General features: G+C 44.1%; 2 protein-coding genes across 4 annotated transcripts; one reads left to right on the top strand and one right to left on the bottom strand.

The window, feature by feature from the left end:
• Positions 1 to 11284: 11284 nt before the first annotated feature.
• FGF20 (fibroblast growth factor 20) lies at positions 11285 to 15684 on the bottom strand. The gene is made up of 3 exons (XM_040418800.1): positions 15405 to 15684; positions 12537 to 12640; positions 11285 to 11530 (listed from the first exon to the last, which is right to left on the bottom strand). The coding sequence occupies exons 1-3, from the start codon at positions 15682 to 15684 to the stop codon at positions 11285 to 11287; spliced, it is 630 nt and encodes a 209-aa protein (XP_040274734.1).
• A 46456-nt stretch (positions 15685 to 62140) lies between these two features.
• Positions 62141 to 255424, top strand: MICU3 (mitochondrial calcium uptake family member 3). 3 transcript variants are annotated; one of them, XM_040418799.1, is made up of 15 exons: positions 62141 to 62554; positions 113171 to 113324; positions 114863 to 114894; positions 122701 to 122779; positions 156760 to 156807; positions 172892 to 172974; positions 192074 to 192145; positions 199372 to 199410; positions 210519 to 210614; positions 214281 to 214381; positions 217228 to 217399; positions 242496 to 242604; positions 245495 to 245652; positions 251842 to 251910; positions 253762 to 255424. In XM_040418799.1, the coding sequence occupies exons 1-14, from the start codon at positions 62201 to 62203 to the stop codon at positions 251908 to 251910; spliced, it is 1566 nt and encodes a 521-aa protein (XP_040274733.1). In that variant the 5' UTR covers positions 62141 to 62200; the 3' UTR covers positions 253762 to 255424. The 3 variants fall into 3 exon arrangements, with proteins under 3 accessions (XP_040274733.1, XP_040274731.1, XP_040274732.1); XM_040418797.1 differs by lacking the exon at positions 251842 to 251910 and having other exon boundaries at positions 62143 to 62554; XM_040418798.1 differs by lacking the exons at positions 199372 to 199410; positions 251842 to 251910 and having other exon boundaries at positions 62204 to 62554.
• Positions 255425 to 288358: the final 32934 nt, after the last annotated feature.

Here is a 288358-nt window from a genome sequence, read left to right as displayed (position 1 = left end):
GCTCCATAGGTAGCTTCCAGGGTAGGACATAGCTGTACTGAGATCCAGTGGAGATAGTGATGTTTGGCCTCCCATAAATCATGCCAATAGCAGGATCAGTACCTGTGGAGATGTCCTGGAATTAGTGGCCCCACTGCAGGCTGTCACAGAGACCCATAGAGGAGAATCCCTTGGGACAACTCCTGCAAACTATGGGGTGCAGAGGGGCCCAGTTAGTCCTCAGGCCAACCCTCTGATGGTGCAGCTAGCACCATTGGCTTTGCCAGCAAGGTGATCCTGGCAGCAAACTGTCCTCGGGAGCATGTGGTCATCTTTGTACAGGTTGTGGCACACCTGTGGGGAGTAGCTCCTCTTGATGGAGCGCCATCCAATGAAGAGCTCCTCCTGGGTCTTCTGGTTGGCGATGAAGCCACTGCCATGTTCCTTGGAGAACTAGTGGATGCTGCCCACCCACCGCTCTAGCTTGGGGTTTTCTGGTTGATGGTAATCCAGGACTTGGATTATCCACTCCTTCACAGCTGTCTTGTAGGCCCAGGGGTCATGGGCATGGCGCTGGAATCTTCAGCCCTCAGTCAGCTTCTGGACAGTTGGGCAGGAGCTCCAGCTGCACCCTCCACACTGGCCAGTGCAGGACATAATGAAATTGCTGATCACTCTGCTGTATGGAATCTCAAGGCTTCACTTGAGGCTGTCTTTAACAGTTATTGTTGCAAGAGAAGGGTATCTGGTTCCTGAACTTCCCTCACAGGGGAAAAGATACAGTTCATGAGACTGGGTACTGTATGAGCTGCTTCCTAACTCCCCCACTATACACCCCCTCCAGTACTTTACCATACACAGTGTTACATTTACCATACACAGTGTTACAATAGGTTATCGATAGCAAAGTCCCAGAAAAAACCCTCTAAGTAGGGTACTATATTCCTGCGACAGATCCATTGACATTCGCATTCACAGTTTGATGAAGATCGAAATAAATGAATTAGTAGAAATGTATGTTCAATTTCACATTAAAGTCCTTCAGGTATTTCATACACCAGTGTTGGTAAAAAGTCAGTTCAAGTTTGATAGCCCAAATGTAGGCCTCTTTCACACTACCGTATGGCTATTTCAGTGTTTTGCGGTCCATTTTTTCACGGATACGTTGTTCCATTTTTTTTGTTTCCGTTGTGTTTTCGTTTCCGTTCCGTTTTTCCATTCCGTTTTTCCGTATGGCATATACAGTTTACAGTAATTACATAGAAAAAATTGGGCTGGGCATAACATTTTCAATAGATGGTTCCGCAAAAACGGAACGGATATGGAAGACATACGGATGCATTTCCGTATGTGTTCCGTTTTTTTTGCTGACCCATTGACTTGAATGGAGCCACGGAACGTGATTTGCGGGCAATAATAGGACATGCTCTATCTTTCAACGGAACGGAAAAACGGAAATACGGAAACGGAATGCATACGGAGTACATTCCGTTTTTTTTGCAGAACCATTGAAATGAATGGTTCCGTATACGGACCGTATGCGGAACGCAAAAAACGGCCCGCAAAACAGGAAAAAAAACGGTAGTGTGAAAGAGGCCTTAATAAAATTTGTTGTATCTTCTACTGTCCATGAGCTAGTTTTCTGGCTTAAACACTGCTAAAGGAGTTATGCCATGAAAATAATTCATTACCTATCCACAGGATAGGTGATAAATGACAGATCATGGGATTCCGACTACTGGGACCAACCCTGGTCCCTGAGTCTCCACTCTGAATGGAGCATAAGTGTACTGCTCCAATCATTTGCATGGAGCTGATGGAGAGCTGTCTACTTGAAGTAAAGGGAGCAGTGGAGCGATATAGACATTGCAGCTCCATTCAGAGAGGGGACTCAGGGACCCTGTGTTCTCTGGTCCTCCCTTTCTGTTATTCCCTGCCCAGTTTATTAAAAGTAAGGTGAATGGTCATGAGTAAGGATCAGCACTTTATGATCCGAAACGCGTAGACCTGAACACTCTGGTTTATATTGGAAGCTGGATTCCTGCCTTTTTCTTGGACATTAAAAGTAAGGTGATTGGCAGAAAATTTCAAAATTCAACAAGATGGAACGGCGTGCAGAATAATCTTGATAAACATTTTATGCATGTGTAAAATTATCCGGAATATCTAAGTATCTAAGCATTGCCCCTTCTAGGCAGCCTCTCCATAAAGGTGAAATACATGTGTATTCTGAAGTGATTCTTGTCTCCTTTCAGTCATCATGTAATTCACATATCACTGTCAAGCCTCTTGCATTCTTGAGATAATGTACAAAAGTCCTTAAAGTGCTAGATCTCATACATTATTTATGGGCCTGGTGTACCATGTGAATTGCCCCCTCCTGCATCCATTGACCTGGGACTACCCTTTAGCAGTGCTCTGAATGAGCTGTGAAATGCTATCTGCATTGTTCTTGGGGTATGATTAAGTGACTGTAATGTTAATGCATATGGTTGTTAACACTAGAACAAGACATCCCATCTTTCATGGAAAACAAAAGCAAAGTTTCATTCTGTCCAAAGAAATGAAAATGTTTCACAATGGCAAAATTTATCAATTCTACATTTTAGAATTAATAGCAGCTAAAAGTGTGAACAAAAAGAGCTAGGATTTGCTGCCTTCAAGTAGGTTATCACAGGCCAAGGCAGATGTAGAAAGCAGATCAAAGCAAAACTCTTCTATTCAATCTTCATAGCCCAAGATCAATGAAAAACATGAAGCATGAATCTCCCTTGGTGATCTGAACTGGTCTTTGGGTGAGATCAATCCTGAATATTTTTAATTAATGGGGAATTCAGATTTTTTTTTATTTCATGAACCCCCCCCCATAAAAACTAACATTTTTTTCTTACTTTTTCATTGATACACATGCGTGATAATGAATCTCTCACTAGCGCTGTCACACTGCATAGAATACATTCCCCTAACCAGGCCAGCTGCACCTGCGCAGTCAAGCAGCCTCGGGCGCTGACTGCTGACATCGTGAAGGTGATCCAAAATTTGCCAGGAGCATATCATGTGATTGGGGAGTGCAGAGCTGGCCCAGTAGACGTACGCGACTTTGTGAATAACTTACTTCAGCTCATCAGAGCCCATACATTCTAATACTGTACGGAGACGGATCTCCGTACAGTATTATTCCGAAGTTTTGAACGAAGCGACTTCGCTCAACACTAATGGGGAACATGAAATAAAAAAAAACTTGGACTATGCCATTAAAACAAGCAAAGAAGATGTCAGTAAGGTATGGTATTGTGTTGGCTGGTTGAATTCAAGAGCGCCTCTAGTGGAGACAGTGTAGTATAAAACAACACAGGGTATTCCCAATCATTAAAGGGAGTCTGTCATCAGCATTTCACTTTTTTAACCCTTCCCATAGCTCCCTAGCATGCTTACATTTAATAAAAACGTTACCTCTGGCATCAATCCTGGACTTATAGAACCATCAAAAACGATCTTTATAACTTATGCAAATGAGGGCTCGCAAGTGCCCAGGGGCGGCGTTACACTCGTAGGTGCCCTGCTTGCTCAGCCTTTTCATTGCGTTCCTTGTACGGCATCACAGTAACTATTGCGCATGCGGCGGCTAACAGCGCGAACCCGGCACATGCGCATTAATTACTGTGATGCCATACAAGGAATGGGCATCGCAGTGCGCATGCGCCGGCCGACGGACTGACTGCGCAGGCGCGGGATCTCGGCGGAATAACAAGTTAGTATAAAGGCGGTCAGAGGGAAAGGATGGGCGGGCGGAGGGTAGGAAGGGGCGGGGGGATGCAATGAAAAGGCTGAGCAAGCAGGGCACCTACGAGTGTAACGCCGCCCCTGGGCACTTGCGAGCCCTCATTTGCATAAGTTATAAAGATCGTTTTTAATGGTTCTATAATTCCAGGATTGATGCCAGAGGTAAAGTTTTTATTAAATGTAAGCATGCTAGGGAGCTATGGGAAGGGTTAAAAAAGTGAAATGCTGATGACAGACTCCTTTTAAGCCTTACAACAAACTTAACATTTTTCATTTTCTTCTGTATAAAACTTCACTTTTAATAGTATTGTAAAATAAATGCGATAGCTAATTTTCACTTAAAACCCAGCTCCTTGCCACTATATGATAATTCAATTCGCATCTGCTGATATGGGGAAATGCGTTAGAACTGAAAACAAAGTTAAGAAAGATCTTTAGAGCTATACAGGGGACAACAAGGGCACCGAGAAGTGGGGTCTCATCTATCAGGGAGGGTAGTTCACTTCTAGGCAGGGATAGCCTCAGGGACATTATAGGGAAAGCTTCCTGGTGTCCCAAATTCTTGGTGGAAGCATTGTCGGACTGGGGTGCATAGGGCCCACCGTATGGATACATTCAAATATTACCTGCTAACACAGCAGCAAGATGCTACCAGATGATTGAATATGGAGGTCCCTGCAGTGACTTTGAGAAGGTAGGTCCTGGGGAGAAGAGGACACTGGCAGCTTTCCTCTGTACCTAGAAGTCATCTCAGCTCTGATCGTGTCTATAATAATAAACGGGTGAATTTCTTTAATAATCTATGAAGTTTTTTATATGAACATAGGCTGGTTGAGGTGCTGTCCATTGAATATACACTGAACAAAAATATAAACGCAACACTTTCGGTTTTGCTCCCATTTTGCATGAGCTGAACTCTGAGATCTGAAACATTTTCTACATACACAAAAGACCCATTACTCTCAAATATTATTGACAAATCTGTCTAAGGCCTCATGCACACAGCCGTTGTTGTGGTCCGCATCGAAGCCGCATTTTTTGCAGCTCGGGTGGGGACCCATTCACTTCAATGGGGCCGCAAAAGATGCGGACAGCACTCCGTGTGTTGTCCACATCCGTTGCTCCGTTCTGTGGCCCCGCAAAAAAAAAATATAGCATGTCCTATTCTTGTCCGTTTTGCGGACAAGAATAGGCATTTCTACAATGGGCCGTCCGTTCCGTATATATTGCGTAAGGCACACGTGCGGCTTCTGTGTTTTGCGGATCTGCAGTTTGCGGACCGTAAAAAAAACGGAACGGTCATGAGGCCTAAATCTGTGTTAGTGAGCTCCTTTGCCGAGATAATCCATCCCACCTCACAGGTGTGGCATATCAAGGTGCTGATTAAACAGCATGAATATTGCACAGGTGCCTTAGACTGCCCACAATAAAAGGACACTGAAATGTGAACAGTTTTGCCTTACTCTGGTGTGGCCGCCATTTGCCTCATACAGTGCAACACATCTCCGTCGCATAGAGTTGATCAGGTTGTTGATTGTGGCCTGTGGAATGTTGGTCCACTCCTCTTCAATAGCTGTGCGAAGTTGCAGAATATTGGCAGGAACTGGAACACGCTGTCGTATACGGCGATCCAGAGCATCCCAAACATGCTCAATGGGTGACATGTCCGGTGAGTATGCTGGCCATGCAAGAACTGTGATGTTTTCATCTTCCAGGAATTGTGTACAGATCCTTGCAATATGGGGCCGTGCATTATCATGCTGCAACATGAGGTTATGGTCGTGGATCAATGGCACAACAATGGGCCTCAGGATCTTGTCACGGTATCTCTGTGCATTCAAAATGCCATCAATAAAATGCATCTTCGTTTGTTGTCTATAACATACGCCTACCCATACCATAACCCCACCGCCTCCATGGGCCACTCGATCCACAACGTTGACGTCAGCAAACCGCTCACCCAAACAACGCCACACACGCTGTCTGACATCTGCCCTGAACAGTAAAAACCGGGACTCATCCGTGAACAGAACGCCTCTCCAACGTGCCAAACGCCATCGAATGTGAGCATTTGCCCACTCAAGTCGGTTACGACGATGAACTGCAGTCAGGTCCAGACCCCGATGAGGACGGCGAGCATGCAGATGAGCTTCCCTGAGACGGTTTCTGACAGTTTGTGCAGAAATTCTTTGGTTATGCAAACCGATTGTTGCTCCAGCTGTCTGGGTGGCTTGTCTCAGATGTTCATGGAGGTGAGAATGCTGGATGTGGAGGTCCTGGGCTGGTGTGGTTACATGTGGTCTGCGGTTGTGAGGCCGGTTGGATGTACTGCCAAATTCTCTGAAACGCCTTTGGAGACGGCTTATGGTAGAGAAATGAACATTTATTGCACGGGCAACAGCTCTGGTAGACATTCCTGCAGTCAGCATGCCAATTGCACGCTCCCTCAAACGTTGTGACATCTGTGTCATTGTGCTGTGTGATCAAACTGCACATTTCAGAGTGGCCTTTTATTGTGGGCAGTCTAAGGCACACTTGTGCAATATTCATGCTAATCAGCACCTTGATATGCCACACCTGAGAGGTGGGATGGATCATCTCGGCAAAGGAGAAGTGCTCACTTACACAGATTTAGACAGATTTGTGAACAATATTCGAGAGTAATTGGTCTTTGTAGAAAATGTTTCAGATCTTAGAGTTCAGCTCATGCAAAATGGGAGCAAAACTGAAAGTGTTGCGTTTATATTTTTGTTCAGTGTATGTATATAGTGCAGTAAGTCTACTGTGTTATATGCCACTTGTGCAGGGGGTGGAAGACTAGGGGCCCACCGGGGGATTCACCTGCATCCCTATGGGCCAGTCCGAGCCTGGGTGGAAGTAATCTCCAAGTCCTTGCATCACAACTGTAAGTAAGTAAGAGCTGTCCTACCACCATCATTTTAGTACCTGTTTGTCGATCATCATATTAAGAAAGAAATATTGGCAAGATTTTGTCCAAAAAGTATTGGTGATAATATCTGGTATATATCAAAATAAAGGGGATGAGAAAGGGGGGTAGAATGTAATTTAGTCAATTTTTATTTTACTATATTAAAAGTTAAGTATTAAGGATATTTTGTGCTGTGATATTACACATAACTTGATGATTAACTTTTATTACCTCTTTCTGATAGGAAAAAAAATGCAATTTTGACAGTGAGTTTTTACATTATAAATATTGCAGCATTCATTTTTCAGTATAAATAACATGATACATCTAGTTTGTTTATATTTTAATACTTTTGCACAATAAAACCCCTTTAAAAAAAAATTGCCTCATTTCCAAGAACCATAACTTTTTTTATTTTTCTTTCTAAAGAGCTGTGTGGGGGCTTGTGTTTTGCATGACAACTTGTAGTTGGTATCATTTGGGAGTACATAAAGCTTTTTGGTCACTTTTTATATACAAAAAACAGCAATTCTGCCACAGTATTTTTTTTTATGGTGCTCACTATGTAGAATACATTTTATGATAACTATGTAGTTCGAGTGGTTACAGACGCAGCGATACCAAATATATGGAGAAGATTTTATTTTTGCAATTCTTTCCCATTGAAAAGCATTTTCTAAATGGAATAGGTGCATTTTTTAACATGGAAATTTTTTTATTGAATAAAACTTTATTTCACTTTTTTCACATTTACTAGACTCACGAGGGGACTTTAACAGGTGATCTTTTGTTGGCATCTATAATAGACTGTACTGCTTATGCAGGTGGACATGACTAAGAAAGAAATGGAGCATGGCTTGGTGGAAAGGGGTGTGGCTTCATTCGCAACACTATGCGCCAAACTGCACCATCATTTTGGTACAAAATTCTTGTGCATAGTAAACCAATTTACACTTATTCTAGAAAGTCTAAAGATAAACCAAATTTATAATCCAGCGTCAGCCACTGTTCTAAATGTGGTGGGTCTTTAGCCTGTCTAATCTAAGTTTACACTGTCTAATCTTAGACTGTATTAGTAATTCTGCTTGTGTGATAAATGACAGTTATTTCATTTTCAACACACTGGAAAAAGCAGGTTACTGTAATTAAAAATGACAGTAAATTATTTTTCTGTGGTGTAATTCACCCCTCTTGTATTAGGAGTGAAGGTTATTTAAAGGGAACCTATCACCATGTTTTGACATATAAAACCAAATGTACCCTAATGCTTGGTTACCCTAATAGTTCCCAGAGACCAATCCATAATCTTCTCAGGACTTACCTGTCCTATAAACCTTTCCCGCCGTTAGGCTCATTTGCATAAATTATTCCTTCCCCTCATACCATCATAGCCCATTTCCCCTCCCTTCACCCCACGACGTGCTGGAATGTTCTCAAATATCCGCTTTGCAATACTTACGCAACGGAGCTCTGCCCGAAATGAATATTGTGCATGCGCGAGATCTTATCTATAGGGGCCTTTCTTAGGCGGAGCTGAGGTGCTTGACTCCGAGAAAATATGCCTCTTCTCACGTCAAACAAATAAGATATGACTCTTTTATGTTAATTAGCATAGAAGGTGGGAAAGGTTTATAGGGCGATAAAATAGGACAGGTTAGTCCTGAGAAGATTATGGATCGATCGCTGGGAACTATCAGGGTAACAAAGCATTATGGTACATTCGGTTTTATAGGTCAGAACATGGCGACAGGTTCCCTTTAAAGGGATGTGTAAAGAAAGGACAAATGGCTGCTTAGATTTCAATGTAATATAGTAATCACCCTTCTAGGGGAGCAATAAATTATTTGCCTAAAAAAATAAAATAAAAATAGGCACATAGTCCTCCTGTAGGTAATATAGACACAGGTAGCACTCCTTCTCATCCTATAGATCATGTAGACACAAGTAGTATTCCCTCCGTCTCTTCCTGGAAAAGATGTAGACACAGATAGTACTGCCTCCATGTCTCTACCCATGTAGTAGTAGTAGTGCAGGCTTATTAATCCACACAACACTAAAGAACAAAACCAGAACCGTCCTGACAAGAGAAGCCAGGGAGAATAGAAACAGGACCGCTGCGCTGACAACCCGAAAGAGAAAAATTCTGAGAGGAAGAGGAGTTTAATATAAAGAGGAACAAATAATTGCATACATTGCTGTAGATTGAAGCATTGTGTGGTGGAGGGTGGAGTATTATTTTAAGAATATTTGTATACTTCTCTTTAAACCTATAGGGGGTAATTTATTAAGGCCAGCGTTTTAGACGCTGGTCTTAATAAGCTCCCTAGCTGCATAACTTCAGCGTATCCAGTGCCAGTCTAAATGTAAGACCGCTTCATGGCTGGCCTACATCTGCACCATTTTCTATGGTTAAAACAGGCAAAGAAAAGGCTTCTTCCCTGCCCACGGCACACCCACTTTTTTAGACATGGTGTGAACTGGGAAAGGTCATAAATTGCAGAGCAAATAACCTTTGCGCTGCAATCTGCGCCAGAAATAGGCCTAGTATAGGCCTATTTCTGGTTAGTAAATGACCCCCATAGTATGAACATTCGAATTCTAAGCATTATCTTTGATATAGAGTTGAAGACCATGCATGGACGTGGTTCTCTTCACTACAGATTATGGCGTTATGGTCACAGACTAGCACTTCACAACTTCTATAAAACTACAATGGGCGCATTCATAGCCTGGAACCTGTAACTCATATACTCCTTTCTGGGAGTACCATAAAAGAGTAAAGGGATCCCATTCTGCTGATATATGGAAGACCCAGAGATAGCTATGCGAACAAGTCTACACATCTGTAGGATTTAGAAGACAGGGAGAAGGGGAGCCAGTAACTCCATCAAGCATATTCTGCTCATGCCCAGAACATGGAACTGTGATGGTTATATTTGGACTTGAAGCATAGGAAATCATCTAGGAACTATTGGCTCTGTAATACTGAAATTATAATAACTATTATAATTGAAATCAAGTCAGTACTGCACGTTGTCCAATCAGATAGGAATATAATGGGATAGGCATAAGGCCATATAATGGGATAGGCATAAGGCCATCCTTTATATAAGATAGGGCCGGGGGCTATCCATAGTATTCAGTATATTGGGCAGACTAGATGGGCCAAATGGTTCTTATCTGCCGACACATTCTATGTTTCTATAATGACCTTTAGCCATGTTTGATATCTCATTGGCAGGGATTCATGACCTTAAGACTCACAGCAGTGACCAGTACTGGACATTAGAAGTACCGCTCAGCTCCATTCTTGAGACTATAGCTCCAGGACTAAACGGAAAAGTTTTTTCCCGGTATTGAGATCCTCTGTCGGATCTCAATAACAGTAAACAACAATGCAAGTGTGAAAGTAGCCTTCGTATATCTCCACCATAGTGTTTACGCTACCATTTGTTAGTCAAAACATCTTTTCTCATGTACATCTATTCTCATAGCTGGAATAAGAGTTTTCAACCCCCTGGCAGGTATGGGCCCATTTTGGCAGCTTTGATATCTCTGTGCATTACTTAAAAGGAAACTGGTTGTGCTCCTTTCACTTGATAAGGTTGCCAAAACAAATCACATGACAATCTAGTGAATGTGCTGCCAAGTCACGGCCTTATCTTCCAAAAGATATTAAAAAAAAATAAAAAATGTTCCTTAACATTGCCTGGAATGACAAACTACATTGAATGAAAGCAGGTAGCAAGCTCTCCAACTGCATTAAAAGTCCTTTAGGAAATGTTTAATATCAACAGGTGTAGATACCAAGGCTAAAAAAAAATGCCAAAAACAAAACAATACCAACTTTCATCTCGGTGTGTGTTTAATACCTTTGAAAATGGACATTTAGCTTGTTACAATGTTAAGGCATTCATATACATTGCAGGAATCCAGTACCTCCCTTTGTTTTTAATACACAAGGTACTCTGAACATAAACTCTTCCGTGACATGGGGAAATCAAAGTTGTCAAAAATGTTATCAAATTTGGAATGTCTTCGGAAACTCATAAAATACGACTGTAGCCCATGATCAAAGAACTATAAGACTGGTCTATGAACACACTGGTAAAAAATAGAATTTTTAAATAAATTAGTATAAAAAATAAATATATATTTTTAGCTATATGCATATTAAGTCCACAGGTTGAAAATTGCATCTTCAACAGGATAGAGATGTCTCTAGGGAAGTAATGAACGACAGTTCCACGTTTACAATCTGACGAAGGTGGACACATTGGCACATCCTAGACTTATAAAAGTTCTTCTGAATTAGGAGGTGCCATCAGTGGTCAATCAGATGGTCGAAGTCTCTTCCTATATAGCCATGTAATTCCATAGGTAAGCAGCATTTGAATCTTGGCTCTCTGCTTCATCCACCAGCTACATTAACCTCTTCCACAGTGTAGGTGGTCGTTACTATGATCGCCAGCATTCTTTGTTCATTGTCACCAGTGGCAAGAGGGGCTGTAGCCCTTTCACAGAACATAGTCTTCACTTTCCTCAAGAAAAAGCTGTTCTGGTATAGCAAGTGACCGGGCTCTGCCTGGATCCTCAACTATATCCCATTACTTCTTTATATAGTTCAGGCACTTTTTCTGGATCTACAGGTCTGGGCAGAAAATGTGTAAATTTTTGATGTCTCTTAGCCCTGGCTCCATCTCTTGGCGTACCATCTTTATTAAGTGCTACAAAGTATCGCCTACCAGAGTCCCCATGTTTGTATAGGTTGGATGAGTAAGTGTTATACCAGTTTTCCTCAAACTGTTCTCTGAAAATGCACTCAGAAGTCAATTTTTCCTGTAGAAAAGACAAAAAAAAAGAAAATATGTAATTCCAGTAGTCGTGTTACATCCATCTCACACATTAGTATCAGTCAATCAGCCACACAATAAGTTTTGCTTGTATGATGCTAGAGTTCTAGAGCGCCATAGCCGATTTTATCTTGTGTATGTCACATTAGAATTTTAAACCTATAGAACACAAATGGTCACCAAAACGATGTAAACAGTGACCCCTTCAGACTGTTTTTAAAACTTTATGAGTACCACTTAAACATCACACTGTGATGATACCACACTCCAATAAACATATTAGTCAAAACAACAAAAAGACCTTTGAAGCTCTACAATCTTTTGTGTATATGTGTATTGCAGGCTATTATAAGGTGCACCCATTTTTTGGATGCATTGATCTATTGATAGGAAAGCTGGCCCTACACCTTCAATTCAGCTGACCACTATTCCTCCACCCGCAAGAGACATGCATATTCGGCTTGCATGTGTTGCCAATAGGGCAAAGGGAGTAAAGCTGATCATGCACATTTTATTAATGTCAGTCATAGCCTTTCGATTTCAGTGGGACCAGACAACTCAACTATTCCCCACTGGAAAATGTCAGGGGAAAGAATGATCCATTTGTCCCCAAGATAGATAAGCCACTGCCACCAGAGGTGTCTGGCAAAACCTTACTACCCTCTCCCTATTAAAAAAAAAACACAAGCACACTCAGCCAAGTGAAATGGGTTTACGTATAGATGATCTTTTGGCTATCTAAAGTGTAGGACCAGCCTAAACCACTGTCAGACATCCCTGGAGGCGGATTGTCCTCTAATGAGAACATAAAGAGCGAGCAATGAAATTCAACATTCTTGATCCTTCTTTCCTTTGGCATCATCTATAAGAGGATAGTTGGGAGGCCCCCTTATGTACAAAATAGCCAGCCAGTCCCACCAAAACTGGTGGGTTTGGCTGACTTTTCTCTTATGGGTATCCTAAAAACCATATATAAAACAAATCAAACTTACCGATCCAAAAAGTTCTCCTTTATCATTCATCCCAAGGTACAGACCAGTGTCCACGCCTCTTATGCTGACTAGACCAATGGCAACGCTGATGAATTCAAGAATACCTGTTAAAAAAATAAAGGAATAAATCAGTGATTTGAAAGAACCGTTGGGGGGCATATATCCATAATGGTGCCCATCTATTTTTTGGTGTTGGTTTGGGCAGCATGTTTGAAAATGTCACTCAAAACTTATAGAATATGGTATATGAAACGAAACTATGACACTTCTATCAATGATATAACGTCAAATATATTTATCATGAGGGGGATATCTAAAGTCAGTTCTGCTTCAGTCTGCGTTGAGGTGCTTTGCGCCAATATTTACCAAATGGAGAGCATTGCTTGATAAATTTGGCTCATCTTTGAACCAAACACTTTTGTATAGGAAAGCCACCCCAGTTTTTTGCACTACCCTCCTATTCGAGAGGCTTTGAGACTTTTTAGAAAGGTTCAACTAAAAATCTGGAGGAAAAAAAAAAAAAACTCATTAACATAGCTAACCATGCCTACTTTCCCACCCATTTTTCAATACTTGGAGTGAGGCATTTAAAAATTCAAAAAGTCCCTAAATTTTGTGTTCGTGACCCCAAAAACCCTATTTCGTGAATTTTCAAAGACATAATTCTGGTGTACCAGTAGATAATTTTGTTTTTTTTTTAAAGGCAAAAAAAAAAAGATTTATCCAGAAGTACAAAGAACATGGATATTATGGAAACCTAATGGTTGGTTTGATCACTCCAGAGAGCATCTGATACGTACACATCATGTTTGTGTATCATCAATGACTGACTTTTTTTTTCCCCCTTCAAAAAAACTTCTTAGAAAATGACCCAGTTTCTAGAGAGGATGGTGGTATTTAGTCTTTTTATGCTATCTTTTTTTCAAAGCAGGTCTTAAGAAAATAACAATAAGCAGGTGAGTCAACCAGGCGAGAGACCACATCAGAGGAGGTTCAGATGAGAATAGGGGCAGCATAAAAGGGAGCGATAGAAAAGAACACATGTTTGATCTCTATCTACTGCTCCTGGGTATTAGCAGTAGATGTCCCTGTTCACAGACCGTACAACACTTTTCTTGCTTCTCATAGCTGAACCTGCCCAAAGTGACAACCTGGCACCACCACTGCTTTATAAATGAACTTCACCTTCAGCGGTTTTTTCAGAGGCTGGAAGATTAATTAACCCTTCCGTTGACAACAGCTGCTATTTGATGTCAGGCATCAAAAGAGTTAAGAAGAATTGATATTTATTGTCTCGGCTATGGGAAAGTGACGGAAAACATTTTAATCAGTTATACAGCAGCTAAATCAATAAAAGGGGGGGCAAAAGTGCCCATCAACAATAGTTGGTTTGTTCAGATAAAAAGAACATTGAATAAATACCCCGATCATTATTCACTCTTCCTGTCAGATAAGCATTTACATCCTTGCCTGTCCTCTGCGCAGAGACAGAGTTAAACCAGCCGCCGAAAAAAAATTGCCCACAATGGGCACAGACCTAAAGATTTCCTGCACTATGGCACCGCTAATCACCATTGCGTCCTTCATACCAGATCAATCAAATTAATCTAAATCCTTAGATCTTTAGGTAAATGTATCAAGTAGATTAGAATATTTGTATTGGGTGTTGATAGTGTACGGCGTATAAGTTATCATTTACATCAATATTTGGTGTATGCTGCATTTACCAGTGGAACATAATGGTTCTGTCTGCGGCCAGCAGAAGCCTGTGCACCACCACCAGCTTTGTAGTGCAACACCATGGACGGAATGAAGTCTGGAAGTTGAACAGCACCATAGGAAGCCTGTGCCTATTACTACAAGCAGCCTGTTGTATGCTCTACCACATAACACATACATGGAATCCTGCAGGGTAGCATATATTGTATGCAGGTAGGTGGGCATGCATAATGTGCACTGCATAAAGGTACAGCACCTGTGTAATACAGGTAATACAGATGGCATGCGTTCCTGGAATGTAACACACATTGCATATGGTTGGGTTGTAACCCTGAAAGTTGGCATCCATTGCATGCAGGTAGATGTGCAGTCCTGAAGTGTATATACACTGTGTACAGGTAGCTGTGTGGTCCTGAAGAACAATGTAACCTTCACACAGGTAAGTATGCAATACTGAAATGTAGTATACAGGCAGGTGTGCAATCCTGAAGTGTAGTATACAGGCAGGTGTGCAATCCTGAAGTGTAGTATACAGGTAAGTGTGCAATCCTAAGGTGTAGTATACAGGTAAGTGTGCAATCCTAAGGTGTAGTATACAGGTAAGTGTGCAATCCTGAAGTGTAGTATACAGGCAGGTGTGCAATCCTGAAGTGTAGTATACAGGCAAGTGTGCAATCCTGAAGTGTAGTATACAGGCAAGTGTGCAATCCTGAAGTGTAGTATACAGGTAAGTGTGCAATCCTGAAGTGTAGTATACAGGTAAGTGTGCAATCCTGAAGTGTAGTATACAGGTAAGTGTGCAATCCTGAAGTGTAGTATACAGGTAAGTGTGCAATCCTGAAGTGTAGTATATACAGGTAAGTGTGCAATCCTGAAGTGTAGTATATACAGGTAAGTGTGCAATCCTAAAGTGTATATACAGGTAGGTGTGCAATCCTGAGGTGTATATACAGGTAGGTGTGCAATCCTGAGGTGTAGTATACAGGTAGGTGTGCAATCCTAAGGTGTATATACAGGTAGGTGTGCAATCCTGAGGTGTATATACACTGCATGCATCGACAGGTGTTGAGCCCAAAAGTCCTATGACACGGATGTAGCCCTGGGTGGGACTGGGGTGGCCACCTGTAGGTGCACTCCCTGGGTACCTACCGAAGCGGCTGTGGTCCTGCCGGGTGCCCTGCACGTTGCCGTCCGGCAGGATCTGGAGGTGGAAGCCCGTCCTGCAGTAGAGCTGGCGGCGGCGCAGGATGCCCTGGAGATGGGCCAGGTCTGATGGGGCGCTGCGGGAGAGGCGCTCGGGTTGTCCCAGGGGGTCATTGTACAACAGGGGGGCGTCCCGGGCGGGAGGAGGCAGCAAGAAGTGCGATCCCACTTGTCCCAGGGGGTCCAGTCCGGTCAGGTAGTTGGCCACCTCGGCCAGCGGAGCCATGTGTGAGCGGGGGGCGGCGGGGCAGTCCGGGGAAGCGCTCGTCCGGGCGGGCAGTCACTATGTATGCTGGCCCGGCTGACATATGGTAATGGAGCGGGGACTCGGGGCTTCTCCTTCACAATGGTCCCAGCGCAGGCCCATCCACCAGCAATGCTAATCACAGCCCACGACCACCACAATCCACAAACTTCCCAGACTCAGCCCAGGGGACATGTTAGGGCTTGGAGGAAGGGAGATGATGAGGGTGATGGCTGGAGAAGCCAGAGGAGCAGCAGTGATCTGGATGCAGGAGGTCCTCCTAATGCACAGTCTGGACAGGTGCAAGGAAAGGTAGAGGTGGGGGCGTGGCCTCCAGCTCACACCTCCCCAGACGACTCACGTACAAAGGGAGCTGCCTTCTACTGGGCAGGGAAGGGTTAATGGCTGCCGGTAACATATAGCAGAGGTCTTATATGCCTGTCTTCAGGCTCATGCACACCAATGTATTTTCTTTCCGCCTCCATTCATTTATTTTATTTTATTTTTTGAGGATGCGTTTTTTGCGGACCGCAAAAAATATATACGGTCGTGTGCATGAGCCCTTATGGAATGTTCAGAGGATAATGATCGAATCTGGATAAAACTGCGATGTGTCCGTACCGCAGTGCGTACAGCTCTCAGCCCCGTGTTACTATGCTGATGAAGTATAGCGCACTTATGTGTAAAGTACTGGACCGTCAGGGCTCACGCACACGCCCATTGTTGTTTTACCGTCTGCAAATTGCAGATCCGAAAAACACGGATCCCGCGTGCATTCTGAATTTTGCGGAACGTAACAGCCGGCCCCTAATAGAACAGTCCTATACTAGGTATAATAATGTTCTATTTTTTTTTTTTTGCAGAACGGCCACGTGGACATACGGACATGGGGGGGGTCATTTATCAATCTGAAGCGGTCTAAGGGCTCATGCACACGAGCATATTTTCTTTCTGTGTCTGTTCCGTTGTTTTTTTTTTGCGGACTGTATGCGGAACCATTCATTTCAATGGGTCCGCAAAAAAAAACTGAAGTTATTGTTGTGCATTCCGTGTCCGTATTTCCGTCCTGCGAAAAAAATAGAACATGTCCTATTATTGTCCGCATTACGGACAAGGATAGGACTGTTCTATTAGCGGCGAGCTCTCCCGCTCCTCAAAATACGGAATACACATGGACGTCATCTGTATTTTTTGAGGATCGTTTTTTGCTGACTGCAAAATACATATGGTCGTGTGCATAAGGCCTTACATTTAGAACTGGCGGAGGATCCATGGGCCTGCGCCTTTTTATAACTTTGGCGGATCCACCGCCAGTTTAGGGGTTTATTTATTATTAATAAATGTGCCCCACGGAATGTACACGGACTCATTACTGTTTTTTGCGGCCCCATTGAAATAAATGGTTCCCCATACGGTCAAAAAAAAACGGAACGGACACAGGCAAAAAATACAGGGGTCATTTTTTAAGGCCAGCGAGCTCTACATAACTTCGGCGTATCCACCACCAGTCTAAATCTATGCTAGCTTCCATGCTGGTGCAGATTTAGAACATTTTCTACGCCTAAAACCGGTGTAGAAAATGATAAATGAGACGCCCCATTTCCCGCCATTCCCCCTTTTTTTAGACCTGGCGTGAGCGGGGAAAAAATTCGTAGATTACAGCGCAAATAACCTGTGTGCCGCAATCTTGATCATTGAAATTCTGGACATGGAATCCGCATTAAGAATGGTGTGGTTTTAAAAAAAAAACACAAGCGGGAAAAAATAGTTATATGGTTTAACATGCGTATTCCCTATTCAAACCTATGGGGAAGTTCTGCATGTGTTTTGCCAAATCTGTGCCAAAAAATCCGAACATACCTTCAGGTTTTTTGGTGTGTTTTTTGTGGCGGTTTATGGTGTGGATTTTGGTGGAGATTTATCAAACTAGAATTGGTTTAGCTGCCCATAGCAACCAATCAGAGTCCTCCTTTCATTTTCCAAAGGAGCTGTCCAAAATGAAAGGTGGAATCTGATTGGTTGCTATGGGCAACTAAGCCAGTTCTACTTTACACCCCCTTTATGTTTAGCAACCCTATTGAAGTCTATGTGGAAAACAACGACATAAGACCTCGATTACATTTCCTTGCCTGTTTGATGTCCATGGAAAAATCTGTGCGTGTTTTATCCGTGAAGAATCCGTGTTTGGTAGTGTTGAGTAAACTTGTGTTTTAAGTTCGGCGTCATCGAAGAATCGCGTTATGGATTCCGCTACCACGGACCATAACTTGGTCCGTGGTAGCGGAATCCATAACGCGATTCTTCGATAACCCGAACTTTAGACGCCGAACTTAAAACACAAGCTCGCTCAACACTAGTGTTTGTTCCGTTTTTTGCCCTCCAGACACTGCTCAGCTGAAAATTAATTTCCAGACCATCTCCTACCAGCGGTCAGCGAAAAACGTGCAAAACACAAATGTCATCCGTGTTGTTTCAGTGATTTTTCACGGACCCATAGACTTCAGTGGGCGTGGTTGGTCCACATCACGGACCAAAATGGTTTATGTCTCCGTGCTTTTTTCACTGACCTACGCTCAGTTTAAAAATACTGATGTGTGAACAGACACATTAAAATCAATGGGTACGCGCGCTGCCCTTGGAAAATGTGGACAGCACACGTCAGTGAGATACAGAAATGTGAACGAGGCCTTTAGTAAAATCTGTGTCAGGCCCCTCCCTCTACTAATACAGCACCCTCTATAGAAGCGGCACCAGATGAGGGAAGTATAGCGGGTGTAGGATGTCCGAGGTTTATGGTGGTTATTAGAACAGCCATAACTATGCTGCAAAAGTACAATGGGTCAGCCTCGCTCCCTCCTCTAAACCACAAACCTGCATATAGGTCATGTTCACACCTAGTAGATTTGTAGACCGCTAATCAGTTTCATTCATCTGAATAGGGTTGTTTAGGTGACAAGCACATGGGTTTCCCATTTATATGAGATTACTGCAATCTGGAGCCTTAGGGAACCTGCACAGGTTGTGGATTTTTGTGCAGAAAGGCTACATGCACACGACCGTAGGTGTTTTGCGTCCCCTCAAACTGCGGATCCGCCCAAAAAAACGGATGACATTCGTATGCCATCCGTTTATTTTTTTGCGGATCCATTGTAACAATGCCTAAAACGGACAAGAATAGGACATGTTCTATATTTTTTTGCGGGGCTACGGAACGGACATACGGATGCGGATAGCACACGGTGTGCTGTCCGCATTATTTGCGGACCCACTAAAATGAATGGGTCCACCTCCTATCCGCCAAAAAAAAAACGGAACGGACGTGGAAACAAAATACGTTCGTGTGCATGGGGCCAAAAAATGTAGCAAAATACAGTACCAGCAAAGTAATCGAGACGTGACAAACCTGTGTGTTCTATGGGGACATTGACCTGCTGTACGGATTTTCATATCCACAGCACGGACGTTCAATGGTTTGTGCGATTCCACACTTTACGGAAAGTGCTTTTGCCCATAGACTTCAACGAGGTTGTTTACATAAACAGAAAATCCGCACCAAAAACTGCACAAAAAAGCACCAAAGGCATCACAATAAATAGGGCAGATTTGCATGTTTTTTAGGCAGTGAATGGGGCTGTGTGAAAATCGCATCCGCTAGCAAGTGTGGATGCAATGTGTTTTTCGCGGATGGTTGCTAAGAGATGTTGTTTGTAAACCTTCAGTTTTTTTTTATCACGCGCGTGAAAAATGTATCAATGCGCATTGCACCCGTGCGATAAAAACTGAACGCGGTAGTATATAAAACTGAATAAACTTGCTTGCGAAATCTCACATTTTTCACTGAACGCATCCGGACCTAATCCGGACACGCTCGTCTGTCAGGGGCCTTAGGGTACGGCCACAAGTTCTGGAAGCCTAAATCAGAAGGGAATCATAAAAGGGTAGAACGTAGAAAGGACAGATACGACGTCTCTGCTTTTTGTAACTGACTCCTGGTTTTGACTTCCAAAACTGCATCAGAAAAGCTGGTCCTGTGCCCGTTCTCTTCAGGTGCCTGCGTACGGGTGCAGGTCAATGTGCAGAAGATCAGCAAAAACTTCTGGGACGGATTTCTGTGGGTTTTGCACTCAAACCGCACCAAAAAGCGAAACGGTAGTTTTGGTGCAGATGAGATGCGGTTCTGCCACAGACATCAGCCTTCATTGGAGAAAGGGGAAATCTGGATCCAAAACTGCAAACACAATTCACATGCTGCAGATTTCTAAGTCCTCATAGCAGCAGGTCAATGTCTGCCCAGTGTACATGAGCTGGGTGCGACCTCATACGTGGCCTTCTGTCTGCAAGGGAATCCGTGCTGTGCAGGTGGCAACATAACTGCTTCATGTCAATATAGCATATCTCTCTACTGTATGCTATATTATTTCTCTATCTATCTAATATCTATATATATCTCATATCCATCTCATATCTATCTACTGTATGCTATATTATTTCTCTATCTATCTAATATCTATATATATCTCATATCCATCTCATATCTATCTACTGTATGCTATATTATTTCTCTATCTAATATCTATATATCTCATATCTATCTATTTATATATCTCATATGTATCACTCTCTATTTTATATCTATCTAATTTCTCTCATATCTATCTATCTATCTCATATCTATCTACTGTATGCTATATTGTTTCTCTATCTATCTATCTCATATCTATCTTATATCTATCTATTATCTGTCTCATATCTATCACTCTCTATTTTATATCTATCTATTTATCTATCTCATATCTATCTACTGTATGCTATATTATTTCTCTATTTATATATCTCATATATATCTATATATATCTCTCTATCTCCTATCTATCTATCTATCTATCTATCTTTTATATCTCTCTAATCTATCTATCTTATCTCTCTCATATCTATCTTATCTCTCTCATATCTATTTATTTATCTATATCTATCTTATATCTATCTATCTATCTATCTATCTATATATTTATAACTCTCTATTTTATATTTCTCTAATCTATCTATCTATCTATCTATCTATCTATCTATCTATCTTATATCTATCCATCCATCCACAGAGCCATCTGCTAGATCAGAGAGATCACACACGCGCTGGGAGTAACCCATTGGCAGATGTTTCGGGGCAGGTAACGTTACACCTTCCCATCCTCAGTAAAGCACCTGAACTGAAAACCGCCTTCTTTAAAGCAGCAATTCCCCGGCAGGGACTGGGCCAGCCAGCTACAAAGCTGAAAACGGGTAGACCGCCCCAGTTTTGGGTTGTCAATGAAATGGCTGTAACAGGTATATGTTACACTATTTACCTGGCAAATGACAGGATTCTGTCATGTGGAGGGATCTGGAATACAGTATAGCCGCCATTTCAAAGCACATCTGTGTAAACATTATCACATCAGTGTAAAACACCCGCCAATGAGTTTGTGCTTTGAACAAATTCTGCTTAATTGCTCTGTTAATTCAAAGACACTCAGATCAAAGTTCCTCGAGGGCTTTTGTATCCCAGAGAATAGAAAAGCCCAGAATGGCAGCAGTTTATAACTCACACCAGGGAATTTTTATTGATATTGCGCCAAATAAAAAAATCAAATAAGTCTTCACACCACTTCAATAAACTACTGGATTATCAGTGGCCATTCAGAACCCCGACTCTAAAAGAGAAGGAGAGAGATGTTCTAAAGGTACATACAGTAAGGGCTCATTTGTAGGCCGTCAGTCCCCGTGCTACGGCCACGTGAAACCCATGTTGCGGCGTGGACCTATTGACTTGAACGGGTCCGCGATCCGCAATATACGGAAAAAGATAGGTCATGTCCTATCTTTTCCAATGCAGAGGTACGGACCCAAAAGCCCACGGAAGCACTTCCAAGGGCTTCCGTTCGGTGCCTCTGCACTTGCGGATTGCAGACCCATTCAAGTCAATGTGTCCGCTGTCGTGATACAGGATTCACACGGCCGGATGACCATATATTGCAGACCCGCTGTTTGCAGTCCGCAATACGGGCACGGAATAAGAGAAAAATAAAGAGAAAAAACAAATCCTGTATTTTAAGCATCAGTTATGCATTTTTATGCACATTTGGCCTCCTTTTTAGCCATTTCCGTTTGAGATCTGTTATTTTAGGGTACTTTCACACTAGCATTAAAGTTTTCCGGTATTGAGTTCCGTCATAGGGGCTCAATACCGGGAAAAAAACGCATCAGTTTTATCCTAATGCATTCTGAATGGAGAGAAATCCGTTCAGTATGCATCAGGATGTCTTCAGTTCCATCCCTTTTACGGTATTTGGCCGGAGTAAATACCGCAGCATGCTGCAGTATTTTCTCCAGCCAAATTCCGGAACACTTGCCCGAATGCCAGATCTGGCATTAATTTCCATTGAAATGTATTAAAACCGATCCGGTTTTCCGATCTGCGCATGCGCAGACCTTTGAAAATGTGAAGAAAATAAATACCGGATCCGTTTTTCTGGATGAAACCGGAGAGACGGATCCAGTATTTCAATGCATTTGTCAGAGCGATCCGTATCCAGATCCGGAAACAAATGATCTCCGTTTGCATGCGGATTTCCGGATAGGACTTTTTTTTCCATCTAAAATAACATATCCCGGATGGAAATGGCTAAAACGGATGCCAAACATGCACAAATTAGCATAAAGGTTGCTTAACATACAGGATCCGTTTTTTTCTTTATTTTTCTGTTGTTCTGATGGATCAGAAGAACTGAAAATAAATGGTAGGTGAACCCGGCCTAAGCCAGTTTTTCTTCACACCTGTTTGATAAATCTCCCCAGAGTTTTCTTCATGGCGGTTTCCCCTATAGAGAAGATAATGTGAAAACGCCTGAAAAAAAAGCCAGAATGACAAAATACCACCTAATAAACAAAAACACCAGGAGCAAAAAAAAAATGCTTGTGTGTGTAAAATCTGGAGATTATATTTTTACTGCAAAAAAAAATAAAAATACCAAAAACGCAGGTGCAGAAAATGTCAGTAAAAACACAAAACGGCAGAAAAACAGCAGCAAAAAACGATGTGCGAAAGCAGCCTTTTAGGGCACTCTGAGTTCATAGAGTGAGGTCCTTTATCCAGGACGTCCATAGGCCTCGATCACATTTCCGTGTCAGTATTATGTACGTAAAAAAAAGCATCCTTATTTAATCCATGAAGATGTCCGTGAAGGATCTGTGGATGGTCGGTGTGTCCGTTGAAGCACAGATGTTGCTCAGCTGAAGATTCATTTTAAGAACATTTCCTATCTGCCTTCTGTGAAAAACGGATGCACCATGGATGACACCCGCGTTGTGTCCGTGATTTTCACAGACCCATAGACTTCGATGGGCGTGTTTGGTCCGCATCATGGACCAAAGCAGTGCATGTAAAAAAAATACTGATCTTTAAATCAATGGGTACGTGTGCTGTCCGTGAAAAATGTGGACAGCACACATCCGTGAAAAAAAAGTGTGGAAGAGGTCTTATATGAGCTGGAGCAAATAGCAGCTACAAAGAGCATCCTTTCTCACATTACGTGGACTACATCTTCTAGTCACCATGTAATACTGCCAATGCCCATGAGGTGGCACTTGAGATTCCCCTGCCCTTTAGATCTGATCTCTGGGGATCTCAGCAGCAGGATACTCAGTGATTAGTTTATTTTTGGGGACCCTTCCGTCCAAAGCAGAGAACCCCTTGAAGGTATACAGTCGTCCTCTGCAGTATTCCAGAGATGAATATGCTGTCAGGTGTGTCCACTCCTAGAAGTGAAGACCTTAATCAAGACATGTCCCTACTTGACGCAGTTGTCAAATCCGCGCAGAAAAAAATTGAGGCTGTATGAACGGTAACAATGGGACCTGAATTAGTCACATATATCAGCACGGAATATGCCCCCAAATCAGTGTGAAATCAGACGGTGTTTGCATAGTGTCCCGAATCCCCCTGTCTCCTGAGACAGTCCAATAGCGGGGGCTGTACCGCTCCTGCGCAGGAACATGTTTAATATAAAGAAGCTTAGGGAGAAAAGATTTCTAGGGTCCTTTATGCAGCATCAAAACTGTTTTACATTCATTTTTTGATAATGCAATATTTCCTCAAAGTTAACAGAAAAACTCTGCTAAGGATCGCTTCACATCGGCGTTAGAGGAGCAGAACAATGGAAAAAACTGAAGGACACATAACTGATCCGAATACAAACTCCACTGACTACACTAGAGTCCATTCAGTTTCCGTTTAGAATCCTATTTTTTACCGGATGAAAAAGTCCTTTTTTTTTTTTACGGAATCTGAAAAATTTGAACATGTCCTATTATTGTCCGCATTACGAAAAAGGATATAACTGTCCGATTAGGGGCCAGCTGTTCTGCAAAATACGGAATGCACATGGAAGTCATCCATAATTTTTTGCGGATCCGTGTTTTAGGATCGCAAAATACATAGGGTCGTGTGCGTGAGGCTTTAGAACATACTTCAATAGCAGATAGTGCCATGGCTTTTTCAATCTGTCAAGACAGGATCCTATCCCACCCTCAGTGCTAAATACACAGTTCCTGCAGGTGAGCACAATACATGCATCGAGATCCAGTGCAGAAATACACCTGCCCACCTGTGTGGAATTGGAATCTCCGGGAAAGCAGCGCATCGAACTGAAAGATACAATTCCAGATTTTGGGTGTTTAAAAAGCACCTGTGCTGGAACCAACAGAGACTCCCTAGTAGTGTTGACGATCACTTGTGGGACTCCATTCTCGATATAGGTGCGGGTCCCAGCGGTGGGTCCAGCACCTATATGACAATAGGGGCATATCCTAGCGATGTCCATGATGAGACAACCCGACTGCAGTAGTATACCATGCAACCTATAGTATAAGAAATCTTATAAAAAAGAAAAATTTTAAAAAGAGAAACAAAATTTAAATTACCTCTTTTACTCATTTTGAAAATATAGATTTTTATTAATCGTTTGCATTTGGCCTCATGCACACGGCCGTTGTTTGGGTCCGCATCCGAGCCGCCATTTTTGCGGCTCAGATGCGGACCCAATTACTTCAATGGGGCCGCAAAAGATGCGGACAGCACTCCATGTGCTGTCCGCATCCGTTGCTCTGTTCCGTGGCCCCGCAAAAAAAATATAGCATGTCCTATTCTTGTCCGTTTTGCGGACAAGAATAGGCATTTCTACAATGGGCCGCCCGTTCCGTTCAGCAAATTGCGGAAGGCACACGGGCAGCTTCCGTTTTTTGCAGATCTGCGGACTGAAAAAAAAGGAACGGTCGTGTGTATGAGGCCTTTAACATATAAATTTAGCTCATATGGTCAATAATGTAACGGGCAATGCTGGAAAAAATCTAAATGTACAAATCAACTTTTTATGATCACTTTGCCTCCTAAAAAAAGTGAATAAAACATGATCAAAAGTCATACATATCAAAAATGGTATCAATAAGAACTACAGCTCCCCCCACAATAAAAGAGCCCTCCATAGATAAAAATATAAAAAAAGGTTATGGGTATTTGAATAGGACAATTATTTTTTAAGTAGTAAAACAATAGCATTTTTTGGGCAGTTCCATCCCATTAATATTCTTTTCTAGCTTCCCAATACATCATATGGAATATTAAATGATGCCGCTGGAAAATACAACTTGTCCTGCAGAAAAACATGGAATGGAAAAATAAAAAAGACTTTTGGAAGGAAGGGAATAAAAAATTAAAATACCAAAAATTACTGTGGATACCTGTATGAAAGATATCACTGGTGTTAATAGAGATCTAGGGACAAAGTGCATCCTACAGGTTTGACATTAATGTAGCATTATATTCCTATACAGAGGTTTTCAGGAACCTTATTTCATAGGATTTTGGAGGCACCAACAGTGTGCAGAATCCATGATGATTAGGTTGAAGTCTTACTCGATGCTGACTGCAATTATTATCCAACAATATCAGACCCCGTAGAAGAGTATGTTGAGAGTGGCAGACCTAATCTTGACTGGAGTCTACTGGTTCACTTCCTACAAGTCCACCTGAGAACCCTATACATCATAACATGTCACCCAAGTTGTCTTCTTACAATTCCTCAAGGCAATAGACTTCAAGCTTTTGTCTGGCTTTAGTCTACACTCCCGGGATCTGCTCATAGTCATTAGTCATTGGAATTCAGTCAGCATTAGTCACTTTCTTAGTCATGTTTAACATGCGGAGTGTGGGATTCAGAAAGTCTTTACAGTGTTTTGAGGGTCCTAATATTCTTCATCACAGTGACAATCTGTTGGTGATAGCAGGAGAATCTTTTATGTGGTGTGAGTCAGAGCAAAACTGCATTCTCCTACTCACTTTTGTTGGTCCAGATTTGTCCATTTTCAGTTTCTAACACTAAGTAGCTACTTCTGGTCTGAGTCATCTGACATATTTCTGTGTCAAACTGGTCAACGCACATAGTCTACTAATCTGTGCCTCTGACTTCAAGTACCCCTTTTACCCATTTTTTGTCAGCTCTCTCTGGCACCCTATCACTGTGAGCAGTGTGAGACGAGCCTCCCCCCACCACACACCCAATGATGCCAAGCCAAACCTGATTAGATCTACTGTATGCCTGTAGCTTTAGTGCTGAGGGGTTACATGCTGTCTAGTTACCTATTGTCCTTGTCATCATTTGTCACCACAGCAATAAGACCCTGGACATTTTCCTTTTCTCAGTGTTGTGTATCAGATACAATGAATAGAAATATATATGTCTTGTATATATAGAACTGGGCAGGGGTGGACTGGGAACTTAAAGCGGCCCTGGAAAAAAACTAAAAGTGGCCCCATGTTGTAGGTAGGTCCAAACTGACAGAAGGCAGGACAACAGAAGTTGGCAGGGTCAGCAATACCATAGTGCAGAACAATTAACACTGCGCCGCCCCCAACAGGACCAAAGACCACAGTGCAGCACAGAATATTGCCGCTCGCGCCACAGCATGAAACTATATCATCGGCCTGAGGACGACAATACAGTTGCCTTCAGGAGATCACCTACGACCACTGGCCAGGTTCTTCTACATTTACTAATGCTGAGCGCATCAGATTTTTTATCAACCTGGCTGGTGGCCATGAGGAGGATCTCCACCATGCAGTAAAAGCTCCAGGGTGTCATGGCAAGCAATGTTTCACAAGTGAGAACTACCTGCAAGCAAGGCATAATGGAAATATAGGTCAGTGATGATCTTGTTGAGGGCCTATCCAGACAAGCAGTGCTCATGTCTATTGGTTCATGTGGAAAATCAGATATGTGACTAGAAGGTATGCAAATGAGCTTTTAACAAGCTCCGCCTTCAGTGCAGCCAGATGACCTAGGCCTCTGACCCAGGTAAACCAGTACTCTCTGCTCTGCACTGATGAGGGGCAATCACCCCGAAACAGCTGTCTGAAAATGAGGTGCTGGCTTAATTATTATCCAAGTCTAGTCTCAAGGCCTATTTAAAGTGTCAAACATTGACTTATAGGATACCTGCCTTACATATGGTGGCATTGGAGACAAAGCTTGTTTGCATCCCTTTCTTCCCAGAATTCCAGAGAAGCATGTATTGCCTATAAGTCTCTTCAAGGCGCTTTCTCTATAAGGAGAGATAGTACCTCCCAAATCACGGCCTATTGACTATAATGAACTATTTTATGTTCATTTTACACTCAGACGGACATGGATTGAACACTGACACATTAAAGTCAATGGGCCAATACACATGCCCAATTTTCAGCATAGACAGTGTAGAGAAAATCTCAGCATTCACTACTGTGGGGATTCGCTCTGGTAGTTAGGACTAGCGGATGCAGTATAGAGGCAAAGTACATAGTTCTTGAAACAGCGGTGTTTATTCACACATTGGTGTATAACAAAATGCTGATAAGGTGTATCACAAAACGCAGGTGGCTTGGTGTTTGTTCGCACACAAGGAAAGTCCATAAACAATAAAAGTCACCTTTTCTCCTGGGTGTTAATTTACACCCTGTTAGCCGTTCAGCCTCATCAAGTCCATAGGCGGCCTGTTCGCCTTTAGAGGGGCCTGGGTCCTCCAGCCCGGCTCAAACCTCAAATCCCAGCACAGCCCTCAGTTCACAGCACACAGACTCCTGAGCACTTTCAGAGGGAGGTAAATCCACACACCTGCCAGTGCTAGCTGGTTTTTATTCCTGGCAAAACCCGGCCTGGAACATGGGGAGTAGTCACCCACCCAGCAATTTGACTACTCCCAGTAAGAGCCGTGCCGGATCAGCTATAACAGCCATGCTAAATCTTTAGGTGTCAATTAGCAATAGCTGCTGCTGACACATAAAATACCGGCTCTTACTTCACCAAGGCCAGGAACCTCGGTGACACATACCTTCCATCCACAATGATTCCAGGTACCTTCTTACACTACATTGGTGCAATTTTCAAGATAGACTTGCCCATTCAAGTCAATGGGTCAGCAAACAAAATGGACAACACACAGATGCCATCAATATTCAGGCCGTTTTACAATTGTCCACTTTTAGTGGACGGGGCATGGATGAGTTTGACATTACTAGGCTGAATCCTGCAGGAAAGTGAAGTTCTTTCTTTTACATAAGACATTGGAGTGTTGAGATGATGTACAGCCCTAGAGCATTACAACCTGAATAAAGGGATTCAAATAACCAATTTATTGTAGACTCTGATGCTTACATAAGATGATTTATGTCCAGATCACTAGAAAAGGGGCTAAGTATCACAGGGCACATTCACACAACAACGAATGTCCAGCTAAATCAATATGAATTGATGAGAAAGGATCATAGAGTCAAAGTAGTGTCCAGCAGTATTGATCCCTTTAAAACTTAACTTTTACTTCATAAATTATAAAATACTACCACCGTGGTGGTTCACCGGTGAAAAATAGTGAGACGAACAACAATAATACACAATATAAAGTGCTCCTGGGAGCCAGCCATCGATACACTGGTTAGGTGGTGAGTAAACACAAGGCAGCTGGGGGGAGCAATGGGTAAAACTATCCTTTCCCTATGCTCACCCTGACTAAAACCTCAGCCCAGGGACGTCCCCTGATGGTGGAGACTCCCTGTCCTCGTGCCTGGGCTGACTGCCCTGCGTTTACCCTCCTCTCCAACAATAGACAAAAGCTCCCCAGGAAGCTGACGGATGTAATAGTGCGTCCCTGGTAATAAATTACCCTGAGGGACACTGATAGATAAACATAGACCAAATCACGTTAAGGTGAACAGGGTAGGTATCACCTATATTAATGCAAAACCAAGCACAGGGGCACCATAGCGGTGCGTTCCCAGGCTGGTTCACATAAGCCCCTACGCGTTTCCGCTATTACTAGGTTCATCAGGGGGCATTCACGGTCAGGGATACAACCATCATCAATGACACGATATATCAGATATACTTAGGATATAGTTGAGGACACAGGACCAGAGACGCAGATGATGATAAGCATAGGACCAAGGGACCAATTTGATATGTCCCGCTTATTATCCTATGCAGTCAGGAGGCTAGAGGGCCCAGAAAGATAAGGGCCAGTACTTCACCCAGAAAAATTTAAGCTGCGTCCCTATGGCGTCCTGTTCCTCCTAGGAGGAACAGGACGCCATAGGGACGCAGCTTAAATTTTAAAAATTTAAATAGGGACGCAGCTTAAATTTTAAAAATTTAAGCTGCGTCCCTATGGCGTCCTGTTCCTCCTAGGAGGAACAGGACGCCATAGGGACGCAGCTTAAATTTTTCTGGGTGAAGTACTGGCCCTTATCTTTCTGGGCCCTCTAGCCTCCTGACTGCATAGGATAATAAGCGGGACATATCAAATTGGTCCCTTGGTCCTATGCTTATCATCATCTGCGTCTCTGGTCCTGTGTCCTCAACTATATCCTAAGTATATCTGATATATCGTGTCATTGATGATGGTTGTATCCCTGACCGTGAATGCCCCCTGATGAACCTAGTAATAGCGGAAACGCGTAGGGGCTTATGTGAACCAGCCTGGGAACGCACCGCTATGGTGCCCCTGTGCTTGGTTTTGCATTAATATAGGTGATACCTACCCTGTTCACCTTAACGTGATTTGGTCTATGTTTATCTATCAGTGTCCCTCAGGGTAATTTATTACCAGGGACGCACTATTACATCCGTCAGCTTCCTGGGGAGCTTTTGTCTATTGTTGGAGAGGAGGGTAAACGCAGGGCAGTCAGCCCAGGCACGAGGACAGGGAGTCCCCACCATCAGGGGACGTCCCTGGGCTGAGGTTTTAGTCAGGGTGAGCATAGGGAAAGGATAGTTTTACCCATTGCTCCCCCCAGCTGCCTTGTGTTTACTCACCACCTAACCAGTGTATCGATGGCTGGCTCCCAGGAGCACTTTATATCGTGTATTATTGTTGTTCGTCTCACTATTTTTCACCGGTGAACCACCACGGTGGTAGTATTTTATAATTTATGAAGTAAAAGTTAAGTTTTAAAGGGATCAATACTGCTGGACACCACATTCACACAACAGTGAAAAAAACTAAAATATAATGGGCCCCCAAAGTGCAATCTAAATAATGACCCCATTAATTTGGCCTCAGTCTATATAATGCCCCCATACAGTGTCCCAGTCTAAAAAAAATTGCACAATACAGTGATCTCTGTAGATATGCCCTCAGTATATATATTTATAGTGGTGTCGTCGTCCACGATCCCTGTTAGTGCCCAAAAAAAAAAAACTCTCCACAGCCACACACAGGAGCACATGCTTGGCATTGGAGGCAGCAGGACCAGCATCATGACATCATATGATCACTGTGGCAGCGTCAGGTCCTGCTGCCTCCAGTTAAGAGCAAATGTTCCTGTGCGTGCCTGTGGAAAGGTAACAATTTTTTTTGCATAGTGTAGCCACTTCTAATGGGCACATTTCTGTCTAAACAGCCGTTAGAAATGGGCCCATGAACATGTCCAAAAATAGATGTCCTATTTTTGGTTGGACAGTATTCACAAGATGTAAAAAAAAACCTCTGTGTGAGTAACCCCATAGACTGACAGCCCCATAACATAGGTGACAGCCGTTGAAATAATGTCCGTCATGTACCCATTTTTCACATTCGTGGGAATGTACCCTGAGGGAAATGTCAGTTTCCACAACGCCAAGTAAAGGAATAAACCACAACATCCACATCTTCAATTGCTGGATAATTCTTGGAGCTTAAGGCTGAGTTCACATGAGCGTTCAGCCTTTCCGTTATAGGAGCAGGAGAACGGAAAGGACTGATTCGGCACTGAGCCAAACGGAGCCTACGCACCCCATAGACTATAATGGGGTCCGTTAGGTTTCCGCTCAGAAGATGATTTTGGAGCAGAGACAACGGACCCCATTATAGTCTATGGGGTCCGTAGGCTCCGTTCGGCTCAGTTATGAGCCAAATCCGTCCTTTCCGTTTTCCTGCTCCTATAACGGAGCAGGAGAACGAAAAGGTTGAACACTGATGTGAACTCAGCCTGACATGTTCGGTGAATAAAGCTCCATGTTTACTCAGCCGTTGAAGATGTGAGTGCGGTTTACTCCGATCACAGGAAATGCACTTTAAGTTCCCAATCTCTGACCTTATAGCACCATAAATTCTGTAGGCTTTGAGAGAAAATGTGTCTTCTGACTCATGTCATGTATCCTGAAAGTCACACTAACATCTGCATGACAGGACACATGTCTCAATCCAGTTTTTTGCGGAGCCGCTGCCCGAAAGTTCGGGGCCGAAGCCCGGAAGTTTGGGGCCGCGCTCCGGAAATGCGGATGCGGATAGTGCATAGTGTGCTCTCCGCATCTCTTCTGGCCCCATAGAGAATGAATGAGTCCGCACCCGTTCTCGATATTGCGGAACGGATGCGGACCCATTTGCGGACGTGTGAATGGACCATTACTGTATCCAGCAGCTTCCAGACAGCCAATCAGATTGGAGTACTGAGAGACACGCCTCCTCACTCTGAAGCCTAATGCAGGCATGCAGTGTGAAGGACCGCCCCCTCTGTCTTCTGTTTATACTAAAGGGAAGACAGACAAGCCATAGCATGGTCTTTTAAAGGGACCAGTGGAAAGGGATATTAATGAAAGATCTTATTATAAGGTAATTACAGTTCTTTTGACAATCATTGACAGACTAACTCAGGTATACATGCCTAGCTCTAATAAACTAGCAACTAAAAAAAATAATATGACCGTTACACTTTAAGTCAACGTGGTCTGTCAGGATCTGCTAGCATACATTCATCACCAATTGCCATGACTCTATTTTAAACAGAAGCCATGAAACTAGTGTGAACAGCGCTTTATGTATTCAATTTTGATAGTAAACTTAATTTTTATGTGCTATTGATTTCTGAGAAGACAGAAGTGTAAGAACATGCCAATTCTTGAACCTGTAGGAAACCAATCTAATATATACCTCACTACTGCAGTAACAAATGCAAACCCCCACCACCACTTACCTCGGACCACCATACTGATTTGGTGTAAGTACAGCACATCAGGTTTCTATTTTACTCCATGAAAGACACATGAAAAGATAAAACTTGTGAGGGCCTGAAAGCTTCTGTTTCACAGTACTGGTGCTGAGTGGTAATTTATGCTGGGCCATTGCAGGTGCAGAACCATCAAATGGAACTGTTGACATGTTTATGGGGCTTGAACTCAATGATTAATACGAGCAGAAAAAAGATACAAAGTTTCAGATGTTAACCCATTGAAATAATAAATGTTCCAAGTTTTTGAATCAATATAGTTTAAATCACAGAATATATTTGCGAAAATTGTGTTACAATTTGACCCCAAAGTACTGGTGGCAGGGGCCCTGACTCCATGGACTGGATATACCCATAGCTCCTCATACCATTCTCCCTTGGTGTTTTCCATGTTTTGTTTCATTACAACCTGGAATTATATTGGGCATAAAGTTAGATTTTACGTAATGGACAAGGGATGAGCGAATTTCTTAAAATGTGATTCTGGTCCGATTCAGCTGAAACGCTTGTTCGATTCAATCTGGGTCTGAATAAATTCTACCCTAATTGAAAGTGCTCTGACTGCATGGAAGACTCTCTCTTTCTTTTTGTTTCTCTGTCTTATCTATCCTCCTTGATTCTCCCAAATCGAATCACGCAAAATGACTTGCTTACCAATTAGAATAACTTGTACAAGGAATCTCCGGCTTTAAAGGGAGTCTGTCAGCAAATGTACACATATCAAACCACTGCTATTGCTCTGTACTGTGTCATAAACTGTTTCGAAATCAAACCTTTCTTTCCCTTGTTGGTGCAACCGATGTCCTAAAAATGTACATTGATGCCATATGCTAATAAGCCCAGGGGCGTATACATCTGCTGCAAGTGCCCATGGATTCCATGGCCTAGCTGAAGATATCCGCTTCCCCTTTCTTGTTGGAAGACATCCGACTGTCTTGCCTACGTCATTGACTTCTCTCTGAAAACCCCGCGGCAGCCAACATCACTGCACATCACCATCAGCACAGTGGGCTGCTGGTTCATATAAGGTGCTACACATGCATGAAGTGCTTCATAAAGTGGCACTTTCCACAAAGCAATCACTTTTCATGAGGTTCGGGTTTTCAGAAAGAAGTCAAAGATGTAGGCAAGACAGTGGGATGTCTTCCAACAAGAAAGGGAAGGGTATATCAACAGCTAGGTACTTGCAGCGAATGTATACACCCCTGGGCACTTGCAGGCTCATTAGCATATGGCATAAAAAAATTTTTTAGGACATAGGTAGCACAGACAGGGCAAAGAAGGCTATGATTATGAAACTGTTTATGGCAATAGTGGAGGTTTGATATGTGTAAATTTGCTAACAGACTCCCTTTAAGTACTGGTGACACATGCTTCAGTCAGCATAATCTTGTATGAGTCACCGGTACTTAATGCTGGAAATTCCTTGTACAAGTCATTCTAATTGAGAAAGCCAGTCAGATGACTAGCAAAACATCTTCAAGAGGAAATACAAGTCCAGTTGCTCTGATTAGTGTTGAGCATGAATATTCGAATAGCGAATTTTTATCGCGAATATCGCCACTTTGAGAATTCGCGAATATTTAGAATATAGCGCTATGTATTCGTTATATCGAATATTCAGCATTTTTTTCCATCTGAACACATGATTCCTCTCTGCTTCTTGCTTGTGGGCCAATGAGAAGGAAGCAATGTCAAGTTCACAACAATACTAAGTGCACCAATCAGTATTCTGTAGTCAGACCCGCTAAAATGTGGAGTTGCACTATAGTGCGAAAAAATATTCTAATCAATGCCGATTAGCGCAATGGGGAATATATTGGAGCACTCTATCTGCATATAAAGCTATTCTAATGTTCTGCCGTGCCAACCATTTTCTCCAGTCTTAGGAAACTTATACCAGCTTGAAAAATGTAGCCAAAGTGACCCACGCCTGTATTTCGCGTTACAAATTCGCATTACGCGATTTTTACATTGCCGGTTTATCGCATTCAATAAAATAATCTCGAATTATAAAAATTCGCAAATATATGACGAATATTCTACAAAATATTTGTGAAATATCGCAAATTTGAATATAGCCCCTGCCACTCATCACTTGCTCTGATGTATTACTACTGATATCCCATGACCTGGATGAATAGGAGACACAGTTTCCAAGTCAGTTCTGTGTTGTTTGTTAAAGCAGCTCCCATTACAAGATTTCACGTTCCATCTGGTGCACAATAATTTTATAATTTCTTTCATTTTCTCTGGGCAGGTGCCAGATTATCAGACTTTCACTGTACATGAATACCATGTAATATTTGCAAAAGCAACCTGATTTTTCCCACCGTTTGGTGACTATGTTGTAAAGCCTATGACCCAACCAAATGATTGACAAGCAAAATACCACTTTAATATAAAGGATTTATGAAAGGGGTTGTCTCACTTCAGTAAGTGGCATTTATCATGTAGGGAAAGTTAATACAAGGCACTTACTAATGTATTGTTGTTATCCATATTGCCTCCTTTGCTGGCTGGATTCATTTTTCTATCACATTCTACACTCCTCATTTCCATGGTTACAGACCACTCTGCAATCCCTCAGCGGTGGTCGTGCTTGCGCACCACTTGTATTAGCTTTCTCTACGTGATAAATGCCACTTACTGAAGTGAGACAGCCCCTTTAAATAATAAGCATAAAATGGTTCAAAATCTCAGGTTGTGAAAACATAGCCTTTATTTGCAATCAGCAGTAAGTGACAGGATGACCTCCCTCAGCGGAGACCAATACCCAGCATCCCCACCGATCCGCTGCCATGTCGCCAGAAACAAACATTGTACAGAGCAAAAGCAGAAGGCTCTGTACACTGTGTCCTTTCTGGAAGCTACAGAATAGAAGCTAAGCTGCAGTAACCAGGCACTGCCATTACACAGTGTATGGCGCTCTTTGCCTATAGCTCCATACATGATATAGTTCGCTGTGCCACAGCAACCGAAACCGCTATTCGGTGTGGATGCTTGGTGTCGGATTCCCACCAATAGGTCATCAATATCTGTAGCCTGGAGAACCATTTTAATTGTAACTGTAAAACCTCATGCCCAACTATGTTACAACTCCATGCACGTTCCAAGTTGTACATTGTAATAATACATCAGCTATTGAAATCTGTGGACCGATATGGAGTTTTCTTCACTCATTGCTTCTGGTGGAGAATGTCTCCACAATATTGCATCATACAGAGGGAGAAGTGCCTACGACTCTGTAGTACAGAACCAGGGACTCTGAGATGCTGCATATGATCTTTTGTCCTAATATAAGTCAAACTGCAAGCAGTGTCAGTAAGGCTAGGTCTACACGATGACATTTTTCGCGCCATAATAATTAGTGCGACAGATAGGGCACAACTACACTGCAACATTTGTCGCACCAATGTCGCGCGACAATTTTTATAATGGCAGTCTATGGTGTTGCACTGCAACCTGCGACATGCTGCGACTGCGACGCAACAGTCGCAGAAAATCCACTTGAGATGGATTTTTCTGCATCTTTCGCGTCGCAGTCGCAGCATGTCGCATGTTGCCAGTGCCGTTATAAAATTTAGCGCGCGACATTCGTGCAACAAAATGTCGCGCGACAAATGTCGTCGTGTAGACCTAGCCTAAGTCTTCTGACCAATGAACCAGATAGCCACCAGTCAGAAGCATTCCTTGGCATGTTTTCCTTGCCCAACTTATTAGCAAGACCATTATTCTCTCTGGTAGGCCAACATTTTACTGAAATTATAATATAAGTAGATGATTGGCACTCTCTCCAGAATCACACTGGGACATATAGGTGCAAATACAGACTTTATTCTATAATATCCGCCAAAAAAGGAACGCTAATTACATTATAATAAAATCACACAAAAATTGAATGGGCGGATATTATAGAATAAAGTCTGTATTTGCACCTATATGTCCCGGTGTGATTCTGGAGAGAGTGCCAATCATCTACTTATATTATAATTCCTTTATGCTTGGGTGAAACATATTGATTAGAGCACCACGTCCTGATAGTAGGCCAGTGCGCCACCCTATTCCTCCTTTGTCAATTTTAATGAAACTGTTTGTATTTAGCATCTAGAGTTGTTGCCAATATTTGAGGTGGTGTCTTCTGGTGTGAACACTCAGCAATGTGCAAAAACAGGCGTGGATGATACTGGCATTTGAATAAGAATACAGTAGGTGTGAACAACCATAATGCAACAAGGTGTGAGTATTGTTGTATATGAAGGTTGATTAAAAGCTAAGTGTGAACACAGCAGAATTGTGTGAATCCTGGTGTGAACCCTAAATATTGGATGAGTCAGGTGTGAACATTCAATTATGTAGCTACTGTACATGTGAACACTCAGTGTTAAATACTGTAAAACAAAAAATCAAGGTGTACAGCATCTAGGGAAAGGGGGGGGGGAGGGGGAGCATTAGGAATTAAGGAGGTAATGACTGTATATGACTATTGTACTCATTGTTTAAATCATAGAAATCTGTACACCTGTACATGTTATGTACTTAATACCTATTATATGGAAAATTGAATAAAAATATGTTTAAAAAAAAACAAACAAGGTGGAACACTTAGCGGCGGTCAGTGCTATGGAGGTCACTAAATTGTGCAACTGAACCATCACTGACCCAGGGTGTATGCCACTTTGATGCTTCCACAATTTCTAAAATGAAACTGGGAAGAGCGTCACCAGTAAGGCTCCATTCAAACGTCCGTGGTGTGTTGCGGACCCACAAATTGCGGATCCGCAACACACCCGCCCGGCACCCCTATAGAAATGCCTATTCTTGTCCGCAAGCTGCGGACAAGAATAGGACATGTTCTATCTTTTGCAGAGCTGCGGACCTGAAGATCGGGGCCGCGCTCCGCAAATGCGGATGCGGACAGCACACTGTGTGCTGTCCCCATCCATTCCGTCCCCATAGAAAATGAATTGGTCCGCACCCGTTCCGCAAAATTGCGGAACGGATGCGGACCTATTTACGGACGTGTGAATGGAGCCTTAGCGACTATTTGGCTCCTCAACCCCTTCAGCTAAGAACAGGTTGGTGAGTGAGTAACAATGTGGTTCCTGCAGACGTGTTGAGTCTGATCTTCTTCCTGCCAAGACCATAAATGGGACACCCCAAGAACCTGCCCACTTGACAGAAGGCCGAGCAGGTTTACCCCATCTCATTTTATGGCCAGACACACTTGGTGTTCCTTAAGGGTGGTTTCACACATTGCGATTTTTAGGAAAAACAATGTTTTTGTGTGACCAGGAGTCATTTTAATTATTTCCTAAATGATGGAATAGATTTTAATTGGAACTTATAGAAACATCAGTTATAACCAGCTGCTCGTAGGCTGTGGACACCATTGGTGCCATTTTTTTTAACATAGCAATTTACTCATTTTGGGTAAAAAACATTTGTTTCAATTGGTCTTAAGATTTTTCAACAGTTTTTGTTCTACAGACTTCACTTTCAGTAGATCTGCAGACTATTATTGCCCACTGCCTCACACTGAACCTGTCAGGGAGCTGCTCTGAGGGCTGTATTGGTAGCCCTGATCTCTGAACCGACAGCTCAGAAAAAATCATTATAGCAAACTGATAGGACTTAAGCTGGGTTCACACTTGAGCGTTTTACAGCGCGTTCAAACGCGCTGTAAAACGCTCAACACATGAAAACCAATGCTTCCCTATGGCCCTGGTTCTCACTTGAGCGTTTTACAGCGCGTTTGAACGCGCTGAAAAACGCCCTACGCTCAAACAAGTTCTTGAGCTTCTTTGGGGCGTTTTGACGCGCGTTTGTGGCCATAGGACACTGCAGTCAATCACACAAACGCGCGTCAAACGCGCGTTTACTATTGCAAAAAACGCGCATAAAAACGCGCGCCAAAAACGCGCGTTAAACGCGCATATCAAATACGCTCAGGTCTGAACCCAGCCTAAAAGTGCTGCCGATTACCTGATGAACGAGCAAATGCTTGTTCATCGGACAATCACATTCTTTATGCGTGCATATTTTGCTGGCAGCAGATCATGCTGTCAAATCACTGTCTGCTGCCAGCAAACAATGATTCTGTATGGGGACAAGCGTTGGCATTAGAGATCAATCCTCCCCATACTTTGGAGTATGCTGCATGTAATAGCGGTCTCCTTCATTGACGAGCAGACCATTGTCGGGAAGAAACGCTTCCTTCCCAACAATCAAAATGCTGCTCTGCAGGTCTAATACATCCCTAAGGGCTCATGCGCACGAAAAGGGCCACAGAAGATGACGACAGCACACCCATGACCTGTCCATATCCGTAGGTCTGTTCCGCGGCCCCGCAATAAAATAGAACATCCTATTCTTGTCTATTTTATGGACATGGATAGGACATTTGTGAAGGAGTAAAAAAAATGGTGGATGGCTCCATGTTTTGCGGATATGTGATTTGCGGACCTCAAAACAGGCAGTGGTCCTGTGCATGAGCCCGAAGGCTTAAATGAATGTTGTTAATGTAGAGAATGTGAAATGCCACAAGAGGAGCTTACATGGTTGTTAATAATGAACTCTGCCAAGGGCAAAAACCTTTTCCAAACCTTTTCCATTGATTTTGGCAATCGAAAAAAACCTTCAAAATTGTTCCAATACCTGGTTGACCCTCTCAGTTTGTCCATTTATCTCGGGGTGAAATTCAGATGAAAAGGAGAATTTAATCTTGAGTTTGTTGCGGAACTCTTTCCAGAATCTCGAAACAAACTGGTCACTTCTATGTGAGACAATGGATTCAAGTATACCATGGAATCTGAGGATGTTATCCACAAAGCAGCCAATTTTTTTACATTAGGAAGTTTTTTCAAAGGCACCAGATGACACATTTATGAGAATGTATCTATGACTACCCAGGCGACCGACCTACCCTGGGAGGGCGGCAGGTCCGTAATGAAGTCCATAGGAATGTTGGTCCAAGGTCTCTGTGAAATGGGCAAGGGACAAAGCAAACCTGCAGGATGTCTCCTGGGTACCTTGGCCCTAACACACACATCACACGCAGTGACAAAGGCACCCACATTGCGTTACCAAGTAGGCCCGGTAGACAAGATGTTTGGTTCCCACAATACCTGATGACCTGCTAGAACAGAACAGTTTGGAGGCACAAACAATTTGCCAGAAGTAAGATTACTGGGAGCCAAATTCTGACAACCTTGTATCTCAGCAGCCAAATCAGGATTAATGATGGTGACCACAACACCAGGAGACAGAATGTTACCAGGTTCAGTATCAATGCAGTCCTCAATACCAAAGGTAAACGATAAGGCATCTGCCTTCACATTAGCAGACCCAGGATGAAAGATAACTATGAAGTTAAACCGCGTAAAAAACAGGGCCCACTGTGCTTGCCGGGGATTCAAGCGCTTGGCTGTATCCAGATAAATCAAATTTTTATGGCCCATAAGTGCAGTAATTTGGTGCTGAGCCCCCTTCAAGAAGTAATGCCACTCTTTGAAGGCCCACTCGATGGCTAATAATTCACGGTTGATGATATCATAGTTCCCCTAAGCAGAGGAGAATTTTCGAGAGAAAAATGCACAAGTTTCAGGTTAGTCAAGAAGGATGGTCCCTGAGATAGCACAGCACCAAGTCCTGGAATACAGCTGGGGCATTACACAGTCTAAGGGGAATTACGAGGTATTCAAAGCGCCCTTCGGCGGTGTTGAAGGCGGTTTTCCATTCACCCACCTTCCTGATTCTAATCAAATTGTAGCCTCGCCTCAGGTTAATTTTGGAGAACCACTGAGCCCCGACAATTTGATTAAATAAATCAGGAATCAGAGGAAGGGGGTACTGGTTCCGAACAGTAATTTTATTAAGCACCCTGTAATCAATACAGAGGCGCAATCTCCACAAAAAAGAAGCCGGCCCCTATGGGAGAAACAGATGGCCAGATATGCCCCTATCATGAATGTAGTCCTTTATGTCCTCTCTTTCAGGGCCGGAGAGGTTGAATATCCACTACTTGGGAAGTTTGGCCCCAGGGACCAGCTCAATGGCACAATTATATTCCCTATGAGGAGGCAAAGCTTCAGAAGCCTCCTTAGAAAATACATCCTGGAAGTCCCTAATGAACCCAGGGATACTCCCTTCTTCCAGATCCGTACCAGAGAGTTGGACAGACAAACAGTGATCAGTGAGGACCCCACTTAATTAATTCCCCAGCACTCCAATTGAAGACTGGACAATGTTTTTTAAACCAAGGTAAACCTAAAATTACATGACCAAATCAGTAGTTTGAAATTCAACAAACCCTTGGCTAATGAAGTGGTATCAACCACAGACACTGGAATCGGTTTGGGAACTTTACAGACCACAAGACCCAAAGCAAAAACAAAATTAGAATTTACAAAATTTGCAGCGGCCCCTGAATCAACAAACGCCAGACCAGAGACAGACCTCCCCTGTAAAGATAAATTGACAGGCAAGAGAACACAATCATATCTTTCAGGAAAATATCTGTGCATCTGAGTGACCTCCCTGATCGTTACTCAGACGCTGAAGTTTTCTGCCTTTAGTCTCACAGAATAGGACCGAAGTTGGTGGGCCGAGCTGCCACAGTAGAAGCCCAATCCATTCTTCTGGTGATGTTCCTTCCGCTGCTGAGAGGACATGGCCCCGACTTGCATAGGCTCTTCGGACTCCTCAGGGACCTTAGATACAGAGGGTTTAGGCGTAGAGAAGAGGGACGAACATAGACAGATCTCTCTCATTTACGTTCCCTAAGATATCTGTCAAGTCTAATAGCTAAAGACATTGCCTCGTCAAGGGAACCTGGGGTAGGATGACTAACCAAAAGGTCTTTTAGCATGTCCGAGAGACCTAGCCTACATTGTGACCTAAGAGCTGGGTCATTCCACCCGGAGGCAGTACACCACTTACGGAATTCCATACAATACTCCTCCACCAGTCGTTTGCCTGAAACAAAGACCAAAGCTTGCTTTTAGCATAAGCCGCCATGTCTGGCTCATCATATAGGAGACCTAATGAGGAGAAAAAGAGATCTACACAAAACAGCTCAGGGGAGGTGGGTGACAGGGAAAATGCCCACTCCTGAGGGTCTTCCTGAAGTAGGGACATAATGATGCCCACCCTCTGGGCTTCTGTACAATTTGCAACTCTCCTGAAAAGAAACAAAACTTTTACCAGAGAACCGGTCAAGTAGCTTAACCTTAGGTTCAATGTGATGTTCTCAGCATCTGGCCGGCAAATGTATAGTTGTCCTCAGGAAGGTGATATAGTTGAATACTGTGATGGGGTGGCTGCATTTTGAGCTGCACTGTGGTATTTAGTTCTGCTGGGGCAGTATTTTGTGCTGAACTAGGGTATTGCTGGCCCAGCCTACTTATTTTGCCCTGCCTTAAAAGTTTGGATTCACCTACAACATGGGGCCACTTTAAGTTCTCAGTCCGCCCCTGCCACTTTCATATGGTACTATTTGGTCAGTATTTTGCTTCAGTATTTGGAACACAAACCTAAGATTGGGTCTAAAACACATATGAAGTGCAAATCTTTCCACTCTACTTTGTTTATTTTTCATATTTGGTTTGGACTTACAAATGTTCATGCAAAGGAGGATAAGCCATTACATTAATAATCACTGGGGGTCCTAATTCTGGTACCCCCACCGATCCTGAGAATGAAGGTGATGCAGCACTGAAGTGGCACTGTAGCCTCTCGTTCTCAGAATCCCACACGGAACACACCAAAAACAAACTATGTCATCACTTTAGAGGACAGTTTTAATAGGCAGGGCTTAGAAGAACTGTCCATTTGTGGACAATATTTTTTTTAGGGTCCATTCACACGTCCGCAAAATAGGTCCGCATCCATTCTGCAATTTTGTCCGCATCCGCACTTCCGTTCCGCGGCCCCGCAAAATAATTGAAAATGTCCTATTCTTGTCCACAGACACGGACAAGAAAAGGCATTTCTATTGTAGTTCCGGCCATGTGCGGTCCGCAAAATGCGGAACGCACATGGCCGGTGTCCGTGTTTTGAGGATCCACAATTTTCGGACGTGTGAATGAACCCTTAGGCCCCTTTCACACGAGCGAGTATTCCGCGCGGATGCGATGCGGGAGGTGAACGCATTGCACCCGCACTGAATACTGACCCATTCATTTCTATGGGGCTGTGCACACGAGCGGTGATTTTCACGCATCACTTGTGCGTTGCGTGAAAATCGCAGCATGCTCCTCTTTGTGCGTTTTTCACGCAACGCAGGCCCCATAGAAGTGAATGGGGTTGCATGAAAATCGCAAGCATCCGCAAGCAAGTGCGGATGCGGTGCGATTTTCACGCATGGTTGCTAGGTGACAGTCTATAAACTGTATTATTTTCCCTTATAACATGGTTATAAGGGAAAATAATAGCATTCTGAATACAGAATGCATAGTAGGTGATCAATTGAGGGTTAAAAAAAAAAAATTTATTAACTCACCTTCTCCTCTTGTTCGCGTAGCTCCCGGTCTCTTCTTTACTTCTCAAAAGATGAACTATCGGCTAAAGGACCTTTGGTGACGTCAGATCACATGCTCCAATCACATGGTACATCACCGTGGTGATGGACCATGTGATTGGAGCATGTGATCTGACGTCACCACAGGTCCTAGCCGATAGTTCATCTTTTGAGAAGTAAAGAATAGACCGGAAGCTACGCTAACAAGAGGAGAAGGTGAGTTAATTTTTTTATTTTTTTTTAACCTCTTAATTGATCACCTACTATGCATTCTGTATTCAGAATGCTATTATTTTCCCTTATAACCATGTTATAAGGGAAAATAATAAAATCTACACAACACCGATCCCAAGCCCGAACTTCTGTGAAGAAGTTCGGGTTTGGGTACCAAACATGCGTGATTTTTCTCACGCGAGTGCAAAACGCATTACAATGTTTTGCACTCGCACGGAAAAATCGCGGGTGTTCCCGCAACACACCCGCACATTTTTCCGCAACGCCCGTGTGAAAGAGGCCTTAGTGTCCTGTGGAGGATCATCTTCGCAAAGGGCCAAAAAATCCCAGCAGTTTACCCCCAGATGCCATAGTCATTAGTGACTGTAGAATCTGAACAGTTAAACAGAAGGAGGGAGTAACCTGCAAACACAATCACAGGGTGCCAAGTAGTTGGCATGGCATCCAGAGGGCTTCTGAATGGCCCCAGGCCTGTCATGTCTTGGCCGCTAGTACATCATTGATGTAGTAGACCTCCTGTCAGAATGACTATGCACTGTAATTACAGTAGTACTCCACTGTATAGCACAAAGGCTTAAAAGATCACAGGTTCAAGTCCCTTAAGGGGGACCAAAAAATGTTTAGAACAGTTTTTAAAAATATATATATAAAAAAAATAAAAAACTTTCCCATGATAAATGTATACATTTATAATAAAAAGAAATGCATAATTGGTTTTGCCATATTTGCAATGGCCCAGTCTATCAAAACATCCCATTATTTAACCCACATGGTGAATGCTATTAAAAAACACTCAAGAATTGTCAACTCACTCCCTAAAAAATGGATTAAAAAAATTATGATGAAAAAGGTCCCATATATCCCAAATTGGTATCAGTAAAACTAAAGCTTGCCCTGCAAAAATTGAGCCCTGACACAGCTCCATTGGCAGAAAAAAGTAAAAGTTCTGGGTGTCGGAATATGGCAACACAAAGCAATTTTTTTTAAATTGCTTTTTAATGTTTTAAAGTAGAACATAACAACAGTCATACAAATTTGATGTCTCTATAATCATACTGACCCAAAGAATAAAGTTAGTGATATAGTTACCACACAGACTTGCATTGCCCCCAAAAAAACATATTTTGAAGTTATATACAATTCACCTGACGTCCCCTAAAATGGTGCCATTAACAAATACAATTTGTCCCGCAAGTCCTCATGTGTCCATACCCCACCTGTTCTACAGTAGCTCCAGAGCTGGAACTCAGACTGAAACCACACAGCGTTGTCGACTAGGGTGCCTAGGACCCACCAGGAAATTCATTCTAGGGGCCCACTGTACAGCTACATGCAGATACTACCTGCTCACACAGAAGGCAGCAGCAAGACGCTCAAGATAGTTGATTATGGGCATCCCTGTAGCAACTTCAAGAAGGTGGGTGCCTAGGGAAAATAGATATTTGCTGGCATGCCTCTGTACATAGATGTCATCTCAGCCACCCACATCTATAATAATAAACTAGGGACTTTGTTGACAGACAATGGGGTGTGGGGATTCACTCTGGTAGGCAGGTTAGCGGACGCAGTATAGGGGCAATGGACCAGGTTTTAAATCAATCTTCAGTGTTAATTCACACGCATAACATAACAGAACAGTCCCTTTTCAGGCTTGGTGCTTGTTCACACACAGAAAAAACAAAATAACATTCACCTGGTATCCTGGGTGTCAGTTCACACCCGGCTGAATGCTCAGCTTCAGAAAGTCCACTTGCAGGCTGTAAGGCGGCCTGCTCGCCTGACATACGGCCTTCAGACCTCAACGCAGAGAGCTCCCAAAACCACAGCGTCTCCACAGCTTCACTGTAAAGTGGAAGATAATCCCCTCAGCTGAGACTGCTGGCTGGGTTTTTATCCCAGCCAAAACCCAGTCTGGAGCGTGGGGAGAAGCCACCCACCCTGCACTTTGGCTGCTCCCAATAAGAGCCAGCCAGGATTGGCTTTACAGCCATACTAACTAACAGTGTCAGTCAGCAGTAACTGCCGCTGACACTTAAAATACCGGCTCTTACCTCACCGAGGCCAGGAATCTCGGTGACACATACCTTCCGTCAATGACGGACCCTTGCGCATTCCTACAGGGGGAATATCGCTGGGACCCGCACCTACACCAAGAACAGATCGGTGAAAGGTGGCGGAGGGCACACTGCACATGCGCAGCCACCCTACTTTCATTTCTATGGCGCTGCCGAAAATAGCCAAACGCTGGCTTGGCTTTTTCTGCCAGCCCCATAGAAATGAATCGGAGCGGTGGCCGCGCAAGCGTGGTGCGCACCCATTCACTTTTATGGGGAGAGCTCTTGGTGGTGGCCGGACCCCGGGAAACCCAGGATCCTCCAGCCACCGCTCTCCCCACTCCGTTCTCAGTGTAGGTGTGAGTACCAAAGGTGGTACCCGCACCTATCAGACAATGGGGGCATATCCTAGCGCTATGCCCCCATTGTCTGTGATGGGAATACCCCTTTAAATAGTCTATCCAGCTTTTTATATCGACGTAGGCTGGTTGATATGCTGTACGCTGCCTATGTCACGGGAAGGGAAGCTAGAAGGAAGTGCACCCCCTAGACTGCCACCCTCAACCATGTCACTGCCAACTTGCACCACTCACCCTAGGTGACGGGGCGCAACTGGGCGACGGTCCCTAACCTCTGTAAGTGCCGGGTAGGGGAGGAAGGAACAGAGAGGGTACCGGACAGCTAGGCAGAGAACGGTACGCGAGATGCAGGCAGACAAATGGACAAGGAAGTGGACAAGAGAGAGGTACCCTGTGAAGGAGAAGGCAAAGACGGGTCACCAGCCGAGGTCAGTCAAGGAGGTCACGTCAATACAAAGGGAAGAGGCAGGTGGCAAATCCGAGAACCAGCTGAGGTCAGAATCCGAGATGTAGGGTCAAAACCAAGGGAGCAGGCAAAGGGAGGTCAGGAAACGGTCAAGGTAAAATTCCAGAGGTCAATCAATAGAGTAGCTAACAATACACACAGCCTAAGAGACTAAAATCACAGGCAACCTGTAGCCAGCAGGCCACCTGTATTTATAGTGGGGAGTGAGGGTCATGTGATGTGGCCAGCGTCACATGACCGACAGACAGACAAGTCGAGGATCGAGTGATCAGCTCGGCGCTCAAGGCAGACCTAGGAGCAGGGAGCTTCCCAGCTAGCAGAGCCGCCCTGGGAACGAGGCCAGACACAGATCCTCGCTCCCGAAGCTAAGCAGCAGGTCTGCGGCTGATGGAAGACCGAGTGCGCCTTCGGCGCCCCGTTACAGCCTATCTATATGTAGTGCAGTAAAGGTACTGTGTCAAGTGCAACTTGTGCAGAGGGAGAAGTTGACTCGGGGCCTGCTTTTGCTCAAAACCCACCTGTTCCCCTGTGGGCCAGTCCGAGCCTGTACTCATCCCTTGTGCAGTGGTGGGCGTCGTATAGTTCTGGTTGGAGCTGGAGTTACTGCAGAATAGCTAATCAGTTGAGGTGCTGGGTGTCGGATCCCCGCCAAACTGATAGTGATGGCCTGTTATGAAGATAGGCCACCACTTGTAAAAGGCTGGACAACCCCTTTAAGGGGTTACACAATATAGATGCTAAATGATATACAAGGACAGTTGCAGAGATTATCTCTAGTACCAGTGTACCAAGTTGTAGAAGATAAGATGACATCCACTATACACAGCGCAAGGAAGGCTGTATCTACATAGTGCTGGGATTTACCATGGATGACAATGTGGAATGTTATACTGTATACACTGTGCAAGGGAATATAAAGTATTTGGAGGATGTGGACAGTAGTATAAACAGTGCAGGCATATATGCTACTTTTAGAGAATATTGTATACACAAAGCATCTACAGTTGTGTTCAAATTAATAGCAGTGTGTTTAAAAAAGTGAATAAAGGTCAAAATCCTTCTAATAGCTTTTATTTCCATACACACAAATGCATTGGGAACACTACACATTCTATTCCAGATCAAAACATGAAGAAAAATATATCAAATTTGTGTTGTTCCTCTAAAAAAATTAAATAAAAGTGAATATTAGACTGTTCAAAAAAATAGCAGTTTGTATTCTTCTTTACAAATTCAAACATTCACTATATAAACTGAAAAATGTTTGAAGATTTTGCTTTCCTTTGAATTACTTAACTAATATTTAGTTGTATAACCAGTGTTTCTGAGAACTGCTGTAGATCTGTGTTGCAAGGAGTCAACCAACTTCTGGTATCTGTGACCAGGTATTCCAGCCCAGGATGATTGGACTACATTCCACAGTTCTTCTCTATTTCTTTGCTTTGCCTCAGAAACTGCATTTTTGAGGTCACCTCACAAGTTTTCTATTGGATTAAGATCCGGGGATTGGGCTGACCACTCCATAACGTCAATCTTGTTGGTCTGGAACCAAGATGTTACACGTTTACTGGTGTTTTTGGGGTCATTGTCTTGTTGGAACACCCATTTTAAAGGGCATTTCCTCTTTAGCATAAGGCAGCATGACCTCTTCAAGTATTCTGATGTATTCAAATTGATCCATGATCCCTGATATGCGATAAATAGGCCCAACACCGTAGTATGAGAAACATCCCCATATCATGATGCTTCCGCCACCATGCTTCACTGTCTTCACAGTGTACTGTGGCTTGAATTCAGTGTTTGGGGGTCATCTGACAAACTGTCTCCGGCCACTAAACCCAAAAAGAACAATCTTACTTTCATCAGTCCACAAAATGTTGCGCCATTTCTCTTTAGGCCAGTCAATGTGCTCTTTGGCAAATTGTAACCTCTTCAGCACATGTCTTTTTTTCAACAGTGGGACTTTGCGGGGGCTTCTTGCAGATAGCTTGGCTTCACATAGACGTCTTCTAATTGTAACAGTACTCACAGGTAACTTTAGACCTTCTTTGATCTTCCTGGAGCTGATTGTTGGCTCTTGCCATTTTGTCTATTCTTCTATCCATTCGAATGTTAGTTTTTAGCTTTCTTCCACGTCTTTCAGGTTTTGGTTGCCATTTTAAAGCATTTGCGATCATTTTAGCTGAGCAGCCTATCATTTTTTGCACTTCTTTATACACTCACCTAAAGAATTATTAGGAACACCTGTTCTATTTCTCATTAATGCAATTATCTAGTCAACCAATCACATGGCAGTTTCTTCAATGCATTTAGGGATGTGGTCCTGGTCAAGACAATCTCCTGAACTCCAAACTGAATGTCAGAATGGGAAAGAAAGGTGATTTAAGCAATTTTGAGCGTGGCATGGTTGTTGGTGCCAGACGGGCCGGTCTGAGTATTTCACAATCTGCTCAGTTACTGGGATTTTCACGCACAACCATTTCTAGGGTTTACAAAGAATAGTGTGAAAAGGGAAAAACATCCAGTATGCGGCAGTCCTGTGGGCAAAAATGCCTTGTGGATGCTAGAGGTCAGAGGAGAATGGGCCGACTGATTCAAGCTGATAGAAGAGCAACGTTGACTGAAATAACCACTCGTTACAACCGAGGTATGCAGCAAAGCATTTGTGAAGCCACAACACGCACAACCTTGAGGCGGATGGGCTACAACAGCAGAAGACCCCACCGGGTACCACTCATCTCCACTAGAAATAGGAAAAAGAGGCTACAATTTGCACGAGCTCACCAAAATTGGACTGTTGAAGACTGGAAAAATGTTGCCTGGTCTGATGAGTCTCGATTTCTGTTGAGACATTCAAATGGTAGAGTCCGAATTTGGCGTAAACAGAATGAGAACATGTATCCATCCTCTGATGGCTACTTCCAGCAGGATAATGCACCATGTCACAAAGCTCGAATCATTTCAAATTGGTTTCTTGAACATGACAATGAGTTCACTGTACTAAAATGGCCCCCACAGTCACCAGATCTCAACCCAATAGAGCATCTTTGGGATGTGGTGGAACGGGAGCTTCGTGCCCTGGATGTGCATCCCTCAAATCTCCATCAACTGCAAGATGCTATCCTATCAATATGGGCCAACATTTCTAAAGAATGCTATCAGCACCTTGTTGAATCAATGCCACGTAGAATTAAGGCAGTTCTGAAGGCAAAAGGGGGTCCAACACTGTATTAGTATGGTGTTCCTAATAATTCTTTAGGTGAGTGTATATTTTCCCCTCTCCAATCAACTTTTTAATCAAGGTACGCTGTTCTTCTGAACAATGTTTGGAACGATGCAATTTCCTCAGAATTCCAGAGAGAAATGCACTGTAACCAGCATGTACAACATTTCCTTAAATAAGGGCAATAATTGCCACGTGTTTTTCAAAGAATGAATGACGTCACTCATTGAACTCCACACTGCTATTATTTTGAACATACCCCTTTCAATAAGTGATTCAATTACACAGAATCAGCAGCATGCATGTCATGACTGTTGGGTCTGTTGGGTTTCTATTACTCTACTACACCTGCTAGTAAATTATTTTCCATGTAGAAATATAATTTCTACCAAAAACAGTAATTGATCAAGTTAGTAATGTCTGACTGCTATTATTTTGAACACAACTGTACATTTATCTACATATCTACATTAGCATTTAGATGGTGTGGATCTTATATAGCGTGTAGTAGAATATATAGCGACATTAGAGAAAGTGGACAGTTACATACACAATGCATAGTTACATACACTCTGCACAGTGCAGAGACATATACAACATTGTATTTAAAGAACAGTTATACATAGTGCAGGGGTATATATGGACAGTAATATAAAGTATACACAGTGCAAAGGTGTATATATACAGTATATGGGCACTGTCATTCAGTATATGTAAAGCAGGGGTGTGTACTGTACTACCAGGATCTGGACAGTTATATGTATATAAAGCAGGAAACTATATATACTGTAGTTAGTGAATGTTCACAGAGATAGTTATAGTGCATGGCTATATAGTGTATTTGGAGAATATGGATAGTTATAGTGCAGGAGTATATAGTGTGTTTGGATGATATGGATAGTGTAAGAAGGTACAAGGAATCATCGTGGATGATAGGTACGTGTCACTGAGGTTCCTGGCCTCGGTGGAGTAAGAGCCGGTTTTTATGTGTCAGCAGCAGTTGCTGTTTGACACCTTAATACTTAGTATGGCTGTAATAGCTGATCCGGGACGGCTCTTACTGGGAGTACTAGAAGTGCTGGGTGGGTGACTACTCCCCATGTTCCAGGCCGGGTTTTGCCAGGCATAAAAAGCAGCCAGCACTGCCAGGTGAGGAAGATTACGTCCGTCTGACAGTGGAGCTCAAGAGGTCTGTGTGCTGGGATCTGAGGGCTGTGTTGGGATCCGCGGCTTGAGCCAGGCTGGAGGGCTCAGACCCCTGTGAGGGCGAACAGACCACCTAACGCCTGCCTGTGGAGTTGACAAGGCAGAACTTCCAACAGGGTGTGAAGTAACACCCATGAGAAAAGGTGACTGTTTTATATATGAACTTTTCATGTGTGTGAACAATCACCAATCAACTTGCGTTTTTGTTTTGCTTTCACGTGTGAATAAACACTGATGTTTTGAACCAAGAAGTTGTACTTTGCCTCTGTGCTGCACCCGCTAATCATAACTACCAGAGCAAATACCCACAATATAGTGCAGGGGTATATACAGTACTTGGAGAATATGGATAGTTATAGTGCAGGGGTATATACAGTACTTGGAGAATATGGATAGTTATAGTGCAGGGGTATATACAGTATTTGGAGAATATGGATAGTTATAGTGCAGGGGTATATACTGTATTTGGAGGATATGGATAGTTAGAGTGCAGGGGTATATACAGTGCCTTGCAAAAGTATTCACCCCCTTGACTTTTTTCGTATTTTGGTGCCTCAAAACCTGGAATTAACATGGATTGCATCATTTAATTTACAGAACATGCCCACAACTTTGAAGATTTTTTTTAATTTTTTTTTATCGTGAAGCAAACAAAATAACAGAAAAAGTCAATATGCATAACTATTCACCCCCTAAAGTCAATACTTTGTAGAGCCACCTTTTGCGGCAATCACAGCTCCAAGTTGGATGGTTTGCGCTTGTGAACAGCAATCTTTAAGTCTGACCACAGATTTTCTATTGGATTGAGATGTCGGATTTGACTAGGCCATTCCAACACATTTACATGTTTCCCCTTAAACCACTCAAGTGTTGCTTTAGCAGTGTGTTTGGGGTCATTGTCCTGCTGAAAGGTGAACCTCCGTCCTAGCCTCAAATCACACACAGAGTGGTACAGGTTTTGCTCAAGAATATTCCTGTATTTAGCACCATCCATCTTTCCCTCAACTCTGACCAGTTTCCCAGTCCCAGCTACTGAAAAAACATCCCCACAGCATGATGCTGCCAACCATGTTTCACTGTGGGGATGGTGTTCTTTGGGTGATGTGATGTGTTGGGTTTGCACCAGACATACAGTAGCGTTTTTTTTTGATGGCCGAAAAGTTCAATTTTATTCTCATCAGACCAAAGCACCTTCCTCCATACATTTTGGGAGTCTCCCACATGCCTTTTCGCAAACTCACAACGTGACTTTTTGTTTTTAGCTGAAAGTAATGGCTTTCTTCTGGCCACTCTGCCATAAAGCCCAATTCTATGGAGCGCACGGCTTATTGTCGTCCTATGTACAGATACTCCAGTCTCTGCTGTGGAACTCTGCAGCTCCTCCAGGGTTACCTTAGGTCTCTGTGCTGCCTCTCTGATTAATGCCCTCCTAGCCCAGTCCGTGAGTTTTGGTGGGCGGCCGTCTCTTGGCAGGTTTTCTGTTGTGCCATGTTATTTCCATTTGGTTATGATAGATTTGATGGGGCTCCTGGGGATCATCAAAGATTTGGATATTTTTTTATAACCTAACCCTGATTTCTCAACAACATTGCCCCTTACTTGTTAGGAGAGTTCCTTGGTCTTCATGGCAGTGTTTGGTTAGTGATGCCTCCTGCTTAGGTGTTGCAGGCTCTGGGGCCTTTCAAAAAAGGTGTGTATATGTAATGACAGATCATGTGACACTTAGATTGCACACAGGTGGACATCATTTCACTAATTATGTGACTTCTGAAGGTAATTGGTTGCACCAGAGCTTTTTATGGGCTTCCTAACAAAGGGGGTGAATACATACGCACATGCCAATTTTCTGTTTTCTATTTCTAAACAATAGTTTTATTTATATATTTTTCTCATTTCACTTCACCAACTTAGACTATTGTGTTCTGATCCATCACATACAATTCAGATTAACAAAACATTGAACTTAAGGCTGTAATGTAACAAAATATGAAAAAAGTCAAGGGGGTGAATACTTTTGCAAGGCACTGTAGTGTATTTGGAGACTATAGTTATAGTGCAGCAGTATATAGTGTATTTGGAGACTATAGTTATAGTACAGGAGTATATAGTTTATTTGGAGAATATAGTTATAGTACAGGAGTATATAGTGTATTTGAAGAATATGGATAGTTATAGTACAGGAGTATATAGTGTATTTGGAGAATATGGATAGTTATAGTGCAGGGGTGTAAACTGTATTTAGAGAATATGGATAGTGTAGAAGGCGCAAGGGACAGTCGTTGACTGATGGTATGTGTCACCGAGGTTTCAGGCCTTGGTGGATTAAGAGCCAGTCTTCATGTGTCTCTAGCAGTTGCTGTTTGACATCTTGCTATTTAGTATAGCTGTAATAGCTGATCCGGAATGACTCTTACTGGGAGTAGTCAAAGTGCTGGGTGGGTGACTACTCCCCATGTTCCAGGCCGGGTCTTGACTGGCCTATATAAAAAAAACAGCCAGCAGTGTCAGATGGTGGTAATTACCTCTCTATCTGGCAATCGCTGGATTGAGATCTGAGCCGTGTGCTAGGCTGGAGGCCTCAGTTTTGGAGGTCTGCTCTGTCCTGAGCAATGCCGATTGTGTGTGAAGTAACACCTAGGATGACTAGGTGACTGTTTTGCTGTATGAACTGTGAACGAACACCAAAATTGCAAATGGACTGTTGTACTGTTTTGTTGCCACAAGTGTGAATAAAATACAAACTGATCTTTGCCTCTATATTTCGTCCGCTTGTCCTGTCTACCAGAGCGAATCCCCACAATTGGTGGAGGATGAGTGCACGAGCAGTGAGGCTTGCGTGAACGCGAACATATTTTTCGGTTTGCATTTTTGGGCACGGTTTTATGTCATACATCAAACCAGCGGTATTACAACCCGTGTCCCACGACAAAATAGAGGCTGTTGTGAAGGCCCTCATGGAGGCTAATCTGCAGCAGCGAGAGACAAACCTGCAACAACGGGAGGCTAACAGGCAGCAGCAAGAGACCAACCAGTTGCTGCTACAACACGTGATGGCTTTGCAGACAGCAGGAGCAACCCTGAGCGTCCACGATGCCCGGAAGGCAGTCCGTGGGGCGATTTCTAAGATGACACCCGCATACGGCATCGAAACCCAACTGGCGATGTACGAGAAAGTGGCCACAAGGGAGAAGCTACCCCAAAACCAGTGGGCTGAGGTCGTCGCTCTGTTTCTGGTATCCGATTCCCAGCAGGTGTATTTCGACTTGCTGGACGATCAGGCGGACGACTACCACAAAGTAAAGGGTGAGATTTTGGCAAGACTGGGGGTAAATGTGTTGGTCCGGGCCCAGTGGGTACATCAGTGAGGGTTTAAGCCGACGGAGCCCACGAGACCCCAGTATTATGACTTACTCCACCTTTTGCAAAAGTGGCTACAGCCTGATGTGCTGAGTCCCATGGCTATGCTGGACAGAATATTGGCTGATATGGTCTGGAGGGCCTTGCCACCCCTCTCCAGCACTGGATCGGCCAGGTCTCTCCAGGTAATGTCCTTGAGATGGTCGACCTGGTGGAACGCTATGAGGCTACCCGGAATCTACAGGGGGGTTATTTTGGGAGGGGGGCAATCAAATCCCGTAAATCCCCACCCCAGACCCGGCGACTTGTGCCAACCAAACCCGCCCGGGATGTACCCCCTGTGGACCCGACTTCGATAGTCTGCTGGCGGTATCGGGAGCCTGGCCATGTACGAGCTGACTGTTCACATCAGGTGGAACCCATGGACACGAACTATGGCTTCCGTCAGTCCTTATATGCCAGGAAGCTATGTGCGAGTACCGCTGAGTATACTGGCCGGAACATCGGGGTCATGTGCATTCATGGGGACTTAAAAGAATATCTCACCCCCCTGCCATCTGTAACCATTGGGGCCGGCAGGTGGACTCACAAAGTGGCAGTTGCCACAAACTTACACTACGAACTTATAATCGGGAGAGACTTCCCTGGTTTACGGCACTGTGGACTGCTACGAAAGTGACTGATACCCATGAGACAAGGGTAATCCCAGCAGAGCGGCCTTGCCCCGGGGGGAGGCCAGAGCCCTGGGAACCCAAGGCCGAAGGGCCAGAGGTAGGGGTGACCGCCACTTCGGTGGAAGAGGGGGAGACAACCCCACTGAGTGTAATGGTGGGAGACGTGGAGGATTTGCCGCTGGGGACTGAGCTGGCAGACCTCAATGGTCTCCGGGATAATTTTGGCACTGCCACAACACTAGGACCCAACCCTATCCTGAGAAATGTATTAATACAAAATGGTGAACCCCAACAAGCTGGGGCAGAGTCGGTTGTTCCCACGTTTTGTAGTTCATCAGGATATGTTGTATCGGGTAAACCAGCTGCGGGGTGAACCCATTGAGCAGTGGTGGTGCCCCAGGCTTATAGCAAACTCGTGTTAGAGTTAGCCCACCAACATGTTTTTGGGGGTCATCTGGGAATGCAGAAAACACAGGAACGGATACTACAACGGTTTTACTGGCCCAGTGTGTTTAGGTGAGATGGATGAATTCTGTAAGTCTTGCCCAACCTGCCAGGCAACTAGCCCCCAGGACCTTTTCCGCAGTCCATTGGTACCTCTCCCGATCATCGAGGTACCGTTTGAGCCAATCGCTATGGACCTTCGTAGGCCTAGTACCGAAGTCCGCTAGAGGACACCAATACATCTTGGTCGTCCTAGACTACGCACTCGGTACCTGGAGGGGATGCCACTGCGACATACATTCGCTAAACTTATAGCTAAGGAGCTATCGGAGATTTTCTCCCGAGTGGGGCTACCTAAAGAGGTTCTGACTGACCAGGGGACCCCTTTTATGTCCAAGGTCATTAAGGGAACTCTGTAAGTTAGTGCATATCAAACAGTTACGGACCGTACGTGTACCATCCGCAAAAAGGACGGTCTGGTTGAAAGGTTTAACAAAACACTAAAAACCATGTTAAAAAGGGTGGTGTCGTAAGATGGGAAGGACTGGAACCTTCTTCTATGCCCTATATCATGTTCGCTGTGTGAGAGGTACACCAGGTCTCTACTAGGTTCTCGCCCTTCGAATTGCTATATGGCAGACATCCTCATGGTTTGTTGGACGTAGCCAAAGAGGTGTGAGAAACAGAACCCACTCCGCATAAAAGTGTCCTTGAGTATGTTACCAAGATGCAACAGCGGATAGAGACCATTTTGCCTCTTGTCAGGGAGCATCTGGAGGCTGCTCAGCGAGCCCAGAGTCGGATCTATAATCAGCAGGCTCGAGTCCAGACCTTTAACCCGGATGATCAGGTTTTGGTTCTGGTGCCGACCGTGGACAGTAAGTTCCTTGCAGGTGGCAGGGGCCCTACGAGGTACTTGAAAAAATTGGAGAGGTAAATTACAAGGTACACCAGCCAGGGAGGTGAAAGCCGGAAGCAGGTGTACCATATGAATCTACTCAAACTGTGGAAAGATAGGAAAACCTGTACTGAAGACAGCCCATGGCCAGGTTTTCTAGGGGAAGCGTTTTCGGCCCCCCTGTCTGAAGCAAGGGAACTGGCTGCCACAGTAAGAATTGCTGACAGCCTCTCCTCTAAGCAGGCTCAGGAGGCCAGGGAGTTTATTTGCTGGAACACGGATGTGTTTTCGGATGTCCCTTGACGCACTTCCACAATTCGGCATGACATTGTCACTAAGCCTCAGGCGAAAGTCCGGCTAAAACCATACCGGGTACCCGAGGCTCGGCGACAAGCTATCTCGGAGGAAGTGCAGATGATAATGAGGCTAGACGTCATTGAGGAGTCTAAAAGTGAGTGGGCTAGTCCTATAGTGCTAATAATGCCTCAGGTGGAAGAGCTTATCGAGACGTTAGGACAAGCACAGAATTTTTCTGTTTTGGACCTCACCAAAGGGTACTGGCAGGTACTCTTGATGGAGGCTGCCAAAGAGAAAACTGCCTTCATCACACCAGAGGGGCTGTACCAATACAAGGTGTTACCCTTTGGTCTGCATGGCGCCCCTGCGACTTTTCATGGACATTGTGCTCCGTCCACATCGTCGGTACGCTTCGTTTTACCTGGACGACAGTACCGACTGGGAAAGTCATCTACCCAAAGTGTAGGCTGTAGTGGACTCCCTTAGGAAGGCTGGACTGACCGCTAGCACAAAGAAATGCACGATAGGGTTAGAGGAGACTAGGTACCTGGGGAACGTCATTGGACGTGGAGTTATCAAACCCCAAGTGAATAAAATAGAGGCTATTCGAAATTGGCCCAGACCTGTCACAGCAAGGCAAGTAAAGTCGTTTGTGGAATGGTGGGCTATTATATGAGGTTCGTTCCCCATTTTGCCACTTTAGCAGCTCCGTTTACAGGGATCTTGAAGGGACGGAAGTCCATGATGGTCCACTGGAATGACCAGGCGGAAGAGGCTTTTTCCGCATATAAAGTCGGTCCTGTGCGGGTCACTAGTTTTGGTGATGCCCCGACTTCAAGAGGGAGTTTGTGGTACAGACCGATGCCTCTGAAGTAGGCCTCGGAGCTGTACTCTCTCAGGAAGGATATCAATGGGGAGGAACATCCCGTTGTTTTCCTAAGCCACAAACTTACTCCAGCCGAGCCGAGACCAGGTACAGTATAGTGGAGAGAGAGTGCCTGGCCATCAAGTGGGCACTCGAGCCACACCGCTATTATCTGTTGGGGAGAAAGTTCCGCCTGGTGACCGACCACTCCCCTCTCAAGTGGATGAGCCAGGCCAAAGGGAGGAATGCTCGGGTCACCAGATGGTTCTTGTCATTACAGAACTTCAAATTCTCAGTGGAACACAGGGCAGGCCGCTTGCAGAGAAACGCAGATGCCCTGTTCCGGGTACACTGTCTGGCAAGTGTACACCCCCTCAGGGTTTGAACAAAGGGGGGAAGTATGTAGAAAGGCGCAAGGGACCGTCGTTGATGGAAAGTAAGTGTCCCAGAGGTTCCTGGCTCGGGAGTAAAAGCCAGTTTTCATTTGTCTGCAGCAGTTGCTGTTTGACACCTTGCTAGCTGTAATAGCTGATCCGGGATGGCTCTTACTGGCAGTAGTCAAAGTGCTGGGTGGGTGACTACTCCCCCACATTCCAGGCCGGGTCTTGACTGGCCTATATAAAAAACCCAGCCAGCAGTGTCAGATGGTGGTAATTACGGTACCTCTCTCTCTGACAATCATTGGATTGAGATCTGAGCCGTGTGCTAGGCTGGAGGCCTGAGTTTGGGAGGTCTGCTCTGTCCTAAGCAATGCCGATCGGGTGTGAACTAACACCTAGGATAACAGGTGACTGTTTTTCTGTATGAACTGTCTAGGTGTGAACGAACACCAAAACTACAAATGGATTGTCGTACTGTTTTGTTGCCATAAGTGTTGCCCCATATTACTTCTTCCGTATGCCTCAAAGGTATTTGAAGAACATGTACATTCTGAACGGTCCTCTCACCTCTCCTCCTGCTCCCTCTTTGACCGCCTACAATCTGTCTTCCGACCCCACCACTCGACTGAGACTGCCCTTACCAAAGTCACCAATGACCTACTGACAGCCAAAACCAAGAAACAATACTCTGTCTTCCTTCTCCTTGACCTGTCCTCTGCCTTCGACACTGTTGACCACTCCCTTCTGTTGCAAACTCTCTCATCTCTTGGCATCACTGACCTGGCCCTCTCCTGGATCACATCATACCTCACAGACCAGACGTTTAGCGTCTCCCACTCCCGCACCACCTCCTCGTCTCATTCCCTCTCTGTTGGTGTCCCGCAAGGCTCTGTCTTAGGACCCCTGCTCTTCTCTATCTACACTTTTGGCCTGGGACAGCTCATAGTGTCCCATGGCTTTCAGTATCACCACCTTACTATTAAGAATCCCACAATGTCTAACTTCTATATCATCCTTCTTCGCCTTTCGCTTTCTAAAACTTAACATGGATAAAACATAATTAATAATCTTTCCCCCATCTTGCTCAACCTCCCCAACAGACCTACCTATCAAGATCAATGGCTGCACACTCTCCCTGGTCAACCAAGTCCGCTGCCTTGGAGTGACCTTGGATTCTGCCCTCTCCTTCAGACCGCACATCCAAGCCCTTTCCACCACCTGCCGCCTCCAACTCAAAAACATCTCCCGCATCCGTGCTTTCCTTAACTTTGAATCTGTGAAAATGCTTGTACATGCCCTCATCATCTCCCGCCTAGACTACTGCAACACTCTCCTCTGTGGCCTTCCATCTAGCACTCTCGCACCCCTCCAATCTATCCTCAACTCTGCTGCCCGACTAATCCACCTCTCACCCTATTACTCCTCTGCCTCTCCCCTCTGCCAATCCCTTCACTGGCTCCCCATTGCCCAGAGAATTCACTTAAAACTACTAACAAATACATACAAGGCCGTCCATAACCTGTCCCCTCCCTACATCTCTGAGCTACTTTCCCGTTACATCCCCACACACACTCTCTGATCCTCACAAGACCGCCTTTCTCCCATGCATCCCCCCATACTCTGGAACTCGCTACCCCAACATATCAGACTCTCACCTACAGTGGAATCCTTCAAAAGAAACCTGAAAACCCACCTTTTCAGACAAGCCTACAACCAGTGACCCTGCTGCTTCTATACTGCCATGACCAACTTCACCCGCACCTACTGTGTCCTTCTCCCATACCACGTAGATTGTGAGCCCTCACGGGCAGGGCCCTCTCTCCTTCTGTACCAGTTTGTAACCCGTCTTGTTTATGCTTAGTGCAATTGTCTGTATTATGTATGTATACCTCTTCTCATATGTACAGCGCTATGGAATGAATGGCGCTTTAATAATAAATAATAATAATAAGTGTAACTCCCTGATGTCACGTGCCTGTGCCGCCTACTTTATGAATGAAGCAGGCGGCGCAGGCATTGTACAGAACCTACTAGGAATAGGATGTAAGGTACTATTAGGAATTTAGGAGTGAGGGGGCATATGTAATAAATTTTAATTGAATAAGACATTTTATATTTGTATATTTGTATACTGGGGGGGGGGGGGGGGGTCTGTGGATGGCACAGTTAAGGGGTGGGGGGGGGGGGTCTGTGGATGGCACTGTTATGGGCTGGGGGGTCTGTGGATGGCACTGTTATGGGGTGGGGGGTCTGTGGATGGCACATATATAACAGTGCCATCCACAGATACTCCCTGTAACAGTGCCAGCCACAGATCCCCCCTGTAACAGTGCCAGCCACAGATCCCCCCTGAAACAGTGTCCGTCATCCACAGATCCCCCCATAACAGTGTCCGTCATCCACAGATCACCCCATAACAGTGTCCGTCATCCACAGATCCCCCCATAACAGTGTCCGTCATCCACAGATCCCCAGTAATAGTGCCATCCACAGACCACCATTAGTTCCAAACCCACCAAAAGCACACCTTTTGGTTAAAAATATTTTTTTTCTTATTTTTCTCCCCAAAAACCTAGGTGCGTCTTATGGGCCGGTGCGTCTTATAGGGCGAAAAATATGGTATATACACACTGCAGGAAGCGCGTAACTTTAGCCATAGCACTTCCTATGGGGCCCAGAGGCAGAGGAGGACAGTCAGGTGAAAGAATATTGTATCTTTTTGGGGGGAGTGTGGAGGTTGTACAGAAAATATGGCAGAAGAAGCTCTATCCAGTATTCGACTGGACGGATACATCTATAGTAATACTGTATGTGGAGGCTGTGGGGTTATATCCAGTACTGGATGGATACGTCTATAGTAATACTGTATGTGGAGGCTGTGCGGTCATATCCAGTACTGGACGGATACATCTATAGTAATACTGTATGTGGAGGCTGTGGGGTCATATCCAGTACTGGACTGATACGTCTATAGTAATACTGTATGTGGAGGCTGTGGGGTTATATCCAGTACTGGACGGATACGTCTATAGTAATACTGTATGTGGAGGCTGTGGGGTTATATCCAGTACTGGACGGATACGTCTATAGTACTGTATGTGGAGGCTGTGCGGTCATATCCAGTACTGGACGGATACATCTATAGTAATACTGTATGTGGAGGCTGTGGGGTCATATCCAGTACTGGACTGATACGTCTATAGTAATACTGTATGTGGAGGCTGTGGGGTTATATCCAGTACTGGACGGATACGTCTATGGTAATACTGTATGTGGAGGTTGTGGGGTCATATCCAGTACTGGATGGATACGTCTATAGTACTGTATGTGGAGGCTGTGCGGTTATATCCAGTACTGGACGGATACGTCTATGGTAATACTGTATGTGGAGGCTGTGGGGTTATATCCAGTACTGGACGGATACGTCTATAGTACTGTATGTGGAGGCTGTGGGGTTATATCCAGTACTGGACGGATACGTCTATGGTAATACTGTATGTGGAGGCTGTGGGGTTATATCCAGTACTGGACGGATACGTCTATGGTAATACTGTATGTGGAGGTTGTGGGGTCATATCCAGTACTGGATGGATACGTTTATGGTACTGTATGTGGAGGCTGTGGGGTTATATCCAGTACTGGACGGATACATCTATAGTAATACTGTATGTGGAGGCTGTGCAGTTATATCCAGTACTGGACGGATACGTCTATGGTAATACTGTATGTGGAGGCTGTGGGGTTATATCCAGTACTGGACGGATACGTCTATAGTACTGTATGTGGAGGCTGTGGGGTTATATCCAGTACTGGACGGATACGTCTATGGTAATACTGTATGTGGAGGCTGTGGGGTTATATCCAGTACTGGACGGATACGTCTATGGTAATACTGTATGTGGAGGCTGTGGGGTCATATCCAGTACTGGACGGATACGTTTATGGTACTGTATGTGGAGGCTGTGGGGTTATATCCAGTACTGGACGGATACATCTATAGTAATACTGTATGTGGAGGCTGTGCGGTTATATCCAGTACTGGACGGATACGTCTATGGTAATACTGTATGTGGAGGCTGTGCGGTTATATCCAGTACTGGACGGATATGTCTATAGTAATACTGTATGTGGAGGCTGTGCGGTTATATCCAGTACTGGATGGATACGTCTATGGTAATACTGTATGTGGAGGCTGTGCGGTTATATCCAGTACTGGACGGATACGTCTATGGTAATACTGTATGTGGAGGCTGTGGGGTTATATCCAGTACTGGACGGATACGTCTATGGTAATACTGTATGTGGAGGCTGTGGGGTCATATCCAGTACTGGACGGATACGTTTATGGTATGTATGTGGAGGGCTGTGGGGTTATATCCTGTACTGGACGGATACATCTATAGTAATACTGTATGTGGAGCTGTGCGGTTATATCCAGTACTGGACGGATACGTCTATGGTATGGTAATACTGTATGTGGAGGCTGTGCGGTTATATCCAGTATGGACGGATACGTCTATAGTAATACTGTATGTGGAGGCTGTGCGGTTATATCCAGTACTGACGGATATGTCTATAGTAATACTGTATGTGGAGGCTGGTGCGGTTATATCCAGTACCTGGACGGTACGTCTATGGTATACTGTATGTGGAGGCTGTGCGGTTATATCAGTACTGGACGGATTCGTCTCTGGTAATACTGTTTGTGGAGGCTGTGCGGTTATATCCAGTACTGGTCGGATACGTCTATAGTAATACTGTATGTGGAGGCTGTGCGGTATATCAGTACTGGACGGATACGGTCTATAGTACTTACTGTATGTGGAGGCTGTGCGGTTATATCAGTACTGGACGCCGGTACGTCTATGGTAATACTGTATGTGGAGGCCTGTGCGGTTATATCCAGTACTGGAGCCGGATACGTCTATGGTGCGGCATCTGACAGCAGTCTCCTTGGAGTTTCCGCTGCTCTCGCGATGTTTCGTCCCCTCTCGCCCCCTCCCCCGCTGTCATTCCCGCAGATGGCTGCTCTTCGCAGGCTCCTCCGTGCCCTATGTGCCCAGAGCCAGCAGCCATGCCCCCCGGCACACAGCAGGCTCATCTCCGTGCAGAGCCCGGGCAGCTCTTCCTCCTCCGCCCGGACCTCCGTGCTGTTACTGGTGTCGGGCGCAGCCGGGGCAGGGCTGGCACTGGCTGGTTATGCCATCTATCGTGACGGTCGAGTTCAGAACTGGGGAGAGCGACTGTATCGCGACATGGACCTGAGAGGAAGCATTCAGGGTCTGAGAGGAGCCGGCATCCTGCTGCCTGTCAGTGCTGCCAAGGAGACGGTAAGAGGCGGGGAGGGGGCAGCCCCGTGTACCCTGCCTCCGGGCACTGCCGCCTGGCACTATACCTGGGGCTGGGGGATGGGATGTGACTGCTGTCACCTGCTGCACCTGTCATGGTGGGCAGCCCCTGGCTCCTCCAGTCACAGGCCCCTCATAGCCCTGATGTAGACATATGGAGGAGCTCTGCATTCACAGGACTCTACAGGGGTTACTTCTAGAAATACCACCCATATGGCAGGCCCCCAGCAGTGGGGGCTCCGTGTACCCATTTCAGGCTCTCTGCACGCACTGAGTTATGAGCGCGAAACCGTAGCGGAAATCCACCCCGGATAATATTTGGCAGTATAAGGCTCCTGCACACGTGTTCCCGTTGCCGTATTGCGGACCGCATTTGTGAATCGCAATTTACGGGGCACCGTTCCGTTTGCATTCCGCATACGGATGCGGACCCATTCACTTCAATGGGTCCGCAAATCCGGAGATGGCGGAACGGAAGCACGGAACGGAACCCTACGGAAGCATATGGGAGTGCTTCCGTGGGGTTTCGTCCAGTACTTCCGTTCCGCAAAAATATAGGACATGTTCTATATTTTTGCGGAACGGCCGGTCGTGGACCATTGAGTGAATGGGTCCGCAAATCGCTGCGGCTGCCTCACGGTTGGTGTTTGTGCATTGCGGCCTGCAGCAGGACCAAGGGGCGCCACACGTTCGTGTGCAGGGGGCCTAATAAAGATATTGTTCCTGTGTTCTCACCCTTTTATTTTAGGCTACTTTCACACTGGCGTTTTGGACTTTCCGTTTGTGAGATCCGTTCAGGGCTCTCACCAGCGGTCCAAAAATGGATCAGTTTGCCTTCTGAATGGAAAAGGATCCGCTAGAATGCATCAGTTCTGCCTGCAGCGTTTTGCGGTCCGCCTGACAGAAGCGGAGCTAAGCAGATCGTCCTGGCGCACAATGTAAGTCAACGGGGACGGATCCGTTTTCTCTGACACAATCTGGCACAATAGAAAACCGATCCGTCCCCCATTGACTTTCAATGGTGTTTAAGTCGGATCCGTCTTGGCTATGTTACAGATAATACAAACGGATCGTTCATGATGAATGCATGCGGTTGTATTATTGTAACGGATCCGTTTTTGCAGATCCATGATGGATCCGCCCAAACGCGATGTGTGAAAGGCGGCATCTGATTGGTCGCTGTGGGGCAGGTGAGCCGGTTCTACTTTACATTAGTCGGATAAATCTCCCCAACAAATAAACTGATTGGCACTAAATTGGTGACTTTTAGTTTCTGACCATCAGTATGTATGAGCTGTGAGAAGACGGCAGCTCTCACCGCCGCACTGCAGCCTCCCTAAGCGGGGGTGCTGGGGGTCGGACCCCCATGATCACATATACTGATGACCCTACCTTGGGATAGACCCTCAGTAAACACTGAGACAACTCCTCCTACAGAAAACTCAAGTAGAACTAAAAGAAATGGAGAAACACTCTCTATACAAAAGTGTTAGGTTTAAAGGGAACCCGTCACATGAAAATACAGTGTAATCTGCAGGCACCATGTTATAGAGCAGGAGGAGCGGAGCAGACTATTTATAGTTTTTGGGAAAATATTCAGTCAAATTGTAATTTACTCATTTATATCTCTGCTCATTCTGAGCTTTGAAGTCCAGGAGGCCGGTCCTTATCAGTGATTGACAGCTATCTCTGTGTACACAGCAATAGAGGGAAGGCATGTCAATCACTGATAGGACCGCTCCTGGACTTCAAAGCTTAGAATGAGCAGAGATATAAATGAGTAAATTACAAGTTTGACTGAATCTTTTCCCATAAACTATACAAAGTCTGCTACGCTCCTCTGCTCTATACCATGCTGGGTGGTAGATTACACTGTATTTTCATGGGGACAGGTTCCCTTTACGTGCACCATACTTATCAGACAGAGCGAGCTTTTGATATTTTGGCACTAATTGAATTAAGCAGAATCCAGTAAAACCCACTGGACATTATCAGCAATCAAATTAATTATTCATTTTTAAAACAATGTGAAAACCGCGCAGACTTGCAATCGCACAGAAGCGCTACGTGGGACTGCGCCCCTGATCTCTGGTGATTCCTTCATATTATGTGAGGGAACAGGTTCAGCAACGTCAAATCCAACAGGCTCCCTCATGGCTCAGGGCTGTGTGGTCAGGCCTCATGACATGACCGACTCCGTTTTAGCGGTCCGCAAAATACATTACGGTCCTGGGATGAGGCCTGATACTGAGACTGTGATTCATGTCTTCGTGTAAGTACACTATTAGGCCCCATTCACAAGTCCGCAATTTCGTTCACATTTTGCGGAACGGAATTGTGGACACATTCATTTCTATGGGGCCGCACATCGTGCGGCCAGGCTCCGAAAATGCGGACCCTCACTTTTAGGTCCCGCATTTCCGTTCCTAAGAAAATAGAACATGTCCTATTCTTATCCGCAATTGCGGGACAAGATATAGGCATATTCTATTAGTGCCAGCGATGTGCAGTCTGCAAAATGCAGAACGCACATTGCCGTGTCCGTGTTTTGCGGATCCGTGGATCCGCAAAACACACTACTGAGTGTGAATGGAAGCCTTAGGCAAAGGCTACACGGCGATCCCTGTCGCGGCCAGGATCGCTGAGTAGCGGTAATCCCATAGAAATGAATGGGATCGCCTCTCCAGTCGCAAGAAATCCAGCCGTGTTGGATTTCTTTCGACTGCCACCGCGATCCCATTCATTTCTATGGGATTACCGCTACTCAGCGATCCTGGCCGCGACTAGTGTGGCCATGTAGCCCTAGCCTTAGTCATTCTCCCTATTGTACAAGAAGAGGAGTCCAGGCCCGGGAGAAGAGTCCTCAGTACAGATCCCTCCTACTTGGCTTTACTGACATGTCTCTTCCCAGTGGCTAGATATGACTGGGCCCCACATCAAAGTTTTGAACGGGGCCCCCCACGCCAGCAAATTCTTTGCAACCCCCACTCCTGTGGCTACTCAAGATCGTTCTGTATATAATAAAACAATAGGTGACGTCAGCATCTCCAGCGGACCAGCCTTTACAGAATGCCTGCAGTAAAAACCAGACAGCTCTATATAAGGTCATTGTTTCAGGCTCTTTCACACGACAACACTAATACGGCCGGCACCAGCGTGTTGCATTCCGCATCACTTTATGGGTCGACAAATCCTGGAGATGCAAGTGCGGAACGGAAACACGGAACGGAAGCGTACGGAGTGCTTCTGTGGGGTTCGTTCCGCAAAAGATAGAAGTGAATGGGTTGATTGAACGTGAATGGGTCCACATCGAAGTGAATGGTACACTCGAAGTGAATGGTGTCCGCATCCGAAGTGAAGGGTCGCATCGAAGTGAATGGGTCCGCATCCGAGCAGCAAAAACTGCGTGGGTCGGTGTGCATGAGGCCTAAACATAAGAGGAGATTTATCAAGACTGGCGCTCCATATGTCGCGGGCAAATGTCCCTTAATACATTAGGCACATCTCTGGCCCAGCTAGGGGGTTGGAGTGTAGACTTTGAATTATAAGGGTGCTTACATGATGCAGAATTTTCCGCAACAAAAACCGCACCGTGAAAACATCCCCCATATTAGGCTATGGGTATGAAAAGTGTCGCTAGCTGCGTCCGGTTCTGCAGCGGAACGGAACGCAAATAATGTTTTGTTCCAGATTTCCTGTAGCTGAATGTCTCCAGTCACTTCAATGGAGATGTAATCCACAGCAGCATTCACACACAAAATCCGCAACTTTGAAAAATCTGCACGTGCGGATTTTGTTGCGGAAAAGTCCGTAACGCGTGAAGGCACCCTAACCTGCGCCAGTTTCTGGTGGGCTGTAGGAGGCTCCACCCCCTCTGGTAAGCCACGCCCTTTCCCTGCCTCTTTAGACAAGAGTTGAGAAGCTCAAAAAGTCTCAAATTATGGTGCAGATATTACACTCACCATTATTGGTGACATTTTAGCATCAGAAACGCGGCGTTAAAGTGTTAATAAGTCTCCCACTTGGTTCTGTGTCGTGAGGGACCCTGTCGGGATATCACGCTGCCCGAACCACGGACAGGTTCCCTCTAGTAATAGAAAGGGGTTGTTTTGGGTAAACAGCACCACTCTTGTCCATAGGCCTTGTCTGGTATTGCAGCTCAGTCGTTCTTTCACTTGTCCGTGATGAAAATCACGGATGCTGTCTGTGATGTGTCTGTGGTTTTCACAGACCCATAGACTTCAATGGGCATGTTTGGTCTGCATCACGGACCAAAGTGCATGTCTCCTCAGTTTTTCCGCCTATGTGCGCTCCCACAGTCCCGGCCACCAGAGAGGCCTATAGTGTGCAAGCACAGCCACCACTGCTGGATTGCAGGGTGGTCGTAACCATGGAAACGAGAAGTGTATTATGCGATGGAAATATGAATCAAGCCAGCAAAGGAGGCAATATGGACAGTCACAATATATTAGTAAGTGCCTTGTATTAACTTTCTTTACATGATAAATGACACTTGCTGAAGTGAGACAACCCCTTTAAGGAAAATGGTTAATTTTGCCCTGTATGTATATACATATGGCTCCACGTATGGTCTCATTCTTACACATGATAGGTGCCCATGACAACCAATCAGATTTTACCTCTGCCTTTGGAAAGTGAAAGCAGCACCCTGTTTGCTTGCCATGGATCACGGCTCCACGTCTCCCCCAATGAACCTTAGGACAGAGGGGCTTTGCTGCCAGTAACAACCATTTTCTGAAAAAAAATGGAAGGTGGATTTAGGTTGCTATAAATGAGGGGAAAACTTTAAGGCAGTTTTGATGCTTGAGGTCCATTTTGTGTGAGGTGATGTGAGGATAACCATTACACACTGAGCGTTTTCTCAGCGGCGATGTGGCAGATGTGGCAGAGATGCGGCAGAGCGGATGAAGCGCTACACAGTTTACATTGTAGGGGACCCTCTCTATTAACCCCATACACTCTAATGTGGCATATGGTACAGGCTGTGACATGGCGGCTGAGTGGTGCCACAGCTTCCTGGTATCTTCAGGACATTGTGTAATGCTGGCTCTAGCTGTACCAATAGTTCCCTGAAGAACTGTATTCCATGTCATGGGCCAACATTATAATTTCTATATAATAATTTAGTGCTTTATTCTCCGCACAGTGGACAAGATGTGGCCTGTGACATCGCGCATGTGGCTACCAGATGTCCAGCGTCTTATCATGGTTCCAGGTTCTGCCATACCAGGACCCATGATAGTCATCAAAAATTGTAGAAAAAAATTGTCAGTATTGCCCACAGCAAGGCCATCTGTCAGCAAATTTGTCCCTATGACACTGGCTGACCTGTTACATGTGCGCTCGGCAGCTGAAGATATCTGTGTTGGTCCCATGTTCATATGTGTCCTCATTGCTGAGAAATATGAAGCTGTAATATATGCAAATGAGCCGCTAGGAGCAACAGGGGCGTTGTCATTACTCCTAGAGGCTCAGCTCTCTCTGCAACTGCTGCCCCCCTGCACTTTGATTGACAGGGCCAGGAAGTGTAAGGCCTCTTTCACACGAGCGTGTCCGGATAAGGTCCAGATGCGTTGCGGCAAACCCGCGTGAGTAGGTACCCAATTGCAGTCAGTTTTGACTGCGATTGCGTTCCGTTGTTCAGTTTTTATCGCGCGGGTGAAATGTGTTTTGCGCAGAGCTGTGGAGTCGAGGAGACAGAGTCGGAGGCAATTTTGGGTACCTGGAGTCGGAGTCGGCAAAATATGAACCGACTCCTACTAGATTTAAATTGGAATAAAAAAATTAAAAAAGCAAGTTTAAATGTCCCAATTCACAAAAAGTTATAATTAATTACCGTATTTTTCACCCTATAAGACGCACCTGCCCATAAGACGCACCTAGGTTTTTGAGGAGGAAAATAAGAAAAAAAAAAATTTGAACCAAAAGGTGTGCTTTTGGTGGGTTTTGAACTAATGGTGGTCTGTGGATGACACTATTTTGAGGGATCTGTGGATGTCACTGTTATGGGGGCATCTGTGGATGGCACTGTTATGGGGGCATCTGTGGATGGCACTGTTATGGGGGCATATGTAGATGGCACTGTTTTGGGGGCATATGTAGATGGCACTGTTATGGGGGCATATGTGGATGGCACTGTTATGGGGGATCATTGTGGGGGCATCTGTGGATTGCACTGTTATGGGGGCATCTGTGGATGACACATATATAGCATCTTATCTTATGTGTCATCCACAGATCCCCCATAACAGTGTCCCTGTGTAGTGAATGGGGGCCGGCATCTGTTTTTGTAATGGCAGCGGGGCCCGGTGCCTGATTCATATATAAAGTGGGCGGAGCAGGCGCGTGACGTAGTGAGCTACGCTACGAGCGCCCACCCGGCCTCCTGACTGCCAAGAAGTTAGTAGTAAGTAGTACAGCGCTAGATTTAAGATGATTGGAATACTTTAACAATACCCACAAGTTAGATATGATTACCGTATACTACAGTGAGCGGGGCCCGGTGTAGTAGAATACAGTGACTGCACCGGGCCCCGCTGCCATTACAGAAACAGATGCCGGCCCCCAGCCCCTCCTCCCTCTCGGCCTATTCACCGGACGGTCACAGCATTCGTCCCATAAGACGCACTGCTATTTTTCCCCCACTTTTGCGAAAAATACGGTACTTCTCTACTGTAAGAATAAAGGCCAATGCATGCAGTGCGTCACGTTACCGCAAAACGAACACGTTAAGTGACCATAAAGAAGCCTGCTTTTCATATGCTTCACTATATACACGCAACGCACAGTTAAGGAGCGGCAATACTTATACTTTCCATTGTGTTGTGTTCCGCTGTTACCTAGCCTCTCACTGATAACTGATCAAGTAAATATGTTTTTTGCAGGACTAGAGACACTTGTATAACTGAAGGGAATGGATAGTCAATAGCTCAAGACTGAAGCTGTAAACCATTTGAAAAAAGCCTCATGCACACCACCGTATGAGTTTTGCGGTCTGCAAATTGCATATCCGCAAAAAAAAATTGGATGACGTTCCGTATGGCATCCGTTTTTTTTTGCGGATCCGTTTCTTTTGCGGATCCATTTTAATAATGCCTATCCTTGTCCGCAAACTACAAAAAAATAGGACATCACACGGAACAGACATACTGATGCGGACAGCACACGGTGTGCTGTCTGCGTTTTTTGCGGACCCATTGAAATGAATGGGTCCGCATCCTATCCGCAAATAAATGGAACAGACACGGAAACAAAATACGGTCGTGTGCATGAGGCCTAAGGCTATAAAAACTTGTAAACTCAGATTGTTAGCTTAAACTTTAAACATAACTATGGGATTCTACTAGGGAAATGAGGTTTTACAATAAATGCCCCTTCCTGGATCCTCCCACGGCCCTATCTTCAGCAGAAGATCAGCACACAAAGGAGAAGGCAGCAGCTTCCTAGCCAGTAGTTCTGTGGTAATGACATGTACGGTATGTTGCCTTTCTTTCCTTCAAGGAATGTATAAAATACATTCGCATATTAAATACAGAGGAGTCGTAGTTGGAGTCGGAGCATTTATCTACCGACTCCACAGCCCTGGTTTTGCACGCGCGTGATAAAAAACTGAATGTGGTACCCAGACCCGAACTTCTTCACAGAAGTTCAGGTTTGGGTTTAAGGTTGTGTAGATTGTATTATTTCCCCTTATAACATGATTATAAGGGAAAATAATAGCATTCTGAATACAGAATGCATAGTACAATAGGGCTGGAGGGGTTAATAAAAAAAATAAAAAAATATTTAACTCACCTTAATCCACTTGTTCGCGCAGCCGGCATCTCTTCTGTCTTCATCTGTGAGGAAAAGGACCTTTGATGACGTCACTGCGCTCATCACATAGTCCGTCACATGATCCATCACTATGGTAAAAGATCATGTGACAGACCATGTGATGAGCGTAGTGACGTCATCAAAGGTCCTATTCCTCAAGAAGAAGACAGAAGAGATGCCGGCTGCGTGAACAAGTGGATTAAGGTGAGTTAAATTATTATTATTATTTTTTTAACCCCTCCAGCCCTTCTGTACTATGCATTCTGTATTCAGAATGCTATTATTTTCCCTTATAACCATGTTATAAGGGAAAATAATAAATATCGGGTTCCCATCCCGATCGTCTCCTACCAACCGTGCGTGAAAATCCCACCGCAATCGCACTTGCTTGCGATTTTCACGCAGCCACATTCGTTTCTATGGGGCCTGCGTTGCGTGAAAAACGCAGAATATAGAACATGCTGCGATTTTCACGCAACGCACAAGTGATGCGTATAAATCACCGCTCATGTGCACAGCCCCATAGAAGTGAATGGGTCCGGATTCAGTGCAGGTACAATGCGTTCACCTCACGCCTTGCACCCGCGTGGAAATCACGCCCGTGTGAAAGAGGCCTAAAAGTCATCACACCTGGCCCTGTCAATCAAAGTGCAGAAGGGCCGGAAGTTGCAGAGAGAGCTGAGCCTCTAGGTGTAATGACAACGCCCCTGTTGCTCCTAGAGGCTCATTTGCATATATGAAAGCTTCATTTTTCTCAGCAATGAGGACACATATGAACATGGGACCAACACAGATGTCTTCGGCTGCCGAGCGCACATGTAACAGGTCAGTCGGTGTCATAGGTACAAATCTGCTGACAGATGGCCTTTAATAGTGAAAGCAGTAATGTGACTGGTTGGTGCCCACTGGCTTGCACATGTCAGAAGATGTCATTGGCACCTCTTGCTTTTCTGAGTTTCACATTGCCTACAACAATATGGTATGTGCACTACAGTTTTATTGGGGTCAGGGGAAACAATGTTTAGTGCTCCATGTATAATGGCCCCCTGTACACTCTGCACACAATGCTGTGCTGCTATGGAGGCCAACTGGAGCATGTGGGAGAGCTACTCGTCTACTGTCAAAATGTGAGGGGGTCTCCGGAACCTGACCTCCACCAGTCACAACTTCAAAAATATTACTCTCGAGTATTCTGAACGCATTGCGCCCGCACGGTATCCGGAACCATTAATTTCCATGGGTCTGTGTACATGGGCGTTAGTTTTCACGCATCACTTGCTGCTATTCTGCTATTTTCACGCAACGCTGGCCCCATAGAAGTGATGGCGGCTGCGTGAAAATCGCATCGCATCCACAAGCAAGTGCGGATGCGATGTGTTTTTCACGGATGGTTGCTAAGAGATGTTGTTTGGAAACATTCAGTTTTTTATCACACGCGTGAAAAACGCATCAATGCGCATAGCTCCCGCACGATAAAAACTGAACAACTGAACACGTTCGCAAACAAAACTGAATGGACTTGCTTGGGAAATCGCACACGACTGTGGTTTGGTTCCGCATCCGAGCCGCATTTTTGGCGGCTCGGGTGCGGACCCATTCACTTTAATGGGGCCACAAAAGATGCGGACTGCACTCCGTGGCGTCGCAAAAATGATAGATCATGTCCTGTTCTTGTCCGTTTTGGGGACAAGAATAGGCATTTCTATGATGGGCTGTCTGTTCCGTTCCGCAAATTGAGGACCGCAAAACACGGCACTTTCATGTGCAAGAGGCTTTCTTTGCATGTTGGAGCCTAACCATGATGCAGTTTTTCTGCATACCCACCATGCTGTACCTTTTAGTCACAGTACTATGAAAGTGTATACAGCTTTCTAATATACAGTGTATTTCAATTCCTTGTTAGCAGGATGTACACAGGAATGCCCCCATTGCCTGACAGCAAGCAGAGATGGGGAATATTTAAAATCGCTGGTCCACATTTTCTAAAGTGAGTTTACCTAGATTTTGGCATAAATTATACGGAAAATGGCGCAGTTTGGTGCAGGTAGCTTTCAAGGAAGTTTCTGCGCATAGTCTTATAAAAGGTGTGTGTCTCCAAAGGAAAGGATGTGGCTTTATGGGGAAGGGGTGTGGCCTAAGGTTTACCTTTTTGTACCAATTTTGGCATAAAATTCTGTCTTAAAGTAAGCCAACCAGTTGTTGGTATAAAGCTACACAGAAGCGTCTGTCCCTGCACCACATTTATCAGCCCCTGTAATTTAATATTTTGGTGCATGTCTTGACAGCGTGTCTAGACACCATCTAGAGGATTAGTATATATGCCCCAGTGTTTCTTGAGCCTGCTTTGCAGTAATTTACCCCACATTCGCACATCTTTAAGGCCTCATGCACACGACCATTGTTTTGGTCCGCATCCGAGCCGCAGTTTTTGCGGCTTGGATGCGGACCCATTCACTTCAATGAGTCCGCAAAAGATGCGGACAGCACTCCATGTGCTGTCCGCATCCGATGCTCCGTTCTGTGGTCTGCAAAAAAAATATAACCTGTCCTATTCTTGTCCGCGTTTTGTGGATAAGAAAAGGCAGTTTTATTAATGGCTGTCCGTGCCGTTCCGCAAATTGCCGACGCCATCTGTTTTTTGCGGATCCGCGATTTGTGGACCGCAAAACACACAACGGTCGTGTGCATGAGGCCTTACACTGTTTGTTAGAAATCCCTCCAGATCAGTAGCTAGTGGTAATACCCTCATTACATATGGAAATCTAATCAACACCCTCCCATCAGCACCCTTTTGTGCTCTGTAAACCTAGTGACAATAAGGCCCCCTGCACACGATCAGGATTGCGTGCGGATTTTCCGCGCGGATTTGCGTGCGGAAAATCCGCACCGTAGGTCATGTCCATTGTATTCTATGAGAATTTGAAATTCTCAATGCACACGATGCGGATTTTGACCTGCGGTGCGGATTTTAAAATCCGCGACATGTCAATTAATTTTTTTTTTCCTGACCGGATTTTCTTCATTCACTTAGTGAAATCCGCATGCGGAAAATCCGCACCAAATCCGCACGCAAATCCGTATGCAAATCCGCACCAATTAATGCGGATTGACCGCACAGATTTGCCTGCGAACACCTGCGGATTTCAGTGCGGATTCTCCGCTCATGAATCCTGAACGTGTGCATGTACCCTTACTGTCCTCAAAACACACAAGAGTTGTGTGCGTGAGGCCTAAACCTAACACTTTTGTCTAAAGCCTCATGCAAATGCCAGTGTTTGGTCAGTGATTTCCATCAGTGATTGTGAGCCAAAACCAGGATTGGAGCCTCCACAGACATAAGGTATAAGGGAAAGATCTGCTCCTGTTCTGTATTTAGTGCCGCATCTGGTTTAGGCTCAAAATCACTGACTGAATTCACTGACCGAACACTGACATGTGAATGAAGCATAAGGGTCCATTCACTCGTCCGTGTGTGTTTTGCGGATCCACGGATCCTTGGATCCGCAAAACACGGACATCGCCGGCACTTAATAGAAAATGCCTATTCTTGTCCGTAATTGCAGACAAGAATAGGACATGTTCTATTTTTTTTCGGAATTGCGAATACGCACTTCCGGATCCGGGCAGCACATTGTGCTGCCCTATAGAAATGAATGGGTCCGCAACTCCGTTCCGCAAAATGCGGAATGAAATTGCGGACGTGTGAATGGACCCTAAGATGTTACTCCAGTTTTTTTTTCACACCACCCCCCCCCACTGGTGTTTGATTGTATGTAAAATCAGCAGTAGATCTGCCCGTATTCTGCAGCAGAAAAATCGGAACTAAATGAAGTGGATTCCCTTGCTAAAATTGTCCCATGTAGAGTACCTGCACTCGGGTGTGGGAGGATCTCTGTGCGTTTCTGCACCCAAACCGCACGAAAACCCACAATTTGTAATTGCAGTTTTTGTTGCAGATTAGATGCGCTTTTGCTGCAGATGTCACCCCTCATTTGAAAAGAGAGAAATCCGCAGCTAAGGGTGCATTCACATGACCGTAATTTTGGTTCTCATCTGATCCACATTTTTTGCGGATCGGATGTGGATCCATTCATTTTGATAAGGCTACATGCACACGACCGTATGTGTTTTGCGATCTGTATGTCATCTGTTTTTTTTGCGGATCCATTGTAATAATGCCTGTCCTTGTCTGCAAAACAGACAAGAATAGGACATGTTGTATTTTTTTTTTGCGGGGCTACGGAATGGACATACGGATGCAGATAGCACACGGTGTGCTGACCGCATTTTTTGCGGACCCATTGAAATTAATGGGTCCGCATCCTATCCGCAAAAAATACGGAACGGACACGAAAACAAACAATGTTCGTGTGCATGTAAAAGGCTGCAAAAGATGCAGACAGCACAGCACCCCGTATGTCTGTACCACAACCCTGCAAAAAAATAGAATGTGTCCTATTCTTGTCTGTTTTGTGGACAAGAATAGGCATTTCCAACGAAGGGCGGGACGTGGTGATCTGCAAAATGTGGAATGCGCAAGGTTTGTACGGTCATACTGCAAAACGGATATGGTTGTGTGAACGCCCGCTAAAACTGCAAAAATAATTGACATGCTGCGGATTTGAAAATTGTACTGTATAACGCTGTAGTTTTTCAGCGCAGAAAAACTGTGCGTAATCCGCAACATGTCTAGGTTACCCATAGGCTGCCAGATTGCTGCAGATTTCACCCTCTGTGTTACAAAAGGTGATGTCCGCAGCAGATATCTCCAACATAAATTGACGTACTGCAGATCCCATCCGCTCGGCTGCTGCAGATTGTTCAGCATTAGGGCTCATTCAGACGGCCGTATGCTGTCCGCAAAAATACTGAATGCTATCCGTTTTTTTGCGGATCCGCAAAAAACGGATCTGCAAAAAAACGGATAGCATTCAGTATTTTTGCGGACCTATAGACTTCAATGGGGCCATGTCCTGATTTTCACGGACAAGTATAGGACATGTTTCATTTTTTTGCGGAACTGTGGAATAGAAAAGGGCCCCATAGAAGTGAATGGGTCAGCATCTAATCCGCAAAAAAACGGATCCGCATTTTTGCGGATAGCATACGGCCGTCTGAATGAGCCCTTATATGGTGAGCTCTGTGTAGAAATGTGTCTTTTTCAGTCCTTAGCGGAGGGATGCCAGACCATAGAAATATCTCCATGTGACCCCATGACATCCAGCAGAACAAACGGATCAGAATTCAGATGATGTCAGCGTCTAAACCCAGTCATTGCTGACCCTGTGATATGTGACCCAGCCGTGATTTCTGCTGCCAGGGATGATGGGAGTTATATACACTGCTCAAAAAATAAAGAAACACTTAAACAACACAATGTAACTCCAAGTCAATCACACTTCTGTGAAATCAAACTGTCCACTTAGGAAGCAACACTGAGTGACAATCAATTTCACATGCTGTTGTGCAAATGGGATAGACAACAGGTGGAAATTATAGGCAATTAGCAAGACACCCCCAATAAAGGAGTGGTTCTGCAGGTGGTGACCACAGACCACTTCTCAGTTCCTATGCTTCCTGGCTGATGTTTTGGTCACTTTTGAATGCTGGCGGTGCTTTCACTCTAGTGGTAGCATGAGACGGAGTCTACAACCCACACAAGTGGCTCAGGTAGTGCAGCTTATCCAGGATGGCACATCAATGCGAGCTGTGGCAAGAAGGTTTGCTGTGTCTGTCAGCGTAGTGTCCAGAGCATGGAGGCGCTACCAGGAGACAGGCCAGTACATCAGGAGACGTGGGGAGGCCGTAGGAGGGCAACAACCCAGCAGCAGGACCGCTACCTCCGCCTTTGTGCAAGGAGGAGGAACACTGCCAGAGCCCTGCAAAATGACCTCCAGCAGGCCACAAATGTGCATGTGTCTGCTCAAACGGTCATAAACAGACTCCATGAGGGTGATATGAGGGCCCGACGTCCACAGGTGGGGGTTGTGCTTACAGCCCAACACCGTGCAGGACGTTTGGCATTTGCCAGAGAACACCAAGATTGGCAAATTCGCCACTGGCGCCCTGTGCTCTTCACAGATGAAAGCAGGTTCACACTGAGCACATGTGACAGACGTGACAGAGTCTGGAGACGCCGTGTGGAGAAGTTTGCTAAGCGGGGATTTTTTTTTTTTTTTTTTTTTTTTTTTTTTTTTTTTTTTTTTTGCTGCCTGCAACATCCTCCAGCATGACCGGTTTGGCATTGGGTCAGTAATGGTGTGGGGTGGCATTTCTTTGGAGGGCTGCACAGCCCTCCATGTGCTCGCCAGAGGTAGCCTGACTGCCATTAGGTACCGAGATGAGATCCTCAGACCCCTTGTGAGACCATATGCTGGTGCGGTTGGCCCTGGGTTCCTCCTAATGCAAGACAATGCTAGACCTCATGTGGCTGGAGTGTGTCAGCAGTTCCTGCAAGACGAAGGCATTGATGCTATGGATTGGCCCGCCCGTTCCCCAGACCTGAATCCAATTGAGCACATCTGGGACATCATGTCTCGCTCTATGCACCAACAGACTGTCCAGGAGTTGGCAGATGCTTTAGTCCAGGTCTGGGAGGAGATCCCTCAGGAGACCGTCCGCCACCTCATCAGGAGCATGCACAGGCGTTGTAGGGAGGTCATACAGGCACGTGGAGGCCACACAACTACTGAGCCTCATTTTGACTTGTTTTAAGGACATTACATCAAAGTTGGATCAGCCTGTAGTGTGTTTTTCCACTTTAATTTTGAGTGTGACTCCAAATCCAGACCTCCATGGGTAAAAAATTTGATTTCCATTTTTTTATTTTTGTGTGATTTTGTTGTCAGCACATTCAACTATGTAAAGAACAAAGTATTTCAGAAGAATATTTAATTAATTCAGATCTAGGATGTGTTATTTTTGTGTTCCCATTTTTTTGAGCAGTGTATTACACCTGGGGGTTTATCTGTAGTGTGCAGCCATGTCCTCCAGTACAGTGACGGTCCCGGGGTAGTCCTCGTGCTATACTAACATGGTATTATTTATCAGTTCTCAGGGGTCACGGCTCTGTATTACACGCGTCTTTGTAATAAGATAGCCGGGATGACATTTTGCACCTGAAAGGGAAGCCATAGTAGAATCCCTGGTCAGATCATGTGGCACCCTCTAAATAATTCTTCTATTTCCAAGAAGGGCAGCGGAAGTCTACGGATATCTGCCAAGTATACTCCATTGGGGGCAGTAACGTTATTACTGTGAAGGCTCCTGCACACGGCCGTTGTTCGGCCGTTCTGTGCATTGGGGAACGCAATTTGCGGTCCCCGATGCACGAGCACTATCTGTGCGGCTGCCGCAGACGGATGCAGACCCATTCAACTTGAAAAATAAGCACTCCGTAGTGCTTCCGTGGGGTTCCACGCATCTCCGGATTGCGGACCCATTCAACTGAACGGGTCCGTATCCGTAATGCGGTAAGCACATAGCATATTGCGGACCCATGTGCATGAGGTCTAATGGTTTTCTACAGACAGAAGTTTTTTCTGTTGGAATCAGTACAAATCTAACTGATAAAACACTGTGGCACGCTATATTGTCCTCCTCCTGTACTCCCTCTAAGCAGGGCTATTCTCTAGACCAGGGATGCTCAACCTGTGGCCCTCCAGCTGTTGTAAAACTACATTAGGGAATGCTGGGAGTTGTAGTTTTGCAACAGCTGGAGACCCGCAGGTTGAGCTCCCCACATAACATTGCCATACGATATATAGAAATGGCGCTCGTATGTCATTGGCTTGCATTGTAAAATGAATTTTAGGAGCACTGCACCTTACCACTTTACAGTATGTAGCGTTCACTTGTGGTTTGTGGATACATAATATCTCTCATAGGCCTGTGAGTACTTAGGGGGTCATTTATTAAACAGAAATACACCTAAATTCTCAACGGTCACGCCATTTCTAAAAATGGACATGATGCGGGCAGGGATGGGCCAGCAGGCTTGTCTCATTTACCATTTTCTACTTTTTATTTAGGCCTCATGCACACGACCGTTGTTTTGGTCCGCATCCGAGCCACAGTTTTTTTGCGGCTTGGGTGCAGACCCATTCGCTTCAATGGGGCCTTAAAAGATGCGGAAAGCACTCCGTTGCTCCGTTCCGTGGTCCGCAAAAAAAATATAACCTGTCCTATTCTTGTCCGTCTTGCGGACAAGAATAGTCAGTTATATCAATGGCTGTCCGTGCCGTTCCGCAAATTGCGGAACACATACGGACACCATCCGTGTTTTGCAGACCGCAAAACACACAACGGTCGTGTGTGAGGAAGCTGTCTTACATTTAGAAGCGGCGGTAGATACGCCGAAGTTATGTAGAGGCCAGCGCGTCTTCATAACTTTGGCGGATCCACCGCCAGGTATAGGGCTTCTTAAGACCAGCGTCTAAAACGGCATTTAAAACGGCGGTCTTAATAAATGTGCTCCTTAGTCCATTAGTCCCACTTCTATTTTTATGTTCTCTTGCTTCATCTTCTCCATTCGGGCCAGACCACCATGATGACTTCTTTCAGACACATCTTGTCTCTGCAGAGTTTGTCACACAGACATCTTAGATTCCTCACGTTTTAATCATCCTTCCACCTTCTCAACACAAACTCCCCCTTCTGGTGCTCAAACAGTGTCATCCTGCTGCCACCATCTATACTGTGCCTGATGTTCTCTTCAATGGCCGCGAGTCCTTATAGTGCCCCCTGTATTAAAATGCCCCCAGTAGTGCCCCAATATGTGTCCTTAGTAATGCCTCTATAGTCCCCACTAATGCTCCCTTTAATACCGTTGCGTGCTGCCATCTGAGACACCTTATTCCCCATGCATGCAGTCACGATGACATCATTGCTCCACCTATGACTCAGAGCAGAAAGTCACAATGATGGCATTGTTTTGCCTAGTAGCCCGAGGCCTAGGAAACAGCCGGGCAGGGAACCTTCTGTTACTGTGTCCCGCTGCAGTATTCAACTTTATCGCCATCCTGAAGATGGCTATACACACAGACACCGGCCAGGTACACAAGTACTTGATGCTCCCAGCCTTAATTAATGCATCCCCCTACTCAGAATCTTCTCAGCAGGGTCTATGGCTAGTCTGCACTTGAGAAAGGCTTCCATTGAGCAGGCTGCTTTGGATTCAAGAAACATCTAACTTATGGAATTGAAGGCTGCAGGTGCCGTACACCTCCAGTCGCTGTAAGCCAAAGCTGCACCACGCTGTGTGTGAATCCGGCCTCAACAACAACTTGTCGTGTCAGCCCCCCACCTGCCCACCTACAGCAATCTACCTCCTATTTACAGAGGAGCTCTGGTGACAGCACTAGGTGTTTATCTACAAGCAATTTTAGGCTACATGCACACGACCGTATGTGTTTTACAGTCCGCAAATTGCGGATCCGCAAAAAAAACAACGGATGACATCTGTATTCCATCCTTTTTGTTTTTTTGTTTTGCGGATCCATTGTAGTGAACAAGAATAGGACATGTTATATATTTTTTTTTTTTGCGAGGGCTATGGAACTACGGATGCTGTCCGCATTTTTTGATGACCGATTGAAATGAATGGGTCCTCATCCTATCCGCAAAAAAAACGGAACGGACATGGAAACAAAATACGTTTGTGTGCATGAGGCCTTAGGCCTAGTGCACACGACCGTAGGTGTCCCGTGCTGCGGACTGCATATGCGGACCCGCAATACACGGGCGCTGTTCCGTGGGCATTCCGCATCACGGATGCGGACCCATTCAAGGTCGTCCCCATTCAAGGTCGTCCCGTACTTCCGTTCCGCGAAAAGATAGAAAATGTCCTATCTTTTTGCGGAGCGGGCGGATCGTGGACCCATTAAAGTGAATGGGTCCGCGATCCGCTGCGGCTGCCCCACGCTTGGTCTTCGTGCATTGTGGCCCGCAATTTGCGGGCCACGGGGCGCACACAGGAGGCCTTAGGCTCCATTCACACGTCCGCAAATGGGTCCGCATCCGTTCCGCAATTTTGCGGAACGGGTGCGGACCCATTCATTTTCTATGGGGTTGGAATGGATGCGGACAGCACACAGTGTGCTGTCCGCATTAGCATTTGCGGAGCGCGGCCCCGATCTTCGGGTCCGCAGCTCCGCAAAAGATAGAACATGTCCTGTTCTTGTCCGCAGGTTGCGGACAAGAATAGGCATTTCTATAGGGGTGCCGGGCGGGGGTGTTGCGGGTCGGCAACACACCACGGACGTGTGAATGGAGCCTTACACTGTTTGTTAGAAATCCCTCCAGATCAGTAGCTAGTGGTAATACCCTCATTACATATGGAAATCTAATCAGCACCCTCCCATCAGCACCCTTTTGTGCTCTGTAAACCTAGTGCCAATTACTGTCTCAATACACATGGGTCTAGTCTGGCTCCAGAAGTGGTGTGGTAGGACGGATAGAAGCTGACACCTACTGTATGGACTAGGTGGACTTATGGTAATGCTGACCTTCTGCAGCTCTCACTTCTCACCTCTGCTCCTGCTGTCATCTCAGCGACATTAATCTGTATCAGGATAACGTCACATTAGCTACAAATCTGCCATCATGTTGAGATAAAGTCCAATAATCTCTTGGTTGAGCCACTTGTTGGCATTTCAAGCCTAAGGCCCCTTGCAGATGAGTAAGTTTTCCGCGCGGGTGCAATGCGTGATGCGAACGCATTGCACCCGCACGTAGTCCGGACCCACTCATTTTAATCGGGCTGTGTACACGAGCGTTGTTTTTCACGCATCACTTGTGCTTTGGGTGAAAATCGGCGCATGCTCTATATTCTGCGTTTTTTCACGCAACGCTGGCCCCATAGAAGTGAATGCGGCTGTGTGAATATCGCATCACATCCGCAAGCAAGTGCGGATGCAATGCGTTTTTCACGGACGGTTACTAAGAGATGTTGTTTGTAAACCTTCCGTTTTTTATCACGCGCGTGCAAAACGCATTAAATTGCATTGCACCCATGCGATAAAAACGGAACAACTGAACGCGATCGCATACAAAACTGACTGACTTTGCTTGTGAAATCGTGCATTTTTCACTGAACATGTCCAAAAGTAGGAAACTGCAGCGCTCATCTGTGTTCGCTTGATGGGAGTCACGGATCAGGGCGCGGACCTGGCCGTAACAATGTGAAAAAAGAGGAGAAATCCAGCTTCCCATACAAAACGATTTCTTTATTTCTTCAGTGGTAAAAACATACGCTCGTCTGCGAGGGGCCTAAAGGCTGTATTACACCAACAGATTATGGGCTCATGCACACGAAGGGTTTTTTGCGTTCAGTATACTGCGTTTAGTTCAGTGTGCGCTCCTTATACTGAACCATTCATTTCAATGGGTCAGCAAAGAAAACGGAAGTGTCTGCGTGTGCATTCCGTTTCCGTATTTCCGTTCCATTCAGACATAGAACATGTCCTATTGTTGCCTGCAAATCGCGTTCTGTGGCTCCATTCAAGTCAATGGGTCCGCAAAAAAAAAAACTGAACACATACGGAATGTACTCCATATGTCTTCCGTATCCGTTCCATTTTTGGGGAACCATCTCTTGGAAATGTTATGCCCAGCCCAATTTTTTCTATGTAATTATTGTATACTGTATATGCCATACGGAAAAATAGAAAGAAAAAACGGAACGGAACCGGAAACACTACTGAAACAAAAACCAGAAAAACGGATCAGTTAAAAAACGGCCCGCAAAACACTGAAAAAGCCATACGGTCGTGTGAACGAGCACTATCTGTGTTGTCCGCATCTGGACCTCCGTTCCACCGCCCTACAAAAAAAATATAGAACATGTCTTATTCTAGTCGGTATCACAGACAAGGATAGGACTGGTCTATTGAGGGTCAGACCTTCCGTTCCACGAAATGTGGAACGCACACTGCCGGCATCCGTGTTTTGCGGATCTGCAATTTGCAGACTGCAAAAAATGAGAACATGTCCAATTTGTTGCTGATTTAATGTGGTTTTGCCGCAGATTTCACCCTTCCATTGAAAAGGGTTAAATCCGCACAAAAAAAGTGCTCAAACAATTGACGTGCTGCAGATTTCAAAATCTGAATGGATTTTCTGCAGCAGGAAAAAAATGCACCAAAGAGTGCGTTCACACCTGGCTGATTTTGTTACAGAAAAGCCGCAGATTAGGCCTCATGCACACGACCGTATGTATTTTGCGGTCCACAAAAAATACGGATAACATCCGTGTGCATTCCGTATTTTGCGGAAAGGAACAGCTGGCCCCTAATAGAACAGTACTATCCTCGTGCACACAGCCGTCGCCCAGCCATGGCCGTATTGCGGCCCGCTCACAGTGGGTCTGCTATACACGGGCACCGGCCGTGTGCGGCCCTGCAATCCGGGAGGTGCGGATCTGAAGCCCACGGAAGCACTACAGAGTGCTTCCGTGAGTCTTCTGTCCGTGCCTCCGCACTGCAAGGTCCGCGATCCACATGTGGCTGCCTCATGGTCGGTGGTTGTGCATTTGTGGTCCGCAGCACACGAGTGCGGGTGAACACACGAATATCTGTGCGGATTTATGTGCGTTTATGCAACATATCCACACCAAAATCTGCAATTTCTAACAGCGTTTTTTAATGCAGATTTGCCGCAGATCTCGCTCTTCAATGGAAAAGGGTAAAATCCGCAGCTAAAAGCACAAACATAATTGCCAAGCTGTGGATTTAGAAATGCGCACGGCAGGTCCATTCTAGCACAGAGAAAATCAGCACAGTGTACATGAGGTTGTAATCTCGCACACTTTGCTGGTGCTGTATTAGGCCTCATGCACACGGCGGCATTCACTTCAATGGGGCCGCAAAAGATGCGGACAGCACACGGAGTGCTGTCCGCACCCGTGGCTCCGTTCCGCGGGCCCGCTAAAAAAAATAACATGTCCTATTCTTGTCTGCGCTTTGCGGACAAGAATAGGCATTTGGATTGAAGGCTGTCCGTGCTGTTCCACAAATTACGGAACGCGCACGGACGCCACCCGTGTTCTGCGGATCTGCGGACCGCAAAACACACCACGTCGTGTGCATGCGGCCTTATGCTAAGTTTTTTCTTCGCGAAATCTGCGCATAGGCTGCTTTTCCACATTGTTGACATCGATTGCTGCCGACAGGAAAGCATGAATTACCCATGGCTTCTCGCCAATCTAAGAACTGTACAGTAGACATGGCGGCAGGGTTTTACAGTAATGCATATGGCGGTATTACATAGAAGTACATGCTATGTATAGAGACACAGCAATGAGGGATGCAGAGTATATAGTAAGGGGGCCCATAATCATTATCATAAATGGCAGGTTGGGGGCGCCGATACATATTGTATATTGCGGCCTCAAGCTGCAACTGCCCCCCCCCCAAAAAAAAAAAACGTTCTGGGCTCCGCAGTGATGGCTTCCAGGTGACCTTTCAGCTACATCTCTGGCAGATGTGTAATCTCAGGTACTGAATATTCGAGGAGACGCTAATTGAATTATCCTGTAATGGCGATGCTTTCAGCGGCAGCCTGACATTACCATTAATTTGTTTTCTGCGCCTTCGCTATGCGCTTCTTGTTCTTTGGGATGCACCTACGGCAAGCGACCTGCTGAATAGAAGTGCCACCAGCCGGCCGGGCACATTGTTTCCAGCTTGTATATTGAGCTGCGGGACAGACAGCCCCCCGCTCCCCACTGTCACAGCGCTCATAGCCCCCAGCAGTCTTTTGGACTCTTTTGTAGCAATCCACGGTGCAAATTGTTGCAAAGACTTTTATTTGCGAATGACCCCGAACAGGAGGGGCTGACAGACCCGTGCGAACACAAAGCTTCACCGCAAGTGTCACAATTCACAAGATCATTAAAATATAAAGGGCCGGCGGGATGCGCTTTTTTTTCTTAAAACCCTTTAAAAAAAAAAAAATGAAAAAGAAAATATAAGTTGTTCTTTCACATTCGTTTTATAATAGATATCACTACTTGATGCATTCACGTCGTCTGGTCATCTCCCCATATTGCATCTTGTTTAGGCCTAGTTCACACGATCGTTTTTTTTTGCGAGTGTACAGGCCGTTTTTTGTGTGTTCCGTATACGATACGTATACAGAACCATTCATTTCAATGGTTCTGCATTAAAAACGAATTTACTCCGTATGCATTCCGTTTCCGTATTTCCGTTTTTCCGTGCGTTGAAGATAGAACATGTCCTATTATTGCCTGCAAATCACGTTCCGTGGCTCCATTCAAGTCAATGGGTCGCAAAAAAAACGGAACACATACGGAAATGCATCCGTATGTCTTCTGTATCCGTTCTGTTTTTGCTGAACCATCTATTGAAAATGTTATGCCCAGTCCAATTTTTCTATGTAATTACTGTATACTGTATATGCCATACGGAAAAACGAAAGGAAAACAGAAACACGGAACTCAAAGGAAAGAAGGAAAAACGGAACTCAAAAACAGAACAATAGATCCGCGAAAAAATTATAAAAGCCATACGTCGTGTGAACTAGGCCTTAGGCCTCTTTCACAAGATGTTTTTTTTTCCCGTTTACGGCCGTTTTTTGTTTCTCCGTATACGGTCCGTACACGGAACCATTCATTTCAATGGTTCCGCAAAAAAAAACGGAATGTACTTCGTATGCATTCCGTTTCCGTATTTCCAGTTTTTCCGTTCCGTTGAAAGAAGAACATGTCCTATATTGCCTGCAAAACGAACACATACGGAAATGCATCCGTGTGTCTTCTGTATCCATACAGTTTTTGCGGAACCATCTATTGAAAATGTTATGCCCAGCCCAATTTTTTCTATGTAATTACTGTATACTGTATATGCCATACGGAAAAACAGAACAGAAACACAATGGAAACAAAAAACTGAAAAACGGACCGCAAAACACTGAAAAAGCCATATGGTCGTGTGAAAGAGGCCTTAGGCCTCATGCACACGACCGTGGTTTTGTTTTCCGTTCCGTTCCCGTTTTTTTGTGGCTAGGATGCGGACCCATTCATTTCAATGGGTCCGCAAAAAATGCGGACAGCACACCGTGTGCTGTCCGCATCAGTATGTCCGTTCCGTTGCCCTGCAAAAAAAATAGTGCATGTCCTATTTTTTTCTAGTTTGCGGACATGGATAGACATTATTACAATGGATCCGCCCAAAAAACGATGCCATACGATTTTTATTTTCGGATCGCAATTTTGCGGACTGCAAAACACATAGCGTCGTGTGCATGTAGTCTTAGTCTTTACACTCCATTGCTGTGTGCAGGCAAGGAGAGCCCCCTGTCCGAAAAATCATCCATGCTACATTGTTTGAACCACCGGCTGAGGGTGTATGGCACCTTCTGCTCCGTTCCTCTGTACAACAGTGCGCTGAGAATATTCCCCCTGTAGAAACATTGAGAATAGCTTCATAAGCTCGAATGGAAGAAGCCAAACTCCAAACCCGTCACAACCAAAAGTGAAGTTATTTGCTTAGTGCAAATAAATGGAATCATTTTCAAAGCGTCCGTCAGCAGATCTGTACCTATGCACTGGGCTGACCTGTTACAGGTGCGCTCGGCAGCTGAAGACATCTGTGTTGGTCCCATCGTCCTGCATTGCTGAGTTGTTTTAATTATGCAAATGAGTCTCTAGGAGCAACGAGGGCGTTGCCATTACCCTAGAGGCTCTGCTGTCTTTGCAGCTGGCCCTCTGTATTTTGATTGACAGGTAGTGTAAAGGGCTTGTTCACACGACCGAATGGCTTTTTCAGTGTTTTGCGGGCTGTTTTGAACGGATCAGTTTTTCCGTTTTTTGTTTCAGTAGTGTTTCCGTTCGGTTCCGTTTTCCGTATGGCATGTAGGGGTATACCGTAATTACATAGAAAAAAATGGGACCAACAGAGGCCCATTATGCTGACTGAAATGTTTCTCGTGAAGTCTCATTTAAGGCTTGCACCAACTTTTGGAGAATAGCTCAATAATAATGCATTTGATGGAGCGTGCGAATCGCACAACCATAGGAAATATGGACAATTGTGGTTACTAACAAATGGGTACTCAATATTAAGCAATTAAATAGAACAAAAATGGGTGGTGACCTTAATTAAACTTACCTTTTAACGTACAATTAAAATAATAGCCCAATAAGGACAATAACAAACAATCGCACAACAGTGGTGCGGACACACAAGTATTGATGACCTATCTTCAGGATAGGTCATCAATATCAGATTGGCGAGGGTCTGACTCCCAGCACCCCCACCGGTCAGTCAGTTGTTTGATAAGAACGCAGCACTCTGTACCATGAATAGGCTGAAGGAGCCATGATTCCACTGCAATGCTGGTGATGAGCAGGCAGACAGGAGCACTGCTGATCAGCGGAGGTGCCTGGATCAGCAGATGGAAAACTTTCCTACCTCATCTTACCTTCAGGAGACCTTCATAGTCAGCTGATCCTGTCTAAGTGGGCTACAAACAATGGCTCTGTATGGGCACAAAGTAGCGATCATTACTCCTCATAGAGAGGATATGATTGCTGCATTTAAATGCAGCTGAACGAGCGGGCAGCGATCAGGAGGGAGTGGTTTGTTCCCGATCATTGCCCATGTGAGCGAGCCCTGGTAATGTGAACTGTCCAGTGTGTTGACCTGTATAGATCTAACTCATCATTATTGTATTAGTGCCTTGTGATTCACAGACATTCACTAATCTGCGGTGTGCAGTGACGGGTGGCAGTATGGTGTCAGAATTCCTGTTTACCTAGACTGTGGTGGTGATAATCTCCTGAAGATACATCCAAACACATCATCTGGATTAGAACACGTCCCTGCCCAATTGTGCACTGATTGCTGAATTACACCTAATAACCTGGATGTAAACTGAGTGGAGAAGTCATTGCCCCCCATGCAGGTGTCCCCTATTAGTCCGTACACAACTAGGCCCTGGGTAGCCAAATAATTGGTTTCACATCTATGTGTGGCCCTAACGTTCGGACTGAGCTTAGATTACTAAAAATGGAAGTAATCTTAGTTCAGTTCAGGGTACTGTTGTGAAATTAGCATGACATTAATTAGTGCTGCCTTTTCACGCTGTATATTGGGGGAAGAAGTCACCAGTTGTGAGCCAAGATCAAGGTAATGGCCGGCCAGTAACAAAGTTGCTGAAATATATAAGTCTGGAAAAAGGAGTAAACATTTTTAAGGCTAAATTCACATAGGTTTTTTTCTGTGCTGAAAAAAACTGACGCGGATTCGTAAAGATCAGGATCCTGCAATTTTTTTTTTAGCAGAGATTTTTATTCCAATAAGGTTTTTGACGCGTTTTTGATCCTGCCCATTTCAATGGGAGGTATGGATATAAGCAGAAATGAACATGCTGTTTATCCATTGAAATCAGTGGAGATGATTTGAAAGCATTTTTCGGAATCCGCACCAGAATCTGTGCTGAAAAAACTGTGTGAACATGCCCTTAGGGTGCTGCCACACACTGCAAGACAAAAAGAAAGCAAAACATGCCTGACTTTTCATGGCCTGTCCTAGGCTACTTTTACACTAGCGGCAGGCTGTTCCGGCAGGTGAACAGCCTGCCAGATCCGTGCTGCTGAGTGCACTAGCGGCAGCACAGATCCGTCAGGCTGTTCCCCTGCCGGAGAAGGCTTCCGCTAATGTGAAAGTAGCCTTAGGCATTTTACTTTTGTGACTTTATTAGCCAAAGGCCTCATGCACACTACCGTTGTGTGTTTTGCGGTCTGCAAATTGCGTATCCGCAAAACACGGATGGCGTCCATGTGCGTTCCGCAATTTGCGGAACGGCGCGGACAGCCGTTATATAACTGCCTATTTTGTCCACAAAACGGACAGACTAAGACAGTTTATATTTTTTTTGCGGGACCATGGAACGGAGCAACGGATGCGGAAAGCACACTGAGTGCTGTCCGCATCTTTTGCGGCCCCATTGAAGTGAATGGGTCCGCATCCAAGCCGAAATACTGTGGCTCGATTGTGGACCAAATAAGGCCTCTTTCACACGGGTGTCCGGATAAGGTCCGAATGCGTTGCGTTTTGCACGCGCGTGATAGAAAAATGAATGTGGTACCCAGACCCAAACTTCTCACAGAAGTTCAGGTTTGGGTTTAAGGTTGTGTAGATTGTATTATTTTCCCTTATAACATGGTTATAAAGGGAAAATAATAGCATTCTGAATACAGAATGCATAGTACAAAAGGGCTGGAGGGGTTAAAAAATAATTTACTCGCCTTAATCCACTTGTTCGCGCAGCCCGGCATCTCTTCTGTCTTCTTCTGTGAGGAATAGGACCTTTGATGACGTCACCTACGCTCATCACATGGTCTGTCACATGAGTCCCGTTCGTCTTAATACAGAATGCATAGTACAATAGGGCTGGAGGGGATAAAAAAAAATATTGAACCTTAATCCACTTGATTGCGCAGCCCGGCCTTCTCTTTTTGTCTTCTTTTCTTCAGGACCTGGGTAAAGGACCTGTGATGACGTCACTGCACTCATCACATGGTCCATCACATGATCCATCACCATGGTAAAAGATCATGTGATGGACCATGTGAAAAATATGTGGAAAATAATACAATCTACCCAGCACCTAACCCAAACCCGAACTTATGTGAAGAAGTTCGGGTTTGGCTACCAAACATGCCGATTTTTCTCACGCGCATGCAAAATGCATTACAATGTTTTTCACTCGCGTGGAAAAATCGTGCATTTTCCCGCAACGCACCTGCATCGCACCCGCATCTTATCTGGGCAAAAAACATGACGCCCGTGTGAAAAAGGCCATAGTGTGTTTGAGCATAGACATTTTTTGCAAGCCATGAATAGTTTGTAGTCTAGCTCTGTAGAACACTATGAAAACAGAAAAGGAAAAAAAAAGCATAAAGCAAAACGCCATAAAAATGCAACACATATGGCCACTTGAATTTTTTACAAGCATGACCAAAAAACTGGCCGTCTGTGGGACAAAACGCTGGAAAATGAGGGGGAATATGCCACACGCAGAGCATGCTTCCATTTGAATAGAACGCCATTTTGACGCAAAAATAAAATATCTGGAACTTATTTTATTTATTTTTTTCTAAAAAGTGCACCTCTGTTTTTGCAGTTTTCGTGGCCTTTTTTAGAGCCTTTTTTTTTGTGAACTGCATTTTTTTCTGTCTTTTTCCCTATAGTAAAAGAGATGTAAAAACGTCTGGAAAAAAAAACATCACCTAATGAACAAAAACGCTAGTAGCAAAAAAAAACACGTGTGTCATGTGTTTCATATTTCCCCATAGACCTTCAGCTAATATCTGGAGCTGGTGTTTTCCCAGCAAAAAATGCTGAAAAAAATGCAACAAAAAACCTGAGTGAAAACAAACTTATGGTACTTTCACACATAATTTTTTTTATTGGCATTTTTCTTCACTTGCGTATTTTGCAGTGACTTTTGCTATTGAGAAATTTCTGAGTGAAGCTTGAAGAAGTCCATTCGCATGCCACCGAAGACACTGCCATTCAGATGAATAGAACTGATCTCCAGCCACAGAAATGTCTGCAATCAATCTGCCATGTGTGAATGTAGCTTTAGAAAATAGTTTTCCGTTAGGCCTATTTTATTTCGAATTTTTCAGCTTGAGATATAAATTTAAATATGAGATGATAAAATATCTTTGTTAAAACTTGTGTCCGCAGACCAACATGGACAGCACACCCCTCTCTGTAGTGAAGAATAGTATGGTCCATAAAGGCAACTTGTTCTGCTGAATCTATGGGATAACGTGAGCCATAGGTTGTAACTACTCTATTTCCTAGTATCTTGCCAGTATAGCTAAACCCACATCTCCCATACTAACGGCTTGGGAAAGATATCTGTGCCCTAACGCATGGGTGACCTTGGCTTTAGTAACAGAAGAAAGCAGCCAGTGTTCAAGTGTGATCCGAATACCGGACAGTAACTTTACACTAATTCTAGATGAGTAATTTAGTGCAAAGTAGGAAGCGATTGTATGTACTAATCCTACAACTGCATGTGCCACTGTCTTAATGTATTTCCGAGGAATGTTCTGTGAGACGTCTGAGTCTCCATTAGATGTAATAGTAAATTCTGTGCCGCCAAAACTAATAAAGAAAAATTCTTTGTTGATCTACAAGGAGGTGAAAAGTAAAAAAAACATACATGGTCATGTTCATCCTGACCACCATTTAGGGTACAGAAGGAACTTTTTTACCCCATGTAGGACAATCTGACTTATGCCTGAGACTGGAATTACTCTTGCAATTTTCCTGGTAGTTTTTGGTGCAGCTTTTAGAAGCAGAAACAGGAGAGGATACAAAGGAGAGGAGGATCTTCTTGCCTTCATACTTTTCCTTCTTTTTCTGTTACTTGATGGGTTCACTTACTAATAATGTGGGGAGGTCTAAATTGATAAAACCATGTGTCTCACATTAAGGCTTCTTTGACACGACCGTATGGCTTTTTCAGTGTTTTGCAGTCCGTTTTTCACGAAGCCGTTGTTCCGTTTTGTTTCTGTTTCGTTTTTCCGTTCCGTTTTTCCGTATGGCATATACAGTATACAGTAATTACATAGAAAAAATTGGGCTGGGCATCAAATTTTCAATAGATGGTTCTGCAAAAACGGAACGGATACGGAAGACATACAGATGCATTTCTGTATGTGTGACGTTTTTTTTGCGAACCCATTGACTAGAATGGAGCCACGGAACGTGATTTGCGGGCAATAATAGGACATGTTCTATCTTTAAACGGAACGGAAATACGGAAACGGAATGCATATGGAAATGAATGGTTCCGTATACGGAACTCAAAAAATGTCCCGTATACGGAATGCAAAAAACGTTCATGTGAATGAGCCCTAAGGCCTCTTTCACACGGGCGTTGCAGGAAAATGTGCAGGTGCGTTACTGGAACACCCGCAATTTTTCCGCGCGAGTGCAAAACATTGTAAAGCGTTTTGCACGCGCGTGAGAAAAATCGCGCATGTTTGGTACCCAAACCCGAACTTCTTCACAGAAGTTCAGGCTTAGGATCGGTGTTCTGTAGATTGTATTATTTCCCCTTATAACATGGTTATAAGGGAAAATAATAGCATTCTGAATACAGAATGCATAGTAAATCAGCGCTGGAGGGGTTAAAAAAATAATAATAATAATTTAACTCACCTTAGTCCACTTGATCGCGGCCCGGCATCTCCTTCTGTCTCCTTTACTGAACAGGACCTGTGATGAGCATTAATTACAGGTAAAGGACCTTTGGTGACGTCACTCCGGTCATCACATGATCCATCACCATGGTAAAAGATCATGTGACGTACCATGTGATGACCGGAGTGACATCAAAGGTCCTGTTTCTGTAATTAATGCTCACCACAGGTCCTGTTCAACAAAGGAGACAGAAGGAGATGCCGGCATCGCGATCAAGTGGACTAAGGTGAGTTAAAATTTATTTTTATTTTTTTAACCCCTCCAGCGCTGTTTTACTATGCATTCTGTATTTAGAATGCTATTATTTTCCCTTATAACCATGTTATAAGGGAAATAATAATGATCGGGTCTCCATCCCGATCGTCTCCTAGCAACCGTGCGTGAAAATCGCACCGCATCCGCACTTGCTTGCGGATGCTTGCGATTTTCACGCAACCCCATTCACTTCTATGGGGCCTGCGTTGCGTGAAAAACGCAGAATATAGAGCATGCTGCAATTTTCATGCAAAACGCACAAGTGATGCGTGAAAATCAACGCTCATGTAAACAGCCCCATAGAAATGAATGGGTCGGTAATCAGTGCGGGTGCAATGCGTTCAACTCACGCATCGCATCCGCGCGGAATACTCACCCGTGTGAAAGGGGCCTTATAGTAACACCATCAAGTACCTCCTCACATAATGGACGATATGAGGTTAATGTGAGGTACACAATGTACTTACTGTTACTGTGAGGCACATGGTGTTATTAAAGGGTTTCTGTCACCCCAATTTTCTCTATTAAACAGGCTGACATTATAGATGTGAAAATGTCACCTGAATTCAACTCTGCATTTCTTTTATTTAACTATGCCCCCGTTTACATGTAATTTTAACTTTTATTATATGCAAATGAGCCTGCAACGCGCTCCGTTCACCCACCTCATTTCCACGCCGTCCCTTTCAGTATTCGGCGCAGGGGCAGTGAGGAAGCCGGCATTTTTTGTGGGACGATCTGTTCTTTTCAGTGATACCAATTTTAAGTGTGTGCAACTTTTTGATCACTTTTAAAAAAAAAATTATTGGTTAGTTGGTTAAGTGACAAAAAATAGCAAATTGGCTGTTTTTATTTTTTTCCCGCTACGCCATTTGCCGTATACTATTAATATTGTTATATTTTAATAGTATGGGCATTTTCGCACATGATGTTTATTTTTTTTATTGGTTAAGTATTTTTATTTTAAGGAAAGGGGGGTGATTTGAACTTAAAAAATATTTTTTTGGATTTTTAAAAACTTTTTTTTAAGTCACCTTGAGTGACAATAACTGGCAATCATTCGATTGCCCATAGTATTCAGTGATGGATAAAGAGCCATCATTGAAGACTTCATTTGCACTATACCAATACAAGGCTGCCACCTAGTGGCCTGCTTGAGGCTTCGGTCAATTAGCGCAAGGTAACAGGTCCCCCAATATCAGCCGGGGAATGCTGTTATCGGACTAAAAGCGCGCGACTTCCGGTTCCGTTCTGCGCAGATGCCGTAGTCGCATTTGACCACGGCATCTGAAAGGTAAGATGTATGCAATCAGCCTTATGGCTGATCGCATACATGTGCCGCGGGTCTCTGCTATTTAAAATAGCAGAAACCCCACGGTTAAGGCGCCATGTTTAGGGATCGGACCCATGACATACAGCTACGTCACGGGTCATTAAAGGGTTAAAGTGGTTGTCTCACTTCAGCAAATAGCATTTATCATGTCGAAGAAGTTATTACAAACCACTTACTAATAAATTGTGATTGTCCATATTGCCTCCTTTGCTGTCTGGATTCATTTTTCTATCACATTATACACTGCTCGTATCCATGGTTACGGACCACCCTGCAATCCATCAGCGGTGGCCGTGCTTCCACACTATAGAAAGAAGCTCCAGCCTATGTGAGCTCCTGCGGTTTCGGTCACCAGAGAGGTCAGCACTTGTTCCTATAGTGTTCAAGCACAACCACCACTGATGGATTGCAGGGTGGTCATAACCATGGAAACGAGTAGTGTTTAATGTGATGGAAAAATGAATCCAGCCAGCAAAGGAGGTAATATGGACAATCACAATACATTAGTAAGTGCCTTGTATTAACTTTCTCTACATGATAAAATATTTATCAAAAATAAAAAAAAAAATGCTAAAAATTCTGCGTTTAAAAAACAAAACTAGTGTGTGAAACAGGAACATATACATGGGACGGGGCTGCTGCAGTTGTACTGCACTGTAAGAGGCAGATGATATCTCCCCAAATTCTGCATCTGCCCCTAGAGGTGGGACCCACAGCTGTCTGCAATTTGAGGCGTATCCTATGGAAATGCCACAAATATTAATATGGGAAAGCCCTTTAAATGGCTAGCTTTATCGATACATCCTCGACATATTGCGGCTCTTAGGCCCCTTTCACACGAACCATACGGATTGTGTCAGGGTGCGTTCCATGAAACTCGCACCATTTCGCAAGCAAGTTCAGTCAGTTCTGTCTGCATTTGCATTCAGTGTTTGTTTTTTCCGCGCAGGTGCGATGAGTTTTGATGCGTTTTTCACGCGTGTGAAAAAAACGGAAGATTTAAGAAACAAGATCTGGGCCTCTTTCACACGAACGTGTGCCGGCCGTGCCCGTGCTGCGGCTCACAAATTGCGTGAGGCGGCCGCATGCGGATGGCGACCCTATTCACTTGACTGTGGGCCAGCCGTATTCGACCCTATTCACTTGAATGGGATCCGCGATCCGTCCGTTCCGCCAAAAGATAGGACAAGTTCTATCTTTTTGCGGAATGGAAGCACGAAACGGAACCCCAATAAAGCACTCCGTAGTGCTTCCGTTCCGTGGTTCCTTTCCGCACCACATCTACGCATGCATGATGCGTAATGCACCAGGCCGGTGTCCCGTGTATTGCGGACCCGTCGTATGCGGTCTGCAATACGGCCACGGGGGACACACGGTCGTGTGCAAGAGGCCTTACACAGACCCAAATGGATGGGTCAGGATTCAGTGCAGGTGCTATGCGTTCACTTCACACATTGCGTCCGCGCGGAAAACTCGCTTGTGTGAAAGGGGTCTTGGACGTGTGTGTTCCACACATGATCCGGCATCTGCTGCTCTTGGATGTTTGTATCGAGTACTCTGCCTGCTCATCACCCTCTCAGGGTTATAGAAAGGCAATGGTAACCTAATCACCCAGATACATGCCGTGGGTATTCCAGGCTTGTGTCCTGACCCTTCGCTGCACTTCAGACCAGGGCTTATGACACCATCTCCGTTACAGCTCCGTGGCACCACTTTTACAGAGTACTTGTTGTTTTTTGTGTTTATTTTTAGCAAAGAAGGTGCCTAATATAAAGTGATGCACCAAAGGCTATTGTTAAGTTGTCTCCAATTCTGTGCCGTTTGACTGGTTAACAAGAACTGCAGCAGTGTAACATGGTATAAGAAATTCACATAAAGAGCAGGTATGTGGCAGTAGCCCTCTCAAGTAAAGGGTTTTCCGAGACTAACCCCTTCTACCCCGGGCCAGTTTTCGCCCTCCTGCCCAGGCCATTTTTTGCAAATCTGACATATGTAACTTTATGTGGTAATAACTTTGGAACACTTTTACTTATCCAAGCCATTCACAGATTGTTTTCTCGTGACACATTGTACTTCATGATAGTCATAAATTTGAGTCAATATATCTCACCTTTATTTATGAAAAAAATCCCAAATTTACCCAAAATTTTGAAAAATTAGCAATTTTATAAATTTTAATTTCTCTGCTTTTAAAACAGAAAGTGATACCTCTTAAAATAATTAGTACTTAACATTTCCCATATGTCTACTTTATGTTGGCATCATTTTGTAAATGTCATTTTATTTTTTAGGGACGTTAGAAGGCTTAGGCCTCTTTCACACGGGCGTCATGTTTTTGGCCCGGATAAGATGCGGGTGCGTCGCGGGAAAATGCGCGACTTTTCCGCGCGAGTGCAAAACATTTTAATGCGTTTTGCACGCGCGTGAGAAAAATCGGCATGTTTGGTACGAAAACCCGAATTTCTTCACAGAAGTTCGGGTTTGGGTTAGGTGTTGTGTAGATTGTATTATTTTCCCTTATAACATGGTTATAAGGGAAAATAATAGCATTCTTAATACAGAATGCTAAGTAAACTAGGGCTGGAGGGGTTAAAAAAACAACAACATTATTTAACTCGCCTTAATCCGCGCAGCCTGGCTTTTCTTCTTTCTTCAGGACCTGGGTAAAGGACCTGTGGTGACGTCACTGCACTCATCACATGGTCCATCACATGATCCATCACCATGGTGATGGATCATGTGATGGGCCATGTGATGAGCGCAGTGACGTCATCACAGGTCCTTTTCCTACTGCACAGCAAAGATGAAGACAGAAGAGATGCCGGCTGCGTGAACAAGTGGATTAAGGTGAGTTAAATTATTATATATTTTTTTTAACCCCTCTAGCCCTATTGTACTATGCATTCTGTATTCAGAATGCTATTATTTTCCCTTATAACCATGTTATATGGGGGGGAAAAAAGATCGGGTCCCGATCGTCTCCTAGCAACCATGCGTGAAAATCGCACCGCATCCGCACTTGCTTGCGGATGCTTGCGATTTTCACGCAGCCCCATTCACTTCTATGGGGCCTGCGTTGCGTGGAAAACGCACAAAGAGGAGCATGCTGCGATTTTCACGCAACGCACAAGTGATGTGTGAAAATCACCGCTCATGTGCACAGCCCCATAGAAATGAATGGGTCCGGATTCAGTGCGAGTGGAAATATCGCCCGTCTGAAAGAGGCCTTAGGCCTAGTTCACACGAATGCAATGCACGATCGCCGGCCGTAGGTCAGCCGCATCGGATCGCTGACCCATTCACTTTAATGGGTCCGCGATCCGCCCGTTCCGCAAAAAGATAGGACATGTTCTATCTTTTTGTGGAACAGAAGTACGGGACGCAACCCCACGGAAGCACTCAGTACTGCTTCCAAAGGGGTCCTGTTCCGTGCGGCCGTTCCGCAATTCCGGATTTGCGGACCCTTTGAAGTGAATGGGTACGCATCCGTGATGCGGAATGCACACGGAACTGTGGCCGTGTATTGCGTGTGAACTAGGCCTTAGAATTGTAGAAGCAAAACCCTCTTTTTAAGGACCAGTTCAGGTCTGAAGTCCCTTTGTGGGGCTTACATAGTGGAAACCCCCCATAAATGACCCCATTGTAGAAACTACACCCCTCAAGTTACTCAAACCTGATTTTACAAACTTTGTTAACCCTTTTAGGTGTTCCACAAGAATTAAAGGAAAATGGAGATGAAAGTGCAAGATAATGCACCTGGGGCGTAAACACCCAAGAGCAGAATATAAAATCAGTGATACAGTCCTAACCTCAGTATCTGAGGAAAGGGATTTAGGGGTCATTATTTCAGAAGACTTAGGCCTAGTTCACACGAACGTATGGCTTTTATAGTTTTTTGCGGTCCGTTTTTCACGGATCCGTTGTTCCGTTTTTGAGTTCCGTTGTGTTTCCGTTCCGTTTTTCCGTATGGCATATACAGTATACAGTAATTACATAGAAAAAATTGGGCTGGGCATAACATTTTCAATAGATGGTTCAGCAAAAACTGAACAGATACGGAAGACATACGGATGCATTTCCGTATGTGTTCCGTTTTTTTCCGGACCCATTGACTGTTTTTTTTTGGAGCCACGGAACGTGATTTGCGGCCAAATATAGGACATGTTCTATCTTTCAATGGAACGGAAAAACGGAAATACGGAAACGGAATGCAAACGGAACACATTCCGTTTTTTTTGCGGAACCATTGAAATGAATGGTTCCGTATACGGACCGTTTACGGAACACAAAAAAACAGCCCGTACACCTGCAAAAAAAATGTTCGGGTGAACTAGGCCTTAAAGGTAGGCAGACAATGTCATAGAGCAGCAGGAAATGCTAGCAGAATGATTGTGTGTATAGGGAGAGGAATTACCAGTAGAAAGAGGGAGGTGCTCATGCCGCTCTACAGAGCACTAGTGAGACCTCATTTGGAGTATTGTGCTCAGTACTGGAGACCATATCTCCAGAAGGATATTGATACTTTGGAGAGAGTTCAGAGAAGAGCTACTAAACTGGTACATGGATTGCAGGATAAAACTTGGCAGGAAAGATTAAAGGACGAGACAGAGGGGATATGATAGAAACTTTTAAATACATAAAGGGAATCAACTCGGTAAAAGAGGAAAGAATATTTAAAAGAAGAAAAACTGCTACAAGAGGACATAGTTTTAAATTAGAGGGGCAAAGGTTTAAGGCCTCATGTACACGACAATGTTTTTTCACTGTCAGTGATTTGGCTTCAGTGGTCCGTGTCCGATTTTGCTTCAGTTGTGTTTCCTTGTGACTTCCTTTTTATGTCTGACAGGGGAAAAAAAAGGAAGGTTAATGAAAAGTGTAATTTTATTGCACCAAGGTCTTGTAGAAAAAAACGGACGCGGACACGGATGACATACCAATTGTGCATCAGTTTTTTTTGACGGACCCATTGACTTGAATGGGTTCGTCCTCCGTTTTCCACTGACAAGAATAGGACAGGTTATCTTTTTTGACGGCCTGGAATCATGGACGCGGAGGAAAAAACGGAGGACTATCAGTTTTTCACAGCTCCATAGAAATGAATGGGACCTCCGCTAAACTGTGAAAAATTACGGAACCGACGCGGATGCACACAACGGTCGTGTGCGTGAGGCCTTAGAGTAATATCAGGAAGTATTACTTTACTGAGAGAGTAGTGGATGCATGGAATAGCCTTCCTGCAGAAGTGGCAGCTGCAAATACAGTGAAGGAGTTTAAGCATGCATGGGATAGGCATAAGGCCATCCTTCATGTAAGATAGGGCCAGGAACTATTCATAGTATTTAGTATATTGGGCAGACTAGATGGGCCAAATGGTTCTTATCTGCCGACACATTCTATGTTTCTATGTTAAATCTCAAAATTTCACTTTTTGACAGATTTTCCATTTTAATCCTCTTTTTTCTTTAACACATTGAGGGTTAACAGCCAAGCAAAACTCAATATTTATTACCCTGATTCTGCGGTTTACAGAAACACCCCACATGTGGTCGTAAACTGATGTAAGAGCACACGGCAGGGCACAGAATGAAAGGAACGCCATATGGTTTTTGGAAGGTAGATTTTGCTGGACTCGTTTTTAGATGCCATGTCCCATTTGAAGCCCCCCTGATGTTCCCTTACAGTAAAAACTCCCAAAAAGTGACCCAATTTTGGAAACTAGGGGATAAGGTGCCAGTTTTATTGGTACTATTTTGGGGTACATATGATTTTTAATTGCTCTATATTACGTTTTTTGTGAGGCAAGGTAACCAAAAAAATGGCTGTTTTTGCACCGTTTTTATTTTTTACAAAATTTCTCTGACAGGGTAGATCATGTGTTATTTTTATAGAGCAGGTTGTTACGGACACAATGATATAAAATATGTCTACTTTCTTTGTTTGTTTCAGTTTTACATAATAAAGCATTTTTGAAAAAAAATTATGTTTTTGTGTCTCCATTTTCTTTTTTTTTCTTTTTCTCATTTTTTTGTAGGATGAGGTGACTGTTTGATTGCTTCTATTTTGGGGGGCATATGCCTTTTTGATTGCTTCGCGTTGCAATTTTTGTGATGTAAGGTGACCAAAAATGGCCTTTTTGGCACTTTTTCTTTTTACGGTGTTCAGCTGAGGGGTTAGGTCATGTGATATTTTTATAGAGCAGGTTGTTACGGATGCAGCAATACCTAATATGTATTACTTTTTGTATTTATTTCACTTTAACACAATAATAGCATATTTGAAACCAAAAAATTATGTTTTAATGTCTCCATGTTCTGAGATCTAAAGTTATTTTATTTATTTTTTTTGCGATTTTTTTTTATTTTATGTAGGGGCTCCTCATTTTTTGCAGGATGAGGTGACGGTTTTATTGGTACCATTTTGTGGGACATACGCCTTTTTGATCACTTGATGTTGCACTTTTTGTGATATAAGGTAACAAATATGGCTTTTTTTACACAGTTTTTTTTTTTTTATGGTTTTTATCGGACGGGGTGGATCATGTGATATATTTATAGAGCCGGTTGTTACGGACGCGGTGATACCTAATATGTGTATTTTTTATTTATTTTTTCAATTTTTTATTATAAAATCATGGAAAAGGGGTGTTTCTTTCTTTTTTTACTTGAAACAATTTTTTTTATTAAAAACACCTTTTTTTAAACTTTATTTCTGTTCCACTGTGGGACTTCAACTTTTGAGGGTCTGATCCCCTCTGCAATGCATTACAATACATCTGACAGCGCTGACTACGGCATAGAAGGGGTTAATCCCCCGGCATCGGCTTTTACAGCGATGCCAGCGGATACAGCAGGGGCCCGGCTATCAGGAACTGCCAGGACCCTGCAGTGATCGGGCGTGCACCGCTCCGGTGCCTTCCCGATCACCATGATGTAATTCACTTGCCGCCATGACGTACTATTACATCATATGTCGGTAAGGGGTTAACACTAATAACCTATCCTCAGGATGCTCACCGGCTTCTTTGCACAGCGGCTCCTGCTGCATTCAGCGCCCCCCACATCGAAGTCCTGTACAGGGATGTACAGTGTGATGCAGGTGCTAGGGAGTGCTTAGCGGCTCCTGTGCCGAGTGGTTCCTGCAGCCCAAGCATGGGGGCAAATGGACCTCCACGTTGGGTTGTCCAAGGTATTTTATGGATTCAGAATAGCGACTGCCTTTGCATTACAACAGTTTTTCCTAATTCCACTAAGTAATTTTCGTGAACATGGAGGTTTATATATATGTTCTGGGACAAGAATTCTGCCCTTGAGTGGATGCATTTTGTATTAGACACCGTCCTGGGACGGGCAATCCACTAGTATTAAATATCCAAAAAAAGGCCTCATTCTAAGGTCAGTAGAAGTAGATTCTGATGAACCCAACTTAGATTACCATAGAAATGCACTTTCTTATTCATTGTGCTGGCGATATATATATCTTCACACTACATAAAATATATATACCAGTATATATCCTTACGTCCTCTATATACACAGGCACACTACCAATGATGGCAGAAGTCAGGGCATTCTTCTACCGTAGGTGCCATCTCCAGGTGAGGACCATCTGATCAGTTAGTCTACTTTCACACTGGCGTTTTGGCTTTCCGTTTGTGAGATACGTTCAGGGCTCTCACCAGCGGTCCAAAACGGATCAGTTTGCATTCTAATGCATTCTTAATGGAAAAGGATCCGCTCAGAATGCATCAGTTTGCATCAGTTCCGCTTTGGAGACTGACACTAAAACGCTGCTTGCAGGGTTTTGGTGTCCGTATGATGAAACTGAGCCAAACGAATCCGTTCTCTCACACAATGTAAGTCAATGGGGACGGATCCGTTTTCACTGGCACAATAGAAAACGGATCCGTCTTGGCTATGTTAAAGATAATACAAACGGATCCGTTGTAAACGGATGCAGAAGGTTGTATTATCCATGACGGATCGGCACAAAACGTGGTTGTGAAAGTAGCCTTATCTAGTAAGGAGAATTCATTAGTAGGGAAGCCATTATGTCGCCTCTGACGTCAGGCCTTTCCCACCTTGCTACCCCATGATGATCATTGGCAGGTACCTGGGGCTGATGAAGGACAGGGTGTTGGTGGGGGCCCAGAGAAGTGATCCAATGTTTGGTGCATTATCAGCTTGTAGGCATCGGTTTCCTCTGTCAGCCAGTGAATCCCTTATCTGGCATTTAATCTGGTCTGTATGGGAAAACCAAATATTTTAGCTGCTGAGTGAAACTTTTGAATTACTGACCTGAGGTAATGTGAGACAATGCCTTGGCGGTGACCCTTTTCTCTTCTTACCTATAGGATAATGAAGTAACATAACCAGAGTCAGGGAGATTGATCTTCCTCGTTATGTTTGCTCCGAGTCCCCCGTATCTAACAGCGCAGGCTACTTTCAGAAAGGTGCAAGCCCGCTTGTGGTGTTTGATCTCCTCCTGAAAGAACGAACCTGCACTTTCCAGAATCCCTTCATGCATTTGCGTCATTCCTCAGACTTTTCACGAAACGTACCTGAGACAAACTAATGTCTTCTCTAGCGTTTCATCAGGTTTGTCCAGTAGTGCTCAGAAATTCACAGGGATAACCTTTCCACTTCTTGCGGATGTCGTGCAGTATTTGCCCCTTTAGCACATATGCACGCATTGTGGATTACTGCATGTGCGGATTCTCGTGCGGAAAAACCGCAAAGTGATACGGTACCAGCAAAGTGAGTGACATTTGCCAGATCTCATGTACACTTTGTGTCATTTTTACATGCAGAAATTGACAGAGTAACTTCAGTAACTACAGTCCGCAAAAAAAACGGAACAGACACATAAACAAAATACGTTCATGTGCATGAGCCCTTAGGGATTACCCGGGCACCTCATACAGGTCATACTTGCCCCGCTGCTTGGCACTGGCGTCACTCTTGATGCCGGCACGGCCGCTGCTGCATCTTCCCGTCGCACGTCACCCGCAATGCCTCTGTGCAACAAAATCCACAATAAAAACCGCACCAAAACCACGATAAATAGTGCAGATTTATGTGCAATTTTTATGCAGATTTGGTGCGAATTTAATGTGGGTTTTCTGCTTGTAAATACGCATCGTATGACTTTACCTTTAGGGTCCTCCACACATGAATCTGCAGTGACTTATTTTTTTTTTCCTAAGCGACTGTGTGCACCATCTTTTCTTCTGGCATCTTCTCCCTTTAGAGAAGTGAAAACACCAGAAAAAGGGCCAAAAGTTTCAGCCTGCTGTGTTTTTTCAGTAGTTGGCTGAGACCCGAAAAATGGCACCTAATTAACAAAAAGACCATTAGCTAAAATCGCTTGTTTGTCTCATATTTTTCATAGATTTTCAGTTAACATATGGAGCTGGTGTTACTGCAAGAAATACACCAAAAAACACATGTAAAAAAAGCTGCTAAAATCACAAAAGTGTCCAAAAACGCCATTAAAGAGGACCCATCACCACGAAATGTAGCACAATCTGCAGGCAGCATGTTATAGAGCAGGAGGAGCGGAGTAGATTGATAGATAGCATTGTGGGAAAAGTAAAACGTGTAATTTATACATTTAAACCTCTGCTCTTTCTGAACTTAAAGGGGTTGTGCACGAATGAAGGGGGTTCTGGCTATAGGTGCCCATAGATATGGCCCTCAAACAGCAGGTCCACTATACATGGGTCCCGGCCGTATGACAGATGTGGACCCAATTCGCAATGGAGCGGTGCAGAGCGGAGGCACGGAGTGAAAGCACTACGGAGGGTTTCCGTGGGATCTCAATCCGTGCTTCTACATCGCAAAAATATAGACCATGTTCTATTTTTTCCCGGTGCGGACTGAATCTTGCGGATCGTGGACCCATTTAAGTGAATTGGTCCGCTTTCGCAAACGGCAGGCACACGGATGGTGCCCGTCAATTGCGGACTGCTAGTTTGCGGTCCTCAGCACGACCGTGTGCATGAGCCCTAAGTTGCAATTATTACCTGGCCAGAAATAAATCTTCCATTGGTCAGAAAAGGTATTAGACTTTCTTACTACAATATGGATTTGTCTAAATGATTTGGCCGGATGTAATCTGCTGGCCGGTTGATGACCTCCTGCTGGGTTATGGCCTCACATTCCTTCTCTGAATCTGGACAAGGAGAGTGGAGGATTATCGGATTGTTAGGGCTGTTTCACATGAGCGTGTACTCCATGTGTGAGTGTGATCTTCCGTTCTGGACTTGCAGGAGCACACGGCGTTATGATTTATAATGCTGTGTGTCTCTGCTTGACCTTACTTCTACAGAATCATGGTGACCTAAAGCTGTCAGTATGATTCTCTAGAAGTAAGGTCAGGCAGAGACACACAGCATTATAAATCAGTATAAAGCCGTGCACTCCTGCAAGACGAGCAATGTCCAGAACGGAGGATCACGCTCATACATGGAACATGATTTCCAGACTGCACACACTCGTGTGAAGCAGCCCTTAAGCTCCTTTCACACGGGCGAGTTTTCCGCGCGGGTACTATGCATGAGGCGAACTATTTGAAGGGGCGATTCCGCGCCATTTGGCCTCTTTCACACGGGCGTCGCCTGCGAGGGCCAGACAAGATGTGGGTGCGTTGCGGGAAAATGTGCGATTTTTCAGTGCGAGTGCAAAGCGTTTTAATGCGTTTTGCACGAGAGTGAGAAAAATCGGCATGTTTGGTACCCAGACCCAAACCCGAGTTGGGTGTTTTGTCGATTTTATTATTTTCCCTTATAACATGGTTATAAGGGAAAATAATAGCATTCTTAATACAGAATGCTAAGTAAATTAGGGATGGAGGGGTTAAATTTTTTTTAAATTAAACTAACCTCACCCACTTGTTCGCGCAGCCCGGCTTGTCTTCTTTCTTCTTCTTTGAGGACCTGGGAGGAAAAGGACCTTTGGCGATGTCACTGCGCTCATCACATGGTCCGTCACGTGGTCCATCACCATGGTGATGGACCATGTGATGAGCGCAGTGACGTCACCAAAGGTCCTTTTCCTCCCAGGTCCTCAAAGAAGAAGAAAGAAGACAAGTCGGGCTGCGCGAACAAGTGGATGAGGTGAGTTTTATTATTAATTTTTTTTAACTCCTCCATCCCTAATTTACTTAGCATTCTGTATTAAGAATGCTATTATTTTCCCTTATAACCATGTTATAAGGGAAAATAATAAAGATCGGGTCCCCATCCCGATCGTCTCCTAGCAACCATTGCACCAGTGCGGAATTCTCGCCCGTGTGAAAGGGGCCTTTTAGCTACAAATCTGTGGTTTCAGCCTCAGATTTCTGCTTTGGATTCCACAGCAAATAAACTTCAGATTCTTTCAGCATGCATTTTTAGATTATACCCATAGGGTACGACCACGCAGGACGGATTTTGTCAGGTAGTAATTCCTCTGCAAATTGGATGCGGATTTTGCTGCAGATGCTGTGCATTGTAAGGGTCAATGCACACGCTCGGGATTTATGTGCGGAGAATCCACAATGAAATCCGCAGGTGTTCGCAGAGAAATCTGTACAGACGATGTTTATCAATTGGTGCGGATTTTACTCTCCCCATTAAAGTGAATGGAAAAACGCTGGTCAGGAAAAATAATATAAATGAACATTTTAAAATCCGCACATAAGAAAAACTGCATCGTGTACATGAGAATTTTAAATTCTCATAGAATACAATATACATGACCTACGGTGCGGCCTATTTAGCTGATTTTTTTGTTGTTTGTTTTTTGCAGCCTGTATGAGATTTCTTACATGCTCTTCCACCTTGCTGTACTGTAAAATGTAGAGATAGAGAAAGGTAGACATCAGATGCAGCAAATCCACAGCATATCCGTCTCATGCAAAGGTATCCTCACAATCTACTCCTGCCCTTGGCTATAAAAATTGCATAAAAATATCCAGCTAACCTCCGTGTGTGAACCTGACCTTACAGCTGCTTTCTTCTCTGGAGAGTGAGTGAATGGCGGCTATAGTGAGATAGTCATCTGCCGCTGGACACTGCCGGCAAACATCTTTTAAGCTTGTTCCCATTGTTCCACGTGTCTGGGTTCCTCGCTAGCAACAAACTTCTTCTGTGTCGTACTTTGCGCTTGGCTTAAAAAGAAGCATGGACGGTAGTTCAAAGATCCTCTAATTGCAGCCTTTCATTCAATAGCTTCAAAATCAATTAGGTTACAAAACAAACTAAGTGATATATTTGTGAGGTGACAACGCAGGGATGACAGCCGCTCTGTGTGCTTTTTTCTCCGCCTGAACAGCTCTGCTCTGAGTGCGACCAAGAGGTCATCTGCCGGCCTGCCGAGAAGAAATGATAAAGAAAATAATCATCTCGTAATAAAAAGTTATTCATCTTTCTGAAATACTTTGGGACAGATTTAGGCTACTTTCACACTAGCGGCAAGACGGATCCGACAGGCTGTTCACCCTGTCGGATCCGTCCTGCTGCTATTTCGCCGGACCGCCGCTCCGTCCCCATTGACTATGACGGGGGCGGAGCTCCGGCGCAGCACGGCAGTGCACGGTGAGAGGCCGCCGGACTAAAAAGTCGGACATGCAGTACTTTTAGTCCGGCGGCCTTTCGCTGTGCACTGCCGTGCTGCGCCAGAGCTCTGCCCCCGTCCCCATTATAGTCAATGGGGACGGAGCGGCGGCACGGCAAAATAGCGGCAGGACTGATCCGACAGGGTGAACAGCCTGTCGGATCCGTCCTGCCGCTAGTGTGAAAGTAGCCTTACTATTCACAATACACCAGAGTTCCATGTATGCTTGATTGAGATGCTTTTGCTTTTGCGTCTCACCAAACAATTTTATAAAGGACGCATGGCTTGGTGGGTTCGTAAAATACGCCAGATTTGTTTATTGAGCATGCCAGTTTTTTTAATTAACCTTAGCCCCGTAGTGACCACCAATATGACTCTTTAAGGCGGTCACTAAGGGGCCAATACACTGCAAGCCTGCATTGGAATATACCAGTAATAGGCCTGGAAGCCTTGCACAAGCTTAGGCCTATTACTATTAAAGGGATTATCCAATTTCTCAAAACCCCCGACATGTGCCAGGCCCCTCACCAGTAATATACTTACCCCGCTCTTGGTCCCCGTACCGGCGCTGCTTCTCCCTGCACACGGATGAAAACATCCGGTGTTGGGGGAGGAACAGCCAATGGCAGACGGGGATGGGGAGGAGCCTCTTTAGCGTCATCCACGATGCTAGGGAGATTCTTCCTCGACACAGGATGTTTTCATTCGTGTGCAGGGAGAAGCAGCAGCGGCGGTGCGGGGACCAGGAGCGGCGCCGGGTAAGTATATTACCAGTGAAGGGCCCGGCACATGTGGGGGGTTTTGAGAAATTGGATAACCCCTTTAACCCCTTAAGGACTCTGCCCAATTTCACCTTACGGACTTGGCCATTTTTTGCAAATCTGACCAGTGTCACTTTAAGTGCTGATAACTTTAAAACGCTTTGACTTATCCAGGCCATTCTGAGATTGTTTTTTCGTCACATATTGTACTTCATGAAACTGGTAAAATGAAGTCAAAAAAATTTATTTTTATGTATAAAAAAAAAACCAAATTTATAAAAAAAAATTAAAAAATTGCAAATTTCCAAGTTTCAATTTCTCTACTTCTATAATACATAGTAATACCTCCAAAAATAGTTATTACTTTACATTCCCCATATGTCTACTTCATGCTTGGATCATTTTGGGAATGATATTTTATTTTTTGGGGATGTTACAAGGCTTAGAAGTTTAGAAGCAAATCTTGAAATTTTTCAGAAATTTTCAAAAACCCAATTTTTAGGGACCAGTTCAGGTCAGAAGTCACTTTGCAAGGCTTACATAATAGAAACCCACCCTCAAGGTATTCAAAACTGATCTTACAAACGTCGTTAACCGCAAGAATTAATGGAAAATAGAGATACAATTTCAAAATTTAACTTTTTGGGCAGATTTTCCATTTTAATTTTTTTCCCGTTACAAAGCAAGGGTTAACAGCCAAACCAAACTCAATATTTATGGCACTGATTCTGTAGTTTACAGAAACACCCCATATGTGGTCGTAAACTACTGTACGGGCATACGGCAGGGCGCAGAAGGAAAGGAATGCCATACGGTTTTTGGAAGGCAGATTTTGCTGGACTGTTTTTTTTTACACAATGTCCCATTTGAAGCCCCCCTGATGCACCCCTAGAGTAGAAACTCCATAAAAGTGACCCCATTCTAAAAACTACACCCCTCAAGGTATTCAAAACTGATTTTACAAACGTCGTTAACCCTTTAGGTGTTCCACAAGAATTAATGGAAAATGGAGATGAAATTTCAGAATTTAAATTTTTGGGCAAATTTTCCATTTTAATCCATTTTTCCCAGTAACAAAGCAAGGGTTAACAGCCAAACAAAACTCAATATTTATGGCCCTGATTCTGTAGTTTGCAGAAACACCCCATATGTGGTCGTAAACAGCTGTACGAGCACACGGCAGGGCGCAGAAGGAAAGGAATGCCATACGGTTTTTGGAAGGCAGATTTTGCTGGACTGGTTTTTTTGACACCATGTCCCATTTGAAGCCCCCCTGATGCACTCCTAGAGTAGAAACTCCAAAAAAGTGGCCCCATTTTAGAAACTACGGGATAGGGTGGCAGTATTGTTGGTACTAGTTTAGGGTACATATGATCTTTGGTTGCTCTATATTACACTTTTTGTGAGGCAAGATAACAAGAAATAGCGGTTTTGGCACCGTTTTTTTTTTTTTGTTATTTAAAACAAATTAGATCATGTGATATTTTTATAGACCAGGTTGTCACGGATGCGGCGATACCTAATATGTATACTTTTTTTTTATTTATGTAAGTTTTACACAATGATTTCTTTTTTGAAGCAAAAAAAATCATGTTTTAGTGTTTCCATAGTCTGAGAGCCATACTTTTTTCAGTTTTTGGGCGATTACCTTGGGTAGGGTATGATTTTTGCGGGATGAGATGACGGTTTTATTGGCACTATTTTGGGGTGCGTGTGACTTTTTGATCGCTTGCTATTACACTTTTTGTGATGTAAGGTGACAAAAAATTGTTTATTTAGCACAGTTTTTATTTTTTACGGTGTTCATCTCAGGGGTTAGGTCATGTGATATTTTTATAGAGCCAGTCGATACGGACGCGGCGATACCTAATATGTATACTTTTTTTTTTATTTATGTAAGTTTTACACAATAACAGCTTTTTTAAATAGCCATATTTTTTTTATTTTTTTGGGCGATTGTCTCAGGTAGGGGCTTATTTTTTGTGGGATAAGGTGACAGTTAGATTGGTACTATTTTGGTAGGCAAACGCCTTTTTGATCGCTTGCTGTTGTACTTTTTGTGATGTAATGTTTGTCATGAGGAAGGACCCACATTTCTTTGAGGTCTGAAATGCATTGACTGTTTCATGTACACCTGTATGGATTTTAATTCGCTGGAATAAAGTTTTTCATTTTTTCACCGAAGAGAGCCGGATTTTCTTCTCTTTTTTATTGCATATACCGCATCCAGGAGCGGCATCCGTGCACCTCTGGTGATTCTACTATTGCAGGTGAGAGCTGCCTTACTTCTTCTTTTGTGATGTAAGGTGACAAAAAAATGGTTTATTTAGCACAGTTTTTATTTTTTACGGTGTTCGATACGGACGCGGTGATACCTAATATGTATACTTCCCCCCCCCCCCTATTTTTTACCAATTTTTTATTAACTTTATTTTGGGAAAATGATGTTTTTGTTTATTTTTACTTGAAACTTTTCATTTTTGGGGGGGAAAACTTTATTTTTTCAACTTTTTTTTTCACTTTTTTTTTTCAACTTTTTTTTTCAGTTTATTTTGTGTCCCACTTTGCGACTTGAACTTTTGGGGGTCTAATCTTTTACAATGCATTCCAATACTTCTGTATTGGAATGCATTGGCTGTATGAGTAATACAGTGTGTATTACTCATACAGCTTCCTACCTGTGAGATCCAGGGGGCTGGATCTCACAGGCTCGTCACCGGAAGGCAGCACGATGCCTTCCTTAGACATCGCGCTGCCTTCCATGCCACCGGGTCCCCCCTACAGCCGCATGGGGACCCGATGGCAGCGCCCAATCGCCGCCGCAAACCGCAGGTCTGAATTGACCTGCGGTTTGCGGCGATCGCCGATACGGGGGGGCTCACATGACCCCCTCCGGCATTGTGACAGGATGCCCGCTGAATGATTTCAGCGGGCATCCTGTCACAATTAACCCCCGCCGCGCCGCAATCGCGATTTAAAGTTAGGACGTACCGGTACGTCCTGAGTCCTTAAGGACTCGGGAAACAGGGCGTACCGGTACATCCTAAGTCTCTAAGGGGTTAAAGAGGACCTTTCACTAGTTTAAAAACTGGAGTCCCAGGCTATGAGCTGTGCGCTACGATTGGCCAGCGCTGCATCAAGGGACAACCCTAATACAAAAACTCCGCCCCGTACAAAAGAGGAGCTGCACACACCGGAGCCTATATCGGGCGAACGGAGCGGCGCCCAGACATACTAGTAAGTGCAGGGGGACCCCTGGGTGCCGCTCTGCCCACTGATATAGTTAGTTTTTAGTTTTTAAACTAGTAAAAGGTCCTCTTTAAGGAACGCCTTCCCCAGTGTCAGCGAGGGTAAGCCAGTCCAGCTTCAGGGACACTCGCTCGCAGGCTTTTTAGCTCTCAGATGCCATGTCACATTTGACCACAGCATCTGAAAGGCTTAAAGGGGTTATCCCATGAATAATGTAAAAAAATGAAAACCGGACATCATATAGTACATGACAACCTCTTTCTAACAAAGCTAGAACCAGCCCTGTACCTCACATAGATTTGGAGATCTCCCCATTCATTGCTCTACTAGATTTATATCAAACTAGCAGCTCAAGGGGAGTGTCTATTCTGCTGCAGCTCAAGGGGCGTGTCCATGCTCTCCCTATCACAGTTCAGGAGGCAGTGGAAGAATGAAGCTGAGCATGTGCGGCCATCTCAGTGAGCTGAACAAAGAAATAATAATAATAATAAAAAAACAGCAGGTGGCGCTGTACAGACATATTATTGAATAACTCAGTGGCTATACAAAATTTTTAATTACATGCAATTACAAAAGTATTCAGATCCAGGTGCTGGTTTCAAAATCGTAGAATATTTTTTGTGGAACAATCCCTTTAAATCCCTGAGATTGGCATTATTGCCAATCGTAGACATTAGCCTTGGGTGTCTGCTGTGGCACCCGCTGCACTCTGGATCAGACACCATTTTCAAAGACCCTACCGCCAACATATATAGTTGCATGGCGATAGTGAAGTGGGATGCACAATGTGGTAAAATAAAGGCAAAATAAAGAAAAAAAGCCACCACATGCCCCAATGCAGATTTTAGTCCTGCCCCCAGTCACTATAACCGATACATCCCTTATATCAAAATGCCTGTTATGGAAAGGGGACATAATAAAAAAAAATATATATTTTAGGTGCTTTTAACAAAACAAATTAAACATGTGCAAAACATACTATTTTCCGCCTTTTTGTACGTATTCCTGGTTATAAAAAATTACTAAAATAAAAGTGACATAAAAATAAAGCCCCATGTATCACCAAAAGAATTATTTGCATAACTGAACGGAAAAAAAGTTATGGCTTTCAAAGAGGCAGATACTAACAGAGCCCGGTCAGTTAGGGGGGTAAATAGCCCGGTCAGTCTTGAACTGGCTATACTGGTGTAAAGTAAAGAAGAGTATCGAAACTTCTACCAAGATGCAATGTCTATCACACAACATGTGGCACAAATTTGATGCTTAATCTGATAGCCTCAGCTAAGTAAACCTGTCTAGATATTAAACAGCATTAGTAAATGTGGCTTTGTGTTTCAGTTCTTTGCAGTTTTTGACAGCTACTCCACCATTTTTGGTGATCTCTCCTTACTATCAGTGAAAGGAAACCTTCTTGTTCACACTGACAGGGCAACAAACTGTCCCCACACAGTTGCAATGGTCATCAAAAAAGAGATCTCTGTAGAACCGGCAGATAACATGAGGATTTCGTTGTTGTGTTTGGTGCAGAATTTAACCGTGGATTGCTCTTCCGCAACAGATAGGACATGCTACAGATTTGAAAATGCTGTGATTAGTTTGGTTTTAACTAAGGGTTGGCGTATTACAGTAGCAGCAAAATGGATGAGATTTTACCAAACCTCATCCACAAAAGCTCATTTGCATACCCTCTTCCCAAGTTTTTCTCCATCATTTTGCACTCTGTACCCTTTAATCACAAAGTGAAAACAGAATGTTCTAAATCTTTGCTAATTTATTGAAAATGAAAAAATAAAATCTTGCATTGACATAAGTATTCAGACCCTTTACTCAGTACTTAGATGAAGCAACTTTGGTAGCCTCCAGTCTTCTTGGATATGATGCCACAAGGTTTGCTCAACTGGATTTGGGGATTTTCTGCCATTCTTTTCTGCAGATTTTCTCAAGCTCTGTCAGGTTGGATGGGGACCATCGGTGGACAGCCATTTTTAGGTCTTGAGAGAGATAATCAACTTGATTCAAACTCTGTCTGGGCCACTTAAGGACATTCACGGAGTTGGCTATAAGCCATTCCTGTGTTGTTTTGGTTGTGTGTTTAGGGTCATTATAATTTTGGAAAGTAAGTCTCCAGTTCAGTCTGAGGTCCAGAGCACTCTGAATCAAGTTTCCATCAATATGGTCTCTGTACTTTGCTCCATTCAGCTTTCCCTTAACTCTGATCAGTCTCCCTGTCCAGCCACTAAAAAACACCCCTCAGCATGATGCTGCCACCACCATGATTCACTGTAGGGAATCGGGATGATATTGGGTTTCCTCCAAACATGATACCTAGAATTGAGGCCAACAAGTTCAATCTTGGTTTCATCAGATCAAAGAATCTTTTTTCTCACAGTCTGAGAGTCCTTTAGGTGTTTTTTTTGCAAACTTTTATGTGTCTTTTATTGAGGAGAGGCTTCTTTCTGGTCACTCTGCCATAAAGCCCAGATTAGTGGAGTGCTGCAGTGATGATTGACTTTCGGTAAGATTCTCCCATCTGCACACAGGATCTTTGGAGCTCACTAGAGTGTTCATTGGATTTTTTGGTCACCTCTCTTGCAAAGGCCCTTCTCTCCCGATTACTTAGTTTGGTGGTGCAGCCAGCTCTAGTAAGAGTCCCGGTTGTTTTGAACTTTTGAAGGACACTGTGCTCTTGGGAACTTTCAGTGCATCAGAATGTTTTTGTACTCTTCTCAAGATCTGTGCCTCCACACAATCTTGTCTCTTAGCTCCACAGGCAGTTCTTTCCTCCTCATGGCTTGGTTTTTGCTCTGATATGGATTGTCAGCTGTGAGACCTTATATAGACAGGGCTGTATCATTCCAAATCATGTCCAATCATCTGAAGTGGATGTCCAATCAAGGTGTAGAAACATCTCAAAGATGATAAAGAGAAATGGGAGGCCCTAGAGCTAAATTTCAAATGTCATAGTAAAGGGGTCTGAATATTTTCGTCCCGGTAAAATTTAAGATTTTCCCATTTTTTTTGTCAATTTGCAAACCTTTCTAAAATTCTGTTTTCACTTTTTCATTTTGGGATATTGAGTGCAGAATGATGGGGGAACTTTTATTTTATTTTAGCAGAAAGCCGCAACATAACAAAATGTGAAAAAACTAAAAGGGTCTAGATTTGCTTTTCTTGCGCACAGAAGTTCTGCACCTCTTAATAAATTTGGCGCAACTTACTACACTGCACTTCTTGATAAGATTTGTGTATGAAACGCCAGTCTTAATAAATTCCTCCTATGTGTCTACATACAGCAGATTTATTAACATTGCCTTCTCTCCCTACAGAACTCGGCAGACAAAACAGAATTTGAGGACTTAGACATGTTTGCTAGCTCCCGTGAACAGAGGTTTCGTGTATTTGCATCTTTAGAATTTGAAGGACAACTGTACATGACGCCAAGGGATTTCTTAGACTCTGTCACTACTGATGAGCCACGGAGTAAGTATTACTTATCACTAGTCTAGTACATTATACATCTAACCCCAGCGGTAAATAATTGAGGCAGAGGGGCTCACATATTTCAGTGGTATACCGACTGTAAGCCCATTAGACTACAAAGCATTGCTCATACAGAAAGAAATTCAGAAATTATATTTCACACCAACATGTCCAGTATCTTATAATAGGTCATCAATATGTGATCGGTGAGGTCCATTTCAGTGAAATGAAGAAGGGCGATGCTTGCTGGAACAGCTACCTCCTTCACTACAAAACCTGACACAGCGGCTCGCATGTGTTTGCGGCTGTGTCTGCTACTTTAGCTCTGCCCATCCTAGTCGATAAGGCTGAGTTGTGGCCGTGTTGCTGAGAGTGGTGCTGTTTTGAGCACAGAAGTGAAGAAACCACGTCAATCACACAAGGGTTATCCATAGGATAGGTCATCAGTATGAGATTGTTGGAGTCCAACACCCGTCATAAGTTCTAGATTCCTTTTAAAAGGGGTTACCCATGATATATGCCCTATCCATAGGATTGATAATCATTATAATGCAGGTAGGGGTCCGACACCGCAACCGATCACTAGTCAGCGGTAGCCACAGAAGTAAACACTGTACAAAGCTGGAGCACCACAGCTCCTTACACTTTGTAGCTGAGGCTCCTATTCAAATGGATTGGAGCTGAGCTGCAGTACCCGCGAACGGCCACTACACGGTGTACAAAGCTGTGGTGTTTCAGGCATTGTACACTGTTTACTTCCAGAACCTGTAGCTGCCGCTAACAACTAACCAGTGGGGGGTACTGGGTATTGGACCTACACTAATCTGATATTCATGACCTATCATATGGATAGGTAATAAATCCCAATAAACACCTTTTAGAGGAAACTGACACTGCCATTGGCTGACACATTTGGCCACAGTTACTGAAACTTACGTGAATTCTCACTGGCACTTATAGGAAGTCTTAAAAGGGTATTCAGTCATTTACTGCCTATCGAGAGGATATGCCATAAGTTTCTAAAAGAGAAGGGTCCGCAGCTATGTCGAGAACATAGAGAATGAATTGAGGCAGTGGTGAACCCATATCCACAACTGTCTCCATTCCCTTCAATATAAATTATGAAATTCTGTGGATATGCCATGGGTGCATGAAAGATCCCCTTTATTAGCCATTCTCTTTGCAGTTTGATGAACCTGCAAGCAAGCGCCGAGTAATAACACATCAGCGCATGCACAGCAGATCTTGGAGTCTGTTTTGGGCCGAGAACCATTCTGCTGCCTGTATGCCAAGGACATTGTCTAGCCCTACCCATCAAACTACAGCGGGAGTGGTTGGGAGGCCAAAGGACGGGAACAGCTCCAAAAGGGAGAAATTAACCTTTGAAACAAATACTTCTTTGCACTCATTATGGTCCCAGTAACGGTTTCATTTGTTTCATAGATATGTGTAAATGTTCATGTCGTGCAAGTCCTGATTTGGGACTAACGTATTCTAATCTGTTTATTTTTAATGTTGCTTTTTTTTAATTTTTTTAGACTCTAAGAAGTGGAGATCATTGTCACGACAAGTGAGTCTCTATAATATAATGTATGCTATGAACATCTCTACACTTTACAGAAGACATTATGTATAATATGCTTGGCAGGCGAACGTCACTAGCACGTCAGTGTCTGAAAGCCAGTTTACATACCTACCAGCGATCAGCTATTCTAAAACTCCTTCCATCCAGGGCAGAATATCCTCATGATGCGGTAGTGTACAGAGGCATCGTATGTGTATGGTTCTGTAGTACAGGCTTTGTCTGCCGCTCTCCCGCTGTATGTACATGGCTCTGGTGTGTGCACGAGGCCTTAAGCTACTTTTAAACAACCGCAAGGCTAGCTTCACATCTGCGTATTTCATTCCGGCAGGCTGTTCCCTCAGAGAATGACCCGGGTCCGGCACTGCCGGATGTGAACGGAATGTCCACCGGCCCCATTAAAGTATAATGGGGTCCGGCAGACAATCTGTTCGCATCCAGCTGACAAGCAGAGAACCCTCTGGACACAAACTGCTGCCTTCTGCGGTTTGTGTCCAGACAATTCTCTGCTTGCCTACCGGAACAGGCTACCAAAACACTGCTACCGCAGATGTGAAGATAGCCTGAGTGTTTTGCGGTCCTCAAACAGTGAATCCATAAAACACGGATATCCGCCACGTGCATGCATCACAATGCAGACCCATTGACTTCAATGGTCCGCATGTTGCAGTGAAGTCTAGGTCATGTGCTATCTTTTGCGGCGCGGCCGTCTGGATGCAGTAGCACACGGAAGCCTGCAGACCACTGACCCACTGAAGTCAATAGGTCGGCACTGTGATGCAGCATCCACAGGGCCGGTATCCTTGTTTTGTGGATCACCCGTTTGCGGACTACAAAACACAATCGTGTTAACGTAACCTAGAGATCTCTCCTAATACGCGGCTTTCTTACCTTGTTTTTTATTAATAGCTATTTGCAGAACTTATTGAGACAAGCTTCGCTGTAGAATTACAGCAGCATTACACGCCTTCATTTTCTGGCGGCGTAATGCTTTTTAATAGAAGTGGCACCTTTCTGACATGAAATGTAGACGACTTTCTAATTTAATAGACTTTGATTTAATTTCTTCAAACAGCGGGAAAGGAATTGGTGAATAATTCAGCGCGATGCATCTTCAGTTCTGATGAATAATAAATGTGTATGTGATAATACTAAAATGCCCATGTCACGGTGGAAATCACAGTCTTGCATTTGCTGGGTGAACAGACTGACAAATTGGGAAGAGGTGATGATGGGATTTGAGCCCTCTGCCCCCATCTGTCCTCAGTTCTGTAAATCAATAAGAAGAAAGACCTGTACAGCCGGAGTTATTTTTTCCGGACTGTACTTACTTATTATATTTGCAGTAGATCAGACCAGGACTATACCACCGAGAGTGGAGAGAAATGCCTGCGTTCCTCCCTAAAAATAAAATGACCATATATGTAGAAGACATTTGATTCAGCTGTTCTCAGTGTTATAGATGCCTCTGAGAACTAGCATGACTGTCTTAACAGATCCCACAAGGGTCGTCTACTTTTCCTACAGCGTATTAAGCCTTTCCCAGCCACTATATATAGCGCTCTCTCTCATCTCATCCTAGCACACACTTATGAACACTACATTATTTCAAGACTGTAAAATTTCCGAATAATACTAGAGACAGTGATTTATTTCCGCTTTTATTTCTTTCATCACATTCCCAGTGGCTCAGAAGTTTGTATACTTGTGGTTAGTATTTGGTAGCATTGCCTTTAAATTGTCTACCTTTGGATGAAATGTTTTGGGTAGCCTTCTTCAAGCTTCTCACAACATGTGGAGTTTTGGCCCATTCCTCTTGACAGAAATGATGTGAATGAATCAGATGTGTAGACCACTTGCTCACACACTCCATTCTGCCCGTAAATTTTCTGTTGGATTGAGGTCAGGGCTTTGTGATGGCCACTCTGATACCTTCACTTTGTTGCCTTCAAGCCATTTTGCTACAGCTTTGGAAATATGCTTGGGGTAAAATTGTCCATTTTGAAGATCCATTAGCGCCAAGCTTTACAGAGGTTTTCCCATCTCAACATTTCCTAGTTATATGCCACAAATGTCAGCTAGGTGCAGGTCCCACCTCTAGAACAGGGTCATGAATTGGAGGAGAACACACCATGTATGCATGGCATCCTCTCCATTCACTGTTTTTGGACTCCCAAAAATAGCTAAGCGATCACACTCGACTTTCTTCAGAAGTCCTATAGCAGTGAATTAAGGGCGACTGCGCAAGCGCGGCCACCTCTCCATTCTCCGCTTTGAGACTGCTATAAATAGCTGAGGCAGCAATTGGCTATATTCGGAACTCCGATATTGGTAAATGAAGGGTGGCCTGGCTTGTATGGCAGCTCTCCCTTCACTTCAGGGGGCCCTGTTGTGGAGATAGTTTCTGGTCACAGAGGTTGGACCAGAAACCTATTTGAGGTTTGTGGCATATCCTAGTAATATGCCGCAAATATTGAGATGGGAAAACCACTTCAACTTCCTTACTGATGTCTTGAGATGTTGCTTGAACCTGCCACCCCTGTCCTTCACTGTGTGGATTATGTTCTTTGACTTTCAATCCTCCCCTTTTTCTTTCATACATTTCCTTCATATGTTTATTATGGTCAAAGAGTTAAAGGGAACCTGTCGTGGATATTTGATTATAATCGAACTAATTATATACAATCATTAACTACTAAAAAGTACCTTAGATGTATTCACTTACTGGTGTGACAGATGGTTACCTCATAATATACACACAAAGATGCCTCATGCCGCATGCTAATGAGCTGATTTGAGTCCAGCGTGATGTCATTGAGTCCAGTGTTTTTTTAATTCAGAGCTATAGTCACTCCCCTGCCCACCTGCTGCTGATTCATATGGAAAAAAAACTGTCATTCAGCAGCAGGTGGGCGGGGAGAGTCAGGAGCTCATGAATATTCAGGACTCATCATTATCAGCTGGAGCTTTTCAATACAAGATGTTGGCAGATTGACTGGGTCAATTAAAGAAAGTGACCCAGCATTGTGCTAAGAGAATCAATCACTTATTCATGTTGCCCTTAGTTTGGACACCATAAAACTGGTGACCGGTTCCCTTTAAGTTTTTGTTGCATCAGTCCAGAGGACCTTTCTTCTAAAAGTAAGATTGTTGTCCCTATTTGCAGTTGCAAACTGTAACCTGGCTTTTTATGGCAGTTTTGGAGCAGTGGCTTCTTCCTAAGGCCTCTTTCACACGAGCGGATGCCATGCGGGTAATCTGCTGCGTTAAAGAGAGCCAAGCCCTGTTCCGGACACAGAGCATTAACATGGGTGATAATGCTCCGTGCCTCTCTGTGACCTTTTTACTACAAAATCACAGTGAGATAAAGGTGTCACTGTGATTTTATAGTAAAAAGGTCACAGAGAGGCAAAGAGCATTATCAATCATGTTACTGCTCCGTGTCTCTGTTGTCCGGAACTGGGCTTGGCTGTCTTTTCACGCAGATGATCCGCTCGTGTGAAAGAGCTCTTAGTCTCTCTAGGAAACAGAATGTGTCTCTTCCTTGAACGGTATGATGGCGCGTGGTTCCATGGTGTTTAAACTTGCATATTATCCTTTGAACAGATGAAGTGGTACCTTCAGGCATTTGGAAGTTGCTCCCAAGGATATACCAGACTTTTAGAGGTCCACAATTATTTATTATGTCTTGGCAGATTTCTTTTAACCTCTTCCCGACCTCCGCTGTACATGTTTGGCAGCAGTCGGGTCTTTAAAGATGGCATCCACTCCTGTGTGGACTGGGCACCATAGCCACTGGGTTTTTGCAGTTTCACACAGCAGATACCAAGCGCTAACCACAGCATATGAGGTGTTTTCTCCGTTCAGAGATCGGGGTATCTGTTCATTTCTTGTTGTAGCCTAAGTCTTTCTGAAGGATCCGAGGCTACCACAGTCATGTGGCAGGGCTCTAGAGGAACGTACTGAATCTCTTATAGACTGCAGTGGTAATTCATTGCAGTCTATGGGACAAGTGATCCAACGATCGTATGTTCAATTCCCCTAATTAGACTTGAAAAATATATTTTTTTAAATATGTATAAAAAATATATTAAAATTCAAATCATCCCCAATAAAAAAAATAAAGATCATTTGCACAAAAAAAAAATAAAGATCATCTGCTTCACAAAATGCCTGTACTATTAAAATATAAACGCCTTTATCCTGTACTGTAAACACCAAATGGCCCAGTCGCCTTTTTTTTTTACTGTCACCTCCCCCAATAAATTGAATAAAAAGTGATCCAGGCATACACACTCCGAAATTGTATCGCTGGGAAAATACAGATCAAAAAATAACCCTTCAAACCACTCCATAGACTTAAAATATAAAAAAAAAAGTTGTAGGGGTCAGACTATGGCAATGCAAAGCAAAAATCTTTTTTTTCCAGTTTTTATTTTTTTCAAGTATTTAAGCACAAGAAAAATTATACAATTGTGGTTTCGTACTTACCGAACGGGAACAGTTCAGTTTTACCGCATAGTGAACACCCTAAAAACTAAATTCATAAAACTGGCTGAACTACGCTTTTTTTCCAATTTCACCCCAATTGAAATTTTTATTCCAGCTTCCCACTAAATCGTATGCAATATTATTTGGTGCAATTAGAAAGTACGACTTTCCCCGCAAAAAAAACTAACCCTCATCTGCCTGTGTGAACAGAAAAATAAAAAAAAGTTAAGGCTTAACCTGCTAAGGAAAGTTTGTCTTTAACTCTTTCTGCTTGGGCATTCTTGTTACATTATGGTCGACTATACATTATAATACAAGCTATGGGGGTCATTTCTGAAAAAATATATGCCCCACTTTGGTGTATTTAAGGTGCAGATTTTGTTGCAAAGGTGTTTTGCTGCAAAATATGCGCCTTTTTTCCCGTGTACGCCACTTACGCCTCTTTTCTCTTGTTCAGAGAAAATGGGGGGGGTGGGGGGTGGCGTGGGCAGGGAAGAGGGCGGGCCAGTTTGCCCATCTCAATCATCAGTTGGCGCCCCTACACAATTTAGGCATATCAAGCTGCAGTGGACAGGGACTAAGACCGGTGTCTAAATTGCCCGTCTTAGTAAATAACCACCTATCTGTTTTCCATAGGCCTCTCTATAGAGAAAGGCTAGAAAAAAACTTGAGGAATGGCAGAATAAAAAACAAATGTTCAGACGGCAGAGGTGCACTGTATGCTACACATGGTGATAATCTGGAAGCAGTTTTCAGGCCATCTTGGATAAGGGTGTATTTATACTTGCTAGTTTTATACAAACACACCCTTAAAGGGGTTCTCCGGAATTAATTTCAAATGGCCATCAACAACATGTCGTAGAAAGTAAGTAGGACTGGTTGCCTCCACTTTTAGAGCTTGTTAGGGGGTTGAGGGGGCAGGGCCTCACTACACACTACGCTCTGGCACTTGCATATAGTACACATTGGTGATGGTGAGCACTCCTGTTGGATTGCCCAGTAGGGTTGCTCCGGGTATCGAATTATCGATACCCAATCGATATTTTTATACCAGTATCGATTCAGTTCCGGGATTTGCCATTTACCGATACTAGGCTGTGCTACTGCGCAGCCTAGTATCAGAGAACATGGAGCGCGCTTCTCTCAGCGCACGCCATGTTCCCTCAGCAGCACAGTGGAGAAAGAGGCAGTCTCCCTCCCCCTGTGCCGCTACTGGGCGGAGGAGGGGAGGGGCTGTGGCCACTGCGCCACCATTGAAGATAAGTAACTCATTAATACAAATACAGGAGGCGGATGCTGGCGGCAGAATCACATAGCTGGCACCCGACCTCTGACAGGAAGCTGCGTTCAGCGGCAGTTAGCCCCTCAGGTGTGGCACCTGAGGGGTTAATTGCCGCTCATCGCAGCTCCCTGTCATAGAGGTTGGTTGCCGACTATGTTGCCGACATAGAGGTTGGTTGCGCCCTACCCCAACCCCCCCAGTATTAAATCATTGGTGGCGCAGTGTACCCCCAACCCCCCAGTATTAAATCATTGGTGGCAGTGGCCACAGGGTCCCCTCCACCCTCTTCATTGGTGGAGCAGTGGCAGTTGTGATCGGAGCCACAGCAATGAAATGTTGGGTCTCCGATCGGTTACCATGGCAACCAGGATCCTACTGAAGGCAACCAGGACGCTACTGAAGCCCGGGCTGCCATGGTAAGCTCCCTGCTGCAGTGTGCACTATGCACAGGGCAGCAGGGAGAGTGTGAAGTCCTATTCACCCTAATAGATCACTATTAGGATGAATAATACAAGGGATTGAAAGATCCCAGGTTCTAGCCCCTAAGGGGGAAATGGTTATTAAATAAAAAGTAAAAGAAAAAATTATGGGCCGGACGTTCCATAAAATGCTGAATGCACGCAGCTTTTTTGGTGTTTTATTTTTTTCACGTGGTATAGACTGTCGAGTATCGCAATACTTTTATGGTATCGAAATCGAATCAAAATTTTGGTATCGTGTCAACCCTACAGCCCAGCCATGATGGCATATCCTAGGCAGGATCACACCATTACCATCTATAGTAGAGCTGTGTATTGAAGCACTGCCCCCTGACCCCCCAGGCAGTTGTGCAACCAAAATATATTGGCAGAATGGGGTGGCTCTACTCCTCAATAGGGATGTGATGGTGCTCAATATCTCAGTGTAAACTCAATACACCAGAAAAATTATTGTAAGAGATAGTTATGGAAGATATGGCACTCAGATATCTGGAGCACTGCTCAAACATTCAATTTTATTGATTTCAGATACTATATGTTCCACAGGTCATAATTGTTAAAATAGTCATAAATCTAAAATATTCATACAAGATCTTGTATGAATATTTTAGATTTATGACTATTTTAACAATTATGACCTGTGGAACATATAGTATCTGAAATCAATAAAATTGAATGTTTGAGCAGTCCTCCAGATATCTGAGTGCCATATCTTCCATAACTATCTCTTACAGTTGTGCAACCAATCCTGTACACATTCTGATTCCCGGAGAACTCCTTTAATTGAGCAGCTAAAGTAAGGGCTCATTTACGGTACACTAAGCAATTAGGAACAAATGTTCATAGGAATTTAGAGGCAGCAATTATTGTTGCTCCATGGGGATGAGAGTAGGGTATCTACCCAGGCCAGTCATTGTGGGCGTCTTTATGAACATTCATTCCTGATCATTTGCCCAGCCATCTTTCTTTGTAAATGGGCGCTAAGCTTGCGTCACATAACTGGTCGCTTATGGAGCAGAACCAGTATATAATAAGTACTGCCTGAGTTGTACAGACTTAAAGGGGTTGTCTCACCTCAGTCATTGGGGGCATATCACTAAGATATGCCCCCAATGTCTGATAGGTGTGGGTCCCACCTCTGTGATCCGCATGCACCTATCTTTAGAACAGAGCCGGCAAAGTGAATGAGGGCGCACCACGCATGCACGGCCGCCCTCCATTCATTTCTATGGGAGTGCCAGCGCTCGGCTATTTCTGTCAGTCCCATAGAAGTGAGTGGAATAGCGGCTGTTCTTGCATGGTGCGCTTCCCATTCATTTCATTGGGACTTCCGAAAATAGCCAAGCTCACCACTGAATGAATAGAGGGCGGCCATGCATGTGAGTTGTGCTCTCCTTCACTTTGTGGGCTCATTTCTAAAGATAGGTGTGGGTCCCAGAGGTGGGACCCGCACCTATCAGACATCTGATTTAGATTTCAATGCATAGAAAGTGATTATCCTGTGTGATTCTCCAGATGATATCACATCTTTGTGTATTCCAGGACTTAATCCAGCTGCTAATAGACACTCCTTCAGTATGGAAGGGCTCATCCAGATTTTTCAGGACTCTTGGAGATAAAGGTAAGTCACGTAAATGATATTACTATATTTCTGTAGCATGGGTTTTGGGGATTCCCAGTGTACATTATGCATGGAATCATTATTTTGGCTCCTTTCTCCCATTTTTAATACTCTTATGCTGAAATTAACTCATCCACATCTCTTCCATTCATTTTGCCATATATTTCTATGTACATTGATTGAGAGATATTTGTCAACCATTCCACAAAAAATTGTGACTTCCACTGTAGCCTTCATTTTTGGAAACGGTGGGCCGGGCATAGCGGGAGGGGAATGACCTAGGACCTGACAGGTTTACTATTATTTATAAGTTATATTGCAGCAGAAACATTTAGGACCCCCGTTCTCTTAAGCCCCTTTCACACGGGCGAGATTTCCGCGCGGGTGCAATGCGTGATGTGAACGCATTGCACCCGCACTGAATCCGACCCATTCATTTCTATGAGGCTGTGCACATGAGCGGTGATTTTCACGCATCACTTGTGCGTTGCGTGAAAATCACAGCATGCTCCTCTTTGTGCGTTTTTCACGTATCGCAGGCCCCATAGAAATGAATGGGGTTGCGTGAAAATCGCAAGCATCCGCAAGCAAGTGCGGATGCGGTGCGATTTTTACGCACGGTTGCTAGGTGACGATCGGGATGGGGACCCGATCATTATTATTTTCCCTTATAACATGGTTATAAGGGAAAATAATAGCATTCTGAATACAGAATGCATAGTACAATAGGGCTGGAGGGGTTAAAAAAAATAAAAAATAATTTTAACTCACCTTAATCCACTTGTTCGCGCAGCCCGGCTTCTCTTCTGTCTTATTTTTAGCTGATTGCAGGAAAAGGACCTGTGGTGACGTCACTCCGGTCATCACATGGTCCATCACATGATCTTTTACCATGGTGATGGATCATGTGACGGACCATGTGATGAGCGTAGTGACGTCATCAAAGGTCCTATTCCTCACAAAAGAAGACAAGAGATGCCGGCTGCGCGAACAAGTGGATTAAGGTGAGTTCCATTTTTTATTTGTATTTTTTAACCCCTCCAGCCCTATTGTACTATGCATTCTGTATTCAGAATGCTATTATTTTCCCTTATAATCATGTTATAAGGGAAAATAATAAAATCTACACAACCTGGAACCCAAAACTGAACTTCTGTGAAGAAGTTCGGGTCTGGGTACCACATTCAGTTTTTTATCACGCTCGTGCAAAACGCATTGCACCCGCGCGATAAAAACTGAACAACGGAACACAATCACAGTCAAAACTGACTGCAATTGCGTACCTACTCGCGCGGGTTTGCTGCAATGCACCGGGACGCATCCGGACCTGATCCGGACACGCTTGTCTGCAAGGGGCCTTAATCAGTCTTGGTGATTTTCTCCTCCTTTACCATCTCTTAGTTGGCTTACGTTAGACCAGTATTTTTTTTATCCAAAATTGTGGTGTATGTCAAAAATAAAATTGGCATCCCTTTTTCTTTTGAAAAGTGTCAAGTGAAGTGCAACAAGTCATGTAAAAACACGTAAAACGGCACACAACATGTATGCCAACGTTTTTTGGTGCAATTTGTTCCAGAATTCTGGCACATTTCCCATGGTAGATCCTTGTTTCTAAGCGATCCTTAAATAATAATGATATAAAAGGGAAATTTTAGTAATTATAAGCAACCATGTGCATGTTTTGATTGTACGCACCCCATAGTGCAAGAATGGCTGTAAAATCACTTCAGTTGTTTCCACAAGAGACCGTATGACTCAGGGATTCTGTCTATTTCTTTCCTACATGGAACAATTGGAGTTGTGTTCTCATTAGCCCTGGTCGACACCGATTTTTCTGCACTGATTTTAGAAGAACTTGTATATCTTATTGTGTGTTTCACGCTCCAGCCATCACAGGGATAGGTTATCTGTATCTGATCAGTGGGGATCCTAGGTCTTGGACCCCTATTGATCATATACTGATAACCTATCCTCAGAATAGGTCATCAGTTGTAAAGTCTTGAAAAAAACATTTAACCCCTTAAAGACCATTTTCATTTTTGCATTTTTGTTTTTTCCTCCCCACATTCCAGTAGCCATAACTTTTAAAATTTTCTGTTCATATAGCCATATGAGGGATTATGTTTTGCGGGTAAAGTTGTATGTTCTAATAGCACCATTTAATTTACCATGTTTTGTATTCTCCTTTGCCGAGATAATCCATCCCACCTCACAGGTATGGCATATCAAGGTGCTGATTAGACAGCATGAATATTGCACAGGTGTGCCTTAGACTGCCCACAATAAAAGGCCACTCTGAAATGTGCAGTTTGATCACACAGCACAATGACACAGATGTCACAACGTTTGAGGGAGCGTGCAATTGGCATGCTGACTGCAGGAATGTCTACCAGAGCTGTTTCCCGTGCAATGAATGTTCATTTCTCTACCATAAGCCGTCTCAAAAGGCGTTTTAGAGAATTTGGCAATACATCCAACCGGCCTCACAACTGCAGACCACGTGTAACCACACCAGCCCAGTACCTCCACATCCAGCATATTCACATACATGATCGTCTGAGACCAGCCACCCAGACAGCTGCAGCAACAATTGGTTTGTATAACCAAAGAATTTGTGCACAAACTGTCAGAAACCGTCTCAGGGAAGCTCGTCGTCCTCATCGGGGTCTGCACCTGACTGCAGTTCGTCGTCGTAACCGACTTGAGTGGGAAAATGCTCACATTCGATGGCGTCTGGCACGTTGGAGAGGCGTTCTGTTCATGGATGAGTCCCGGTTTTCACTGTTCAGGGCAGATGGCAGACAGCGTGTGTGGCGTCGTGTGTTGAGCGGTTTGCTGACGTCACTGTTGTGGATCGAGTGGCCCATGGTGGCGGTGGGGTTATGGTATGGGCAGGCGTATGTTATGGACAACGAACACAGGTGCATTTTATTGATGGCATTTTTCTCGTTCATTCCATTGGGGGACACAGACCATGGGTATAGCTTAGAGATATTACTAGGAGGGACACTATGCAAAAAAAGAAGCTCCTCCTCCTCGGGCTATACCCCCAGGCACCTCCAGGAGAACTTCAGTCTTTGCTTAGTGTCCGTTCAAGGAGGTTGACATTTATTCTTCTCCTGTTTGTTATTTTTTTCTGGTTTCAGATGGGGACGCAGGTCAGCATTGCGCTTTCCTGGCCCCTGGGGAGGGTCTGCCACGGTCTTCTGAAGGTTCCTGGCTACCTCCCATTCCCCCACAGAAGAAAAGTGGATCCAGGCTCGACATGTTAGCTCTGGCATCCCACCAGCTGCTGGGACACCTGCTGCCTACACTCCACCAGAGCACTGCTCTCCTTGATTGGAGTCAGACGTCTGAAGAGGTGAATCCCTGCTGGTCCGGACATCGAGGGAGCATGCTGTGCAGATAAGTATTGCCTGCTTCAATCTCCCTCCTTTCCCCCCCCCCCTCCCCCCACCCCTTCATGTCGTCTGTCTGGCGCTCTGTGACCTAAGGTGAGCTAGAGAAGGGCATTTTTTCCCGTTGGGAGGGGGCCTTCTGGGGAGGGCTGGTGATTCCACTGACTCTGGGGACAGGTTGCGTTTCCCTACCTGCCTGCAGCTCAGACTATGGCCGCATCGGCGGCAATCTTGGCACTGAAGGGGTGTATTTTATTTTATCTTATGGCCGCTGCGCTCTCTGCAGCTCCCGCCGGACTGCTCCTCCCGATATTAACCCCCGCTGCACCGTATCGGGCGAAGGGGTGTATTTTGAAATGCGCGCGCGCTTATTTCGCACCGCAATGACGCGTCCAAGGGGGCGGAGCCTCGGCCTCCAGCTCTGTCTCTCCCTACGCCGGAGACTCTGCTGGATTGCGGCCGTGCAGCTCCTCAGTTCTCGGTGACCGGAGACTTCTGCTGTTGCCTGGGTGGTAGGAATTGCAGCAACCTGGTAGGAAATCTTTTTTGGAATACCATCATGCCTAAACCTGGGGCCCCTAAGCCTTCCAAGGCTTCCTCTCAGGCTCCACTGGAGTCATGTAAGATATGCCTTAGGCCTTTTTCTGTCACTGGTTCCTGTGACTCATGCCCTGCTCCTGGACAGGATCAGCCTCCTTCTCTTGCTCAGCCCGGTCCTCCCTCTGCCCCTGCGGAACCAGCGGTACCCGCCTGGGCCTCCGCCATGTCTAATGCGGCAGCTGATCTGGCCTTAGTTGCCAAGGCAGCCATGTCCTTCATGGAGCGCATGGCGGCTACTACTCCAGTGGCATCCACCACTCCATCCCCTCTCAGTGACTCTCACAGAGGGAGTCTGACTTCTAAAAGGCAGCGTGAGCGGCAGCATTCCTCCTCGGATGACTCCGCTTCTCCCCCTCGCCTTGAGGCATGCCCGGTTGACTCTCCCCCTCGCAGGGAGCGCAAATCCGATGGGGAATTGTCCGGATCGGACGAAGTCACGGAGCGGGAACCCCTGCCTAAGCTTTCCACCATGGTAACAGAGTTGGTGGCAGCTGTCCGTGACACTTTTAATATACAAGGGGATTCTCCTCCCTCCACTAGTCGGGAGTTCTCCCTTTTTCCACCCAAGAAACAGGAGTCCGCCGTGTTCCCTATTCATGAGGAATTCACTGAGGTCCTATCAAAAGCTTGGGATCGACCTAATCAAAAATTTTCGGCCACCAAGCGTATGGATACGCTTTATCCTTTTCCAGCTGACACAGTGGAAAAGTGGACTTCTTCCCCTAAGGTAGATCCTCCGGTGGCCAGGTTAGCCAAGAACACGGCCCTTCCCGTCCTAGACGGTTCCTCTCTGCAGGATGCGGTGGACAGACGTTTGGATTCACTTTCCAAGTCCATCTTCTCACTAGCGGGCGCTTCCCTGCGACCGGCCTTTGCGTCGGCTTGGGTCGCCAGAGCCCTTACAACGTGGTTGCAGCGCCACCACCAGGATCTGTCAGAGCAGAACGCCTCTGTAGATACTCTGGATTTTATCATCCAGATGTCTCAAGCTTCTAAATATCTCTGTGAGGCTTCAATGGACATCGGCTCCCTCTTTGCCCGTATTTCGGCCCTCTCTGTCATTCAGCGCAGGGAGGTCTGGCTGAAGGTGTGGGATGCTGATGCCTCATCCAAGCGTTCCCTCGCTAACCTTCCCTTTGAAGGGTCCAGGCTCTTTGGGGCTCAACTAGATGAATTCATTTCTGCCGCAACTGGGGGCAAGAGCACTCATCTACCCCAGCCCAGGACCAAGCGTCCCTTTCGGTCTCGGCCTTCAGGTTTCCGGGGCCAGTCCTTTCGTCGCTTCTCCACTGCCAGGACGCCGTCGTCCTCATCAGCAGGGGGATCCCAGGACTCCCGCAAGAAGCCTTTCTTCAAGCCCCAGCCCTCTTGGCGGCCTCGGGCGCAGTCAGCCCGTCCTCCTGCTCCCAAGCAACCCTCCGCATGAAGGGGTGCCCCCATCCCTCGTGGTGGGGGGGCGTCTGCTCTCCTTTCAATAGGTCTGGAGGGCTCACGTTCAGGACGCCTGGGCTCTGGAAGTGGTGACGTCCGGCTACAAGTTGGAGTTCGCGTCCAGCCCGCCGGAACGTTTTTTCCCTTCTCGCGTTCCGGGGGATCCAGCCAGGGCCTCGGACCTCTTTTTTGCGGTCTCCTCTCTTCTGGACCGTGGTGTCATTTCCCCCGTTCCCCCAGAAGAGCAAGGGACAGGTTTTTACTCAAACCTGTTCGTTGTTCCAAAGAAAGAGGGGTCAGTGCGTCCAATCTTGGATCTAAAACTTCTCAACAAGTTTCTACGGGTGCGGAAGTTTCGCATGGAGTCCCTTCGCTCCGTTATTGCTTCTCTGCTTCCAGGAGAATTTCTCGCGTCTGTGGACATTCAAGACGCCTACTTGCACGTCCCTATTGCAGAGTCCCACCATCGCTTTCTGCGCTTTGCCATAGGGGGGCGTCATTACCAGTTCGTCGCCCTACCTTTTGGGTTGGCGACCGCCCCTCGAGTTTTTACGAAGATTCTGGCGCCTCTCATGGCGCTTCTTCGCACCAGGGGCATCTCTTTGTTACCATACCTAGACGACATCTTGATAAAAGCTCCGTCTCTTCCACAGGCCGAGGACAGCGTCCGAATCACGGTTCAATCCCTGGAACGGTTCGGATGGCTGATCAATCTCCCCAAGTCCTCTCTGCACCCCTCCCAGAGACTCTCGTTCCTGGGGATGATCTTGGACACCTCGATTTCTCGGGTGTTTCTTCCAGATTCCAAGGCTTCCCAGATTCGTCTGGCAGTGGTGCTCCTTCTACGCTCTCCACGTCCCACCATTCGGGAGTGCATGCGGGTGCTGGGCCTTATGGTCTCCTCTTTCGAGGCGATTCCGTACGCCCAATTTCACACTCGTCCGCTACAACAGATGATCCTTGCCCTCTGGAACAAGAACCCTCGGGGTCTAGACACTCCTGTTCGTCTGTCCCGGCAAGTTCGAGCGTCTCTCTCTTGGTGGCAGTCTTCCCTGAACCTATCGTCAGGAAAGTCCTTCCTTCCGTTCTCTTGGACGATAGTCACCACCGACGCTAGCCTCATCGGTTGGGGAGGTGTTCTCCGGAACCTCACAGTTCAGGGTGTCTGGTCGACGGAGGAATCCCGTCTCCCGATAAACGTTTTGGAATTAAGGGCGATTTTCCACTCCCTCTCCCATTGGACTCCTCTCCTTGCGACTCGCCCGGTGCGGGTTCAGTCGGTCAATGCCACAGCTGTGGCTTATGTCAACCATCAGGGCGGGACTCGCAGTCGGGCAGTAATGCGGGAAGTAGCGAGGATCCTCTTATGGGCGGAGTCTCATGTTCCAGTATTGTCGGCAGTGTACATCCCGGGAGTCGACAATTGGACGGCGGATTTTCTGAATCGCACCAAGGTGGATCCGGGAGAGTGGTCTCTCCATCCGGAGGTGTTCGAGACCATCTGCCACCGATGGGGCCGTCTGGACGTAGATTTGATGGCTTCCCGGCTCAACCACAAGGTGCCGGTGTATCTAGCCCGCGCTCGAGACCCACGGGCGGGCGGGGTGGACGCGCTGGTATTTCCATGGCAGCGGTTCAGCCTCCTTTACGTCTTCCCTCCGATTCCTCTGTTGCCGAAGGTGCTGCGCAAGATCGAGGCGGAGGGGATACCAAACATTCTCGTCGCTCCGGATTGGCCTCGCCGCGCCTGGTTCTCCAGCGTCGCTCGTATGTTGGCGGACGTTCCGTGGCCTCTGCCCGACAGAGAGGATCTCCTGTCTCAGGGGCCGCTCTTCCACCAGAATTCACGGCAGCTGCGTTTAACGGCGTGGCTGTTGAGACCGCCATCCTGAGGAAGAGAGGCTTCTCTGATGCGGTGGTAAGAATCATGATCAGGGTTCGGAAGCCGGCTTCTTCACGGATCTATTATCGCACCTGGAAGGCCTTGCTGTTTTTTTGTGAGAAATCGGGCTACCCGCCCCTACGTTTCTCTGTCCCAGTGGTGCTGTCTTTTCTCCAGTCCGGCCTCGACATGGGTCTGTCGCTCAGCTCTTTGAAGGGTCAGGTTTCTGCTTTGGCTATCTTTTTTCAGAAGTCCATTGCCTTTTTGGGACCTGTGAAAACCTTCCTGCAGGGGGTGGCGCATTCTGTTCCCCCGTATGTGCCTCCCTTGCCCCCCTGGGATCTCAACTTGGTTCTGCGCTCCCTTCAGGCGGCGCCTTTTGAACCTCTGAGGGAGGTCTCTCTGGTTTTACTCACCTGGAAGGTAGTTTTTCTGGTGGCCATTACCTCCATCAGGCGAGTTTCGGAGCTGGCCGCACTTTCCTGCCGGGAAGCTTTTCTGGTCTTTCACCAGGATAAGGTGGTGCTCAGACCGGTGCCTTCTTTTTTGCCCAAGGTGGTTTCTCCCTTCCACCTTAACGAGGATCTTGTCCTGCCCTCTTTTTGTCCTTCTCCGGCGAACCCCAAGGAATGCGCTCTCCACTCCCTGGACGTCGTCAGGGCTCTGAAGGTGTACCTGGGGGCTACCGCTTCCTTCCGGCGTTCAGACTCTCTCTTTGTGATTCCTGAAGGGTCCCGTAAGGGCCTGGCGGCTTCCAAGGTCACCGTGGCGCGGTGGATCTGTTCCGCTATTGCTGCGGCATATCGCGCTCGTGGCCATGTTCCGCCGTCGCGGATTACCGCTCACTCCACAAGGGCAGTGGGAGCTTCCTGGGCTAGACGCAATCGCGCATCCGTTTCCCAGTTGTGTAAGGCGGCCACTTGGTCGTCCTTACATACTTTCACAAAGTTTTATCAGTTACACTCTCTGGCCTCGGCTGATGCTGTTCTTGGGCGCAGGGTATTGCAGGCTGTGGTTCCGGTTTGACTGCTGGACGTTTATTCCTGGCGGTGTTGGATTTCTTCTTTTTTCCCACCCCATGGACTGCTTTGGGACGTCCCATGGTCTGTGTCCCCCAATGGAATGAACGAGAAAAGGAGATTTTTGTGAAACTCACCTGTAAAATCTTTTTCTCGTAATTTCCATTGGGGGACACAGCTCCCGCCCCTTTTTTGGTTTACGCCTTACGGTGTGCTGTGTGATGGTTTCCATAGTGTTTTATTTCCGTTCTCCTTCTCCTACTGCTTTTGCAACGACTGAAGTTCTCCTGGAGGTGCCTGGGGGTATAGCCCGAGGAGGAGGAGCTTCTTTTTTTGCATAGTGTCCCTCCTAGTAATATCTCTAAGCTATACCCATGGTCTGTGTCCCCCAATGGAAATTACGAGAAAAAGATTTTACAGGTGAGTTTCACAAAAATCTCCTTTTAATGCACATAGATACCGTGACAAGATCCTGAGGCCCATTGTTGTGCCATTCATCCACGACCATCACCTCATGTTGCAGCATGATAATGCACGGCCCCATATTGCAATGATCTGTACACAATTCCTGGAAGATGAAAACATCCCAGTTCTTGCATGGCCAGCATACTCACCAGACATGTCACCCATTGAGCATGTTTGAGATGCTCTGGATCGGCGTACACAACATTGTGTTCCAGTTCCTGCCAATATTCTGCAACTTCGCACAGCTATTAAAGAGGAGTGGACCAACATTACACAGGCCACAATCAACAACCTGATCAACTCTATGCGACGGAGATGTGTTACACTGCGTGAGGCAAATGGCGGCCACACCAGAGACTGACTGGTTTTCTGACCCTCCCCCAGTAAGGCAAAACTGTGCACATTTCAGAGTGTCCTTTTATTGTGGGAAGTCTAAGGCACACCTGTGCAATATTCATGCTGTCTAATCAGCACCTCGATATGCCACACCAGTGAGGAGGGATGGATTATCTCGACAAAGGAGAAGTGCCCACTAACACAGATTTAGACAGATTTGTGAACAATATTTGAGAGTAATAGGTCTTTTATGTATGTAAATATTTCAGATCTTTGAGTTCAGCTAATGCAAAATGGGAGCAAAACCGAAAGTGTTGCGTTTATATTTTTGTTCAGTGTATATTTCCATCTACAGAGCTTATTTTCTCGGGAAGTATAGTAGTTTTTATTGGTACCATTTTTGGGGTATGTACGACTTTTTTTTTTTCACTTATTAATTTTTTTTTTTTTTTTGGGGGGGGGGGGGGGGGGTGACAAGGTGACCAAAAAATGATGAATCACATATTTTAAATAATTTTTTTCCGTTACGGCATACTTCGCAAACTTGTAATAGACATTTTTGAAAATGCAATACCTGTTATGTTTATTTATTTATTTTATATGTATTATTGGAAAAGGGGGCAATTTGAGCGTTTAATAATTTATGTTTTTTTTTATTTATTTTTTACATTTTACGCAATAACTTTTAACCCCCTTAGGGGGCTGCAATCTTTTGATCTCTTATCCCAAACAATATAGTAGAGAACTATTATGGTGATGGAATTTTGATGCCCTGCCTGCTGAGCCGTATCTCATGTACGGCTTTGCAGGCAGTTCACCATCACAGGCCTGGGAACCTTCAGCAGGATCCAGGCTGTCATGGTTACCAGTCGGAGGCCCGCAATTTCACTGTAGGGGCTCCATTCGGAAGGCAGAGGGAACCCCCTCTCTCTGCCTAACTCCACAGATGCTGCAATCACTATTGTACCCGCCACATATGGAGCAAGCTCAGCGCAGCAGCCTACTCCATACAATCCCTCAGCCACAATGACGTACATGGTGGCTGAAGGGGTTAAAGAGATTTTCCGACTTCTGAAAAACAGAAACCACTTGACGTGTTCCAGTATGTACCATATTTTTTGCTCTATAAGACGCCCCTGACCATAAGATGCACCTAGGTTTTAGAGGAGGAAAATAAAAAATATTTTTCATCAGACTTCAGATCAGAGTGCCAATCTTCATCAGACCTCAGATCAGACCGCCAATCTTCATCAGACCTCAGATCAGACCCCCAATCTTCATCAGACCTCAGATCAGTCCCCCAATCTTCATCAGACCTCAGATCAGACCCCCAATCTTCATCAAACCTCAGATCAGACCCCCAATCTTCATCAAACCTCAGATCAGACCCCCAATCTTCATCAAACCTCAGATCAGACCCCCAATCTTCATCAAACCTCAGATCAGACATAAAATAAATAAAATAACTTATCTCTCCTGCTCCGGACGGTGCCACCACTCGGGAGATCCAGTGTGCTCTTCCTGAAGCGCTGCACTGTGATCTGACATTGCACAACATCAGGTCCTAGTACGCACTATGACGCGCACTACATCCTGACGCTGTATGTTGTCAGAACACACCATGGCACAGGCAGAAGACCAGGGATTGGTGAGTAAAGCCAGCAAGAGGAGCGCTATATTCACTGCTCTGCGGGCCTGCTGTGTCTGTGTGCATAATGGAAGCGCTCATTATTTTTCGCTTCATAAGACACACTGACATCTTCCCCCAATTTTATAGAGAAAAAAATACTGTAACCAACATTTCTTGCATAAAAAGACCTTTCCTCATTCATCCACATCCCCGCTATGTGGGTTTTGCATATAGCAGGTTGAGTCAGTGGTTTCAGCTTCATGCCAAAACTGTATTTCCTAGGAGGTGCTCCTAGTGATCTTACCCAAGGGAGTGACCCACACTACAATACCCTTCCACAGAATGACACGTCATTGCTAACATCCCATCGACAGGGCAGTGCTGTGGAGGTGTGACACGTTGAAATGACATCACACAACAATGGTGTCAGAGTCACGTTACGGCCGGGGAGATCTCTGAAGACAGGGTATAGTGGATTGCTTACAAAATATAAGCGAGTCCCCTTTAATACCAGCTGTACTGAGCGTGCTGTAGAGATAGCAGCTTAGACCTCGGCGGTCCTTTGAAGTGACTTGTCGGCCCGGGCGTATAAAGTGTTTTCATAACAGTGAATTATCTACATGAGAGGAATAGGTAGAATACCTGTTATTATAGGATACAGTATTGTCATTTTATCCCTCCACACACCCAAAAATATGGCAGCTCTGACATGAATGGTCTCTGATAGCCACCCCTTCATCCTCTCCAGATGTGCTAACAATCGCGGCTGTTTCTAATCTGTCACTTTCGGGCTCTCTGGTAAGAACCGTACATTGACTTCCAGTCAAACACCTGAGAAGATCCTTCTTTATCTTCATGCCCAAAACATGTTATTGCTTCCTTTGTTATTTTAGGATGTCGCTATTGATTGGGCTGTAAAACCCTCTACGGGATCAGTACTCAGAGCTTATTAGTTTTTGCTTTTCTTTAGGAGGCATATTACGATGCTGCATAAGGCTTGTCCACACTGGCCTACTTATCTTGTATGTTTCAGCTATATTTATTCACATATTCCACAGCGCTTTACAGACATTATCAGTAGTTGCTGTCCCCAATTGCTGTCCCCAATGGGGCTCACAATCTAAGTTCCCTATCAGTATGTCTTTGGAGTGTGGGAGGAAACCCACACAAACACACGGAGAACATACAAAGTCCATGTAGATGTTGTCCTTGGTTGGAACCAAACGTAGGACTTCAGCGCGAGAAGGCACCAGTGCTGACCGCAGAACCACTATTTCAGATCATCAAGCTACTTTTATCTTGCACACTATAGGAAAAAGCGCTGGTGGCTGGGACCGTGGGAGAACATATAGGCATGCATGCGCAACATCTCACTTCCCGGCCACCTTGTATCTATGATGCAGCGGTGGTGGTAATCCCTGGAAGCGAACAGTGTATAATGTGATGAAAAAATGAATCCAGCCAGCAAAGGAGGCAATATGGACAATCACAATACGTTAGTAAGTGCCTTGTATTAACTTTCTCTACATGATAAATGGCATTTGCTGAAGTGAGACAACCCCTTTAAAGGGGTTGTCCAGGTTCAGAGCTGAACCCGGACATACCTCCATTTTTACCCAGGCAGCCCCACTGACAGGAGCATTGGAGCAGTTCATGCTCCGATGCTCTCCTTTGCCCTGCACTAAATCGCGCAGGGCAAAGGCATTTTTTGGAGATCCGGTGACGTACTGGGGCTCTCTCCATGGGGCTGCCAGGGACCCCGGTGACATCACCAGCACTGATGGGCGGGATTTAGCGCTGCCCTAGCCAGTAAAACTGCTAGGGCAGCTCTAAAGCCCGCCCATCAGAGCCGGTGACGTCACCGAACGCACTGGCAGTGTGTTATTGAAAACAAAAGAGCCCGTGCCCTGCGTGATTCAGTGCAGGGCAAGGGAGTGCATCGGAGCAGGAGATGCTCCGATGCTAGCATGAGGGGGGCTGCCGGGGTGAAAATAAGGGTATGTCCGGGTTCAGCTCTGAACCAGGACAACCCCTTTAAGTACTGTATGGACAATTCCACTGTAAAAAAAAAAAAAAAGTAATTGGGCAAGAATGACATTCATGAGTTGCAAAGGGCAAAAACCACCACTGACCAAATAGAACACAAAAGCAATTATGTGGCGTATACGCTGTACATCTCCATCGTTGATCTTGTCAGTGGGGAAGGCTAACAGATGTACTGCGCATGCACGATTATTGACTCTACTGCGCATATGCAGTATCACAAAGCAAGGCAAAAGCACAATCCAGATGCCTGTCACTGTGAAAGGAGCTGCGGTACATTGGGGAGGCTAGGACACAGGCTTCATTGCACTGAAGCCCTTATTAAGGCCCCATTGAGACAACCATATGGCTGCCGCACCCATGTTTCGGACTGTAAACAGTGTGTCCGCAATATACGGGCACAGGCCGTGTGAACTCCATGCTGCGTTGCGGACCCATTGACTTGAATGGGTCCACGATGTCTTATCTTTTGGTCCGGAGGCACGGATTAAAAGCCCACGGAAACACTCAAAAGCCCCTCTGTGGGCTTCCGGGTCTGTGCCTCCGCACTGCAAAAAATAAGTCATGTCCTATCTTTTGCCATATGTTGCAGATCATGGACCCATTCAAGTCACTGAGTTCACACAGTCAGTGCCCATGTATTAGTGGTCCACAACACGGGCACAGTGGCCATATGGTCGTCTGAATGTGGCCTAAAATATTGTGATTCTCTGAAACTGCAGATTTTGGCTAGAGAAGTATTGTTTCAATCAGCAGGATCAACCCTACCAGACAGTATGCCTGGTTTAATAGGCTTGATCTTGCTGACGATCCTTTTTAAAAGGAATATCACCTTGCTATGCAGTCATGTATGAATGGATAACTGGGCAGGTATGAGATGTAAATGGGCCATCCCTGGCACACTGATGATTTTCAGGTGGAAGCTATGGCCGTTATTACCACCAAGTTATCCCTAAAATTATTTACCTTATGTTAATTTATTGTCTGAGCTGGACCATGCGCCACCACACTAATGTCACTTTCATCTTTAGGGTGCCATAGGTGCTGTCTGATGGGTGCTGTTAAAGAAGGCACGTCTTAACTTCTCCTGACATGTCTGTATTAATAAATTATTGTATTCCACATGTAATAATTATTCTAGAACATCTTATGACTCTATATTGTGCCATTCCTCTATTTTTCCAATTAACAGTTTGGGAAGGAATCCCCACCTTTGTATTACCAGTTGGGGCAGTGTGCCTACTCATTCCAACACTGTCCAATTAGTGGTGCCAGTGTCAGACTGCCAACTAGTAGTAACACCCAGGGGATTCATTCATGAACTTCTAGTAGCAATAACAGAGAAACGGCACAGTATAGAGTTATATGGAAGGATTCCATTGCATGGCTCACTCATCCACAAGCTATGCATTGATCTATTGCCCCTCAGCACAGCTAACATCGCTACTCAGCATAATTCATAGTAGATTATGGCACTGTATACTAACTGTACAGGAGGCCATTTGTATACGTTTTGATCAAAGTGCATAAGCCCACTCGCCACACTTTGTTGCCTCTTTCGAGTGCGTACTTACTCTTATTTGGTGCAGCACCATGTGGTGACCACCGCGCCAGCAGACGGCGTGACCCAGTAGTCCAACAGAACCCATGCTGTATGACTAAGCTAAGCTCCCTTGGCACTGGGTCCACCAACCCACAGGCACAGCAACAACGCAGTACTGCACAATGTGAACAGATGTCAATCTCACCCTTCCATGTGGTCTCAGGAACTTCAGAGACCAGCTAGGAATTTATTAACCCCTGTGCAGTCTTCTGCTTAATTAAAAACACCTGGACTGAATGGGAGAAGTGGTTATACCATGAAAAAAGCAAAGCACTGAGCCTGCTCCATACACCCCCTTAACGCGGAAAGATGACGAACATGTACAGTACAGACCAAAAGTTTGGACGCACCTTCTCATTCAAAGAGTTTTCTTTATTTTCATGACTATGAAGGCATCAAAACTATAAATTAACACATGTGGAATTATATACATAACAAACAAGTGTGAAACAACTGAAAATATGTCATATTCTAGGTTCTTCAAAGTAGCCACCTTTTGCTTTGATTACTGCTTTGCACACTCTTGGCATTCTCTTGATGAGCTTCAAGAGGTAGTCCCCTGAAATGGTTTTCACTTCACAGGTGTGCTCTGTCAGGTTTAATAAGTGGGATTTCTTTCCTTATAAATGGGGTTGGGACCATCAGTTGCGTTTAGGAGAAGTCAGGTGGATTCACAGCTGATAGTCCTACTGAATAGACTGTTAGAATTTGTATTATGGCAAGAAAAAAGCAGCTAAGTAAAGAAAAACGAGTGGCCATCATTACTTTAAGACATGAAGGTCAGTCAGTCAGCCGAAAAATTGGGAAAACTTTGAAAGTAAGGGCTATTTGACCATAAAGGAGAGTGATGGGGTGCTGCGCCAGATGACCTGGCCTCCACAGTCACCAGACCTGAACCCAATCGAGATGGTTTGGGGTGAGCTGGACCGCAGAGTAAAGGCAAAAGGGCCAACAAGTGCTAAGCATCTCTGGAAAATCCTTCAAGACTGTTGGAAGACCATTTCAGGGGACTACCTCTTGAAGCTCATCAAGAGAATGCCAAGAGTGTGCACAGCAGTAATCAAAGCAAAAGGTGGCTACTTTGAAGAACCTAGAATATGACATAATTTCAGTTGTTTCACACTGGTTTGTTATGTATATAATTCCACATGTGTTAATTCATAGTTTTGATGCCTTCATAGTCATGAAAATAAAGAAAACTCTTTGAATGAGAAGGTGTGTCCAAACTTTTGGTCTGTACTGTATGTGATTTTACGTTAAGGGACGAAAGGGGTTTCCTGGGACCCAGCGGGTTCTGCAAAGCCACCATAATTACACATAACACTCACTGTAGGAGAAAGATTGTAATATACTTACCATTCTGTAATTGCATAGATCGGCCTCCTGGGAACCTGGTCAAGTGATGCTCCTCTTCTGAAAGTCCAGCTTCTGCCAATGTCATGTCCTTTGCCAGGTTTCCGACCTGGGCTATGTACGGAATATCATTTCTGTTGTGGATGGGTCAGAACTATCCCTCTCTAAAGCAAACTTCTGAATCCAGGAGAGGAATAGTTCTGGCCCTGTCCTGAGTTGAAGTGAAATCCTGTCCATAGTCCGGGCCAGAAACTGGATTTTCAGAAGAGGAGCTTCATGTGAATGGGTTCCCAGTAGTAAGTACTTCGTTAATTGGCAGGGCACCCCGGCAGACTATTCTGAGGAGTGAATGTAGATTTCAGCACAGCAGTCGTTAACCCCTTAGTGACCACCCATACCCCTTTTTAGGCTGGGCCACCGCATTTTCATGGCAGCCCAGTCTAAGCACTGCACAGGTTCCCTCGAGCCTCAGAGAGCGGGGGCTCAGTTCTCACATGAGAGCTGCACTCCTGCTCTAACAGGAGCTGTTTAACCCCTTACATGCAGTGGGCAATGGCGCCAGTGGCATGGAAGCAGTGACAGAGAGAGCAGACTCCCTCTGTCTCCCATTGGCACCCGCAAATGCGATTGTGGAGTGCCAATGTGTGTATAGGTTGGCTGCGACGTGGTGTAGGCCACAAGTCTGTCTTGAGTGTTCCCCAGCAGGCTACGCCTCTCTAAAGCAGCCTGCTGGTCAATGTTGGTACAGCACTGACATTAAAATGCAATGCACTATAGGGATAGTGCATTGTATTTTAAAAGCAATCAAAAGATTGCCTGTTATAGTCCCCACTACTGACATACCTGTTTAATAGCTTCATGCATTCCCCATGTAATAACAATTTTAGAGCATCTATTCTTATGGCTGTATGTTGTGCCAGCAGTCTGCAATAAGGGTACAGAGGGGTGTGTACCTGTACAGTCTCACTCTATCCAATCAGTGCTACCATTTTCAGACTGTACGGGTACACCCCCCCAACTTGTTGACTCCCCTCTGTACCCTTACTACAGGCTGCTAGCAACGAATTCATAACTTCTAGTAGAAATAATAAACTAATGACACAACATACAGACATAAGAATAGAGGCTCCAGAATTGTTATTACATGGGAAATGCATGAAGCTATTAATATAAGCATGTCAGGAGTGGTGAAAGGTCCTCTTTAAGTGATTAAAAAAAGTTTTAAAAAAATAATAATAATTTATTAAAATTTTTAGTATTAATATGTTTAGTATTGCTGCATCCCTACGATCTGCACTACACAAATATCATGTAAATTATCCCCTTTTTTGAAAAAACAAAAACAAAAGCCAGAATTGCTAATTTATTCTTAGTTGCCGTCCAAAAAACAAGCGATCAAGAAGTGTAATTTACCCAAAAATGTTGCCAGTAAAAACTACAAGTCGTCCTGCAAAAATCAAGTCCTCGCACAACTATATGTATTTGGTATTGCTGTAATCGTACTGACCCAAAATTTATAATGTAAAAACTCCAGTGGCAGTATTGTTGTTTTTTCATATCTCCCTTCCAGAAAGAGTTAATCAGAGTAATACAAGTTAATCAGAAAGTTATGTGTACCACAAAATGACACCATTAAAAACTACAACTTGTCCTGCAAAAAACAAGCCCTCATACAGCTATATAGACGGGAAAATAAAAAAAGTTATAGCTCTTGGAAGGCGACGATGAAACAAGAAAGAAAAACGCTTGGTCAGCAAGAGCCAAAACAGGCTGGTCACTAAGGGGTAAAGGTCCTTTTACACTTGCCGAGCATTCGCCAGAAAATCGCTAAAAAGCGTTTATACGAACACTTGTTAGTGCTGGTGTAAAAGTGCCGCCAGTGACCGGTGAAACACTCTTTTATCGGGTAATATGATCGTTTGTGCGGTCACCAAAATCATTGTTTGCCGGCAGCAGCTTCCATCTTAACAGCAGTCTGCTGCCGGCAAACAATGATTCTGTATGGGGACAAGTGATGGCATTACCGAACACTCCTCCCCGTACTGTGGAGGAGATCGCTGCATGTAAATGCAGCAGTCTCCTCCACTGACGAGCAGACTATAGTTGGGAAGGAACGCTTCCTTCCCCACAGTCAGCTGTTCAGTGTAAATGGGCCTTTACACTGGGGTCTGTGTTGTGTTATACCTGATGTTAGAAGCTCATCTGACTCTGTGAATAGCAAAAGTATGTTTCCTGCTTTCCATCAGCCGTGACTATGTAAGTCTGTGCACTTGTAATGACAGATGACTCCTGTGTATATGCACTTACGGATATGAAAAATCAGGCAAAGTAATGTTATAACCCTGTGCGCTGGCAGTGGATCCACCGAAGTTATGTAGAGGCGCCGTAGATTTAAAACACTTTCCACGTCTATAACAGGAGATGGCCTGGTGGTCCCCCCCAAAGCTACGGCCCCTTTTTAGACATGGGCGGGGAAAATTGGTGTATATCTGATAATAAATGACCCCCTATATGGCTAGAGTAATGTGAATAACCCTTCTTATTCAGAATTTCCAGTCAAGCAATATTCATAGACAAAATTTAGCAATAGAACACTTCATACTCAAGAGATTAAGGGGGTTATCGAATGTTTAAAACATGCCCCTCATATAGATTAATTAGAACCACTATTACCCCTACGGGGGATCCTAGGGATGAACAAAACTGAAAGCCCAACGATCTATTAGATCGCAAAAAATCCCACTATATCCCACTATGCTGTATGTTTCTCTCCGGCCAAAAATCCTGAACACTTGCCGGAATGCCAGATTCGGCATTCATTTCCATTCAATTTTCGGAACGGAACAGGAGGCCCATTATAGAAATGCCTATTCTTGTCCACAAAACGGACAAGAATAGGACATGCCTCATAATTTTTGCGGGGCCACGCAATGAATGAAATGTGTGTACGGAATCAAAATACGGCCCGTATACGGAACGAAAAAAACGTTTGTGTGCATGAGCCCTTATAGATATGCTGGCTTTCCCTGCCTTGTAATTGTGACTCTACGTCAGTAACGGTCAGACTAGCCCTATTCTGCCATAAATCCAATGTAAATCGCCTCTACTGACTGATACTGGATGTAAAGGGTCAGCTACTGTAAGTCTAAAACATGAACTCGCACACCCATCCCGCCATGTTTTACCGCAGAGTGCGGCTTCGTCAGGGGATGATGAGTTATGGCATAACCCCATATAGATTATACTTACCCAGCTCCCCGCAACACACATCACTCCTGATCCCCACACGGCCGCCGCTGCATCTCCCCATCGCGCGGATCAAAACATCCGGTGACAGGGACGAGCCTCCCTAGTGTCACCCGCAATGCTAGGGAGGCTCATCCCCGTCGCGGCCTGCTATTGGCTGCTTCCCCCGTCGCGGGATGTTTTGAACGTTGGATAACCCCTTTAGTGACTTTCAGGGTACATCCTCACATGCTGCAGGTTTGCCTCCGTGGATTTATGTGCAGTCTACAGACAGTGGGAAAACAATCCACAGCAATTTAGGCTCCATTCACACGTCCGCAACGTGGTTTGCGGATCCGCAAATTACGGAAAGCGGCAATGTGCGTTCCGCATTTTGCGGACCGCACATTGCCGATACTAATAGAATATGCCTGTTCTTGTCCGCGGACAAGAATAGGACATGTTCTATTTTTTTCGGGAACGGAAGTGCGGGTCCGCAATTCAGTGTCCGGGCAGCACATCGTGCTGCCCCATAGAAATGAATGGGTCCGCAATTCCGTTCCGCAAAATGCGGAACGAAATTGCGGACGTGTGAATGGAGCCTAGCACTGCAGATTTCCACCACGGATGGCACCCTTTGTAATGGCCAGGGTGAATTCTACTTACAATCTGCAGCTAACCATGTGGCCATAGCCTTATGGCACAGGATGCCACCTTTTCAGCTGCTGAGTTTGTTACTACTCTGCTAGGAGCAAGAACAGCTCAGGCACAAAGCGACAGACCACTGGATGTTAAAGGGGTATTCCCATCAGATAAAATGATGATCAGTGGGGGTCTGACCCCCGAAACTCATATCAATCCAGCGTCGATTTAGTGCTGTTCCCCTTCTTTGATTTCCCCATTCAGCAGTGCTGTGCTGCACTGTGGGTGACCAGCGGAGTTACAGCGCAGGGAAATCTTATCAATATGCCATCACTTTATCAGATTGGAAGACCCCCATTAAAGCATGTGTTACCCACTATCAAGTACCTTACATTCCTAGCAAGTAACTGCAACACAACAAGCTTCAGTACCTCTTAATTAGGCCTCCATGGTTTAAAGGGGTTTTCCAAGATTTTCTTTGAAAGGGTTTTCCAAGACTTTACAACTGATAACCTATCCTCATATGAAACCCCTCCCTTTTCACCCCTCTGGCCCACCCTAGGTTCTTCAGAAATCCAGCGCCAGCGCCGTTTCACAAGATTCGCCGCGCCTGCGTACTTCATTCCCCATTCCGGCACATGCGCATTAAACGCTCTTGTGCCTATGCCCATAAAGGGGAATGAAGTGCGCAGGCGCTGCAAATCTTGTGAACGGCGCTGGATTTCTAAAGAACCTAGGGCGGGCCAGAGGGGTCAAAGGGGAGGGCTTTCATATGAATAGCGACAAGGGGCCTGGGCACCGGCCGCTTGAACGCCGCCCCTGGGCATCTTCAGGCCTAATTTGCATATTGAATAAAAGTGTTTTTTGAAGAAAATAAGCAATGGACAGCTATATGGTAAGTAGCATACCAATATGTGGACTATAATGCTGATCATGGTGTTAGTGTTCTATAATGGTCAGTATAGGTGAAAGACTCCGCTTTTAGAGAAAGCTAGGGTTTCTTTTCTTAGTATTCTTGAGTAGTAGCCAACACCAAGGTACAGTCGCCTCCATACTTTTCTTGTGCACCTTAATAGTTTCATAAGATAATTCTACATATATGAATTTAAGTTGAAACCAGTGATTCCATTGAAATCCCCCCACAGAAGGTAATTTCCGGTGAAGGCATTATGGCTTGTTAGTGATGTCATGCTATGAGGGCTTCCTCTGTCTACAATTGTTGTCCATTTTACCTGGGCATGACTCATGTCCACAGTGTAATTCAGGGTAATTTAGCATTTCGGAAAAATTAAGAAATCCTTACATGTTTTAACCCAATTTAAGGTATTATAAGATCATGATAAGTGACACCTCACCTGTGCCAGTGCGTGTTGTAACCTGTGAAGGCATCGGGTATCTCTACGGTACTGTCAGGCTTGAGGAGCTTTTATTTTTATACTATAAGATAACACTTCAGGCCATATAATAGTTTATGTCCTTTTACTAAACAGCTAAGCTAATAATAAGAATAATAGTGCTATTACAGGATAACATTTACTCAGCATTAATAAAGATATTTCCTCTTCAGCCGATAACGTCATGTCTCTAATAGCTCCAGTAATACCTGCCAGGTAAGCCCCTTGGTAGGTATATACAAACTGAAAGTTGACCAAAGTAAAAAGCCCCAAAAACATTTTTTTGAAGATGTTTGGGATACTTTTGGCTTGGGTCAATATGTTTTAGCTTTATACAAAAAGATATATATAATCCAAAATTACGGAAAATTTGAAAAATTTGCAATTTTTTACATTTCCATAGTTATTAACCCATTCACGCCCTCCACCGTAATAGTATGGCAAAAGTTTGTCTTTGTTAAAGATCGTGCTTGCTCGCGGATGCCATAGCCGCAGGGTTTCTGCTGTTTGAAATAGCAGAGGCCTGAGAAATTTAACCCCTCAGGTGTCGTGGACAAATGTGACCACAGCATTTGAGCATTAAAAACTCGGAAGTGCTGAGCTTCTTGGCCTGGGACTGCTCCCCCGCCACCAATCGGATAATGCTGTTCATTCGCTCTGATGCGCTGTGTCTCTCTGAAGAAACCCAGCATATCAGAGCTGTACTTCCTATGGGGGCCTGCAAGCCAAATGAAAAATTACATTGTATTTTATATGTAGTTTTAGCCTCAAATGTTTCATTTTCATAAGAAGTGGTAATAGGAGAAAAAGCACCACAAATTCTGTTACTTAGGCCTCTTTCACACTACCGTTTTTTTTTCTTCGTTTTGCGGGCCGTTTTTTGCGTTCCGTATACGGTCCGTATACGGAACCATTCATTTCAATGGTTCCGCAAAAAAAACGGAATGTACTTCGTATGCATTCCGTTTCAGTATTTCCTTTTTTCCGTTCTGTTGAAAGATAGAACATGTCCTATTATTGCCCGCAAATCACGTTCCGTGGCTACATTTAAGTCAATGGGTCCGCAAAAAAAACGGAACACATACGGAAATGCATCCGTATGTCTTCCGTATCTGTTCCATTTTTGCGGAACCATCTATTGAAAATGTTATGCCCAATTTTTTTCTATGTAATTACTGTATACTGTATATGCCATACGGAAAAACAGAACGAAAACAGAAACACAACGGAAGCAAATAAACGGAACAACGGATCCGTGAAAAACGGACCGCAAAACACTGAAATAGCCATACGGTAGTGTGAAAGAGGCCTTAAAAACCTGTTACCTCCAACAAACATCCCAAGCCGGCAGCAGTACCTTAGAGTAGCCAGCAGCATGTTTGTAACGATCATTTTCTTCCTGCAGGCAGATTAAGCAAAAGCTGTAAAAACTTTCTTTAATCGGCCCTTCAAGTCACGGTAACCACGCCCCCTTCTCTGCCCCTTCACTGTGATTAACAGCGATTATGCACGACAGTTCGGCTGGCTTTGCCGAACTGCCGGCTGTCAGTCACAGCGAAGGGGCAGGGAAGGGGGCGTGGTTACCGTGATTCGAAGCAAGGAGGCCGCTGCCTCCATGACTTCGAGCCTGACTAGAGAAGCGTGCCAGCAGGGGATTAAAGAAAGTTTTTACAGTTTTTGCTTCATCTGCCTGCAGGAAGAAAATGATCGCTACAAACATGCTGCTGGCTACTCTAAGGTACTGCTGCCGGCTTGGGATGTTTGTTGGAGGTGACAGGTTCCCTTTAATTCTTCCCAGAGTAAGGGCTTATGCACTTGACCTTATGTATTTTGCGGTCTGCAAAACACGGATCCTCAAAAAATACAGATGACGTCTGTGTGCATTCTGTATTTTGCAGAACGGAACAGCTGGCCTCTAATAGAACAGTCCTATCCTTGTCTATAGTGCAGACAATAATAGGACATGTTCTGTTTTTGGCGGAACGGACATGCAGAAACAGAATGCACACGGAGTAACTTCCATTTTATTTATTTTTTGCTGACCCATTGAAATGAACGGTTCATACAGTTCGCCAAAAAAACTGGATAAGACCCTGAAAGAAAATACGTTTGTGTGCATGAGCCCTAAGACAGTACCTCCTATGTGGCCATAAACTGCCACATGGGCACACTGCAGGGTTCAGAAGGAAGAGAGCACCATGTGCATTTGGGGCCTAGTTTGGTGATTTATACAGCACTGGCCGACAACCACAGATGTTCTGAAGTGAAATAAAAATAAACTCCACTTTTGGAAAGCACACCCCTCACAGAATTTACCAAGGGCTGTTGTGAATATTTTGACGCCACATTTGGTTTACAAAAATTAATGCACAGCAGATGGTGCATAGTGAAAATTGCAGTTTTTCATAGATATGACGTTTCAGTGCCCAATATGTTGTGCCCAGCTCACGCTATCTGAGACTCACACCACACTACTAGAATTTATAGGTGGGTTTTACTGTACAGAAATGCCATTGATGTGGACGTAAGCTGCCGTATGGGCACATGACAGGGCTCAGAAAGGAAAGAGCACCATTTGGCTTTTGGAGCGCAGATATTTCCGAAATGGTTTTCGGGCCCTACATCACTTTTGCAGAGACCCTGAGGTACGGTACTGTTCGGTGGAAACCTCCAATAAGGGACCATATTTTGGAAACTACACCCCTCAAGTTATTTATCAAGAGGTTGAGGGAGCATTTTGACACCACAAGTATTTTGCAGTAAATAATGCTGTTTCAGTACACTGCAGGGTTCAGAAGGGAAAGACCTCCTTCTGGCTTTTGCAGCACAGATTTTGATGGATTGGTTAAAGGGTGCCATGTTGCTTTTGATCAACCTCTGGGGTAAAAATACAGCCATTTTATGATAACCATACATTTTTTTTTTTTTTCTTTCGACAGAACTTTGGAGGCTTATTTTTTTCAGCATAGATTGTCATTATTATTGGTACTATTCTGGGGTACATATGACTTTTTGTTCGCTTTTTATTTGGCTTTTTGGGAAGCAGGATTTTGTTAATGTGGTGTGGACTGTGTGGGAAAAATGACATATTAACTTTATTCTGCTAGTCACTACGCTTACTGGGATACCAATTTTATATAGTTCTTTTTAAACTTTTACTACTTTTACCCAATTAAAGCATATTTGAAAAAAAAATTATGTTTTGGAAAGCTATATTTGTTTTATTTTTCCTGCAAATGGTCTTTTGTGAGGGCGCATTTTTTGCGGTATGAGTTAACTTTTTCATTGGTATGATTTTGGGGTACATTTTATGATCAGTTGATATTATTTTTTTCAAGGTGAGGTAAGGCAGCCTAAAAAAAAAATCGCTGTTCTGACGTTTTTTTTTTTTTTTTTTTACGATGTTCCCTTTTTTATAGAGCTGGTCGATACAGATGCAGCAATATCAAATGTCTTTATTTCAGTGTCACACAATAATAGCATTCTTGAAGCATTCTTAAGAAAAAAATCATGTTTTTGCATCCGAAGGTCTTCGATTAGGGCTCATTTTTTGTGAGATGAGGTGACATTTGATTGGTACCATCTTAAGTTAAATATGACTTTGTGATCGCTTGATATAATGATTTTTGGGAAATGAGGTGACCAAAAATGGCTATACTGGCATTGTGTAGTCATATTTGGTATTGTCACGTCCATAACAACCTGCTCTATAAAAATATCACATGATCTAACCTGTCAGATGAACACAGCTATTATTTTGCCTCACAAAAAGTGTAATATAGAGCAACCAAAAATCATATGTACCCTAAAATAGTACCAACAAAACTGCCACCTTATCCCATAGTTTCCAAAATGGGGTAATTTTTTGGGAGTTTCTACTTCAGGGGTGCCTCAGGGGATCTTCAAATGTGACATGGCAGCTTAAAATTATCCCAGTGAAATCTGCTTTCCAAAAACCATATGGCGTTCCTTTCATGCTGCGCCCTGCCGTGTGGCCATACAGCAGTTTACGACCACATATGGGGTGTTTCTGTAAACTACAGAATCAGGGCAATAAATATTGAGTTTTGTTTGGCTATTAACCTTTGCTTTGTTAGCGGGAAAAAATGGATTAAAATGGAAAATCTGCCAAAAAAGTGAAATTCTGAAATTTAATCTCCATTTTCCATTTATTCTTGTATAATACCTAAGGGTTAACAGAGTTTGTAAAATCAGATTTAAATACCTTGAGGGGTGTAGTTTCTAAAATGGGGTCATTTTTGGGTTGTTTCTATTATATAAGCCTCACAAAGTGACTTCAGACCTGAACTGATCCTTAAAAAGTGGGTTTTGGAAATTTTCTGAAAAATTTAAAAATTTAAAAACTTCTAAGCCTTCTAACGTCCCCAAAAAATAAAATGGCATTCACAAAATGATTCAAACATAAAGTAGACATATGGGAAATGTAAAGTAATAACTATTTTTGGAGTTATTACTATCTATTATAAAAGTAGAGAAATGTAAATTTGCTAATTTTTTCAATTTTTTGGGGGTATTTTTTATAAATAAAAAGGAATTTTTTTTATTTAGTTTTACCACTGTCATGAAGTACAATATGTGACAAAAAACAAACAAACAACAATCTCAGAATGGCTTTTTAAAGTTATTACCACATAAAGTGACACATGTTGGATTTGCAAAAAAATGGCCCGGGCAGGAAGGTGAAAACTGGCCTGGGGTTGAAAGGGTTAAGGGAAAGGGTTGTTAATTTTTCTTTTACACTTGAAACTTATTTGTTTTTTAATAAAACACTTTTTAAAAAGATTATTTCAATTTATTTTTTTTGTCCCACTATGGGACTTCAACTTTTGAGGGTCTGATCCCTGTTCTAGTGCCGTACTATACATGCTACACTCACCTAAAGAATTATTAGGAACACCATACTAATACGGTGTTGGACCCCCTTTTGCCTTCAGAACTGCTTTAATTCTACGTGGCATTGATTCAACAAGGTGCTGATAGCATTCTTTAGAAATGTTGGCCCATATTGATAGGATAGCTTCTTGCAGTTGATGGAGATTTGAGGGATGCACATCCAGGGCATGAAGCTCCCGTTCCACCACATCCCAAAGATGCTCTATTGGGTTGAGATCTGGTGACTGTGGGGGCCATTTTAGTACAGTGAACTCATTGTCATGTTCAAGAAACCAATTTGAAATGATTCGAGCTTTGTGACATGGTGCATTATCCTGCTGGAAGTAGCCATCAGAGGATGGATACATGTTCTCATTCTGTTTACGCCAAATTTGGACTCTACCATTTGAATGTCTCAACAGAAATCGAGACTCATTAGACCAGGCAACATTTTTCCAGTCTTCAACAGTCCAATTTTGTTGAGCTCGTGCAAATTGTAGCCTCTTTTTCCTATTTGTAGTGGAGATGAGTGGTACCCGGTGGGGTCTTCTGCTGTTGTAGCCCATCCGCCTCAAGGTTGTGCGTGTTGTGGCTTCACAAATGCTTTGCTGCATACCTCGGTTGTAACGAGTGGTTATTTCAGTCAACATTGCTCTTCTATCAGCTTGAATCAGTCGGCCCATTCTCCTCTGACCTCTAGCAGTTGTCTATGAGAGCCAGCCTGGGGGATGAGCCTCATAGGCTTCTGTAAATGGCAGACCTTTGGCCTTTGTAAGGCTTCCAGGTGCTACAGAAACCATTGATGTCTCGATATAGCAGCCCACGATGTGATGGAGTTAGAGAGGGAGTCATTCCCTCTCTAAACTTCTCAGATCCCACGGTCAGTATTGACCACAGCATCCAAGGGGTTAATCTGCTCGTATCGCTGAAAACTCTGACTCACCAGGGGCCTGGCTGTCCCATCAGAACGCCTTACATGTACAGTGCTTTGCACGAATGGTGTGTTTTCTGCGCCGTAGATGTAGGGCAATCATCAAGCAGGGGTTAATAGATGTGAACTCTGAATAATAGGTTAGAAGGGTCCTCTGACAATAAGCTGATCACAGATTGTCCTGTTGCTAAGACTAGTTTCACACTAACTCTTTTAGATCTGGCAGGTCGTTCCAGGCCGGATCCCACTGCATTTCAGCATTGCCAGAAGCTATCAGATCGCCATCTGTAATGGGGATCGGAGGACATCTGGCCACAACTCAGCCAATATGCAGAGATCCTGGCAGTTATTTTCATCCATCCCATTCTCAGCATGTTTGCCGGATTGCAGCCAAATCTCCACCGGTCCCAGTTGGAAGATGTGGAATGGGGCCGGCAGGTGGCAGGTAGCATCCGGCAGTGCCAGATCCAGACATCTACAGCAGGCTACTCCCTGCTGGAACAGCCTGCTGGAGATGTGTGAAGCTAGCCTAAGATTCCTAAGATCAGATGCAGTCTGTGCTGGGAGTTTTGATTAGTGTAGGTCCGAATACTGAGACCCCACTGATTGCTAGAATGCATATTGCGTTCTCTCTCCTCCCTGCAGAAGATGGAATCAAGATGGGCCCCTAGACTTTGTATCCACTCTGGATAATAGATGGGGGTTCTGAGCAGGGTTAGGGTATTTGAAAATTGAGTTCTGTAAACCAGCCAACCCATACAGGACAGGGATTATGAATACATGACTTTTGCTTATCTATTATATCATGATGTCCCAGTGTGTCGTATTCTGCAAAATGCTCCTTTTCTAACACACTTATCCATGGAGCTGACGTGGGCCAAGTTCAAACAAAGGAATTTTCTTGCTGCGCAGCACAGGTGATTAACGCGCTTTACTTTATTTGGTGTATCCAGATTCCTCTCATTTCAGATCTTTGAAGATGCAAAACCCATGTGCTGTGCGCATTTAGGCGGTCGGGAGCTTTCTGTACTCTGGCCAAATACCTATGCTGGGATAAAACCTGTTAATCCTGGTGTTGAGTTTCAAACCAGAGCAAGTCTCCACAGAATAGCAGAGGAGGCTCCCCCAAAACAAAGCGCCTTTAGAAAGGTATGAAGAAATGTTGACATTCTCCTTAGCCTCTTGGACACAGATAGACAGTTGTATGTGATTCCCCTGATTATCACGGTCAGATTTAAGTCAAAGAGAGGCATTGTATTTCATTTCTTGAAACAAAACTTTTTTTTTGTCCTAAAACATTTTCTTCCTCTGGATTTTTAAGCTTAAACCACTCTCATCAAAGCGTAAAGCTATCCAATTCAGCGCATGGTCTTGAACCACTAAAGAAAGCAATACCATTATAATAAAGTAAGTGCAAGCTTTGTGTCATACTTAGAGATACTAATCACACTTGGGGATAAGCAGGCCGGCTGGATGTTTTCACAACATTTTAATACATAAATGCTCTTGTCAGTCACTTGACAAGGAAAACTCTTCAAGCACACGCATTATGTGCATTGCAGACATACTAGCCACGTTATGGTCTGCTAGGGAGCTTTGGGCTTAGCACACTTCTTGGTGGTGTTGTACCTTTGATCCGTGAAGGAAAGGTCTTTGCGCCTTCTCTACATTTGCCCACACACCAAGACGTCCTACTATTGCTGTAAATAGCACGGTAGTAGCATTAGGAGTCCTATTACTAAGGGGTACTGCATTGGGTTGCATCCTTCTGACAATTTTGACAACTTTATGTATCTATAAACACAATAAATACTGTACATATAAATGCAGGGGACAGTTTATTACCAGCACCTTCCAAATAAGTTTGCCCAACCACATACATTGTAAAGTACTGTTTGTTGAGAGACTGAAATTTTTCAAGGATTAGCCCAGGGACGGCCAACCTGCGGCTCTCCAGATGTTGCTCTGCTGTAGGCAGTCTGGGCATGCTGGGAGTTGTAGTTTTTCTGGAGAGCCTCAGGTTGGACATCCCTGGACTAGCCATATACATTAATAGCTGTTAACTTAACACTTAGTCTGTCAGCTATCTCTAACAACCTCCCGTACACGTGCAAGCTCGACACGTTTAGCAGTGGCTTACCTCCCCAAAAACAAAAAGGATTGGGCATGTTGCGTTCCAACATTGCAATCCTTCTCAGCAGGTCCTCATACACGTTAGGTGGCTGTCCAGTTGTGCCGAAATCAGCGAGTTTGGCTGACATTCTTCTAATATGTATGGCCAACTTTAGTTCCTAATTAGGACTATGTTTTACCAGACATTTGCTGACTGGTCTGTTTGTTTGAACAAGTCTAAACCTGACTGTACTCATTAGAAAAAAATGCCAGGGTGGCCATCCATCTTATCGGGGTATCCCAACTGTCTCCCAAAGGCAGGTGTTGAAGATTGGGCTTTTGGATTTCAACGAGTTCTGCCAACGGTCTTAATGTGTATGGGGCGCTCCCAAATCTCCCCCCGACGTCATCTGGAAGGATTGGGTGAAGGAAATTTTTCCACCTGATCCTTGTGTTCTCCCAGGAGATAAGCTGCTGCCAGAAGTGTCCAACAGCGCTTCTCTCCTCTCTCTCTGCCCATTGAACACACATATATGTCCGACCAAACATGTATGTGTATGGGAGAGTCTGGTAAGATAGCGTCCGACAATTGATTGCTCGGCCAGTTTTTCTTTACTCTGTGCATTGTGCCTGATGAAAACTCCTATTGCTGCTCGATCTGGCGACTCTAGAGGTGTTAACCTAAGGTAATGGCGTTTACCAGTCATTGCACTAAAATTCGAGCATGCCAATATATCTCTGACCCCCGCTGCGAGTGCTCATAACACAAGAGCCAGTCATGGGGCTTGTTGTACTATGTGACTCCTGCCCCACACTGAGAAATCTGAGAAACATATTGCATTTTTTTTTTTGTATAGGGCACTACAATGCATTGGTGTAAGAGAAATGTAAAGTGCAGCTCCTGAAGAGTCCACATGTTGGGTTGAACTATTTTGGGCAACAGTAAGAGCTAGTTTTTACAAGGCTGTATGTAGTCCTTTAGATTGGTAGCAGCATCCTACCTTCAATTCCTCACTTCTCCGTATGATTTGTTGACCTGTTCTCCTTTTTTGATGATTATGAGCTGAAGTAAGATGGACCATTGTTCTCCAAGTACCATGAAACATTGTAAATATTGCAGGCCACAGCCATTGCTTTTACTCTGCTCAATTCATTGTAGTTATATCACTTTCACCTGTTATATTCCATTATAAACAGTCCTATCTGAGGGAACAATGAACTTGGTGTACTTGAAAGGACTGGAGAGGGAGATGAGAGTGTGGGTGGTCATTTACCATAGACTGTGTTGTGTTAAGGCTTGATTTATGAATTCAGTCAGAGTAGACATCTTCAATATGTGTCACTATCTCCAGGCTGACATGAAAAGCTGCACATTCCTTCTAGTTTGGTTATAACCCTATGTCTTATTGATTTTTATTGACATCATTTTTGCCTAATTTTAAAATCAGTGACATGACTTCCTCCACCCAGAAATGTAATCTGTTTGTCACACATGGACATTCCCCAAAAGATACTTATATCGTTAAATATAATGCTTAACTTTGTTGTATTAGTTTTATATAGATTTGTAATGGTTATGTGTCTGTCTTAAAGAGTTATTCCAGTTTCATGATATTGATGACCCGATCCTCAGGATAGGTCAACAACATCAGATCGGTGGGTGTCTGACCCTCAGCACCCCGCCGGAATGGCTGTATGAAGGGGCTGCGACACTAGAGCTGCAGCCTCTTCAATGTTTACCTGCACGCCGTCTACATTGTAGCGTTCTCTCCCAATCACTTGAATGGGATAGACAGTTGTAATTACACTGCACCGCCACTACAATGTAGACGGCGTGCAGGTAAACACTGAAGAGAACGCAGCTCCTGACTAGCACCAGAGTCCCTTCAAACAGCCGATCGATGGAGGTGCCAAGAGTCGGACCTCCTGAGTATAGGTCATCAATTTCTTCAAACTGGAATACCCCTTTAAGGGCATTTTACATACGGTAGTCCGGACATTCCTTGTTAATCATTGGCCCATGTACAAAGCCCGCCGAAGAGAAATGTGTTTCTTGTTTGTCAGATGCACTTTAATGGTGGCATAAAAATAAGCTTATCACCCCATGTAAATAGGGGATGTGCTGCCGACAGTAATGTAAATGAACAACTGCTCAAAAAGAGGATTTGTCTGCGGTTTATCTCCCCATGTGAAGGTCCTTAAATGAGCTCCTTTGACTCACACTTGTTATCTGCCCATGCTAAAGGACCTCTACTGGAAATGGCAGTGAGACATCTTTCAGGACATTCGAGGCCTCAGTGACAATCCTTGACCAAGCGATGTAAATACTATTATTCATTTCTTCACCTATTATATGATAAAAGGAAGGATTGTCACCATCACACAAACATCTCCAGCAGGCCACAAAGTCTCTGCGTGTAATAACAAGGACTTCTAAAGGTAATATACTCTAGGGAAACCATAAGAACTCTGATGTCAAATGCTGACAATTGAGTCGATTCTCATGAACAAGTGTTTAAAACCTTTCATGCTCAACGATCTTTCATCCGACTGTCTGACAAACTTGAAGCACAGCCGACTTCTTTCCAGATGATAATGGTGCGTCATCGGTCGGCTCTATTCTGTGGAGCGGAGAGCAGTCAGACACATTGACGTTATGGTTCCTTATCAGAGATGATCAGGGCCTACAGGGCATAACTACAATTCATAGGGCCCCATAGCAAAGTAAGATGGGGCCACCAACAACTAGTGTAAGAAAATTGAGACAGCTGCATAAGTATAAGATGTGTATAATAGCACAATATATCAGAAAACCCACATTATAGCAAAAAAACGCAATATTGTTATTCCCCACAAAAATGTATAATGTTCTTGCACCAGATTGGGACCCTCAACCTCTGGGTCCCATAGCAAGGGCTATGGCTATAGTTGCGCTCGTGGCTATAGTTACTGTATGCCTAAAGGCACATTTGGTGCCGTCTTTCTCCTGAGTGCAGCAGGTTTTATTTTAGCATATGCCATCCTCTCACATACTTATTACTCCCTGTGATGTAAGCGGAGAAATAATGCAATATATGTCCAATCTTCTGGTGGCCTAGACTTTTCAGGGTCCATATTTGGAGCTAAGATTTGAAGCTGTGAATGACTCCAGAAATAATAATTTGAATGGCCTGATCTGATATTGATGACCTATCCAGGGGATAGGTCATCAATATAAATTCCCAGATAGCCCCTTAAAAGACTTCAATACCTTAGTACCATTACTCATGTAGTGCCAATATAATCCTCAGCTTTGTGAATACTTAGCCCCTGTCCTCAGTGGGCCGCACAAGATAATTTACTATCACACGCTATAGAAAATTTCCTAGTTTTTCAATTTATTGGAACATGTATACAGTAGTCCATGCTGATGTTGCCTTGGATGGTCAGAAACCGAGGAACTGAGTGCTGCAAGGAAACAGTGTTAACACAATTTCCTACAATAATGGCTATCCTTCATTGTTTTAGGTAGGCGAAAATAATAATTTCTTACAACTATGTTGTATTTTACATTTATTTGGGAATCTCTTTTGTGACCTCAGTCCTATCCTTGTAGAGGACCTGCCTACTGAGCCATAACCATTCCAGGGTCTTTCTCCCATAACACTCAAGTCATTCAAGCAGAACTATCTCTTTCTGAAGGCCACAAACAAAAGGAGGGAATGCTTTCAGGACCTCTTAGATAGCGGCCTTCACTTCTGCTGACATGCCGCCTGACAGTTGCTCAGCTTGGCTTTGTTTCACAACAAAGAGAGTGGCATCAAACAAAGGGATTCAGCTATAAAACGAATGGGTTTAACATATTTTCAAGTTAGGCTCACACCACTTTAATAAAACGCTCCTGTATCTGATATCCAGGGCAGATTCTGCCTCACAGGTTTTTCCCTTTTGGTTCTCTTAGGTATTTATCCAGGTCAGTTATGTGACTAATGCCCTGTTCCTGCAAGGTGATCCCAAACATGAGGCTGCATAGAGTAGGTGGCATGTTTGTGTTTGTTAGAAAACAATCCTTCAATTTAAGGTGTAAAGCCTTGGTCGGATGAGTGTGGCAGTTGTAGCATTATTGACTGACAACATGATCCTCTCTGAAAACCTGAAACATTGTGCAAATGATGCTAAAGAACAAAGCATTCTAAGAGCGAGCCCCACAGGCTGGTTTATGGAAGGGCCAAGAGGGCAGATTCCCTGAGCCACCTAAACCAGGCCTTACCTTATGTTCTTCTAATTATTCTTCATTTGTTTTTAGTAAGGGGCTCATATATCCCATTCCATACTATCACTACCTTACCTTCATATAATTTCTAATAATAGGTTTGATATGTTTATGTATTATTTTGAATGTACTTTTATTTTAACGAACTTTAGAGATTAAAATCAAGTTTGTTTGCTGTCCTCGTGACTAATGTATCACTGAAATCATGACTGAAACTATTCTGGGGCTTGGTCTCCACTGAAAGTCACTGTGGCATCTTCTACATGACCAGATGCATACAGGTGTGCTGCAAGCCTTTAAGGGATTGTTCACATTCTGGGGCCTTTCAGCCTGACTCCCCCTCCTCGCCAGACCTGCAAATGGAACCATACTTCCAGCTCCATGTCAGTGGCCCTCAGCAAGTCCAGTGGGGGGGTCATGCCAAAAGGCCCCCGAACGTGACTAAGGATCAGGCAGTTGGATTGGAGTACTCAATCCCTCTGCTTTTACTACGTATGCTGCCAACAGAAGTGTCTCCCCTCATCCCATTTAGAACACATGGATGCTCTGCTGCGCTGAGCTTACATGTGTATAGGGCAGTTGGAAGAGATAGTTGTCAACCAATGTGCTTGGCCAGCCTAACTATGCAGTGCCAGTCTGTTGTGTCTTCAGCTTTAATTTATTCTTTATTATCACTTTAATTTAAATATATATTTTTAGGCCAAAAGTAGAAATGCATAATGTTTGTCTTTTAAGAAGATGTTTTTACAGTGTATTTTTGCCTCTCTTTAGGCATGATTTCCTACACAGAGTATCTCTTCCTCCTCTGCATATTAACAAGTAAGTACATCACTCAAGACACTTCTGTGCATAATAAAATATGTTTTATTTTACCCTAAAAAAAAAGGTTGTCATTGTATCCTCCAATTTCGTTGCAACTGGCAAGTCAGAAACAAAGAGAAGAACATACCGTAACTCGATGGTCATAAAATAGTCTTAGTAAATAGAGAGGTCAAGTATAGATTTAAACATGTAAGAAATGTCCACATAAAGGAGCCGTACTAAGTGATACAACCTTATGCAAATGCTTCTTCTGCTAAAACACCCACTTGATATTACAGATTACAGAAGAATTGATTTAAAGTGTTGTTGCACTTGCACTCTAAGGCTACTTTCACACTGGCGTTTTGGCTTTCCGTTTGTGAGATCCGTTCAGGGCTCTCGCAAACGGTCTAAAACGGATACGTTTTGCCCTAATGCATTCTGAATGGAAAAGGATCCGCTCAGAATGCATCAGTTTGCTTCAGTTCCGTCTCCAAAGCAGAATGGAGACGGGACACCAAAACACTGCTTGCAGCGTTTTGGTGTCCGTCTGACGAAACTGAGCCAAACTGATCCCTTCTGACACACAATGTAAGTCAATGGGGACAGATTAGTTTTCTATGACACAATCTGGCACAATAGAAAACGGATCCGTCCTTCATTGACGTTCAATGATGTTCAAGACGGATCCGTCTTGGATATGTTCAAGATAATACAAACGGATGCAGACGGTTGTATTATCTAATCGGATCAGTCTGTGCAGATCCATGACGGATCCGCACCAAACGCGAGTGTGAAAGTAGCCTAAAATGCATTCTTACTCAAAAATCGTTAACGGGGTTCTGGTTCTCTGGTCTGCAGATACTGATGATGTAGCTTCACAATAGGTCATCAGTATCAGATATGTGGGCATCCGACACCCGGACCCCCACTGATCTACTGTATCACTGTAAACGGAAGCAGAAGGCCCCCGGACACTGTGTGGTGGCCCTGCCGGGGAACTGCAGCTTGGCTCCCATTCAAGTGAATGAGAACTAAGGTTCAGTACACCACTGCCAGAAATGCACTGGTGTACTGAACCTTAGTTCTCATTCACTTGAATGGGAGCCAAGCTGCAGTTCCCCGGCAGGGCCACCACATTGTGTACAGAGTTGTCTGCCTCCAGCTCCATACATAGTATAGGTTCTGGTGCCACAGCTGCCCCAAAACAGCGGATTGGTGGGGTGCCATGTGTTAACCCTCCACAGATTTCATATTGATGACTCATCCAAAGGATGAATCATCAATATCTGAGAAAACCCCTTTGGGCCTCTTAAGCGGGCAATTTTCTGGAATGAAGGATTTTTTTCCCCGATAATTGAGGTAAATGAGGTGAGCACTGTATTTAGATGCAGCAATCATCTTCTCTGTATGGAGATGAGCAATCAGAGCGGCAATTGCTTGTTCTCATAGAGAATCATTGTTTATGGGCAGCAGATCCCTGTTTGCACAGCACAATCTGATGCCCAAAATGTTGATAACGGTGTCCGCATCAAAGATGCCTTCACCTGATGAACGAGCGGGTGATCATCAAGAGACTGGAGGTAGTGTTACACAGGACAATTATTGGGAACAAGCGCTCCTAGGAACGCTCCTTACTGATATTCAGCCAGTGTAAAGGGGTCTTTACTCCTCATGTGTAACTAGAGGAAGGCGTTATATTCCAAATTCACATGAGCAGATAAACGGACTTCAGAAACTATAGAAGTAAACAGGAGATAATCTTGTCCCCACTGTCAGCCTGCAAGATTTTTTGGCATGGTACTGAAACAAATAGTCTTAGAAATCTAACTCAGAACCGCAGGGTTAGTGTACTGTTGATCTGATGAGAAGATTTCATTATATATTGTTAATTTTTTAATTGTAATTTGATATAAAATACGATCAAAGTCGATGAGGAGAGAAATTATTGGAATATTATTTTTTGTGCTCCTTGAACCACTTCCCAATTGCCCATTGACTATAAACGTCCTGGGCGGTCAGGTTTATCTCTGAATGGACGTACTGGAACATCCTTTCAGAGATTGCAGCCGCACGCTAATCGTGCTGTGCCAGCAGGACACCCCAGAGAGAAGGCAGGGACCGTTCCTGGGTGTCCCTGCCTTCTAGATCGGTGTATACACAGCGCTGAACGAGCAACATATTTGGTATTGCTTCCCTGACGACCGGCTCTATAAAAATATCACATGATCTACCCCATCAGATGAACGCCGTAAAAAAATAAAGTAAATAAACATTAGCCAAAACAGCTCTTTTAGTTAATTCACCTCCAAAAAACATAATGTTAATTGATCGAAAAGTCATTTGTAACTCAAAATAGTAGCAATAAAAATGTTACCTCATCCCGCAAAAAATGAGCCCCCACACAAGACCATAGCCAGAAAAAAAAAAATGGCCCTAAGAAAATTGCAACACAAAAACATGTTTTTTTTTTCTAAAAATGCTCTTATTGTGTAAAACATAAAAAAAAAAATAGACATATTTGGTATTGGCGCGTCCGTAACAACTGACTCTACAAAAATATCACATGATCTACCCCATCAAGTGAACAGCGTAAAAAAAACTAATAAAAATTACGCCAAAACAGCTTTTTTTAGTCACCGCACCTCCAAAAAATCATAATATCAATCAAACAAAAAGTCTTATGTAGCCCAAAATGGTAGCAATAAAAATGTCACCTCATCCCGCAAAAACAAGCTCTCACACAAGACCATAGCCAGAGAAATTAAAAAAATATGGCTCTAAGAAAATGGCAACACAAAAACATGATTTTTTTTTTAAATGTTCTTATTGTGTAAAAAGTAAAAAAAATATATAAAAAAAATAGACCTATTTGGTATCTTTGCATTCGTAACGACCGGATCTACAAAAATATCACATGATTTACCCTATCAAGTGAACGGTGTAAAAAAAAAATATATAGAAAAATGACACCAAACTGATTTTTTTGAGTTCACCTCCTAAAAAATTAGATAAAAAGCTACCAGAAAGCCAAATGTACCCCAAAAAATAAGCCGTCACGCAGCTCAGTCAACAAAAAAATTAAAAAGTTATCGGTCTTAAAAACCATGACAGAAAATTCCATGTTCGAAAATCCAGATGCTGCTCCCTCCCTTCTGAGCCCTGGCATATCCCCAAATAACAGTTTACGACCACAATTGGGGTGTTACTGTATTCAGGAGAAAATGGGTAGCAAATTGTGGGGGATATTCTCCTGTTATCTTTTGTGAAAAATAAAGTTTGGGCCTAAAGCATAATTTCCTTGTTAAACAAAAAGAAGTAATTTTTCATTTTCACACTCAAGGGTCATACATTCGATGAAACGCCTGTTGGGTCAAAGTGCTCGCTACACCCCTTAAAAATTCCTTGGGTGGTGTAGTTTACAAAATGTGGTCACTTTTGGGGGGTTTTCACTGTGGAGGTACCTCAGGGTCTCTTCTAATGCAACATAGCACTCTAAGACCATTCCAGCAAAATCTGCCCTCCAAAAACCATATGGCGCTCCTTGCCTTCTGAGCCCTGCCGTGTGCCCATACATCGGTATACGACCACATATGGGGTGTTTCTGTAAACTGCAGAATAAGGGTAATAAGTATTGAGTTTTGTTTGGCTGTTAACCCTTAATTGTTACAGGAAAAAATTAATAAAAATGGAAAATCTGCAAAAAAAAAATAAATGAAATTTTGAAATTTCGCCTCTACTTTGCTTTAACTCCTGTGCAATACTGAAAGGGTTAATAACATTTTTTAAATCAGTTTTGAATAGTTTGAGGGATGTTGTTTCTAAAATGGGGTATTTATGGGTAGTCTCTGTTATGTGAGCTCCTCAAAATGACTTCAGAATTGAACTGGTCCTTTAAAAAATAAATTTTGGAAATTTTCTTTCAAATTTCAAAATTGCTTCTAAAATTCTAAAACCTTCTAACATCCTAAAAAAATAAAATTACATTATTAAAAAGATGCCAACATAAAGTAGACCTATGGTGAATGTTAATTAATGAGTATTTTATGAGGTATCACTATCTATGAGGTAGCAATATGTCTTAAAAGCAGACAGATTCAAATTTAGAAAACAGTGAATTTCTTCACATTTTCGTTAACTTTTGGATTTTTTTTATAAATAAAGGTGAAATATATTGACTCAAATTTACCATTAACATGAAGTACAATGTGTCACGAGAAAACATTCTTTGAACGGCTTGGATAAATAAAAGCATTCCAAAGTTATTACCACATAAAGTGACACATGTCAGATTTGCAAAATTAGGCCTGGTCAGGAAGGGGGCAAATGGCCCGGTCTGGAAGTGGTTAAAGGGAACCTGTCTCCTCTCCTGAAATGTTTTAGTAATTACTTGCATTCTCCATGCAGGAACAATTCTGGAGCATTTTTTCATTTAAAGGGGTTGGCCTATCAAAGACAATGGTGGCATATCGCTAGGATATGAGCCCATTGTCTGATAGGTGCGGGTCCTACCTCTTGGAGCAGGGAGAGCAGTGGCTGGAGGACCCCGAGCTCGGCTATTTTCGGTGGCCCCATGGAAATGAATGGAGGGCGGCTGCACATGCGCAGTGCGCTCTCCTCCACCTTTCCCCACTCCGTTCTCGGTGTAGACAATAGTCTTCACTCTGTATCCTGAGACCTTCATGCAATAAATTGGATGTTTTGACAGTGGTGAGTGCCGCAGATTCCATCTTCAAAGTATAGTGCTGCCAGTGACAGACGGTGAAGGTACACACCCCAACAGGTAACACCCGATTGCTGGAAATTCATTCATAAACTTTAGTAGGAGTAAGGCACAGCGCATGTCCAGGCAAATCTATCAGGAATTTGTGCTGTTCAGACGTCTGCTGGCCAGATATGTAACTGGATCCATTGCTTTGTTTGTATATTTTAGATGGATAATATTAAATACAAATTATAGTTTTATGAGAATTTGAATGCTTTTTTTTTTAGATTGTAGTATGTCAGGTAAAGTGAAATAGGTGAAGGGACTGAACAACTGGCGCTAAAATGCACATTCAGGTACCAGACTAAACTAAGTAGGACCCCACTGTTTGCATTGTAAATAGTTGCGCTGTATTACGGATGCCTTTTGGCCATTAACAAGACAGAACGATTAAAGTATAAAAAATCCAAAGTTCCCTAGACAATAGCCAAAACCATGAAGTATTTTAATCATGTGACATGTACTGGCTGTATATCATTTTTCTAGCCTGTTCACCATGACAGGCCTCCCCGGAGGAGCTCCTCAGACCGGCTGTAAAGTGAAAGTAAAAATCCCAGCATGCATTGCAGCAAGCATGTTCAAAGGAGCGATCACATGACATCACCGCCCACCTGTGTTTCCATAGAGACAAGAGCCCCTCAGATAATATTAATAAGGGTCCATTCACACATCCATAATTTGGGCCCGCATTCACTTTCAATGGGGCTGGAACAGATGCGAATCCGCATTTCCGGGATCCGCATCCGTTTTTTCGGGATCAGCAATTACGTTCCTGAAAAAAATAGAACATGTCCTATTCTTGTCCGCAATTGCGGAGCCCAGAAAAGGCATTTTCTATTATAGTGTCTGTGATGTGCGGTCCGCACATTGCAGGTATCCGTGTGAATGGACCCTTAGTCATCAGTGAATAACTGCTGTACAGACATAGCAATAGGATGTACGCCCCAGCAGCACACAGGAATATGATGCTAATGTATCACACATATGTTACTGGGGAGGGGGAGGGGCCCTGTTTATAAACTTGCTGTAGGGCCTGGTCATTTCTAGTTGCACCATTGGATGTAAGCCATGAACAGAATGGAGGGGGAGATGTATCATTTTCCTTTTTCCTGAAAAGTAGTGTTGGAAAGTTGCAAACTATGTGTTTGCGACTTTTTAAGTGTGCCTTTAAAAAAAGGGGGCGTGGCAATGACACGGAGGGGGCGTGACCAGTCCCCCCAACAAATTTATGCAAATGTTCACCAGTTTTCTGACTCAAATGAAGCCAGAAATCTACGGCAGCTCTGAGCTGTCATAGATTTCTGTTTAGGTGCATGGACGGCCATAGGAGGGGGCTGTTGAGCGGGGGGACATCTTTGTTGCACAAGAGCTCTGATGAATAAATTTGTACAAATCGATCTGCTCACATTGAGAGGAGCATCCTGTCTATAATCACACGACTAAGGCTATGTTCACACTAGCGTTAGCAGGCCGTTCCCCTACCGGGTCCGTGCTATCGCTAGTCCACGAGTGCCGCCGGAAGTCCGCTCCGGCCCATTCACATTTACTGATGCCCAGCATGCTGCGTTTTTTGCCCAGCCGCCTCTCGGCTTGTTTGCCGTGCTGCGGCCGCATCTCCGACCTGTCCCCATTAAAGTGAATGGGGTCAGGGCGGACTTCCGGCGGCACTCGTGGGCTAGCGTTAGCACGGATCACTGTATACAGTGTACAGGGGGTCACGAATCTCAATATGCAGTGGTGGGGGTCATGTATCACCATATACAGAGTGCAGGAAGGAGAGGGTACACAATTATAGATGGTGAGACCAGTGACTGCTGCTGATATCACTGACCTCAGCCATACTGACAGCTCACAAGGGGTTAAAGCTCCTGAACTGTTGGTCTGGCTGTAATATCATGTCTGTAATAAGAACACAGAGCAGAGGGGCCATAAACAGGACAGACACTGGGATTGATCACAGTTTGTGGTCCACAGCACTTCCCTGGCTCTGCCACATCCTCACATGTTGGCAGGATCCTCTCAGTACAGGGGAAACAGAGGGGGCAGAGCCTGCAGACAGATCAGCCATCACAGCTTCCCCTCAGTCTCCCTAACACGTGTCCCTGCTAAGTCCCTGCCAGCCAAGAGTGCCAGTCACAGAAGGCAAGAGAAAAACAATCAGGTGGTCTCTAGGACCCTAGCGTGTTATTGCAACCTCACTGGCAGTACATTAAAACGAAGTCTTTATTGTGATTTCTAAAATAACATACACTGCGTGCAGAATTATTAGGCAAATGAGTATTTTGACCACATCATCCTCTTTATGCATGTTGTCTTACTCCAAGCTGTATAGGCTCGAAAGCCTACTACCAATTAAGCATATTAGGTGATGTGCATCTCTGTAATGAGAAGGGGTGTGGTCTAATGACATCAACACCCTATATTAGGTGTGCATAATTATTAGGCAACTTCCTTTCCTTTGGCAAAATGGGTCAAAAGAAGGACTTGACAGGCTCAGAAAAGTCAAAAATAGTGAGATATCTTGCAGAGGGATGCAGCAATCTTAAAATTGCAAAGCTTCTGAAGCGTGATCATCGAACAATCAAGCGTTTCATTCAAAATAGTCAACAGGGTCGCAAGAAGCGTGTGGAAAAACCAAGGCGCAAAATAACTGCCCATGAACTGAGAAAAGTCAAGCGTGCAGCTGCCAAGATGCCACTTGCCACCAGTTTGGCCATATTTCAGAGCTGCAACATCACTGGAGTGCCCAAAAGCACAAGGTGTGCAATACTCAGAGACATGGCCAAGGTAAGAAAGGCTGAAAGACGACCACCACTGAACAAGACACACAAGCTGAAACGTCAAGACTGGGCCAAGAAATATCTCAAGACTGATTTTTCTAAGGTTTTATGGACTGATGAAATGAGAGTGAGTCTTGATGGGCCAGATGGATGGGCCCGTGGCTGGATTGGTAAAGGGCAGAGAGCTCCAGTCCGACTCAGACGCCAGCAAGGTGGAGGTGGAGTACTGGTTTGGGCTGGTATCATCAAAGATGAGCTTGTGGGGCCTTTTCGGGTTGAGGATGGAGTCAAGCTCAACTCCCAGTCCTACTGCCAGTTTCTGGAAGACACCTTCTTCAAGCAGTGGTACAGGAAGAAGTCTGCATCCTTCAAGAAAAACATGATTTTCATGCAGGACAATGCTCCATCACACGCGTCCAAGTACTCCACAGCGTGGCTGGCAAGAAAGGGTATAAAAGAAGAAAATCTAATGACATGGCCTCCTTGTTCACCTGATCTGAACCCCATTGAGAACCTGTGGGCCATCATCAAATGTGAGATTTACAAGGAGGGAAAACAGTACACCTCTCTGAACAGTGTCTGGGAGGCTGTGGTTGCTGCTGCACGCAATGTTGATGGTGAACAGATCAAAACACTGACAGAATCCATGGATGGCAGGCTTTTGAGTGTCCTTGCAAAGAAAGGTGGCTATATTGGTCACTGATTTGTTTTTGTTTTGTTTTTGAATGTCAGAAATGTATATTTGTGAATGTTGAGATGTTATATTGGTTTCACTGGTAAAAATAAATAATTGAAATGGGTATATATTTGTTTTTTGTTAAGTTGCCTAATAATTATGCACAGCAATAGTCACCTGCACACACAGATATCCCCCTAAAATAGCTAAAACTAAAAACAAACTAAAAACTACTTCCAAAAATATTCAGCTTTGATATTAATGAGTTTTTTGGGTTCATTGAGAACATGGTTGTTGTTCAATAATAAAATTAATCCTCAAAAATACAACTTGCCTAATAATTCTGCACTCCCTGTATACATTTCTTGAGATCAGGTGGTTAAAACTCTCAGGAATGAATTATAAACGGGATGTGGTCTCTGATACTGAGATGTGATTAACCTCTTGACTAATGTCACCCCCAAGGGGTTGGGGTACACTCAGGGTGCTTAGGTACATCTATTATGGATCCCTAAATAACATTCCTGCCTAAAATCTGAAACCTGCTTCCCTACATGTTTCCCGAGCGATTCGGCGTCTTCAGGGGAAACCACCTATTCGTTTCCCCTGAAGACGCCGAATCGCTCGGCGAAACATGTAGGGAAGAAGGTTTCAGATTTTAGGCAGGAATGTTATTTAGGGATCCATAATAGATGTACCTAAGCACCCTGAGTGTACCCCAACCCCTTGGGGGTGACATTAGTCAAGAGGTTAATCACATCTCAGTATCAGAGACCACATCCCGTTTATAATTCATTCCTGAGAGTTTTAACCACCTGATCCCAAGAAATGTATATGTTATTTTAGAAATCACAATAAAGACTTAGTTTTAATGTACTGCCAGTGAGGTTGCAATAACACGCTAGGGTCCTAGAGACCACCTGATTGTTTTTCTCTTTCCAATGAATAGCGTGGCAACCTCCTGTGGGATCCATTTGTTTGTTAATAGTGAGAGTCACAGAAGGAAAGCACCTTTGATACAAGTAGGGTGCTTTAGGACCCAGACAGCAGCACACTCCTTCAGGCATGGACAAGGCAGCTCCTCCATGGTAGTACATGCAGGGATGGACAAGACAGGCTGCTGTGAGAGCAGGACAGGAGGGGGCGTGGTGAGAGCAGGACAGGAGGGGGCGTGGTGAGAGCAGGACAGGAGGGGCGTGGTGAGAGCAGGACAGGAGGGGGCGTGGTGAGAGCAGGACAGGAGGGGGCGTGGTGAGAGCAGGACAGGAGGGGGCGTGGTGAGAGCAGGACAGGAGGGGGCGTGGTGAGAGCAGGACAGGAGGGGGCGTGGTGAGAGCAGGACAGGAGGGGGCGTGGTGAGAGCAGGACAGGAGGGGGCGTGGTGAGAGCAGGACAGGAGGGGCGTGGTGAGAGCAGGACAGGAGGGGCGTGGTGAGAGCAGGACAGGAGGGGGCGTGGTGAGAGCAGGACAGGAGGGGGCGTGGTGAGAGCAGGACAGGAAAAACACATCAAAACTGATTGCACCCCCACAGAAAAAACGGAAACACTGAACACAAATGCAGACAAAACTGACTGAACTTGCTTGCGTAATGGTGCGAGTTTCACTGAACCCTCCCTGACACAATCCGTATCGTTGGTGTAAAAGAGGCCTTACTCTGCGTCGCTGGAACTTTTTCTTTCTGGTTTGCTCTATCACTTTTCTGCTAATTGATTGTTATCGGTTGATTACATTACATTAAGCTCAGGAAATATAAAACCTTGACAAACCTAGAATTAGAAAATAAAATAACCAATTAATGTTTCTTCAAAAATTCATTAAAGGGTTTCTACCACCACATTTTGACCTAATTAGCTGTCAGACACTAGCGATCTGCTAGTGTCTGCTCTACCTAACCATGTTATTGTAATTCCTTTCTCTGCAGCGGTTACCCTAAAAAATGTCAGCGGTTACCCCTCTCCTCTAGATTGACAGCCTACTCGCGCCTGCGCCGTGTGCTTCTGTATTCGGCGCAGGCGCAGTGACTGTTGGACTGCTCCCTGCGCCGTAATGATGCCGAATACAGAAGCACACGGCGCAGGCGCGAGTGGGCTGTCAATCTAGAGGAGAGGGGCGGGCTGGAGCGCGCTGGGCGGCAGAAATGGTGAGTGGACGGAGCCTCTAGGTGCTGAAAAGACGCCCCCATAGCACCTAGAGGCTCATTTGCATATCAATAAAACAACGTTTTTTAGGGTAACCGCTGCAGAGAAAGGTCTTAGAATAGCATGGTTAGGTAGAGCAGACACTAGCAGATCGCTAGTGTCTGACAGCTAATTAGGTCAAAATGTGGTGGTAGAAACCCTTTAACAGTTCATGATTGTTATCAATTATATGTGATTCATTAGCTGAAGTAAATGGGTGATTTGGAGAAGTAAAATGTGGCCAGCATAGACGAGACGTCTTCTGTAGTCTGCTCTATTTAAAGTGGTTGGCTGTTTTTGAAATATTTTCTAAATGCCCATAAACTGCTTGCTGGGGCACAGTAAATTGCAAAGCTGCTCATACTTTGCCCCTTCAAGTTGCCCATCTGTCTCTAGACACACAGATGGGCAGCTGGGGCCTTCTAACCTGAAGGGGTAAAGTATCAGCCGCTTTACAGTTAATTGTGGCACAGCAATCAGTTTAGGAAATGTTCTTATGAAATGTCCAACTCCCTTAAAGCAAAACAAAAATAAATTCCTTGTCCCAGGAGAATGTTCTCTCTTCTAGAACTGTCTCTCCAAGGTATTCTTCACTGGAAATATTGCTATAATGAGACAGAGACCACAGCACAGGGAAGGATTGACACTCATTATAGAGATACTCGATGCCTTGGCAGCCACCTTTCCAGATAAGCAGAGGCACATGGAAAGATAGCCATAGTTTCATAGTCAAAGGTCTTTTGTAAGACAGAGTACATATGAATTTTATAGTGAAGCACAGTTCACTTTGAGGTCTTAGCCTGGCCATACACAATAGATGTGTACTAGCCAAACTCACAGATTTGTGTGGGTTTGGTCAACCATGGATATGGTGGGTCTCCCTCAACAGCTTTTTTATGTGTATAGCCAGCTTTACTGGCAGGGAGGCAGGCTTTGAAATCTCACTTTTGCTTTCGTATTGTTCTTTTTAAGTAGGCCACGGTTATACTGATTAAACAGAGACCAGAGCTAAGGGGATTTATTACGTTTGATTAAACTGGTTGTCTCACCAGAGAAAACTTATTTCAGGATACAGGCCTGGCAAACACCTGATTTTGCAGGGCAAAGCTACAGCCAAATAGATGATTGTCCATCCTTGTAATTCAGAATGGGAGTAGCTCAAAGAGTGCCTTTGGGGCTCCAAGCAGGGGATTCCTCTCTACAATGTCCATATATCCTAACAGGCATATAGAAAGGGGTTGTCTTTATGAAACAACCCCTTTAAACTAAAATCAGATGTAAAAACGACATAAAAAATGACAAATAGAGGCAAGGTGTCTTTAAAGTATAACTGTCATGTTTTCATTAAAACATTTTTAGCATATGTTACTGCTGCTCCAGCATTATGCATAAATTAATCTATAGTTTCTTCACATACCACTGTTTTCCTTGAATTTTTTCCTTAGTTACAGCTATTTTAACCTCTACAATATAACGATCTTCTCAAGATAGCTCCTCTGCCAGTTCTCTGAGGCCAAAACTGCTTTCCCTCACTTCACATACACACATGCTGTAGCCAGAAGTTTCCTGCCAGCCAATCAGATTGGATTACTGAGAGACACGCCTCCTCACTCTGAAGCCTAATGCAGGCATGCAGTGTGAAGGACCGCCCCTCTGTCTTCTGTTTATACTAAATAGCAATGGTCTTTTAAGGGACCAGTGTAAAGGGACAGGGGACATTCTTGAAAGCTGTTATTATAAGGTAATTACAGATCATTTGACAATCATTGACAGACTAACTCAGGTATACATGCCTAGCTCTAATAAACTAGCAAAAAAAAAAAACAGTTACACTTTAAACTTTCATAAAGTACAGTGGTCCCCCAAGTTACAATATTAATTGGTTCCGGGACGACCATTGTAAGTTAAAACCATTGTAAATGAGTCCATAACTCTATGGAAAACCAGTAATTGGTTCCAAAGCCCAAAATGTCATCCTAAGATAAGGAAAAGTGAAGTTTTAAGAAAAATAAGCTGCTAGCCCAAGACAGATAAAGCATGTCCTTACATAAAACAAACCGGAATAGATGCTGGAAGTTGTAAATGACTTTCTGAGGTGAGGGCAGGAGCTTCTTTAGGGTCTTGCACAGGATATACATGTACGAGAAAAGTAACATGCCGCAGCTCATCCTGGCACAGACAGGGGGCAGTACAGAACATTTAGTACCGCAGAGGAGCTACTAGACAACTAATACAGAAATGGCCATGTCGATTGCTTGGATCTGAGTCTGAGGCATTGTATGTTGAGTCTAGTTTCAACTTACGATGGACCAGAAAAGACCATTGCATTTTGAGAATATTGTATCCCAAAGCCATTGTATCTTGAGATATCACTGTAGTTGGAAATTATCACTATGGAAATAGAAATACTGAGTTGTTAGTTGTTAGCAAATATAAATTAAAAGAACCTGTCACCATGAAATGCAGTGCAATCAGCAGGCATCAGGTAATAGAGCAGGAGGAGCTGAGCAGATTGATATATAGTTTTCTGGGAAAATATTCAGTATAACTTGTAATTATTTATATCTCTGCTTTTTCTGATTTCCTTGTTCACAGGGGAGGCGTTATCAGTGACTGACCGCTATCTCTGTATACACAGTTACACAGAGAATACTATCTATCACAGATAACATCTCCCTGTGTACAGCTATCAGTGACTGACAGCTATCTCTGTATACACACTTACACAGACAATTCTATAAATCACTGATAACACCTCCTCCATGTACAGCTAACAGTGACTCACAGCTATCTTTGTATACACACTTACACAGAGAGTGCTATCAATCACTGATAATACCTTCCACATGAACAGTGAAATCACAAATAGCAGAAATATAAACATATAAATGACACTTTTTAGGGTACTTTCACACTAGTGGCAAGGAACACCTGCAGGCTGTATTATAGTCAATGGGACCGGAGCAGTAGTCCGTGGGCACGCGTGCACTAGCGGCAGCACGGATCCGACAGGCTGTTCACCCACCGGAACAGCCTGCCAGAGTTCCTTGCCGCTAGTGTGAAACTAGCCTTAGTGAATCTTTTGCCATAAAACTATATATCAATCTGCTCAGCTCCTCCTGTTCTATAACATGCTACCTGCAGATTGCACTGCATTTAGTGGTGACAGGTCCTCTTGAAGACTGAGGAAGGACAAAAGCATAAAACCTGGCTCCTTCAGACGATGAGTTAATCTGGTATGGCTAATTGAAAAGCTCTCAGTACACAAAGTGGCCCATAAAGCAATAGTAGATTTAAACATGTACTTAAGAGTTGGATAATCCACCTAATTAACTGCAGCAGCGATTTTGCAGCAAAGACAACTCCATTTTTAGCCTTTGGACTTCAGGTATACAGTATTTTAAATGCTTTGAAATTGTGATGCTGTTTAAAAGAAAAAGCTTTAGAGCATATTTGTATCGTACACACCTTTTGACATGTCATAGAGCAGCACAGTGGCTCAGTGATTAGTACTGTTGCCTTGCAGCCCTGAGGTTCTAGGTTCAAATCTGACCAAGGACCAACATCTGCATGTAGTTTGTATGTTCTTCTCGTGTTTGCATGAGTTTCCCCCGGGTACTCCGGTTTCCTCTCACACTCCAAAGACATACTGATAGGGAATTGTGAGCCCCACTGGGGACAGCATGATGCTAATGTCTATAAAGTGCTGCGGAATATAGTAGCGCTATATAAATGAGTAAAATAATAGAGATGTGTCTGTATGGATTGAAATGGGTTTGCAAAAGAAAAAAGCCATTTGAAGATGTATAAAAAAAAAAGCTATAGACCCCATAGCAAATATTCACATGCAACAGATTAAGGCTACATGCACACAACCGTGTGCCCCCCGTGGCCGTATTGCGGCCCGCATACAGCGGGTCCGCAATACACAGGCACCGGCCGTGTGCATTCCGCATCACTGATCGCGGACCCATTCACTTGAATGGGTCCTCAATCATGGAGATGTGGAACGGAGGCACGGATTGGAACCCCACGGAAGCACTACGGAGTGGTGTTTGTGGCCGTGCGGACCGTCTGATGCGGATCGCGGACCCCCCTTCAAGTAAATGGGTCCGCGATCCACATGCGGCAGCCCCACGATCCGTGACCGTGCATAGCAGACCCCAATTTGCAGTCCGCAGCACGGGCACGGAGCCCTAACATTCGTGTGCATGTAGCCTAAAGGTATGCTGACACATGGCGGGCACACCTTTGGATTTTCTGCTGTAGAAATTTTAGGCGGAAAATCCGTATCTAATTACAGTACCAGCAAAGTGGATGGGATTTTAGTAAATCTCATCCACAGTGTGAATTGACCTGCAGTTCAGATTTAAAAAACGCCACATACACCTTTGGGCACAATAATTTTTTTTTTTTTATCATTGCATTGTACTTGTTTTGAGCTAAAAATCATTTTTTCAATTGGTCTTTATTAAAAATATGCAATCCTATTTTGTGTACAAAGATGAGATGTTGTACCATTTACTGTCTTTTCCGTCATCTGGGGAGCTGACGAGCTCCTTACGCTGCACTTTGACCTTATAAACACTTATTAGAGGCTCAATTATTATCTTACTGCTAAGTATGTGGCTTAAATAAGTGCTAATGACCTTTTACTAAATTAAAGAAAAGGGTTATTAGATGACCGGTGCATAGTAAAAGTGAAAGTACATGTCACACAGCTAGAAAAACAGTTAATCCTTTGTGACAGAATGGCTCAATATTTTTAATAAAGGCCAATTGAAAATAAGATTTTTTGCCCAAAATTTGTAGAATGCAGACATGAACAAAAATTGCCTCCAAAGCTGTACATAGCCTTTAAAGGGGTTGTCTCACTTCAGCAAATAGCATTTATTATGTAGAGGAAGTTAATACAAGCCACTTACTAAAGTATTGTTATTACACATATTGCTTCCTTTGCTGGCTGGATTCATTATTTTATAACTTTATTCACTGGTCATTTCCATGGTTACAACCACCCTGCAGTCCATCAGTGGTGGTCGTACTTGCACACTATAGGAAACAGAGGTAGCCTATGTGAGCTCCCATGGTCCCGGCCACCAGAGAGGCTGGTGCTTTATCCTATAGTGTACAAGCACGACCACCACTGAGGGATTGGAGGGTGGTCGTAACCATGGAAACAAGCAGTGTATAATGTGATGGAAAAATGAATCAAAGGAAGCAATATGTATAATCACAATACATTAGTAAGTGCCTTGTATTAACTTTCTCTACATGATAAATGCCACTTGCTGAAGTGACACAACCCCTTTAAATCTGCAGAAAGTTGACAGCAAAATCCGTGACACATCCTCATGTAACACATGCAGATTTTGCTGTGGACTTTGCAGCAGAATCATAGGAAAATCTATTACGTGCGGGCCTTACCCTGAGGGTATGGATTCACTTTATTTGCATGAATATACAGGGAAAGCTCCCAGCACATATGTCAGTGGCATATGTCGAAGCTTTCCATTCGAGCTTTATGTTAGGAAATCCTTCTATTGTATACCTCTGACTGAAGGCTCAAATGTAATATGAATAGATCCTTAAGGTCTATGTGTCAGCCATGAATGTTACAACGTATCCTAATTTTTGAGCTATACATACATGCAGGGGGTAAATGTATTGCTTTTTCATATTGCCCTTTAATACACTCTGCAGAGCCCCATGCCGGATTCAAGATTGCATTCAACATGTTTGACACAGATGGGAATCAGATGGTGGACAGAGAGGAGTTCTTGGTGGTAAGTTTCATAGTTCCTATACCAGATCATGGAATTTGAACTGCAGTCCATGCAGCAGGTAGATATTCTGATATATACATAGCTTGTTGCCTAAGTCCACATGAGAAGAAGACACCTGCCCCATTGATGCCATCTCTTGCTTCATCTTTTCAGCAGCTTGCTCCGTATGCTCAGTTCTTCCCTCCTTTAAACGTAACCACATCACAAGTTCTAATAATTATCACAAGATAAAATATGTTTTAAGTCAGTAACTAGGACCGATTAAAATGTCCAGATGTGAAGGAGCTAATTACAGGTAAGTGGATGAACATGAAAGGGCGTCCAGCTGCATAAGGGTAGGCGTTCTTCACTTTGTTCCGATGGGGCTGGACAGATTAATGTTTACTCGGTATTCTTTATCAGCTTCCTATTTCTAGTGGATAATTTCTTTTTTAACAGTATTTCAGACAGGATTGTCTGTAATCAAAGTGTAAAGCATGCCTCACTCCAACATCAAAAGGCTTCCGAACAAGATCAGAGAATTCTCTATTGAAGTAAATATAAGGTTATGTGAAGATATATAATGCTGTGACGTCTATTTAAATGGAACATGTCAATAGCTGTAAAAATACATTCTTTCTATGATAATTACCAGCTATTTTGTAAAAACGTCACCCTGAAGACTCAAGCATATTTCCATTATGAGAAGAAGTAGACCTGTAGTATTGTATCTTTTTAGCTTGGAGTATAGACTTAGTATTAGAATTCCGTAGACAGCTGTTCCCCTTTCTTATTATTGGAATCATTTTCTTCATAAGCAAGAATAGGTAATATTTAATATAATCTATACAATATTTCACAAAAGTGAGCACATCCCTCACATTTTTGTAAATATTTTATTATATCTTTTCATGGGACAACAATGAAGATCAGACACTTTGATACAAAGTAAGTCCGTGTGCAGCTTGTATAACAGTGTACATTTGGTGTGCCCTCAAAATAACTCAACACACAGCCATTAATGTCTAAACTGCTGGCAACAAAAGTGAGTACACCCCTAAGTGAAAATGGCCAAATTGTGCCCAATTAGCCATTTTCCCTCCCTGGTGTCATGTGACTCGTTTAGTGTTACAAGGTTTCAGGTGTGAATGGGGAGCAGGTGGGTTACATTTGGTGTTATCACTCACACTCTCTCATACTGGTCACTGGAAGTTCAACATGGCACCTCATGGCAAAGAACTCCCTGAGGATCTGAAAAAAAGAATTGTTGCTCTACATAAAGATGGCTGAGGTTATAAGAAGATTGACAACACCCTGAAACTGAGCTGCAGCACGATGACCAAGACCATACAGCGGTTTAACAAGGCAGGTTCCACTCAGAACAGGCCTCGCCATAGTCAACCAAAGAAGTTGAGTGCACGTGCTCAGCCTCATATCCAGAGGTTGTCTCTTCAAAATAGACGTATAAGTGCTGCCAGCATTGCTGCAGAGGTTAACGGGGTGGAGGGTCAGCCTGTCAGTGCTCAGACCATACTCCACATACTGCATCAAATTGGTCTGCATGGCTGTCATCCCAGAAGGAAGCCTCTTCTAAAGATGATGCACAAGAAAGCCTGCAACAAATTTGCTGAAGACAAGCAGACTAAGTACATGGATTACTGGAATCATGTCCTGTGGTCTGATGAGACAAAGATAAACTTATTTCATTCAGATGGTGTCAAGCCTGTGTGGCGGCAACCAGGTGAGGAGTACAAAGACAGGTGTGCCCTGCCTACAGTTAAGCATGGTGGTGGGAGTGTCATGGTTTGGGGTTGCATGAGTGCTGCTAGCTGCGGGGAGCTACAGTTCATTGAGGGAACCATAATGCCAACATGTACTGTGACATACTGAAGCAGAGTGTGATCCCTTCCCTTCGGAAACTGGGCCAACATGGTAACAACCCCAAACACACCTCCAAGATGACCACTGCCTTGCTAAAAAAAACTAAGGGTAAAGGTGCTGGACTGGCCAAGCATGTCTACAGACCTAAACCCTATTGAGCATCTGGGGCATCCTCAAACAGAAGGCGGAAGAGCACAAGGTCTCTAACATCCACCATCTCTGTGATGTCGTCATGGAGGAGTGGAAAAGGATTCCATTGGCAACCTGTGAAGCTTTAGTGAACTGCATGCCCAGAGTTAAGGCAGTGCTGGAAAATAATGGTGGACACACAAATATTAACACTTTGGGCACAGTTTAGCCATTTTCACTTTGGAATGTACTCACTTTTGTTGCCAGCGGTTTAGGCTACTTTCACACTGGCGTTTTGGCTTTCCTTTGTGAGATCCGTTCAGGGCTCTCACAAGCGGTCCAAAACGGATCAGTTTGCATTCTGAATGGAAAAGGCTTCCGCTCAGAATGCATAAGTTTGCCTCCAATCAGTCACCATTCCACTCTGGAGGCGGACACCAAAACGCTGCCTGCAGAATTTTGCTGTGCGCTTGACGAAACTTAGCTAAACGGATCCTTCCTGGCACACAATGTAAGTCAATGGGGACGGATCCGTTTTCTCTGACACAATCTGGCACAATAGAAAACGGATCCGTCCCCCATTGACTTTCAATGGAGTTCATGACGGATCCGTCTTGGCTATGTTACACATAATACAAACGGATCCGTTCATGACGGATGCATGCGGTTGTATTATTGTAACGGATCAGTTTTTGCAGATTCATGACGGATCCGCCCAAAATGTGAGTGTGAAAGTAGCCTTAGACATTAATGGCTGTGTGTTCAGTTATTTTGAGGGCACACCAAATTTACAATGTTATACAAGCTGTACACTGACTTGTAAAGTACTTGTACTTTACATTGTATTAAAGTGTCATATCTTCAGTGTTGTCCCATCAAAAATGTGAGGGGTGTACTCACTTTTTATGAGATAATGTATATATTTGACATTTGCTATTTATTCAGTTTTCTCACTCTAAAGGCTATGGACACCTTCAGGTGCCTTTTTATGATTGTATTGCACTAATTTGGGCTAAAAATCTTTTTTTTAAATGGTCTTTATTAAAAATGTTCAGGCGTTTCTATCCAGTCATCTGACTCCCATGTAGCTCTTATCTCTGATCTCCTGACCTCACAAACACTTTTTTAAGCCATATTCTTATCAGTTTAATAAGAATTGAGCTATAATTAGTGTTTATGAGGTCAGGAGATCAGTGAAAAGAGCTTCACATAAGCCAACTGGTTCAGGACCCGACTAGAGGGACGGCCATACTGGACTTAGTATTAACCAATTGACCTGACAGAACAACAGACGTGCAGGTTGGGGGACACCTGGGAAATAGTGAACATAAAGTAATAATCTTCTAATTGTCATTCAAAAGAGCGTTTCTACAGGGAGGAACGAAAATACCAAACTTCAAAAAAACAAAATTTAGCCAACTAAGGCTACTTTCACACTTGCGTTCGGGGTTCCGCTTGTGAGTTCCGTTTGAAGGCTCTCACAAGCGGCCCCGAACGGATCCGTACAGCCCCAATGCATTCTGAGTGGATGCGGATCCGCTCAGAATGCATCACCGTTTGGCCTCCGTTCCGCTCAGCAGGTGGACACCCGAACGCAGCTTTCAGCGTTCGTGTGTCCGCCTGGCTGTGCGGAGCCACAATGTAAGTCAATGGGGACGGATCCGTTTGAAGTTGACACAATATGGTGCAATTTCAAACGGATCCGTCCCCCATTGACTTTCAATGCAAAGTCAGGACGGATCCGTCTGACTAACTTTTAGACTTAGATTTTTTTCTGAAATATAATGCAGACGGGTCCGTTCTGAACGGATACCATCGTTTGCATTATAGGAGCGGATCCGTCTGTGCAGACACCAGACGGATCCGCTCCGAACACAAGTGTGAAAGTAGCCTTAGAGAGGCCATAGGCCTATCTAACTGGGACAAAGTCCTCAAAAATAAAAATACAGCCACAAAATGGGATATTTTTAAAAGCATACTAAAATCTAATTGGGAGAGGTACATATTGTAAAGAAGGCAATAAATGACAAAAAGAAAGCATTTCAATCACTAAAACAGGAGGGTAGCGAGGAAGCACTGAAAAACTATAGGAAAAAAATAGAATATGTAAAAAACAAAAAATAAAAGCAGCCAAACTAGAGACCGAGAGATTAATTGCCAAAGAGAGCAAAACTAACCCTAAAATATTCTTCAATTATATAAATGGTAAAAAGTATAAATCTGAAGGTGTCGGCCCTCTACAGAGTAATGAGGGGGGAGTTGCAGAGATTGATGAGGAGAAAGCAAAGCTATTAAATATTTTTCTCTCCACTGTATTCACTGAGGAATATAAACTGTCAGATGAAATGCAGAATATAAAAGTAAATTCCCCATTAAAAGTGTCCTGTCTGACCCAGGAAGAAGTACAGTGGTGTCTTAAAAAGATTAAAATAGACAAATCGCCAGGACCAGATGGCATACACCCCCGTATCCTAAGAGAATTAAGTAATGTCATAGCCAGACCCTTATTTCTGATATGTAAGGATTCTATAATGACATGAAGTTTTACACAGGATTGGCGCATATCAAATGGGGTGCCAATCTTCAAAAAGGGACTAAAAACAGAGCCCGAAAACTATAGGCCGGTAAGTTTAACATCTGTCGTGGGTAAACTGTTTGAAGGTTTTCTAAGAGATGCTATCTTGCAGTGCCTCAATAAAAATAAGCAAATAACGTCATATCAGCATGGCTTCATGAGGGATCGGTCATGTCAAAATAATTTAATCAGTTTCTATAAGGAGGTAAGTTCTAGACTTGACAGCACCGAATAAATGGATGTCGTATATCTGGACTTCTCCAAAGCATTTGACACTGTACCGCATAAAAGGTTAATATATAAAATGAGAATGCTCGGACTGGGAGAAAACATCTGTATGTGGGTAAGTAACTGGCTGAGTGATAGAAAACAGAGGGTGGTTATTAATGGTACATACTCAGATTGGGTCACTAATGAAGTACCCCAGGGGTCAGTATTGGGCCCTATTCTCTTCAATATATTTATTAATGATCTTGTAGAAGGCTTGCACAGTAAAATATCAATTTTTGCAGATGACACAAAACTGTGTAAAGTAATTAAAGGGGTCCTGCAGTTTCCATCAGCATCTGATCGGCGGGGGTCCAACACCCGGGACCCCTGCCGATCAGCTGTTTGAGAAGGCAGCGGCGCTCCAGTAGCGCCGCAACCTTCTCACTGTTTACCGCAGGCCCAGTGACGTTAGACTAGTATCAACTGGCCTGGGCGCGGCTAAGCTCTGTTCACTTGAATGGAGCTTAGCCCCGCCCAGGCCAGTTGATACTAGTCGTGACGTCACTGGGCCTGTGGTAAACAGTGAGAAGGCCGCGGCGCTCCTGGAGCACCGCTGCCTTCTCAAACAGCTGATCGGTGGGGGTCCTGGGGTCGGTCCCCCACCAATCAGATGCTGATGATCTATCCAGAGGATAGATTATCAGTTTAAACAAACTGCAGAACCCCTTTAACACGGAAGAGGACAGTATACTGCTACAGAGGGATCTGGATAGATTGGAGGCTTGGGCAGATAAGTGTCAGATGAGGTTTAACACTGACAAATGTAAGGTTATGCACATGGGAAGGAATAATGCAAGTTACCCGTACATACTAAATGGTAAAACAATGGGTAACACTGACATAGAAAAGGACCTAGGAATTTTAGTTAAAGGGATTCTGTCACCTCGTTTTCGGTTATAGAGATGCGGACATGCACGGCTAGATCGCCGCTAGCATGTCCGCAATATACCTGTCCTATAGGGCTGTGTCCTTTTATTTTGTTTAAAAAATTATTGGAGAGATATGTAAATGAGCCTGGTAAGGAGCCCAAGGGGCTGTACGAACCTTCCTGGAGCCCAGCCATGCCCCCTGTGAAGGAGCCCAGCACCGCCTATGTCCTCCGAATCTCCTCCTTTCGTCACAGTTAGATTGCCGTAATCTCACAATGCGCAAGCTCCTTCAGAAGGGGGCATGGCTGGGCTCCAGGAAGGTTCGTACAGCCCCTTGGGCACCTTACAAGGCTCATTTACATATCTCTCAAATAATTTTTTAAACAAAATAAAAGGACGCAGCGCTATAGGACAGGTATATTGCTAGCGTCGATCTAGCCGTGCATGTCCGCATCTCTATAACCGAAAACGAGGTGACAGAATCCCTTTAACAGCAAACTAAGCTGTAGATACCAGTGTCAGGCAGCTGCTGCCAAGGCCAATAAGATAACGGGTTGCATTAAAAGGGGCATAGATGCCTGTGATGAGAACATAGTCCTACCACTTTACAAATCACTAGTCAGACCACACATGGAGTACTGTGTACAGTTCTGGGCTCCAGTGAACAAGGCAGACATAGCAGAGCTCGAGAGGGTTCAGAGGAGGGCAACTAAAGTAATAACTGGAATGGGGCAACTACAGTACCCTGAAAGATTATCAAAATTAGGGTTTTTCACTTTAGAAAAAAGACGACTGAGGGGAGATCTAATAACTATGTATAAATATATCAGGGGCCAGTACAGAGATCTATCCCATCATCTATTTATCCCCAGGACTGTGACTGTGACGAGGAGACATCCTCTGCGTCTGGAGGAAAGAAGGTTTGTACACAAACATAGAAAAGGGTTCTTTACGGTAAGAGCAGTGAGACTATGGAACTCTCTGCCTGAGGAGGTGGTGATGGTGAGTACAATAAGGGAATTCAAGAGGGGCCTGGATGTGTTTCTGGAGTGTAATAATATTACAGGCTATAGCTACTAGAGAGGGGTCGTTGATCCAGGGAGTTATTCTGATTGCCTGATTGGAGTCGGGAAGGAATTTTTTTCCCCTAAAGTGAGGAAAATTGGCTTCTACGTCACAGTTTTTTTTTTGCCTTTCTCTGGATCAACTTGCAGGATAACAGGCCGAACTGGATGGACAAATGTCTTTTTTCGGCCTTATAAACTACGTTACTATGTTACCTGACCTCTTTCTTCTTTAGTAGTGGTTTGGTTGCTTTAGTTTAGAATGATTCTACCTGTTCTGTAACAGAAAGCAGCTCCTGTGTACTGCCTGCTGGTGGAGAGCTTGTGCTTACATACAATAGCCAATCTCATCATGCCGAGCTGCATGAGAGGGGCTGCAGCAGGAGGTTGTCAGAATTACCTATAGACAGTTACCTTGGATTAATAAAAAAATATAAAGCAGTGAGCCCTGAAAAAAATAAATAAATACCATGTATGCCTTACCATGAGGAGGGACCGATCACAACTGGACATCTGCATTAGATAGCCCAATTCTTCCATTTGAAAAGAACAGATGTCATGCCTGGGATCCTAAATGTTACATCATTTAAAGGGGCTGTACTAAGATTGACACGTCACCTACCAAAGGATAGGTAATAAGTGTCTGATCAGTGGGGATCCAACAGCTGGAACCCCCACCATTTACGACAAGCCATTGGAGTGGTGGTCAAGCATGCAAACTGCTGCTCTGTTGAATTTCTATGGTTCTGCTGAAGCTGAGTGCAGTGTTCGGCTATCCTCACCAGGCCCATACACTTCCAATGGAGCTGTAGTGTGCATGCCTGAGCCCTGCGCTATTCAATTGGTGGAGGCAGGACACAATATCCCAGGCAGGTTCAGTGTGTGATGACCTCATGAGAGTTGGAAATGATAGGGATTGGGTATTGAGATTAGCTGCAATATTTGAACTGAACTGTGGCCTATGTCGTTTTATGCATGTCCGTAGGTACATTGAATGAAATGAATTGTTTCCCAGGGACAACAAACTGTTGGGTGTAGATTCTGGGCAGGCAAAGTTATACTGGTGTTGAACTTGGTGTTATTGTCATGCCAAAAGTGTGTAGAAATTCCTGAACAACTGACAGCTTAGTGTTGGCATCACTCCCACACACAAATACATTCACTAAAGCCAGGAAAGCTTACAGACCCATCCCATAGTAAACACTACCGCGCTTCGAGTGTGACTGTGAAATACTGTATGGAGGTATTCCAGGTAATTGTACATATAGTACTTCTCAGCCTCCAGATGGTGCTTTCTCAAGCTTTCGTCATTAAGGGTTTCATATTCATCTTAGATTGGGCTCCCAGTTTAAGATACAATTTTCATGATAAAACCCATTTCCATATGGCCTGTAAGGGTATACAGTGGTCAAGGAGGTCGTCTACTTGGCACCTCTTCTATGAACCAGGCTAAGCATTGGCTCGCACTCTTGGGGTGCACAACATGTCCATATATTACATGTAGACCATTGATAAATGACTGCCAGCAGTAGCTTCGCCCATTGGTAACAACTGATTGCTAGGGCTTTCTAAGTATAAGGCTGGGAAAAGGACTTGAAAGTTAAAGGGGTTGTCTCATCAAAGACAATGGGGGCATATCGCTCGGATATTGCCCCATTGTCTTATAGGTGCGGGTCCCACCGCTGGGACCTGCACCTATATCGGGAAAGGAGCCCCGCAAGGTGGAGGCTGGAAGACCACCAAGCCCGCTCCCCATAGAAGTGAATAGGAGCGCACCACGCATGACCGGCCACTGCTCCTATTCACTTCTATGTGCCCGACTGAAATAGCCGAGTCAGTGCACTGCTATTTTCGGCGGCCCCATAGAAAATGAATGGAGGGCAGCTGTGCATACGCAGTGCGCCCTCCAACACTTTCGGGTCTCCGTTCTCGATATAGGTGCGGGTCCCAGCTGTGGGACCCATACCTATAGGACAATGGGGGCATATTCTAGCAAAACTAGTCTGCCAACAGGCACAGTTTGAATAAGAGGATAACTTGCTTGGATAATTTTTAGTTTGCTGATTTTTCATGTATAATCTCTTCAAATTATATGACTTTGATGGTTTAAATTGTACTTGAATGTACTTCTGCATGTAAGGCGTTGTTAGATTTCTTTCTATCAGTTTTTGCTATTAAAATTAGTCCAGTTAGCTCATCTCCTTCTGTATGACCTAACCAAAATTTCTCAAATAGTCTTAGCAACAATGTGAGAAAATTCTTCACTGACTAGTCTGTCTTCCTCTTATTTTCACATACTGAGTAACATTACTCATTGCAAGGTTGGCTCCGACTTTAAACCTCCAGATCATGGTTCCTTTTGTCTAACAGATACAGTAAAACAGCTGCAGAAACTTCTTTGCCATCATTTTCACACTAAAGAACCTGGTGAAACCCAGGAATATCCTATGGTCACAGGCATATAGAAACTTTGTTTTATTGATACTGATGAACTGTGTTATTTTTGACCTTTCCATACAGTTATACTGAAATCTGTTCTCATTTTCTGATGTAATGTTAGGAACCATAAGTATGCTCCTGGTTTATACTATTCTCTATTGTTTAATCTATATATACTTTTACATGACCTCCTTAAAGGGTTTCTGTCATGAGAAATAACGTTATGTAGCTGACTGACATTAGCAATGTGCTAATGTCAGCAGTACATAACATTCTCTTAAAATAAAGACTTTTAAAATATGCTAATGAGCCTCTAGGTGCTATTAGGGCGTTGCTTCAGCACCTAGAGGCTCGGTCTACGCACCCTTTGGCACGCCCAGGTCCAGTTGATTGACTTTCGAGTCCTCCTCAGTGTCCCGTAAATCCTGCGCCTGAGCCGTCCAGTTTGGCGCAGGTGCAGTGAGGAAGCCGCAGGAAGGACCGAGTCCTTCACTTACTGCGCCTGCGCCGAATACTAAACGGGACGGTGCAGGCGCGGGATTTACGGGACGATGAGGAGAACGCAAAAGTCAATGAACTGGACCTGGGCGTGCCAAAGGGTGCGTAGACCGAGCCTCTAGGTGCTGAAGCAACGCCCTAATAGCACCTAGAGGCTCATTAGCATATTTTAAAAGTCTTTATTTTAAGAGAATGTTATGTACTGCTGACATTAGCACATTGCTAATGTCAGTCAGCTACATAACGTTATTTCTCATGACAGAAACCCTTTAAGGAGGTCATGTAAAAGTATATATAGAGGCTCATTAGCATATTCTAAAAGTCTTTATTTTAAGAGAACGGCGGCAGGCAGGCAGTTATAAAGCGTACTGTTATGTACTGCTGACATTAGCACATTGCTAATGTCAGTCAGCTACATAACGTTATTTATCATGACAGAAACCATTTAATATCAATATAAACTATCTGAAAAAATTTTGTTTCTCCATCCCAATAAAATATTTTTCATCTATTTTTTCTAATTCTGTTCCTTAAAGGGAACCTGTCACCTTGATGCAGTGTAATCTACTACCAGCATGTTATAGAGCAGGAGGAGCTGAGCAGATTGATATATAGTTTTATGTGAGAGGCTTCCATCAGATGTGTGTGTCAGGAAATACACTCAATATCTTCAAACTATGGCAGCATTAATTTTTTATGTATGCCTTGGTGTATAACGGGAGGAACACGGAGGTACAGGAGGGCTTTAAGAAGTCTTTGGGTGCCATGTTACAGTTCCGTACAACTTTGAAGTTGTTTAGGACTGTGTCCTATGGATAAATACTCTACAAAAAATGTCTTCTGGTCCAGGTGCTTTGTTGAACAACATCCCCATGCCCCATTAATGTTCAAAAAGTAGAACTGATGGTAAAAAAAAAACGGTTTACAAATTTAAAGAAAATCCATTGAGGACCTTGAATATTTAGGTAAATGTTTGGTCGTGAAGCTAAAGGCTCATGCACATAAATCCATGAGCATGAGCCTTTAGCTTCACGACCCAACATTTACCTAAATATTCAGGGTCCTCAATGGATTTTCTTTAAATTTGTAAACCGTTTTTTTTAACCATCAGTTCTACTTTTTGAACATTAATGGGGCATGGGGATGTTGTTCAACAAAGCACCTGGACCAGAAGACATTTTTTGTAGAGTATTTATCCATAGGACACAGTCCTAAACAAGAGGGGACGTCAATGGAGCTTTTATCCAAGGTAGGATAAACCAAACCAGCCTGGTGCTTCTCACGGTAAAATATTGTTGATTCTTGCTATATACACTGAGCAAAAATATAAACGCAACACTTTCGGTTTTGCTCCCATTTTGCATGAGCTGAACTGAAATATCTGAAACATTTTCTACATACACAAAAGACCCATTACTCTCAAATATTGTTCACAAATCTGTTTAAATCTGTGTTAGTGAGCACTTCTCCTTTGCAAGATAATCCATCCCACCTCACAGGTGTGGCATATCGAGGTGCTGATTAGACATGAATATTGTACAGGTGTGCCTTAGACTGCCCACAATAAAAGGCCACTCTGAAATTTGCAGTTTGATCACACAGCACAATGCCACAGATGTTGCAACGTTTGAGGGAGCGTGCAATTGGCATGCTGACTGCAGGAATGTCTACCAGAGCTATTGCCCGTGCAATGAATGTTCATTTCTCTACCATAAGCCGTCTTTAAAGGCGTTTCAGAGAATTTGGCAGTACATCCAACCGGCCTCACAACCGCAGACCTCGTGTAATCACACCAGCCCAGGACCTCGACAATCAGCATGTTCACCTCCATGATCGTCTGAGACCAGCCACCCGGACAGCTGCAGCAACAATTGGTTTGCATAACCAAAGAATTTCTGCACAAACTGTCAGAAACCGTCTCAGGGAAGCTCATCTGCATGCTCGTCGTCCTCATTGGGGTCTGGACCTGACTGCAGTTCATCATCGTAACCGACTTGAGTGGGCAAATGCTCACATTCTATGGCGTCTGGCACGTTGGAGAGGCGTTCTGTTCACGGAAGAGTCCAGTTTTTCACTGTTCAGGGCAGATGGCAGACAGATGGCACACAGCGTCTGTGGGTGAGCAGTTTGCTGACGTCAACATTGTGGATCGAGTGGCCCATGGAGGCGGTGGGGTTATAGTATGGGCAGGCGTATGTCATGGACAACGAACACAGGTGCAGTTTATTGATGGCATTTTGAATGCACAGAGATACCGTGACGAGATCCTGAGGCCCATTGTTGTGCCATTTATCCACGACCATCACCTCATGTTGCAGCATGATAATGCACGGCCCCATATTGCAAGGATCTGTACACAATTCCTGGAAGCTAAAAACATCCCAGTTCTTGCATGGCCAGCATACTCACCGGACATGTCACCAATTGAGCATGTTTGGGATGCTCTGGATCGGCGTATACGACAGCGTGTTCCAGTTCCTGCCAATATTCTGCAACTTAGCACATCTATTGAAGAGGAGTGGAAAAACATTCCACAGGCCACAACCAACAACCTGATCAACTCTATGCGACGGAGATGTGTTGCACTGCGTGAGGCAAATGGCGGCCACACCAGAGACTGACTGGTTTTCTGACCCCCCCCCCCCCTCCCTCCCCCCCCGTAAGGCAAAACTGTGCACATTTCAGAGTGGACTTTTATTGTGGGCAGTCTAAGGCACACCTGTGCAATATTCATGTCTAATCAGCACCTTGATATGCCACACTTATGAGGTGGGATGGATTATCTCGGTAAAGGAGAAGTGCTCACTAACACAGATTTGTGAACAATATTTGAGAGTAATGGGTCTTTGTGTCTGTAGAAAATGTTTCAGATCTTTCAGTTTAGCTCATGGAAAATGGGCACAAAACCGAAAGTGTTGCGTTTATATTTTTTCTCAGTGTAGATATAGTTATTATTGTCTGCTTTGTTGTGATATCAAGTGGGATATTAAGATATCTGTGTTTAGCCAGTTCAAAGAAAAAAAGATGTTTAAATAAAGAGGTGGTTATGATCAGTAGGAGATCACTGCCATGTAAATGGTTAGATGTTCAGATCTGATCTACTGTAGGTGGCCTGTAATCCAAGTTGCCTGAACGGGAGCCCTGTGTGTGGCCAGCTCTAAGAATAATCTCTAAGCCAGGGTTGGTAACCTTTGGTTCTCCAGTTTACACTGACGTGAATGTTAAGCGGTCAACCAGAATTGGCTTGACTTCCAAGTTTAGTGTCACCTTGTTATCATTATCATCTGCTTTGAAGAGATAATGCATGAAAGGGATGTATGTAAAAAAACAACAATGGCCACGTCTGAATGAAACTAAATTAGCTACATCACCCAACAGTGACCGACACTGTCCCTGATGTCTGTAACACAAGACGTTTAAAGAGCTGAGGGAAAGACAGCTATCAGGAACTGAATGACTCCCAGCAAAGAGCTGACAAATCCAAAAATGTTCTATGGCAGTCAATGAACTCTGAAAAAGAAAAGGATCATTTGTTTGGGACTGATGGATAATGACGCTTGTGAGGAATGTGAAAAAGAAACATTCTTGGGGCTTTCATGGAAGATGGCAATTTAGAGAGAGGTTCCTAAAACCATCACTTTACAAGCTAAGCATGAGGTGATCAGATTCCAGGAGTGTGTTGTATAAGAAGAAATAGAGAGACAAGAAAAACTTGCTAAACCAACAGTCGGCTTGCTTCAGCTCATTTCCAGATGACAACCCCATCAAAGTTTTACATCAATATAAAAAAAGATGTAACCTCATGCAATCTACACCTTTTATTGTCTTAATGTTCTAGCACCATGGACATTATTTGCAGGCTATAGGTAACTGATTCCCTGGCACACCTCATAAGCTACACAATGACAAACCAAAACAACATGAGGACTCCAGATACTTCAAACAGAAATAAGAAATATGCGTAATTAAAAAAATATAATTCTATTAACATAGCTTCGGAAGCATATTAAGGTAGTTGGACAGCCCCTGTCTATATGCCCTGTTAAAGGGGTTTTCTGGAATTTCGATAAGGATGACCTCAGGATAGGTCAAAAGTGTGTCATCAGTGGGGCTCACTTCAATTGGGCTGAGGGTGATATCACGCTTTGCAATGTATGGCGCTGTGCTTGTTAGGCATGGAGAAGGCCATGGCGCTCACATGAGCACCGGTGCCTTCTCAAACAGCTGATTGGCGGGGGGTCACGGGTGTCGGACCCCCACCGATCAGATACCGATGACCTATCCTGAGGATAGGTCATTAGTATCAAAATCCCAGAAAAAACTCCTTTAAGGTATATGGACATCACCTAGAGACTTCCCCTGCTTAATGAGCAAGTGGTAATAAGCAGTTGCTGTTGATTGGCAGATTCGAGCCATACCATGTAATCCTACCTGCAGGTGAAATGGTCAGGTGACTGCAACTTCACCCGGCAAAATGTGCTCTTTGACAGGAGTCTTGAGAACCAGTGCCATGGAGAACAGGTCGCCACTGTTGCTCTCATCTTAAAGTTGTGTCCTTCTGCCTCTCAGAGGACATGCTGAGCACATGATAAGAAAGTGAGGCAGTGTTACTGTAATTGCACTTGCTCAGTTTCTCCTGAGAAGATTTTGCAGCTTCAGAAGCAGACCACTCACCACACCAGGGATCCTTCCACATACCCAGAGAAACAGAGAGAAGCAAGACTAAAGCATGTGTGTCCATCTAGGCACATTTACAGAGGTGGACACAGAAAGGTTGCTCAATAGAAACAGCAGGTGGCGATATACTAACATTATTACTGAAATATCCAAGGTTATGGCCATTTTTTAAATAAGTAAATATAAAAAAAAATGTATAACAATGAGCTGGATTTAACTATATGGACATTGTTTTTCACAGCTACTTTTAAGGGGTTATCTGTGATGAGAAAACTCCTTTAAAGGGATAAAGGCAAGCAGCATAATATTACTTACGCCAACCTACCAGGCTTTAAATGGCTAAAATGAGCAGCACTACTGGTTTTCTTTACACTATTTTTTATACCTAGGCCATGTCCTAAAGAGAAATCCTCTGCACCTAGCTTGACGAAGATGTTTGACTTTCTGTAAACAGGGCATGGCTTTGTAGGAAAAGGGATGTAGCCTTAGATGCAACATTTTGCAGCAAAATTGTACCACAATTCTAGAGCAAACTAAGCCAACCGTTGGTATAAAGTTAGACAAAGTGGCTATCCCTGCACCAGGTTTATGATCTGACATGAGCCAATGTGTATTTAGACAGCCTGTCTGAGATTGTATAAATGTATATGATTAGGAAATCTGCCACTTAAGGCTACATCCGTTCCGCAATTTTTCTGTCCGCATCCGTTGCGCCGTGCCGCGGCCCCGCAAAATAAAATAGAACATGTCCTATTCTTGTTCGCTATTGCGGACAATAATAGGTATTTTCTATGATGGCCGCGACATGTGCGGTCTGCAAATTGCGGAACGCACATGGGCCGGTACCCGTGTTTTGCGGATCCGCAAAACAGAACGTTCGTGTGACTGTAGCCTAAGTTGGATTTACACGTACAGAGGTGAAGCCGATTATTGGGAAGGAAGCGTTCCTTCCCAACAACCGGCTGCTCGTTCAGTGGGGGTGAAGCACTGAATTTACATGCAGTGATCACCTCCCCAGTATGAGAACAAGCAATCGCCTGCCTAGAAACGATAATTTATTTGCAAGCACTAATGACAGCTTCACCTGATGAACTCGGGTGATCGGCTGCACCTTTAGACGGGCAGATTGTCGGGAATGAGCGTTCACAGGAACAGTCGTTCCCGATAATCTGTCCGAATATTGGGCCGTGTAAATCCACCTTTAGAATGTAGGATATTGGGTAAAAAAAAAGCTATCCACTTTGTGAAGGGAGCCAAAATGACTGTACAGTATGCAGGGTGAAACAGCTGCCAGGACTTTTTTATGCGTGTTACGGAGCACTAGTGAAGTGATACTATAAAATTATATACCGGTGTGTGTATATATATATATATATATAGACTTACCTAAAGAATTATTAGGAACACCATACTAATACGGTGTTGGACCCCCTTTTGCCTTCAGAACTGCCTTAATTCCACGTGGCATTGATTCAACAAGGTGCTGATAGCATTCTTTAGAAATGTTGGCCCATATTGATAGGATAGCATCTTGCAGTTGATGGAGATTTGAGGGATGCACATCCAGGGCACGAAGCTCCCGTTCCACCACATCCCAAAGATGCTCTATTGGGTTGAGATCTGGTGACTGTGGGGGCCATTTTAGTACAGTGAACTCATTGTCATGTTCAAGAAACCAATTTGAAATGATTCGAGCTTTGTGACATGGTGCATTATCCTGCTGGAAGTAGCCATCAGAGGATGGATACATGTTCTCATTCTGTTTACGCCAAATTCGGACTCTACCATTTGAATGTCTCAACAGAAATCGAGACTCATCAGACCAGGCAACATTTTTCCAGTCTTAAACAGTCCAATTTTGGTGAGCTCATGCAAATTGTAGCCTCTTTTTCCTATTTGTAGTGGAGATGAGTGGTACCCGGTGGGGTCTTCTGCTGTTGTAGCCCATCCGCCTCAAGGTTGTGCGTGTTGTGGCTTCACAAATGCTTTGCTGCATACCTCGGTTGTAACGAGTGGTTATTTCAGTCAACGTTGCTCTTCTATCAGCTTGAATCAGTCGGCCCATTCTCCTCTGACCTCTAGCATCCACAAGGCATTTTCGCCCACAGGACTGCCGCATACTGGATGTTTTTCCCTTTTCACACCATTCTTTGTAAACCCTAGAAATGGTTGTGCGTGAAAATCCCAGTAACTGAGCAGATTGTGAAATACTCAGACCGGCCCGTCTGGCACCAACAACCATGCCACGCTCAAAATTGCTTAAATCACCTTTCTTTCCCATTCTGACATTCAGTTTGGAGTTCAGGAGATTGTCTTGACCAGGACCACCCCCCTAAATGCATTGAAGCAACTGCCATGTGATTGGTTGCCTAGATAATTGCATTAATGAGAAATAGAACAGGTGTTCCTAATAATTCTTTAGGTGAGTGTAATATATATATATTATTTTTATTTTTTTGTGACCATCATGGATTCGTCAATAGGTCATTAATATAATATTGTGGGGGTTCAACTCCCAATTAACCCACGATCAGCTGTCTAAAGAGGCTGCATTGCTTTGATGAGAGCTGTGGCCTCCTCAGAGCTTACCAAGCACAGCACCATGCATTGTATAGAGCAGGGCTGGCCAACCTGCGGCTCTCCAGCTGTTGTAAAACTACAATTCCCACCATGCCCTGCTGTAGGCTGATAGCTATAGGTTGTCTGGGCATGCTGGGAGTTGTAGTTTTGCAACAGCTTGAGAGCCGCAGGTTGGCCATCCCTGGTATAGAGATTGTGCTTGGGATTGTAGCTCAGGCTTAAATAGGACTGAGCTGAACCTAGGCCATTTGACCGATGATGAATGTGACGTCGCAGGCCTAGGAAGAGGCTGTAGCGCTCACTTGAGCTCTGCATCCTTGTCAAACAGTTGATCAGCAGGGTTGCTGGGAGTTGGACCCCCACCGTAAGATAATGATGGCCTATCCTGAGATAAGGTCATCAGTGCTGAACTCCAGGAAAACCTCTTTAATAAGAAGCCTTCCTAACCAAGTGGACCCAGGCGGATCATCTAATCCAGTGGTGGTGAACCTATGGCACGGGTGCCAGAGGTGGCACTCGGAGCCCTCCCTGTGGGCACCCGCGCTCTGGAAAAAGTCTATGCCTTAGACTTTTCCTGCGATTCATCAGCGAAGGGCGCACTATGAATGGCACAGGCAGCACACTGAATGTAGGCAGGCTATTATAGCTAAATGATAAAGTATATGGAAGATATACTATATTGGTATTTAGATTACATTGCCGTGTTGGCACTTTGCGATAAATAAGTGGGTTTTGGGTTGCAGTTTGGGCACTCGGTCTCTAAAAGGTTCACTGATCTAATCTATTTCTCTGTTTTATTGCACTCCTTGGCTTAGCACTATAGGAAAATTTGACGAATGTCCTAATGTAAGGACATCTGTCTCTGTGAAAGTTAAGTAAGGAGTCAGAGTTATGTTTTAGATTTTTTGGTTTCTGTATTTCTAATACTACACAGTTGTACACAAATACTCCTGTTAAGATGACAATAAAGCAGATTCAATAAGCTAAATGTGGTAGCATTCTGCTGCGGTAAATACTTTAGGCCAGATTTATTATGCAGTTGAGACTCTTTTTGCATCCCGCTGGGCAAGGGCTGTGGTTTACAGGAAAATGGGTTTGACCTAGTGGAAGGGAGCGTAGTTTAAAACAGGTCCGTCATAGCAAAATTGTGGCTCAGCAAATTGGTCTAAAGTAAGCCAACCAAGAGGCGGCATAAAGGTAGGCAAAAGTGTCTAAAGATCCACCAAACTGTGAGCCACTGTGATAGATTTGGCACATCTAGTCCAGTTCTAAGCTGTTTAAATTTAATGCAAAATGACTCAATTTGTCCCAAGGTTTACTAAGTCAAGAAGGATTTCCTGCTCAAGACATTGCTTGTTGAACGTCTGTAACTTTTTAAGATGTTTGGTCTGTTTAGTATTCCCTCTATATAGTTTATAGATATGAAGCAGCACAGCAGAGAGATTTACATCTCATACACGATTGTCGTTTGCTTCTATTTGTTTATCGAAGTCCCTCAAAAAGCTGTAATTCATTAAGTAATGATTTGTACAGCACCACAAAGGAATTTTTTACGGACATACAAAAATCCTAATCATTTAATTGAATTGTGCTGACAGTATGAAAAAAGATCTGTAGGTATGCTTGGTGCCTACTATGCAGACAAATGACTCGGTGTGGAGAGATGATATTAGAGTTGCTGTTTCTCAGTAGAGTATTCCCTCAGATTCCCCCCAGCCAACACGGCTTCCTACAAAATACTAACTCCGACCAACTGCAGAGTCTCAGGGATAAGCATTTAAAAGCAAGGCACACCCATATTCAGCTATCTACACAGATATTGTGCATAAAATGAATAGAATGAAAGGTATAATGATGTAAGCGGCAGGATTCATATATGTTTCTGTAAGGTTTAATATGCATTTGTACAATTGAGTATTTTTGTTATTTGAATCCCATCCATTTTGTAGTATGAAGATATTCTCAGTGTTTCCAAAATTATAATTTTTTTTTTTTTAGCTATTCTATATATACACACACACACGTGTTATTTTCAGTAGTATAGAAAGTCTAGAGTCTTAAATTATTATTGGTCAACATTGGTCTCAATGAAATTAGAATATGTTAGCTTTTTATGTTTTTTTTTTATTTATTTCCAGCTACAAGAAATATTCAGAAAGAAAAATGAGAAGAAAGAACGGAAAGGAGAAGAGGAGAAGTGTGCGCAACTGGTAACATGTTTAATATCGCTCTGCTGATAACTTTCTCCAACTTTTGAATAGGAAGTCTGTAAAGAAAAATTATTTTTAGCCCTTTCGTAGAAATTTCTACGATTTGAAAATCCGTTGCATTCATTTGTTTCATGGCAACTTGTGGATTTCTGCAAGCCCTGTTTAGATGAATGGGACGGTCGCAGACATTCCTGCAACATATTCATCACATGCCGCAACCTTGGACCTGTATCACAAATTCACAGGAACTTAGCCTACTCTGACCCCGGCCTGTTACTGACTACATGTTTGCCTGTTCTTTTGGTGCCTTGCATCTGTCTTTCTGACCCCCATCGGTCCGCTGTCAACCATGCCGATACTACTCCATGTGGTAGCGGTCTGGTGACTCCCCGCAGCAAAGTCCAGATCCCTGTGTTGGGGTTAAAGGGTGAAAACCAGGGAGTCGCCAGTATAGGTTTCAAAGTCAAAACGGTTGGTGGACACAGTGGTTGCAAACTCACTGCCATAACACACTGTAATAAATTTGGCTTATCTAGAGTAGTTCTAAGCAGCTTAAATTTAAGACAATATTTAATCTGCCCCAATGTTTGCTAGGTCAAGAAGGATTTCATACTCGCAACAGTGTTCAAGGAACATCTGTACTATTTTTTTAAATTTCTTTTTTAATTATATTTTGATCCATTTAGTATTCCTCGTATATTAACATATAAAACAGCACAGCAGAGAGATTTACTTCACATACATGGTTGTCGGTTCCTTAGCGTTGTACGTCATGATTATAATTATTATGTGGAAACCTGCAGTCATGGAATTTGTTGCACATTGTTTTTCCAAAATTTTGTTTGCTTAAAGTACAATAGGACAGATGTGTTATCTCAGATGGGATTAGCATTTATGCTCCAGCTATTTTCTACAGTAGGAAACGCCAAATAAAAACCTTTCATTTGGTGGAGCAAACATTGAAAAGCTGCAGTAGATTTTTTTTTTTCTTGCCCCAAACAACCCTTCTTCCATTCTTAGTGTTATAATTAACAATAGTAATTCCAGTAGATTCTCTAAAAATATAGTAACCCTTTTGACCAGATGGTAACACAGTTATGCCATGGTGTATAAGGTTCCCAGTAGTATCAATAGTCACAGAATCCACAGAATATTCCATAATGGATAGGATAGGCTCAGATCTCACATACAGAGGATGGGGGTCCTTTCCATAAACATTTGTGACATTGAATCATTGGAGAGTGGCAGTGCTTGTGTTTGTCTCTCTCCTTTCTGGGGATACTATATTTCCTTATGGAGAGTACCTAATTGGCGTAAGGAGTCTTATAGGCCAGGCGTAGCTCTTAGCAAGCTCTGCCTCTAATGGCACTAGATGTAAGGTAGCTATGCTATAAGTCAATGTTTGACCCTTTAAAGGGTTTCTATCACTTGGTATCACATATTTAGGTGTCAGACACTAGCGATCCGCTAGTGTCTGCTCTAACAAACCATCCTAATATGATAGGCTTTGGGGCAGCCGTTTTGCTAAAATAACAACTTATATATATATGCTAATGAGCCTCTAGGTGCTATGGGGGCGTCATTAGCACCTAGAGGCTCCGTCTACCTTCATAAACTGTCGCCGCCCAGCGCGTCCCTCCAGCCCGCCCATCTCCTGCTGAATGCGATCCTCTCCGTGCGCGTCTCTGTACTGCGCATGCGCAGTGAATGTCTGACCGCTTCCCTGCTCAGACATCTCCACTGCGCCTGTTCCTCGGAGCACTATGATGTCATCGGCGCAGGCGCAGTGGAGATGTCTGAGCAGGGAAGCGGTCAGACATTCACTGCGCATGCGCAGAACAGAGACGCGCACGGAGAGGATCACATTCAGCAGGAGATGGGCGGGCTGGAGGGACGCGCTGGGCGGCGGCAGTTTTTGAAGGTAGACGGAGCCTCTAGGTGCTAATGACGCCCCCATAGCACCTAGAGGCTCATTAGCATATAGATATAAGTTGTTATTTTAGCAAAACGGCTGCCCCAAAACCTATCATATTAGGATGGTTTGTTAGAGCAGACACTAGCGGATCGCTAGTGTCTGACACCTAAATATGTCATACGAAGTGATAGAAACCCTTTAAACAGGCCTTGAGACATGACTTGGATAATAACTAAGCCAGCATCTCATCTGTAGAAAGCTGTCTCTGGGTGATTGTCCCTCATCAGTGCAGAGCAGAGTACTGGCTTAACTGGATGAGAGGCGTAGGTCAGTATTCAGGAGATACTATGTGTCTTTCTCATGAATTCCATGTTGTGGCAACATCGTATTTCAGTGATGTTTGACCGCCGCCTTAAAGGGAATCTGTCACTAGCAATTTACCAAAAAAATGTTTTCATGAATCCATGTTTAACAGAGTACCTTTTTTCCATCGGTCTTGTTCTTTTGATTGTCCGTCTTGTCATTTCTTAAAAAAATCGATTCTTATGATGTGTAAATGACGCTGTAAGGAGCCCAGAGGGGCGTTCTTCTTTCTCCACGGTGCCCAGGAACGCCCCTCTGAAGTGCCGTGCCCGCCTAAATTTGAAATCTAATAACGCCTCCAAGTTCATCTAAATCCCCTCCCAGAGGCGAGGCTAAGTGCTCAACAACGCCCCCTCCTCAGCGCCGCGCTCTGCGGCAAACACCCCGATCCTCCTCTCGCCGGCATCCCAATCCCCGCGCAGGCGCAGTGCCGACAGTCATCTTATCATAGCCCAGGAAATCGCCGACACTGCGCCTGCGCGGGGATTGGGATGCCGGCGAGAGGAGGATCGGGGTGTTTGCCGCAGAGCGCGGCGCTGAGGAGGGGGCGTTGTTGAGCACTTAGCCTCGCCTCTGGGAGGGGATTTAGATGAACTTGGAGGCGTTATTAGATTTCAAATTTAGGCGGGCACGGCACTTCAGAGGGGCGTTCCTGGGCACCGTGGAGAAAGAAGAACGCCCCTCTGGGCTCCTTACAGCGTCATTTACACATCATAAGAATCGATTTTTTGAAGAAATGACAAGACGGACAATCAAAAGAACAAGACCGATGGAAAAAAGGTACTCTGTTAAACATGGATTCATGAAAACATTTTTTTGGTAAATTGCTAGTGACAGATTCCCTTTAAATTGGCAAATGGGGGTTACAGGACACCCATTCTGCCATTGGATCACTGACTTAAGTATCATACTGAAGTGAGCGAATAGCAGAATGGTCCATTGCTTGAATATGCAAATGCCAAAGGAGCTTACCGTAGAGGTGGGTTTAGTGCTAAATATGAGATTACATATTTGTATGTTGCCTTCTTACATACAAATCAAAGCAGCCGACACATATTAGCTATAAGGTGTACAGTAAGTTTACAACAAAACATAGCCTTATAAAGCCTCGGAAACTGTGTGAACCATTGATATAGGTATAGCACACATACTGTAGGGATTGAAGGCATAGAAAAGTGTGAAATGTATCATCGAAAAACCAGTCCATACAAGTGCTCTTGCCAATTGGGTTTCTGTGGGGGTTTCTGTTTGAGACCACCCAGCATTTGTGAACCAGCTGAGCACTACAGCAATTAGCTGATGCTTAACCTCTTCAGGACACATGACGTGCCGGTACGTCATGTTGTCCTGGTACTTAAGGACACATGACGTACCGGTACGTCATGTATGGTTCCGATCACCGGCGGGCGGTGATCGGAACCCGGTGCCTGCTCAAATCATTGAGCAGGCACCTTGGCTAGGTCCTGTGACCCCCCCCCCATGTCGGCGATCGCAGCAAACCGCAGGTCAATTCAGACCTGCGGTTTGCTGCGTTTCCGGGTTATTCGGGTCTCTGGGGACCCGATAACCCGGAACAGGATGGTGATCGGTGGTGTGATTTTACCCCACCAATCACCATCCTGCGATCCTGAGAGGTGATGTGACATCACCTCTCAGGATCGCCTCTGATTGGTTGGTGGGCGGGCCGGCGGGAGATTCAAATGTTGCCAGCGCTCCTCTCCTCCTCCTTTTGTGTCCCGGAGCGGAGGAGAGAGGAGAGCTTCCTGCATGTCGTCGTCGATCTGAGACAGCATCACCCCATCTGTGCCCCAGCACCCATCCTTGCCCACCAGGACCCGATCTGTGCCCCAGCACCCCCCATCTGATTAGCAGGTAATTAGGGAAAGGTTGGGCTAGGCAGGGATAATAAAGGGAAAGTTAGTGTGAAAAAAACTTTTATTGCATCACCCTAAGTAGGGTGTCTGGGGTCTGCAGCCGAGATGAGGACATTTTGGGGCCTCGTGCTGCATATGGGCCTAGTCAAGAAACCTAGTGTCAGGCATTACTGGAGTGGGGACGTCCTCTACCGGGCCCCACTTTACAGTACGGCCATGACACGCTCCCGGTTTGAGGCCATCCGGAAATGCCTGCATTATTCAGATAATGCAGCATGTCCCCCCCCCCCCCCCCCCGAGGTGATCCTGCCCATCCTGCCTAGTCATCGATCACTTTGGGGCCAAATTTGTACAGGCCTATGTACCTGGAAGGGAGGTCGCGGTTGATGAGTCTCTCATTGCGTTCAAGGGGAGACTCATTTTCCGCCAGTATGTTCCCTCAAAGCGGGCGAGGTATGGCGTGAAGCTATACAAACTTTGTGAGAGTACCTCAGGGTACACTTAAAGGTTTCGTGTGTACGAGGGGCGAGATTCCCGTATTCAACCCTCAGAATGCCCCCCCCCCACTCTGGGTGTTACCGGGAAACTTGTGTGGGACCTTATGCACCCACTGCTAGATAAGGGTTACCACCTTTACGTGGATAACTTTTATACTAGTATTCCCTTGTTCCAGTCCCTTGCCGCCAGATCCACGTCTGCTTGTGGGACCGTGCGGAAAAATCAACGCGGCCTCCCTACCCTCCCCCCCCAGGTACCTATCCCCAGGCGTGAGACCCGTGCCCTTACCACTGGAAACCTGTTGCTGGTCAGGTATAAGGACAAGAGGGATGTCCTTGTACTGTCCACAATTCATGGTAAAGGCATCACCCCTGTCCCTGTGCGAGGTACCGCGGCAACGGTCCTCAAGACCGATTATATTGTCGACTACAATTGGTATATGGGAGGAGTTGATCTCTCTGATCAAGTCCTCAAGCCATATAATGCCATGCGCAAAACCCGGGCATGGTACAAAAAAGTTGCGGTCTACTTGGTGCAGGTTGCCATGTACAACTCTTTTGTGCTGTCCCGGAGCGCTGGCAACACAGGGACATTCCTTCAGTTCTATGAGGCAGTCCTCAAGGCCCTGATTTTTTCGGACCGGGAAAGAGCAGGCCGGAGTACCTCGGGAACTGGAGGCGCCCGGATCGTCCCTGGCCAACACTTTCCAGGTGTGGTCCCCCATACTGGAAAGAAGGGACGAACCCAAAAAAGGTGCAAAGTGTGTCACAGGAGGGGGATACGGAAGGACACCACTACTCAATGTGACACGTGCCCCGATCATCCGGGCCTCTGCATTATTGGTTGCTTCAGGGAGTATCACACTTCCATGGAGTACTAAATTTATATCCCAATTTAGCCACTGACATCAAATAAAAAAACTGGTTCTCAGACTTGAGACACCCAAATAAATTGTAAAAGCTAAAATAATTAAATAAAAGTATACAAATTAGGTATCTCCGCGTCGGTAATAATCTCCTCTATAAAAATACCCCATGACCCAACCCCCAAGATTAACACGGTCCAAAAAAAAACTGTGCAAAAAAGATTTTTTTTTGTCACCTTACATAACAAAAAGTTTAATAGCTAGCGATCAAAAAGTCATATAGCCCCCAAAATAGTGCCAATAAAACCGTCCTCTCATCCCGCAAAAAATGAGCCCCCACATAAGATAATCGGCTAACAAAAAAAAATGACAGACTTCAGAGATACAAAAAAATTTTTGGGGTATTAAAAAGGATAATATAGTCTAAAACCTAAATAATTGTAAAAAAAAAGTAGACTTATTAGGTATCGCCGCGTCCGTAAGAATCTCCTCTATAAAAATACCCCATGACCCAACCCCCAAGATTAACACGGTCCAAAAAAAAAAACTGTGCAAAAAAAGATTTTTTTTTGTCACCTTACATAACAAAAAGTTTAATAGCAAGTGATCAAAAAGTCATATAGCCCCCAAAATAGTGCCAATAAAGCCGTCCTCTCATCCCACAAAAAATGAGCCCCCATATAAGATAATCGGCTAAAAAACAAAAAAAATAATGACTCAGACTTTAGAGATACAAAAAAACATTTTGTATCAAAAAGGATAATATAGTCTAAAACCTAAATAATTGTAAAGAAAGTAGACTTATTAGGTATCGCCGCATCCGTAAGAATCTCCTCTATAAAAATACCCCATGACCTAACCCCCCAGATTAACACGGTCCAAAAAAAAATTTTCAAACGTGCCAAAACAGCTATTTCTGGCACTTTTCCATTTCAATCTGTTTTTTCCGGTAACAAAGCAAGGGTTAACAACCAAACAATATTTATTACCCTGATACTGCAGTTTACAGAAACGCCACATTTGTGGTCGTAAACTGCTGTATCACTAAAAGGCATGGCGCAAAAGGAAAGGACCGACATGGTTTCTGGAAGGCCGATTTTGATTCCCAGTGGACTGTTATTTTATTTTTTTATTTTTTTGAGAATAATCTACCCACAACTTCCAAGACCACCCCATAACCTCTCCCTCTACAAACATATGGTATATCCATAAAAGTAGTACAGCATCTAGTGATCGGAAGCTTGGAAGAAACTTGTAAAGGCCAAAATAATGGTCCTTTTATACATAGCCCCCACAGTGTAACTAGTGCCCATAAGTGGAGGTTATGTAATCTCTTAGTAATCTCTCTGAAGAACTTCTACATGGTAATTGTAGGTGAAGCAACCAGTATTATCGTATTGTGGAACCATTGATGTATATCCTCTTTTACTCTTATTGGAGCTATTTTATATAAGATAAGTTTATTGTTATTGTGTCCTTCTCGGCTAGTCTGAGTGAAGACTGAAATAATTGGGAAATTCTGTCATGATAATTAGAATGAAAACTGCTCCATGGTAAATTGTGCACCATCTGTCTGTTCTCTATGGTCTGTAAATACTGAGAGATGTGCATGCCTTAACCTATTCTGTTTGTCTTCTTCTCTTTTATCTTGCTGTTCACAACTTGACTCTGAAATGTGACACTTCACTTGGGCCTTGTTGGTGTATGTAAGCGTCTACAACTTTATGGATACCTTGCAACAACTAACGGTGTATGTACTTTAACAAGCAATGTGCAAGTCTTTCTTATGTCCCTGCTTACAGCTGCTCTTGCTATGATAAACTCACGTTTTACCAGTATTACTGATGGTGGATCTGTTCATATTTTAGGATGGCTAATAATGCTGGTTAGATTTAGCCACTTGCTTGCATTTTTGTATTTTTCTAAGACTAACTTCTAGATGATAGTCTTCTATGTACATTGTACAGGTCAACAGAAACGCTCTGTAACTTAAAGAGGACCTTTCACTAGAATAGAAAATGTAAACTAAGCATACATACATGGAGAGCGGCGCCCAGGGATCTCCCTGCACTTACTATTATCCCTGGACGCCGCTCCGTTCGCCCGGTATAGCCTCCGGTATCTTCAACAGTTCGGCTCCACTCAGGGGAACCTGACGGCGTCTCCTTCTCCCAGGCTTTAGCGCTGGCCAATCGAAGCGCTCAGCTCAAAAAAAAAACTCTCAGGCTATGAGCTGAGCGCTTCGATTGGCCAGCGATACAGCATGGGAGAAGGTGACGCCGGCAGGCTCAACTGGGTGGAGCCGAATATATGAAGATACCGGAGGCTATACCGGGAGAACGGAGCGGTGCCCAGGTATAACAGTAAGTGCAGGGAGATCCCTGGGCGCCGCTTAGTTTACATTTTCTATTCTAGTGAAAGGTCCTCTTTAAAGACGTTTTCCAGGCTCCTGATATTGATGACCTATCCTCAGGACACCCCCACTGATCAGTTGTTCGCTGCACCCTCTGGTGGTGGAAAGTTGAATGGAACAGGAAGCACAGCTCCAAAGTGTAGTGGTCATGCTTGGTTACTGCAGCTCAGCTACCACTGAAGTGAAGGAAGCTGAGCTGCAGTAACTTCGCACAACCACTGTTCTTTGAACAAAGCTGTGCTTCCTGTTCCATTCATGGTTCTTGTTCTAGCACTGAAGGCTTCATGGAATAGCTGATAGGTGGGGGTGCAGGGTGTTGGACCCTCACTGATTAGAAATTAATGAACCATCCTCAAAATTAGGTTATTAATATCAGGAGCCTGGAAAACGCCTTTAACCCGAGAGAGAATATATATATAACCTTGAGAAAGTATTAGCAGTTTGTGGGGCGCACCTAGGCAGATTTTTCAGACAATCTGTGACATCTCAAACAAGCGAGAGGGACCATGTAATATACCTTCCATCCCAGATTACACAACAAGTTAAACAGAAGCTGTCAAACTGTTTTCATCATTGGTTGTTGGTCAGTGGCCAGTGTCATAGAAAACGGATCCGTCCCTATTGACTTACATTGTGTGTCAGAACGGATCCGTTTGGCTCAGTTTCAGGCAGCGTTTTGGTGTCCGCCTCCAAAGCGGAATGGAGACTGAACGGAAGCAAACGGATGCATTCTGAGCAGATCCTTTACCATTCAGAATTAATTAGGGCAAAATTGATCCGTTTTGGACCGCTTGTGAGAGCCCTGAACGGATCTCACAAACAGAAAGCCAAAACGCCAGTGTGAAAGTAGCCTTACATTTGCGTTGGAGTATACAGGAATAAAATGCTTCTCAGTGCAGTACAGTACACATGAGAGCAGCATTGTAATCTTCACTTAAAGGGGTTGTTACTAAAGTGAAATGTAACAAACCCGACCACCAAGTTGCCCAGAAAGAGCGGAGCAGGCCGGCGCTATGCTGTTTCAGTAACTTTGTTTTTTTTTAAACTGCTCAGAATATTATGAAATAATAAAACAAGTCCTACTCAACTTACTGATCCTCCGCAGCTCCGGTTCCAACGCTCCCCAACCCCTGCTGGTCTATGCTGGCGACATTCAGACACAAACATGTGGCTACTGCAGCCAGTGATTGTGTGACTGCTGCTGTGGACACATTTCTGGAGGTCAGAATACAGAGGCCAGCGGGGGAAACGGGAAGCACCATATCAGGGATCGATGAGTATAAGTATAAGGTGACTTTAACTTCTTTTATTTTTTTTATAGTATTCTAAGTAGTTTTCAAAAGCAAATTTGACCTGTTTGGACAACCCCTTTAATGTTCAGGGATAATCTCCAGGTTCTGACCCTAATCTCTAGATGATCAAACAATTAGGACTATTTTATAGAAGTTATAAACTTCATTAACGTTCACTTTCTTACATTACCATCCGAGTCATACACCATTTATTCCAATTGTTCCAATTGAAATGTTACCAAAGCCCCTCTTAGTACTTGGTAGTGACAACTCCACCTGAAAGCGTCTGTAAATGCCCGCTGCCTGCTGCTGCACGTTCCCCAGATGTCAAAAGTTAGTGTTGTTTTCTTTCCTTTTTCTCTTGTCACTGGAGCGTTCCTTACAGTCCACTTTTAAGTGTTTTTGAGATCGGTAGTTAATGACGATATGTCAATATTTTTACTGTTGCTAATTACTTGTTATTTTTGTTCGGCAGAGCTCTCCTCATTCAGAATGACATCAGTAGAATAGGACATGTCTGTCTTGTTGCTTTTCCCATAGGACCTTTATTTATGTTATGATTGTGGTACAGTACCCGCATTCCTACTGAATCACTACTGTATATGGGGTATATATGCACACTAAAAACACTCCTACAGATAGTCAACATGATGATACACTTAATGATAAATCATCTCAAATGTTATGTCCTCGAGACAATGGGAAAGGCTGGATCGGTCACCTGTAGAGTAAAATACCTAAACAACAGGCAAAGAAATCAACCAGCCTTTCAGCAAATAAAGCCTACTCCTGTTATAACGCAAGGTTATTAAATAGGTTGTCTGGATGATTTATTTTTTAAAAGGCACAGAATTCTGAAAAAATAACACAAAAGTAATACCTCGCTGATCCCCAACCACTCCTGATCCGAAGATTCTCAAATCCTCTGCAGGTCTCTGCTTCCCGGTTCCCTTCGACAGACAGAAAATGACTGCTCAACCAATCACAGGCCTCAGTGGTGACCCACCTCAGCCAGTGATTGGCTGGGCGGTCATTTCCTGTGTGTCAAGAGAGACCAGGAAGCAGAAACTGGTAGAGAATTTGGGAATCCTTACAGCAGTAGTGATGGGGGATCAGTCAGGTAAGGCTACTTTCACACTTGCGTTGTTCTTTTCCGGCATAGAGTTCTGTCACAGGGGCTCTATACCGGAAAATAACTGATCAGGTATGTCCCCATGCATTCTGAATGGAGAGTAATCCGTTCAGTTTGCATCAGTATGTCTTCAGTTCAGTCGTTTTGACTGATCAGGCAAAAGAGAAAACCGTAGCATGCTACGGTTTTATCTCCGGCTAAAAAAACTGAAGACTTGCCTGAATGCCGGATCAGGCATTTTTTCCCATAGGAATGTATTAGTGCCGGATCCGGCATTCAGAATACCGGAATGCCGGATCCGTCCTTCCGGTATGCGCATGCGCAGACTGAAAAAAAGGTGAAAAAATAAATGCCGGATCCGTTTTTGCCGGATGACACCGGAAAGACGGATCCGGCATTTCAATGCATTTTTTCGACTGATCAGGCATTTTTAAGACTGATCAGGATCCTGATCAGTCTTACTAATGCCATCAGTTAGCATACATTTTGCCTGATCCGGCAGGCAGTTCCGGCGACGGAACTGCTTGCCGGATCTCTCTGCCGCAAGTGTGAAAGTAGCCTAAGTATGACTTTGTATGACAACATTCTGAGACTGTAAAAAATAGAAATCTCCCAGACAATGCCATTAATTACAGCAACTTAAAATTAGTTCCATTCATCTGAATGGGGTTGTTGGGGCGACAGCAAGTAAATGGATTCCTGCAAGTCTCATTCAAGCGAATGGAACTGATTTTCAGTCGCAGAAATGTCTACAACAAAAATCTGCCACACGTGAAGGCATCCTTATATTCCTAATGGCCAGTCTTACCAGAGTATTGCTCACTGTTCAATACAGGTCATGGAGATCCTAATCTGATATACTCAGTACACACATAAGGTAATTGGTGATTTACACCACATAGAAGGCAGCCATTATGCTACTTAAACTACCCACTTCCTTAGGGCTCATGCACATCACCATTGTCAGCCGGTGCCCGTATTGCATTCCGCAAACAGCGGGTCCGCAATATACAGGCACTGGCCGTTTGTGCACTGCATCTCAGATGCAGACCCATTCACTTTAATAGGTCCGCAATCCAGAAGGTGCGGTGCAGATTGGAGGCATGGAACCCCACAGAAGCACTCCATAGTTTTCTGTCTGTGCCTCCGCACCGCAAAAAGTAGTGCATGTACTACTTTTTTGCAGTGCGGACCATCAGATGCAGATCGCGGACCCCGTTCAAGTAAATGGGTCCTGCGTCTGCATACAGCGGCCCCACGATCGGTGCCTGTGCATTTTGCAGTCCGCAGAACGGGCACGGCCAGCACACGTTCATGTGCATGAGCCCTTAAAGGGGTTATCGCATGATTAATGTAAAAAATGACAATCAGACATCATATAGTACATTAGAATCTCTTTCTAACAAAGCTAGAACCAGCCCTGTACCTCACATGGATCCAGAGATCTCCCCATTCATTGCTCCAATTGTTCTGCTAGCTTTATTTCAGGATGGCAGCTGAGGGGTTGTGTCCTTCCTCAGGGGGTATGTCCTTCCGGCTCTTTCCCTGTAACTGTCACAGCTTGTAACAAAACATACTGTATGGCTGGTGACAGTTGAAGATTTAAACCAAGCACATGTGACCACCTCAGTGAGGGGAACAAGATATAAGGAAAAGAACGAACAGCAGGTGGCGCTGTACAGATACATTTTATTGAATAACTCAGTGGCTATAGTACATTTTTAATTAAATAGAATTACAAAAGTATTCAGATCCAGGTGCTGGTTTAAAAAATGTAGAAATTATTTTCCTGGAACAATCCCTTTAAGGACCCCAGTAATACTCACAAAAGAAGAACCATTAACAGATTCTATATTAAAGCCCTTAGTATGTTTTACTTTCTTTAATCAGCCGTGGAAATTACAAGCTCCCCGTGAGAAGCTCTTTACAGCATATAGCCCCATGACAACACTTACTGCCTTCCCTGAGGACAGTTATTATTGATACCCAGAAACAGGAGAATATTGCCGTAAAAGACACATTAGTTTAGCTACAAACAGAAAAAAACACGAACTTCATCCCCAATAAGGAATCCTTTATATTAGCAATTCAATAGGCTTCTTTGTGATCATATAGTAGATACATTGCACCCTTCAACTTTCCCAGTGCTTGTAAGTAGCTACAAAGTGGTGTTCAGTGCCACCGTATCATGTAGTTGTCAGAAAGCCAGAGCGCTAATGTGAATGCCTTTTGTTTCCATACCGCTCGCTTCTGGCTTCTCTTTACTGATGTCATACAACTGCATTCAAGCCAAGGCTTTAACTCTGCTCCATATCCTGCATTGTAATACTGAATCTCTGGATTGTCTTCTGCAATTTACATTTCTCCTCAGTCTACTGAATACTTAAAAATATCTATTTCTTATGGCCATCAATGTACAACTTCGAACATTTTGTAGTTAGTCTTGCTACATGTTTAGCACCAAGAGCCTTGTATCAAGCGCGTCTAGCACTAAAGACTTAAAGGGGTTGTCTCACTTCAACAAATAGCATTTATTATGTAGAGAAAGTTAAAGGGGTTCTGCAATTTGTTTTTGACCGGTGGGGGTCCAAGACCCCGGACCCCCGCTGATCAGCTGTTTGAGAAGGCAGCGGCGCTCCAGGAGCGCCGCGGCCTTCTCACTGTTTACCGCTGGCCCAGTGACGTCACGACTAGTATCAACTGGCCTGGGCGGGGCTAAGCTCAATTCACGTGAACGGAGCTTAGCCCCGCCCAGGCCAGTTGATACTAGTCGTGACGTCACTGGGCCAGTGGTAAACAGTAAGAAGATCGCGGTGCTACTGCCAGCGCCACTTCCTTCTCAAACAGCTGATCGTCGGGGGTCCCGGGTGTTGGACCCCCGTCGATCAGATGCTGATGATCTATCCAGAGGATAGATCATCAGTTAAAACAAACTGTAGAACCCCTTTAATACAAGGCACTTCCTAATATATTGTGATTGTCCATATTGTTTCCTTTGCTGGCTTTATTCATTTTTCCATCATATTATTCACTGCTCATATCCAGGGGTTATGACCACCACTCCAGTTCAGTTATAAGGTGGCCGGAGAGCCAGAGAGCCCAGTGCTTTTTCCTATAGTGTACAAGCACGACCACAGCTACTGGATTACAAGGTGGTCGTAACCCCTGAATACGAGCAGTGAATAATGTGATAGAAAAATAAATCCAGCCAGCAAAGGAGGCATTTGGGATAATAACAATATATTAGTAAGTGCCTTGTATTAACTTTCTCTACATGATAAATGTAATTTGCTGAAGTGACACAACCCCTTCAAATGACTGATACACTAGAACATACAATAAGTATCTACATTTTTTACTATGTGATCTACTTTTTATGTGACTAGCACCGGCTCCTCTACATTCAGTGTATGTGTGGCAGAAAAGCTCCTTCACATACATCAAAAGTATTCATAGTGGATTATTCACCCAATAAATGACAAAAGACCGTCTTTTTGACATAAATTTCTTTTAACTATAGGTCTATTCAGAGCTATCATGGGAGTTTATAAGTGATGTAAGCCAGTGTTGGACTCTTCCATCTGAGGCATACAGTGGGAATGTTCCTTACATATATACTCAAAGGAATGCTCAACCATCATGTAACATAGTACATAAGGCTGAAAAAAGACATTTGTCCATCCAGTTCGGCCTGTTATCCTGCAAGTTGATCCAGAGGAAGGGAAATAAAACTTGTGAGGTAGAAGCCAATTTTCCCCACTTTAGGGGAATAAAAAATTCCTTCCCCACTCCAATCATGCAATCAGAATAACTCCCTGGATCAACGACCCCTCTCTAGAAGCTATAGCCTGTAATATTATTACACTCCAGAAATGCATCCAGGCCCCTCTTGAACTTTTGTTGAATGGAAGTTTCTATATAATTCACTTATTCCCCTCTCAACAGAAAAGGAAGGTGACCCAAACATAACCCCATGAGAAGGTATTTTCCCCACTTTTGTGTTAAAGCCAGTAGGTAGATAGCCTGGTGGCCTAACATTGAAATCTACTGGTCCCTGTACCGAGTCCTACCAGTTAGGCTTCGTTCACATCACCGTTCAGCCTTTCCGTTCGCATGCTCCGTTTAGGAGCAGGAGAACGGAAAGGACGGAGAAGGCACATAACTGAGCCAAACGGAGCCTAAGCACCCCATAGACTATAATGGGGTCCGTTATCTTTCCGCTCAGAAGATGATTTTGGAGCAGAGACAAAAGTTGTGCATGCAGGACTTTTGTCTCCGCTTCAAAATCATCTTCTGAGCGGAAACATAACGGACCCCATTATAGTCTATGGGGTCCTAAGGGCTCCGTTTGGCTCAGTTATGCGCCTTCTCCGTAAACGGAGCAGGAAAACGGAAAGGCTGAACGGTGATGTGAACAAAACCTTAATCAGTGCAATATGCTTCATCAGAATCCTTTAAATTGAAGAGGTGCAAACACCAAATTTTGGGGGGAATTGGCATAAATGAAGGATACAGAGCCATAGCAAAAATCAAAATGGCACTGTTGTTCTAGTGCTGATTCACTCTCTGCATAGGAAAGCCCATTACATGCCCCCATACCCCCTGTCAGCCCCTTTCTTGATTTCCAGAGTGTGGTTTTCCAATACCTATAGAGTAGGAGAGTTAAGACCAACCCAGTAGCCCCCATACTGTCTGATCAATGATTTAATGAAGGTACATTCTCAGTTTTTTTTAGACAAAAGTGTTAAAATGTATTTTTGTTCATTTTCCTTTAATCTCATTTTTACTGTAAAATATTTTACCTGACCTCACAATTGCTGCTACTGATCCCACTAACACAGTACTTACCCCAGCACATTTGCCGTGTTTCCACATTCTTTTTTCCCAGGCTCTGACTAATCTTGTTACATAACATGCATGCTTTTCTCTCTCTTTTGTACGGGAGGGAATATAGTACAATGCCGACTTTTCATACATTTCCATAGAGCTTCTCATGTTTGAGATACCTGTGGAAATAACTGATCAAACAAAAGACTATTTCATATGACTCTCCATCCATCACTAGGTTTTTACATACAGATCCATCGATAGGGGCCATAGATGTGACTGCTGTTATTTGCGCTATTCAGAGTAGTATAATGTAATACATTTATGTTCTGTGGCCAGAAATGTGATCATTCCTAAAACAGTTACATTAAGCATATTTTATGTTAAAAAACATACACTTCATACTATTAGTCTTTAGAAGCCTATGTAGAAGTAGTGTTTAATACACAAATAATGAAAATACATGCAAGGACTCTTGTAGAATAGGACTGAACTATGCATATGAAATGTTTCCACATACTTGAAAGCTACTGGAGTCCCTTAAAGGGGTTCTCTGGGAATTAAGAAAATGAAAATACTTACATATAACTTTTTTTATAAATATATTCCCACATACCTTTCATTAGTTATAATGGCTCGTTTTGTCTGGGAGCAATCACTAGGAGAAATAAAATGACCTCCGTCCTATTAGTACACACAACACCTGTCCTAATCACACAGGAGGACAAGTTACTTCAGATCACTGAGATAAAGATCTGCCTCATCCTCCCCTCTGCCCTGCTTGTCAGGGATTATGATCCTGAATACAGTTTAATATGATCTTCATCTGAATCTCTATAGGAATGGAGTTCATGAGGAGACATGAAGTAAAGAGAGGACAAACAGGACAGACTGTGGTAATGGAGACTACATACAAGTGCTGCTGCTTATTAGCCACCTCCACCCTCATCTCTGTACTTTGTCTCCTCATGAACTCCATTCCTACAGAGATTCAGCTGAAGATCTTATCGGCTGTATTCAGGATCCTAATCTCTGACAAGTAGAGCAGAGAGGACAATGAGGCAGCTCTTTATTTACCTCAGTGATCTGAAGTAACTTGTCCTGCTGTGTGATTAGGACAGGTTTTGTGTGTACTAATAGGACGGCGGCTATTTTATTTCCCCTGATAATTGCTCCCTAGACAAAACGAGCCATTATACTGTAGCGAATGAAAGGAATTTGGGAATATATTTATAATAAAGTAATATTTAAGTATTTTCAGTAATTTAATTTTCTTAATTCCCGGAGAACCCCTTTAAAGATATCTCCAGCTAAACTAATTAAACTGTTAGATACTTGTACAAGGATTGTACCTGAGTATGAAGGGATCTTGTACAGCTTTCCTTCCACAATCAGAACCGGATGAAGCTAAGGCTATTCACCTCACTGTGCTCCTGATACCATCAGAACTGGCTTGAGATGACACCAGGGACATCAGCCAATCCAGAGTTAGCATGTTTAGGCTATGGGCACCATGACATCTGAGCAGCTCTACCTGTGTCACTACAATAGGGTTATTTGCATACAGCACATAGTGTGTATCCTCTCACATACAGCTAACCAGAGACAGACAAGACCAATCAGAATGCAGATAACTTCCCCCACTACCCCAGAGCAGTGTGTATCCTCTCACATACATCTAACCAGAGACAGACAAGATCAATCAGAATGCAGATAACCTCCAACATTACCCCAGAGCAGTGTGTATCCTCTCACATACAGCTAACCAAAGACAGACAAGACCAATCAGAATGCAGATAACCCTTTCCCACTACCCCAGAGCAGTGTGTATCCTCTCACATACAGCTAACCAGAGACAGACAAGATCAATCAGAATGCAGATAACCTTCCCCACTACCCCAGAGCAGTGTGTATCCTCTCATATACAGATAACCAGAGACAGAAAAGACCAATCAGAGTGCAGATAACTTCCCCCCACTACCCCAGAGCAGTGTGTATCCTCTCACATACAGCTAAGGCTACTTTCGCACCCGCGTTTGTTGCGGATCTGTCATGGATCTGCACAGACGGATCTGTTCAGATAATACAACTGTCTGCATCCGTTCAGAATGGATCCGTTTGTATTATCTTTAACATAGCCAAGACGGATCCGTCTTGAACACCATTGAAAGTCAATGGAGGACGGATCCATTTTCTATTGTGCCAGATTGTGTCATAGAAAACGGATCCATCCCCATTGACTTACATTGTGTGTCAGAACGGATCCGTTTGGCTCAGTTTCATCAGACGGACACCAAAACACTGCAACTAGCGTTTTGGTGTCCGCCTCCAAAGCGGAATCGAGACTGAACTGATGTATTCTGAGCGGATCCTTTTCCATTCAGAATACATTAGAATACAAACTGAACGGATCTCACAAACGGAAAGCCAAAACGCGAGTGTGAAAGTAGCCTAACCAGAGACAAGCCCTGCAATTACATGAAATCAGTAAGCATTTGTATTAGTCTCTTAATAGTCACATTAAAATGTTTTTTAGGAACCATTTTGGGGTATATATAGTGTATTAAATAACTTTTATTATTTTATTTTTAGGGTGAAAGATAAAAAAACAACAATTTTTACATTTTTCATTACTATACCATTAAGGTATAAAAAATTAAACAGCAGTTACATTTTAACCTACCTTGCATCATGGGACTATAGCTTTGTTGTTAAATGAATGAATTATATGGACAGTAATTTATAAACTTTTATACTCCATATTAGCAACACTTTTTATAAATGTATATACCGTATATATCACTAACATATTCCACATCGGTGTACTTAGATAATTATCACATCAGGCCCTGTCCTCATTCTCTCACAATCTGAATTCCAGATTAAGTTATCAGTGGAGGGGGGACACCACAGTGCGGGGAGCAAACCTATACAAACATGGGGAGAACATGCAAACCCCAGACAGATATTGCATTTGGTGTATGTGTGCTGGTGTGAAATGTAGTAATATTGCAGTTACTGTACTATGTTTTGATATGTACTATGCTGACCTATATTACAATGTCATTTGCATGTTTGATAGAATAGGGATTATGAGGATGATGCATTTGATTTCTAATCCTTACACATTGTACTATTTTGAAGTTGAATATGTCTGTATTTCCAAGTATTTCTGCTTCTTACAACTTCTGCAGGTATATAAAACAGATGCACAAGATCATGTCTCCAGGAGCTATTGGGATACAATAAGACGTGGCACAAGCCAAGCCCTCTTTTCGGACCTTGCAGAGGTACAAATAAGCCTCTGGTCCGATACACATTAGATTTCATTAGAATGTCATTACCCCGCATCCCCTGTGTCACATTTGAATGCTAGTTTGCACTTTTTATGCATGTGACTGTTGGCTCCTTCTCTTGCTTTTTCTTCACTGTTATGTGTGTATGTAACGTATTCATCATTTATGGTTTATGTCTTGATTTTGTGCTAGTTTGAATGTCCTATAATTATATTCAGGGAAGTCAGAAGATATGTCAGTACTGAGTTCAAGCCCCAGGAGTTATAATGTACCCTCCACATTGTATAGAACCAAGGCCTAATACAGTTTATAATCAATGATTATATTCTATACGCTCATTTACTTAAAATATTAATTATAGGGGTTGTCTCACTTCAGTAAGTGGTATTTATCATGTAGAGAAAGTTAAAGGGGTTCTGCACTTTCATTTAACTGATGATCTTCCTCTGGATAGATCATCAGCTTCTGATCGGCGGGGGTCCGACACCCGGGACCCCCGCCGATCAGCTGTTTGAGAAGACAGCGGTGCGGTATGTTCAGACATAGTATTTTGGGCGCAGCTTCAGTGACAAAAACCGCGCCGTATCTGCTCTGAAGCCACCTCCTGTTTTTTTTCAATGTGAAGCCACGGCACAGTTCATGCAGCTGAGGGTTTTTGCTGTGCAGTTTTCAAGACTATGCCAAGAACGTACAGGTCGCGGTCACCGCACGGATCCCTCATAAAGCTGCAGCTGGAGCCCACTTGCGGTTTAGCTCCATTCAGTTGAGTGGGTCACCGTGAAAACCCACTGCAGCACAGTGCAGCAGTTTCTGCCATGGGATACTGCGACAAAATCCTCCTTGTGAACTTACCCTAAAGCCTCTTTGCCAGTGTTGATGATTTCAGAGCTGAAATCTCCCACCATTCCTCTCTGACTTTCTGTATACAGTATCCTCTAGAGCAGTGTTGGCAAACCTTTTAGAGACCGAGTGTCCAAGCTGCAACCCAAAATCTGCGTATTTATCACAAACTGCCAACACGGCAATATAAACTGAATACTGAAGTTTTAGTCAGGACACTATGGGCGGGCCTTTTTTTCATACTAGGCCACGCCTCTAACTCCGCCCAAAGCATAATTACTGACTCTGTCAGAACTGCAGCAGCTGGGGATCGGTTAGGTGAGTATAAGTGCCTTTATTTTTTTACAGCATGTGGAGCCCCTGGGACAATTTTTCACTTGCTCTTCAATATCCATTTAAATATTCGCACACGTAATTCATGGTATTATAGATATTTTAAGGTCTAAATTGCACCAAATAATGAAGTTATGGCCTAATATACAGGTAGGAACCATACAGATAGTTTAGTAAGGAGCAATTTAGTAAATGTATTAATGCACATATATGCACTAATTCTCCAGGTCAAAATGAGGGACATTTAAAAGGGTTGCATCATCATAGACAATGGGGGCATATCACTAGGATATGCCCCCATTGTCTTATAGGTGCGGGTCCCGCACCTATATAGAGAACGGAGTCCTGCAAGGTGGTGACTGGAAGACTCCAGTCCAGCCACCACCAAGCCAACTCACCATAGAAGTGAATGGGAGCGTACCGCGCATGCGCAGCCCCGCTCCCATTTATTTCTATGGGGCCGACGGAAATAGCCGAGCCAGCGCTCGGCTATTTTCGCCAGCCCCATAGAAAATGAATGGAGGGCGGCTGCGCTTTCGCAGTACGCCCTTCTTCACTTGCAGGGCTCCATTCTCGATATAGGTGCAGGTACCAGTGGTGGGACCCGCATCTATAAGACAATGGGGGCATATTCTAGCGATAGGCCCCCATTGTCCATGATGAGACAACCCCTTTAAGGATCAAAGAGGGACATGGGTCCAAAAGAGGGACACTTGGGAGGTATGCAGAAACATAAAATGGCTCCACAGTAATTTGGGCCATGGCGATGACCTATGTATTATACTGCCCTGTATATAGATTCCATATACAGGGCAGTATAATACATAGGTCATAGTCTCCTTACATACATCCTCCATATACAGGGCAGTATAATACATAGCTCATCCCCTTCTAAGCATCATCCACATCTATATATATATATAGGGCAGTGTAATATATAGCTCATCACCTCCTGACAACATCCATATATACATCATCCATATACAAGGCATATTACATAGCTCATCATCTCTTTACATAAATCCTCCAATGGAGGACCTCCATAATATGGAGTCTGTATACAGGGCTGAGGCCTACCTACGTCGACCTGTATGGGAGTCCACCGCGCGCTGAGGCTGCAGGGGGAAGGGCGGGAGCCAGAAGCGCAGCACAGTTTCTTTCTGACGTTAGCACTCCTTCTTGCACACGGCTATGTTGCAGATGGCCCACACAGATCTAGTGGAGGGAGGGCGCACCACCAGCCAGGACGCGTCACGGTGACTCACATTTAAAGAGCAGACTGGCCGGATCCCAGATTGCCAGTCTGGGTCAGCCTGCCTATAATCCTGCCCCGTGCGTGTGCCCGCAGAAAGGGCTCTGAGTGCCCCTCTGGCACGCGTGCCACAGGTTCGCCACCACTGCCCTAGAGATTGCATATTGAGAAGTGTCACTTTTAATCCAGGCATATGATGTTTGGAAACCCAACTCTCCCAGTGCACTCTCCGAGCTCAGCTCAGCTGTATAGATCGTGTCAGTTGACAAGCTTGCTGACTGTTGCCAGTGACTGCCCGTGGTGAATGCAGCCCTGGACTATAATGTGGGCTGTAACTCGGGATCGGTGCAACATAAGTTTGACTTTTGGGCCAACTTTTGCAAAAAGCGATATATGTGATAAATGTATTCGACGAGTGTTTAGAAAAGGTGGTATGGTGAAGTGGACCAGGTTTATAAATGGAGTGCACAATATAATTGGTGTAAGGTACACAAGCCAAGGGTTGGTCTAAGTAAGAGAAAGCTGTCTACAGCCTGCATCATTGTAATAAGTCTAACACCGCTTCTGCTAGTCTGGTTTAGTTTTCTCATAACGGATCCGTCTCGTTTCCGTTATGCATGGGAGTCCTGCATAACGGAAACAGGACGGATCTGTTATGCAGGTCATAGACTTCTATTATGACGGAATGCCTCTAAAGGCATTCCGTCATAGAATTGCATTATAGTCCGTGGTAACGGAATCCATAACGTAATTCTGCTTTTACCACCAAACGAAGCGTGAACGTCATCTCTAGGCATTATCGGCACAGATAATTCATGCAGTCATTGGGTCACGTAAGAAGGAAAACCTTTTGTAAGGCCTGTTTCACACTTGCTTTGTTAATTTCGGTTTTGAGATCTCAAAACTGGAGTTAAACAGATCCATGCCATTTAATGCATTCGTTTTGGCAGGCACCATTGACTTACATTGATTTTCATCCTGGTTTATTGCTTTTCACAGACTAGACACAAAACTGCAGTTTGCAGCGGTTTTGTGTCCAGTCAAAAAATGCAACAAAACGGAACGTAATACATCCAGATCAGTTTTGTCCTCATTGACAATACATGGGGACAAAACTGATCCATTTTGGCCCGGTTTTGAGATCTTCTGCCAGTGTAAAAGAGGCCTAATCTGTATAGTGCTCATTGTATAGCAGTGTATATGGCCATTCACACATACCTGTCTTCTCTATGAAGGGTGCCGATGAACTTACCAGTTCCATGATACATACTACACTACTTGTGCACTTATTTGGGAAAAAAGGAAAAATCGAACTTAATTTTGAAGACTTTTATAGGTGAGTAACATATATGCTTATATATAAATGCAAATAAATGATAATGACATTTTTGGCAGGACAGCATACTCCGTAAACAGGGGTGGACTGGGAACTTAAAGTGGCCTTTAAAAAAAATAATAATAAAAGTGGACCCATGTGGTAGACGGGCCCCAAATTAACAGAAGGCGGGGCAACACAAATAGGCGGGGGCAGCAACAATAACATAGTATCGCAGTACAGCAAAATATATCGCCCCAATCTTTTTTCCTAAAATCTTCTATTGAACAGCTCCAGCACTGGATCTGTTCAGTACCCAATGCAAACTCATAAGTCCTGATATTCATGATTTGCTGGCCACCCCCTTCCCCTGTAGCTGATTTACAGATTTTTCCTACCGCAGTCAGCAGCAGGTTGCAAGGAGAACAGAGTCCTCGTGAATATCAGGACTCATTGGCTTGTGCTGGGTCTTGAACAGCTCTAGCTTTGGAGCTATTCTATACGAGAGTTTGGGAAAATTGCTGGGTTAGTTTATGAAAGTGACTCTGGGTTTTGCTAAGGTTATCTGTTACTAGTTTATGTTGCCCTTAGAGCAGCAAAAACTGGTGAGAGATTTCCTTTTATAGAAAATAGGTAATTCCATAACACAAAGCATACAAATATGCAAAACACAACGTGTAAATTACAAACCTGGAACACAATATACCACCAACCACAAGAGAAATCAGAGTATATATACGTGTGATAGAATAAAGTAGGGGGTACGGCACCACTGACGTCTCCAGGTAAATGGTGGGTTCCTTTGTGTACCTGTCAATATCAGCAGGGACTATGGTGCTCAGCCTTAGAAACAAGGAAAGTTCATACATTGCACGGGTAGATCAACAAAAAGGCGGCATTTACCACTGCGGTAAAAAACTTATTTTATTCTTCCAACTTCCAACAGTAAAATTCGGGCTGGGGCGGACTCTTGCCTCTACACAGAACGCGAAGTGGCGATGGCTGTTTCGCACTTACGCGACTCTTCAGGCCACAGTGGCCTGAAAAGGCGCGTAATCGTGAAACGGCCGTCGCCACTTCGTGTTCTGTGTAGAGGCAAGAGTCCCTACAATAAAATACGTTTTTTACCGCAGTAGTGAGTGCCTTTTTGTTGATCTATCCGTGCGACAAGAGAAATCAGAACTAGAAGGATCACAGAACATCAAAAGAAGAAAAAGAGGACATAGAATATAAATGCAACAAATAGTAGACACCAAACACAGAAGACAGAATATACAGACACCAAATATCATAGAACATATGACATGAAACAGATAGGGATGTCCCGATACCAGTATCGGTATCGGGGCCGATACCGGACATTTGCACGAGTACTTGTACTCGTGCAAATGTCGCCGATACCTCATGGCCCTAGATCAGTGGTGGCGGAGGCGTGTCCCATCTTCTTCCGGGTGGCGGCTGCAGCGGCATGTCCCATCTTCTCTTCCGGTCGGCGGTGGCGCTGCTCCCAGCTGATCAGCGTGGGGATGGCAGCAGATATTATACACCTGGGGACGTGCTGGCCTGGCAGCGGCAGGAGGAGGCCGCCTCTGGCTGGGGTTCTGGATATTATCCTCAGGGGACTGCAAGAAGCTGGGCCGGAGGTGGAGAGATGGCAGGAGCTGCCGGAGCCCAGGTACTGCAGTCCATTCTTATGTCTGGCAGCCACATCTGATTCTGAGAAAGCTGTGTGACAGCCAATATGGCCGCCTCTCATAAGCAGAGCCATCCAGAGCAGAAGTGGGAGGAGCTGGCATTGAGAACTTCAGGGAAAGTGGGTGACAACCCCTGTGACTGCTGTGATGCTGGCTGCTGTGGTTGTCACCAAGGATCTACCAGACTGGGAGCACTATTCAGTCGTCCTTCATTATGCTGGCCATTAAAGGGGTTGTCACAGATTTATACCGGAAATATGTAATGAAGTAAAGAATATCGGAGAGGTCATGTGGCCAGGTGGGTATGATGCATGAAATTGAGAAGAAATCCAGTTAATTTCTCTCCATTTCATGTTAAAACAGACAAACAGTGAATAATAAAATAAGGTTGTGGTGGGGGTGGGGGGGGGCAATGGGCATATAATAGTGATCCCCAACCAGTGTGCCTCCAGCTGTTGCAAAACTACACCTCCCCAGCATGCCCGCACAGCCAAAAGCTGTGCGGGCATGCTGTGAGTTGTAGTTTTGCAACAGCTGGAGGCACATTGGTTGGGAAGCACTGTTATATGCCCATTTATTGATTTATTAACCCTTGTACAAAGGAAAAGTAAAGCAGTTGTCCATAGCAACCAAATTCCAGCTTTAATATTTTTCATTGCTATCAGCAACTGCGCCGCTGTTATAATTGGTATCGGTAATTGGTATCGGTGAGTACTTAAATAAAAGTATCGGTACTCGTACTCGGTCTTAAAAAAATGGTATCGGGACATCCCTAGAAACAGATATGTATTTATCACATATGGGAAATGCATTGGGACAGAACATACAACAAAACATGGAGCAGAGATCATTTATGAAACAGACAAGCAATGCAGCATTCAGACATGGACAAATGAACTTGTAAATGCACAAAGACACGGAGCACAGGCCATACATACAACAAACCTGAAGCAGAGTTACCAACGATGCCTTCTTTGAATTGATTCCAAGACTGCACACATGATTTTTATGGGACATGGATTTTGTTATACCTTTTCCTGGAAGGTCCGATGCTTTATTTGCCTTGCAATGCTTAAAATATTAATAAAAATATGACCAGCCCAACCATTTCAGTTTTCCATGTCCTTTCAGACATGTAGAAACTTAAGTGCACCATTTTTATTTCTGTTATAGGTTTATGGATAACCTCCAGACTGAGGTACTTGAAATTGAGTTCCTCTCCTATTCTAAAGGCATGAATACAATCAGTGAAGAAGATTTTGCCCACATTCTCTTACGATACACAAATGTTGAAAACACATCAAGCTACTTGGAGAATGTACGACTCCGGATTCCGGAGGAAAAGGTAATTGTGTTTCACATTCAGGTCCATTCATAAGGACATGAAATATACAAATATTTCTGCATCACTTGCCTAAATTGGTTTTGCAGCTTGACGTGCACTGACACACATGACATTGCTTCCTTTTTTAACGTCAGAAATAACCCATACAGTAAATACAATGGTTATCATAACTCCCTATGTGCAGATTTATGATTTGCAATAAGATTTAAAGCTCCTTGTAGTAACCAAGATCTTACACATGATGATATTTGGTAACTCAGCTTTAGGAGTCCTCACTCTTCAGGTTCCTGCTGCTTGTTTTGTGCTATTGCATGTATACAGTACAAAGTCACTGGATTGTAGAGTAGAAATGCTGCAATGGCTTCCAATGAATCGTTTCCAGAGATAAAAAGAAAATATGAACATGAAATAAAACAAAAATAATTATTAATAGGAAATTTTTGGTAAGTAAAAATGACTTGCATTTCAAATAACCGACAGTTTTAACTAGGGAGCATTACAAGGAGGTCAATCTGGATGTTCACTTGGGACCCTGGACTCCAAAGAGGTCACAAGAGTGATTGTCCACATTTGGCATTTGAAGCACTTGCAGTCCTCCTCCTAAACCTACACCCCTTACCATAACCACTGGTTGTCTAGTGCATGGCAGGTCACTGCAGAAGGGGTGATAAACAATGGGAACCAGAGTGGCAAGTCTGTGAGCACCACTTCAGAGAACGTTTTTATGTTCTTAGGACATAGGTATATTTGAGTACTGTAGGAAGGCACAAAGGACCATCATTGATGAGAGATATGTGTCACCGAGGTTCCTGGCCTCGGTGAAGTAAGAGCCAAAATTGCATGTGTCAGCAGCAGTAGCTGGTTGATACTTTGGTAGTTAGCATAGCTGTGAAAAGCTAATCCGGGACGGCTCTTACTGGGAGTAGTCATAGTGCTGGGTGGGTGTCTACTCCCCACGGTCCAGGCCGGGTTTTGACTGGCTTCCAAAAGACAGCCAGCAGGTTTAGGTGGGGGGAATTGCCTATTTGACTGTGGAGCTCGGGATAGCGGTGTGTTTGGAGCTGAGTCTGAGCTGGAGTGGCTCTGCCGAAAGCCTGAGGAGAAAGCGAGGTCCACATACACCCCGTGGGGGGTTACGGTATTGTGCCCAAAATCATAACTGTTTAACTAAATTAGATACTAAACTGTATTGTTTTCTTTAAGTGTCAGCTGGAGCAAGCCGATCACTACCGCTTATTGCTTTATTGTGTGCCAACAATAAAAGACATTTGTTACTTTGCTTTTGACCGATAAAAGGCTGCTGTGTATTTATCAGAAGGCTACATTTGGGGCAAATCCCCACAGTACTTATTGGATTTCGGCCACTTATGGATCTGCTTTTAGATCATTTGGCGCATGACACAATTCTATGATTCTATTACTATTTTCAGCGCAGAGGGACTTCCAGCATTGTGTAGTGGTCCCATCTCCCAGCTGTGTGCCTCACTTTTAAACTTCTGTCAGGAAACACAACCTTAATCATCACTGGGGATACACTATAAGTTTAGCTCTAGTACTTCCTTAGGGTCACTATGAAAGAATAGGGAGCAGATAAGCACATATGAGTTGTGTATATGTATAATTTGTAGATCTTAGTGTCCCTTGAACTGGAAACGGCAAGGAATTTAAATGTCAAGAACTCTGGATAGCAAGTGTTTATTTACCTATTTACCTAAATCTATCAACATATTAATAATTAATATTAAAAAGATGTGAATTTAGAGCACACTTAAAGAGAACCTTTGACCACTCCTGACATGCCTATTTTAATAGCTACATGCATTCCCAACATACTAACAATTCTGGAGCATCTATTCTTATGTCTCTATGTTGTACCATTCCTTTATTATTTGCACTAGAATTTAGAAGTTATGAATGAATTGCTATTAGCCTTCAGTAAGGATACAGAGGGGTGGTAACCAGTTGGGGGGGTGTACCTGCACAGTCTGACAATGGCAGCACTGATTGGATAGAGTCAGTCTGTGCAGGTACACCCCACAACTGGTTACCTCCCCTCTGTACCCTTACTGCAGACTGCTAGCAATTCATTCATATCTTATAGTGCAAATAATAAAGGAATGACACAACATAGAGACATAAGAATAGATGCTCCAGAATTGGTATTACATGGGGAATGCAATAAGCTATTAAAACAGGAATGTTAGGAGTGGTGACAGGTCCTCTCTAAGGGCTCATGCACACGACCGTATGCCCTCCGAGACCTATGGTCCGTGAGTGGGCCATATGTCCCGGAGCGGCATACATCGTGCACACGGGAGCGCACAGCATCATAGGTTACTATGATGCTGTGCGCATCATAGTAACCTATGATGTTGTGCGCTCCTGTGCGCACAATTTATGCCGCTCCGGGACATATGGCCCACTCACGGACCGTAGGTCTCGGAGGGCATACGGTCGTGTGCATGAGCCCTAAAGCTGTGGATGTTTTGAGTTAACCTGATTGTCTAGGTTAGCTCATTCCAGAGAACTGGTGCAACTCAAGAAAAGTCTTGGAGAAAGGAGTGTTTGGTTGAGATTATGTAGGATGGTAGGGCCCTACTAGACCTCATGATTTTCGGGCCAATTCCTAGGAACATTCATTCCAAATAACTGGTATAATTGAGCAGCCGATGAACGAGCAAATGCTGATGCCCAAGTATCAGCGGCACATCTCCCTGTGTGAATAGGGATGTGCTGCCAATAATCAGTGGAACAGAAGGAGGGAGGAACGGCTGCGGTACTAACCATTCCTCCCACATTCAGTTTGTATCAGCCTGTGTAATCAGGCCAGTTCAAACGAGCACTGATGGATTTGTTATCATCCATTGGCGTTCGCACTGCCTGAACAGATATACAGTACAGACCAAAAGTTTGGACACACCTTCTCATTCAAAGAGTTTTCTTTATTTTCATGACTATGAAGGCATCAAAACTATGACTTAACACATGTGTAATTATATACATAACAAACAAGTGTGAAACAACGGAAAATATGTCATATTCTATGTTCTTCAAAGTAGCCACCTTTTGCTTTGATTACTGCTTTGCACACTCTTGGCATTCTCTTGATGAGCTTCAAGAGGTAGTCCCCTGAAATGGTCTTCCAACAGTCTTGAAGGAGTTCCCAGAGATGCTTAGCACTTGTTGGCCCTTTTGCCTTCACTCTGCGGTCCAGCTCACCCCAAACCATCTCAAATGGGTTCAGGTCCGGTGACTGTGGAGGCCAGATCATCTGGCGCAGCACCCCATCACTCTCCTTCATGGTCAAATAGCCCTTACTTTCAAAGTTCTCCCAATTTTTCGGCTGACTGACTGACCTTCATTTCTTAAAGTAATGATGGCCACTCGTTTTTCTTTACTTACCTGCTTTTTTTTTGCGATAATACAAATTCTAACAGTCTATTCAGTAGGACTATCAGCTGTGTATCCACCTGACTTCTCCTCAACGCAACTGATGGTCCCAACCCCATTTATAAGGCAAGAAATCCCACTTATTAAACCTGACAGGGCACACCTGTGAAGTGAAAACCATTTCAGGGGACTACCTCTTGAAGCTCATCAAGAGAATGCCAAGAGTGTGCAAAGCAGTAATCAAAGCAAAAGGTGGCTACTTTGAAGAACCTAGAATATGACATATTTTCAGTTGTTTCACACTTGTTTGTTATGTATATAATTCCACATGTGTTAATTCATAGTTTTGATGCCTTCAGTGTGAATCTACAATTTTCATAGTCATGAAAATAAAGAAAACTCTTTGAATGAGAAGGTGTGTCCAAACTTTTGGTCTGTACTGTAGATGTAGGCATGAGATATACAGTACAGACTAAAAGTTTGGACACACCTTCTCATTCAAAGAGTTTTCTTTATTTTCATGACTATGAAAATTGTAGATTCACACTGAAGGCATCAAAACTATGAATTAACACATGTGGAATTATATACATAACAATGTTTGACACTTTGCTATTTAGTATGGCTGTATAGCTGATCCGGGACGGCTCTTACTGGGAGTAGTCAAAGTGCTGGGTGGGTGAATACTCCCCACGTTCCAGGCCGGGTTTGGTCAGGCCTATAAAAAACAACCAGCAGTGTCAGGTGTGGGGAATTGTATCTCTCTCGCTGACATTGAAGCTCTGGCAGGATCTAAGCCTTGTGCCAGGTTGGAGGCCTGAAACCGGGAGGACTGCTCTGTTCTGAGCTATGCCGGTCAGGTGTGGATTAATACCCAGGACCAAGGGGTGATTGTTTTGCTTTTTTTTTAGCTATCTGGGTGTGAACTAACACCAATATTGCAAATGAACTGTTGTACTGTGTACTTGCAACAAGTTTGAATAAACACTGATATTTTGAGTTATAAACTGGTCTTTGCCTCTATACTGCGTCCGCTGGTCCTGAATACCATAGCGAGTCCCCACAATATACAGTACAGACCAAAAGTTTGGACACACCTTCTCATTCAAAGAGTTTTCTTTATTTTCATGACTATGAAGGCATCAAAACTATGAATTAACACATGTGGAATTATATACATAACAAACAAGTGTGAAACAACTGAAAATATGTCATATTCTAGGTTCTTCAAAGTAGCCACCTTTTGCTTTGATTACTGCTTTGCACACTCTTGGCATTCTCTTGATGAGCTTCAAGAGGTAGTCCCCTGAAATGGTTTACACTTCACAGGTGTGCCCTGTCAGGTTTAATAAGTGGGATTTCTTGCCTTATAAATGGGTTGGGACCATTAGTGGCGTTGAGGAGAAGTCAGGTGGATACACAGCTGATAGTCCTACTGAATAGACTGTTAGAATTTGTATTATGTGAAGAAAAAAGCAGCTAAGTAAAGAAAAACGAGTGGCCATCATTACTTTAAGAAATGAAGGTCAGTCAGTCAGCCGAAAAATTGGGAAAACTTTGAAAGTAAGGGCTATTTGACCATGAAGGAGAGTGATGGGGTGCTGCGCCAGATGACCTGGCCTCCACAGTCACCGGACCTGAACCCAATCAATATGGTTTGGGGTGAGCTGGACCGCAGAGTGAAGGCAAAAAGGCCAACAAGTTCTAAGCATCTCTGGGAACTCCTTCGAGACTGTTGGAAGGCCATTTCAGGGGACTACCTCTTGAAGCTCATCAAGAGAATGCCAAGAGTGTGCAAAGCAGTAATCAAAGCAAAAGGTGGCTACTTTGAAGAACCTAGAATATGACATATTTTCAGTTGTTTCACACTTGTTTGTTATATATATAATTCCACATGTGTTAATTCATAGTTTTGATGCCTTCATAGTCATGAAAATAAAGAAAACTCTTTGAATGAGAAGGTGTGTCCAAACTTGTGGTCTGTACTGTATAGGGTAGTGCAGTACAGTGGAGAGCTTTTTAGGTGCCAGTGATAAGTTTAACCTATATTCTGTATATTATATTATTTACTATATTATATTATTATATTCAGCAGCCAGTGCAGTAGCAGGCAATGGGTTCAGGTATCAGTGTAATGGTTTGACATAAATATGAGTGCCTGGTAGCCTAGAGTAATACTTCATCGATGATCTAAGGTAAAGAAATTGGCTAAAACCTGCTGGTTTGCTCAGCACCTTAGGCTTCAACAAGGTCTCCTGTTCATGAAGTCCAAAAAATCTGTATATTAAGTGTGTTCTCTGTTAAATAATCACTAAAGACTAAAGGTGGATTTCGACGGCCATTGAATCATGCAGATTATCGGGAACGAACAATCCTGCGAACACCCCTTCCCGACAATCTGCCCGTCTAAAGGTGCAGCCAATCACCCGATGAACGGACGAAACGCTTGTTCTTTGGGTGATCTTGTCTCTCATGCAGGCACTCCAATTATCATTCCTGGGCAAGAAACGTGCTGTCTAAAGAGCGATCACAGTAGCGACCCCTCGTCACCATACTGTGGAGGTGATCGCTGCATGTAAATGCAACATTCTCCTCCACTAAGTAAGTAACAGACTGTCAGTAAGGAACGCTTCCTTCCTGACAATCTGCTGCTCATCTGCCCGTCTAAATCCGAAGGACGGATCCGGCATTCCGGTATCTTAAATGCCGGATCCGGCACTAATACATTCCTATGGAAAAAAAATGCTGGATCCGGCATTTAGGCAAGTCTTAAGTTTTTTTGGCCGGAGATAAAACCGCAGCATGCTGGAGTTTTAGGGCTCTTTCACACTTGCGTTATTGTCTTCCGGCATAGAGTTCCGTCGTCGGGACTCTATGCCGGAAGAATACTGATCAGGATTATCCTAATGCATTCTGAATGGAGAGTAATCCGTTCAGGATGCATCAGGATGTCTTCAGTTCCGGTACGGAACGTTTTTTGGCCGGAGAAAATACCGCAGCATGCTGCGCTTTTTGCTCCGGCCAAAAATCCTGAAGACTTGCCGCAAGGCCGGATCCGGGATCAATGCCCATTGAAAGGCATTGATCCGGATCCGGCCTTAAGCTAAACGTCGTTTCGGCGCATTGCCGGAGCCGACATTTAGCTTTTTCTGAATAGTTACCATGGCTGCCGGGACGCTAAAGTCCTGACAGCCATGGTAAGTGTAGCGGGGAGCAGGGGAGCAGCATACTTACCGTCCGTGCGGCTCCCCGGGCGCTCCAGAGTGACGTCAGGGCGCCCCAAGCGCATGGATCACGTGATCACATGGATCACGTCATCCATGCGCATGGGGCGCTCTGACGTCATTCTGGAGCGCCCGGGGAGCCGCACGGACTGTAAGTATACCGCTCCCCCGCTCCCCACTACTACTATGGCAACCAGGACTTTAATAGCGTCCTGGGTGCCATAGTAACACTGAAAGCATTTGGAAGACGGTTCCGTCTTCAAATGCTTTCAGTACACTTGCGTTGTTACGGATCCGGCAGGCACCTCCGGCAACGGAAGTGCATGCCGGATCCCAACAACGCAAGTGTGAAAGAGGCCTTATCTTTTGCCTGATCAGTCAAAAAGACTGAACTGAAGACATCCTGATGCATCCTGAACGGATTACTCTCCATTCAAAATGCATGGGGATATGCCTGATCAGTTCTTTTCCGGTATGGAGCCCCTAGGACGCAACTCAGCGCTGGAAAAGAAAAACGCAAGTGTGAAAGTACCCTAAGATATGTCCCCATTGTCTTATAGGTGGGGGTCCCACCTATCTCCTAAACGGAGCCCTGAAAGTGGTGGAGGGTGCACTGCGCATGCGCAGCCGCCCTCTATTCATTTCTATGGGGCCGTTGGTACTCTCCTATTCACTTCTATGGGGAGAGCGCTTGGTGGTGGCCGGACCAGAGTCCTCCAGTCACCACTTTGTGGGGCTCTGTTCTCGATATAGGTGCGGGTCCCTCTGCTGGGATCTGCAGCTATAAGACAATGAGGGCATATCCTAGCTATTGTCTGAGATGAGACAACCCCTTTATCTATTGTTGTCACCTTTCCCTGGAAAATAATTCTTTTGTAGTTTTTTTCGCTATGAGAATAAGAAAATCCAAAGACTTTAAGCCAGCAGACGACACCTTTCATAATGTGAGATTAATTGCATTGATTAGTATGCTCAGCTTACCTATTGCAAAAGAGGGGATTTCAAAGGGATCCCAGTGAATGAAGGATTGCTTAGAAGCTTGTGTATCCGACTGCTTCACTTCTTGTGTAACAGATGAATTGTCAGCCTGGTACCCAGGTAATAGAAAGAGCTGTTGGCATAAAAATGCCTCAGTGGAAGCCAATAGAGTTGAAGTTACAAGTAGTCCTTGAGGCGTGGGATGTTTTGGATGTATTCTTCTGTTTGTATTTGTGGTGGGATCAGGTTAATCCTTTCTAAGGAAAACTTGCAAACAGCTTGTCTTTGCCTGAAATGGCTACACTTTGGCGGTGTTGACAGTGCAGCTTGAGGAACCAGAAAACCTAAAGTGTACTTAGTGCAAGACCTATTGTTATGGAGACTTTCATCTTGTGTCTTGGTCAGAAGCTGAATGGCCCATAATTGAGTTGTGTGTAAATGGTTTCTCATCTCTTCTCACCATATAGAAACAAGGATTGTTGTATAATTTAAGAAAGTATGTGAAACATAGTATTTATTGGCTTTCACCTCCAGTTTAACACCTCATTGTCTCGTGTGATTGTTGTGTTTGAAATGTTAATGACTGAACATTGAAAGTTGACCACTTGTATAAATGATTAATACACCTATAAACATAGGGCTATAGAAGGGTACGTGGAACATGTGCCACACAACTCCAATATAAACACGCACCACTAAATAATAGAAAATGTAATAATCATAATAACATAACATAATAATACACTAATATGTACTTGGCCTAGGATATGGCTTTAATACTCTGGTCCGCTTTGTATAACATATGGATGCTCTCAGTTGGGTTACTATTTCCACTGGGTGACATTCTGCCCTCACGTTGATTGGGTGATTGTTGATTGGCCACACATGTATCCAGCGTATATCAAGTGCTCCCAGGACTATGTTGATACGCCCCCTGGAAGAAGCCGCCGGGTGAAACGCGCGTCGGGAGTCTCCGGAGTCTGCACCATCTTGCGGTCTGTACTTTATATTGCTTTGACCTATTAGCCACTGCGGCACTTAGCCTGTTGTGCAGTCCTTGTACTGCTTTGACATTATTTAAATGGACCTTAGCCCTAATGACATGTCTTTGGCCCGATTGGATTTGCTATGGTATTTTATATGTATGTATTGCTTTTGGATGCTTGACTCATTAGTTGCTGCTGTGTAGGATCCCTTTTTAACCGCATTGATGTTATTATGATTTGTTATTTATGGTATAAATAAAGAGTATTACATTTTCTATTATTTAGTGGTGCATGTTTTTATTGGAGTTGTGTGGCACTTCATCAGATCCCCATCAGATCGCATTATAGTCAATGGGGATCCGGTGGTGTGCGGTGGTATCTAGCAATGCCTGATACAGTAACTCTGGTAGTCTGTTCCTCTGTCTGAACAGACTACCGGAGTTAATTGCCGGACCTACCCTTACTTTACAGACATTGACATGGTGAGGTGTAAATTAGCCTGATTAGTAGTGGCTAAAGCTGGCTGTGCACCTTAGATTTATATAAGCCGAACGTGCCATTTTAGCCATCTAATGTGTACAGGACCTCCGATTCTCTTGATGGCTGAAGGATCGGGCATGTTGGTTTTCAGCTGCCAAATAATTTTGTTCTCAGGAGATAAGCTGTGGCCAGAGGTGTCTGGCAACCTCTTTCTCCTCTCTCCCTATTCACTGAATATGCAAGCTTGGCTGAACGGAGTATGCACACATATGGGAGGAAAGGTCATTAATATCTTAAGCCCCAGAAAACCCCTTTAAGTCACTTCTTCTCTGTACATGTGCAACCTTGACCTCATTAATTTCTGTACACTATTCTGTCTCAGGTTTACATCAGATGTCTAAATTTATGGAGCCCAATGCAAAATCTGTAATGGAGCTCCCATGTGCCATGCACACAACTGTATTTTTGGTCCAAATCTGATCCACATTTTTTGCAGATCGAATGCGGACCCCTTAATTTTTATCGGACTTGAAAAAGATGTCATCCGGGTGCTGTCAGCCCGTCCGTTTTGCGGATAAGAATAGGCATTTCTGCGATGGGGCCCGTGAAAAGTGCAGGATGCAAATAGACCACATCCGTATTTTGTGGACCTCAAAATGGATACGGTCTTTGTGCAGGAGGCCTAATAATACTGGTGTGGCAGAGGCACCAGGGTCTGGGTGCCAATGCTAATTCTGGAACCCGTTTTTGCGGACCGTTGTGTGCATGAGGCCTAAGGCTACTTTCAAACTAGCGGCAGCCTTCTCCGGCAGGCTGTTCCGGCGGGTGAACAGCCTGCCAGATCCGTGCTGCCACTAGTGCATGCGTGCCGCCGGAAGTCCGCTCTGGCCCCATTCACTGTAATTGCGGCGGGCCAGAGGTCCGGCTGCAGCAGGGCAAACGGAATAAAACTACGACATGTTCCGGCGGGTGAACAGCCTGCCGGAGAAGGCTGCCGCTAATGTGAAAGTAACCTAAGTCCTTTATACCTCCCCGTCCTGTTGGATCCATTTCTGGCTTTGGCTCAAGAAACAGCATTTAAAACTGTGTGTGTGTGTGATTCCAGCCCTAAAGGGTCACTAATGTTTAAAAAAAAACTTTGATATGTCATAGAGACATATCAATAGTTTAGATGGGTGGTGTCTCCCTAGAACAAGGGGAGAGACATGCTCTATCTCCTCGCTGCACGAGACGGGCTCCAGATAAGTCTATGGGCCTGTCTCAATTCCGACCTCAGGAGCGAGAAGGGAGAGTGCGATATGCACACACTTCTCTCCCCGCATTCTTGGGATGGCTGTGCCGTTTGAGTTTTGTGTCAGATTTAAGCTGACGTGATATTTGCATAGTTGTGATGTTTTTGTTTGCGTATATGACTCCGCACTCATCTCCTCGGTCAGACTGATTTGCCAGCGCTAGAATGTGAAGAAGGTGTTTGCTTACATGTTTGCCCAGCGTCTCTCATGTAAGTAAACGCTGTTTTGAAGCTTTCTTTCAAGTTTTATTCTCCTTTCTCCCTGGCTCGTAAATGATGAAAATAGCTGTCCAGTTAAACATCCGTCCCTTTCTTAGATAGATAACCCCTTTTTTTGGACACCAGGATAACATTTTTCATTTTCATATGGTGGAAGACGACTAATTGCTAGAGAATCAGGGGTTGTCCCATCAGATCGCCCCCGTTTTTATATGCCACCATTCAGGACCCTCTCTAGAAGCTTGAGCAGAGATTCACAAGCAGAGGCTCTAGAAAATTTTGGATACCATATCATACTGCATTTGCCTTGCAGGGGCCACTGCGGGAGAAATGTTTGATTGGCCACAGCTTTCTCCAATTATCACTGGTTTGCCGAACCTCCGGTGACCTGCCAATCATCAAGGTGGCTTCAATGTTATAGGGTTGTCTCTGAATAGACATCCTCTTTAAAGGGAACCTGTTAACTGCAGTACTACATAAGTAGTGCTGCGGACAGTGACAGTGACCGCTAATTAATTTCTTGATACTTCCCGCTCTCCTGCTGCACCGCAGCCGAACTCCACTGTATTACATTGAGAGGACTCTTCATCTGATGTTCAGGAACTCCTCTCCATTATGTGCATGCAGCTCATGAGTTCTGTCAGTGTATTACAGTGGAGCTTTGCAGTGGGGTAATGGGGGATAAGTTTGACATAAAGTAGATCCACACTCTGCATCAGCAGTACTACTCATGTTGTACTGCAGTTAGTACAGCTTAACAGGTCTTCCTGACCTATCCTCCTGATATGTTATCAGTATCTGATTGGTGTGGGTCTGACACCTGGGACCCCTGCCAATCAGCTGTTTCAGAAGGTACTGGCATTCATGTAAGAATTGCGGCATTCTCTCAGCTCAAGCACAGCGCCGTACAGTGTACAGCGGCTGTGCTAGGTATCGGAGCCCATTCACTTGAATGGGGCTGAGCTGCGCCTAGGCCATGTGACCAATGAACGTGACATCCCTTGACTTAGGGAAATACGGTGCCTTCTCAAACAGCTGATCAGCCTGACCAGGTGTCGGAACTCCATCAATGAGATACTGATGACAGATCCGTTCCGTTTCCGTTATGCAGGGGAGTCATAGAATTGCGTTATGGTCTGTGGTAATGGAATCCATAACGCAATTCTGCTTTTACCAGTAAACGAATCGCAAACGAATAAAAAAATATGAAATTTGCTCATCTCTACTGATGACCTATCCAGAGGATAAACCCTTTTAATCGACTCCATTTAATAATCTAGAACCTGCCTGTTTCCAAGGATAAAGATTTTTGGAATTTACTATATAAATTGTTTGCACTCCTTAAAAAGTTCACCATAATGGAGGTCAGGGAACCCAAGGATCAAAAATGTATCATGAAGACTACTACCGGTACTTCTTTTAATAGAGACCACCTCCGACTTCTTTGACAATAAGCTGGGCCACTCAGGGAGAGTGCAACATTACATTGTGGACCTTTTTTTTTCTCAACATTTACTTTTTATTCAACAATTTGAAGATAAACACACATCAATAACAATTCATGATACTCCTTTTCCCTAAACCCACCTACCACCCTCTACCCATATAGAGGAATGAGAGAGAGAAAAAAAAACATCCATCCTATTTCTCTTCAATCCATACTCATATTCAGCCATCTCTTTCAAAATTTTAAAAACCATTCCTTCCTTCCTCTATTAAGATATATTATACTTTCCATCTTTATCATATTGATCAACAGATCTTTGCCATTTTATTATCGACAGTGGGTCTTTTTTAATCCATTTTTTCATAATCAAAAGTCTGGCCTGAAACAGTAACTTGTTTATCTATTTTTGAGGCCCTAAAGTGTATTGTGCCTCCTAATATGCAGGCCACTGGATCTCCATCTACCTGTATTCCCATATTTTTTTTTTTTATAATATCCGCTATCTCGGACCAATATCGGAACAGCTTTGGACATCTCCAAACTAAAAGATCTAAACCTTCCTGTTCCTTGCCACACCTAGGACATTCATCTGTAGATTTCAACCCCATTTTTTTAGTAGTATGGGCGACCAATAGAGTCTATGGATAAAGAAAAACTGAGACCCCATGTGAGGCCCTCAACGATACGAAAGGTCTATTTCTCAATACGTCCTCCCATTGTTCATCCGATAGCCCATCAATATCTTTCCTTCATTTCTCTTTAGCTACTATTTTAATCTTACTTTGTTTAGCCTTGAGCAATAATTTATATCTTCTAGAAATACTTTTTTTCTTTTTATTATCGAGAAAACAATTGAGATTTTCCATAGGAGCCTTTTTGTATCTCCCTGAATCTAACGATGAGTTAATTGCATCCCTCAATTGCAAATCTATAAAAGTCCTTTGATAGGGTTTCGAAATTCTTTAATATATCCCCATCAAAAACGTTACACAAAAGACGAATACCCTTATTTTCCCAATTGACATAATGTTTAATTTTCTGAATTTCTCTCAAATTATAATTAGTCCATATTGGCGTGAACGTATCCTTTAATATTCATAATTTTTTAAATTTCTTTCCAAACAAAATCCATTAAATTAAAAACATGATTAATAATGTTTTTGATCCCCAGTACCCTAGATTCTAATACCTTGGGCATCTTACTTAAATTGTCCTTCAAGCCCATTTTCATTAAGTGCCTACTCAATATGTGATATATCATCTCCACTCATATAACCAAATTTTGCAACCAAAAAGTACAAATACCAATTAGGGAGTGCCATTCCCCCGTCTTTAAGGGGAAATGCAAAATGTATTTTCTTATCCTAAGTATATCTCCCTTCCAAATAAATTCCCTCATCAACCTATCTATAATCCTAAAAACAGTAACTGGCAACCGCACTGGAGCACATTGAAGTACATAGAGAATCTTAGGAAGACGCACCATATTTATCAAATTAATTCGACCCATCATTGACATCGGTAGCTTTCTCCAGATCAGAATTTTTTTCTTCAAGTCATCTAAGAGGGGAAATACATTCAACTTGGCATAATCCTCCAGTTTCTGTGCAATACTTACTCCCAAATACTTAAAACTGCTATCTCTATCCACAACATGTACATCAATGCGATTATCCCCATCCCCATCCTAACAACATTAAGTGAGATTTTTCCCAATTTATTTTCAATCCTGAATAATACCCAAATTCTTCAACTATACCCATCAATGTATTTAAATCATGATCCGTGTCACCAACAAATAAAAGAATATCATCCGCAAACAATGTTATTTTATCCTTAACATTCCCATATTGAAAACCTTTAATATCTTTGTTCTCTCTAATAATTATAGCTAATAGCTCTATTGCAATTGCAAAAAGGAGCGGGGATAAGGCCTAGTGCCTCTAGAGAGGGAAAAAGGGCAGGGACATCTCCCCATCCGCGAACACCCTTGCTCTAGGATGAGAATAAATTAGTCTGATCCACCTTATAAAAGAATCCCCAAAACCAAAAGATTTAAAGACCTCCCACAGATATTCCCTGTCACGACTGTGACTGATCCAGACAGGTCTGGGAGGAGAATGTCGCAGCGACTTGCTACTCGCGATAGCTTGTGAGTTTTCTCCGTGGTTCAGGGTATGTCATCTGGGTTTTGCCTTGTGAACCTTTTTGTCCTGACTGGGAGTTTGTAGGCATCCTTCTCAGGTGAGTCCTGTCTGCCACTCCCAGCTACTATATTAGTTTCACTTTCACTTGCAGTCATTGCCAGATATAGTCCTTACTTCCAGTTCTATTCTGACCTTTGAAGGAGATCGTTTGATGGTGTTGCAGTGACAACCCTATAACATTCTGGACTGTCGTGATTGGGATCGCCTTCTCTGCTCGTGACTGGATAAGTCTATCTCTGATATAGTTTGTTTGTTGCTGTCTTCCCCTACTGTTCTCCTAGACATGAGTGATGGTGACTAGTGCTCCCATCGCTCCTTCCACCCGCCATCGCTCGCCCGGTGCCTGCTGTGTCCCGCTGCTACAGGCCGGACACTGACACCCTCCCCCGAAGCTGGAGGAGTTGCATGCGGGGGGAGGAGGAAGCCTGACACCCAGCAACGCTCTGCGCACCATGGTGTTCCTCAAGCTGCGGGAGCAGCCTCCCCTGGTTCAAGCAATTTTTAATGGTGATCCGGATGAAGTTCGGGCACTGACTTTAACAAGAAAGACAAGTTTTGGAGAACTCCACTTCACTATGCCGCTGCCAATTGTAACTATCAGTGCCTGTTTGCACTTGTGGGATCTTGAGCCAGTGTAAATGATCTTGACGAGAGGGGATGTTCCCCCCTGCACTATGGAGCTACCTCAGACTCTAAGGATCCATAATGTCTTCCACAGGTCTCTGCTTAAGAGATATGTAGAACCTCCTGAACCATTGCCACTACCGCCTCCACTGGTGGTTGTTGATGGCAGTCTTGAGTTTCAGGTAGAAAAGATTGTTGATTCACAATATGTTCGCCGCTCTCTTCAGTACCTGGTGCACTGGAAAGGTTATGGTTCCGAAGAGAGAATGTGGGTTCCAGCATCAGAGATAAAAGCGGACAGACTCATTCGGGCTTTTCATAGCTCCCATCCGGAGAGGCCTGGTCTTGAGGGTCCAGGGGCCCCTCGTAGAAAGGGGGGTACTGTCACGACTGTGACTGATCCAGACAGGTCTGGGAGGAGAAGGTCGCAGCGACTTGCTACTCGCGATAGCTTGTGAGTTTGCTCTGTGGTTCAGGGTATGTCATCTGGGTTTTGCCTTGTGAACCTTTTTGTCCTGACTGGGAGTTTGTAGGCATCCTTCTCAGGTGAGTCCTGTCTGCCACTCCCAGCTACTATATTAGTTTTACTTTCACTTGCAGTCATTGCCAGATATAGTCCTTACTTCCAGTTCTATTCTGATCTTTGAAGGAGATCGTTTGATGGTGTTGCTGTGGAGCTCTTGTCCGGCGTGGACTGTCGTGATTGGGATCGCCTTCTCTGCTCGTGACTGGATAAGTCTATCTCTGATATAGTTTGTTTGTTGCTGTCTTCCCCTGCTGTTCTCCTAGACATGAGTGATGGTGACTAGTGCTCCCATCGGCCTTTCCCCACTCTAGGCTTTAGGGTGACTGAGGGTTTAGGCATCCTGCTCGCCGCACGGGTTCACACCCCGTCTAGGGTATCAGGGCAGACAGGTGCCAGCTTAGGGTTAGTCAGGGGTGGCCATATGATTCCTATCCGTAGATAAGGGTCCCCCTTCCCCTCCGTCTGGTGCGACACGACTGCTGCTGGGGTAGCGGTCGTGACATTCCCACTCTATACAATCGAATGCTTTGATCACATCTAATAACAGTATCCCTTTTTTACTATTTTTTTCTTAGTTTTTTTCTATATTCATAAATACTCTTCTAATATTGGAGTATATTAGTCGCCCTGGGATAAATCCTGTTTGATCTTCACTTATTATTGTTTTTATCTCTTTTGATAACCTATCTGCCAATACCCTAGATAATAATTTGGTATCAGTATTCAGAAGAGAAATAGGTCTATATAACTCTGGTTTTAGCAAAAAAAATTCAGGATTGGGGATCAATATAATAGTAGCTTCTTCCATTGAGTCGGCAGTTTTTCCAACCTCTTCGCCTCCATCAGGGTCTCCATTAATTCTGGAAGGAGCATTTGACTAAATTTTTTGTACACTTCAAAGAGTAGCCCATCTCCTCCCGACACCTTTTTTTCTTTGGTGGATTTTAAAGCTCTTATTAGTTCTTCTAGTTGAATGCGCAGTGATCTGACATAGGCAGTGGGACATATTTTAATTTCGTTATATTTTGTTCCAGCAATTTTTTATTACCAAAAATCATATCTATTCTTGACCAGGTTTGATGTGTCTTTGAATAGCAAGAGTAAACCTTATCTTCCGGATTATATAATCGCCAGACATCAACCCAATCAAGCTCAGATATCAACTTAGCCAGATTAGTATTATGCGACGGGTTCTTGCTATTGGTCAATATATCTCTACCGCAACCATTATACAGTCAGGTCTATCCATTATATTATTCCGCAACTCATACAGTACATCTGGTTTATATGGCGGGGAAATATATATATTAGCAATTACCATAAATACATCATTAACCTTGCAATGTAAATAGAGATCCCTGTCACAGGTGTCCTCCTTGATTACAAAATATTCATAGTTGATTTTATTATGCACCAAAATAGAGACCCCTCTCGAATATGACGTATATATAGAGTGATATTGTGCTTCTATCCATCTTTATTCTATGCAATTTAATTTTAAGTTCTTTATCCAAATGTGTTTCCTGAAGGCAAATGACAGCCAGCAAGTATCTCCCCACCCAATCAAAAATAGCAACCCTTTTCAACCTTTCTCTTAACCCACGTACATTAACCACTTCCTGGCTGCCCATAGGATATAAACATCCTCTGGGCGGTTGTTTATCTCTAAATGGACGTTCTAAAACGTCCATTCAGAGATGGCAGCTGCACGCTAATCGTGCAACTGCCGAGCGGGGGGCCCACTGTCAGTGACAGCAGGGCAACCCAGAGGGAAGGCAGGGACAGTTCCTAGGTTTCCCTGCCTTCTAGATTGCTGTATACGCTTCCTGTCCCGGTGGTGATGTGACCGCCGGGGCCGTGAGAGTGCAGGAGTTGTCGGGTCTTCCATAGACCTCGATCAGCCCTCCACTGAGGCTGTACAGCACTGTATAGTGCTGTACAGCCTCTCTGGGGGGTGTATTTCCCCTGTAACTGGGGCTACTATGTCAGCCCCAGTTACAAAAGAAATCAATAGTAAAAAAAAATGTATGACCTTATGGGGGACACAAAGTGTAAAATAGTGTTTTATAAAAAATAAAAAAAAGGGTTTCACTTGTCAAAAAAAAATTCCCCAATTAAGTAATAAAAAAATCAATTTAAAATAGAAAAAAATAAAATAGACATATTTGGTATTGCTGCATTCGTGACGGCCAGCTCTATAAATATATCACATGATCCACCCGTCCGATAAACACCATAATACAAATAAAATAAAATCGGTGTAAAAAAAAAGCCATTTTTGTCACCTTACATCACAAAAAGTGCAACACCAAGTGATCAAAAAGGTGTATGTCCCACAAAATGGTACCAATAATACCGTCACCTCATCCCGCAAAAGAAGAGCCCCTACATAAGAAAATCGCTCAAAATAAAATAGCTATAGCTCTTAGAACATGGAGACATTAAAACATCATTTTTTGTTTCAAAAATGCTATTATTGTGTTAAAGTGAAATAAAAAGTATACATATTATGCATCGCCGCGACCGTAACAACCAGCTCTATAAAAGTATCACATGACCTGACCCCTCACGTGAACACCGTAATAAAAATAAAATAAAAACAGTGCCAAAAAAGCCATTTTTTGTCATTTAACATCACATAAAGTGCAACACCAAGCCCCCCAAAATAGTACCAATCAAATCGTCACCTCATACCGCAAAAAGTTAGACCCTAACTAAGACAGTTGGTCAAAAAATAAAAAAGCTATGGCTCTTAGACTATGGAGACACTAAAACATAATTTTTTTTGTTTAAAAAATGCTATTGTGTAAAACTAAATAAATAAGAAAAAGTATACATATTAGGTATTGCCACGTCCGTAACGATCTGCTCTATAAAAATGTCAAATGACCATATGTGGGATGTTTATGTAAACCGCAGAATCAGAGTAATAAATATTGAGTTTTGTTTGGCTGTTAAGCCTTGATGTGTTAAAGAATTTTTTTTTATTAAAATGGAAAATCTGCCAAAAAAGTGAAGTTTAGGAATGTTATCTCCATTTTCCTTTAATTATTGTGGAACACCTAAAGGGTTAACAAAGTTTGTAAAATCAGTTTTGAGTAACTTGAGGGGTGTAGTTTCTAAAATGGGGTCATTTATGGGGGGTTTCCACTGTGTAAGCCCCATAAAGTGACTTCAGACCTGAACTGGTCCTTAAAAAGTGGGTTTTGGATATTTTCTTAAAATTTTTAAGAATTGCTTCTAAAATTCTAAGCCTTCTAACGTCTTAAATAAAATGACATTCACAAAATGATGCCAACCTAAAGTAGACATATAGGGAATGTTAAGTAATAAAAATCTTATGAGATATAATTTTCTGTTTTAAAAGCAGAGAGATTCAAATTTGGAAAACAGTGAATTTTTTCAAATTTTCATTACGTTTTGGATTTTTTTTATAAATAAAAGTAAAACATATTGACTCAAATTTACCATTAACATGAAGTACAATGTGTCACGAGGAAACAGTCTCAGAATGGCTTGGATAAGTAAAAGCGTTCCAAAGTTATTATCACATAAAGTGACACTTGTCAGATTTGCAAAATTAGGCCTGGTAAAGAAGGGGGCAAATGGCCCGGTCTGGAGGTGGTTAAATGAAATAATTCTTATCATTCAAAGAGTTGTACAAAACTCTGTAGAGGGAAAGGAAGAGAATAAAAGAAAGGGGGGGTGGCATTTCTCTCCATGGGGAAAAAAGCACCCACCCCCAACCCCAAATTCCCTGACCGATCTGCTCTCAATTCCATAAGGACCGAGAGCTCAATCCTACACATGTACTCCCTATAACACCCCCCCCCCCCATCTCTCACTAAACCTCAGTATATAAAAAAACAACAACATCATACACGAATTATAACTGCATAATATCACTTGCTACATTGCTAACAGGCCCTTCAAATCCGCCCACTGCTTCAGGTGAGTGAAAAAAAGAGACTTTTCCTGCTAAACCACTCGTAACTTGGCTGGAAATACTAAACTATAGTTAATCCCAGCCTGCCTCAGTCTCTTTTTTTATATCAGTGTATTTCTTTCTCTAGGGACTAGTAGCCACTGAGTAATCAGGAAAGACTCTTATTTTTGTCCCATACATTACAAACTTCTCAGACTCTGGCTTCCTTCAAAATTGCATCACGATCTTTATAATATGTGAGCTTAATCAACATTGTTCTTAGATATTCTCCTGGCATTCTCTTTTTAACCCCTTCAGGACCCTGCCATTTTTCACCTTAAGGACCAGCCAATTTTTTGCAAATCTGACATGTCACTTTATGTGGTGATAACTTTAACATGCTTTTACTTATCCAAGCCATTCTGAGATTGTTTTCTCGTCACATATTGTACTTCATGACAGTGGTAAAATTGAGTGAAAAATGTTTTATTTTTATTTATTTTTAAATGCCAAATTTACCAAACATTTGGAAAAATTAGCAAATTTCCAAATTTCAATTTCTCTACTTTTATAAAAGATAATAATACCTTCAAAACTAGTTACTTTACAGTCCCCATATGTCTACTTCATGTTTGGATCATTTTGTTAATGTCATTTTATTTTTTGGGGATGTTAGAAGACTTAGAAGTTTAGAAGCAAATATTGAAATTTTTCAGAAAATTTCCAAAACCCAGGTCTGGTCTGAAGTCACTTTGTGAGGCTTACATAATAGAAACCACCCAAAAATGACCCCATTTTAGAAACTACACCCCTTAAGGTATTCAAAACTGACTTTACAAACTTTGTTAACCCTTTAGGTGTTCCACAAGATTTAATGGAAAATAGAGATAACATTTTAAAATTTCACTTTTTTGGCAGATTTTCCATTTGAATCCATTTTTTCCAGTTACAAAGCAAGGGTTAACAGCCAAACAAAACTCAATATTTATGGCTCTGATTCTATTAGTTTACAGAAACACCCCACATGTGGTCGTAAACTGCTGTACGGCCACATGGCAGGGTGCAGAAGGAAAGGAACACCATATGGTTTTTGGAAAGCAGATTTCATTGGGATAATTTTAAGCTGCCATGTCACATTTGAAGACCCCCTGATGCACTCCTAGAGTAGAAACTCCAAAAAAGTGACCACATTTTAGAAACTACACCCCTCAAGGTATACAAAACTGATTTTACAGACGTTGTTAACCCTTTAAGTGTTCCACAAGAATTGATGGAAAATGTAGATGAAATTTCAGAATTTCACTTTTTTGGCAGATTTTCCATTTTAATAAATTTTTTCCGCTAACAAAGCAAGGGTTAACAGCCAAACAAAACTCAATATTTATGGCCCTTATTCTGTAGTTTACAGAAACACCCCATATGTGGTCGTAAACTGTTGTACGGGCACACGGCATTGCGCAGAAGGAAAGGAACGCCATACGGTTTTTGGAAGGCAGATTTTGATGGACTGTTTTTTTTTACACCATGTCCCATTTGAAGCCCCCCTAGAGTAGAAACTCCAAAAAAGTGACCCCATTTTGGAAACTACGGGATAAGGTGGCAGTTTTGTTGGTACTATATTAGGGTACATATGATTTTTGGTTGCTCTATATTGCACTTTTTGTGAGGCAAGGTAACAAGAAATAGCTGTTTTGGCACCGTTTTAATTTTTTGTTATTTACAACATTCATCTGACAGGTTAGATCATGTGGTATTTTTATAGAGCAGGTTGTTACGGACGCGACAATACCAAATTTGACATAACAAAGCATTCTGAAAGCCGTAGTTTTATTTATTTTTTGGGCGACTGTCTTGTGTAGGGGCTAATTTTTTTCGGGATGAGATGATGGTTTGATTGGTCATATTATAGGGTGCATATTACTTTTTGATCGCTTGCTATTACACTTTTTGTGATGTAAGGTGACATAAAATGGCTTTTTTTACACTGTTTTTTTATGGTATTCACCTGAGGGGTTAGGTCATGTGATATTTTTATAGAGCAGGTTATTACAGACGCGGCGATATCTAATATGTCTACTTATTTTTTATTTATGTAAGTCTTACTCAATAATATCATTTTTGTAACAAAAAAATTAATCATGTTTTAGTGTCTCCATATTCTGACAATTCAAAGGAGCACTGCTTTTCTAAAACATAACTTTTAATAACTCAATAGTAAAAGCCAATACACCCTTATTACAAACGAAAATATAATTCAAAAAGAAATCAAAAACCTAATACGGAATGTATATTCCGATGGCCTATAGTTGCAGGAGGGCAGACAGACGTTTCATAGGCCTTGGGGGCAATATCCCTAATTCTGGCCCTATTGTTGTCGCCCTGCCTGCAAACGGAATAGCCGCCCCGATAGGGGCGATCCCATGTCTCGTGCCTCCTGATGACCCTGACACGGGAAATATTCCAGCAAGGGGGAATAATGGCTCTATATTTGGACCTAGACTAATATAAGTACCAAAAAATAAAAAAAAACATACAATGCCCCAGGTGGGGTGACAGGAAACCACCCAATGACATACAGTGAAATAAATCAATATTTTTAAACCAAAAAAATTATGTTTTAGTGTCTCCATATTCTGAGCCATATATTTTTTTTTCTTTTTGGGCGATTGTCTTAGGTAGGGGCTCATTTTTTGCAGGATAAGGTGACTGTTAGATTGGTACTATTTTGGGGGGTATACACCTTTTTGATCGCTTAGTGTTGCACTTTTAGTGATGTAAGGTGTCCAAAAAATGGTTTATTTAGCACAGTTTTTATTTTATTTTTTTGATTGTGTTCACCTGAGGGGTTAGGTCATGTGTTAGTTTTATAGAGCCGGTCGATACGGACGTGGCGATACCTAATATGTGTACTTTCCTTTTTTTCCCCTATTTTTTACAATTTTTTTTTTCCCTTTATTTTGGCAAAAGGATATTTATTTATTTTTTTAAAGGATAACTGTCATATTTAGACCCTAATTTCAATTTTCATATATGTAGTTACTAATAACATGATATTCCAGAATCAGTTACTATTAGACTGACTTACCCCATATTTAACAAGATTCAGCCCTTAGCAACCAGTCTGCATAAAACTGCAATTTCACTATTCAGTTAAGATGGCCGCCACTGCCCTCACCCTGAGGCTAATCCCACCTGCCCTCACTAGCAAGTAACAATAGCCCCCCAAAAGTGTCAGTAACCAGAGCCCTCCCCCCTAAAGGGTTAATCTCCTTCAGCACAAAGGGGTCCTCTTACCACATGTTGCTTTCATTTATACACTGAGCAGATGGCAGATCTCCCTTCCCTGGTCTGCGCTGCTTCCATTCTGCATTCTCCAGCTCTGCTGAGTGAGGGAGCGTCTGCCAAGCGCAGGGACAGGGAGAAGTGCACACAGTCCAGGCACTGTTATCAGCTGCTGGGGAGGACCTGGCTTTAATCATTTACTTACAGCCCCTGGCTGTCAGTAATGTGACCCTGCACGCAGCGTGCTCCGTCCTTCAACACATAGACGAACCATGCCTAGCAACCCTATTTTAAGCACAGGTAAAAGTAGGCAGTACAGGGAACAAAAATGTGGAATTAAGGGGTAATTGAATACACTGTGAAAAGTTGAAATAGGGCCACCAAGGTGATATTAATCACCACAATCCAATACTCAAAAAATATATATACGACAGTTATAATTTAAACTTTACTTTTTGGGGGGGAAACTTAATTTTTTTAACTTTTTATTTCCACTTTGTTTTTTGTGCCACTCTGGGAGTTCAACTTTTGGGGGTCTAATCCCCTTTACAATGCGTTCCAATACTTCTGTATTGAAATGCATTGGCTGTATGTGAAATACAGTGTGTATTACACATACAGCTTCCTGCCTGTAAGATCCAGGGGGCTGGATCTCACAGCCTCTCTCCCAGAAGGCAGCCACGATGCCTAAGGAAGGCATCGCGCTACCTTCCATGCCATCGGGTCCCCGTCACAGCAGCTTCGATACCCGCGAGGACATCACATGTTCCGCGGTCAGCGCTGACTGCGGCACATCAAGGGTTAATGCGTCAGCATTGGTGATTTCACCGATCCCGGCGCATGCAGCAGGGATCCGGTTATCAGTGACTGCCGGACTCCTGCCGTGGATTGGGCGGGCGCATCTCCTGTACCCGCCCGATCACAGCGCCGTACATGTACGGCGCTGGTCCTTAAGTCACAGACATCTGCGCCGTACATGTACGGCGCGTGTCCTCTACGGGTTAAGGGTCCATTCACATGTCCGTATGAATGGTCCGGATCATAATTGCAGAACAGGTGCGGACCCATTAATTTTCAATGGGGCCGGAAAAAATATGGACAGCACACAGTGTTCATTTCAGGTCCACAGCCCCGAACTTCTGGTCTGCGGCTCCGCAAAAAAATTGAGCATGTCCTATTCTTGTCCACAGCTGCGGTGTCAGTGTTTTACGGACATCTGAATGGACCCTAACAGGGACTCTACGCGTCCCAGGGACTCTAAGGTCCCAGGTACAATTCTCGATAATCCATTTTTCCATAAATCCAACACAATCCAATCCCTCCTTACCTTCCGGAATCCCACACATCTCAGGTTTACTCTTCTTGACCTATCCTCCAGATCCGTTTTTACAATAAATCCTCCACCGTCGATGTTCTACTCTCCATTTCTTGCATATGTTCTCACATCTTTATAGGATCATCCCTAATGAAACCCACATCTGTTTGAACCACCCCAATCTGTGTTACCACTTTTCCCATCATGCTCTTCAACCTTGTAACAGTACAAAGAATCTCCTTAACCATTTTTGGGTCACAGTCACTTATTACTAGATCCAACTCCTTGCCATCAGGGACATTTAACTGCGTGTTATCTTCCAATCCGGGATCCGTCCCCTCACATTGTGGACCTTTAAATGAATGACCATCCATGTAATGCATGGAAGGCCTGGGTCTGCAAGAACAGGATCTGTGCTTACTGAATGGTGTTCTGGCTTATTGGGGGAACGAGTCTCGAGTAGAAGACCTGCTCTATGACTTCCATATGCCATAATACGGCATAGATGCTTATGGGAGACCTGTCATCTTTCCTGACATGTCTGTAATGACTAATTTAGCAAATAATTCCCTGAGCTGAGCCAGCGCTTGGCTATTTTCCGAACTCTCATAGCAGTGAATGAGGGTGGCCATGCATGTGCGGCTGCTCCCTGTTAACTTCAAGGGTCCCATTCTGGAACCTGCACCTATCTGACATTGAGAGCATATAATAGCGATATGCCATCAGTGTCCCAGATGGGCCAGACCCTTTAATTAAAACAGACCTGTCAGAAGAGCTGACTGATCCTCTGTAATTGATATATAATTGAGCATTTTGTTTTCAACTTTTAGTGATATAAGCCTGGACTAGAACGGGGACCTGTAGGGAAGGCAGGCAAAATGACTGCCTTATCTGAAGGTTCACTGTGCAGCCTGTCATCTGCAGAAAGTATTTCCTTTAATAATTACATTACATGAATGTGGCTGACATCTCCAGAGGTACTATCCTTCTCGGATGCCACACATTACAATGTCTCTGATGCATTAAGCTCTTTGTGCTGGCTGCAGCACTCAGTTGGGAAAGTTCAGACTGGTACAGGAAGTATCAGGTTCCATATTATAACCTTCTAAATGACTTTTATTCATCGCCTGCTGATACTTTCATCTGCTTATCTAGATAAAATCGTAGAGGAACTAACGCTGCCTTTCTGCTCTGCTTCTCAGGGAATCTCGTTTGATGACTTTAGGTCTTTCTTCCAGTTTTTAAACAACTTAGAAGATTTTGCCATTGCAATGCAAATGTACAACTTTGCCAGTCGATCTATTGGACAAGGTAAGTCACCCTAGCACCAAGACCTATAAAAAAAATTTTTTAACTTATTTTGCTAGATAGTTTGCTTGTCAAAAATGTGGATTTCACCACCATAAATGAGTTATTCCCATACTGTACATGCATGTCTATAATGGGGATAACCTTTTACCACCAATCCACAATTCTCCAGGAAGCTTAGATCTATGGTGCTGTTTATAGTCTCGCAGCTTGGCTCTCTTTGTCTAGAACTGACCCAGGGAAAACAAGTTAGGCCCCTTTCACACGGGCGAAAATTCCGCGCGGGTGCAATGCGTGAGGTGAACGCATTGCACCTGCACTGAATCCGGACCCATTCACTTCAATGGGGCTGTGTACATGAGCGGTGATTTTCACGCATCACTTGTGCGTTGTGTGAAAATCGCAGCAAGCTCTATTTTCACGCAATGCAGGCCCCATAGAAATGAATAGGGGTGCGTGAAAATCGCAGGCATCCGCAAGCAAGTGCGGATGCGATTTTCATGCATGGTTGCTAGGAGACGATCGGGATGCGGAACCAATCTTTATTATTTTCCCTTATAACATGGTTGCAATTTTTTTTTAGAATCTTACACTGCTCACTCCTTTTTTTAAAAGTAAGCATGGTTAGCTGTTTGTTTAGGAGTTCACCAGATTCTTCAGTTGCAACTTAAAAAAAATCTTAGTTCTATATTTAAAGGTATAGCAACAACTTACAAGATTTGACAAATGTGGTGCATAATACCACAGACTCAGGCACGGACTTGATCTCAGGATAGATTTACCACGTTGTCCTTGCTGAGCCCTTCTGTGCAGTTAGGGTTCCATATGCAAAAAATAAAAATGCTAATCTCTGTCTGTGTTCTCATTCATCCAGGTCATGGTATATCCGTAGTAATAAGAAGCAACTGGAAATTTCATATATTTTTTTCCCTTGAAGACATTTCCCTGGTTATCTGACTGGCTTTCTCAGTTAGGGTGCATTTACATCACCGTTTAGCTTTTCGTTCTTCAGATCGGTCAGAAGAAGAGAGAAAAACAAACAAACAGGATCCTGTAAAAAACGGATCCTGTTGCATTAGTTGTCATCCGTTTGAGCCATTTCCGTCTAAGATCTGTTTTTTTAGACGGAAACAAAAGTACTGAATGCAGGACTCCCCCCCCCCCCCCCCCCCCCCCCCCCCGTCTAAAAAACGGATTTTCAGACGGAAATGGCTCAAACGGATGACAACTGATGCAACAGGATCCGTTTTTTTTTCTCTCTTCTTCTTCTGACGGATCAGAAGAACGGAAAGCTTAACGGTGATGTGAATGCACCCTTAGATGTTAGAATCAATCAGAATCTCTGTTTTCTCCCATAAAGGCAGAACCCATGGCTAAACTCATTTACTTGTAATGGGTCTGCCATTTTGTGTGTTTTTTGGGGGGTTTTTCTCGATGGAGAGAACAGACACCAGTTGGAAAAAAGAACGGGAGCAGAGCCTAAGGATAAATTCTCCCAGGCAGTTTACTTTATATTTATCAAACAACTTAGATACCATATGGCAATTTAGAAATGCCTTCTTAAAGGGGCATTGTAAGCGAGTGTCTTATCAGTCACAATTTTGTGGCATGTTTAACAGTATTTAGTTACAGAATTGGCAGAGGTGTACCACAAGTGGGAGACGACATAGCCTTGGTGTCCATTTTATAACTGTTACGCTTTATAAGTATGTCTTCGATAATGGACACTTTTACAAAGCCCTAGATCTGCTCTGTGAGTCCATGAGAAGCACTCTCATGGCTGGTCCTTCATGATAAAATGTTGTCTTACATTCGACACTCTTTCCAAATGCTATGTGCCATAGTAGATCATGGGTGTAGTGGCTTTTTATTCTAGTCTTTGGAATCAGGAGGAACATGTATCAGTTACGTTATATCATTCAAATTGATCCCTAATGGTTAAAGTGTCATTGTTACATTGATTTGTCAAGAATCATAACTATGGAGCCGCGTCCTCTGCACTTTGAATGACAGGCAGTGAAAACGTCATCACGTCTGGCCCTGACTTCTCATAAAGTCAATAAAGTGCAGAGAGCTGAGCCTCTAGGAGTAATGACAACGCCCCCGTTGCTCCTAGAGGCTCATTTGCATATATTAAACTTAATTTTTCTCAGCAATGAGGGCACATATGAACATGGGACGAACACAGATGCCTTCCGCTGCCAAGCGCACATCTAACAGGTCAGCCAGTGTGATAGGTAAAAATCTGCTGACAGATGGCCTTTAAAGGGCCGGCCTTTAATAAATGATGGCCTATCCTCATTACTAGCAGATCGGCAGGGTCCAACACTCTGCACCCCTGCCAATCAACGACAGAACTACGCAGCTCTGTCAGTCTTCTAATGGAGGGCGCTCATTACTATAGCACTGTAAATGAATAATGACCTGCGCCCTCCATAACTATTCTGCTGCCATTTGGGTAGTCGCACTGGATATGATGTCAGAGCTGCCTCCTGTGGTATTATGGGGAAAGTCCTAGTCTGAAATTGAGATGATGCCTGTAATAAAATGTCAACCCAGTCCAAATGAATGAAGCAGACAGGCGCAGCTAGTGACTTTGGGTAGGAAACCAAGCATGGTTCCAGTATTTTGTTTTCAACTTAGGGAGTTACCAAAAAGGTAAAAAAAAAGAAGTGAGGTCACATCTAGATACCTGCTATTAGTGAGAAGTCAGTATTGGCACCATCAGCTTTGCACATTGTACAGGAGCCTGGGTTTGCTCCAAGGTAAAACATTAAATTGCTTCTCCATGACCAACTCCAGTTGAAGAACGGTGAATGACAAAACAAGATGGGAGATTTTCCTCTTATCATAATGATTGGTTTGACTCGTTTGATGTCTTGTTTCTCCACAGATGAGTTCAAGCGTGCCGTATATGTAGCTACAGGCCTGAAGTTGTCTCCACATTTAGTGAACACTGTGTTCAAAATCTTTGATGTTGACAGAGACGATCAATTAAGTTATAAAGAATTTATTGGTATTATGAAAGACCGGCTACATCGAGGGTTTAGGGTAAGAAGCTAAGGTTTACCTTCTGCTCTCAAGTCACTGCTACTGACATCACAATAAAGTCATCAAGTAGCTTTTTTATTACTAAGTATATAATGTAAGATGTACTGTATATATAGAAATATGTAGATATTATGGAAAGGCAGTAATAGCTATCCTAGATTGATAGATTGAATACATAGACAGATGAGGTTCTGCACTTCTATTGGCTATTGCTGTGTTTCCTCAAAAATAGTAGGAAATAAAGACGTTTTACCTTCTCAGTACATTCACTGCTGACTAGAGCTTTCAGTTCTTAGTTGCATTATGCTGTCACCTGCTGGCCACGCTAGGGTCATTGCATCTGAGTGCCTAAAGGGAATGTGTCATCAGAAAATGACCTATTGTTTAAAGGGATTCTGTCACCAGGTTTGACCCCTGTCAGCTAAACATATGCTGATGTTCAGGGCGTCTTCACGATTCCTAATGTGGGCTTATAAATGTCATCTGTGGGCTTATTTAGCTAAAAAACAGCTATTACTAACCTGTCAGTCAAACAAATAAAGTGCCTAAGGGGATGTTAATGGGTGCAAGATGCCCGCCGCACCCACCGCCGTTCGTGCCCAGCGCCGCCTTTCCGGACTTCTGCGCCGCCTCCTAAACCTCTGTGCCGCCTCTAGCTCTCCCTCCCTCCCCCCTCCTCCTGCTGTAAGATCTCGCGCTTGCGCACAGGGCCATGCCTGATGCGCCCGTGCGGACTTCTCCATTTGGCTTCTTACAGCGAAGTGCGCATGCGCCGGCACTTCGCTCAACCCCTGTATGCGCGAGATCTTACAGCAGGAGAGGGGGAGGGAGAGCGAGAGGCGGCACAGAGGATTAGGAGGCGGCGCAGAAGTCTGGAAAGGCGGCGCTGGGCACGAACGGCGGTGGGTGCGGCGGGCATCTTGCACCCATTAACATCCCCTTGGGCACCTTATTTGTTTGACTGACAGGTTAGTAATAGCTGTTTTTTAGCTAAATAAGCCCACAGATGACATTTATAAGCCCACATTAGGAATCGTGAAGACGCCCTGAACATCAGCATATGTTTGATATCCTGCAACTTACAAAGAAAAACAATAGGGTAGATCCGTGGGTTTCAACTGCCCTGTGGTGCACAGATTGTACTTACACGGCACTCCACCAATATCAAGCGTATCACAGATATCCTCTGTAAACTGGTTGGTTCTCCGCAGGGAAGATGCACGCTCACACGCTGTTACACAGGGCTCAACCACGGATTTAATGACAGCATACACCTGGTGAGTCTACTGGGATTCCCAACTTCTTTGGTTCAAAGTTTTCTGTGGATACAAGTTGCTCCCACCATAGTGAAGCTCCGATAACTCTTTTAAAAAGTTTATTAGTACATACTTACAAACATGCACTTTAAAATCGCATTTAAAATCCCAGCGTCTTTTTCCTTGCCCTAATGCTGGGATTTTAAATGCGATTTTAAAGTGCATGTTTGTAAGTATGTACTAATAAACTTTTTAAAAGAGTTATCAGAGCTTCACTATGGTGGGAGCAACTTGTATCCATAGAAAATGTTAAACCAAAGAAGTTGGGAATCCCAGTAGACTCACCAGGTGTATGCTGTCATTAAATCCGTGGTTGAGCCCTGTGTAACAGCGTGTGAGCGTGCATCTTCCCTGCGGAGAACCAACCAGTTTACAGAGGATATCTGTGATACGCTTGATATTGGTGGAGTGCCGTGTAAGTACAATCTGTGCACCACAGGGCAGTTGAAACCCACGGATCTACCCTATTGTTTTTCTTTGTAAGTTGCAGGATAGCCATCAGTAGGAGATCTGCAGACCGTGGTTACATTTTGAAGGGAGGAAGAGAAAAGAATCTGTTTTATACCGAATATTTATGATACGCGCGGTCCGAACCTTTATGTACAGTACAGACCAAAAGTTTGGACACACCTTCTCTTTCAAAGAGTTTTCTTTATTTTCATGACTATGAAAATTGTAGATTCACACTGAAGGCATCAAAACTATGAATTAACACATGTGGAATTATATACATAACAAACAAGTGTGAAACAACTGAAAATATGTCATATTCTAGGTTCTTCAAAGTAGCCACCTTTTGCTTTGATTACTGCTTTGCACACTCTTGGCTTTCTTTTGATGAGCTTCAAGAGGTAGTCCCCTGAAATGGTTTTCACTTCACATGTGTGCCCTGTCAGGTTTAATAAGTGGGATTTCTTGCCTTATAAATGGGGTTGGGACCATCAGTGGCGTTGAGGAGAAGTCAGGTGGATACACAGCTGATAGTCCTACTGAATAGACTGTTAGAATTGGTATTATGGCAAGAAAAAAGCAGCTAAGTAAAGAAAAACGAGTGGCCATCATTACTTTAAGAAATGAAGGTCAGTCAGTCACCCGAAAAATTGGGAAAACTTTAAAAGTAAGGGCTATTTGACCATGAAGGAGAGTGATGGGGTGCTGCGCCAGATGACCTGGCCTCCACAGTCACCGGACCTGAACCCAATCGAGATGGTTTGGGGTGAGCTGGACCGCAGAGTGAAGGCAAAAGGGCCAACAAGTGCTAAGCATCTCTGGGAACTCCTTCAAGACTGTTGGAAGACCATTTCAGGGGACTACCTCTTGAAGCTCATCAAAAGAAAGCCAAGAGTATGCAAAGCAGTAATCAAAGCAAAAGGTGGCTACTTTAAAGAACCTAGAATATGACATATTTTCAGTTGTTTCACACTTGTTTGTTATGTATATAATTCCACATGTGTTAATTCATAGTTTTGATGCCTTCATAGTCATGAAAATAAAGAAAACTCTTTGAATGAGAAGGTGTGTCCAAACTTTTGGTCTGTACTGTACATTCCTTAACAGTGTAATCTACCCCACAACACTTCTCGGACCTGCAGCAGTTTTTTTGCGGACTGGTGATTTAGTATATTTATATATCTTTTTATATCAGCATATGTTTAGCTGACAGGGGTCAAACCTGGTGACAGAATCCCTTTAAATCACATTTTTATGTTAAAAAGTTTTTTTTTTTACATTTTCCCATGTCACTGTCTATATTTGAAAAATGTATATGATCCAGCAATTTTCACACTGGCCACTAGGCAGAGGCGGACTGGCCATAGACCCTACAGGGAAATTTCCTGGTGGGATGATGCCCAGAGGGCAACCTAAACCCTCCTCTTGGTCAAAAGCCAAGTACAAACAAAAAGATCTGATGCCCTCAGCATTGATTAATTTAGGCAGTATTGTGGTATCTGTGGCCACTTTAAGTTCTCAGTCCGACCCTGCCACTAGGCCTAAAATATGTTAAGACTTCCTGTCTTTTGAGAGCAGCTACATGAGCCATAGACGCAATGAACAGGAGGGGACTCATTGACTTCTATGGGAGAGTTTTCTAGGCATGCTCAGTGACCAGTGCATTGGTCAGGACGGAGTAGATAAGCTGTGATATCACCAATTGTGGATGGTGGATTCTTTGTTATCTATATAGAAGTGTTACCTGTCATTGTAATTCTGTCTGTGGTGATAATGATAAAACAGTTACTAAAGCTACTCAAAAGTTACCAGTACAGAACAGGACATCATGACCTAATATAAGGTCTAGTGACCAGTGTAAAATTTGCAGGATTATATACATTTTTTTAAAATATGGATAGTGACATGGAAAAATATACTCACCACTATAGCCTGTAATTTCTCTGGTTACCCAATAAAGATTTCTGTAGACAATATACTAACCCAATGACAGGGTCTAGACCAATATTCCATGATCAAATCCTATTGTTTCCTGCCAGGGTCATATTTCCAGTCTATATGAGGTGGGAAACTTCTCATATGATGCAGTAACTGAGAGGAGAAACCAATGATGTCACTCTGGGTAAAATATAGTATCAGGAAGGTTCAAGGCCAAGATCTAGAAAATGTGAAATCTCGTGAGCAGTATTAGAACATTGCTGTTGTATGCTATTTCCAGTAAGGGCGGAGGTGTACATAGAAACCATAGGGCCCCATCATAAAATTCAGGATGAACCCTGCCCTCCAAAACGGGGAAAACAGAAAATGAAGAAAAAATGCTAGTCATGCTGATATTTATCAACGAGTATCTCTCTGTATATTTCTCTAATAACTATCTATCTAATTACTATCTATCTATTTACTATCTATCTCTCTGTATATCTCTCTAATATCTATCTATCTATCTAATTACTATCTATCTCTCTAATAACTATCTATCTATCTAATTACTATCTATCTCTCTAATAACTATCTATCTATCTAATTACTATCTATCTCTCTAATAACTATCTATCTATCTAATTACTATCTATCTCTCTAATATCTATCTATCTATTGCTCATATATACAAACCGGATTCCAAAAAAGTTGGGACACGAAACAAATTGTGAATAAAAACTGAATGCAATGATGTGGAAATGGCAAATGTCAATATTTTATTTATAATAGAACGTAGATGACAGATCAAACGTTTAATCCGAGTAAATGTATCATTTTAAAGGAAAAATACGTTGATTCATAATTTCACGGTGTCAACAAATCCCAAAAAAGTTGGGACAAGTAGCAATAAGAGGCTAGAAAAAGTAAATTTGAGCATAACGAAGAGCTGGAAGACCAATTAACACTAATTACGTCAATTGGCAACATGATTGGGTATAAAAAGAGCTTCTCAGAGTGGCAGTGTCTCTCAGAAGCCAAGATGGGTAGAGGATCACCAATTCCCACAATGTTGCGCAGAAAGATAGTGGAGCAATATCAGAAAGGTGTTACCCAGCAAAAAATTGCAAAGACTTTGCATCTATCATCATCAACTGTGCATAACATCATCCGAAGATTCAGAGAATCTGGAACAATTTCTGTGTGTAAGGGTCAAGGCCGTAAAACCATGCTGGATGCCCGTGATCTCCGGGCCCTTAAACGACACTGCACCACAAACAGGAATGCTACTGTAAAGGAAATCACAGAATGGGCTCAGGAATACTTCCAGAAACCATTGTCAGTGAACACAATCCACCGTGCCATCCGCCGTTGCCAGCTGAAACTCTACAGTGCAAAGAAGAAGCCATTTCTAAGCAAGATCCACAAGCTCAGGCTTTTTCACTGGGCCAGGGATCATTTAAAATGCAGTGTGGCAAAATGGAAGACTGTTCTGTGGTCAGACGAGTCACAATTCGAAGTTCTTTTTGGAAATCTGGGGCGCCATGTCATCCAGACCAAAGAGGACAAGGACAACCCAAGTTGTTATCAACGCTCAGTTCAGAAGCCTGCATCTCTGATGGTATGGGGTTGCATGAGTGCTTGTGGCATGGGCAGCTTGCATGTCTGGAAAGGCACCATCAATGCAGAAAAATATATTCAGGTTCTAGAACAACATATGCTCCCATCCAGACGTCATCTCTTTCAGGAAAGACCCTGCATTTTTTAACAAGATAATGCCAGACCACATTCTGCATCAATCACAACATCATGGCTGCGTAGGAGAAGGATCCGGGTACTGAAATGGCCAGTCTGCAGTCCAGATCTTTCACCTATAGAGAACATTTGGCGCATCATAAAGAGGAAGGTGCAACAAAGAAGGCCCAAGACGATTGAACAGTTAGAGGCCTGTATTAGACAAGAATGGGAGAGCATTCCTATTTCTAAACTTGAGAAACTGGTCTCCTCGGTCCCCAGACGTCTGTTGAGTGTTGTAAGAAGAAGGGGAGATGCCACACAGTGGTGAAAATGGCCTTGTCCCAACTTTTTGGGGATTTGTTGACACCATGAAATTCTGATTCAACATATTTTTCCCTTAAAATGGTACATTTTCTCAGTTTAAACTTTTGTTTCGTGATTTATGTTCTATTCTGAATAAAATATTAGAAGTTGGCACCTCCACATCATTGCATTCAGTTTTTATTCACGATTTGTATAGTGTCCCAACTTTTTTGGAATCCGGTTTGTATCTCTTAAATGCCCCTCTATATACTGTCCATCTCTTTATACTGTCCATCTAATGACACTTGATAGAATACACATGAAGCAGTAGCCATGGACACCACCACATTTGTGCACTCCTTGTAGTGTGTAACCCAGCGCTTTCACCTTGAATCTAACTAGCGTCACGTTTTTCAGTGGCTTTGCACTCTCTATGATCTGCACACGTCTGTCTTCTGCTTCACAGGGCTACAAAACTGTCCAGAAATACACCACTTTCAAAGCCTGTCTGAAGAAGCACCTCCACAACAGATAAGTACGTCATGGCTATCCCTTCAGTGCACTTTGCATGCTATCTGCTAGTCTTTCTTTCTTTCTTTGCAATCAGATGCGATCAGTATGCAGAACAGAATTCCTGGACTGTTGGGTTGTTTATAGTCCAGTACAATTGCAGGAAAATGTGTGCCGTGAGTGGAAGCGTTCTACATGTGATCACGAGTCTGACCAAGTGAAATTACAGAGGGCTCCGCTTTTGGCATAATAAAAAAGAACTCATTTTGAAAATGCTTTTTTTTTATTAATCCGGTCTTAAGACAAAATAGCTCTGAGTCCAATGAGGACACTGTGAGCATTGCGCTTGTGCAGGGAAAGCAGAGAGCACAGGTCACTTCTCTTTCTGTATGGCCTGTATATGCCACTGCTTGTCAGCCCTCTTTATGTTTATACATTGTTTTTCTTTATTTGAAATATTTACGGTAATAAATTACAAAAAGCAACAGATGAACCAGACTATAGGCTCAGAGATAATGATGGATCCCAAAGGAGGGAGGTAGACTGGGACTAAGGATGGTTCACACCTGAGCGTTTTACAGCGCGTTCCTACGTGCTGTAAAACGCTCAACAGGCAAGATCCAATGATTCCCTATGGGCATGGTTCTCACCTGAGCGTTTTACAGTGCGTACGAACGCGCTGTAAAACGCCCTACGCCCTAAGAAGTACAGGAGCTTCTTTGGGGCGTAATGTTGCGCGTTCCCGCACATAGACTTCCAGGAACGCGCGACAATGGGCGTTTGCTTGTTTCCTCCCGCGTATATAAACGCCCAATAAAATCGCGCATACAGAGTACGCTCAGGTGTGAACCCAGCGTAAATGTGCAAGGCCAAGGGTGTACCAAGGAAAGGGATAGAAGCTGCAAAAAGATGACCCTCTTTCTTTAACACTTCCAGTAATCAGCTGATATCATATGGAAAGCTGCATGTGAAGGGGGTGTCATGTAATATATGAGTACAACACAGTAGTTAAAGGGAACCTGTCACCATGAAAATGCTGTATAATCTGCCAGCAGCATGGTATAGAGCAGGAAGAGCTGAGCAGCTTGATATATAGATTTGTGGGAAATTATTCAGCAAAATTTCTAATTTTTTAATTTCAATTGTTGCACATTCTAGGCTTTGAAGTCCAGGAGGCGGTCCTATCAGTGATTGACAGCCTTCCCTCTATGACTGTGTATACAGAGATAGCTGTCAATCACTGACAGGACCGCCTCCTTGATGTCAAAGTCCAGGATGGACTGGAATTTAAATGAATAAATTAAAAATTTTATAGAATCATTTATTATAAAGCTATATATAACTCTGCTCAGCTCCTCCTGCTCTATAACATGCTGCCCTAAGATTACATTACACTCTCATGGTGCTAGGTTCCCTTTAAGCTGACAAAACACATTAGATATATATTGGCCGAACCTGACGATGGTTTGGTGGGGGCCTCCCAGCTCTCAGCCTACAGCAGGTGTCAGCAGAAACAGGGATCAGGCTGTTGGATTTCAACTTGCCTGGTTCAGTTTTGTGTTCATTGGCTGATAAACCTGTACACATGCACACTCCATCAGGAACACGTGTATGGAGACGCTTGGAACGGATAGCTCATATGTATGGCCAGCCTTAGAGCCTCTCTCCCCTCTAGCTAATAAAGAAGGATCCAGATTGAGGACCCCCTTCCCTGTGATACTCATATACCCTAATAGAGCATATGTATGTACACAGTGCTGATGGCACAACCTGTGCTGCAGATATTAGCTCCATCTAAGAGTAGATGGCAATACAGTAGCTTGTGGCATTTTTATGGTATATGTTTTCTATACTAATGTGCGTGTTTTATCACCAGGATAAGCCGAAGCATGGCCTGAAGGACTACTACACGTGTGTGACCTCTGTCACAAGGAAACATTTCAGAGAGTTATTCCGGAACTTCCGCAACAGAGATACATTTAGATAAAATGCCATTTAGAGTTTGTGGTAGGCATGACCACGTTCAGACAACGTGGCACCATGAGATTGTTTCACTGCATAGTTAGGATTTTGCACTGGTTATTATTCACTTTTATTTGTGAAGTTCACAAAAGCATGTTTTTATTTGAATCAATTTTTTACATATTTATATTAAGTTAAACACGGATTCAGGCACATCTATATGTGTCACACCCATTACATGCTGCGCTGTATAGGGATAATAATAACTATTTAAATATTAGACACAATATGGGCTTTCATGTAGAAAAACTAGCGCAGAAAAGAGCAGCTGTCTTAATAGGTCCCTCATTTTATATTCCAAATTGTATTGTTGGAAAGAGCAACCGCTCGACTTTTTGTCTAGTTTTATGACTCCTGGATATTACGTAGTCAATAGGGCAGGTTGAAAGACAATGAAAGCTGTGAGCGCCCCCATGTGTGCACACAGAGTAGTGAACCTGTAGATATGGTAAGATTTATAGGCATGTTAACTAGGGTTGCAGTTAGATAAATAAGACATGAGTTATAAAGTCTTGGTATGACAAAAAAAAGAGAAAAGCAGAATGACTCCGCCATGTCCACCACTAACGTTGCAAAAATATGCATAGACGATAAAACACAAAGACATACAATCCAAGGCAATAAAACAAAATACCGCATAGACACATAATGAGGAGATGTATCAAAACTTGTGACAAGTGGTCTACGGTCACCAGATCCCAGTCCTCCTTGTTTAGAGAACCTTCTAAAAGTGGTTTCCATTTGCACCACTTTTGATCATTCTCCCTTATTGTGGTTTTTCTTGCTCATCGGTCCACACACTATAAGGCCTCTTTAAAGCAGAAGTCCACATGGACACTGAAATTTGGGCCTGGTCACATACCTGCATTTGTTTTCTCGTCTGAGCCTTCATCTACCTGCCTCAGAGCCTGTCCTCCCCGGTTATGCAGTAACCGGGCACCATTTTGCCACTTCCTGTCATTATTATTTACAGTCCTCATCCCATCTGATGACCATGCACATTGCTGGGCCAACAACAGTCTCTGATTGACGATATACAAGTCAGTCAGCGCTTGTTTAAAATGCCTTTCACGCGGCATGATGCAAAATGAAAGGGGGATCAATGTTCGTTATCATGACCACCCCCCATCATATCCTCTTTTTACACAAGACAATGACCTGCTGACAAATGCCGATTTTAGCGGCTGCAGGAAAGATGCGATCACCTGACAAATGAGTTTTTGCTCATTTGTTGGGTGATTGGCAGAACCTTATTATCAGGAAAGTATTGTTCCCGATAATTGACCAAATCTTAGGCCAGTGTAAACAGGTCTTCGGTGTGGCCCAAAAGGTAAAGTAGTTCCAACACGGCATGATATACAAAATGAATCATTAACTAAAGGACTGAATGCCAGCCCATGTCAGTGTAGTCACTTTTTTGTGTTAGGCCTCATGCACACGACAGTTGTTTTTCTCGGCCTCCGTTCCGTTTTTTTTGCGGATAGGATGGGGACCCATTCATTTCAATGGGTCAGCAAAAAAATGCTGATAGTTCATCCGTTTGTGTTCTGCATCCGTTGTCCATGTTTTCCTTCAGCAAAAAAAATAGTGCATGTCCTACTTTTTTCACATTTGCGGACAAGGATAGGCATTTATTACAGGGATCTGTTGGGAAAAAAAGGGATCCTCCAAAAAAAACGGATGCCGCACACGTTTTTTTTTGAGGACACACAATTTGCGGACGCAAAAAACAACTGTCGTGTGCATGAGGCCTAAGGCTACTTTCACACTGGCGTTTCTGGGTCCGCTTGTGAGATCTGTTTCAGGGGTCTCACAAGCGGCCCAAATAGGATCAGTTCAGCCCCAATGCATTCTGAATGGATAAGGATCCGTTCAGAATGCATCAATTCGGCTGCGTTTGGTCTCCATTGCCTTTTTTAGTCGGTCACTAAAACGCAGCTTGCAGCGTTTTGGTGTCCGCCTGACTATGCGGAGCCAAACGGATCCGTGCTGACTTATAATGTAAGTCAATGGGGATGGATACGTTTTTCACTGACACAATAAGGTGCAATTGAAAACGGATCCGTCCCCCATTGACTTTCAATGTAAGTCAAGACGGATCAGTTTTGACTTAGACTTTTTTATTAATGACTAATGCAAATGGTCCGTTCTGAACGGATACAAGCGTTTGCATTATCGGTGCGGATCCGTCTGTGCAGATACAAGACGGATCCGCACAAAACGCGAGTGTGAAAGTAGCCTTACATGTGCTTCCTCTAAAGTTTAGTTTTATACAAAAGATAAAGGGGGTCATTTCTTAAGACAGATGTTTTAGAAACCGGTCTTAATAACCCCTGCACTGGTGTGGTGGATCTGCCAAAGTTATGTAGAGGCGCCGGCCTCTATAGAACTTCATCGTATCCACTGCTGGCCTAAACGTACACCAGTTTCCGTGCTGGCATAGAACATTTTCTACTCCGTGCTGGCATGAGCGGGGAAAAGTCGCGGATTGCGGCGCAAATAACCTTTGCACCGCAATCTGCGACAGATATACACCAGAAAACTGGTGTATATGAGTTCATAAATGACCCAAAGTGTCTGAAATACGACTGTGATAAAGCTCCTTGCTTATGTAGACAAAGTGGATAGAGAAAGTCACTAACCACTGTGAGGAGGAGACCACAGAATATGGACATGGCAGGGTGATCTGTGCAGAAAATGCCAGATGAAAGATATTTCATTATGAAATGACAGAAAAGACCGGATTTTAGTGATAAGTGATTTTACCTGGGCCTGAAATATAGTCATCTCTATCATCACCATCATTTATAATTCTGCCAAGTATAAGTTGCACAATGTACAAATCCCATTCAAGTCTTAAACCAACATGAAGTATTGTGTGTTATGTCTTATGATTTTTCTTTGCTTCCTTTTGAAATGAGATGACCAATATATGTACCACGAAAAACTAAGAGACAGCCTGAGAATGATTTAACAGAGACCTTTAATTAATTGCAATATTCAGGACACACATTTACCCCCAAGTGTAAATATGAGCTACACACATTGGAACAGTCATGGATGTGTCTAGCATTTCCGCTTCCCAAGACTGAACTGAAATTGCTCTTTCCTTTACCTAGTCTTCCACTTTAAAATCAGTTGCGAGCAGGTTAACCTAGTGGCACCATGAGTGACATCATATTGACCCATAAAGATCCCATGAAATCTTCACAAGATGATCCACCTTGTCGGGCCTAAGACCCAAACCTGTTATATCATTGCATCACTGCACAGGTCTTATATAATATTAGAGAAAAAAGGGTGTGATTCTCTTCAGCTCCACTGAGGTAAATAGGACGGAGCTGTAAGACCAGACACAGCCCATGGACATGAGTAGCACTGTTTCTGGAGGGGGGGGGGGAAACATCAAACTTTTCCAAAGCTCATCCAAGATTGAAGTTTGGATTTCACATTCTAATTCCCTTGTTGAACCTTGCAAACTGAATTCTTTCTTGAGTTCATTTTTCTTGTGGAGAACCTTCCCAGTAAAAGAGCAATGTCCAATATCTTCATGCAGTCCTATTTATCTAGCCAGCGCCCATCAGCACCACACTACCATGACTTCTTCAAGCTCAGACATCCAGAAGCAAATCAAAGCTCTGGTGGTTTCTGATAATCAGTTGTCAAGACACAGGCATTGAATGGTAAAATTTTGGACATGCAGGCATGTTGAGTACTCCCCAAGCCACTTACTGCTGTGTCTTGACTATCCTGATGCCTTCATTTTCTGATGAGGAACAGTGCCAACATGAATAAACACATGGTTGTGACAGTTAATCACAGGAAAAGCAGTTGATCACAGGTAGGTTTAGGGTATGTTCTCATGGGGGATTTTGACATTGTCCCACTCACTGATTATCTCCAATGAGTGGAGCTAAACCAAGAGCGGGCACCCTCCACAGGTTCTAGCGGCATCTGTTCACACATTGCGCCAAGAAAGGTTGTACGAACTGCAGGGCTGCCTCCCATTAAAAACAATGTGTGGCATACACCTCACGGCTGCCACCTACATTTTGGTGCAGAGTCCACTTCAGAATTCCAGTGTCATAAACTACTTTGTGAACATCCCCAAAAAGTAGCATATATGTTTTTGGCCAGAGATCATACAAAAACACTGCCATATGTGTCAGTAGAGAACAAACCACATGGGGGCAGCAGAGCAAGCGAACAAATAGCAATCCATTAACTGTTCCCTACGGAGAAACATATGCCGAACATGCACTTAACACAGCTGTAGGGCGGTAGCTATAGGGAGAGAGCAGGCGTTTATGGTGCCAATTATCTCCCTGGGTGCAAATGATTGGACAGGTTGGGTCACAAAAGGAGTCACCATTGGAGCCATTGTGATATTATGAGGGTTGTCTGAGACTGGGAACTCAATGTCCATGAGGCCAGGCACGGTGTAAAAAAAAAGAACACCTGTACAAAGTTTTTCCAGTCCGGTGCCGAGCTTCTGTCTCCACAGGTCACCGCAGCCAATCGGTGGCCTCAATAATGACCTATGCAATGCATCACCATTAAGGCCACTGATTGGCTGGAAGTAGCGATGTGCATGTCACACTTCTGATCCAGCAGGAACTGGAAGAGCTTGGCGCCTAACTATATTGAATAGGTGAGTGGGTTTCTTTTCTACTAGGATTAGCCCCACAGGCATTAGTTCCCCGGCTCAGAAAACCCATTTAAATATGTGTGTGCATGCAGCTTCATATTAGGTTTACAAATTATGGTAATAAGGTGGCTCAGTAATATTACATGTTTGAAGGAGTTGCTGATATAACAGAACATGAAATGTACTACAACCATTGTAATATACTTTATGACAAAACATGGTCCCATGACAAGCACATTTAGTTATCTGTTGTACAAATGATTTTATCAAGAATGTAGAACCCATGAGATGTGCAGTCACCTCAGCCCAGACATTCAGTTTGATTTGGAGTGCAGATTTAGCAGGGGTTACTGTCATAGTCAAATACTGCAGAAGAGTACTACTGAGCAGAGAGTATAGAGGACAGTGCACAACTGAAGTCACAAGGGGGAAGATTTACTAATGAAAATGCACCTGAATTCTGGCTCAAATGGAGACAAAATTTTGGCACCTATTTCTGGTGCAAAGTAAGCCAACTAATCAGTAGTAAAAACTTAGACTAGACAGGTTTACGTTGCATCAGTCACTGTTAAAAATGTGGCACATTTTTAGGTTGAGGTCAGTGCTTGAAGTGGGCCGGAACGCGGCGGTACTCAGTACCGCCACTTCCAAAAATTGCCCTGGAGAGTACCAGCACCTCTCCGTGCGCCCAGTACGTGGGTTTCCGGTACCGGAGCGCAGCGGAGAGCTGGCAGTATCTCCTCCCTAATGTCGTTGGCTGGGCAGCTAGTGGAGGGGGGCGGGTCGTTGCAGAGTACGGCTCAGGCTGGCGCAGGCAGGGAGTTGACCTCACGTTAGGTGACGTCAACTCCTTCCCGCGCGCCTGTGACTGAGGAGCTATCAGTGCGGCGACCAGTGACTGGTCCTCCTTGGAGTCAGGAGTCGGACGGTGCAGCAAAGAACATCGACTTTGCTTTGGAATCCAACTTCTGAAGAGTACTGGTGAGTGACAGGCACCCCCCCTCCCCCCACACACATTAGTTCCTCTCTGTACCAGTACCCCCCCCCCCCCCCCTGGCAGGGGGGTACTGGTACAGAGAGGAATTAATGTGTGTGATGAGGGGGGGGGGGGGGGGTCTGATGTGCAGGGGGGTACTGGTACAGAGAGGAACGAATGTGCGGTGGTGGGGGGGGGGGGTACTGGTACATAGAGGAACTAATATATATGTGTCTGATGGGTGGGTCTGATGTGTAGGGGGCCCCTGCACATCAGACCCCCCCATCACACACATATATATTAGTTCCTCTATGTACCAGGACCCCCCCCCCCCACCACCGCACATTCGTTCCTCTCTGTACCAGTACCCCCCTGCACATCAGACCCCCCCCCCCCTCACCACACACATTAGTTCCTCTCTTTACCAGTCCCCCCCCCCCCCACCACCACCACCACACATTAGTGCCTCTCTGTACCAGTACCCCTCTGCACATCAGACCCCCCATCACACACATATATATTAGTTCCTCTATGTACCAGTACCACCCCCCCCCCACCACCGCACATTCGTTCCTCTCTGAACCAGTACCCCCCTGCACATCAGACCCCCCCCTCATCACACACACACACACACATTAATTCCTCTCTGTACCAGTACCCCCCTGGCAGGGGGGTACTGGTACAGAGAGGAATTAATGTGTGTGTGTGTGATGAGTGGGGGGGGGGTCTGATGTGCAGGGGGGTACTGGTACAGAGAGGAACGAATGTGCGGTGGTGGGGGGGGGGTACTGTACTGGTACATAGAGGAACTAATATATATGTGTGTGATGGGGGGGTCTGATGTGCAGGGGGGGGGAGCACCGGCGCCTAATAGAGTACCGGCACCTCTTTTGGCCCACTTAAAGCACTGGTTGAGGTCACACATACGGTAGTATAAATGCTGCAGATTTCCAGCTGCCGAATTGCATGTGAAAAATATACAGCGTTTTAAAGTAGCAGCTAAGTGAATGAGATTTACTCAAACTCATCCACCCGCGGCATAAACATTTGCAGCCAAAACTGACCTGCAGTGCAGTTTTTAAATCTACAGCATGTCAATTTATGCTGCGACTTTTCATTGCCGATTTCACTCAGCAATAGAAAGAGGGAAATCTGCAGCAGAAATTCTACTGCTGAAACGGCCTAAACACTTACTAAACGGCCCTACACGAGCCGAGAATTAAACAGATTAGCGCTAACTAGCGTTACTAGTAACGCTGGTTAGCAATGATCTTGCAGTGTAAATGCACCGCCGATTACCGGCACAAAAGATCATTGTTCCCCGGGTGCAGATTGTGCTGGGTAAACGTGATCTGCTGCAGGGAAACAACGAGACTGTATAGGGAAGAACATACTTTGGAGGAGATCGCTGCATGTAAATGCACTGTTCTCTTCCGCTAGTGATCGGCAGATTGTCAGAAAGGAACACTTCCTTCCCGAAAATCTGCTAGATCATCTTCTCGTGTAAAGGGACCATAACAGTCTGTGTTCCTAGCACTAGCTCCTGCTTAACAGCCGAGGTCGGACGAAGCTCCGACTCCAGCTGTTAACCCTTTGATCATGCTGCAATCCATACCGTCCCATGGTCAAAGGGGACTCGTCTGTGATCAGGTCACGAGGTTTCCCAGTGACCCAATCGTAGCTGGGGGAGTGACATAAAGACCCGTGAGGACGCCAGGGCTGTCTGTACTGTAAGCCTTCTGTTAGGGCACACGATTGATACCCTAGTAGCAGCCTCTGTCATAACGATGCAGAGAATGATGTATTAGCATACAGGAGAAGTGTGAACTAAAGTCATCAAATGGGAACCCCATAATGGGATTTAAAAAATGTTTTGAATAATGTAATAAAAATTTTTAAACACAACTCCCCACCCCCAAAAAAATTTCCATTATTTACAGTAGAATACACTTTATTACAAAAATAAACTTATTAGGTATCCACACAACCAGAACAACCAGGTTATTTAGTGTGAAGCCTAAACTGCGTAAAAAAAACAAAGCCAAAAAATAAACATTTCTCCTACATAAAACAAGGCCTCAGATAGCCACTTAAGTGAAAAAACTCAAAACGTTACAGCTGCTGTAATGAAGAGAGGCAAAAATGGATGTTTCTGATCATTAAAGCTCTTTATACGGGCCCTGTGTAAAAGTGCTGCCGATCCCCTGATGATCCAGCAAACTTGTTCATTGGATGAAAGCATCGCTGGTGCGGTCACCTAAATCATTGTTCCTAGGCAGCAGATCATGCTGTCTAAACTCAGAAAAATGAGTGTGTATGGGGACGAGCAGTCACTCTAGTGATCGCTCATTACCATACAGTGGAGGTGACTGTAGAGCAGGCAATTATCAGGAACAGACAGTTTGTTCCCAATAATTGCCTGCTGTATCGGCCCTTCTAAAGGCGTCTTGAAACTATCTAGTTCAAGTTATACTGTATAAATATTAGATGGTATTAGTAAATCTGCCCCATTGTTTCTGCTGCACTAACTCGTTCATCTACAGCTAATCATAAATCTAATAGTCAACTCACACCTGTGGATTGGAACAATTCATCCGGAGTAATCATTGCCGCAGGTGACAATAGGTTATCGTGCACATCACTTGAAATATTGGATTAGCTTTACATACAGGCTCAAGTATCGATCTCCTTCTAAAAGCCAGCATTCAATTACAGGGCACAGGTTTACTCTGTTATAACTAAGAAGAACACAATTATACTGTATGTGTGTGTGTGTGTATATATATATATATACTTGTAGCCTTACCTCACCTCTGAGTACTATTTGCGGAAATGAGCGTTAGATCTTTAGATTTTGCAGTCTGGTTACAATACAACACTACTATGTACGGTATGTTAGTACAGGAACTGCAGTGTCGGCTCATTAAAGGTTTCACCTCTGTTTGAATTGAATTGCTTGTCGCACTTTTATTGAATGAAACACTGTAAATAAAACTATTTAAACTAAACTGAGTTTCGTATCTTGGCTGCAAGAAATGTCAGTGATCACACATTTTCGATTTTAGTAGGTTTCACTGGCAGCTGCTTAATAAATTCCAGTTGTATAACTTTATACTGATGAAACCATTGCAAGATACCAGGGCTTGAATGTACAGGTGGGAATACCTTGTTTGTATGGTTGTAGTTATCGCCCATGATAACTTAGACAGGTTTAAGGTGCATCAGCCACTGTTAAAAATCGCATATGTTTAGGTTGAGGCCACACAGAGTATAAATGCTGCAGAATTGCATGTGAATGAGAATTAATCAAACTCAACCACCCGCGGCATAAACATTTGCAGCCAAAACTGACCTGCAGTGCACCCTGCAATGGAAGGAGTGAAATCTGCAGCAGAAATTCTACTGCTGAAAATTTGCCCATGTGGCCTATACGCTTAACCCCTTAACAACTGCCCACTGTCCTTTGACAGTGGGCGGTGCCGTTCCCCAGTCAGTACCTTTGTCTTTTGGTGTTGCTGCATATGAGGGGGTTAAATGGTTGCAGGAGTTCCCTGGTGCTAACTGGCTATTACTAAAGGGCCCTTTACACGGGCCGACAATAAAACACATTATCGCTAACCAGCGTTACTATATATTTATATAGTGACACAGCGAGAGGTTTGTTCTGGGAAAACAGGTAATTTCCTCCCTATATATACAAATTGACAGCACTTTGAAATTGAAGGTGAAGTAATCATTGATTTTTAGTCAGCCGGACATAAATTTGCCTAAATTTATGTCCGGCTAAATAAAAGTCACTAATTACCTCACCTTCAATTTCAGAGTGCTGTCAATTTGTATATATATATGGATGAAAGTGTTCCTGAGGTGGAGCTGGGAACGAAATTAGACGAGCACCCAGGAAAAGCCAGTGAATGAATGAGTGCTGTGATCAGTTGAATTGTATTATTAAGGTATTTTCCTCCCAGCATGTGCTGCTGGGCTGATTTACAGCCAGGTGAGGTCAAATACCGGACCAGATTTTAAGTGCCAGTCCGGGTTTTGGCAGCACTTAGGCTGTCCTTAAATAGGCAGCTGGGCTCAGAATCGAGGTCTCTGTGTTGGCATCTGGGAGCCTTGTGTCTGGATGAAGGCTTGCTACCTGTTTGCCGTGAGAACAGGTTGGTGCTGCTATGCTCAAGGACTCTTTGAGGCAGAATTGCTGCATGGTGTGAATTGCCACCAGCACCGCAAAGTGACTTTTTGCTTCTTTATGACTGCTTGTTTTGTCACTTAAAGTGTGAGTAAAATACTGAACTGTTTGATCCAAAGAACTTGTTGCCTCTATACTGCGTCTTTTAATCCTGTCTACCAGAGCAATACCCCACAATTGGTGGAGGATGTGGGCAAGAGCAGTGAGGCTAGCGTGAACACCGATATTTTTGGTTTCTGCATTTTTTTTGGTATGGTTGTATGTCGTACATTAAACCAGCTGTATTACAACTAGTGCCCCACGACAAAATGGAGGCTGTTGTGAAGGCCCTTATGTAGGCTAATTTGCAGCAGCGAGAGACAAACCTGCAGCAACGAGAGGCTAATAAGCAGCAGCAGGAGACTAACCAGTTGCTGCTAAAACACGTGATGGCTTTGCAGACAGCAGGAGCAACCCCGAGCGTCCACGATGCCCGGAAAGCAGTCCGTGCTGCGATTCCTAAGATGACCCCTGCAGACGACATCGAAACCTACCTGGTGATGTACGAGAAAGTGGCCATCAGGGAAAAGCTACCCCGTGACAAGTGGGCTGGGGTCGTCGCTCCGTTCCCGGCAACTTGCCGGACGATTAAGCGGCCAACTACCAAAAAAGGGTGAGATTCTGGCAAGACTGGGGGTAAATGTGTTGGTCCGGGCCCAGCAGATGCATCAGTAGGGGTTCAACCCGGCTGTGCCTGCAAGACCCCAGTATTATAACTTACTTCACCTCTTGCAAAAATGGCTACAACCTGACATACTAAGTCCCACTGCTATGCTGGATCATCTGTTAGCCGATATGTTCTGGAGGGTTTTGCCATACCCTCTTCAGCACTGGATCGGTCAGGTGTCTCCTGGCAATGCCCTTGAGCTGGTGGAACGCTATAAAGCTACAAGGAATCTAAATGAGGGTTCTGTCGGGAGGGGGGGGGCGGCAAACCCCGGAAATCTCCACCCCAGGCCTGGAGATTTGAGCTGATAAAACCTGCCCGGTATGTACCCACGGGGGACCTGGCTCAGATAGTCTGCTGGCGGTGTCAGGAGCCTGGCCATGTAAGGGCTGACTGTCCCCATCGGGTTGAGCCCATGGACACTAACTATGGCTACCGTCAGTCGCTATATGCCAGGAGGCTGTGTGCAACAGGTACCCCAGAGTCTCTAGATCATTTGTGCCAGGTTGAAGTGGGAGACACTCCGGCAGAGGCTCTGCTGGACTCAGGGAGTCTGGTGACCCTAGTAAGGGCTACCCTGGTGCGGTCCCCTGAGTATACTGGCCGAGAAGTCGGGGTGATGTGCATCCACGGAGACTTAAAAGACTACCCCACCGCGCTGGTGTCTCTAACCACAGTGGCCGGTAGATGGACCCATAAATCTACATTATGAACTCATAATAGGGAGAGCCTTCCCGGCTCTGTGGCCTGCTATGAGAGTGACTGATACCCATAAGACAGGGGTAACCCTAGCAGAGTGGCCCAGCTCAGGGGGGAGACGAGAACCCTGGGCACCTGAGACCAAAGGGCCAACGATAGGGGTGACTGCCACTTCAGTGGAAGAGGGGGAGACAACCCCGCTAAGTGTGATGGTGGGAGATGTGGAGGACTTGCCGCCGGGTCCTGAATTGGCAGACCTCAATGTCTCCAGGGATAATTTTGGTACCGCCCAACATCGGGACCCAACCCTATCCCGCACCTGGGAAAATGTTAATAGTAAATGGGTGAACCATAACAACCTGGGGCAGAGTTAGTGTTTCCCCGTTTTGTGGTTCATCAGGCTATGTTGTATCGGGTAAACCAACTATGGGGTGATCCTATTGAACAGTTGGTGGGTCACCTGGGGCTGCAGAAAACTCAGGATTCTATTCTACAGAAGTTTTACTGGCCCAGCATATTCAAAGAAGTGGAAGAGTTTTGTAAGTCTTGCCTGACCTGCCAGATAAGACCCCTTTTAAGTCCAAGGTGATGAGGGAACTCTGTAAGTTGCTGCACATAAAACAACTACGAACGTCCGTTTACCATCCGCAAATGGACGGTCTGGTAGAACGGTTTAACCAAACATAAAAAAATATGTTGAAAAGGTAGTGTCTAAAGATGGGAAGGACTGGGACCTCCTTCTGCCCTATCTCATGTTCGCAGTGCGAGAGGTACCCCAGGTCTCTACTGGGTTCTCGCCCTTCGAACTGCTATATGGCAGACACCCTCGCGGTCTCTTGGACGTGGCCAAAGAGGCGTGGGAACAACAACTCACTCCACATAAGTGCCAATGAGTACGTTACCCAGATGCAAGATCGGATAGAGACAGTGTTGCCTCTTGTTAGGGAGCATATGGAGGCGGCTCAGCGAGCCCAGTGTCGGGTCTATAATCGGCAGGCTTGGGTCCGGATCTTTAACCCAGGTGATCGGGTTTTGGTTCTGGTGCCAACCGTTAACACTAAGTTCCTGGCTAGGTGGCAGGGGCCCTACGAGGTACTCGAGAAAATTGGAGATGTAAACTACAAGGAACACCAGCCAGGCAGGTTTACCATGTCAATTTACTCAAACCGTGGAAAGATAGGGAAACCTGTACAGAAGACAGCCCGCAGCCGGGTTTTCTAGGAGAAGAGGTACCGGCCCCTTTGTCTGATGCAAGAGAGGCGGCTGCCACAGTAAAAATAGCTGACAGCCTCTCCTTTAAACAGACTCAGGAGGCCAGGGAGTTTGTTAGTCGGAACACGGATGTGTTCTCAGACCTCCCTGGACGCACTTCCATAATCCAGCATGACATTGTCACTGAGCCTCAGGCAAAAGTCTGATTAAAACCATACTGGGTACCCTAGGCTCGGTGACAAGCCATATCGGAGGAGGTGCAGCTAATGTTGCAGCTAGACGTCATTAAGGAGTCAAAAAGTGAGTGGGCGAGTCCTATTGTATTGATACCCAAGCCGGACGAGACGTTGCGGTTTTGTAACGACTTTTGAAAACTTAACAAGGTTTCCAAGTTCGATGCATATCCCATGCCCCGGGTGGATGAGCTCATCGAGAGGTTAGGACAAGCCCGTTATTTTTCTGTTTTGGACCTCCCGAAAGGGTACTGGCAGGTGCTCTTAATGGAGACTGCCAAAGAGAAAACTGCCTTCATCACGCCTGAGGGGCTGTATCAATATAAGGTCTTACCCTTTGGTCTGCATGGCACCCCCGGCACTTTTCAGAGACTAATGGACATTGTGCTTCGTCCACATCGTCGGTACGCTTCGGCTTACCTGGACGATATTGTCATTCACAGTACTGACTGGGAAAGTCACCTACCCAAAGTGCAGGCTGTACTGGTTAGAAGAGACTAAGTACCTGGGGTATGTCTTTGGGCGCGGAGTCATCAAACCCCAAGTGAAGAAAATAGAGGCGATACGGAATTAGCCCCGACCTGTCACCACTAGGCAAATAAAGTCATTCCTGGGAATGGTGGGCTATTACATGAGGTTTGTTCCCCACTTTGCTACTCTAGACCTGGTAGAGAATAGTGGAGAGAGAGTGCTTGGCTATGAAGTGGGCACTAGAATCTCTCCACTATTATTTATTGGGGAGAAAATTCTGCCCAGTGACTGACCACTCTCCTCTCAAGTGAATGAGTCAAGCCAAGGACAGAAATGCCCGGATCACCCGATGATTTCTCTCCCCACAAAACTTTACGTTTTCGGTCGAACACAAAGCAGGCCGGTTACAGGGAAACGCAGATGCCCTGTCTGGGTCTGGCATGTGTTAACCCCCTCAGGGTTGAACAAAGGGGGGGGGGGTATGTGACACAGTGAGAGGTTTGGTCTGGGAAAACAGGTATTCTCCTCCCAGCATGTGCTTCTGGGCTGATTTACAGCCAGGTGAAGTGTCCTTAAATAGGCAGCTGGGCTCAGAAGCGAGGTTTCTGTGTTGGGATCTTGGATCCTTGTGTCTGGATGAAGGCTTGCTACCTGTTTGGCGTGAAAACAGGTTGGTGCTGCTTTGCTCAAGGACTTTTTGAGGCAGAATTGCCCCATGGTGTGAATCCCACCCTAGGTTTTGTAACGTTTACTTGTTACATAACCGTATGTACAAGGGAGGAGTCATATTTGACACGCTGTATAATGATATCTTATGGCGGTGATGTGACAATGTGGTGCCAAATAATTTCTGTACATGATAACAATGATAGGGATGTCACAGTATATGGGTAATGACCAAAGTGACGTAACAGATCAGGAATAATAGTCTCGGCAATGTCCTAGTCCAAGGATAATTCTTTTATGTACAGAACTTGGATAATGCACACAGCCATATCCTACCATATCATCACAGTGATGTCACAGTACAAGGATAAACAGTGATACATCCACAAGCTTAGCAAAGATTAATGCCCCTCCCCGAGAATATAGTGAGAGAGAGGGCTTCCGATCGCCCTACTTCCACTTTGCTAAACCAGTGCTGGCCGCCGCGCCGCTACTAGCAGAGTAGCAGGGGAAGGAAAAAGAGCGGGGACGAGAGGGTTACAAACTGCCACGGGACCTGAAGAGACCACCCCCAGGGGAGGAGACAGAGCATTTATTTTGCTCACACACAGTGTCAGGAGCCTGCGTGAGCACCTGCAGCAGGGTGTGTGTCTGCGAACGCTGACGCAAAAAAACGGCCACAGCTGCGGCGCCAGAGGAGACAGAGCGCTTCTGTCTGCAGCCGACGTGTGTGTGAGCCCCTGCAGCCAGCACAGCAGGGTGTGTGAGTCAGAGACTAAGTTAAGAGACTACTAATACAGCTATGATATTAAAAACATTTGTGACCCTCTTGGAATGATCATTTTCCACTGAAGAAACAGATCTGCTTTTTTTTTGTGGCTAGAAGTAAGAATTTTTTATTTATTTTTTTCAACAGAAAATAGCCCTAAATATTAGAAACTGGTGATGTTTCTTTGTCCATTGGTCACCGGATTTGTGAGTTTTACCTAACCCTGATTCAGGAACCATTACATCTGTACTCTGCGATAAGGTGTGGGGGTCTCTGCGGTGCAGGGGGAGTGCTGTCATCTCTCTCCTCAGTGCAGAGTGTGATCAGACTGGCCCTGCCTCATACAGTATATACTGTCCACCTCATCTCTCCACTGCCTCATACAGTATATACTGTCCACCTCTCCTCTCCACTGCCTCATACAGTATATACTGTCCACCTCACCTCTCCACTGCCTCATACAGAATATACTGTCCACCTCTCCTCTCCACTGCCTCATACAGTATATACTGTCCACCTCTCCTCTCCACTGCCTCATACAGTATATACTGTCCACCTCACCTCTCCACTGCCTCATACAGAATATACTGTCCACCTCACCTCTCCACTGCCTCATACAGTATATACTGTCCACCTCTCCTCTCCACTGCCTCATACAGTATATACTGTCCACCTCACCACTGCCTCATACAGTATATACTGTCCACCTCACCTCTCCAATGCCTCATACAGTATATACTGTCCACCTCACCGCTCCACTGCCTCATACAGTATATACTGTCCACCTCACCTCTCCACTGCCTCATACAGTATATACTGTCCACCTCTCCCTTCCACTGCCTCATACAGTATATACTGTCCACCTCACCGCTCCACTGCCTCATACAGTATATACTGTCCACCTCACCTCTCCACTGCCTCATACAGTATATACTGTCCACCTCTCCCTTCCACTGCCTCATGCAGTATATACTGTCCACCTCACCTCTCCACTGCCTCATACAGTATATACTGTCCACCTCTCCTCTCCACTGCCTCATACAGTATATACTGTCCACCTCACCTCTCCACTGCCTCATACAGTATATACTGTCCACCTCACCTCTCCAATGCCTCATACAGTATATACTGTCCACCTCACCGCTCCACTGCCTCATACAGTATATACTGTCCACCTCACCTCTCCACTCCCTCATACAGTATATACTGTCCACCTCTCCCTTCCACTGCCTCATACAGTATATACTGTCCACCTCACCTCTCCACTGCCTCATACAGTATATACTGTCCACCTCACCTCTCCACTGCCTCATACAGTATATACTGTCCACCTCACCTCTCCACTGCCTCATACAGTATATACTGTCCACCTCTCCTCTCCACTGCCTCATACAGTATATACTGTCCACCTCACCTCTCCACTGCCTCATACAGAATATACTGTCCACCTCACCTCTCCACTGCCTCATACATTATATACTGTCCACCTCACCTCTCCACTGCCTCATACAGTATATACTGTCCACCTCACCTCTCCACTGCCTCATACAGTATATACTGTCCACCTCACCTCTCCACTGCCTCATACAGTATATACTGTCCACCTCTCCACTGCCTCATACAGTATATACTGTCCACCTCACCTCTCCAATGCCTCATACAGTATATACTGTCCACCTCACCTCTCCACTGCCTCATACATTATATACTGTCCACCTCACCTCTCCACTGCCTCATACAGAATATACTGTCCACCTCACCTCTCCACTGCCTCATACAGTATATACTGTCCACCTCACCTCTCCACTGCCTCATACAGTATATACTGTCCACCTCACCTCTCCACTGCCTCATACAGTATATACTGTCCACCTCTCCTCTCCACTGCCTCATACAGTATATACTGTCCACCTCACCTCTCCTCTGCCTCATACAGAATATACTGTCCACCTCACCTCTCCACTGCCTCATACAGTATATACTGTCCACCTCACCTCTCCACTGCCTCATACAGAATATACTGTCCACCTCACCTCTCCACTGCCTCATACAGTATATACTGTCCACCTCACCTCTCCACTGCCTCATACAGTATATACTGTCCACCTCACCTCTCCACTGCCTCATACAGTATATACTGTCCACCTCTCCTCTCCACTGCCTCATACAGTATATACTGTCCACCTCACCTCTCCTCTGCCTCATACAGAATATACTGTCCACCTCACCTCTCCACTGCCTCATACAGTATATACTTTCCACCTCACCTCTCCACTGCCTCATACAGTATATACTGTCCACCTCACCTCTCCACTGCCTCATACAGTATATACTGTCCACCTCACCTCTCCACTGCCTCATACAGTATATACTGTCCACCTCACCTCTCCACTGCCTCATACAGTATATACTGTTCACCTCTCCTCTCCACTGCCTCATACAGAATATACTGTCCACCTCTCCTCTCCACTGCCTCATACAGTATATACTGTCCACCTCACCTCTCCACTGCCTCATACAGTATATACTTTCCACCTCACCTCTCCACTGCCTCATACAGTATATACTGTCCACCTCACCTCTCCACTGCCTCATACAGTATATACTGTCCACCTCACCTCTCCACTGCCTCATACAGTATATACTGTCCACCTCACCTCTCCACTGCCTCATACAGTATATACTGTCCACCTCTCCTCTCCACTGCCTCATACAGAATATACTGTCCACCTCTCCTCTCCACTGCCTCATACAGTATATACTGTCCACCTCACCTCTCCACTGCCTCATACAGTATATACTGTCCACCTCTCCTCTCCACTGCCTCATACAGTATATACTGTCCACCTCACCCCTCCACTGCCTCATACAGTATATACTGTCCACCTCTCCTCTCCACTGCCTCATACAGTATATACTGTCCACCTCACCTCTCCTCTGCCTCATACAGAATATACAGTACACCTCTCCTCTCCACTGCCTCATACAGTATATACTGTCCACCTCACCTCTCCTCTGCCTCATACAGAATATACTGTACACCTCTCCTCTCCACTGCCTCATACAGTATATACTGTCCACCTCACCTCTCCACTGCCTCATACAGTATATACTGTCCAACCCACCTCTCCACTGCCTCATACAGTATATACTGTCCACCTCACCTCTCCACTGCCTCATACAGAATATACTGTCCACCTCACCTCTCCACTGCCTCATACAGTATATACTGTCACCTCTCCTCTCCACTGCCTCATACAGAATATACTGTACACCTCTCCTCTCCACTGCATCATACAGTATATACTGTCCACCTCACCTCTCCACTGCCTCATACACTATATACTGTCCAACCCACCTCTCCACTGCCTCATACAGTATATACTGTCCACCTCATCTCTCCACTGCCTCATACAGTATATACTGTCCACCTCTCCTCTCCACTGCCTCTTACAGTATATACTGTCCACCTCACCTCTCCACTGCCTCATACAGTATATACTGTCCACCTCTCCTCTCCACTGCCTCATACAGTATATACTGTCCACCTAACCTCTCCACTGCCTCATACAGTATATACTGTCCACCTCACCTCTCTACTGCCTCATACAGTATATACTGTCCACCTCTCCTCTCCACTGCCTCATACAGTATATACTGTCCACCTCACCTCTCCACTGCCTCATACAGTATATACTGTCCACCTCACCTCTCCAATGCCTCATACAGTATATACTGTCCACCTCACCTCTCCACTGCCTCATACAGTATATACTGTCTACCTAATCTCTCCACTGCCTCATACAGTATATACTGTCCACCTCACCTCTCCACTGCCTTATACAGTATATACTGTCCACCTCACCGCTCCACTGCCTCATACAGTATATACTGTCCACCTAATCTCTCCACTGCCTCATACAGTATATACTGTCCACCTCACCTCTCCACTGCCTCATACAGTATATACTGTCCACCTCACCTCTCCACTGCCTCATACAGTATATACTGTCCACCTCACCTCTCCACTGCCTCATACAGTATATACTGTCCACCTCACCTCTCCACTGCCTCATACAGTATATACTGTCCACCTCACCTCTCCACTGCCTCATACAGTATATACTGTCCACCTCACCTCTCCACTGCCTCATACAGTATATACTGTCCACCTCACCTCTCCACTGCCTCATACAGTATATACTGTCCACCTCTCCTCTCCACTGCCTCATACAGAATATACTGTCCACCTCTCCTCTCCACTGCCTCATACAGTATATACTGTCCACCTCACCTCTCCACTGCCTCATACAGTATATACTGTCCACCTCTCCTCTCCACTGCCTCATACAGTATATACTGTCCACCTCACCCCTCCACTGCCTCATACAGTATATACTGTCCACCTCTCCTCTCCACTGCCTCATACAGTATATACTGTCCACCTCACCTCTCCTCTGCCTCATACAGAATATACTGTACACCTCTCCTCTCCACTGCCTCATACAGTATATACTGTCCACCTCACCTCTCCTCTGCCTCATACAGAATATACTGTACACCTCTCCTCTCCACTGCCTCATACAGTATATACTGTCCACCTCACCTCTCCACTGCCTCATACAGTATATACTGTCCAACCCACCTCTCCACTGCCTCATACAGTATATACTGTCCACCTCACCTCTCCACTGCCTCATACAGAATATACTGTCCACCTCACCTCTCCACTGCCTCATACAGTATATACTGTCCACCTCACCTCTCCACTGCCTCATACAGTATATACTGTCCACCTCACCTCTCCACTGCCTCATACAGTATATACTGTCCACCTCTCCACTGCATCATACAGTATATACTGTCCACCTCACCTCTCCACTGCCTCATACACTATATACTGTCCAACCCACCTCTCCACTGCCTCATACAGTATATACTGTCCACCTCATCTCTCCACTGCCTCATACAGTATATACTGTCCACCTCTCCTCTCCACTGCCTCATACAGTATATACTGTCCACCTAACCTCTCCACTGCCTTATACAGTATATACTGTCCACCTCACCTCTCTACTGCCTCATACAGTATATACTGTCCACCTCTCCTCTCCACTGCCTCATACAGTATATACTGTCCACCTCACCTCTCCACTGCCTCATACAGTATATACTGTCCACCTCTCCTCTCCACTGCCTCATACAGAATATACTGTCCACCTCACCGCTCCACTGCCTCATACATTATATACTGTCCACCTCACCTCTCCACTGCCTCATACAGTATATACTGTCCACCTCACCTCTCCAATGCCTCATACAGTATATACTGTCCACCTCACCTCTCCACTGCCTCATACAGTATATACTGTCTACCTAATCTCTCCACTGCCTCATACAGTATATACTGTCCACCTCACCTCTCCACTGCCTTATACAGTATATACTGTCCACCTCACCGCTCCACTGCCTCATACAGTATATACTGTCCACCTCACCTCTCCACTGCCTCATACAGTATATACTGTCCACCTCTCCTCTCCACTGCCTCATACAGTATATACTGTCCACCTCACCTCTCCACTGCCTCATACAGTATATACTGTCCACCTCACCTCTCCACTGCCTCATACAGTATATACTGTCCACCTCACCTCTCCACTGCCTCATACAGTATATACTGTCCACCTCACCTCTCCACTGCCTCATACAGTATATACTGTCCACCTCACCTCTCCACTGCCTCATACAGTATATACTGTACACCTCTCCTCTCCACTGCCTCATACAGTATATACTGTCCACCTCACCTCTCCACTGCCTCATACAGTATATACTGTCCAACCCACCTCTCCACTGCCTCATACAGTATATACTGTCCACCTCACCTCTCCACTGCCTCATACAGAATATACTGTCCACCTCACCTCTCCACTGCCTCATACAGTATATACTGTCACCTCTCCTCTCCACTGCCTCATACAGAATATACTGTACACCTCTCCTCTCCACTGCATCATACAGTATATACTGTCCACCTCACCTCTCCACTGCCTCATACACTATATACTGTCCAACCCACCTCTCCACTGCCTCATACAGTATATACTGTCCACCTCATCTCTCCACTGCCTCATACAGTATATACTGTCCACCTCTCCTCTCCACTGCCTCATACAGTATATACTGTCCACCTAACCTCTCCACTGCCTCATACAGTATATACTGTCCACCTCACCTCTCTACTGCCTCATACAGTATATACTGTCCACCTCTCCTCTCCACTGCCTCATACAGTATATACTGTCCACCTCACCTCTCCACTGCCTCATACAGTATATACTGTCCACCTCTCCTCTCCACTGCCTCATACAGAATATACTGTCCACCTCACCGCTCCACTGCCTCATATATTATATACTGTCCACCTCACCTCTCCACTGCCTCATACAGTATATACTGTCCACCTCACCTCTCCAATGCCTCATACAGTATATACTGTCCACCTCACCTCTCCACTGCCTCATACAGTATATACTGTCTACCTAATCTCTCCACTGCCTCATACAGTATATACTGTCCACCTCACCTCTCCACTGCCTTATACAGTATATACTGTCCACCTCACCGCTCCACTGCCTCATACAGTATATACTGTCCACCTAATCTCTCCACTGCCTCATACAGTATATACTGTCCACCTCACCTCTCCACTGCCTCATACAGTATATACTGTCCACCTCACCTCTCCACTGCCTCATACAGTATATACTGTCCACCTCACCTCTCCACTGCCTCATACAGTATATACTGTCCACCTCACCTCTCCACTGCCTCATACAGTATATACTGTCCACCTCACCTCTCCACTGCCTCATACAGTATATACTGTCCACCTCACCTCTCCACTGCCTCATACAGTATATACTGTCCACCTCACCTCTCCACTGCCTCATACAGTATATACTGTCCACCTCTCCTCTCCACTGCCTCATACAGAATATACTGTCCACCTCTCCTCTCCACTGCCTCATACAGTATATACTGTCCACCTCACCTCTCCACTGCCTCATACAGTATATACTGTCCACCTCTCCTCTCCACTGCCTCATACAGTATATACTGTCCACCTCACCCCTCCACTGCCTCATACAGTATATACTGTCCACCTCTCCTCTCCACTGCCTCATACAGTATATACTGTCCACCTCACCTCTCCTCTGCCTCATACAGAATATACTGTACACCTCTCCTCTCCACTGCCTCATACAGTATATACTGTCCACCTCACCTCTCCTCTGCCTCATACAGAATATACTGTACACCTCTCCTCTCCACTGCCTCATACAGTATATACTGTCCACCTCACCTCTCCACTGCCTCGTACAGTATATACTGTCCAACCCACCTCTCCACTGCCTCATACAGTATATACTGTCCACCTCACCTCTCCACTGCCTCATACAGAATATACTGTCCACCTCACCTCTCCACTGCCTCATACAGTATATACTGTCCACCTCACCTCTCCACTGCATCATACAGTATATACTGTCCACCTCACCTCTCCACTGCCTCATACAGTATATACTGTCCACCTCACCTCTCTACTGCCTCATACAGTATATACTGTCCACCTCTCCTCTCCACTGCCTCATACAGTATATACTGTCCACCTCACCTCTCCACTGCCTCATACAGTATATACTGTCCACCTCACCTCTCCACTGCCTCATACAGTATATACTGTCCACCTCTCCTCTCCACTGCCTCATACAGTATATACTGTCCACCTCACCTCTCCACTGCCTCATACAGTATATACTGTCTACCTAATCTCTCCACTGCCTCATACAGAATATACTGTCCACCTAATCTCTCCACTGCCTCATACAGTATATACTGTCCACCTCACCTCTCCACTGCCTCATACAGTATATACTGTCCACCTCACCTCTCCACTGCCTCATACAGTATATACTGTCCACCTCACCTCTCCACTGCCTCATACAGTATATACTGTCCACCTCACCTCTCCACTGCCTCATACAGTATATACTGTCCACCTCACCTCTCCACTGCCTCATACAGTATATACTGTCCACCTCACCTCTCCACTGCCTCATACAGTATATACTGTCCACCTCACCTCTCCACTGCCTCATACAGTATATACTGTCCACCTCACCTCTCCACTGCCTCATACAGTATATACTGTCCACCTCACCTCTCCACTGCCTCATACAGTATATACTGTCCACCTCACCTCTCCACTGCCTCATACAGTATATACTGTCCACCTCATCTCTCCACTGCCTCATACAGAATATACTGTCCACCTCACCTCTCCACTGCCTCATACAGAATATACTGTCCACCTCACCTCTTCACTGCCTCATACAGTATATACTGTCCACCTCACCTCTCCACTGCCTCATACAGTATATACTGTCCACCTCACCTCTCCACTGCCTCATACAGTATATACTGTCCACCTCACCGCTCCACTGCCTCATACAATATATACTGTCCACCTCACCGCTCCACTGCCTCATACAGTATATACTGTCCACCTCTCCTCTCCACTGCCTCATGCAGTATATACTGTCCACCTCACCTCTCCACTGCCTCATGCAGTATATACTGTCCACCTCACCTCTCCACTGCCTCGTACAGTATATACTGTCCACCTCACCTCTCCACTGCCTCATGCAGTATATACTGTCCACCTCACCTCTCCACTGCCTCATGCAGTATATACTGTCCACCTCACCTCTCCACTGCCTCATATAGTATATACTGTCCACCTCACCTCTCCACTGCCTCATACAGTATATACTGTCCACCTCACCTCTCCACTGCCTCATACAGAATATACTGTCCACCTCACCTCTTCACTGCCTCATACAGTATATACTGTCCACCTCACCTCTCCACTGCCTCATACAGTATATACTGTCCACCTCACCTCTCCACTGCCTCATACAGTATATACTGTCCACCTCACCTCTTCACTGCCTCATACAGTATATACTGTCCACCTCACCTCTCCACTGCCTCATACAGTATATACTGTCCACCTCACCTCTCCACTGCCTCATGCAGTATATACTGTCCACCTCATCTCTCCACTGCCTCATGCAGTATATACTGTCCACCTCACCTCTCCACTGCCTCATGCAGTATATACTGTCCACCTCACCTCTCCACTGCCTCATGCAGTATATACTGTCCACCTCACCTCTCCACTGCCTCATGCAGTATATACTGTCCACCTCACCTCTCCACTGCCTCATACAGTATATACTGTCCACCTCACCTCTCCACTGCCTCATACAGTATATACTGTCCACCTCACCTCTCCACTGCCTCATACAGAATATACTGTCCACCTCTCCTCTCCACTGCCTCATACAGTATATACTGTCCACCTCACCTCTCCACTGCCTCATACAGAATATACTGTCCACCTCTCCTCTCCACTGCCTCATACAGTATATACTGTCCACCTCACCTCTCCACTGCCTCATACAGAATATACTGTCCACCTCTCCTCTCCACTGCCTCATACAGAATATACTGTCCACCTCTCCTCTCCACTGCCTCATACAGTATATACTGTCCACCTCACCTCTCCACTGCCTCATACAGTATATACTGTCCACCTCTCCTCTCCACTGCCTCTTACAGTATATACTGTCCACCTCACCTCTCCGCTGCCTCATACAGTATATACTGTCCACCTCACCTCTCCACTGCCTCATACAGTATATACTGTCCACCTCACCTCTCCACTGCCTCATACAGTAATAAGGTTAGAGCTGTACGATAGGTTAAATAAAATAGTCTGTTCTATAAGCGCCACATTATTTTCTGTCCGCCGCCACAAAACAATCTGGAAGTGCCCCTCCCGAGAGCAGGCTCTGGATCCGCCACTGGATTAACGACCAGGAATAATAAGCATAGTGATCTCACTGTACATGGATAGTAAAACCCTGTATTGCTCTCCGTAATGTCACAGTATTGGTGTGATGCACACAGTGATGTCAGGTAAAGGCTATGGACCTCAGTGATATCACAACACAGCATCATAAGAATAATCCACACAGTGATGTCACAGTATAAAGGTTTTAAACACTTCCATTCCTAATGTGACACAGTGTCAATTTGGGGCCTGCTGTACCTCAAACTCAGCACCACTTGTATTAACTACTGCCCTGCCGGCATTAACTGTACAGCACCCAATATTTCATTAGATCCCAGAACTTCATCAGACAACAGAAATCCATACTGGAGACCTGACTAATCTTCAGACCGCAAACAGACTTAAGACCCCACTATCCAACCACCAGTTCGTTCAGCTGGCCCAGCACCATGGAGAAGTCACTCTGGGCAGCCAGGGACCCCTCAGAGAATGGGATTGTTCTTGTGTACATCCAGATGCTGAAATCCCTGTACAGGACCTGTTCTCAGATAAGAGGTAATTATAATAGCCCAATTTTCAGGCTCCTCTACACATTGGACCTCAGTTTTATTGTATTTACATAAAACTGGCGAACTCCTTTAAGGAGAATGTTGGGTCCCCTTTCTCGGGACCTTTATGAGCCATTTAAAATAGTACTAAGCACACTTCTTTTTATACACTGCATTATGTTCAATGCCACGTTTTACAGCAGCACTTAAGCTATAGCAACAGAAAGGAGCGGACTAGGTGGCCCAAGGCCAATCAATCCTTATCTGGCCTAGGTTCGGAATAACTGTGGCGTTGGGACAGCATGTCATATTTGGAAGAGAATGGTTTCCCTTGACAAGTTCTTTCAGAGACAGAGGCTGTTAGGCTACATACACTTGACAGGCCCAGTCTCTCCCTTTGCTATGTTGACATAGAGTGTTGTAGTTTTAAATGACACGTACTTGGGGAGAATGGTGTAATGGCAGTGTACTGTATGCTGCTGAATAGCTATTGAGTTGAGAAGTGTAAAGGCCATTTTGATGTCAAATATTGCAGAGATGGGACATACCAGGCACACAGTCAGTGCTGGTCAAGGGAGTCTTGTCTGACAATCTGGCATATTTCACCATAAATATAATGAGCAATGTACCGTTCTTCAGTGGTTACAACAGGCTACGCTGAATTCAGATGATATCTTTTCAAAATATTTGGATACAAAGCCAAGTGATAATTCCTATCATTTCCAATGAATTTGTGCATATGGATTTTGGATTAGTTGTACAGCAACTATTATTAGTGACAACCACTTGACTTTATCATGATTACAATTAGTTTTAGTGAGTAATAGTGTAAATTTCATCTGTAACAATTTATGTTTATTTCCATCCAAAACACCTTACCTTCCTGAGCCCACCTCAATCCAGCGTAGCCGGTCTGTCCTCTCCTTCATGTATCTTATTGGCTGCAGAGGTATAACGCTGCAGCCAGTCAGTGGTCTCAGAGCAAGACATTGGTGTTAAACTGCTAAGGACAAGTAAGTAGCACACTTTATTGTTTCCAGCACATCTGTGGAAACAAAGTGGTAAACCCCTTTAAGATAGTAAAGATAATGGGGGAGGTTTAATAATCAAAATGCAACAGAGCCAAAAAGCTTCCATACACGTGTTTTAGACACTTTTTCCGGCTGGCCCATCAAGGGGCAAGGTTTAGTGGTAAAGGGTGTGATCTACCAGAAAGGGGAATGGCTTACTGTGTTCAGTGTGTGCCAAAATATTGGCTCACAATGTCCCCTAACTAATGGGTGGTGTAAACAGCCTAGAAGACCATCTAAAGTGCACCATCCAGCATCAGCCACTGTGATACAGTATATGTGGGGAAGTTAGGCTGCAGATACTATTAGTAAACCCACTGACTCCAGGGACAGGAAAAATTAGCTTAGGCGTTTCTCACTTTTAAAGTTGATGGCATATTTTCACAGTACTCACCTTACCCAGTTCCAGCACCACATCCCACCAAGTGACTGCGGCTCCTGCAGATAGCTATGTTCTAGTGCTATGCAAATGGGTATTTCCTCCACTGCTCCCATTCTCAGCCACAGTCTCTCTCCCAACTGCACAACAGAATCAAGACAGGCTCATAGAGTTTCTGTTGAGTCCGTCTCACTTCCTCTCTTGCAGCGAAGACAGAGAGTGCAAAATGTAATCGCTTATTCTGGCAACCGGTTGGGGTCTCAGCAGTCAAACAATAATCAGATTTTATTTTAATCTTATTGTACTCCTAATATAAATTCTATCTGAACATACTGCTGTATTACATTAATATTCCACTAGGGGGCGGCAAATTATATACATCATTGCCATTGCAGTTAGTGAAAATGGCCTAAGTGATATTTGCTTTCCCTTTTGGTAACAAGAAAACGGTCTCTTCATATTTTACTAACTTTATATATTGTCTCTTACATTTTCCATCATAATTCTTAGTGCTATCACTGAATATTGTTCGCAATCATTCCCAGCGTATCCTTACACTTGTAATAATATATGCCCAAGTGTCTGGTTTTGTTCTTTGTGCATTTTCATTTCCTTTAGAGGTCATGTGTATAATGTTATTAATATTAAAGAACACTACAGTCAGTTCACTTTGTAGCAGCGTAAGTAGGAGGGGCTGGCAGGGCGTGTGCCAAGTGTTCAGGTTGCCAGAGGGTACATCAAGCCAAGACATTTAGATTCAGGAATAGAGAGCAAATTACATGTTTCTCTTGGGTCAAGTAACTGTTACAGTCAGATCCATGCCACAAGTATGCAACATGTAGGCTTATACTGCTGCCATTGAGTTAAAAACGATACTGTGCAGCATACTTATTTTGTATATGTTTAAATTGAAATACATAGACAATTTCGTTTTTTAAAGTTCACATCCAGTAAAACATAGGACAGGTGTATTTGAGTGGAAAGTAATGAAAGGCAAGCTCTGACTACATATTTTAATGTCGTTTAGTGTGTACCTCTTGTATAAACTGCTGCAAAGATCCTATTGATTACAATGGGAGAAGCAAGATGAGGCTTGCTGCTGGATGCAGATGTCTGATAAGCAGGGGTGCACCTCCAATGAGGCCAGGTGGGGCGGCGAGACCTAAAGACAAGCGGGAAGGGGGGGGGGGGGGGCAGGACCATGAGAAATGAGAGCTTCCATTGTGGAAGTGCTCATCTCTCTATATTCACCTGTATCACAGTATGCCTTTAACAGTATGGCTGGAGGGGGGTGCCATTTCAATTTGGCAGCAGAAACGCTAAATGCACCCCTGCTAATGAGGCCAATTTCATGCCAGTGTATTCAGTATGGGACCCATGCTCTGTGTAACAGCTATATTTCCTGGACTGAACATGTTCCTCTGAAGTGAAGTTGCAGCATCATAATGATTTATGATGCGGTGTGTTCCTTCCTGACCCTGGGTCTGCTGAACTGTAGTCACATAATGCCATGACTACAGTTCAGTAGACTAGCGATGAAGACATACAGCATCACAAATCATTATAATGCTGCAAGTTTACTTTAGAGGAGCATGTTAAGTCTGGGAAATATAACTGAGCGTGTTTCCCAGACTGAATACGCTGGTTTGACATTGACCTTACAGTCTGTAGCAGGAGTGTGCAGTGTGGGCATCTGTGCTGCTAGAGCTTAGAAAGGAAGACGATTCTGCTAATCAGCTGCATTGCAGAGTTAAAGCCCATATAATACCTATGTCAGCAAGTGATTTTTCATTTACAGCTGGAGATACATTTTAAGGTGACTTTACAAGCAGGAGAATTCGGATAATAACCTTCTGTGGTCCAAGCAGTTATCAAATTCTCTTCAAGGGGTTCTGTGGGAATTAAGAAACAGAAAATACTTAAATATTACTTTATTATAAATATACATAGCTTTCAATAGTTATATTTGTTCTTTTTGTCTAGGAAGCAATCATTAGGAGAAATAAAATGGCCGCTGTCCTATTTGTTCACACAAAACTTGTCCTAATAACACAGGAGGACAAGTTGCTTCACAACACTGAGGTAAAGAGTTGCCTCAGCCTCCTCTCTACTTGTCAGGGATTATAATTCTGAATACAGCGGATTAGAACTTTAGCTGAACCTCTATAGGAGCAGAGCAGATAGGAGGATGAGGCAGCTCTTTACCTCAGTGTTCTGAAATAACTTGTCCTCCTGTGTGATTAGGACAGGTTTTGTGTGCACTGATAGGATGGCGGCCATTTTATTTCTCCTAATGATTGCTCCCTATACAAAACAAGCCATTATAACTAATGAGAGGTATTTGGGAATATATTTAGAATAAAGTTATATTTAAGTATTTTCATTTTCTTAATTCCTGGAGAACCCCTTTAAGCTTGCCTAGCAGAATACAGACTACAGACAGGGCTGTCATACAGTAGACTGTGTATGGTGGTGGGTCTGTTAGGCAATTGCTGAAGATTTTAAACTGCCCTGCAAAATACTGTTGGTTTCAAAGGAACATTTCTAATACTAACATTGTAATACTGGGTGACTGTTATTTATGCAGCTGCCATTTATATTCAATAATTCAGCTCCGAACGTGTTTTGACAGTTATCCTGGTACCACATCAAAACTTGTGTCTTTTTGTGAATATAGACAGCAATTTTTATGGTGTTAAAAACTGCAATGCTGGGGAGGCTTTTCCCCGCCTGCTATTGGCTGCTTCTGCATATCGGGAGAGGCTGCAGCAGCGGCGCGGGGACCAGGAGTGGAGCAGTGGGTAAAAAGACCAGGACACAGAATGCCGTGGACCTATAATGCATAGCACCAATCAACACTAAAATCTTAGGAGTCATTAAACAGAGCATACACTGAGACAGGTGTTGTCGACCACTGTCACCACTAGGATTTGACAACCTGATAAGGGACAGATTCAACTCTTTTCACCCTGGAGTCTATGAATTTGGCGTCAGTCCTACAGTCAATAAACACCTTTCTCTAACAATCACAATTCTTATAGGACAACATTATTTGCAGAAAATCTTTGGAGGAAAAGAAAGAAGATATCTGTGTGCCTAGATGGGCTCCTCTGACATATAAAGGCACTGAAGTTTTCCAGGATGGAACATTGTCCATGGTCTCTCCAGTGGCTTTTTTAACCGCCTACGGACCGCCTAACGCAGGATCGCGTTCCGGAGGCGGCAGCTGCAGGCAGAGTCACGCATATACGCGTCATCTCGCGAGACGCGAGATTTCCTGTGAACGCGCGCACATAGGCGCGCGCGTTCACAGGATCGGAAAGGTGAGCGAGTGGATCTACAGCCTGCCAGCGGCGATCGTTCGCTGGCAGGCTGTAGATGCGATTTTTTTTAACCCCTAACAGGTATATTAGACGCTGTTTTGATAGCGTCTAATATACCTGCTACCTGGTCCTCTGGTGGTCCCTTTTGCTTGGATCGACCACCAGAGGACACAGTCAGCTCAGTAATAAGTAGCACCAAACACCACTACACTACACCCCTCCCCCTGTCACTTATTAACCCCTTATTAACCCCTGATCACCCCATATAGACTCCCTGATCACCCCCCTGTCATTGATCACCCCCTTGTAAGGCTGGCTCCCTTCAGAGGTCCGTATGTGTTTTGCGGATCCATGGATCGGATCCGCAAAACACATACGGACGTCTGAATGGAGCCTTACAGCGGGGTGATCAATGACAGGGGGGTGATCACCCCATATAGACTCCCTGATCACCCCCCTGTCATTGATCACCCCCCTGTCATTGATCACCCCCCTGTAAGGCTCCATTCAGACGGCCATATGTTTTTTACAGATACATGGATCGGATCCGCAAAACACATACGGACGTTTGAATGGAGCCTTACAGGGGGGTGATCACCCCATATAGACTCCCTGATCACCCCCCTGTCATTGATCGCCCCCTTGTAAGGCTGGCTCCATTCAGAGGTCCGTATGTGTTTTGCGGATCTATGGATCGGATCCGCAAAACACATACGGACGTCTGAATGGAGCCTTACAGGGGGATCAATGACAGGGGGGTGATCACCCAATATAGACTCCCTGATCACCCCCCTGTCATTGATCACCCCCCTGTCATTGATCACCCCCCTGTAAGGCTCCATTCAGACGTCCATATGTTTTTTACGGATCCATGGATACATGGATCGGATCCGCAAAACACATACGGACGTCTGAATGGAGCCTTACAGGGGGGTGATCAATGACAGGGGGGTGATCACCCAATATAGACTCCCTGATCACCCCCCTGTCATTGATCACCCCCCTGTCATTGATCACCCCCCTGTAAGGCTTCATTCAGACGTCCATATGTTTTTTACGGATCCACGGATACATGGATCGGATCCGCAAAACACATACGGACGTCTGAATGGAGCCTTACAGGGGGGTGATCACCCCATATAGACTCCCTGATCACCCCCCTGTCATTTATCACCCCCTTGTAAGGCTGGCTCCATTCAGAGGTCCGTATGTGTTTTGCGGATCCATGGATCGGATCCGCAATGACAGGGGGGTGATCAGGGAGTCTATATGGGGTGATCACCCCCCTGTCATTGATCACCCCCCTGTAAGGCTCCATTCAGACGTCCGTATGTGTTTTGCGGATCCGATCCATGTATCCGTGGATCCGTAAAAAACATATGTACGTCTGAATGGAGCCTTTCAGGGGGGTGATCAATGACAGGGGGGTGATCACCCCATATACACTCCCTGATCACCCCCCTGTAAGGCTCCATTCAGACATTTTTTGGGCCCAAGTTAGCGGAAATTGTTTTTTTTTTTTTTTTTTCTAACAAAGTCTCATATTCCACTAACTTGTGTCAAAAAATAAAATCTCACATGAACTCACCATACCCCTCACGGAATCCAAATGCGTAAATTTTTTTAGACATTTATATTCCAGACTTCTTCTCACGCTTTAGGGCCCCTAAAATGCCTGGGCAGTATAAATACCCCACATGTGACCCCATTTCGGAAAGAAGACACCCCAAGGTATTCCGTGAGGGGCATATTGAGTCCATGAAAGATTTCAATTTTTGTCCCAAGTTAGCAGAAAGGGAGACTTTGTGACAAAAAAAAAAAAAATCAATTTCCGCTAACTTGTGCCAAAAAAAAAAAATTTCTATGAACTCGCCATGCCCCTCATTGAATACCTTGGGGTGTCTTCTTTCCAAAATGGGGTCACATGTGGGGTATTTATACTGCCTTGGCATTTTAGGGGCCCTAAAGCGTGAGAAGAAGTCTGGGATCCAAATGTCTAAAAATGCCCTCCTAAAAGGAATTTGGGCACCTTTGCGCATCTAGGCTGCAAAAAAGTGTCACACATGTGGTATCTCCGTACTCAGGAGAAGTTGGGCAATGTGTTTTGGGGTGTCATTTTACATATACCCATGCTGGGTGAGATAAATATCTTGGTCAAATGCCAACTTTGTATAAAAAAATGGGAAAAGTTGTCTTTTGCCGAGAGATTTCTCTCACCCAGCATGGGTATATGTAAAATGACACCCCAAAACACATTGCCCTACTTCTCCTGAGTACAGCGATACCAGATGTGTGACACTTTTTTGCAGCCTAGGTGGGCAAAGGGGCCCACATTCCAAAGAGCACCTTTAGGATTTCACAGGTCATTTTTTACACATTTTGATTTCAAACTACTTCCCACACATTAGGGCCCCTAAATTGCCAGGGCAGTATAACTACCCCACAAGTGACCCCATTTTGGAAAGAAGACACCCCAAGGTATTCCGTGAGGGGCCCTAATGTGTGGGAAGTAGTTTGAAATCAAAATGTGTAAAAAATGACCTGTGAAATCCTAAAGGTGCTCTTTGGAATGTGGGCCCCTTTGCCCACCTAGGTACGGCGATACCAGATGTATGATGTTATATGATGTTTCATTTTTGGCATGAGCCAATACTCTGATAATAAAAAACTATTGAAAGTAAAGAACAGTGACCATCTAGCCTGTCTAGGATTCAGACGCTTGGCAGTTTGCAGGTAAGCCAAGTTCTTATGATCAGTATATACCGTAACGATATGAGACGCCCCCTCCAACCAGTGACGCCTATCCTCAAAGGCCAATTTGATAGCCAGCAATTCCCTATCTCCTACATCATAATTCCTCTCGGCGACCGAGAGCTTCTTGGGAAAAAAGCACACGGACGCCACTTGCCAGGAGATGAACCCTGCGACAACACTGCTCCAACCCCCACCTCTGATGCATCCCCCTCACCACGAATGGCTGAGACACATCGGGCTGCATCAGAATGGGAGCAGACGCAAAACATCCCTTAATAGTCGAAAAGGCCTGCAATGCCTCATCCGACCAGACAGAGAAGTCGACGCCTTTCTTAGTCATATTGGTCAGGGGTCTTACAATGGTAGAGTAGTTCAAGATAAATTTTCTATAATAATTGGTAAACCCCAAAAACTGCATCAAAGCTTTCTGATTCTCCGGTCGGTCCCATTCCAGAACCGCCCGGACCTTTTCGGGGTCCATACGAAAACCAGTCAGAAAGCAGGTAACCCAGAAACGGAAGCTCCTGAACAGTAAACAACATTTCTCCAATTTAGCATGCAATTTATTCTCCCGAAGGATCGACAAAACCTGTCTCACGTGATCCTGATGAGTCTTCAGATCAGGAGAGTAAATTAGAATGTCATCCAAGTAAATTACCACGAACGTTCCCACAAAATGATGGAAAATGTCATTGACAAATCGCTGAAACACTGCTGGCGCGTTAGTTAACCCAAAAGGCATAACCAGATTCTCGAAATGACCCTCGTGTGTGTTGAAGGCCGTTTTCCACTCATCCCCCTCCTTGATTCTGATCAGATTGTAGGCCCCTCTTAAATCTAACTTGGAGAACACCTTGGCTCCAACAATTTGATCAAAAAGGTCAGAGATCAAGGGAAGGGGATACGGATCACGGACCGTAATGCGGTTCAATTCCCGGAAATCCAAACAGGGTCTAAGCGATCCATCCTTTTTCTTAACAAAGAATAACCCAACTGCGACCAGAGATTTAGATGGCCTAATATGACCCTTTGCCAAACTCTCGGCAATATACTTCCGCATGACCTCTCTTTCGGGTTGAGAAAGATTGTATAGCCAAGACTTTGGCAACTTAGCCCCTGGGATGAGATTAACCGGGCAATCATATTCACGATGAGGAGGCAATTCCTGAGCCCCACCTTCCGAAAATACATCCGCAAAATCTGAGAGATACTGGGGTAAAACCGTAGTAGACACCCCAGAGATAGAGGCACTAAGACAATTGTCCGAACAAAATTCACTCCAACCAATGATCTGCCTTGCCTGCCAATCTATAGTAGGGTTATGTTTTATCAACCACGGTAACCCTAAGACCATAGGAGCGGCAAGTCCTTCATGACAAAACAAGAGATGATCTCAACATGTGAATCACCCACTCTTAACTGAATACCATGAGCAATATGAGTGAGACTCCTTTGAGAAAGAGGGGAAAAATCAATTGCGAACACCGGAATCTCTCTTTCTAAGGTGCAAGTACTTAGGCCCAGATTTTGAAGAAAAAGATAATCAATAAGGTTTACCCCAGCACCACAATCAAGGAATACTTCAAAATTAAATTTTCTTGAGTCTAGCGCCACCATAGCTGGAAGGAGAAAACAAGTATTGCAGGGAGATTGCATACTTGCTTGCTCCGGCAGCCCATTCACACTACCAAGAGTCAAGGATGTTTTTTTTTTCTCATGCGATTTAACGAAAGGACAAGCATAAACAAAATGACCACTTTCTCCACAGTAATAACATAGCTTATGCAACCTCCTAAAGTTCCTATTACCAGAACGGAACAACACCTGACCCAGCTGCATGTGTTCCTCCCCTACCCCAGAATTACATGTCATAATACTCT

This window comes from Bufo bufo, chromosome 2 (genome assembly GCF_905171765.1).
Source record: "Bufo bufo chromosome 2, aBufBuf1.1, whole genome shotgun sequence".
NCBI lineage: Eukaryota > Metazoa > Chordata > Amphibia > Anura > Bufonidae > Bufo > Bufo bufo.
The sequence above is the reverse complement of the archived record's forward strand: the minus strand, read 5'-3'. Positions and strand labels throughout refer to the sequence as shown.

Excerpts from the sequence above, each read along its gene's own strand:
- FGF20 (XM_040418800.1), bottom strand. The coding sequence starts at position 15,684 with ATGGCTCCGCTGGCCGAGGTGGCCAACTACCTGACCGGACTGGACCCC. Across the intron at positions 12,641-15,404 it reads GCAGGACCACAGCCGCTTCG|GTATTCTTGAATTCATCAGC; the intron begins GTAGGTACCCAG and ends TTTTTTTAACAG. Across the intron at positions 11,531-12,536 it reads AAGGAGAACTTTTTGGATCG|GAAAAATTGACTTCTGAGTG; the intron begins GTAAGTTTGATT and ends TCTTTTCTACAG.
- MICU3 (XM_040418797.1), top strand. The coding sequence starts at position 62,201 with ATGTTTCGTCCCCTCTCGCCCCCTCCCCCGCTGTCATTCCCGCAGATG. Across the intron at positions 113,325-114,862 it reads CACTACTGATGAGCCACGGA|ACTCTAAGAAGTGGAGATCA; the intron begins GTAAGTATTACT and ends TAATTTTTTTAG. Across the intron at positions 214,382-217,227 it reads AATTTTGAAGACTTTTATAG|GTTTATGGATAACCTCCAGA; the intron begins GTGAGTAACATA and ends TTTCTGTTATAG.